Here is a 259,173-nt window from a genome sequence, read left to right as displayed (position 1 = left end):
AGTGAGCTGAGATCATGCCACTGTACTCCAGCCTGGACCACAGAACAAGACTCCGTCTCAAAAAAAAAAAGAAAAAGGAAAAAAGAAATGTATTGCTCACAGTTCTGGAGGCTGGGAAGTCTGGGATCGAGACCCTTGCAGACTCAGTGTCTGGCTATTAGGCAGAGCCTTCTTTCTTTCTTTCTTTTTTTTTTTTTTTTTTTTTTGAGATGGAGTCTCACTGTCACCCAGGCTGGAGTGCAGTGGCGCCATCTCGGCTCACTGCAAGCTCCACCTCCCGGGCTCATGCCATTCTCCTGCCTTAGCCTCCCGAGTAGCTGGGACTACTGGCACCCACCACTTCGCCCGGCTAGTTTTTTATATTTTTAGTAGAGACGTGGTTTCACCATGTTAGCCAGGATAGTCTCGATCTCCTGACCTCGTGATCCGCCCGCCTCGGCCTCCCAAAGTGCTGGGATTACAGGCGTGAGCTACCGGGCCCAGCCTTAGGCAGAGCTTTCTTTCTGTCCTTGCATGGTGAAAAGGTTGTGGGCTGGTGTTCTTCCCCCCAACCCCACCCGCCCCTTTATAAGGCCCCACCCTCATGACTTACATCACCTCCTAACACCATCACCTTAGGGGTTAGGACTTCCACCTATGAATTTTGGAGGACATCAACATTCAGTCCATAGCCTTTATCTTAGGAGCTAGAGGGGGACTTATAAAGGGCAGAGGTTAGAAAGATGGTGCTTAGGCCGGGCGCGGTGGCTCAAGCCTGTAATCCCAGCACTTTGGGAGGCCGAGACGGGCGGATCACGAGGTCAGGAGATCGAGACCATCCTGGCTAACACGGTGAAACCCCGTCTCTACTAAAAAATACAAAAAACTAGCCGGGCGAAGTGGCGGGTGCCTGTAGTCCCAGCTACTCGGGAGGCTGAGGCAGGAGAATGGCGTGAACCCGAGAGGAGCAGCTTGCAGTTAGCTGAGATCCGGCCACTGCACTCCAGCCTGGGTGACAGAGCAAGACTCCGTCTCAAAAAAAAAAAAAAAGAAAGAAAGATGGTGCTTAATAAACCAGAATATTGGCCAGGCACAGTGGCTCATGCCTGTAATCCCAGCACTTTGGGAGGCTGAGGCAGGCAGATTGCTTGAGCTCAGGGCTTTGAGAACAGCCTGGACAACATGGCAAAACCCTGTCTCTACAAAATATACAAAAATTAGGCAGGCATGGTGGCGCATGCCTGTAGTCCCAGCTACTCAGGAGGCTGAGGTGGAAGAATCACCTGAGCCTGAGGAGGTGGAGGCTGCAGTGAGTCAAGATCTCACCACTGCACTCCAGCCTGGGTGTCACAGTGAGACTCTTGTCAAAAAAAGAAAAATAAAACAAAAAAAACCCAGAATATTATTCTAGCCCAAACCTTGTGATTCTTCTACTTTGGTAACTCTTTGACTATTTGGGGTCATCTAACTCCGGTCGATTGGACAGATATGGTTGATATTGATAGTTTATCCACTTTTGACTAAAACAATAGACTACATACGACTACATTTGAAAACCAAATCCCAACGGGCAGCCAGCAGAGGCTGGGGACTGCCCGAAGCCTGGGCCTACCCAGACGGTCAGCTGGGGTTGTCAGCCTGCCTGAGCAGGCCCTACGGGTGGGTCCTGCAAGGAAGCGGGCAGGAGTGAGGCAGCTTTGCAGGCACTCCACACCCACTTCAGGAGAACTATCACTTCTCCTCCTGAAGAATACTCTGCTTTTCACCAAAACAGGGCAACATTTGCCTTTGTCACAGATGTTCCTCACTGGAAGCCCCCTGCCAGGACTGTATCTGCTTCGGTATCTTGGGGATGCTGGTAAAAATCGGGAGCAACTTCAAGCGTCCGTTTCACTTGGGGCCAGAGGCTTCCTAACAAGTGGTCGGGGTAAATTGTGGTGAACAAAACAAGATGGAGTATGAAAAGGCCCGAATACGGTTGTCCCTCTGCGCTGGGAGCATTTTGAGAGGATGGGACTCTACCCAGGGATGCTTAGAGGCAAGGGTTCAGGAACAAAAAAGCCTCCATTTGCCTCCCTGTCGTAGAGATCTCATCTTCGTGTCCTGGAAAGTGAGTGACACACTCTCCTTCAACCTGGAAAGGCTCCTGCTTAACCGGGACTTCACCCACCTCGAGCCCACCACCCTTTAAGAAAGGGGGTGCCAGTCAGGGCGCGGCGGTGGGGGACAGCGTCTAAAATAAATTAGACCCCATTTCCTAAGCGCCTCTCGACGCCAACTGCCAGTCAACCCCCTCCCCTGAAGCCTGCGGGTTCCCTGCTCACCCCACCTGCGGGTGCCGCCCCTGGTCCGGCGAGGGAGGAGCGCGCGCTCGGGTGCGAGCAGGACACGGCCCGGCCGCGCAGGGCGGCGGCGGCGGCGGAGGAGGAGGGCGCTGAAGCCACACCCATCGGCGAGCCGATTCCGGGGCAGCGAGTCGTCGGCCGCCGCGCTCGAGCCTCCGCCCGCACCGAGCCGCGGGACCCGGGCCGTACCGGGGAGGGGCCGCTCCGGGCCGCAGCGCGAGGGCAGCGAGGGGCGGAGGGGACCCGACACCGGGCGGGGCCGGCGGCAGCGACCATGATCGCTTTGTTCAACAAGCTGCTGGACTGGTTCAAGGCCCTATTCTGGAAGGAGGAGATGGAGCTCACGCTGGTCGGGCTTCAGTACTCGGGCAAGACCACCTTCGTCAACGTGATCGCGGTACGAGGGCGTCGGGTGCGGGGTCCCCGGGAGCGGGCCGCGGCTCGGGCCTGTCCCCGCCCGCGCCGCGCCCTGCTGAGCCGGGGTCGCCGCCTGGCATGGCCGGGCACGGCCGGGCGCCGGGCGGGGGAGGAGCTGGCCCCGAGTGCTTGGGGCCTAGTACGGCCCGTGCCGTGGGGGACCGGAGCGGCGCGCGACCCGCTCTCCCACCCGGGCCGGTACTGCACGGCTGGGGGCAAGGGAAGGGGGACTAACAGACAGGGCCGGTGCCACGGGGCAGGCGGCACCGAGGGGCTCTCGAGGCAGGAGGGACCAGCTGCCGGCTGAGACGGGCCCCCTCTGGCCCCGCGCAAGGGGGCATGACGGAGCGAAAGTGCCCGGGCCTTCCTGTCCCGCGGGTAGAGGGTCACGGGACAGGACGGCCGACAGGCTTGGGGCGGGGGTCTGAGCAAGCCCAGCCCCACCCAGAGGGCTTAACCCCTCTTTGCCGGAACAGGAAGCCCCGGCCCTATTGAGGGGGAGGGGAGGTATCCCCCGGGGGTAGAGAACTCAGCTGAGGCCCTTGGCTCAAGCCCAGACTCCTCCCCAACCTCTCCCCGACCCGCAGTGTCTAGCTGGGGGTCCAGGGAGGATGGCATGGTAACCGGAGTTTGGAGACTCCGTCTGGCTCAGAAGTTGCAGGAGGAGGTGCTCCCGACAAGAGAGGATGAGGTGCAGGGGCACTGCCCGCTGGGGCCTTGGGAGAGTGGCTCTAAGGGCTTTGGGTAGTCAACACTGAAGTGGGTGATTGTAAGTCTTTCAGTGCCAGGGGAGTGGTGGGGAAGGAGTTAAAATCTCTCTCAAAAAAAGGGGAAGATGAGCTCCATGGGTGTGAGCTGAGGCTGCAGTAATGGCTGCGGCCTGCCTGTCAGAGCTAGGCTAGACAGGGCTTGTGGGTCGAGGAAGTGTGGGACAGGGACTGGGGTTGTCCAGGGACCTGGCCCCAGTCCCAAAGCTGAGGTTTCCAACAACTGTGAGTTGGCCAGAAAGTGACCAAAGATGCTGATGAGATAGGTCAGCAGAGGAATGTGTCCAGCCAGCCTAGGTACCTCCACCTGTCATGTTGTTGCCCTGCCTTGCAGAAGATGGGCCTCCCAGACAGTTCTCAGCATCCCAGAAGGCAGGGGATGTCACTTCATTGGACCTGAGGCATGAAGGCAGATGGAAGGCTCAAGGGGCGGGCACCCTGATTGAACACTGGCTTCCTTTCCCAAACATGCTCTGCAAATGACCTCTGCCCTTCCTCGACCCAGTGTCTCCTGTCTCCTGTCTCCTGATCTGACAGGGCAAGATCTTCAGGCCAATGCTGCGGTTTTGACACAGTAATTTTCGGAGCTAATGCCCCTGGGCTCTGTCTGCCTAGGCTCTGCCCTTTGGGTCAGAGACCCTCTGGTTAAAGTTGGCATTGACTTAGGCTCTTGGATTCCCAGAGCAGGCACACAACACCTGGACTCTGACCTGACTCTGCAGGCCTAGGTGGCTTGGCTTCTAGGCGTTTAGGTGTGAGAAATGCAGCTGGGCCTAGGTATCTCCTCATTCCCCAGGGTGTTACTACAGCTGTGCTCTGCGACAGGGATCTACAGGTACCCAGGTGGGTTCGGTTTCTGGGTCTGCAGTTGAGCCTTTGACAGGAGGGCCCCCTCTAGACCAGCATCGTATCCAGAGAGTTGGAGACTATAGCAGACCAGAAACAGAACCCAAGAGTCCCAAATTCCCATGCCAGGGTCAAGAGTTTCTGTGATGTACAGGAAAAGTCCCCCATCTCCAGCCCACATGGTCCCCTTTTTTATCTTAAATTTGCCACTTCCGCTGCCACATCTAAAAGAGCAGGCAAGCTAAATTCCCTTCTTTAAAGAGGCTTCCCAAGGAAAACCACCCCGTGTGGGCTGCAGTTGGAATTCCAGTGTCCTGGTCACTCCAGCATTTTTAGCTCCTCTGGGGCTACCACACTGGCATTTCTGCCCACCCCGTGTATAATCACAGTTGAGTGTCTTCCAGTAAGAAACAAAGAGTTGGGAGCCCTGTGCTCTGTTCCTGTGCCTACCACTGGATTTCTGAATTACCTTTGCCTGTTCATTTGGCCTCTGTTTGTCTCAGATCTTTTGGCATTGGGTTTTTTCTACTCACCCTATGAGGTCTAGCTGTAAATAGAAATTGAGTTTAGTGTGTCTAGCTGCTCAGCAGGTTAATATGAGCTGGAAAGAAATTATATACGATGCTTCTACGAACCTAAAACATCGGCCGGGAGTGGTGGCTTACGCCTGTAATCCCAGCAATTTGGGAGGCCGAAAACAAAGAACCTAAAACATCCTTTGAGTTCTGAAAAAGTTGTGATGCTACAAAAGTGGGAGGTGTTTTGCCCTAGGAAACACATTTTCAATAAAAGTGTCAAAGACTGTCCTATGGATTAACTAGTCTTGGAGTGCCCAAGGGGACTTAGGAACAATGGGTGGACATTCTAGGAATGATAGATTTTTTTTTTCTCCTTTTCTTTTTTTTTTTTTTTTTTTGAGACAGAGTCTCACTCTATCGCCCAGGCTGGGAGTACAGTGGTGCAAACTCGGCTCACTGCAACCTCCACCTCCCAGGCTCAAGCAATTCTCCTGTCTCAGTCTCCCAAGTAGCTGGGATTACAGGCATACACCACCACGCCTGGCTAATTTTTGTATTTTTAGTAGAGATGGGGTTTTGTCATGTTGGCCAGGCTGGTCTCAAACTCCTGACCTCAGGTGATCTGCCCGCCTCAGCATCCCAAAGTGCTGGGATTACAGGTATGAGCCACCATGTCCAGCCAGATTTTTAACTCAATATAAACAACTTTCTGATAGTTGGAACTGACCCAAGAGGGGATGGGGCAGAAGGGATTGAAGTCTGAGACAAGAGATTGGGCTGCATGACTTCAGGTTAGTTCCAACCTTAAATAAAGAGCTATGAGACAGGGAGGCATTCGCAGCAAAATTAAGTCATAATCTGATTCCACCTTATCTCCAATTCACAGCTGAATAGGACCTACTGGTGCTGGGGAGCCTGGCTCCTTGAAGGCCCTTCTAGCATCCCTCTCTGCCAAGGTCACATTCTGCCAGGCTGGGCTTCTCATTTACTTGGTAGCCTGTGGATCTTCTAGTTGTCAAAGAGCAGTGATGGTTTTCCATGCTATATAGAAACCATTTCGAAGCACGTTGTGAGTCTTATTTACAGTTCCTAAGAGACCGAAACCCTTCTCCCCAATTTTACATTCAGAAACCCTGAGATCCAGAGAAGTTCAAGTTTCTTATCCAAGCACTCCTGGGATGAGAGATAAACAAGAACTGGGCCTCCTTCCTCAGACTCTGTGGATGGGGATGGGGTAGACTGCAGCATGCTGCTGGGGTTTGGGTAATTTCAGCATACTTAATTCTCCCTGCTTAGCCAGAAGAAGCCATTTCCTCTTCCTCAGTGATTCCTACCTTTGGGGCTCTCAGACCTTTTTGATATCTGAGAGGAGTTAGAGACCCTTTCTCCAGAAAAATGTACATACAAACAAAACTTTGCACACACACACACAGATGGTGTACAATTTCAGGGGGTTCAGGGGATCTCTGAAGCCCAACTGTGGGCCTCAGGTTGGAAACCACTGCTGGACCTTGTCATTGGGTGTCAGTCCTGGGTACTCCGTTCTTACATCATCCTAGGGCCCTGACGAATGGGTGGTTCCTGCAGATAAAAGGGAATCGGGCCGGGCGCAGTGGCTCACGCCTATAATCCCAGCACTGTGGGAGGCCGAGGCGGGCAGATCATGAGGTCAGGAGATCGAGACCATCCTGGCCAACATGGTGAAACCCTGTATCTACTAAAAATTTAAAAAAAAAAAAAAAAATTAGCCAGGCGTGGTGGTGCGCACCTGTAGTTGCAGCTACTCAGGAGGCTGAGGCAGGACTGCTTGAACCCAGGAGGCAGAGGCTATGGTGAGCTGAGATCCGCCACTGCACTCCTGCCTGGGCGAGAGAGTGAGACTCCGTCTCAAAAAAAAAAAAAAAAGAGGGGGTGGGGGAGGAATCGAAGCACTCTTATCAGGGGTCTTCATGTGGACTTGGAGGCATGAAATAAGAGCCAATCATCTACATCTTGGCTAATGGTCAGGGCCCCTGATTTCTTCATGTAACCCAAGGCAAATTATTCCTGCCAGCTGGTGGGAGAAAAGGGCATTGGTAAAGGAACAGGGCTTGACTGGGCACTGTGGCTCACCCCTGTAATCCCAGCACTTTGGGAGGCCCAGGTAGGTGGGTCACTTGAGGTCAGGAGTTCAAGACTATCCTGGCCAATGTGGTGAAACCCTGTCTCTACTAAAAATACAAAAATTAGCTGGGTGTAGTGGTACATGCCTGTGGTCTCAGCTACCGGGGAGGCTGAGGCAGGAGACTCGCTTGAGCCCAGAAGGCAGAGGCTGCAGTGAGCTGAGATTGCATCATTGCACTCCAGCCTAGGCGATAGAGTGAGACTGTCTCAAAAAAAAAAAGAAAAGGAACAGGGCTATCACCCTCAGGTTCAAAGTTGAGTGAGCCCCATCTCTTTTTTTTTTTTTTTCTTGAGCCAGAGTCTTGCTCTGTCACCCAGGCTAGAGTGCAATGGCATGATCTCAGCTCACTGCAACCTCTGCCTCCTGGGTTCAAGTGATTCTCCCACCTCAGCCTCCCAGGTAGCTGGGATTACAGGCACGTGCCACCACGCCCAGCTAATTTTTTTGTATTTTTAGTAGAGACGGGGTTTCACCATGTTGGCCATGCTGGTCTCGAACTCCTGACTTCGTGATCCACTCCCTCAGTCTCCCAAAGTGCTGGGATTACAGGTGTGAGCCACTGCACCCGGCTGAGCCCCATCTCTTTAGCCCAGGGGATAAGCAGAAGTGTCCTACCCGTGAACATGGAGATATGACCTGAGAGGGAGTTGGGTCTGGCCTTATTTGAAGCTTGCAAGTGGTTTAGAAGAATCCAGAAATCTTAGAGACAATACAGAATGGATTTTGGAAAATGGAATTACAGTCAACCCCCCAGTATTCAGCAAACATTTACTAATGGGGGTCCTCTCCCAGGAAGTGTTCCTTCTAGTGAGGAGACACATACATCAGTAAGCAGACAATATAGAGTGTCGGTTATCCTTCCCAACAACTGGAGTACAGTACAAATAAACCCAACCACGGATAATCCCGAAATTGCTTGGCGTGCGCTGCATTTTCAGGAAGACCAATATACTCTGCCCCAAAAAGTTTGACTTTTTTGGTTGGAAAATGCGTCTGCTTTCTTGAGATCCTCCTTAACTGTTAGAACATGACTTGCCTCAAGTTCTCTTCCTGGGAGGTAATTTCTTCCTCCTCTCCACTGGAGAGAAAGTAGCATCAGTTACTACAGAGAGATGTAGGTTAGACTTGAGGAAGAATTTTCCCCTAGTCTAGGCAGAGAGAGAGAGACTGATAAAAGTGGGTCTCTTCACAGGGCATCCCCGAGTGTAGGCGGGACACATAGGTTGGTGAGAGCCCATCCTGCCTAAAAGCACGGGACATGCAAGAGTACCCCACGGTGGGAAGCCTAGGACGCTCTGGCCTGGCCTCTGCATGGTTCTTGCAGCCTCTTGGTCTGTGGCCAGGACATGTCGATTTTTGCACCGTTTCCCATTCTGAGTCTTCTTTCCAGTCAGGACAGTTCAACGAGGACATGATCCCCACCGTGGGTTTCAACATGCGCAAAATCACCAAAGGGAATGTGACTATCAAGGTGAGGGCTCGGAAGTTAGGGGGTGCAGAGGACTCTGTGTGTGTGTGTTGGGGAGGGCAATGGAGGCCCCTGGGAGGAGCGAGCTCAAGTGGGGCAGAGGCCAGGGTCCCCCTGCTGAGGAGCTGGGAAAAGACGGTAGAAGACTTCTAAGGTAGACGGAGAGGTGGGTGGAGAGGGGGGAGAACTGGAGAGAAAGCCGGGGAGGCAGAGGAGAGTAGGGCAGGGTAGGAGGGGGCATTTGAGACCATTTTGGTGGCCTGCCCACTACTGAGGCTATCTCACCCTCTTCTTGCTCAGCTCTGGGACATTGGGGGACAGCCGCGTTTCCGCAGCATGTGGGAGCGCTACTGCCGAGGAGTGAGCGCCATCGTGTAAGTACACGGGGGGCATCCCCAGACTCCAGCCTTACCTGGCTCCCCTAGCCCTGCTACCTTCGAGGACCTCAGAGGCGCAGGGTTGTATTAGACATAATCCTCAGTTCATGACACAGTGTCGGTCCGTGGCCTGCCTTTATTTTGCATGCTGCTCGTTTCTTATTGGATAAATGCCCTGAGCGCTCACTACCCAATCTAAGAAACAGACACCTGTGCGTTCTCTTCATTAACTGTCTCCCTCCCCTCAACCCAAGTCACCACTGTCTTGAATTTTGTGTGATTTAAATGATTCTTTTTTTTTTTTTTTTTTTTTGAGATGGAGTTTTGCTCTTGTTGCCCAGGCTGGAGTGCAATGGCGTGATCTTGGCTCACTGCAACCTCCTGCCTCCCAGGTTCAAGCAATTCTCCTGCCTCAGCCTCCTGAGTAGCTGGGATTACAGGCATACTCCATCACGCCTAGCTAATTTTGTGTTTTTCATAGAGACGGGGTTTCTCCATGTTGGTTAGGCTGGTCTCGAACTCCCGACCTCAGGTGATCTGCCCATCTCGGCCTCCCAAATTACATGCATAAACCGCTGCGCCCAGCCCTCTCTTGCTTTTTAAAAATAATGTTTTTCTGGCTGAGCATGGTGCCACACACCTGTAATCCCAGCTACTTGGGAGGCTAAGGCAGGAAGATTGCTTGAGCCCAGGAGTTGGCCAGCCTAGGCAACATAGCAAGATCCTGTCTTTAAAAAAATAAAATAAAATAAATTTTAAACATTGAAAAATGGCAGGGCACAGTGGGAGGCCAAGGCAGGCAGATCACTTGAGATCAGAAGTTCAAAACCAACCTGGGTAACATGGCGCAACCCTATATCTACAAAAGTACAAAAATTAGCTGAGCCTGGTGGCACGCACCTGTAGTCCCACCTACTCAGACGACTGAGGCGGGAGGATCTCTTGAGTCCGGGAAGCTGAGGCTGCAATGAGCTGTAATTGCACCACTGCACTCCACCCTGGATGACAGAGTGAGACCCTGTCTCAAAAACTAATAGGCCGGGTGCGGTGGCTCACACCTGTAATCCCAGCACTTTGGGAGCCCAAGGCGGGTGGATCACAAAGTCAGGAGATCGAGGCCATCCTGGCTAACATGGTGAAACCCCATCTCCACTGAAAATAGAAAAAATTAGCCATGCGTGGCGGCATGCTCCTGTAGTCCCAGCTACTTAGGAGGTTGAGGCAGGAGAATCGCTTGAACCTGGCAGGCGGAGGTGGCAGTGAGCTGAGATTGCACCACTGCACTCCAGCCTGGCAACAGAGTGAGACTCCATCTCAAAAATGATATTAATAATAATAATAAAATGTATTACATATATATGCCCAAACAATAGTTGTTTAGAATAAACAATAGGTTGCTTTTTAACCTGATAACAAAAAGTATCTTGCTAAAAGAAATCTTCTAAGGTTTCCTTTGCTTTTTTCACTCTAACCTTATTTAGTCTTTCCATGAAAACATAAGTGGGTCACTTTGAGAGGGTCTTACAGCTAATTCCAGAGGGCCCATGCTTTTCCACATGAGTAATGGCTTCCCCAGAGTAGCACTTGGAGGCTAATGGCAGGCCCCAGGATTCCCCGCAGCTGTTCACTCCCATAGACTCAGAAAACATCCGAAGAGCACCTGCCTTGAGCCAGGCCAGGTAGCCCATGGATCCTGAAGTGACCAAGCTGCAACAGATGCTTTGGCCTCCAAGCAGCAGCTCCTTCTCTTCCTTGCACCACCCCAGCCTGTGGTGTCAACATGCTTGTCCCCACCCTGCCCTTTTCCCCAGGTACATGGTGGATGCTGCTGACCAGGAGAAGATTGAGGCCTCTAAGAACGAGCTCCACAACCTACTGGACAAACCTCAGCTGCAGGGCATCCCGGTCAGCAGACCTGTGGGAGCGGGATGGGGAGGGAGCTCGGCTGGGAAGTCACTGGGGGCAGGTAAAAGCCAGGCATAGTAGGGGCGCAGAGAGGAAACGGGACCCAGGAGGCCAGCTCACCACCCAGACAACCTGGGCACAGCTGCCCTAGACCTCATCCTCACCCTCGCTTCTCCATAGGTCTTAGTCCTGGGTAACAAGCGAGACCTTCCGGGAGCATTGGATGAGAAGGAGCTGATTGAGAAAATGTGAGTTGGGTGGCTCTTTATATTACTTTCTGCTCTCCCAATTCCCCAGCCACCAGTCCAACAGCCTAGGCTTGCTGCTGTTCTTAGTATTAGCCACACGGTGGCAGCAGAGCCCACCTTTTCAGGCACCTCACCCTCCCCATTGTAGCCTCTTAAGAAAAAGGCCCTGCTGTCCCCTAGTCCCAGGCCCCCTGGATGTGCGTAGCCTCAGTGGACTCTACTCTGGTTTCCCCCAGGAATCTGTCTGCCATCCAGGACCGAGAGATCTGCTGCTACTCCATCTCCTGCAAAGAAAAGGACAACATTGGTGCGTAGGATTGGGGAAAGGGGAGGAGAGGGGAGAGGCATTTCTGGGTGTTTTAGTGGCTCTCAAAGGTTCTCGCTCCACAACTTTAAGTCCAAAGCTCTGTGGCTCTTGGGTAGAAAAGGCAGCCGGGCGGCCCAGATTCTGGGCACTGTCCCAGCTCGTCCCCAAGTGGTTGTATGATCTTGGGGTTGAAATCGATCCCTGCTCTGGGCTTCACCGCCTCACTTCTAAGATTCCAGGGCTGGACCCCGTGATTCTCAGGTCCCTGCTGGCTCTGACATGCTGCGGCTCTGTCTCTTTCCCAGCACCTGGATTCCGCTACTACTTGTTCAGGGCCGTGTGGCGCTTGCCAGCTCTGGACTTCTTGTTTGTTTGTTTTTGAGAAAGTGTCTCGCTCTGTCACCCAGGCTGGAGTTCCGTGGAGTGATCATAGCTCACTGCAGCCTCCAACTCCACTCCTGGGTTCCAGCAATCCTCCCACCTGAGCATCCCACGTAGCTGGGACTCCAGGTGTGCGCCATCCCTCCTGGCACCTCTGGACTTGTGATACCCTTAGGTTTGGTTTCTTAGGCCTCTGCTGCCCCAGCATGGCCAGCACTTGCAGGCCTTATAAGCTGTTCTCTTTTCGCCTCTCAGACATCACCCTACAGTGGCTTATTCAACACTCAAAGTCACGGAGAAGCTGAGACTCCAGCCCTTCTCCCTCAGACCAGGGACCGTCGTCATCTAAACCTGAAGCCGAGCTCCCCGCCCACCCCCGTCGTCCCCCTAAGCCCACCCCTCCTCACCCAGTGTGAGGAGGGCCCTCTGGGGACCCCAGAGTCCTGTTCTGCTGAGGTTTGAACTCCTGTTTTTATTGTAAAATACATTGCCCCCCATTCTGGTCCCCTAACTTCTCACCCTTCCCCGCTGCCTTTGTCCCATCACCCAGCCCTGCCTCCCTCCCAACAACCCTGGGCCACAGCCCCCGCCCCTGGCTTTTGCCCGGCCCACTCCTGCACCTCCCTTTTCAACACTCTCTGTTATCGTCCTGTGTGTACAGTATATATATGTATATATATTTTAATTTTTTAATTTAAGCAAAGACTAAAATCAACCATTTGATGCTGCAGGGCATCCCTTTCAGGACCTGGGAGGGGGCAGAGTCTGGAGAAAAGGAGGGAGACGCAGGTGGACTTGGGGCAAGTTCAGATCAGGAGAGGTGGAGACTGGCACCTGCGGCAGGTACCAGCCTGGGCACTGGTGGCCGCCCCCCTGTCCCGTGTGTTTCCACCGCCCAGTCTGGCTTGTCCTGGCAGTGCTTGAACCCCACAGGCTAGCAAGGGCCTCCGGGGGCCCCTCCCCTCAGTCCCCAGCCTGGGTAGAGCCACCAGGTACGACCAGGTACCAGAAACCACCAGGTGCACGGGGCAGAAAGCCAGCATCCATGCCCCAGCAGCCCCCTCCTGCCTGCTCCTGGCTCCCAGCTCCCGCCCCTCCCCAGGGCCCCCACCTCCACGGCCCACTTCATTTTCTGTTCTCATTTTGCAGAGTTGCACAAGGAGAGAACTCAGCATGGGGGGTTGGTTCTTTGGGTTCTGTTTGTTTATTTGTTTAATTTAATGATTTGTAAAGTGATGTTCCTCTTCCTTTTTTACACTTTTCAGCTCATATTTAACCTCTGTTTGGAAAATGATTCTTGTAACTGTACATTTTTTTGCCTCCTAATAACAATGACAACAACAAAAATAAATGACCAGTTTTGTGTTGGGGGGGTGTATGGTGCCGGTTACTTCTCCGCAGTTGGCATGGGTTGCCACAGGGCCACCAGCACACCCCTGCACACTGGGCACCAACAGAGCCACGGAGCGCGAGCACGTGCCCGCCCGGGGAGCACAATGGCGCTGCACAAAACGGCCTCCCACACGTGCGTCCAGGCTCTTGCGCCACCTCCTTCTCATTCTCTTTTCAGACTTTCATGTAGCCAGCTTTGAGCCAGTTCCCTCAACAGGGAACTGCCCAGGACTGGGTAGAGGTGGCAAGGGACAGGGCTGGGTGCTGTTTTGTGTGCGAACTGAGCTGCGCTCTCCTTAGGCCCAGTTCAGGCCTCAGCCCCTCTTTCCCAGGCCCTGGATCTCACCGGCAGCCAAGGTTGAGCCAGAACCAGCACCCTGTCCTTCTGGCCCCCATTTCCTACCCCAGAACCAGTTAACTGTGCTCCAGGGGTAGGGCTGGGCCCACAGAGCCTGGGGGAGTGTCACCGCCTTTGCTGCCTCTCAGTTACTGCCAATGCTATGGGTTTCCTGGTAGGAGGCCTGCCCTCGCTCCTTTGCCTGATTCTAGTCGGCCCCCCCACCCACCACCTCACCGTTCACCGTCAGACTGGTCCTCCCTCGGCACTGCTCACAGCTGCTGCCTCAGAGCCTGGTGGCCCTGCCTGCTCAAATCCGAGGCCATCTTGACCCAGTTTCACAGTAAGCCCCACCTCCTCCCGCTCCACCTCCCTCGGCCTCTCCTTCACCCTGGAAAATGGAGCAGGCCCCTGCAGAACACCCCAGCCCTTCTCACTCCTCCCACTGCAGGAAAAAGGAGCCAAATTGTCCCGTAGTCCTGGGAGTGGGGATCTTGACTCCTCATCCTGGGCCCCCCAGCCCCTCACCTTCATTGGTGCCCAGAGCTTCCTCCTGGAGGCAGTTATCAGACCTGTCAGAGCAGTGCCCTGCCTGGAGAGGCAGTTCCCCACTGCTGGAGAGTTGGAGGAAAGAATGTGGATGGAATTTGGCATCTGAAGCTAAGTGATTCTAGGGTCCTTCCCAACTCCTAAGGAAAATGGGACATGCCCTCCTGGCTAAGGAGGTTGAAGGGGGGCCAGGGCTCTGTCCCCTGCCCTCTCCTGGCTGCAAGCTTGTCTGGGTTTGCCCTGGGCCTGGGATCCTGGGAGAGGACCAGCAATCTCACTCATCTGGGGCTGTTTCCAGGCCGAGGTGCCTTTCTAGATCCTGTGATCCTCAGTGAGGACTGAGGTTTGAGATAAGACACCTGGTTACCAGGAAGCAAGCGAGCATCCTCCTTCCAGAGTGCCGGCATGCAGCAGGTACTAATAAGACTTAAAGAATTTGTTCAAGGGCCAGGTGCAGTGGTTCATACCTGTAATCCCAGCACTTTGGGAGCCCAAGGTAGGAGAATCACTTGAGTCCGGGAGTTTGAGACCAGCCTGGACAAAATAGTGAGACCCTATCTCTACAAGTAATCAAAAATTAGCCAGGCGTGGTAGTGCACACCTGCAGTCCCAGCTACTCAGGAAGCTGAGGCAGGAGAATTGTGTGAGCCCAGGAAACAGAGGCTGTAATGAGCTATGATCACACCACAGCACTCAGCTTGAGTGACAGAGTGAGCTCCTGTTTCAAAAAATAAGTGTTCAGCCAGGCATGGTGGTACACACGTGTAGTCCCAGCTACTCAGGAGGCTGAGGCAGGAAGACTGCTTGAGCCCAGGAGTTCAAAGCCAGCCTGGGCAACATAGTAAGACCCCCCCCAACTCTTAAAACACACACACACACACACACACACACAACCTATTAAAGGTGAACAGGGAACAGACCATGAGTATAGGTAATTTGTCATGTTTGGGGCCCTTTGATGCCAAAACCTGGATGCATTTAAGAATCCCCTGGCCAAGCTTGCTCCATCACACTGGAGAATTGAATTCCCAAAGGGGAGGAAGGAATAAAAGGTTTGGGGCACTATGCAAAGTGCTTTATGTATCTTATCTCATTAAATGACCATACTCCTCTGTGAAGGACAGATTATTCCCATTTTGCAGATGAGGAAGCTGAGACTAGGTTTAAGTAATTGCGCTCAGGTTCCAGGATAAGTGATGAGAAGGTGACTCCCAAGTGGAGCAGGGAGACGCAGTGGATTTCAGGCTCCCCTCATCCCCGTAACCTGGCATCAGGATCTGAGGGCTGGTCTGAAGTCTGCCCTTGGGTGAGCAAGCATGTCAGTGGCATCTCAGAGCATCCCAGCTCAAGTCCACCGCCCACCATGTGCCAACCCCCCCCCCCGCAAGCCTAGGACCCCGAAGCAACAAACCCTACATTGTTCCCCCAGCTGGCCCAGGCTGCGGGGACAGTGGCTCTTTCCCAAGACTGCTGGCCTGCTGACTGATTCTGCAAGCCATTCACGTTGGCAGGCCTGGGAGGTGGCAGTGGCAGAGCCTTGGAGCCACGATCTCTCCCCCTTCATCTCTGAGTCGACCAACCAGCAGGAGGGAGAGGCGGAGGGCACCCTTTGTGGAGGAGGACTCCTAAACAGGATGTTGAGGGGTCTGCCTCCCCTGCCCTGGACTTCACCTCAGTTCACCCGGCCCCTTCCTGCATCCCTTAGGAAGCTGGTGGTGCCTCCAGGCCTGGCGGGGGGTGAAGGAGTTGGGGAAATGGGGAGGAAATGGTCCCTAGGAGCTTCAGCGTGACAGGCCTGCCTTTGGTCCCCTCTCCAACCTGCTCCCCCAGCCATCTGAAGTTTCTACAGACAGAGCTGGGGGCTTCAGTCACCGTGGCAACAGGTCTGCTGAGAAATGGGTGGGTGTCACTCCCCAGCACAAAGGGTGTGCGCATGGCGGCGCCATCACCTAGCAACGGCCTCCCTCTCTCTTGGCGGCATCACCCGCCCTGGGGGTGGGTGCCAGGGAGAGAGAACAAGGCCGTTAAGATCCCCAGGAGAGGGGGAGGGAAGCTTGGGTACAGGGCAGGCTGAGGCCAAGGAGTGTGGGTGGGTGGACAGAGGAGAATGGAGCCCTGGGTGCTCGGAACCCCTGCCTCTGCCCGTCCCTGGGCCCCCGGGACCCTTCCTGAGGCCTCGTGTGGAAGTTCTAGGTAGGCCTGGTGGGCAGAAGTCTGGCGGGACCCAGGACAGAGCTTCAGACAGGGGCGGCGGTTCTGAGGAAAGCTGAGCTCCCAGGCAGGGAGTGATTGGCAGCCTGGCTGAGGCATCACTTCTGTTTGATGCTGTGCCAGCTTCCCAGGGACCCACAAGGCTAATGGTGCCCTCTGGAAGGGCCCAGAGGTGGGGCTGGGGGAAGTGGGACTTCAAGGGCAAGACCCCACAGGAGGAGCTGCATGAAGCGTCTGCCGGGGGCAGTGGGAGCTCTGGCGGGAAGGGTGGTGCAGTGGGGGCTGGGCCGGGGCAGGCCGGGGCAGGCAGCTGGGCCGTCTACAGGCAAAACAGTCCATTCTAAGAAACTGAACAAGAGCAGCTCTCAGAGTGACAAAGGTTGGGAAGTCCTGGGGCTCACAGAGGAAAGAGCACTGGCCTCCCTCCAAGGGGGGCTTTGTGGAGAGAGGGCATAGCAGAGACGAGGGCTCCAGGAGAGAGATTTTCCAGGCTTTTGACTTCCCAAGGAGCATGGGGTTTAGACCAGGATGAGGACTTAGGTCTCCCGGCTCCCCGAGCCCTCCATCCTCTCTGTCCCTCAAAAGCCATAAAACCCTTGGAGTCCCCAGAGCCACAGGGCTGTTCTGAACATCAGCCACAGGCCAGGCCAGGTCAGCAGAAATTCCCCTAGGCATTGCCAGGCCAGGAAGGCCCAGGTGCATCTGGGCCCTGCCAGAATGTGGCACAAGAAAGTGGATGGGTGTAGGGGTAGTTCTACCTAGTTTATTGTTTCTCAGGAAGGGCCTCCTATGGGAAAGCACCTAACAGGGAGAGTGGGATAGGGCAACCAGGGGATCCCAAAGAAAGGAGGAGGAAGGAGAGAGAAATCCTCTGGAAGAAAAGAAGGCACCAGTAGGAGGAGGCATCCAGGGCTGGGACAGATCAGGTCCAGAGAAGAGTGTATTGAGGCCGGGCGCGGCAGCTCACACCTATAATTCCAGCACTTTGGGAGGCCAAGGTAAGCAGATCATTTGAGGTCAGGAGTTCGACGCCAGCCTGGCCAACATGATGAAACCCCATCTCTTCTACAAATACAAATATCAGCCGGGTGTGGTGGTGCACACCTGTAATCCCAGCTACTCAGGAGGCTGAGGCAGGAGAATCGCTTGAACCCAGGAGGCAGAGGTTGCAGAGAGCTGACATCAGGCCACTGTACTCCAGCCTGGGCAACAGAGCAAGATTCTGTCTCAAAAAAAAAAAAGAAAAGAAAAGAAAAGAGAAAGAAGAGTGTGGTGAGCCACATTGAGCTGGAGCCCCCAAGGAGCCCCCATTCCAAGATGGAGCCCCAGGTTGGGGGTTGGAAGATGATGCCTGGGAAGGGCACAACTAAAGTATGGTCAGGTTACAAGGCAGAGAGCAAGAAGAGAGACTGCAACCAAGGGAGGGCAGGCAAAGTTCTGGCTCCCAGCTGCTGGGATGCAGAGTTTCTGGGCAGTTCTAAGGACCTAGAAGCATCACCACCCACCAGTGGAAAGGACAGGGTTGGAAGGCCCCACAAGGGACAGGAAAGGCCCTGTGTAGGGAGTGGGCTTTGACATTCCCAAACCTTGACAAGAGGAACCAAGTCCATCTCTAGACAGCAAGACAGGCAGCAAAGCAAGACCTATGGGGAAAGAACAGCAGACACCGGCGGGGGTGGCGGCCCCTCCCTCCCTCCCCACCCCTGCTGGAGCCTCAGCAAGGTGTGCCCAGGGGCAGGAGCGGGGGTGACTCCCTGGGCTTGTGGAAGTAGATGGAAGAGGACACCTCGGTCTTGAGCTTGTTGTCCGAGCCACTGGCGGCCGAGGCCTCGGAAGCCCCGCCGCACTCCTCACAGCAGCAGCAGCAGCAGCAGTCCAGGAAAGCCCGGCCCAGCGGCCTGCAGATGCATAGGAGCAGCACCGGGGTGATGGCGCCCTTGAAGAAGGCAGAGAACTGGTTGATGAGGCCCAGGAGGTCCAGGGTCTGGCGGGTCAGCTCGGTGGAGAGGTAGGCCACCACGATGTTGCAGACGTTCTCTGGGAGGGTGCAGAAGGCGTAGACCACGGTCAGGCCCACCACGGTGCTGTTGAGCTGGCTCTCACACTGCTCGTGCTTGCTGGCCCTGCACTCCGACTTCCTCCCCGGAGGGCCTCGCACCCGCCACGTCACCAGCTGGCAGGTGACCGTGAAGAGGATGGGCAGGCAGAAGTAGCAGCCAAAGTACCACCACATGCGGGCGTTCTGGTAGGTCATCACCAGTGAGTACAGGGACTCGGGCAGGCTGGCTGAGGGTTTCATGATGCACGAGTCCAGGGTGCCCATGGTGGGGGCAGGCTCCTGTGCCAGCTGCCACAGCAGGAGCTCGGGCACGGCCAGCGTCATGGAGCCCACCCAGATGACAGCCAGCTTGGCCAGGATAGATTGGCACCGCTCGATGGGCCTCACCTTGGGCAGGGTGCTGGTGGCCACGTGGAAGCGGTCAATGCCCAGGGCACAGAGGCTGAAAGTCGTGACTCCCAGAGAGGAGACCTGTGGGCAGGATGTGAGGGAAGAGAGACGCACTTGGTCAAAACCTATGGGGACAAGGAAGGACACCTGGCTTCTGGCTCAGTTAGACAATGAATGGAGTGATAAGCATAGAAATTATAATAATGGGCCTGGCGCGGTGGCTCACACCTATAATCCCAGCACTTTGAGAGGTCGAGGCAGGCAGATCACTCGAGCCCAGGAGTTCGAGGCCAGCCTGGGCAACATGATGGAACCCAGTCTCTACTAAAAATACAAAAATTAGCCCGTCATGGTGAGGCACACCTGTGGTCCCAACTACTCGGGAGGCTGAGGTTAGGAGGACGGTTTGAGCCTAGAAGGCTGAGGCTGCAGTGAGCCAAGATCACATCACTGCACTCCAGCCTAGGTGACAGAGTGAAACCCTGTGGAAAGAAGGAAGGAAGGAAGGAAGGAAGGAAGGAAGGAAGGAAGGAAGGAAGGAAGGAAGGAAGGAAGGAAGGAAGGAAGGAAGGAAGGAAGGAAGGAAGGAAGGAAGGAAGGAAGGAAAGAAGGAAGAAAATGAATTATAATAATAGTAACAACTCCATTTAATAAGCTTTTCCTATGGGTCAGAAACTTTACATATCACATTCCCAATCAACCACCTTACAGCTGAAAAAGCTCAGGCTCAGGCAGAAAGAGTGACTTGCCCAGGACTACACTGCTGATGAATGGTGGGGCTGAGGTTTACACACACACCTGCCTCCTTCCCCCTTGTTCTTTGCCTCTCAGGCTGGGGGATGAATGGCCTGGCTCCCACAGACCCTGTTGCTCTCTGACAGACTTTGGAAAATCATCTCCAAGGAAGAACCAAGATGAAGACATAGAAGTTCTGGATCTTTGCAGGTCCTTCCACTGCCCACACCCCATTATGTGCACGCATGGGATGAATGGTCTTGGGGAACATGGCTTACGTGTGCATGCGCGCGCGCGTGCACACACACACACACACACACACACAGAGTCCTGCTCCTGGCCCTGTCTGGAGAAGCCCAGGGCCTGGCTGTGTGGGGAAGTGGCCCCCCTCTGAGCAGCCTGTGCCCACCATGCCCACACACTATTCATCAAGCGCATGGAAAACCACCCCGTGAGCCAAGAGGAAGCAGCCTGAGCAGCAGGGGAGGAGAGTGCCAAAGAGCAGGAAGGAAGAGGGGACCCTCCCGCACCGTCAGACGCTGCTCGGCCACACTCAGAGATTGTGCTCAGATCCCCCTCCTGTCCAAATTCTTCTCTCTTCTGGATGGGGAACACAATCCCCGGCTTTTAGCACGGTCACCAAGTGTCCTTTGTGAGAACCCCAACCCCGTGTCTTGGCAGGGGAGCCCAGGCCTGTGGAGGCACAGCCTTTAAGCTTGGGTAGAAACGCCGCCATTCTCTCTCCTTTTTTTTTTTTTTTTTTTTTTTTTTTTTGAGAGTCTCACTCTGTTGCCAGGCTGGAATGCAGCGGCACAATCTTGGCTCACTGCAACCTCCGCCTCCTGGGTTCAAGTGATTCTCCTGCCTCAGCCTCCCGAGTAGCTGGGATTACAGGCGTATGCCACCACGCCCAGCTAATTTTTATGCTTTTAGTAGAGACGGGGTTTCACCATGTTGGCCAGGATGGTCTCGATCTCCTGACCTCATGATCCACCCACCTCGGCCTCCCAAAGTGCTGCGATTACAGGCGTGAGCCACCATGCCCAGCCCTGTCCTTCTATTTTACATCTCAAAAATATCTCAAGTTTTATTCCAAGCTGCCTTTTCCTGCTCCTTCCTCAGCGTCATCCTGAGATCCTCCCTATAAAAGGGTGTTGCCAGGCGCAGTGGCTTGCGCCTGTAATTCCGGTACTTTGGGAGACCAAGGCAGGTAGATTGCTTGAGCTCAGCAGTTGGAGACCAGCCTGGGCAACATGGTGAAACCTTGTCTCTACCAAAACTACAAAAATTAGCCATGCATGGTACTGCCTGCCTGTGGTACCAGCTACTCGGGAGGCTGAGGTGGGAGGATTGTTTGAACCTGGGAGGCGGAGGTTGCAATGAGCTGAGATTATACCACAGCATTCCACCATGGGTGACAGAATGAGACTCCGTTTCAAATAAAGAAAAAGAGTGTTGTGGGTGACAGAGTGAGACTGTCTCAAAAAAAGAGAAAAAGGGTGTTGTCTCCCTCCACCCGTCCCACCACCCAGCCTAGAAGGAGGACTCTCTACCAGCCTGTGGATCATCTCTATCCTCCAGGAGGTGTGGAGGGGCTGGCCCAGGAGGACATTACATATGTCAGGACCCACTGTCAGGGAGGGCCAGGTGTTCATTTACCTACCAGCCACATGCAAGCAAGAGGTCATACGTGTCTGCCCTTTTCCCCTTCTCCTCTATACCATGCCCAAATAAAAACCACCATTTATTGATTTTAATTCTAAGCACTGTATAGACATCACCCATTTAATCCCTTAAGAATTCACCCAGATAGTTATTAGTATTATTATCCCCAATTTACCAATGAAGAAATGGAGATTTAGGCAGTTAAAGTAATTTACCAAATCACACAGAGAGTGATGGGAAAAGCCCAGTTTCTAATCTAGTCTGCTCAATTTCAGAGTCCTGTGTCTAAGCACGCCCAGCTCACATGGGTTGTGAGCACAAGATGATAACTAAGATGCAAAGGCTCTCTCCAGTTGCAGGGTCTTCTTTTTTTTTTTTTTTTTTTGAGACGGAATCTCACTCTGTCACCCAGGCTGCGCAATCTCGGCTCACTGCAACCTCTGCCTGCCAGGTTCAAGCGATTCTCCTGCCTCAGTCTCCCAAGTAGCTGGGACTACAGGCGTGTGCCACCACACCCGGCTAATTTTTTATTTTTAGTAGAGACAGGATTTCACCATGTTGGCCAGGCTGGTCTTGGACTCCTGACCTCAAGCGATCCGCCTGCCTCAGCCTCCCAAAGTGCTGGGATTACAGGCATGAGCCACTGCGCCCAGCACAGGGTCTTCTTTCAGGGTGGAGTACCTTTGGACCACTGTTAGTCAGTCTCCCTGGGTTGGAAGGACAGGAAAGGACTGTACCCACTGCTGAGACCCAGGAAGTCTGTCCAACTATGACATCATCATTGTTACATGGTGAGGTGGGGACAGACCTTGGAATAGGACCTGTGTCCATGTGCCTGATCCTGAGCCCTTCTCCGGCCAGGCAAGTCTCCCTTGTCATGCAGCATCATTCACGAAGGAATAGCAGCTTCACAGGGAGGCCACAGTCACTCCATTACACTCCATGCAGCCCAAATTTGAAAGACTGCTTATTTTGTCTTATAAAGAGAGGGTGGCCTTGCTGTGTTTTGCATAAATGCACACATCAGTATATTTCTTCAGTGTTTTAAGTTGTCTCTCTATGCTCTACATACCCTTTGACACCCATGGACTTATCGTAGACATTCCCAGAAGTGAGGGCATAGTGGTATACTTTAGAAGTGTAGAACAGGCCAGCTGGAAGGACCATCTGGTCTACCCACCCTGGTTGGGAGACTTGGTCTCCCAACCTGCCCAGTGACGCCCAGTGACGCCCAGTATGTCAGTGGTAGAGCTGAGACTAGAGCCCCCCATTAGCTCCAGTGCCCAGAACCAGGTATTCCCTTTCAGAGAGGATCTAGGAAGTTGCTGGTGGAGACGACAATGGTAACAATGAGAATCTCAGCAGGGAGGGAAGAACAGAGCAGTCTTTTGCTTCGGGTGCTTGTATTCTTGTGGAGTGGAGGCTGACCTGATCCAGACGGGTGTGAAGGAAACTGGGCTCTCCCTTCAGGCACTCCTTCAGGAGGCAGGAGACGGTGAAGGGAGCTGTGGGAGCAGGACAGCCGCAGAGGGTACAGAGGGAAGAAGAAGAACCGCAAGAAAGGACAGAGGGATCTTGGGTGGGACAGGGGAGAAGGGCTGAGGAAGGGAGAGGGCAGCTTAGGGTCTGGAGAAAGTGGGAGAGACCTGCCTTGAGGTTGCTCCTGAAGCAGGAGATCAGGCTGGGGCTGGAACCCAGGGACCCCACATACCCGCCTGTCCCCCTGGCCTGCCTACTTCTCTTGAGAGCAACCAGAAACCAATACCGTATTTGTCTCCTTCTCCAAGGTAGAGGAGAAGCAAGCCAGAGCTCCAAGACTCAGGTTTTGCACACCCACAAATTCCACTTCCAAGGACCTGATGGAGACTTTGAACCCCTTCCCTGGATTGCAGCCTCTCAACTGAGCTCAGACAGAACACACACTCACCTCCATGAAGGGCACGGCCCGACAAGAAACGTCACCCAGTAGCCTCTGCTTGGTGATCTCATTGAAGATGACAATAGGGAGGCAGAAAAAGAGGACCAGAAAATCCCAGAGGGCCAGGCTGGCAAGGATAGAGTTCCAGGCGCTCTTCAGGTAGTAGCTGTGCCACACGATGCACATGACCGACAGGTTGCCCACGATGCCCACCGCAAACACCACCAGCGCCAGGAGCATGATGGCATAGGCACTGTAGGAGCTCTCGGTCACCGGATACAGGGGGTTCTGGATCTGCAGCCTCTGCCCCGGTGCCCCCGTCAGATTACCCCTCAGCTCCTGCCCGCTGCCTGGGGTGCCCCCATCCTTGTCGGGGTTAGGGCTGGTGGCCACCAAGGGCTTGGTGGGCTGCAGTCCAGCAGGATGAATGGGCCGGGGGTACTCCGCCCACTCCTCAGGCACATACTGCTGCACTCCCTTGGCCTCCTCATCCTCGGTGCCCCTCTTGGATCGGTTCTGCTGCTCCTGGGTCTCGGCTCTGTGCCTTCCCAGGTGCAGGGGGGCACCCCCAGAGACCCTGCTTAGCCCCACAGCCAAAATCACAGCAAGAGAGACAGCCAGGGGCCACAGCCACCGCATGGCTGAATGAGCAGGAGGCAGCCACCCCGGGAAGAGCAGGTGAGTGCAGGGGCCCAAGAGCTGGGCTCCAGAGAGGCAGCTGGCCGGCTGGATCCGCCTCCAGTCAGGCGTCTGGCATCACACTCGCCTGCCCTCCCTCCCAGCCTCTGGCCATGGGCTGGGCAGGGCCCTCTGCTGGACACACAGCACTGTTTCCTGCCCTCACACGTCTCGTCCTCCACGACGCCGCTTCTCAGGCCCTACAGCACATCAGGCTGTGGGGCCCTAAGAGGGCACCTGCTTCAGGCCCCTGAGAGTAGGAAGGAAATGTGGCCTGCCTAGGGTGACACAGGGAGGTGGGGCAGAATGGGAACTGGGGTGCAGGTCTCCTGACTCTAAGGCAGCTCCTCCATTCAAAACTGAGCAATAACCATCACTGTCACTTGTGGAACACTTCCTAGGTCCTAGCACTCAGCTGGTTTCTCAATTAACCCGCAATTAATCTCAGATCACAAATCTGAGGTTTGTAGAGGTCAGTCACTTGCCACATAGTTGATAAAAGGCAGAGCAAGGCCCGTAACCCAGATCTGATTCCAGAGATTTCTAATTTTTTTCTTTTTTTTTTTGATCGCCCAGGCTGGAGTGCAATGGTGCAATCTCAGCTCACTGCAGCCTCTGCCTCCTGGGTTCAAGTGATTTTCCTGCCTCAGCCTCCTGAGTAACTGGGATTACAGGTGCCCGCCACCATACCTGGCTAATTTTTGTATTTTTAGTAGAGACAGGGTTTCATCCTGTTGGCCAGGCTGGTCTCAAACTCCTGACCTCAGGTGATCCACCTGCCTCGGCCTCCCAAAGTGTTGGGATTACAGATGTGAGCCACTGCACCCAGTCTAAAACACCATATTCTGAGCCAGACACAAGATGCGTGGACATTTGCAATAACACGTCTTTACTGACTACATGTTGTGTTCAAGACACTCAGAATACAAAAATGTAAAGGATCTCTGCCACCAATGAGCTTTCAGTCCAGAGAAGGAAGTACATGTGTAAGTAAAGTCAGTGTGATAGATGCTATGAAAGGCAAGGGTCATGATGCTGAGGGAACCCAAGAAAATCTGGGGGGATCTGGAAGGCCTCCCAAGTGAGGTGACATTTGAATGGATCCCAAGAAATGGCTGTGAGCTTGCCTGACAGACTATGGGAAGGGAGGGTGCCCCAGGCAGAAGACACAGCACACACAAAGGCTGGGTGATGTGAAAGCAGGTGATGTTCCCACAAGACAGCAAGTCTGTCAAGGGGACTGGAGTGCAAGGGAGGTGAGGAGAGATCATGGGCCCTTGGGACAAAGAGCCTGGACATATCAGCAGAGGAGGAACTGGACTGTAAAGGACTTTGTATGCCAAGCCAAGGAGTTTAGATTTTATCCCATAAGCCATGGAGAATGTCACAGGTTGTTAAGCAGACAATGACTCCACTAAGTTATTCTAGAGGGGTCGCTGATGGGCAGCTGGGGTCCTAGCAGTCTGGAACAGGAGGATGCAGAGACCGGGGGACATGTTGGGAAGCAGTGGGTGATGGAGAGAAACCCAGAGTCAAGGAAAACCAGCAGCTTTGAGGGGCTTTGGCTGTGCATGGGAGGGAGAGGTTGAGGCATAGCGCAAGCATGGAGTGGATAGTGAATCTACCCACCCACATTAGGGAGGCACAGTTCTGAGGACAGACCACACGATGCCCAGGAGAATCCACTGGAGAACTAACTGGAAGACCTGCCCCAGAGTGAGTCAGATCATTCCCTCCTCCCAACTCCCATGGCATTAGGCTGCTGTCATTGAGACCTACCACCTTCACCAGCCCAGCCAACATGGTGAAACCCCATCACTACTAAAAATATAAAAATCGGACAGGCATGGTGGTGCACACCTGTAATCCCAGCTACTCGGGAGGCTAGGGCATCAGAATCACTTGAACCCAGGAGGCAGAGGTTGCAGTGATCTGAGATTGTGCCATTGCACTCCAGCCTGGGCAACAGAGCAAGACTCTGTCTCAAAAAAAAAAGAAAAAAAAAAAAAAAAGGCCGGACACAGTGGCTCACGCCTGTAATCCCAGCACTTTGGGAGGCTGAGGTGGGCAGATCACAGGGTAAGGAGTTCAAGACCAGCCTGACCAACATGGTGAAACCCCATCTCTACTAAAAATAGAAAACAAAAAAAAAAAAATTAGCCAGGCGTGGTGGCAGGTACCTGTAATCCTAGCTACTCAGGAGGCTGAGGCAGAAGAATCACTTGAACCCGGGAGGTGGAGGTTGCAGTGAGCTGAGATTGTGGCCAGTGTACTCCAGCCTGGGCGACAGAGTGAGATTCAGTCAAAAAAAGAAGGAGGAAAGGAAAGGAGGGGAGGGGAGGGGAAGGGAGGGGAGGGGAAGGGAGGGAGGGAGGAAGTGGGTAGAGGGGAGGGGAAGAGAGGGGAGGGGAGGGGAAGGGAAGGGAGGGGAGGGGAGGGGAAGGGAGGGAGGGAGAAAGTGGGCAGAGGGGAGAGGAGGGGAAGGGAGGGGAGGGGAGGGAAGGGAAGGGGAGGGAAGGGGAGAGGAGGGGAGAGGAGAGGAGAGGAGAGGAGAGGAGAGGAGAGGAGAGGAGCCAACCACCTTCCGCCTTGTGGTGTGGCTATTTGGGGATTTGGATAACTAGAATCATCTATCATCTGCAGCATCACCACTCACCAAGTACCACACTTTGCTCAATGCTTGCTATAATTATCACTTACTCTTTATATTACTCTCCTAGACTCTGAAAGGTAAGGCAACTTTCCTAAGAACACACAGCTAGTGAATGACAGCTGGGATCCAAATGTAGGTCTGTCCAACTCCAAAGCTGAAACTTTTTTTTTTGAGACAGGGTCTGGCTCTGTCGCCCAGGCTGGAGTGCAGTGGCATGATCTTGGCTCACTGCAACCTCAGCCTCCCAGGCTCAAACAATCCTCCCACCTCAGCCTCCCGAGTAGTTGGGACCACAGGTGTGCACCCACCACACCTGGCTAATTTTTGTATTTTTAGTAGAGACAGGCTTTTTGCCATGTTGCCCAGGCTGATCTCAAACTCCTGAGCTTGAGCGATGTACCCGTCTCAGCTTCCCAAAGTTCTGGGATTACAGGCATGAGCCACCTCACCCAGCCCAAAGCTGAAACTCTTAACCACTCCTTTGTGTGACTTCACAGAATTCTAACATAGGAAGAGATGCTAGAGATAATCTACACCAACCTTCTTATTTTTCAGGAGTGGAAACTGAAGTCCAGAGAAGCCAAGTGACCAGGCCAGGCACTCGGCAGTCCTGTCTCTGCTGTGGGATCCTCAGTGCTTCATAGGCACGTGTCAACACAGTATGGACCCAAGCCCAGGGCTGGTATGTGTGAGCGAATAAGTGTTAGTTCTCTGCTCTTAAACAAAACAAAAAAAATCAAACACAAAGTCCTGCTCTATTGCCCAGGCTAGAGCACAGTGACATGATTATACTCACTGCAGAGTTAAACTCCTGTGATCAAGCAATCCTTCCACCCCAGCCTCCAGAGTAGGTAGGACTACAGGTGCACACCACCCTGCCTGACCTTCTGCTTCTTATTTTATTTTATTTATTTTATTTTATTTTAAAGACAGGGTCTCACTCTATCGCCTAGATTGGAGTACAGTGGCAGGATCTAGGCTCACTGCAGCCTTAACTCCTCCTGGGCTCAACTGATCCTCCCACTTCAGCCTCCCAAGTAGCTGGGCCCATAGGCACATGTCACCATGCCCTTTTTTTTTTTTTTTTTTTTTTTTTTTTTTTTGTAGGGATAGGGTCTACTGATATCACCCAGGCTGGTCTAGAACTCCTGGGCTCAAGCAATCCACCCCCCTCAGCCTCCCAAACTGCTGGGATTACAGGCGTGAGCTACCACGCCCAGCCTCTTTATGCTCATGGATATGCCTCCATCAAACCTCACATTTTGCCTCACACAGAGTAGGTGCTCAATAAACACTGAATGCCTGAAAGGGCACCCCTTGTGCCTGTCTCTGTGAGAATGGTTGGAACGTCAGAGGCCACTAGGTGGAACCAAATGTCCAGTGATGGTAGTTAAAGGCCCAGCCTCAGACCTTCACCCCATCTGATCCTAACCCATCCCATTCTGCCCAGGTCCTGCCCACAGACCTTCTATGGCTGTCTGAGGAAGCCATCTGAAAAGAGATGATAGGGGACAGGGTGGGTTCCCAGGGGCTGAGACTAAAGAGATGGGGGATGTGCCTACTCTTCCCCTCCACCCGCCCGGAGGGTGCCCAGCATGGGTCCCCCAAAAGCACTTTTCTCCTACCCCTAGTTCTACTCTAGGAAGATTCTTCTCTCTGGACCAAGCTGGAGCCATCTCCCCTATTCAGAAGCATGCCAGGCAGAGACAGAAGGCTTTCCTAGCCCTTGGGAGTGTCTCTCCACGATCCCAGGAATTCCCCATTCCTCTCCCTGGGAGTTTCCCCAGTGCTGGCTACAGAAAAGGTATTTAGCTGGGGCCGGGTGTGGTAGCTCACGCCTGTAATCCCAGCACTTTGGGAGGCGGAGATGGGTGGATCATGAGGTCAGGAGTTCAAGACCAGCCTGACCAACATGGTGAAACCCCATCTCTACTAAAAATACAAAAATTAGCTGGGCATGGTGGCGCATGCCTGTAATCCCAGCTACTCAGGAGACTGAGGCAGAAGACTCACTTGAGCCTGGGAGGCAGAGGCTGCAGTGAGCCGAGATTGTGCCACTACACTCTGGCCTGGGCTACTACACTCCAGCCTGGGCTACAGAGCGAGATTCCGTCTCAAAAAAAAAGAAAAAAGAAAAGGTACTTAGTTGGAACTGGGTGGGAGGGAAGCACTGAGGTGGCACTGAGGGTATCTGAGCTGGTGTGGAAGTGCCACCCATGAAAAAAATGAGCGAGTGTTGTACTGAGCAGATTCCATGTGCCATGCATTCTCCAGCCAAGAGCACACTCTGGAATCAGACTGCCTGGGTTTAATTCCTGGCTCTGTCATTGACTAGCTGTGTATGTGACTTTGGTCAAGTATGTAACCTCGGCCGGGCGCGGTGGCTCAAGCCTGTAATCCCAGCACTTTGGGAGGCCGAGACGGGCGGATCACAAGGTCAGGAGATCGAGACCATCCTGGCTAACACGGCGAAACCCCGTCTCTACTAAAAACACAAAAAATTAGCCGGGCGAGGTGGCGGCGCCTGTGGTCCCAGCTACTCAGGAGGCTGAGGCAGGAGAATGGCGGGAACCCGGGAGGCGGAGCTTGCAGTGAGCTGAGATCTGGCCACTGCACTCCAGCCTGGGCGACAGAGCGAGACTCCGTCTCAAAAAAAAAAAAAAAAAAAAGTATGTAACCTCTGTCCCTCAGTTGCCTCATCTGTAATGTGAAGATAATAACAGACTTGTTGTGAAGATTAAGACTAAATGCTGGGTGTGGTGGCTGTCTCCTCCCAGCCCTTTGGGAGGCCAAGGCGGGAGGCTCGCTTGAGCTCAGGAGTACAAGACCAGCCTGGGCAACATGGCAAGACTCTGTCTACAAAAAATACAAAACTTAGCTGGGCATGGTGGTGTATGCCTATAGTCCCAGCTACTTAGGAGACTGAGGTGGGAGGATCACCTGAGCCCAGGAGATCCAGGCTGCAGGGAGCCATGATTGTGCCACTGCACTCCAGCCTGGGTGACAGAGCAAGATTCTACCTCAAAATAAATAAATAAATAAGATGAAATTATGCCAGGCGTGGTGGCATACACCTGTAGCTCCAGCTACTTGAGAGGCTAAGGCAGGAGGATCCCTTAAGGCCAGTAGTTCAAGACTGTAATGTGCTGTGATCTCACCTGTGAATAGCCACTGCACTCCAGCCTAGGCAACACAGCAAGACACTATCTATAAAAAAAAAAAAAAAAAAAAGCCTGGGCGTGGTGGCTCACACCTGTAATCCCAGCACTTTGGGAGGCCAAGGCAGGCAGATTGCAAGGTCAGGAGATCGAGACTATCCTGGCTAACACGGTAAAAACACATTTCTACTAAAAATACAAAAAATTAGCCGGGTGTAGTGACGGGTGCCTGTGGTTCCAGCTACTCGGGAGGCTGAGGCAGGAGAATGGCGTGAACCCAGGTGGTGGAGGTTGCAGTGAGCTGAGATCATGCCACCGCACTCCAGCCTGGGCGACAGAGCGAGACTCTGTCTCAAAAAAAAAAGAAAAAAATTAGGTGGGCATGGTGGCACGTGCCTGTAGTCCCAGCTACTCAGGAGACTGAGGCAGCAGAATCACTTGAACCTGGGAGGTGGAGGTTGCAGCAAGCCTAGATCATGCCACTGCATACCAGCCTGGGTGACAGCAAAAGACTCAGTCTCAAAAAAAAAAAAAAAAAAAAAAAAGAAGAAGATGATTAAATGAGTTCATCTATGTAAGTCATTAGAATAATATCTGGCATATGTAAGCACTATATACATGTTAGCTACTGACTAGAATTAATTCATTTGATTCTCACAGCAACCTTATGAGATAGGGTACTATTATTATATATCTACCCATTTTACAGATTTGGAAATTGAACAAGCAGAAGGCAGCCAAAGAAGCAGAGAGGGCAAATTCTGAGACAAGTTCTTTCCCCTGCCCGGGTTCCAGTTCTGAATAGGAACATAGATCTGGCCTATACTGAACACGGACTAAGGCTGGGGGAAGCATAGACAGTCTGACCCCACCAGATCTCACTGTGTCATTCTCCTCCAAGCTCTGGGCCCCTGGCCCCAAATGGCACTTGGGTCCTGCTCTAGGGAACAGGTGAAGGGCCACTAGTGGGAAAAAATGCTTCTAAAAATCAGGAGACTTGCTACTGAGTCCCAACTCTGCTACTAACTAGCCCTGTGACTTCAGGAATAGGTCAGTCACTCATTTTGAAAATATCTGTTGCGCACCTACTATGTGCCAGGCATCGTCCTAGACATTTGGAAAACAGAGTGAACAACATAGCATGGCCTCCACCCTCATGAAATTCACATTCAAAGCTGGGTGCAGTGGCTCACACCTGTAATCCCAGCAGTTTGGGAGGCCGAGGCGGGTGGATCACGAGATCAGGAGATTGAGACCATTCCGGCCAACATGGTGAAATCCCGTCTCTACTAAAAATACAAAAATTAGCCAGGCGTGGTGGCGGGTGCCTGTAATCCCAGCTACTTGGGAGGCTGAGGCAGGAGAATCGCTTGAACCTGGGAGGTGGAGGTTGCAGTGAGCTGAGATCGCACCACTGCACTAAAGCCTGGCAACAGAGCGAGACTCCATCTCAAAAAAATAAATAAACAAGGAATTAACATTTGAGGCTGGGCGCAGTGGCTCACGCTTGTAATCCTAGCACTTTGGGAGGCCTGAAGTAAGGAGTTTGAGACCAGCCTGACCAACATGGTGAAACCCCATCTCTACTAAAAATTAGCTGGGTGTGGTGGTGCATGCCTGTTATCCCAGCTACTTGGGAGGCTGAGGCAGGATAATCACTTGAACCCAGGAGGCAGAGGTTGCCGTGAGCCAAGATCATGCCATTCCACTCCAGCCTGGGGTACAGAGTGAGACTCCGTCTCAAAAAAAAAAAAAAAAAGAAAAGAAAAGAAAAGAAATTCACATTCAAGTGAATGAGGCAGTCACTGAAAAAGCCAAATTCCAAGTAATATAGCTATAAATTGTGATGAAGTCATAAGATCATGAGACCTCTCTGTCCTTCCAGTTTCCCCTCAGTAAAAGGTAAGGGGTATTTCTTGGGTCTTAAGTCCCCCCAAGCATGCTATGGTAATAAAATGCAGTCATTGCGAAGGCATTTTAAAAGGTAATGTGGACTGCTAACACACTGTAAGTCAGTGGGTTTTGATTGGATCATCAGGGTCAGAAACACCTGGAAACTGATTTGAAATGCACATTCTCAAGCCCCACCCTAGACCTGCTAGATCAGAAACAGGGTGGGCCCAGCTTCTAGTTGTTTTCTAGCAAGTCCTCCAGGATTCTGATGAAGGCTAGAGTTTGAGAACTACTATACTAGGCATTCCCATTGCATTCAAATGGTAGGGGGTGGAGGTGGGAGGATGCTTGTAGGAGGGGACAGGGGGAGAAACCTGTGTCCCTGGAGCTCCCAGATCAGGAAGTCACTGAACCTCTGATGAGCAGGTCCTGTGTCTGTCTATCTTGGTCCTCAGTGCCTGGCATTCAATAGATGCTTGATACACCTGTTTCTGGGGAAAAAAAAAAAAAAAGGAAATGGTAAGTAGAAACAAAAAACTGCTCAAAAATCCTACTTGTTATAAGATGCCAAAATCTCCTTAATGGGAGTGGGAGGAAACTTCTGGCTTCCTCAACAAAGGTAACATTTAACAACTTTCAAGTCCAGGTAACTCACTCCTGTAATCCCAGCACTTTGGGAGTCCGAGGTGGGCAGATCACCTGAGGTCAGGAGTTCAGCCTGACCGATATGTTGAAACCCATCTCTACTAAAAATTCAAAACTTAGCTGGGGGCCGGGTGCAGTGGCTCAAGCCTGTAATCCCAGCACTTTGGGAGGCCGAGATGGGAGGATCACGAGGTCAGGAGATTGAGACCATCCTGGCTAACACGGTGAAACCCCGTCTCTACTAAAAAATACAAAAAAAAAAAAGCGGGGCGAGGTGGCGGGCGCCTGTAGTCCCAGCTACTCGGGAGGCTGAGGCAGGAGAATGGCGTAAACCCGGGAGGCGGAGCTTGCAGTGAGCTGAGATCTGGCCCCTGCACTCCAGCCTGGGCGACAGAGCCAGACTCCGTCTCAAAAAAAAAAAAAAAAAAACAGCTGGATGTGGTGGCGTGCGCCTGTAGTCCCAGCTGCTGGGGAGGCTGAGGCAGAAGAATCGCTTGAACCTGGGAGGAGAAGATTGCAATGAGCTGAGATTGTGCCACTGCACTCTAGCCTGGGTGACAGAGTGAGACTCTGTCTCAAAAAAAAAAAAAAAAAAAAAAAACTTTCAAGACAGTCAGTAGAAAGCCTTTCAACCATCTTCTGCTCCTGCCCCAAGATGCCCCTTTCCTCGGGGGGAAGAGGGTATCCTCCTCTCGCTGTGACTTTCCCCAGCCATGGCAGCTAGCTCCCCGCATGCAATGTTCCAAGCACATCTCACCATCTTCCCTCACTGGCCTACAGCACAGCTAAGGCAAGGCTGGAATGTTCAGATGCAATGAAATCCTCAAGGATGCTAAAGAGATACAAGCATAGTTAGTTACAAGAAGTCGAGGGATCCAGCCGACAAGGCGTGATCCTACTTCCCAGATCCCAGAGCCCCCCTATCGTATCTCCTAGCTGGCACCCAGTACTAGGAGCTCTCTATAGACATCTACTCTCTTCCAAGTCCACACCAAGAGACGGGTGGAGAGAGGGCCTCTTCTACTTACTAGGACTGCTCTCTAGGTTAGTTTCTCAGTAAGGACCTTTCAATATCAGAATAACTACAGGCAGGGACTGGCCTCTCAGGGCCCAACTGGCTGTCCCATCAGAAAAAAAAAAAAAAAAACCCAAGTATTTATGAGACACATACTGGCTGTGGGAGGAGAGAGAGCCAGGCTGTTATTGTTTAACAAATGTGTACTGAAAGCCTTTCATGTGGCAGACACATCATTGCTACCTAGAAACATCTGTTATTAACCCCTCCTTTGACAGCTCACTACTTTCAAGATAGCCCATTCCAATGTTTAGATGACTGTTATCATGCAGAACTTGCTCCCTTATCAGAAATGTGACTCAAGGAACACACACACACACACACAGGATCCAGGTGTAAGACACAGTCAGCAGGCATAACATCAAATACATAAGGAGTAGGCACTGGCCACAGTAACAGGTGGAGGTATGTGAGGATGGCAGCAGTCAGGAAAGCCCAAGGGAACCAGACAGGCTTGGGTGAGTCAAAGAAGCCTTCCTGAGTTCTAGAAGGGGTTTCTTCAGGAGCAGGATTTGAGTGGAAGTGAGAGAGTTAGTTTGGCAGAAAGGAGGTGGCGTAGAAGTTCCAGGCAGGAAGAGAGCTGGTGGGGAGGAAAGACTCCAGGAAGAGCCAGCTGCTGGGTGGAGCCCAGCATCACTCAGCTGGAGGAGAGTCTGGCCCCTGCAATCACAAGACTGAGCAGTTGAGCCAGGGCAGGAGTAGGGTGAGGCTGGAGGAGCCTGGGAAACCCCACAGGGCACCCTGCATCCTCTCACATCTCCCTTCCCCAGTGATTCCAGGCGCATTTGGCTGTCCCCTACAGATGCCTGTGCCAGATTTTCATCCTTGGCAGCTGGAGGGGCAGGCTGCAGGGCCCTCTGGAGTCTAGAACTTGGTTCTGAAGCCCTGGGGCGGGTGGAGAGGGATGGGATAGAAATCTTACGGGGAGATCCAAGTCCTAGGCTGTAGCTGCGATAGGTTTGGCTGCAGCCAGGGGCAAATGTGGAAAGCTGCCACAGTTCCTGTTTAGGTGGCTGTCTGGGAGACGGAGCAAGTGCTAAACATAGAGGAGTCTCAGGTCCTGCCTCCAAGCTAGCTGGCCCCCTCCCCCAACCCTTGACCCCAGGTCCTGGCACTGCCACCATCCCCACCCCATACCACACAGCCACAAGGCAGCAAGGCCACGACAAACAGATTATTCATTGCCAGGTGCCCTAGCCATGTCCTTTCTGCCTTCTTGCCCTGATGTCCTGACACAAGCTGCCAGAGAGCTCAGCACAAAAGAATGCAGGGCAGAGCCAAAGAGGAGGGTTAACCCTTCCCTGGGCATCATCTGCCTAGATAGCTTTCAGGGGGCTGGTTGGGTGGGTGGGGAGGGAAACGATGGTTGAACTTCTACCTCCGAGTCCCTCTGAGCCTAAGAGCGGCACCGTCTTCCTGCCCTTCTCTGGAGTTGACGGGTCATCCCAGACACATGGAATTGGATCCACAGAAATCCACATCCCCTTACTTGCCAGCTGTGTAGCCATGGGCAAATCACTTAACCTGTCTTTTTTTTTTTGAGGTGGAGTTTCACTCTTTCGCCCAAGCTAGAGTGCAGTGGTGCGATCTTGGCTCACTGCAACCTCTACCTTCTGGTTTCAAGTGATTCTCCTGCCTCAGCCTCCCAAGTATCTGGGATTACAGGCGCTTGCCACCATGCCCGGCAAATTTTTGTATTTTTAGTAGAGACAGGGTTTCACCATGTTGACCAGGCTGGTCTCAAACTCCAGACCTCATGATCCGCCCGCCTCAGCCTCCCAAAATGCTGGGATTACAGGCATGAGCCACTGCGAGTGGCTAACCTGTCTTTATCTCAGTTTTTGATTTTTGTTTTTTGAGACGGGGACTCACTCTCCCCCAGGCTGGAGTGCAGTGTAGCATGATCGTAGCTCACTGCAGCCTCCAACTCCTGGGCTCAAATCATCCGCCTGCCTCTGCTGGGATTATAGGCCCATGCCCGGCAGACCTCAGTTTTTTGGTTTTTGGTTTTTTTTAAATAAAGTTATTTTAAAATAGGCTGGGCACAGTGGCTCATGCCTGTAATCCCAGCACTTTGGGAGGCCAAGATGGGCGGATCACTGAAGATCAGGAGTTCAAGACCAGCCTGGCCAACATAGTCTCTACTAAAAATACAAAAATTAGCTGGACGTGGTGGCGGGCACCTGTAATTCCAGCTACTCGGGAGGCTGAGGCACTAGAATTGTTTGAACCTGGAAGGCGGAGGTTACAGTGAGCTGAGAACGTGATGCTGCACTCCACCCTGGGTGACAGAGCGAGACTCCTTCTGTTAGCCAGGATGGTCTCGATCCCCTGACCTTGTGATCCTCCCGCCTTGGCCTCCCAAAGTGCTGGGATTACAGCCATGAACCACCGTGCCTAGCCAATTACGTTATTTTAAAGCAGAAACTGAGTCTTGCTGTGTCGCCCAGGCTGGTCTCAAATTCCCAGGCTCAAGTCATCCTCCCGTCTCAGCCTTCCAAAGTGCTGGCATTACAGGCAAGCACCACCACACCTGGCCCAACTTCGGTTTTCTTGACTGTAACTGAGGACACTGCACTTCCAAGGTTGCTCTGAACATTAAATTATGTAACTTGAGTGGTGCATTCCTGACACAAAGCATGTTCTTCATGAATGTCAGTTTCCTTCCTCACTCCCTCTATTCCCTCCTCCTTCACACACCTGCCTCATTCTCCCAGTCCCACTAGGAGCACTGTCCAATGCCTTCAGGCACTTCTGCTTACAGGGTGCAGCAGACCCTGAAACCCCCAGGCTAGGGCTGTCCTGCAGCCTGGTAATGTGGCTCTGACTCAGATTGCAGCAGGACCTCATGCCATGCTGTCACGATCCCAGGCATCCCAGAGACTCTGGAATGGGTTTGAGGGTTTCCTCTTCCCCTCCTAGAGTGATGAGTCTATTTTATGTCCCCCTTAGCCATTACCCCAAACTGGGGGTGGGGAAGAGGCAGAGAGTGCCTCAAAGGGAGGGGGGCAAAGCTCCCTGGCCACACCTCCCCGTGGGAGAGATGGAGGAAATTTCCTGTATGCAAAAGAGGATAAAGAGAGACACAGGAGGCCAGGCGAGGTGGCTCACACCTATAATCCCAGCACTTTGGGAGGCGGAGGCTAGTGGATCACTTGAGGTCAGGAGTTCGAGACCAGCCTGACAAACACAGTGAAACGCCATCTCTACTAAAACTACAAGGCCATGTGTGATGGCTCATGCCTGTAATCCCAGCACTTTGGGAGGCCAAGATTGAGACCATCCTGGCCACCACGTTGAAACCTTGTCTCTACTAAAAATACAAAAGTTAGTTGGGCATGGTGGCACACGCCTACAGTCCCAGCTACTTGGGAGGCTGAGGCAGGAGAATCTCTTGAATCCGGGAGGCAAAGTTTGCAGTGAGCCGAGATTGTGCCACTGCACTCCAACCTGGTGACAGAGTGAGACTCTGTCTGAAAAAAAAAAAAAAAAAAAAAAAAGACACAGAGACCCCACCCCAGTTCTTAGCTCTGGAATCGGAGCCCAGCCTCTATTCCCTAGAACAGGCAAGGTCAAGCTGGCTGCGCAACATCTTGGGTGAGACTTGATTTATGCACGAATAGAATGATTTCCACCCATGGGCAAAAGTCCTCCTACCTCTGGCTGTCCTTGGCTGTAGGGGTCAGATCTTGCCCCCTCTGAATCTTCCTGGGATTCATTCTGTTTCTCTCTTGTCTAAACCAGCACAAAAGTCCTGTGAGTCTGCAGGGGCCGTGTTTTGCCTGTTTTGGGGCCTGTGGCCTTGCGGGCTGAGGGAGGCCGTTTGCTGAAGCTACCCTATATACCCAACATGAGAACAACCTGCAGGGGCCTGGGTACCTAGTTCATGTCTGTCTCCCCAGCGCCTAGCATAATTCCTGACACAGAGTATGCACTTCATGTGCCTAAGTTGTTATCATTTTTAGCAGGACTCTGCTTGAAGATGTGGCAGCCTTCAGTCAAGGTCATGTCTAGAGGCTCAATACTGGGTAGTATGAACACCCTGCATCTGGAGGGCTCGAAAATTTGAGGCTTACACTGAAACAAGTTTGGATTGTCTGCATCTCTCTCTATTGAGGTCCCTCTGGCATAGAGCACTGAAATGCTAGTTCAACTAGCACCTAGGTGCTAGTTCATAGACCCTGAAACCCCCAGGCTGGAGGTCTTGGCCTGCTGTCCTGCAGTCTGGTAATGTGGCTGTGACTCAAACTGCTGCAGGACCGTGGGCCATGCTACCACGATCCCAGGCATCCCAGAGACCCCAGAATCATAGGCACTAGTTCAACTAGTGCCTATGAACTAGCATTTTTCCCTCATAGTCGACAGAAGATCCCTGTTCTCCCAGCCCTTGGGCAGTCCCTAGGGTAGGAAGGTTGGAGGACACACAAGCATAGTGCCTCTTTCCCAGGTCTTCCTCTGGGCATGCCTGATCCACTGTGGCCAGCTGGGGGGCACCCCCCTGCAGGAAATCCTCCAGGGTGGGACCATGGGTCCAATATCTGACCTGGACCCTGGAACTTCGGCAAGATGCCCTTGGCAACAGTCACGAGCACTGAGCCCTCCTCTGGATGGAGAAACCCTCCCTCTGGGCCTAGCCCTCATCCATAAAATGGGGCTTTGCTAGGGGTATGCTCAGTCCCCTCCAAGCACTAGTATTCCCAGATAAACCTACGAATGATGCCCAGTCAATGTTTTTGTTTGTTTTTGGTTTTTTTTTTGTTTTTTGCAGAGGACGAGGGAAAATGTCTGGACCACTGCTGGCCTAACAGTTCACAGAAAGCTGCCACTGTGCACTGGAAAGGTATATTTAGGTCTCGTGCAATATCCTTTTCTCTTTTGCCAATTTCTGACCCGGGAGGGTGGAGGAGAATAGAGATGATGGTGACCTTGGTGGAGGCAGGAAGGAGCAGGGCTGGTAGATAGATTTTCATCTGTGCAGGTGCATGTTTATGCATTCATGTCTGTCTCTGAGCTCAGTATAGATCAGCGTGCATCTCCCTCCATATTAGAGTTACAGAGCTCTCCATTTACAGCTGTAAAAGAGATTTATATTTCTTTCTAGAATGGTTGGGGCAGGGGTGTGGTTCAACAGATGGCTAGCAGGTTACAGGTGTGTCTAGCTGAAAAAAGTATCTGGCCCAGGGCCTCCTGATTGGCTGTCAGTGAGTCACAACGGTTGGGTTCTTGGAGCGGAGCTAATTGGCTGTCATGGAGTTGGGTTCATGCCCTGCCTTATCTTTAGGGCCTTCTCCTGCCAGCCTAGACGGACAATGTTCCCTGTATAGGCAATGACGCTCGCAGGCTGCTGACTGGGGGTCAGTGGGACGTGCCCTTTGGGTAGATTTCCCAGCAGCAGGTGGTTCACCTTGACCTGGCCACACCCTGACTCCTCAGCCCTCCAGAGCCCGATGGATGGCACCCTATTGGGGAGTGATTCCAGGGGCCAGCTGGCCGTGACCTGGCAAAGTCACAAAGGTACTTCCTCAGTTCTGGAAGTACCATCCGAACTGACTGGCAACAAGAAAGTGTTTGTGTGCAAACATTGTAGAAACCAACTCTGGATTCTGTGAAAGGCCTCTGGGGAGATAGGCAGGAACCGTTGCCATGGTAACCAGCTCTGGGGGTCTGAGCAGAAAGCAGAAGAGAGGCAGGCAGAAGGGGTCCCTGCCTTGGCTTTCCAGATGCAAGGAATCTTTGAACATGCAGGCTCTGGGAGTGGGCTGCCTCCCAGCCTCAAGTCACATATACACACAGGGCTTTCCACTTCTGCTAGGCCTTACATGGGTGTAGCTTCATGCCCTTCCAGGGAGCAGGACCCAGTTATTCCAGGGTTAGAGATGGGCAAAGCAAGCCCTGCAGGAGCATACACACTGCCCAAGGTCACAGGGCAGAGACCAGCAGCCAGCAGGAGCCCAGTGGACACAGGGACACTTGACAAAACTTGCTTTCTGTCTGTCTGCCAAACTAGCTGCAGCCCCCGGTCCGCCATTAAAAGTCCCGGGGACCACTCAACTCAGGGGAGTGGGAGGAGCTGGCATAATCTTCTTGGCTCAGGGGTACAACTTCTGAGAAGTTCAAACAACCACATATTTCCCCATCCTCCTCCTCCCACCTGTCTGTCCACCTGAGTAGAATACAATTTCTGTGTCTGAGCAGTGGGGGGCAATTGAGCTGGGGAGACCTTGACAGGCCCCTTACCAGCTCCCTGAGGCTGCCAGGCTGCCTGTTGGTATCCTGGACTCCCGGCTTTTGCCCGCCCAGCCTGGCACAGTTGCCATCCAGGGTGCCTGGGCAGAGAGCCAGAGGGAATTTTCCACCTGCCTGCCTTTGTTGTCTGCTCTGTGGTCTGAATCCTGGGCCAGGGGAGGGGCAGGCCCCCAGGGTATCTGCAGGAGGCCTCCGAGGTTGCCTTGGGCTGCCTCACACAGGAATTGCCAACCCTTCCCGTGTTCCATGACCCAATGGGGTTTCTTTTTCTCCCTGGGAGAGATGCAGGAGCTAGTGGGGATAGGGGAAGTTTGGGCACTGGGGTGGGGATGCCCACCTGGGTAACCACAGAGTGCAAGGGTTAGAAGGAGCCTAGGCTTATCCAACTGAGCCCCTACCTTGTACAGATGGGAACACTGAGGCGCCTGCCTTGTACAGGTGGGGATAAGAGGGCAATGGACACGGCCAAGGTCACAAAGGGAGGGTAGATGCCATGACTCAAAGCTGCCTTCCAGACTCACATCCCAGTATCTGTCACCAAACCTTTCAGTCCCCCCATAACTTCACTCTTCCATTCTGTACTGAATCAGGCTATGGGTCTCCCACTCCAACCCCTCCTTCCACACCCTGTGCTCTCTTCTTAGCACAGGATGTGTGGGCCTGGCCTGCCCTCTACACCCCCTCAATGTGAGCACCAGCTCCCCTGGCCCCCGACTGGCTTCAAGGGGCCCTCCCCTCCTGGGACTGGCTGAGCTCTGCATGGGGTCCTGGGCTGCTCTAGGGGACAGTGGGTGAATGAAGACAAACCCATGGGAAGAGATGAGAGACAGCCAGCTGAGCTCAGCAGTTGGACAGGGCGGTGGGCCCACGTGGAGCTGTTTTATGCTCCCCAAGTGCCTCATCTTTCTAGAGAGCTCCAACCCCTGTGCTGGCCTTGGGCCATCTGTGGGTGTGGGGGCAGGCAGTGCCCCAGAGCCTTATATCTCTCACTCCTGCGGTGGGGTGACCCAGGTGCACCTGCTCCTGGGGGGTAAACAGCAAATGAGATGCCCGGGGCAGGGGCGGGGCGAGGCTGAAACTGGGTGCCTGGAGCCAGATGAGTCACATTCTCACTTGGGGCCACCAGGGATAAGAGGGGGAGTGAAGAATGGGGGGAGGACAGATTAGGGCCATGACAGAGCGAACTCAGGACCCTCCTCCCCCGACCCTCCTGCTCTCCTGTCTGGGCTTCATGAAAGAGTCCTCGGCAATCTCTCCTGCCATCACTTCATTTTATTGAATTAGGAGGCTGTGCCCTAGAGATGGCCCAGAGAGGACAAGTGACTTGTTGGGGACACAAAGCACATTGGTAGTTTCAAGTCTCCTGAGCCAGTTATGGGTTCAAATCCCAGAGCCAAAAGCAGAATCTCAGCAAGCTTTTCCTGCCCAGTGGTTCGGAGAGCAATTTGTAATTACAATCATTGCTAAAATGCAGTCAAGCCCCTGAACTGCCCTGGGGATAGGAGGGACCTGTGGCTCCTCCACCTCCCTTACGTCAGCCGGGTGTCACCAATCCCTGGAAGCCCTGCCCAGTGGTGTGACATCACAGGGCTGGGCCAGCTTTGCTGGAAGGGGCTCCACCCTAGAGAGGAGGGTGGAGGGATTCCGGTCTGGGTCTGTCTCTATCATACCATGTAGCCTGCAACCTAAGTGCAGGGGTTATCGAAACTCGAGGGCCTCTCTGCTGCCCACCTCCCACTCCCTTTGAAACCCAGGACTCCTGGGGCTGCCACAGGAGCCTGAGTCAGCTCTCAGGGCCAACTTATGAATAATAAAGCCAGGCCTTCCCTGACTACATGTATTGTGGTTAAGAAGGTGGAATTTAGAGAATTCAGAGTGTCAGGTCATCCTAGCAAATCTCAGCTCCTCACTAGTCAACTGTGAGACCTGGGCCAGTTTCTGACCTCACTGAGCCTCTTCTGTAATTCGGGTATGAGATTACCTATCTCACAGGATTGTTGTGAAGATTAAATGAAGTGACCTGTGCATCACTCGGGCACAATGCTTGGCAGGCAGCAATATGGGCTCAATTTTTGAAAGATAAAGTATAAATATGATAGAAGAGAACTCCACCGGGTGTGGTGGCTCACACACATCATCCCAGCACTTTGGGAGGCCGAGGCAGGCAGATGGCTTGAGGTCAGGAGTCTGAGACCAGCCTGGCCAACATGGTGACACCTGGACTCTACTAAAAATACAAAAATTAGCTGGGCATGGTGGCATGCAGCTGTAATTCCAGCTACTCGGGAGGCTGAGGCATGAGAATCACCTGAACCCAGGAGGTGGAGGTTGCAGTGAGCCGAGATTGCACCACTGCACTCCAGCCTGGGCGACAGAGAGAGACTCTGTCTCAAAAAAAAAAAAAAAAAAAAAAAAGACAGGGCTGTAGCTCATGTCTGTAATCCCAGCACTTTGGGAGGCCAAGGCGGGCAGATCACCTGAGGTCGGGAGTTTGAGACCAGCCTGACCAACATGGAGAAACCCGTCTTTACTAAAAATACTAAATTAGCCGGGCGTGATTGCACATGCCTGTAATCCCCGCTAGTCGGGAGGCTGAGGCAGAAGAATCGCTTGAACCCAGGAGGCAGAGGCTGCAGTGAGCCAAGATCATGCCATTGCACTCTAGCCTAGGCAACAAGAGTGAAACTCCGTCCCAAAAAAAGAAAGAAAGAAAGAAAGAAAAGAACTCTTTTTTTTTTTTTTTTTTTTTTTTTTTTTTTTTGAGACGGAGTCTGGCTCTGTCGCCCAGCCCAGGCTGGAGTGCAGTGGTGCGATCTCGGCTCACTGCAAGCTCTGCCTCCCGGGCTCACGCCATTCTCCTGCCTCAGCCTCCCGAGTAGCTGGGACTACAGGCGCCCACAACCGCGCCCAGCTAATTTTTTGTATTTTTAGTAGAGACGGGGTTTCACCGTGGTCTCGATCTCCTGACCTTGTGATCCGCCCGCCTCGGCCTCCCAAAGTGCTGGGATTACAGGCGTGAGCCACCGCGCCCGGCCGAAAAGAACTCTTATAGTAATAATAAACCAAGTTTTGAAACTTCGCACTTACATCACGGAAGGAGAGTGTAGGGCACTTCTTGGCTTTATCGATCTATTCAACAAACTTTTCTGAAGACCGGTGAGTAAGCAAGCACCCCTTTCACCAAAGTGACAAATGGAAATGATGGGCTCCTCTTCCAGAAGTAGAGGGCTCAGGATGGGATTAAGAGGAAGAACAGAAAGAGACAGGAGCTTTCCAGTTACTCCAAAAACAAATGCACCTTCTTCTGTCTGTGCCTCTACACAGGCAGGTTTTTTCGGACCAGAAATTTTTGCTATTCACTCCAAACCTCCTTTTTTTTTTTCGAGACTGAGTTTTGCTCTTGTCGCCCAGGCTGGAGTGCAATGGCGTGATCTTGGCTCACTGCAACCTCCGCCTCCCGGGTTCAAGCAATTCTCCTGCCCCAGCCTCCCAAGAAACTGGGATTACAAGCTTGCGACACCACACCTGGCCACCAAATCTCTTCTTTACCAGCAGATATCTACTCCTCCTTCAGAGCCCAACTCAGGCTTCACCTCCCCTGAGCAACAAGTCAGGGCCAACACCCTACTCGGGGCAGGGTGAGGTGCCCCTCCTTATGCACTCCCACAGGACTCTGCTTCCCCTTTCCTGCTGTTTATCTTAGCATTTTGCACACTCTTTTGTGATGAATTGTCTCTTCCATTAGACTGTAAGCTTCCCTAGGCCAGGGACCTCTTGCTATCTGGAATTTCCAGGAGAGGTAAGAGTAAGCCTTTGTGGAATTAACACATGAAAGAAACAGACTGTTCCTGTGACAGATGTTTCCCTGGGGTTCTGTGCCCACGAAAGGGGCCTGACTGACTATACATCCTAAAGTGCCCAGGACAACCACAGCCTATGCTGCTGTCCTGTCACGATTATTGATAGCACCCCCTTTTACCTGCCAGATGTCCTGGTTGAAGGATAAATTTTATAGTCACCCTTCTCTGTCAGAGAAACCTGGAGGAAACCCAGTTTCACCAACTAAAGGTTTCTTGTTACCTTTTTTCTTTTCTTTCTTTTTTTTTTTTTTTTTTAAAGACAGGGTCTCAGGCCGGGCATGGTGGCTCACGCTTGTAATCCCAGCACGTTGGGAGGCTGAGGCGGGTGGATCACGAAGTCAGGAGTTCGAGCCCAGCCTGGCCAAGATGGTGAAACCCTGTCTCTACTAAAAATACAAAAATTAGCTGGGTGTGGTGGACGCCTATAATCCCAGCTACTCGGGAGGCTGAGGCAGGGAACTGCTTGAACCCAGGAGGTGGAAGTTGCAGTGAGCTGAGATCACGCCACTGCACTCCAGCCTGGGTGACAGGGCGAGACTCTGTCTCCAAAAAAAAAAAGAGGCAGGGTCTCACTCTGTCACCCAGGCTGGAGTGCAGTGGTGTGATCTCGGTTCACTGCAACCTCTGCCTCCTGGGCTCAGGTGATCCTCCCAACCCAGCCTCCCAAGTAGCTGGGATCACAGGTGCACACCACCACACCTGGCTAATTTTTTAAGTTTTTGTGGAGATGGGGTTTTGCCATGTTGCCCAGATTGGTCTCAAACTCCTGGGCTCAAGAGATCCTCCTGCCTCGGTCTCCCAAAGTGCTGGGATTACCGGTGCGAGCCACTGCACCTGGCCTTTTTACTTTATTTGTGTGTTTGTTTGTTTGTTTGTTTTGAGACAGAGTTTCGCTCTGTCGCCCAGGCCAGAGTGCACTGGCATGATCTCAGCTCACTGCAACCTCCGCCTCCTGGGTTCAAGCAATTCTCTGCCTCAGCCTCCCGAATAGCTGGGATTACAGGCGCCCGCCATCATGCCTAGCTAATTTTTTTGTATTTTTAATAGAGATGGGGTTTCACCATCTTGGCCAGGCTGGTCTTAACTCAAGACCTCGTGATCCACCCACCTCGGCCTCCTAAAGTGCTGGGATTACAGGCATGAGCCACCACACCCAGCCCTTTTTACTTCTTAATTATTTCCTTTTGTCATACCTTTGTTCATTTTCCCAGCTGTGTTAACAGATATGGATGGAATACCCTGGCTGAGCCTGACCTGTATTAGAGAGGAATGGGCAACAATAAAAAGACCTGTGGCTGAGTGCGGTGGCTCACGCCTGTAATCTCAGCACTTTGGGAGGCTGAGGTGAGCAGATCATTGAGGTCAGGAGTTCGAGCCCAGCCTGGCCAACATGTCGAAACCCCATCTCTACTATAAATACAAAAATTGGCCGGGCGCGGTGGCTCAAGCCTGTAATCCCAGCACTTTGGGAGGCCGAGGCAGGTGGATCACGAGGTCAGGAGATCGAGACTATCCTGGCTAACATGGTGAAACCCCGTCTCTACTAAAAATACAAAAAACTAGCCGGGCGTGGTGGCGGGCGCCTGTAGTCTCAGCTACTTGGGAGGCTGAGGCGGGAGAATGGCGTGAACCCAGGAGGCGGAGCTTGCAGTGAGCCGAGATCACGCCACTGCACTCCAGCCTGGGAGACACAGCGAGACTCCGTCTCAAAAAAAAAAAATAAAAAAAAAAAATAAATAAATAAATAAATAAATAAATAAATACAAAAATTAGCTGGGCATGGTGGTGGGTGCCTGCAATCCCAGCTACTTGGGAGGGTGAGGCAGGAGAATCACTTGAACCTGGGAGGTGGAGGTTGCAGTGAGCCGAGATCATACCACTGCACTCCAGTCTGGGCAACTGAGAGAGAGATTCCATCTCAAAAATAAATAAATAAACAAAGATAAGGAAACCTGTGGGGAGAAGGACCAAAGGAATGGTGCAGGCTGTGGCAGTACCTCCCAAGAAGAAGTCCCCTGCTAGGAAATGTAGGGGTGGCCTATTTAAGTAAGCCTGAAAGAAAAGGCACTGCAGTTACAAAGAAGAATTCAATAGGCCCAGCTGGTAGGTAAGGAGGAAATTACCATACAATCAGGCTCTTTGTGTCTAAATCCTCCTGAGGCCTCAGCAGGGCCAGCCCATCTCTAACCTGTGAGACTGCCAAACCCCAAAGCACCCACGGTAAAGCTGTGGAGACCTGAGAATCCTCCTCCCAGAGGCAGGCAACCTGATCCCTGGGCCCACCAGGCCCCAACGACAGTGCAGGTTCGCCCTCCCCCCGGCACCCTCTCAGGGATGGGGCTGCCTCTGTTTCTCTACGGCCCCCAGCTGGGATTTCAATGCAGTGTGTGGGGAAGTGGGAGGAGGAGGTCTGAAAGAGACAGAAGAGAGAGACAGAAGACAGAAGAGAGAGAGAGAGAAACCATGGCAACCAGTCCATAAATGAAGACTCATGGAGAAGTCTGGAAGAGACCTTGAGGAGGCACCTAGCCAGCACCTCATTGAATTTATTCAGCAAACATTTATTAAGCCTCACAGGGTGCCAGGCACTGGGCTAGGCCCTAGGGATACAGAAATGGAAAAACAGCCCCACCCTGTGGAAGCCCACAGGCTTCCGGAGGAGGCCAATGAGCAAACAGATGCTGTTAAGGACTGGCAGGGATGCTGGGCTGGAGGGAGGCCAGGTGTGTTGCTGGGGCCAAGGAAGTGCCTGAATCCAGAGGAGGCCTGGTACCCGGACAAGGTCGGGGGTGGTCAGACACACGACTCCTGACCTCAGGCCTGAAGACCAGTAGAATCAACCAGGCCAAAGCAGGAAATAGACAGGTTTAAGGAGGGGAAAAGCAACTCAGGCCCAGGAAGAAAGAAGCTCTATGTTGAGGGAGACAGAAGAGCGTGGAATTTACTGAACCTTGAGTATTTTAGTGTGCCTTAAGAAAAATTATCCAGAATTTGGAAATTAGACCAAAAAATGTCAGCATGGTCTTTCAAAATCATTCTAAAAATTAGCTGGTGTGCTGTCAGGTGGGAGAGACAGGAGGAAGGAAGACTGCTTGAGCTGGGAAGGTGGACACTGCAGTGAGCTGAGATCCCACCACTGCACTCCAGCCTGGGTGACAGATTATGTCTGCAATCCCAGCACTTTGGGAGGCCAACCAGCCTGGGCAACATAGTAAAACCTCGTCTTTACTAAAAATAAAAAATTGGGCCGGGCGCGGTGGCTCACGCCTGTAATCCCAGCACTTTGGGAGGCCGAGGCGGGCGGATCACAAGGTCAGGAGATCGAGACCACGGTGAAACCCCGTCTCTACTAAAAATACAAAAAATTAGCCGGGCACGGTTGTGGGCGCCTGTAGTCCCAGCTACTCGGGAGGCTGAGGCAGGAGAATGGCGTGAACCCGGGAGGCGGAGCTTGCAGTGAGCCGAGATCGCGCCACTGCACTCCAGCCTGGGCGACAGAGCGAAACTCCGTCTCAAAAAAAAAATAAAAATAAAAATAAAAAAAAATAAAAACAAAAAATTGGCTGGGTGTGGTTGTGTGCACCTGTGGTCCCAGCTACTTGGGAGGCTGAGGCAGGAGGATCACTTGAGTCCAGGAGGTCGAGGCTGCAGTGAGTCAGGATCATGCTATTGTATTCCAGCCTGGGCGACAGAGCGAGACTGTCTCAAAACAAAAACAAAAACAGCTCTGTGTGTTTAATTACTGAGTAGACCCTACAGACCTTTGCAAATTTGATGTTAACTTGTAGGAAATTGATAGATTGCAAATAATTTTTTTTTTTAAGGGACAGGGTCTCACTGTGTTGCTCAGGCTGCTGGAGTCCTGTGGCACAATCACGGCTCACTGCAGCCGTGACCTCCTGAGCTCAAGCAATCCTCCTACCTTAGCCTCTGGAGTAGCTAGGACCATAGGTGTAAGCTACTACACCCAGCTAATTAAAAAAAATTTTTTTTTGTAGAGATGGGGTCTCATTATGTTGCCCAGGCTGGTCTTGAACTCCTGAACTCAAGTGAACCTCCTGTCTCAGCCTCCTAAAGTGCTGGGATTATAGGTGTGAGCCACCATGCCAGGATAAATTAAATAAATCTTTGATGTGGCCCACTATTTATGTAGGAGACATGCTTTTAACTTTTTGAAATTATAGGCTGGGCACGATGGCTCACACCTGCAATCCCAGCACTTTCGGAGGCTGAGGTGGGCAGATTGTTTGAGTCCAGGAGTTTAAGACCAGCCTGGGCAACATGGTGAAACCCAATCTCTATTCTTTAAAAATACATAAAAAAAATAAAATAAATTCCACAGTCAGCTCTCTGTATCCATGGGTTCTGCATCCATGGATTCAAACAATTTCGGATTGAAAATATTCAGGGAAGCCAGGCTCGGTCGCTCATGCCTGTAGGCAGCACTTTGGGAGGCCGAGGCAGGTGGATCACCTGAGGTCAGGAGTTTGAGACCAGCCTGGCAAACATGGCCAAACCCTGTCTCTACTAAAAATACACAAATTAGCTGGTGTGGTGGCGGGTGCCTATAATTTCAGCTACTTGAGAGGCTGAGGCAGGAGAATCGCTTGTATCTGGGAGGTGGAGTTTGCAGTGAGCTGAGACCGCACCACTGCACTCCAGCCTGGACAAGAGTGAAAATCTGTGTCAAAAAAAAAAAAAAAAAAAATTAGCTGGTCATGGTGGCACACTTCTTGGGTGGGTGAGGTGTGAGAATTGCTTGAACCTGGGAAGCAGAGGTTGCAGGGAGCTAAGATCGCGCCACTGCACTCCAGCTTGGGTGACAGAGCAAGACTCTGTCGCAAAAACACAAACAACAACAACAACAACAACAACAAAAATATATATATATGTGGGGAAAAATGGATAGCTGCATCTTTACTGAACATGCAGGCTATTTTTCTTGTCATTGTTTCCTAAACTATACAGTATGACACCTATTTACATAGCATTTACATTATATTAGGTACTATAAGTAATCTAGAGATTGTTTAAAATATACAGGAGCTCTACAAAAAATTAAAAAATTGGAGCACAACTGTAGTCCCAGTTTCTTTTTTTTTTTTTTTTTTTTTTTTTTTTTGAGACGGAGTCTTGCTCTGTCGCCCGGGCTGGAGTGCAGTGGCCAGATCTCAGCTCACTGCAAGCTCCGCCTCCCGGGTTTACGCCATTCTCCTGCCTCAGCCTCCGGAGTAGCTGGGACTACAGGCGCCCGCCACCTCGCCCGGCTAGTTTTTTTGTATTTTTAGTAGAGACGGGGTTTCACCGTGTTAGCCAGGATGGTCTCGATCTCCTGACCTCGTGATCCGCCCGTCTCGGCCTCCCAAAGTGCTGGGATTACAGGCTTGAGCCACTGCGCCCGGCCTCAGTTTCTTGAGATATTAGGGTGGGAGGGTCACTTGAGCCCAGGAGGTCAAGGCTGCAGTGAGCAGGAATCACATCACTCTAGCCTGGGCAACAGAGACCTTGTTTCAAAAAAACAAAAACAAACAAACAAAAGTATACGAGGCAGGGCGTGGTGTCTTATGCCTGTAATCTCAGCACTTTGGGAGGCTGAGGCAGGCAGATCACCTGAGGTCAGGAGTTCGAGATCAGCTTGGCCAACATGGCAAAACCCCGTCTCTATTAAAATACAAAAATTAGCCAGGCATGGTGGCAGGAGCCTGTAAGATTTTCACTCTTGTCACCCAGCTACTAGGGAGGCTGAGATAGGAGAATTGCTTGAACCCAGGAGGCGGAGTTTGCAGGGAGCCCAGATCATGCCATTGCACTCCAGCCTGGGCAACAGAACAAGACTGTCTCAAAAGAAAAGTATGTGAGAGGATATGTGTATGTCCCATTCATGCAAATGCTGCACTACTTTATATGAGAGACTAGAGCATCTGCAAATTTGGGTATCCTGGTGGTTGGGGGGGTCCCAGAACTAGGCCTCCATAGATACTAAAAGACAACTATTCTTTGATGGAGTGCGTATGAGGTCATGATGGAAAAGGAGGGCTTTGTATGTCACATTAAAGTAGGCCAGGTACAGTGGCTCACGCCTGTAATCCCAACACTTTGGGAGGCCGAGGCGAGTGCATCACCTGAGGTCAGGAGTTCGAGACCAGCCTGGCCAACATGATGAAATCTGTCTCTACTAAAAATACAAAAAATTAGCTGGGCATGGTGGCAGGTGCCTGTAATCCCAGCTACTCGGGAGGCTGAAGCAGGAGAATCGCTTGAACCCAGGAGGTGGAGGTTGCCGTGAGCCGAGAACATGCCATTGCATTCCAGCCTGGGCAACAAGAGCAAAATTGTCTCAAAAGAAAGAAAGAAAAATAAAGGGAAGAGGGTGCAGTGTTGTTTGCCTGTAGTCCCAGCTACTCAGGATGCTGAGGCAGGAGGATCACTTGAGTCCAGGAGCTGGCGTCCAGACTGGGCAACATATAGTGATACCCTGTCTCAAAAACAAAAAAACAAAAATAGAGGAAGAGTGTATGTTTAACTTTATAGGAAATGAAAAAATTTTTTTGTAGGTTTTTTGTTTGAGACAGGGTCCTGCTCTGTCACCCAGACTGGACTGCAATGATGTGATCATGGCTTACTGCAGCCTCAACCTCCTAGGCTCAGGCAATCCTCCAGCCTCAGCCTCCTGTGTAGCTGGGGAAAAAAGGCATGGGCCACCACACCTGGCTAATTTTTTTTTATTTTTGTAGAGGCGGGTTCTCACTGTGTTGCTCAGGCTAATCTTGAACTCCTGGGCTCAAGTCATCCTCCCACCTCGGCCTATGAGAACAGAAACCTACATATACTTCTATGTTCCACATAGTAACCATGGTAGTTCTCATCCCACAGAATGCAGGATAACCTGGCTGGGCATGGTGGCTTACGCCTGTAATCCCAGCACTTTGGGAGGCCGAGGCGGGAGGATCACCTGAGGTCAGAAGTTCAAGACCAGCCTGACCAACATGGAGAAACCCCGTCTCTATTAAAAATACAAAATTAGCCGGGCACGGTGGCTCACGCCTATAATCCCAGCACTTTGGGATGCCGAGGCGGGAGGATCATGAGGTCAGGAGATTGAGACCATCCTGGCTAACACGGTGAAATCCCGTCTCTACTAAAAATACAAAAAATTAGCCAGGCGTGGTGGCAGGTGTCTGTAGTCCCAGTTACTCAGGAGGCTGAGGCAGGAGAATGGCGTGAACCTGGGAGGCGGAGCTTGCAGTGAGCCGAGATTGCACCACTGCACTCCAGCCTGGGCGACAGAGCTAGACTCCGTCTCAAAAAACAAACAAACAAACAAAAAAACTTAGATTGGCGTGGTGGCAGGTACCTGTAACCCCAGCTACTTGGGAGGCTGAGGCAGGAGAATCACTCGAACCCGGGAGGCAGAGGTTGTGGTGAGCCGAAATTGTGCCATTGCACTCCAGTCTGGGCAACAAGAGTAAAACTCCGTCTAAAAAAAAAAAAAAAAATTGTCAGGAGTGGTGGTGGACGCCTGTAATCCCAGCCACTCAAGAGGCTAAGACACAGAATCGCTTGAACCCAGGAGGTGGAGGTTGCAGTAAGCTGAGATTGTACCACTGCACTCCAGCCTGGGCAACAGAGTGAGATTCTGTCTCAAAAAAAAAAAAAAAAAGGAAGAATGTGTGACTCTCAGTCTACCTTACACAAAGCGTTTGGGTCCAAACATGGCATAGTAGCAGAGGTGATTTCAGTAGGGCTTGCCTTCATGCTCAACATGCCCCAGCTTGGCCCCCAGCATCTATACACATTTCTCACACTTCAGGCAGGGCCGATGCCAGTCCTTGCCCAAGGAGGTCACCCACTTGGCAAAGCTTCTCTCCTTGTTGCACTTGGTGCACTTGGGTATGGGGGTGCCCGGTCTGGGGCAGGTGGCTGCAGCTGAGGTGAAAGAGGGCTGTAGGCTCGAGACTCATTTGGGGTCTTTAAAATAAAGTATTTAAACCTTGAGGGCTGTTTCTGAGAGCACTTTCTGCTTCTCTGGGCTGTCAGCATGCTGCTGTTGCTGCTGCTGCTGCTGCTGCTGATGATGATGATGACGACGATGGTGACAATAACATTTATTGAGCACTTACTATGTATCAGCACAGTTCCCAAATGTTTCCAGATGTTAACTCACTTAATCTTCAACAGCCTTTCATAGTAAGTACCAGTATAATCATTCCCATTTTACAGATGAGATAACTATGGATCAGAGAGACTACAAACTTGCCCAAAGTTCTCCTACAAACTAGCAAGGAGCAAAGTCCAAGTTCAAACACAAGCCATTCATCCTAAGGGCCTTCTCTCAACCTCTGGTCTGTATATCAGTAGTTCTCAAACGTTTTAGTCTCAGGGCCCCTTTAAATCTTAAAAATTATTGAAGACTCCAAAAATCCTCGGTTTATGTGGGTTATAGCTATTGTTATTTATCAAATTAAAAGTTAAAACTGGCCAGAAGTGGTGGTTTATCCCTGTAATCCCAACACTTTAGGAGGCCAAGGCAGGAGGATCACTTAAGTCCAGGAGTTTGAGGCCAGCCTGGACAACATCTCTAAATTTTTTGTAGAGACTCCCATCTCTACAAAAAATTTAAAAATTAGCTGGGTGTGATGGACCACACTTGTAGTCCCAGCTACTCAGGAGGCTGAGGTTAGGTTCAAGAATCACCTGAGCCCAGAAGTTTGAGGCTGCAGTGAGCTATGATGCCACCACCGCAGTCCAGCCTGGGCAACAAGCATGAGCCCTTATCAAAAAAAAAGGTAAGGCCGGGCATGGTGGCTCACTCCTGTAATCCCAGCACTTTGGGAGGCCGAGGCGGGTGCATCACCAGGTTAGGAGATCGAGACTATCCTGGCTACCTGGCTAACACAGTGAAACCCCATCTCTACTAAAAATACAAAAAATTAGCTGGGCGTGGTGGCGGGCACCTGTAGTCCCAGCTACTCGGGAGGCTGAGGCAGGAGAATGGCATGAACCCGGGAGGTGGAGCTTGCAGTGAGCCAAGATCACGCTACTACACTCCAGCCTGGGTGACAGGGCGAGACTTTGTCTCAAAAAAATAAATAAATAAAGTTTGGGGGGCAATAACAAGACACACGGGACAGAATGAGGCAGTATGGGGTGTTTTTTTTGTTTGTTTTTTGAGACAGAATCTCACTCTGTCACCCAGGTTGGAGTGCAATGGCATGATCTTGGCTCACTGCCACCTCTGTGAGGCAGTGTGAAATAGACAAGAGCTGGGATTGGGATCATCTCTCACCTTAACCATTTATGGCCCCTGTAGTAAAGTGCTTTCCTATGCATAGGGAAGGGATTCACACTAAGAAACCCATTATACATTAACATAAATAACTTTTTTAAATGAAAAAACTACATTTTCCAAAAGCAGAAAAACTTAGTGAGAAAAATGGCATTGTTTTAACATTTTTCCAAATCTCTTTAATATGTGGCTTAATAGAAGACAGCTGGATTCTTGTACCTTCTTCAGCATTCAATCCTTTGTGATATGTTGTTTTGGTTGATGTATATGAATAAAATCCAGCTTCACACAGATTTGCAGTTTAAAGAGTGAGGAGTATTTTAATAGCCTTTTTTTTTGAGACAGGGTCACCCTCTGTCACCCAGGGTGGGGTGCAGTGGCACAATTTCAACCCACTGCAACCTCTGCTTCCCTGGGTCAAGCGATCCTCCCACCTCAGTCCCTCCAGTAGCTGGGACCACGGGCAGGCTCAACATGCCTGGCTAATTTTTGTATTTTTTGTAGAGATGGGGTCTCACCATGTTGCCCAGTCTGGTCTTGAACTCCTGGGCTTAAGCAATCCTCCCACTTCAGCCTGGGATTACAGGCAAGAGCTGCCACACCCAGAAGAAATAGAAATCTTAGAGGTTAGTTGCAATGTAGACTCTGAAACTGTATCAATGAACTTTTTGTACTCTGTAACATTAAAATCCATTGTTCCTTCATTTTGTAGGAAACTTTTAGGGGGTGATGGACATGTTCACTGTTTTTATTGTGGTGTTAGTTTCATGGGTGTATACATATGTCAAAACTTGTCAAACTGTACACTCTAAATACATACAGTTTATTGTATATCATTATTACTCAATAAAGATTTTTTTTTTTTGAGATGGAGTCTCGCTTTGTCGCCTGGGCTGGGGGTGCAGTTGTGCGATCTTGACTCACTGCAACCTCCGTCTCCTGGGTTCAAGCAATTCTCCTACCTCAGCCTCTGAGTAGCTGGGATTATAGGCATCCACCAGCATACCCAGCTAATTTTTTGCATTTTTTAGTAGAGATAGGATTTCACCATGTTGGCCAGGCTGGTCTTGAACTCCTGACTTCAGGTGATCCGCCCACCTCTGCCTCCCAAAGAGCTGGGATTACAGGCATGAGCCACCGTGCCTGGCAGGATATTTTTAAAAAACAATCCTAACAAACAGATCGTCCTGACCTATTCAGAGAAGCAGCATGGCATGAAGGAAAATATGTGAGTTTTAGAAAGCAACTTAGCTGGGTTTGCCTGGCACTTCTTAGCTGTGTAAGCTTGGGCAACGTTCATTAATTCACTCATTTCACATGTATCAAACCCCATGAGACTCTACAAGGTGGGCCTAAAGCAGTGAACGAGGCACAGTCCTCACAGTCGAGGAGCTTATGGTCTGACTGGGGAGACAGGCAATGGCGAGACAGAGTGGCGGAGAGCCCTGTGGAAATAGCTGGGAGGGGCAACCTATCAGGGGGCTGTGGTCAGGAAATGCTTCCTGGAAGAGGTGCCATCCCAGCAAAAACTTCTCTAGGCAAAGGATAGGAATTCATCAGGCAAAGACAGGGAAAATGAGCTTTCCCAGCAAAAGGAATGTGATGACAAAGGTCCAGAGACACAGAGTGGTCCAGCAAGGCCACAGTGAGTGGAGATGGCAGGTGGGGTTGGCGGGGGATGATTCCAAGAGACCTGCAGTCAGACCCTGAAGGGCCCTGTCTAGGCCTATCCTGAGGAATCCTGAGGACAACGGAGAGGCATTGAAGGGTTTTAAGTAGGAGTGATGAGATCGGAGGTATGCTTCAGAAAGATGATTCTGCTGCAGTGTGGAGAATAAACCAGAGGGGCTACAGAGACAGGAAAACCAGTTAGCAGGCTAGTACAGTACGCTGGGCAAGAAGTGTCAGTGGTCTGAATGAAAGTAGTAGTGCTGGGCCAGACACAGTGGCTCATGCCTGTAATCTCAGCACTTTAAGAGGCTGAGGCAGGGAGATCATTTGAGGTCAGGAGTTCGAGACCAGCCTGGACAACACAGTGAAACCCTGTGTCTACCAAAAATACACATATTAGGGGTTCCCTCTTTCGGCTTGGAGCCCCCCTCCCTCTGTCTCTGTACAGGGGGAGTCTCTTCCTTCTATCTTGCCTATTAAATTCTACATTCCTTGACCGGGCGCAGTGGCTCATGCCTGCAATCCCAGCACTTTAGGAGGCCAAGGCAGGCGGATCACGAGGTCAGGTGATCAAGACCACAGTGAAACCCCGTCTCTACTAAAAATACAAAAAATTGGCCGGGCATAGTGGCTGGTGCCTGTAGTTCCAGCTATTCAGGAGGCTGAGGCAGGAGAATGGTGTGAATCCGGGAGGCGGAGGTTGCAGTGAGCCAAGACAGCGAGACTCCATCTCAAAAAAAAAAAAAAACAAAAAACTCCACTCCTTAAAACCAAAAAAAACGAAAAGCAAAAACACATATTAGCTGGGTATGGTTGTGCGTGCCTGTAATCCCAGCTACTTGGAAGGCTGAGGCAGGAGAATCACTTGAACCCGTGAGGCGGAGTTTGCAGTGAGCTGAGATTGTGCCACTGCACTCCAGCCTGGGCAACAGAGCAAGACTCTGTCTCAAACAAACAAACACAGTAGTAGCACTGGTAGCAATGGATGGAGAAAGAGGTGGACAATGGGTGAAGATGCTTAAAATTAGTTTTAATTATAAAAATAGTGCTTGTTCTTAAAAGTAGAGCAATACAGAAGCATTAAGTAAAGAGTAAAGGCCATTTCCACTCCCAATGTGGCAGGAAAAGCTCCTAACAGACCCACATTAGCCAGCATGGGTTATGGCAGAGAGTACACGTGGTCCTGGGACAGAGGCAGCCTAATTCTGCAATGTGCTTTGGGGATTTTTTCCTGAAAGCTCAGCCTAGATTCTGTGAGTTGGACCTCCCCAACAATTCTGGGAACTATCTTTATCCCTTAAAAAAAAATTTCCCCTTTTGCTTAAAATAGAACGGATTCTGTGGTTTGCAATTAAGAACATTGACCTAAGCAAAGGGATAAGGGGCAAAGGGGCTGGAAAGCGGTTGAATGACAGTCTAAGTTGGATTAGGAGGGAACCAAGGCAAAAAGTGCCTGATAGATGGGGACAAAACAGAAGTACTGTGGGACTGGAGGTCTCAAACTTATGCATTAGAAATAAAGGACACACGCCGGGCGCGGTGGCTCACGCCTGTAATCCCAGCACTTTGGGAGGCTGAGGCAGGCGGATCACCTGAGGTCGGGAGCTTGAGACCAGCCTGACCAACATGGAGAAACCCCATCTCTACTAAAAATACAAAATTAGGCAGGCGTGGTGGTGCATGCCTGTAATCCCAGCAACTCAGGAGGCTGAGCCAGGAGAATCGCTTGAACCCGGGAGGTCGAGGTTGCAGTAAGCTGGGATTGTGCCATTGCTTTCTAATCTGGGGGACAGAGCAAGACTACATCAAAAAAAGAAAAGAAAGAAGGAAGGAAGGAAGGAAGGAAGGAAGGAAGGAAGGAAGGAAGGAAGGAAGGAAGGAAGGAAGGAAGGAAAGAAGGAAAGAAGGAAAGAAGGAAAGAAAGAAGGAAAGAAAGAAGGAAAGAAAGAAAGAAAGGAAGGAAGGAAGGAACGAAGGAAGGAAGGAAGGAAGGAAGGAAGGAAGGAAGGAAGGAAGGAAGGAAGGAAGGAAGGAAGGAAGGAAGGACACAGTCTGGGCAACATAGTGAGACCCCATCTCTACAAAAAATACGAAAATTAGCTGACATAATGGTGCACACCTGTGGTCCCAGCTACTCAGGAGGCTGAGGCAGAAGGATTGCCTGAGCCTAGGAGGTTGAGGCTGTAGTAAGTAGAGATGGCACCACTGCACCCCAGCCTGGGTGACAGAGCAAGACCCTGTCTCAAAAAAGAAAGAAAGAGAAAGAAAGGTAGCTGTGGTGAGTGGGGAGGTCATGGAATATCTCAATTTAAGATTTAAGTGGTAGGGAAGTTCCTAGTGATGGTAACATAGAGGATGTGATCATGGAAAAGTGACTAAGGAGAGTGGAGGTCAAGGAACAAGCAGGTTAAGGTGTTGGATGGTTATCTTCACGGACAATGAAGTCCCTCAGAATAATGGCAGGATGAGAAAAGAGACTCCTTTCAGGTCTCCAAATCCAGAAAGAATAATGGTGTGTCACCAGCAGGTGGTAGAGAAGAGTGGCAAAGAGATGGTCCAGATAGACAAAGAGGGGAGGGAAGGGGCCTTACAGGACCCTCTGGAAGTGATGCTAATAGCAGGACCCAAGATGCCTAGAGTGTGAGGAGAGTCAGCCTTGCTGCAGATATGCTGCTGGGAAGAGAAGTGAGTGTCTCATGTGACTAGTGACTGTTTGCGGCCAGTATCATGTAAGTGGTAAGGAGAATTTCCTAAGACAGTTGTAGGTAAAGAAAGGCAGATTTGACTGGGTGCAGTGGCTCATGCCTGTAATCCCAGCCCTTTGAGAGGCTGAGGCGGGCAGATCACTTGAAACCAGGAGTTCGAGACCAGCCTGGCCAAGATGGCAAAACCCTGTCTCTACTAAAGATACAAAAAGCTGGCCAGGTGCTGTGGTTCACGCCTGTAATCCCAGCACTTTGGGAGGCCGAGGTAGGTGGATCACTTGAGGTCAGGAGTTCAAAACCAACCTGACCAACATGGTGAAACCCCTTCTCTACCAAAAATATAAAAAATTAGCCGGGTGTGGTGATGCACACCTGTAATCCCAGCTACTTGGGAGGCTGAGGCAGGAGAATCGCTTGAACCCGGGAGGTGGACGTTGCAGTGAGCTGAGATCTTGCCACTGCACCCCAGTCTGGGTGCAGTGCGAGACTCCATCTCAAAAAAAAAAAAAAAATAGCCTGGTGTGGTGGCACACGCCTGTAATCCCAGCTACTCAGGAGGCTGAGGTAGGAGAATCACTTGAACCAGGAAGGCAGAGATTGCAGTGAGCCAAGATCATGCCACTGCAATCCAGCCTGAGTGACTGGAGCAAGACTCTATCTCAAAAAAAAAAAAAAAAAAAAGGCAGATTTATTGCAGGAGGGCTGTGTGTCCTAGACCATGAAAAAAGGCAGACTTACAGCTTATCTGCTGTCTCTTTTTGTTTTCCCTTGGTCCTGCCAGCCCAACTCCTTTTCCCTAATTAGGACTCCATAGTGAGGACTTCAGGGGAGCCAGGTTCCCTGCTGTGGGCAGAGGTGCTGGGAATAGTCTCTGAAGGGATGAGTTGAACATATAAGGAGTTTTCATGGATCACATATTATTATTATTATTATTATTATTTGAGACAGAGTCCTGTTCTGTTGTCCAGGCTGGAGTGCAGTGGCATGATCTCAGCTCACTGCAATCTCCACCTCCTGGGTTCAAGCAATTCTCCTGCGTCAGTCCCCTGAGTAGCTGGGATTACAGGTGTGCACCACCATGCCCGGCTAATTTTTGTATTTTTAGTAGAGACAGCGTTTCACCATGTTGGCCAGGCTAGTCTCAAACTTTTGACCTCAGGTGATCCCCGTCTCGGCCTCCCAAAGTACTGGGATTACAGGTGTAAGCCACTGTGCCTGGCACCCCAGCTAATTTTTAAACTTTTTTTTTTTTTTTTTTTTTTTTAAGACGGAGTCTCGCTGTGTCTCCCAGGCTGGAGTGCAGTGGCGTGATCTCGGCTCACTGCAAGCTCCGCCTCCCGGGTTCACGCCATTCTCCCGCCTCAGCCTCCCAAGTAGCTGAGACTACAGGCGCCCGCCACCACGCCCGGCTAGTTTTTTGTATTTTTAGTAGAGACGGGGTTTCACCATGTTAGCCAGGATAGTAAACTTTTTTTTTTTTAAGAGACAGAGTCTCACTATGTTGTCTCGGCTAGTCTGAAACTCCTGGGCTCAAGTCATCATTCTAACTTCGCCTCCCAAAGTGCTGGGATTATAGGCATGAGCCACCTTGCCCGGCAAGGACTGATGGTCTTTAAAGGAATCCTAGACCACATGAGAAAGTTACTTGATCTCTCTGGGACTCAGTTTTCTTATTTTAAGATGGGTACCATAATACCTAACTTGTTAGGTTGTTGTAAATTTTATAAATGAAATTAAGGCTGAGGCAGGAGGACAGCTTGAGCCCATGAGTTCGAGACCAGCCTGGGCAACGCAGGGAGATCCCATCTCTACAAAAAACAACAAAATGAAACAACCAGCTGGGCATCATGGTGCATGCCTGCGGTTCCAGCTCCTTGGGAGTCCAAGGTGGGAAGATCATTTGAGCCCAGGAGTTCGAGTCTGCAATGAATTATGATGAGGCCACTGCAGTCCATCCTGGGCAACAAAGTGAGATCGTATCTCAAAAAACTAACTAAATAAAACTAAAAATAAATAAAAATAGAAATAAAGTTAAAATAAGGCACTTAACTGAGTATCTAGCCCAAAGTATGTTTTCAGTACAATGGCTGCTATGTTTGCTGTGGTTATAATTCAGTCCCTTTGGGAAGGCTGAGGCATCGATGAGAGATGACATGAAGGTCAGAACCTGGTGCTTGAGACACCTCAGGGTCCAGCCCAGGTCTCACTCTCCTCCCCTCCCTTCCCTTCCCCACAATTGACCTTCTCAAGAAATGTGGCTCTTGCCTTCTCATAGGGTCCAGGCATTCTATTTCTCTCCATTTAGGGAAAATAGAAAGTCCTCTGCCACCAGACAGAAAGTACTCTCCTGAGGAGAGCATCTTCTGAAGGGAGCATCTCTTGAATCAGATTGCTCAGAGCCCAGGGCACCCGTGTGGCCCTGTCCCACTGATTCCTCCCTCAGTATCTCTGACCCATTAAACTCCCTGCTTACCTCTGCCCTCATCTCTCAGCCTGCAGCAAAGTAAAATCCTGGCCAGATAACTTCCCATGGGCAGCAGAAGCTGGACGCAAAGTCTTTGGGCAGCCATCACCATGATGACGAGCTGAAGGGAGCTGGCCCAGAGGAGAAGGCAGATGTCTCAGCCTATCTCCACCACCCCTTCTGCCCCTCTGTCCCGTCTTCTTAGCTGCCTCTTTCCCTCTGCTGTGCTCTCCATGTCCCTCACTAGCCCTCTTAGGTCCCCTTTCACTTGTTCCCATCTCTTTCTGAAAACGGGCAATAGAAATGAACGTGACTTATCAAATTTGGAAAGCTGGTAATAGTTTTACACACACATGCACACACACACATATTCTTCATCTCCTCCCATCTTTTCCTCCCTGTCTCTGTCCCTGCCTATTTCTCTGGACTGACTGCCCTCTCTCTTCTTCATTTCTCACACTCTTCATTCTCTCTCCTCTTCCCAGATCTGTTTCAGGCTATTGCCTCCTCCCTTCGGCAAGACAGGGGTTATCTGAGCTCCTCTCTTGCCATTTGCAGGAATGAGATGCCTGAGTAGCCCAGGAGGAGGCTGCCAAGGGGCACAGCAGAGTTTGCCTTGAAGCCACAGACTGGACCTTTAATTCCATCCCATCTGTCTGATCAGTCACCGATGCTCCCCATGCCTTAGTTTATCAATAAAATGATAAAATGATGTGTTGTGATGACTAGTACATATGTAGATTTCAGCTCATATGAAATCATAGGGACGAGCCTGGCCAATATGGTGAAACCCAGTCTCTACTAAAAAATACAGAAATGCCCCAGGCATGGTGGCGCGTGCTTGTAATCCCAGCTACTTGGGAGGCTGAGGCAGGAGAATCGCTTGAACGGGGGAGGTTGGGGGGACGGAGGTTGCAGTGAGCTGAGATCGCACCACTGCACTCCAGCCCAGGAAAAAGTGCAAGACTCTGTCTCACAAAAAAAGAAAGAAATCATAGTTACACCATAAAGAGAACAACTGATGTCCCCCAAACTCAACTGTTCTCCCCTACTGCCTAGTCTGTCTGGGTCCTCAGTCTGAGCTCAAGAGGCCACTCATACACTCCTGATGGCCCCCAGCCCTGGACTCCACCAGTTGCCTCCCAGGGGAACCTCCCTCCCTCCCCCATACACACCCTCTGGCTCCCTCTGCCAGGGTAGCAGCCAGCCACAGCCAGCCTGAGCAGGACTGGGTTGGGAACATCTCCAGCCCCCTGCATGGCCCAGTGTCAGTTTCAAGCCCTTCTGGGGTGGGAGGAGGCTAGGGTGGGGCTGCCAAAGTCAACACAGCCTGTTTTCACGGGCAGGGACCGGTTTGGCACCTGCAGGCCTGGTTTCCAGCTCACATGCTTGAGTCTTGACCTCTCCTGGGGTCAGCTGGAGTTCCTCCCCCTCTAGTTCTCCAGTCTAACGTGTCTCTGCCTCTGCCCTGCAGTCTGGTCATTGCTCTTCAGGACTATAGACCCTCCTGCCATTCCCCGCCCCAAACTCCAGACCAGCCCCTAAAGAGCTTTTACCCTCACACCCTCTAAATTTACACCTAAAATGGAAACTACCTACCACAGACACAACTGAGGTTACATTAACATGACTTTGCTAGTCTGCTGTCTTCATTAGCATAACTTTATTATTCCAGTCAACTCCGCCCAGGTAAAAGACCTGATTGTTCACTACAGGAACTTCCCACAAATCCCATCAAGTCAGGCCGGGCACGGTGGCTCAAGCCTGTAATCCCAGCACTTTGGGCGGATCACGAGGTCAGGAGATCGAGACCATCCTGGTTAACACAGTGAAACCCCGTCTCTACTAAAAAATACAAAAAACTAGCTGGCCGAGGTGGCGGACGCCTGTAGTCCCAGCTACTCGGGAGGCTGAGGCAGGAGAATGGCGTGAACCCGGGAGGCGGAGCTTGCAGTGAGCTGAGATCTGGCCATTGCACCCCAGCCTGGGTGACAGCGCGAGACTCCGTCTCAAAAAAAAAAAAACCATCAAGTCTTCAATGGAAGCGTCTACTTTGAGCTTGCTTCCTAACATTCTCTTAATCCCTTGTCTCAAAAATCCTGGCCTTGATGTTTGCACCAATTCTTGACTGTTATATGGCGATCCTTACCCAGTCCTAATCAAAGCTGTCTTCAAGATCCATCTTAAACCAATCTTAAATCAAACTTCGAATAACCTTGCCTTCCCCACTTGGAGAGACTGCCAAATCTCTGTCTCCCTCACCAAGGTGAGCAATAAACTGTGCTTTGTGATATCAGTAGATTGTACTAGTGATTTTGAGGAGCCAGCATTTAACACTTTCTACTTATCTTCTCCCTAAAATGAGCCCTTCTGGTCTCCACAGGTGCAGCCCCGATAAGATCCCAAACCTGGCCTCATTCTCCTAAACAGATGTGTTTCTGGAGTTCCTCAGGGTCAAGCCAGCTCCCTGCACTACAGCTGCCTCTGACTGGGAGGCCAGTCTAGGGACCAGCCCACACCTCCTGACACGTGGACAGAAGGAATGGGAGGCAGGAAAGGGGCTGGATGTAACTAACAGATGGGTGAGGGGTGCAGCTGGGATGGGCAGAAGCCTTCACCAATCCAGACTTCTCTCCCATGCAGGAAAGGGGAGCAAAGCAAAGTCCTCACCCTCTCCAACAGCCGGATTTGTTTTGCAAACTCTGAGGTCATCCTATGTTCAGGCCCCAGGGAAACTGTGAGGCCTGGGGGGAGGAGGTGGAGGCAGCTCCACACGGTACACACACTGCTGCATCCAGACTCACCACCTCCTCCCCATCCCAACGTGCCCGCTTCTTCATTCCTACTTCCAAATGCTCTCCAAGTTCTATCTCCCACTCTGCACAGCAAATCCTGCTCCCTACCCTGCTGCCTGTTGGATAGATGTGGAAACTGACTAATGAGGAGCCGGCCCTTCCCCAAATGTAGGGGGGCACTAGATACCCCAATGTCGGCCCCGACAAAGATAAAACTGCATGCATTTTCAGCATGAGGCTGGAGCAATTCAGAAAAAAACCCCTTTCACCCCTGTCTGAGGCCTGTGTGCCCCTTGGGCCAGCAGCGGGACATCATTAACGCCCTTTGCCCATCACGGGCAAGCTCAATGGGAGCCAGGCAGCTGCCTCACCCAGTACTGCCCTGCCCCTACCCCCTTCCCCACCCGGGGCGGGGCTGTCCTTCCTCTCCCCGAATGCCTCCTGGGGCTCGGGTCCCAGGGCTATACAAAGAGTCCTTTGTCTGTGCTGGAAACAATTGTTCTCCCCTTTATGGAAACATGGGCTGTGTCTCATAATCAAGCCTTCAGAGGCCGGATCAAAGTGCACTGCAGCTTGGGTGCTGGGGATTACGGAGTTGCCCTCGGAGCCACTGACAACCTGTCATCTGCTCCTAATCTTTACCTGTTCCAAACCCACTGAGAACACAATTTCTTCCCTGGGCTGGGCCTGTGTAAGCCCTTGGAGAGGGAAGGGAGCTGGGGGAGACAGGAGGAGGACAGGGTGGGTCTCCCCGTCCTGGCACCCAGGGCTCAGGTTACAGCCCCTGACAACACAGCATTGGGTGTGAACGTGCAAAGAGGCACCACCTGGTGAGAAAGGGAGGTGCCTGGTTTGGCCCAGGGCCACCCCCCATCTCCGGGATCTTCAGTCAAGGGGGGAACCACCCCTCGGACTCACAGGGGCCTCTTCTCCTTATTTGCTTTGGCGTGGAGAGTGAGTCTCTGCCCAGAGACAACATGGGACCAGGTCCCTGTTCTGCCCACAGCTCTCTAGCCCTCTGCCTGTCACCACCCAGCCCCTTCCCACCTCCCGATTCCTCCTCCTCTGTCCACCTTGCGGCCCTCCCCACCGTCCCCTGCATTGCCCACACGGGAAAGACTGGCTGGCTCCACTCCCACGTGGGCCTTCCCTTCTCCATCATACCCACGTAACTAGGCCTGGAGGCTCAAAACATGCAGACTCCAGACCACAAACTCCTTCTTTGCCTCCACAAACATATCCACACACCTTTTCCAGAATCCAACAAAAACAAGTCCTAAATCACTCACCTGGAGATTAAAACCAAGTCTGTCCTCCAAGGTCGGAGTCTCTCTGGGCTAGTGCCACAATCAGTGCACAAAAATCACATTATTAGAACTGGAGAAGCTCTTAGAGACAAATTTAGGGGCTTGTGAACCTTCTCCTCTCAGTCACATGTGAAGTTTTGTGCACCAACTCATTATTCTGGAGCTGTCTATAGATTCTGTTGATATTTCAAACATAATTTAAGAATCGGCCTTGGCCGGGCATGGTGGCTCACACCTGTAATCCCAGCATTCTGGGATTATAGCATTCCGCCAAGGCAGGCGGATCACCTGAGGCCAGGAGTTCGAGACCATCCTGGCCAACATGGTAAAACCCCTGTCTCCACTAAAAATACAAAAATTAGCCAGGCGTGGTGGCAGGCACCTGTTATCCCGGCTACTCAGGAGGCTGAGGCAGGAGAATCGCTTGAACCTGGGAGGCGGAGATTGCAGTGAGCTGAGATTGCGCCATTGCACTCCAGCCTGGGGGACAAGAGTGAGACTTTGCTTCAAAAAAAAAAAAAAAAAAAAAAAAAGAATCGTCCAGGTGTGGTGGCTTATGCCTGTAATTCCAGCACTTTGGGAGGCTGAGGTGGGTGGATCCCCTAAGGTCAGGAGTTCAAGACCAGCCTGGCCAACATGATGAAAACTCATCTGTACTAAAAATACAAAAATTCGCCGGGCATGGTGGCAGGTGCCTGTAATCCCAGCTACTGGGGAGATTGAAGCAGGAGAATCGCTTGAACCTGGGAGATTGAGGTTGCAGTGAGCCAAGATCGCAACGTTGCACTCTAGCCTGGATGACAGAAGCAAAACTCCATCTCAAAAAAAAAAAAAAAAAAAAATCATCCATGTAGTCCAATCCATATCCTTCTACAGATGGGGAGACTGAGCCTCCGAGTGAGGAAACTTTTATCAGGTCTCCTAACCCCCAGGCCACAGAGGGATCCCTGCTGTTTCCTGTGTAGCTTGTCTCCCTGCCAGCAATCACCCACAGGGGTTCCTGGCTTTTTGCAAAGATCACCATTAATTCAAATGTCTGGGAGACCCAGTCCTTCCCCGGAGGAAGCTTACAATCAAGCAGAAATGGAATAGATAAGAACTGACAGGCGGGTGAAGGCTGAAGGTGGCTGACCAGGCACAGTGGCTTACTCCTGTAATGCCAACACTTTGGGAGGCCGAGACCAGTGGATCACTTGAGTCAGGAGTTTGAGACCAGCCTGGCCAACATGGTGAAACCCTGTCTCTACTAAAAACACAAAAATTAGCCAGGCGTGGTGGCATGCGCCTGTAATCCCAGCTGCTTGGGAGGCTGAGGCAGTAGAATCACTTGAACCCAGGAGGCAGAGGTTGCAGTGAACCGAGATCATGCCACTGCACTCCAGCCTGGGCAACAGAGCAAGACTCTGTCTCAAACAAACAAACAAACAAACAAACAAAAAAGCTGATAGCCTGGGATATGAATAAATGCAGTGTTCAATGCAATGTACTGAGATAGCATCAAAAACATGCCTACTACAAATACACGTGAAAACTAGTCCTCCCAGGCTGGGCGAGGTGGCTCATTCCTATAATCCCAGCACTTCGGAAGGCTAAGGTGGGCAGATCACCTGAGGTCAGGAGTTCAAGACCAGCCTGGCCAACATGGTGAAACCCCGTCTCTACTAAATATACACAAATTAGCCAGGTGTGGTGGCAAGCGCCTGTAGTGCCAGCTTCTAGGGAGGCTGAGACAGGAGAATCACTTGAACCTGGGAGGTAGAGGTTGCAATGAGCCGAGATCACACCACTGCACTCTAGTCTGGGGAACAGAGCAAGACTCCATCTCAAAAAAAAAAAAAAAAAGAAAGAAAACTAGTCCTCCCAGGGACCTCTGTTCCACCTTCAGGTCTGGCTGGCTGTGGGACTGTGGGGTCAAGGCTGGCCCACTGACCAGAACAGAGCCCCTGACTGGGCTTTGGTGTGCATCCTGCCCCTGAGGAAATTAGTATTCTGTTCAAGAGACAGGACACAAGGCCCCCCTACAGCAGCCAGAGAGTTCAAACCCTCCATGGCTCCACATCTTACCTGTAAAAGCCAAAGTCCTACAAAAGCCCTGTGCTATCTGCCCCTGCCCTAGACTTCATCTCCACCCCTGCGTCCTTGGCTCTGTTCCATCTGCACAGGCCCCCTTGGCTTTTCTCACAGGAGCCGCGCGTTCCAGCTGCTGGGCCTTATAAAGGCAGAAAGGTGTGATCCCTTTTCTCACCCGCCAGAAGGAGGTTAATAAGAGAAAACGTAACAGATTTATTTAATCAAAGTTGGATTTTTGTTTGTTTGTGTTTGTTTTTCCTCACTCTGTAGCCCAGGCTAGAGTGCATGGTGGGATCTCGGCTCACTGAAGTCTTGACCTCCTGGGTTCAGGCGATCCTCCTACCTCAACCTCCTGAGTAGCTGGGACTACAGGTGCGCACCACCACACCTGGCTAATTTTTTAAATTTAATTTTCATAGAGACTGTGTCTCACAATGTTGCCTAGGCTGGTTCAAGCAGTCCTCCCACTCAGTCTCCCAAAGTGCTGGGATTACAAGCGTGACCCACTGGGCCCAGCCTATTTGATCAAAGTTTTATGTGTTCACAACCAGCCTGGGCAACATAGGGAGACCTCGTTTCAATAAAATTTTTTAAAAAGTTTTATGAGAGCCTTCAGAAGTGAAGACCTAAAGACCCAGGGAAAACTCTGTTTATGCTTAGGGTTGATGAGGAATGGCAGCTGTGTAGAAATATGATTGGATGAAGGGCTATGATCTAATGCTCAGTGAGAGGGGAAACAGCAAGGCCTGTCTGCTCGATTCTCCTTGGTTTCTCTGTGTAACCTTTCCTTCTTCCTTTCTTTCCTTCTTTTTTTTTGATACGAAGTCTCACTCTGTTGCCCAGGCTGGAGTGCAGTGGAATGATCTCGGCTCACTGCAACCTCCATCTCCCAGGTTCAAGCGATTCTACCACCTCAGCCTCCCGAGTAGCTGGGATTACAGGTGCATGCTACCACATCCGGCTAATTTTTGTATTTTTAGTAGAGACAGGGTTTCGCCATGTTGGCCAGGCTGGTCTCAAACTCCTGACCTCGAGTGATTTGACCGCCTTGGCCTCCCAAAGTGCTGGGATTACAGGTATGAGCCACTGCGCCCGGCCTGTGTAGCATTTCTTCTTCCTAGGTATGAGGAAGGACCCCTCTGGGATGAGGGACTTTAAGGGAGAAGGGAGAGGGGGAAAATGACCTCTGTAGGTTTTGCTTTCTGGGAGAGGGATTCTAGTTTCTATGGCCGTGGGGAAGAGGAATTCTGGTTTCTATGACTTGCCTCGAAAGAGAAAGAAAGGTGAGCAGCAGGGCAGGAGGTCAGAGAGACTCCGCTTCTGAGGCCTTCCCATCTCCTTTAGTTCAAAATACTCAGCATGCCTTACTTTGGGGAATTGTGTTCTGAGCCCTACCTGGAAGTCTCTTCTCTGAGATGATTCCACAGCTCCGTCCTCGGGCCAGTGCTGAAACCTCCTCTTAACTAAGACATCTGAGAGGAGCCCAAATGGAAGCCTACCCTCACCCCAGTTTCATCTCCATTCCTTTCTTTCTTTCTTCTGCTTTATTTTTCTTAAGGGAACATATCAGCACCTGACATAATTGTGTGTTTCATTATTGTTAATTGTATTTTTTTTTTCAGTTTGTTTTTTTTTTTTTTGAGACAGTCTCGCCTCGTCATCAGGCTGGAGTGCAGTGGCGGGATCTGGGCTCACTGCAATCTCTGCCTCCCGGGTTAAAGCAATTCTCCTGCCTCAGCCTCCCGAGTAGGTGGGACTACAGGTGTGCATCACCACGCCCAGCTAATTTTTGTATTTTTAGTAGAGACAGGGTTTCACCATGTTGGCAGGATGGTCTCGGTCTATTGACCTTGTGATTTGCCCACCTCGGCCTCCCAAAGTGCTGGGATTACAGGCATGAGCCACCATGCCCAGTCTTTTTTTTTTTTTTTTTAAAGTAGAGACAGGGTCTCCCTATGTTGCCCAAACTGTTCTCAAACTCCTGGGCTCAAGGTATCTTCCTACCTTGGCCTCCCAAAATGATAGGATTATAGGTATGAGCCACCATGCCCATAACAATAACCACAATAATTGTGAATTGTATTTTGATTATCAGTTGCTCCAAGTAGAATATTAGCCCCATGAGGACAGAACCTTTTTTTTTTTTTTTGAGGCAGGTTTTCCCTCTGTCTCTCAGGCTGGAGTGCAGTGCCACGGTCTTGGCTCATTGCAGCGTCAACCTCCCAGGCTCAAGTGATCCTCCTGCCTCAGCCTCGTGAGTAGCTGGGACTGCAGGCAGGCACCACCACGCCTAGCTAACTTTTGTATCTTTTGTAGAGACAAGACTTTGCCATGTTTCCCAGGCTGGGAGGACAAGATTTTTGTTCTGTTTTCTGCTGTATCCTCAGTGCCTAAAACAGCACACAGTAGGAACTCAATGAGTTTTTCAATGACTATTGTTGAAAGAATACAGGAGGCCAGGCACGGTGGCTCACGCCTGTAATCCCAGCACTTTGGGAGGCTGAGGCAGGTGGATCATGAGGTCAGGAGTTCAAGACCAGCCTGGCCAAGATGGTGAAACCCCCTATCTACTAAAAATACAAAAAATTAGCCGAGCGTGGGGGCATGCGCCTGTAAATCCCAGCTACTCAGGAGGCTGAGGCAAATAATTGCTTAAACCTGGCAGGCAGAGGTTGCAGTGAGCCGAGATCACGCCACTGCCCTTCAGCCTGGGTGACAGAGCAGGACAAGCAAGCTAGCAAGCAAGCAAGAAAGAAAGAAAATAGGAAAAGGTGGCCAGGCATGGTGGCTTATGCCTATAATCCCAACATTTTAGGATGCCAAGGCAGGCAGATCACATGAGGCCGGGAGTTTGAGACCAGCCTGGCCAATATGGTGAAACCTCATCTCTACTAAAAATACAAACATTAGCTGGGCGTGGTGGTGCACAACTGTAATCCCAGCTACTCGGGAGGCTGAGGCAGGAGAACTGGAAAGGCAGATGTTGCAGTGAGCTGAGATCGCACCCCTGCACTCCAGCCTGGGTGACAGAGCAGGACTCTGTCAAAAAAAAAAAAAAAAAAAAAAGACTATAGGAAAAGGAATATTAGATAAATCACGTGGCTCCAGTTTCCCCATATGGAAAATGGGAATGATTAAATTGGATCTAAGATTCCATCTGTCTCCAGGAGTCAAGTAGGCTGTGTTGGGGCGGCCTGGGTGGGCACGGAGGTGGGGCTGAGAGGGACAGTTTCCTCACAGGCTTCAGAACAAGCCTGTATGCGACTGGCAGGGTGGGGCAGGGCATGGGGGAAGGGGTGATGGAAGGACTTTGCTAAGGACCTATCCAGAAGATTTCAAAATTCCCTGAATGAGACAGAATCCAGATGAGGGCAGCTTCAGTTCAGGGCATGGGGCCCTTCAAATAAAAAGCAGCAGGCCAGGCGCGGTGGCTCACACCTGTAATCCCAGCACTTTGGGAGGCTGAGGCGGGTGAATCTCCTGAGGTCTGGAGTTCAAGACCAGCCTGGTCAACATGGTGAAACCCCATCTGTACTAAAAATACAAAAAATTAGCCAGGTGTAGTGGCGGGTGCCTGTAATCCCAGCTACTCAGGAGGCTGAGGCAGGAGAATCGTTTGAATCCGGGAGGTGGAGGTTGCAGTGAGCCGAGATCACGCCACTGCACTCCAGCCTGGGCAACAAGATCGAAACTCCATTTCAAAAAAAAAAAAAAAAGGTAAACAGCAGTGCCTCAGCAAACAGCAACATCCTCCGTTTCCATACATACAACCAAAGACTTAGGAATCTGGACGCTCCCTTTTCCCTCAGTCTCTACATCTGATCAACTTTCAAACCTGCAATTCTTCCCACTTGCCTGCCACAGTCGTTATCTTTAGAAACACTGACATTTGGGTTGGCACAGTGACTCACGCCTGTAATCCCAGCACTTTGGGAGGCAGAGACAGGCAGATCACCTGAGGTCAGGAGTTTGAGATCAGCCTGACCAACATGGAGAAACCCCCTATCTACTAAAAACACAAAATTCGCCAGGCATGGTGGCACATGCCTATAATTCCAGCTACCCAGGAGGCTGAGGCAGGAGAATCGCTTGAACCCGGGGAGCGGAGGTTACAGTGAGCCGAGATCATGCCATGTTGCACTCCACGCTGGGCAACAAGAGCGAAAATCCATCTCAAAAAAACAAAAACAAAAAAAACCCAAACATTTGCAGAGCACTTCCCACAGGTCACAGCCTGTCTGACCCTTCCAGCCCAGTAAAGCAGGCCATCCCTCCAGCTCCTTTCCTCAAGGGCTCTTCTAGCATCATTCGGGTCTCAGGCTAAATGTCACTTCCTTGGAGTGGGCTTCTCTGATCACATCCTGTCACCCTCTAGCAATCATCCTATTTTAATTTCCCACATAGCACTTGGCACTCCCTGTGGATTCTTTGGTTTGAGATCTGACTCCTCCATTTGAGTGGAAATCCCACACGGGCAGGGTCTATCCCCTTCACCGCAGCCTCCCTCACCTGGGGCAGCACCTGGCGCAGCACCAGAAGACAGGTGAAGAGAAACCCTGTATTATAGCTATGAAAACAGAAGCACAGAGGCTAAGTGTCTGGCCCAAGGTCTAACAGAGAGTCAGTGCCAGAGCCAGAATCCATCCTCCCACGCTGCCCCTCCTGCTCACCATGCCTGTCTCTCTGCCCCGGCTGCCACATGGCAGCCAAAGTGAGTTTTTCTTTTTTCTTTCTTTCTTTCTTTTTTTTTTTTTTCTAAGAAGGAGTCCTGCTCTGTCGCTAGGCTACAGTGCAGCGGCACGATCTCAGCTCACTGCAATCTCCACCTCCTGGGTTCTAGTAATTCTTCTGCCTCAGCCTCCCGAGTAGCTGGGATTACAAGCACATGCTACCATACCCGGCTGATTTTTGTATTTTTAATAGAGATGAGATTTCACCATGTTGGCCAGGATGGTCTTGATCTCCTGACCTTGTGACCCATCCACCTTGGCCTCCCAGAGTGCTGGGATTACATGCGTGAGCCACCACGCCCAGCCCAAAGTGAATTTTTCAAAACATAGACCAGATTCCTTCTGACTCACTTTCCTGTGGCTTTGTTTTCTGCATATCATCATCTCCAGACTTCTTATCTAGGCCTATCTGACTGTCCTCATCAGGCCTCTGCCCACTATCCTCTTCTCTCCAGCTTCTATTCGACACCCGGACAGATCATGCTCGCTCCTGCCCCAGGACCTTTGCGCTGGCTCTCTCCTCTCCAGGGAGGTTTTGGCATGGCTCATTCTTATCCCCCAGGGTCTTTGTAAGAAGGCCATCCTGACCACTGTAAAGCCGCCCTGTGCTGTCCCCATAGTCTCTCCCCACCACAGCCCTCTTAGACTTTCCTCCATTGCACTCAGCACTCACTACACTTATTGATTTATCTTTTGTCTCCGGCTACCCAGAACACAGCCCAGTGAGAGTAGAGACCATGACTAGTGGCTTCCTCAGTGTATCTCCAGTGCCCAGAACGGTGCCTGGCACAAAGTGGGCACTCATAAAATATTTGTTAAATGAATGGATGCAGGAGTGAGTGAATGCATTTGGGAAAAAGGCCCAATGGGCAAGAAAGAAATGAGGTTGGAAAGGCAGGGCCGGCTGCTGAGGGTCATTTCATAGGACAAGCACAGAGGCCTGCAGGCTGAGGCAGAGACCTCAGGAGACATGCACAGACTACTGTTAAGAGACAGTGACACTGAGGTTCCTCGCGGTGCTGGGAAGTCTGACTTGAGAGTACAGTGCTGGTTATGATTATAAACTGGCAAAAAGCAAACAGGCAAGACTGGTGAGCTTAACCCAGTGCATCTCACTCCTCTTATCAAATTTCTCTGAAACTGTTATCTCTCTGGACTTCAAACAGCTGCCTCTTATCTTCAGCCCAGCCCAAGCAGTTATCAGGTTCTAGAATAACAGCTTTCCAGGCTGCTAGGAGCAGAGCCCAGTGCCAGGTCTCCAGCCTGGTGTGGGGAAGGCCCGAGTGTGTCTTCCCTGCACTCAGCAGGGCCTATTGACTCCCAGTCCCCAGAATCCCTCATCACAGCACAGGAAGGGCGGGAGACAGGCTGAATCTCAATGAAGCCACTTTGGGTAGGGGCGGAGCGAAAAAAAATTTCTATTCACAGTTCCACCAACCTGTTAAGGGACTGGTCCTAAGTCTCCTCTTATCACCTGAGCTACGGGTTAAAGTCTTAAATGGGACCCCTGGGACCCCAGAACATGACCCGGATGTCAGGCCTCCTCTGAGAATATCCCAGTCCGCAGCACCCTTCAGTGCAGGGAGAGAAGTTTCCCAGAGAGAAGTAGCCCCTTCTATGTGCCTTGGTCTACTCTGACCTAAGAAATCACTCCTCAGCTACCCAGGACCAAGTCACCTTCAGAACTTTGAAGCCAGATGTGTGAGAGGGAGATTGAGTCACTGCAAGACAGACCAGGCCCTCAGGGTTCTGCCTCCTCACCATCCCAGCAGGACACAAAGCTCCAGCAAAGCCCAGGAGGCCACAGGCTAACATCCACCTGGCCTCACTTCATACCAGGTGGTGCACTGGCCCAGGCCCCATTGACAGGGGACAGCCAGGGCCCTCCCTACACCCTGGGGTAGGGGCAGGAGCCAGGGCAGGACAACAAGCACAGCATGACATGCCCTAAAGGACTTGTGCCAGCTGCCTCCCACCAATGCCCTCCCTCTGTTAGCTATAGAGATGTGTGTAAGTCTGAGCCATGGGAAGGCTTCCTAAAGCATCTTTAGAAACTGGCCAGACCTCTCATTTCCTCACTTCATTCCACCTTGAAGCAGGGGGTGTCGATAAGGAAAAAAAGCACATACAGAAGTGGCATTAGCAACAGCATGTCAACACCTATGCTGAGCAGTTTATCAGTCAATAAAGGCCAGAACACAGGGCAGAGAGGGGAGCCTGGACTTGACCCTGTGGACAAAGGGAAACTGTGGTGGAGCTTTAAGTAGGGGATGGACAGCACCAGATTTGCATATTTGAAAGACCCTCTGGCTATAATGAGTGGGGAGGAGCCACAGACAGGAGGGACAGGTTTGCAGGAGGAGCTGTTAGCAGTGCAGGAGAGAAATTGACCACTTGAGAGAGTCCACAGTATATATGTATTTTCTCAATATAAAGACACTGGTTCAGCCATGTGCAGTAGTTCATGCCTGTAGTCCCAGCAATTTGGGAGGCCAAGGCAGGCGGATTGCTTGAGCCAAGGAGTTTGAGACCAGCCTGGACAACATGGCAAAACCCTGTCTCTGCTAAAAATACAAAACTTAGGCAGGCGTGGTGGCGCACACCTGCAGTCCCAGCTATTCGGGAGGCTGAGGTGGTAGGATCGCTTGAGTCCAGGAGGCAGAGGTTGCAGTGAGCCAAGATTGTGCCACTGTACTTCTAGCCTGGGTGACAGAGTGAGACCGTCTCAAAAAAAAAAAAAAAGACACTGGTTCGAGACCAGCCTGGGCAACATTGTGAGACCCTGTCTCTAAAAATAATTAAAAATTAGCTGGGCGTGGTGGTTCGTGCCTGTAGTCCCAACTACTTGGGAGGCTGGGGTAGGAGGATTGCTTGAGCCCAGGAGGTTGAGGCTGCAGTGAGCTGTTGTGCCACTGCACTCCAGCCTGAGCAGCTAAGACCCTGTCTCAAAAAAAAAAAAAAAAAGACACTAGGCTGGGCGCAGTGGCTCAGGCCTGTAATCCTAGCACTTTGGGAGGCCGAGGCAGGCATATCACGAGGTCAGGAGATTGAGACCATCCCAGCTAACATGGTGAAACCCTGTCTGTACTAAAAATACAAAAAATTAGCCGGGTGTGGTGGCTGGCGCCTGTAGTCCCAGCGACTTGGGAGGCTGAGGCAGGAGAATGGCGTGAACCAGGGAGGCAGAGCTTGCAGTGAGCCGAGATCGCACCACTGCACTCCAGCCTGGGTGACAGAGCAAGACTTTGTTTCAAAAAAAAGACACTAAAAGCCAAATGCCAAGCATGTGGAGGCTCATCAGAAATTTGTTTGTTTGTTTTTGAGACGGAGACTCACTATGTCGCCCAGGCTGGAGTGCAGTGGCGCAATCTCAGCCCACTGCAAGCTCTGTCTCCTGGGTTCACATCATTCTCTTGCTCAGCCTCCTGAGTAGCTGGGACTACAGGTGTTTGCCACCACGCTTGGCTAAGTTTTTGTTATTTTTAGTAGAGACAGGGTTTCGCCGTGTTAGCCAGGATAGTCTTGATCTCCTGACCTCGTGATCCGCCTGCCTCAGCCTCCCAAAGTGCTGGGATTACAGGCGTGAGCCACTGCGCCCTGCTTATCAGAAGATTTTAACTGTTTTTGAAAAAGTCTTCATCCTCCAAAAACCTGGGAAGGCCTCCATGTATAGGTAACACCCAAGCCCCTTCCTCCGGCCTCCAAAGGCTTCCAAGATGGGGCCCAGCCTCATTCTCCAATACTGTGCCCTTGTTTGCACCCCAGTGTCCAGCATGAGGAATAGCCCCCTCTGCCCAAGTGACCACAGTGGCCCATGCCTCCATGCCACTGTGCAGGCTGTCACTGCTGCAAAGCATTCCCCACTCCCTCTTGTGTCTTGTTCAATGCTCAGCACGGCATCTGGCCCGTGGTAAAGCTCTCAATCAATATGTCTTTTACACACAGCAGAGGTAATCACTCCCTCTACCTCCATGCAGAGTACATACCTTTAAGGTTGCAATTAGGTTGCTTGGCAATAACCTATTTACTTGACATCACCCAGACTGCAAGCTCTTTGAGGGCTGGGACTCTTTCATTTTTGTGTTCTCACTGCCTGGCACACAGTAGGTGCTCAATAAATGCTTGTTGAATAACTGTGTAACACCCATCTGAACCTTCTCTAATCACTTCTGAGAAACCATAGTACATCTATGGCACCTTTTTTTTTGTTTTTTTTTTTTGAGACAGAGTCTCGCTCCCCAGGCTGGAGTGCAGTGGTATGATCTCAGCTCACCGCAGCCCCCACCTCTCGGGTTCAAGTGATTCTCCTGCCTCAGCCTCCTGAGTAGCTGGGATTACAGGCGCCCACCACCACGCCCGGATAATTTTTGTATTTTTAGTAGAGATGGGGTTTCACTGTGTTGGCCAGGCTGGTCTCAATCTCCTGACCTCAGGTGATCCATCTACTTTGGCCCCCCGAACTGCTGGGATTACAGGCATGAGCCACCATGCCTGGCCAGGCGCCTCTTGTATCTCCCTCATGACATTGCTCTGTAGCCCAGCAGTTAATCCAGGTACCTCAGACAAATCCAAGTCCAAATCCTGGCTGCACCATTTGATGATGACCTAGCACACCCCTTAAGCCTCAGTTTCCATTTGGTGTCCATATTCCATTAAGGAAGTGGAAGAATGCAATCAGGTAATTCATGGCAAGAGTTTGGCAAATGTCAAACAAATGCCAACTTTGTTATTCTGGCCTCACCCACAGTTTTCTCACTCCCAGAATCCTAAAGCCAGCCATTTAGTGCCTCAGAGACCTTGCTCTTAGAGAGATAAGATGCCCTAGGTGTGGCCAAAGAACAAGAAGGTCCAAAGCGAAGATAACATTTTTTAAAATGTGTAGAATAGAAGAATGAGTAATAAGAAAAGGAAGGCTGGCCAGGGTAGCGACAGAATCAGGAGGGACCTTGAGGCTGCCTGGGAGTGCCTGTGTGTATTGGCGTGGCACAGCCAACCGTCAAGGTCCAGCACCAACCCGCCCAGCATCTGGGTTCTGCTGTAGCTCTTCTGGCCCAGGCTGGGTGGCCGCTTCTCCCCATACTGTTCAAGGACTCTCCTTCCTCAGCTCCCTGGCTCTCCCCACAAACCTGCTGTGAATTTCCTGGGGTGGCTCTTCAGTTAGGGATTGAGAGGCCTTAGACATGAAGGACAAAACTGTCATCAGGAACCCAGACTGGCCGCCTAGTACATATGGCATTCCCTGGGCCTCATCATCATCATCATTATTATTATTATTATTTTTTTTTGAGACGGAGTTTCACTCTTGTCACCCAGGCTGAAGTGCAATGGCGCGATCTCGGCTCACTGCATCCTCTGCCTTCCGGGTTCATGCGATTCTCCTGCCTCAGCCTCCCGAGTAGCTGGGATTACAGGCAGGGACCACCACGCCCAGCTAATTTTTTTGTATTTTTAGTAGAGATGGGGTTTCATCACGTTGGCGAGGCTGGTCTCAAACTCCTGACCTCAGGTGATCTGCCTGTCTCAGTCTCCCAAACTGCTGGGATTACAGGTGTGAGCCACTGCGCCTGGCCTTAATTTTTATATTTTTAGTACAGATGGGGTTTCACCATGTTGGCCAGGCTGGTCTCAAACTCCTGACCTCAGGTGATCCACCCACCTCGGCCTCCCAAAGTGCTGGGATTACAGGCATGAGCTACCACGCCTGGCCCACAATTCTTCATTTGTAAATTAGGATAGCAATTTCTATCTCTTTTTTTTTTTTTTTGAGACAGAGTCTAGCTCTGTGGCCCAGGCTGGAGTGCAGTGGCCGGATCTCAGCTCACTGCAAGCTCCGCCTCCCGGGTTTACACCATTCTCTTGCCTCAGCCTCCCGAGTAGCTGGGACTACAGGCGCCCGCCACCTCGCCCGGCTATTTTTTTGTATTTTTTTTTTAGCAGAGACGGGGTTTCACCGTGTTAGCCAGGATGGTCTCGATCTCCTGACCTCGTGATCCACCCATCTCAGCCTCCCAAAGTGCTGGGATTACAGGCTTGAGCCACCGCGCCCGGCCAGCAATTTATATCTCATATAATTTATTATTATTTTTTTTTTGAGACAGATTCTCTCACTCTGCCACCCAATCTGGAGTGCAGTGGCGCGATCTCGGCTCACTGCAAACTCTGCCTCCCAGGTTCAAGTAATTCTCCTGCCTCAGCCTCCAGAGTAGCGGAGACTACAGGCAGGTGCAGCCACACTCAGCTAATTTTTGTATTTTTAGTGGAGACGGGGTTTCACCATGTTGGCCAGGCTGGTCTCAAACTCCTGACCTCAAGCGATCTGCCTACCTTGGCCTCTCAAAGTGCTGGGATTACAGACATGAGCCACTGCACCCAGCCTATGTCATAGAATTTTAATGTTAAATTACATCATGTTAGCCTGGCCATATAATTTATTATACAAACCAGGATACATTTGAGAGTGAAAGGAGGCCACTGTCCACATTTACGCTGGAACAATAGGCCTAAGCCAGGACTGTCCCTGGTGCACACGGAGGTAAGGTCACCTTGGGTTCTGCTTATAAGCACCTCACCTTAGTGGTAGCAACAACAGACACTCATTGGCTCTTACAACATATGGTGTATGGTTCTAAGTGCTTTGCCTCATTTGATCCTTACAAATAATACAAGTACCTATTTTACAGGTGGATAGCCACCATTTTATAGGTGAATAAACCAAGGCATACAACGTTAAGTAATAGGTTTCTTGTTTGTTTGTTTTGTTTTTTTTAAGGCCATTCAAGTGAAACAGTAGGAGTGAAGGAACAAAGAAATCTGTAACCGCTTGTGATCAATTAGTTGTAAACAACAAGTAATACGTCTTCGGTCACCCAGGTGGTAATAATAGTAGAGACGGAACCTAGAGTCTATGTGCAGGATTACCGGACCATGTTGGCCTTGGTCAAAGCTGTTGCTCTTCCTGAGTAAGCCATCCCACTTGGATTCCCAGGAGTCAGTCTCTCAGCCCCAGCTGAGCAGGCTTCTCCCTCAGGTGTGTCCATCATGGCATGGGCCCCTCCTCACTGTGTAGGCTCATTCCCTGGGTATTACCCATCCACACACCCTGAGCAACCAGCTGTGATCACCAACCTAGCATTTCAGCTCAGGTGTCTACTGATCTCCAGACTGGCATATTCAGGGCCTGCCTTCAGGGCCTGCCTGGGCATCTCTGGGGTCCCTATGTGGAACCAAAGTACACTTAGAAGGGACCGAGGTGACCTCTCACAGGGTCCAGGGTGCTCCAGGGTGGATGATCTATAACAGAGGAATTGATAAACTGATATGCCCTAAATTTTAAAAAACCTCTTGGCTGAGCATCTGATAACTGGGCAGTATGAGGTGGAGACTGTTTTCTTTCTCTTTTGTTTTTGTTTTTGTTTTTGAGAGGGAGTCTTACTCTATCCCCCAGGCTGGAGTGCAATGGTGCAATCTCGGCTCACTGCAACCTCTGCCTCCCAGGTTCAAGTGATTCTCATGCCTCAGCCTCCTATTACAGCTGGGATTACAGCTGGGATTACCAGCCACCACACCCGGCTAATTTTTGCATTTTTAGTAGAGATGGGGTTTTGCCATGTTGGGCAGGCTGGTTTTGAACTCCCGACCTCAACTGATCTTCCCACCTTGGCCTCTCAAAGTGATGTGACTACAGGCGTGAGCCACTGCACCCAGACGGATTGTAACTTTTCTTTTTTTTTTGAGGCGGAGTCTCACTCTGTTGCCCAGGCTGGAGTGCAGTGGCATGATCTCGGCTTACTGCAACCTCCGCCTCCCAGGTTCAAGCAATCTTCCTGCCTCAGCCCCCCTAGTAGCTGGGATTACAGGCATGTGCCACCATGCCCGGCTAATTTTTTTGTATTTTTAGTAGAGACGGGGTTTCACCATGTTGGCCAGGCTGGTCTTGAACTCCTGACGTCAGGTGATCCACCTGCCTTGGCTCCCAAAGTGCTGGGGTTACAGGCGTGAGCCACTGTGCCTGGCCCAGATTGTAACTTTTTAACGGAGCAACCACCCTTAACCTTCTTGTCATCGTTGATGTCTTCTACAATACAAGCCTGTCTGCTGTGCATGCATTTTGCCCCTACAGACATCATGTTCTATTAGCCATCTGCAGGTCATGCTCCCTTGGCTGCCATTCTGACCTTGCCAGTGTTTACAGTGTCTGCTACAATCTGGCTTTTTGTCGCCAGGGCAGCCACCTGGTCTCCATTGTTTCAGAGTCCTCTTATTTCCACTGATATCAACAACAAGCCTCTCTACTGGGAGCCTCAGCTTACAGAGGAAAGCTGCCACTGAACTCCTGAGTGCTGCTGGTGTCCCTCTCAACACTGCATTCCCAGTGGTCTTAGTGTAAATGGTGCATCCTTGTGGGCTTCCCATGGAACCTAAACATCTGATGGGTTTTCTGGTAGCACCCAGCATATCATTTGAGCATGTCCCCTTCCCTGCACGTTTTTTTTTTGTTTTTTTTTGTTTTTTTTTTTTAGATGGAGTCTCACTTTGTTGCCCAGGCTGGAGTGCAGTGGCACAATCTCGGCTCACTGCAACCTCCGCCTCCCAGGTTCAAATGATTCTCCTGCCTCAGCCTCCTGGATAGCTGGGACTACAGGCGCCCGCCACCATGCCCAGCTAATTTTTTGTATTTTTAGTAGAGATGGGGTTTTACCGTGTTAGCCAGGATGGTCTCGATCTCCTGACCTCGTGATCCACCTGCCTTGGCCTCCCAAAGTGCTGGGATTACAGGCCTGAGCCACTGCACCCAGCCCCCTGCACTTTTTAATTCTTTCCTTCACCATCTGCCACAGTAATTCTGGTACTGCAACTTCATTCACTGTGGATACTTTTTCCAGCTTCTAGAAGCCATCATTATGGCAAGTTCATACCCTCTCCTGAGATCCTGAGATCCTCACTAAATCCAGTATCTCAGGAGAGCTCAATAAAGTCAATACATTTTCCTATCATATATATATATATATATATTTTTTTTTTTTGCATTATTTTAAATTTTAATTTAAAAAAATAGAGACAAGGTCTTGCTATGTTGCCCAGGCTGGTCTCAAACTTCTGAGCTCAAGTCATACTCCCGCCTTGGCTTCCCAAAGTGCTGGGATTACAGGTATGAGCCACCATGCCCAGTCTCCTATCTAATTTTATGTTCCAGCTCCTTAATCAAGCATCCTCGGAATCATCCACCCAAACTCCCCTGGGACTGATAGCGCTGCTGATTCTTGCAGCTCGTTTGAAACACAGTCTCCTTTTCTCTGTCATTAGGTCCAGTACCTCCCCAGCTGGCTGACTCCTCCAAGACTTAAAGGTTTTGTGTAGCCCAAAAAGGAGGTGGCCCTGAAGGGGCACACATTGTCTTGCTGGGGTGAGACTTCTGCATTGCCTTTGAGCAAGGGCTGGTGGGGAGGCAGTGCTAGCTCACAACATGGAGGAGTGGGTCACATCTGCAGATTCAGAGTAGTCTGGGATACCAGGATCTTCAGGTTCTGAACCAGACATCTGAAGGTTCACCCAGATGTCTCCACTCATAGATGTCTCCACGCATAGACATCTCCATCCCATGGGTTAGGGTCCCAGATTTTTCTAAATTTTTTATTTTATTTTATTTTATTTTTATTTTTTGACAAAGTGTCTGGCTCTATTGCCCAGGCTGGAGTGCAGTGGTACGAGCTCAGCTCACTGCAATCTCCACCTCCCGGGCTCATGATCCTCCCACCTCAGCCTCCGACCATAGGCACGTGCCGCCACCATGCCTGGCTAATTATTATTATTTTTTTTGAGCCAGAGTCTAACTCTGTTGCCCAGGCAATAGTGGCTTGATCACAGCTCATTATAACCTCTGCCTCTTGGGCTCAAGCAATTCTCATGCCTCAGACTCCCTAGTAGCTGGGATTACAGGCATGAACCACCACGCCCACACACCCAGCTAATTTTTGTATTTTTTGTAGAGCCAGGGTTTCACCATGTTGCCTAGGCTGGTCTGGAACCCCTTACCCCAAGTGATGTGCCTGCCTCGGCCTCCCAAAGTGCTGGGATTATAGGCGTGAGCCACCGCACTCAGCCAAGACCTTCTGACTTTCACACCTGATTTTCAATTGCTTGTTAGTCCCTTCAGCTGTTTTTTATCTTTCTACAGAAGTAGGTGGTTTAGCAATCGCCATTCAGGAGCCCTCTCCTAATTGATACCAGTTCCTCCCCACCGGTCAGACTCCTGGGACCAAACACCCTCCAGTGCATTCTCTCCCTCCAGTACGCCTTCTGGATTTACCACCAGTGAAAGTTTTAACGCTGCCACCTTGTGCCAATAGCCCTCTGTACCCCACTTCCCACCAGGGATGAGGTCGTCATGGCCAGCTAGGCAGTGAGGCATCCAGCTCCCGAAACCCATCTTATTACCTGCTTTTTTGGGCCATTCCTGACTGGGTTCTCTGGAAGCAGACACTGAGACAGAGCTGGGATAGAAGACATTTGTTAGGGATCAACACTTCTAAAAGTAAGACAGGAGCAGGACTGGGCCAAGGGAGAAGCTGAGCTGCCAAGCAGGCCTGTGAAGACTGGACCAACCAGCAGAGATCTCTGCGGTGAGTATTGCCTGTCAGGTCGTCCCACCGTGGGCTGTGATGGCCAGGTGTTTCTACCCTTATCTTAGTCACTAGATCCGGGCTGCCCTGGGGAGGGCATGACCTCAGGCTCTCTCAAACTGAGGCAGACTGTGACAGAGCTGACAGCTGGGAGCTATCTGGTGGCCTCACTCCCCACACCTGGGCAGCAAGTCCTTCCTTGAGGGAGGCTCTACGCAGCACATATCTGAGTCCACAAAAAAGCAATTTAACATTCATTCAGTCAACAAATATTACTTCCTATTATTATCTGCTAAGCACTGTTCTAGGTGCGGCAGATGCAGCCACGTAGGAGACAAGCACGTGCTCTCATATGGTGCTGTATGACTTAACAGACTATTCATCTAGAGATCAGGTTGACATCACCTTATAAAACTTGAGGATTCTGGTCAGACACGGTGACTCACACTTGTAATCCCAGCACTTTGGGAGGTCGAGGCCGGTGGATAACCTGAGATCAGGAGTTTGAGACCAGCCTGGCCAACATGGTTAAACCCCCATCTCTACTAAAAATACAAAAATTAACCAGATGTAGTGGTGCATGCCTGTAGCCCCAGCTACTGGGGAGGCTGAGGCAAGAGAATCACTTGAACCCAGGAGGCAGAGGTTGCAGTGAACCAAGACCATGTCACTGCACTCCAACCTGGGCAACAGAGCGAGACCCATCTCAAAAACAAAAACAAACAAAAAAAAAAAACTTGAGGATTCTAATAACAATACCAGACAGAAGGCCATTCACTCAGAGGGGAAGAGAGGCAACATTATTCTAATATCATATCTTATGGGTCTGCTTTAATGTGTAAAAGAATAAAGAAATGGCTGGGCAAGGTGGCTCACACCTGTAATCCCAGCGCTCCGGGAAGCCAAGTCAGGAGGATGTCTTGAGGCCAGGAGATCAAGACTAGCCTGGGCAACGTAGGGGGACCCCATCTCTACAAAAAATTAGCTGAGCATGGTGGTATGCACCAATAGTCCCAGCTACTCGGGAGGCCAAGGTGGGAGGATTGCTTGGGCCTGGGAGGTCAAGGCAGCAGTGAGCCATGGTGGTACCACCACATTCCAGCCTGGGTGACAGACAGAAACCCTGTTTCAAAAGAAAAAGAAAAAAAAAATAAAGGAATTGAAGCCCCAAAATTACTCTCCATGTAACATGGCTTTCATAATTATTTTTTAAAATGACTTTACTGAGACATCACTCACATACAATTTATCTATTTAAAGTTTACAGGCTGGGGACAGTGACTCACAACTATAATCCCAGCACTTTGAGAGGTCAAGGTGGGCAGATCACCTGAGGTCAGGAGTTCAAGACCAGCCTGGCCAACATGGTGAAACCCTGTCTTTACTAAAAATACAAAAATTAGCCAGGCATGGTGGTGGGTGCCTGTAATCCCAGCTACTCGGGAGGCTGAGGCAGGAGAATCACTTGAACCCCGGAGGTGGAGGTTACAGTGAGCCCAGATGGTGCCTTTGTACTCCAGCCTGGGCAACAGAGCAAAAACTCCATCTCAAATAAATATATAAATAAATAATACAGTTTACAATTCAATTACTGTATTCATAGAGTTACACAACCATCACACAATTAATTTTGGGACATTTTCATCACTCCACAATGAAACGCATGCACATTTTTATCACTCCAAAAGGAAACCCTGTACCCATTGGCAGTCACTCTCCATTCTCTTCTCCTCCCAGCTTTATGCAGTCACTAATGTACTTTGTGTCTCTATAGATTTGCTATTCTGGACATCTTATATAAATGGAACCCTGTAACGTATGGTCTTTTGTGACTGGTTTCTTTCACTTAGCAATAATGCTTCCAAGGTTCATCCATACTTCCTTCTTTTTTTTTTTTTTTTGAGACTGAGTCTTGCTCTATTGCCCAGGCTGGAGTGCAGTGGTGTGATCTCGGCTAACTGCAACCTCTGCCTTCCAGGTTCAAGCGATTCTCCTGCCTCAGCCTCTGGAGTAGCTGGGATTACAGGCGCCCACCACCACGCCCAGCTAAATTTTGTATTTTTTAGTAGAGACAGGGTTTCACCATGTTGGCCAGGCTGGTCTCAAACTCCTGACCTCAAGTGATCCACCCACCTTGGCCTCCCAAAATGCTGGGATTACAGGCATGAGCCACGGTGCCTGGCCACTTCCTTCATTTTTATAGCTGAATTATCTCCTATTTTAGAGGTAAATGCATGTTCTTTATTTGTCAGTTGAAGGACTTTTGGGTTTTCATTTTTTGCCTGTGATGAATAATGCTGCTCTGAACATTTGTGTGTAAGTTTCTCTGTGGACATGTTTTGTCTTGGGAATACACCTAAGACTGGAAGTGCTGGGTCATGTAGTAACTCTATGTTTGACATTTTAAGGAACTGCCAGCCTTCCAAAGTGACTGTACCATTTTACATTCCTCCTAGCAATATATAGAGTTCCAATTTCTCCACATCCTTTTTTTTTGAGACAGAGTCTCGCTCTGTCACCCAGGCTGGAGTGCAGTGGCGTGATCTCGGCTCACTGCAAGCTCCGCCTCCTGCATTCCCGCCATTCTCCTGCCTCAGCCTCCCGAGTAGCTGGGAATACAGGCACCCACCACCATGCCCGGCTAATTTTTTTTTTTTTTGTATTTTTAGTAGAGACGGGGTTTCACTGTGTTAGCCAGGATGGTCTCGATCTCCTGACCTCATGATCCGCCCACCTCAGCCTCCCAAAGTACTGGGATTACAGGCGTGAGCCACCACGCTCAGCCCTCTCCACATCCTTGACAACACTTGTTATTGTCTGTCTTTTTGATTATAGTCATCCTAACAGGTGTAAAGTGGTATTTCATTGTGGTTTTGATTTGCTTTTCCTTAGTGGCTAATGACATTAGTATCTTTTCATGTGTTTACTGGCAGCCTCAATAATTTTAGCCAGGAATTTCAAAAGATCCACTTCAGGAGTTTTCACACTTGTTGAGCCTTAGAATTCTTTCTCCTGATGCCAGTTTACAGGGAAGTCTAACAAACAAACCCAGAGTCAGGGAAAAGGGTGAGAAGGAAGCAAGGCTCAGGCCACTCTGCCCAGTGTCTTCCCCAGGGCCTACCCTTAACAGCAATAGCCTCTGAAGCTCAAAGCTTTGTAAAGCACAGTTTGAAAACCACCAACTGGCCAGGCACAGTGGCTCATGCCGGTAATCCCAGCACTTTGGGAGGCCGAGGTGGGTGGATCACCACCAGCCTGCCCAACACGGTGAAACCCCAACTCTACTAAAAATACAAAAATTAGCCAGGCCTGGTGGCACATCTCTGTAATCCCAGCTACTTGGGAGGCTGAGGCAGGAGAATTGCTTGAACCCAGGAGGCGGAGGTTGCAGTGAGCCGAGACCACGCCACTGCACTCCAGCCTGGGCAACAGAGTAAAACTCTGTCTCAAAAAAAAAAAACAAGAAAAAAGGAAGAAAATCACCAACTGGGGCAACATCACAACATAATGAGAAGAAAGAACAGTAAATAGGAGGGAAGAAATGACAAAAAACAGAGCTACAGATTCTGACAACAGAATATTTGAACCTGAAAGTTTTTCGAAAATCCTGTCTTTATTCTACAATTTTTTTTTTTTTTTTTTTGAGACAGGGTCTCACACTATTGCCCAGGCTGCAGTGCAGTGGCATGATCTCGGCTCAACGCAACCTTTGCCTCCCAGGTTCAAGTGATTCTCCTGCCTCAGCCTCCTGAGTAGCTGGGACTACAGGTGCACACCACCATGCCTGGCTAATTTTTTTTTGGTAATTTTAGTAGAGATGGGGTTTCACTGTGTTGGCCAGGCTGGTCTCAAACTTCTGACTTCAGGTGATCCACGCGCCTCCACCTCCCGAAGTGCTGGGATTACAGTTGTGAGCCACCGTGCACTGGGCTTCAGTCAACAAATATTAATTGAGAACTTTTCTTATGCCAGATTTTCCAGGTTCTAGGGATTAAAGCAGTAAACAAGGCATGCCCCACCCTGAGATTTACATTCCAATAAATGGAGGGAGACCACAGACAAATGAATAAACAAGAAAAACATCAGATGGTCAATAAGGCTTTGCAGTGACTCAGCTATTTCCATGGATCTGATGACTACTTCAGGAGGTCAGAGACCCTACCTGCTACCTCTGCCCCCTCCCCTCTGGAAAGTGACATTTTAACTAGAAAGCTGAAGAAACAGACAAAGCTCTAGGGTGAGACCCTGCATGACCTGCTCACACAGCTTCAAAGAGGTGGAGCAGAATGGCCCGGGAGGAGTCGGAATGAGACTGGAAAAGTTGCTAATAGCCAGGTTTTGTTGGCCTCTCTGGGCCAGGCTAGAGGGTTTATATTTTATTCTGACTATGATGGAAAGTTATTGAGGTGTTAAGCAAGAAAGTGACATAACTGATTTATCTTTCTTTATTTTATAATAAACATCTTTGATAATTTTATTCATTTATTAGAGACAGGGTCTTGCTATATTGCTCAGGCTGATCTGGAACTCCTAGGCTCAAGCAATCCTCCTGCCTTGGCCTCCCAAAGTGCTGGGACCACAGGTGTGACCACTGTGCTCAGCCTGTAATAATTTTAGATTTACAGACAGGTGCTGTGGCTCACGCTATAATCCCAGCACTTTGGGAGGCCAAGGCCGGCAGATCACGAGGTCAGGTGATTGAGACCATCCTGGCTAACACAATGAAACCCAGTCCCTACTAAAAAATACAAAAAATTAGCCAGGTGTGGTGGCGGGCGCCTGTAGTCCCAGCTACTCAGGAGGATGAGGCAGAAGAAGTGCTTGAACCCGGGAGGCAGAGGTTGCAATGAGCTGAGATGGCAGCACTGCACTCCAGCCTGGAGACAGAGCAAGACTCCGTCTCAGAATAATAATAATAATAATTTTAGATTTACAGAAAAATTGAAAAAGGAATACCAACAGTTCCCATATACCCCGTAACTAGTGTCTCCTATTATTAACATTCCACATTAGTATAGTACATTTGTCACAATCAGTGAGCCAATATTGATACATTACTATTAACTAAAGTTCATATTTTATTCAAATTTATTTATTTATTGAGACAGTCTTGCTATGTTACCCAGGTTGGATTTGAATTCTTGGGCTCAGGGGATCCTCCTGCTTCAGCCTCTCAAGTAGCTGGGACTACAGGTGTGTGCCACCGTGCCCAGCTATTCAGGTTTTCTGAGTTTTTCCTTAATGTGCATTTTTTTGTTCTAGTACTCCATCCAGGATACCACGTTACATCATTTAGTCATCACGTCTCCTCAGGCTCCTCTTGGCTGTGACAGTTTCTCATACTTTCATTGATTTTTGTTTTGTTTGGTTATGTCTTTTTTTTTTTTTTTTTTTTTTTGAGATGGAGTTTTACTCTTGTTGCCCAGGCTGGCGTGCAGTGGTGAGATCTCAGCTCACCACAACCTCCGCCTCCCGGGTTCGAGCGATTATTCTGCCTCGGCCTCCTGAGTAGCTGGGATTACAGGCATGTGTGACCACGCCCAGCTAATTTTTTTTGTATTTTTAGTAGAGACAGGGTTTCTCCATGTTAGTCAGGCTGGTCTCGAACTCCTGACCTCAGGTGATCTGCCCACCTCAGCCTCCCAAAGTGCTAGGATTATAGGCATGAGCCACCGCACCTGGCCTTTTTTTTGTTTTGTTTTGTTTTTCTGAGACAGAGTTTCACTCTTGTTGCCCAGGGTGGAGTGCAATGGCACGATCTCAGCTCACACAACCTCCACCCAGGTTCAAGCGATTCTCCTACCTCAGCCTCCTGAGTAGCTGGGATTACAAGCCTACACCACCCATGCCTGGTTAATTTTGTATTTTTAGTAGAGACGGGGTTTCACCATCTTGGTCAGGCTGGTCTCGAACTCCTGACCTCAGGTGATCTGCCCACCTTGGCCTCCCAAAGTGCTGGGATTACAAGCATGAGCCACCGTGCCCAGCAGACTTTCCTAGTTTTAGAGATACGTTTTGGAGAATGCCCCGGAGTTAGGATTTGTCTGCTGTTCCTCTCATGATTAGAAACGGGGTTGGAGAGGCAGGGCTAGGTGTGGGCATCATCCAGTAAGGCAGTCATTTACTTATATCAGTGTGGACGTGTGGATGTCTGTGTCATATTCTGCACTGTCATCCAACACTACTTGATTTTGTTGTTCAGATTGTTTTGGCTTTATTTAACCAGTGGGAGCTCTTTCAGTTGCTTCCTGTGTCCCTCTGACACACTACATCTTAAGACAGCATGGGAAAAGCCAGAAGCACCCCAATTTACAATAGAATGTGGGTAAAGTCACAACATATGGCTTCCAAGGCTAAGTTGTAAAAGACATTGCCACTTTCAACTTGTACCCTCTGAGGCTGCTCACTTTGTGGGAAGCCAGTGGCCATGTCAGAAGGACGTTTAAGCAATCTCTGGAGAGGCCTCCACTGGGAGGAACTGTGGCCAAGAATCACCATCAGCTCTCCAGATGTGTTTCTGGGCCTCCGTGGAAATGGATCCTCCAGCCCCAATCAAGCCTTCAGATGACTGCAGCCTTAGGAGGGACCCCCATGCCCAAGCCCACCGAAGTAGGCCCTGCCAGAATTCCTGACAAAAAGAAACGGTGGCTCACACCTGGAATCCCAGCACTTTGGGAGGCCGAGGTAGGTGGATCATTTGAGGTCAGTAAAAGATCTGCCTGGCCAACATAGTGAAACCCCATCTCTACTAAACGTACAAAATTAGCTGGGCGTGGTGGGGCATGCTGGTAATCCCAACTACTCAGGAGACTGAGACAGGAGAATCACTTGACCCCATGAAGCAGACGTTGCAGTGAGCCAGGGTTGTACCATTGCACTTCAGCCTGGGCAGCAGAGTGAGACTCCATCTCAAAAAAAAAAAAAAAAAAAAAAAAAAAAAAGACCGGGCATGATGGCTCAAGCCTGTAATCCCAGCACTTTGGGAGGCCGAGGTGGGTGGATCATGAGGTCAGGAGTTCAAGACCAGCCTGGCCAAGAGGGTGAAACCCCATCTCTACTAAAAAATACAAAAATTAGCCAGGCGTGGTGGTGGGTGCCTGTAGTCCCAGCTACTCGGGAGGCTGAGGCAGGAGAATTGTTTGAACCCGGGAAGCAGAGTTTGCAGTGAGCCGAGATTGTGCCACTGCACTCTAGCCTGGGTGACAGAGTAAGACTCTGCCTCAAAAAAAAAAAAAAAGGAAAGAAAAAAGAAAAGAAACTATAAAACAATGAATGTTCTTTTTTTTTTTTAAGCTTCTAAGTTTTGGAGTAATTTGTTATGCAACAATAGAAAACAAAGGTACAAGAGTAGAATGCTATAAAAAAATAACATGCATAGGACATGGTCCACCTGGCCAATAAAGTAAGACCCTGTCTCTAAAAAAAAAAAAACAAAAATAATTAGCTGGACGTGATGGCATGACCCTGTAGTCCCAGCTACTTGGGCAGCCGAGGCAGGAGGACTGCCTGAGCCTGGGAGGTGGAGGATGCAGTCAGCTGTGATCGGGCCACCGCACTCCAGTCTGGGTGACAGGGTGAGACCCTGCCTCAAAAAAAAACCCACAACAACCAAAAACATAAAAAGAGCTCCTGGAAATTAGATACCTGAAAACAGAAAATATAAACTCAATAAAGGGTTAGAAAAAAAGTTGAGGAAATCTTCCAGAAATTAGAGCTGAAAGACAACAAGATGCAAACAGGAAAGAAAAGAGAATTAGACAATTAGTTGTGAAGAGTCCAACTTCTGAAAAATAGGGGTTCTTGAGAGAGCAAAGAGTATACAAAAATTAGCTGTGTGTGGTGGCACATGCCTGTAATCCCAGCACTTTGCGGGGGCCAAGGTGGGCAGATCATGAGGTCGGGAGACTGAGACCATCCTGGCTAACATGGTGAAACCCTGTCTCTACTAAAAATACAAAAAATTAGCCGGGCATGGTGGCGGGCGCCTGTAGTCCCAGCTACTCAGGAGGCTGAGGCAGGAGAATGGCATGAACCCAGGAGGCAGAGCTCGCAGTGAGCCAAGATCGCGCCACTGCGCTCCAGCCTAGATGACAGTGTGAGACTCCATCTCAAAAAAAAAAAAAAAAGAAAAAAAAAAAAGTACTAGTGAAACAATCCAAGCAAATTTCCAAAAACTGAACTGAAATATCCTTCAGTTTTCAGATTGAAAGGGCACAGTAAATGCCCAGAACGATGTTTGAAGATAGAAGTATACTAAGGCAGCCAGGCGTGGTGGCTTGCACCTGTAATCCCAGCACTTTGGGAGGCTGAGGCAGGCGGGTCACTTGAGGTCAGGAGTTCGAGATCAGCCTGGCCAACACGGTGAAACCCTGTCTCTACTAAAAATACAAAAATTAGCTGGGCATGGTGGCACGCACCTGTCATCCCAGCTACTTGGGAGGCTGAGGCAGGAGAATCGCTTGAACCTAGGAGTTGGAGGTTATTGTGAGCTCTGATCGCGTCACTGCACTCCAGCCTGGGTGATAGAATGAGACTCCATCTAAAAAAAAAAAAAAAAAAAAAAGAGGAATGATTAATACAGAAGAATCAAGGATGACATCTTGATTTTTGGCTACAGCAACCTAGTAGATGGAAGTCCCAGTTACTGAGACAACAGGGAAGACAGTCGGCCTCACCTCTGGCCCCTGAAGGCATGACTGGATTTCACAGGTTACACAGGCTCCAGGGGAAGCAGCACCCTCAGGGCTGGGCTAAATTTAACTGAAGCCAGACAGTGAAGAGGGTTTGGTGGAGGGTGGGGAGACAGTGGGAGGGTAGATCAAGGGACAGGAAACCCCGTCACAGTAGGCTTGGGCTTGCAGGAGGGCAGAGATGACCAGAGGGACTGAAAATCACAGCATTGTGGGTGTAACTGCAGCAGGCATGGTCCAAATTGGTAAGTGGCAATAAGACTAGTTGGTTCCCCAGACTTTGTTCCTTTGACATCCAGGCTTTGCATGAACACCCATGTCCCCTTCTCAGAAAATTGCCCATCCCCTTGTTGGAATTCTTCTACTAAGACAAAATCTCCCTTCCAGTGACCTATGCTCAGTGGTTCTTGTTTTTTGTTTGTTTTTTGAGACAGGGTGGGCCCAGCCTGGAGTGCAGTGGTATGAGCATGACTCACTGCAACCTCAACTTCCCGGGCTCAAGTGATCGTCCCACCTCAGCCTCCTGAGTAGCTGGGATCACAGGCATGTACCACCACACCCAGCTGATTTTTTAATTTTTTTGTACAGACAGGGTTTCACTATATTGCCTAGGCTGGTCTCGAATTCCTGGGCTCAAGTGATCCTCCTGCCTCAGCCTCCCAAAGTGCAAGGGTTTCAGGCATGAGCCACAGCACCCAGCCATGCTCAGCGGTTCTTGATTTACCTTCTGGTCAACTACAATGCAGAGTACATGACTTCTGTGCTTCCTCACTTTGAGCATTGAAAGCTTTTTGCCTGGTCACACCAAACCTTGGCAAGAACAATTTCACCAGCCACCAATGAGAAGGGTCACTTCTGCAGTGGGTCTTTAAAAAAAACATGCCTGGGTTTTCTTTTTAATATGATGTTGTTTTGTTTGTTTGAGATGGAGTCTTGCTCTGTCGTCCAGGCTGGAGTGCAGTGGCTTGATCTCAGCTCACTGCAACCTCTGCCTCCCAGGTTCAAGAGATTCTCATGCCTCAGCCTCCTGAGTAGCTGGGATTACAGACGTGCATCACCATACCTGGCTACTTTTTGTATTTTTAGTAGAGATGGGGTTTCACCATGTTGGCCAGGCTGGCCTCGAGCTCCTGAACTCAGGTGATCTGCCTGCCTTGGCCTCCCAAATTGCTGGGATTATAGGCGTGAGCCACCGCGCCCGGCAATTTTTGTATTTTTAGTCAAGATGGGGTTTCGCCATGTTGGCCAGGTTGGTTTTAAACTCCTAACCCCAAGTGATCCACCCATCTTGGCCTCCCAAAGTGCTGGGATTACAGGTATGAGCCACCATGCCCGGCAACCCCTTCTTTTTTTTTTTTTTTTTTTTTTTGAGACAGAGTCTCGCTTAGTCGCCCAGGCTGGAGTGCAATGGCGCGATCTCGGCTCACTGCAAGCTCCGCCTCCCGGGTTCACGCCATTCTCCTGCCTCAGCCTCCAGAGTAGCTGGGACTACAGGCGCCCGCCGCCTCGCCCGGCTAATTTTTTGCATTTTTAGTAGAGACGGGGTTTCACCGTGTTAGCCAGGATGGTCTCGATCTCCTGACCTCGTGATCCGCCCGCCTCGGCCTCCCAAAGTGCTGAGATTACAGGCGTGAGCCACCGCGCCCGGCCTAACCCCTTCTTAAATTAAGCCCTTGTAGTACCGTAGAGCTTGTCTCTCCAGATAAAGGGCTGTAGGGAAGGAAACCAGACGGGGCAGTTTTCCTAGCTCCCACCTACTTCATTCCCCCAGGATATGTTTCCAGTGAGCATCCCAGAGTCCCCCAGGCCACCCCAATTAATCTTGTTAATGGGTCCTCCTGGGGAACCTGTCTCCTCTGATAACCCTGAACAGATCAAGGCAGGAGGCGCTGGGCAGCACCGTGCGGCCCCGCCCTCTGCAGTTACAGTCGTCAAGCTGAGCGCTTTGTTAGGTTCGTGACTCCAGTCTATCTGGTGACGAGAGTCTGTTTGCAGAGTGCTGGCACCCGGTGCGGATCACAGAGCTGACATTCTGCTCCACTCTCTGGCACCAGGTCCATGCCACCACGCCCGCCCATGCCCCAGCGAGGCTGGCTCAGGTTACCCCTGTACACCTGTGGTTCCCCAAAAGGCCCAGGGCTGGGTAGAAGGGTCCCGCCCCACCCCGCAGTGGCATGGGTGCTTGAGGAACACAGAAGGGCCTTACCTGAGGTCTCTGGGAGAGCCTTGAGGAGGTGCAGCGGCCTTAGTTGTCATAGATACCAGAATCTGGGGGCAGCCCCACTTCCCATTTCCCAAGCTTCACTGCATGGGGCTCACCAGGCCACTTGGGGCTTGACCATACTTGCCCTGTGCACTGAAGTTTAGCGTCAGTGCCAGCCTCGGCCCATCCCTATCTTGACCACACTAAGCTGTGAAAAGCATTCCAGATCTAAATAGCAATTGCAGCTGGGCGCGGTGGCTCACGCATGTAATCCCAGCACTTTGAGAGGCCGAGGTGGGCGGATCATCTGAGGTCAAGAGTTTAAGACCAGCCTGGCCAATATGGTGAAACCCTGTCTCTACTAAAAATACCAAAATTAGCCAGGTGTGGTGGTGCACACCTGTAATCCTAGCTACTTGGGAGGCTGAGGCAGGAGAATCACTTGAATCCAGGAGGCAGAATTTGCGGTGAGCTGAGATTGCACCACTGCACTCCAGCCTGGGTGATGGAGTGAGACGCTGTCTCAAAAAAAAAAAAAAAAAAGCAACCTCAGTGACCACTGGTCTTCTGTGAGTGTGATGTTTGGGCCTCCTGTGCTCATTGCTGCATTACCATCCTCTCAGCAAATGCCTGGACTCTGTTGTTGCCACCTGTATTTCTTATGCCTCACAGCTCATTCATCAGCAAATCCTTTCAGCTCCACCACCAAAATATAATCCTAGTCTGTCCATTTCTCACCATCTCCCCTGCTCCATCCTGGTCCAAGGCACCATTGTCTCTACCCTGGAAGCCTGCAGTAGCCTCTTAACGGCTGTCGCACCCCCACTCTTGCTCCCCTCTATCTTCACATCGCCACCACAGTGAGCTTTTAAACATGGAAATTAGGCCAGGTGAGGTGGCTCACACTTGTAATCCCAGCACTTTGGGAGGCCAAGGCGGGAGGATCACTTGAGGTCAGTAGTTCAAGACCAGCCCGGCCAACATGGTAAAACCCTGACTATTAAAAATACAAAATTTAGCCGGGCATGGTGGCACACACCTGTAATCCCAGTTATTCGGGAGGCTGAGGCAGAAGAACAGCTTGAACCCAGGAGGTAGAGACTGCAGTGAGCCAAGATCATGTCACTACATTCCAGCCTGGGTGACAGAGTTAGAATCCATCTAAAAAAAAAAAAAAAAGGCCCGACACAATGGCTCACTCCTGTAATCCCAGCACTTTGGGAAGCCGAAGCAGGCAGATCACCTGAGGTCAGGAGTTCAAGACAAGCCTGGCCAACATGGTGAAACCAATCTCTACTAATAATACAAAAAAAATTAGCCAGGCGTGGTAGCACACGTCTATAATCCCAGCTACTCAGGAGGCTGAGGCAGGAGAATTGCTTGAACCCAGGAGGCGGAGGTTGCAGTGAGCCAATATCACACCATTGTGCTTCAGTCTGGGCGACAAGAGTGAAACTCCGTCTCAAAAAGAAAAAAGAAAAAGAAAATAGATTGGATGACTCCCTGATTTAAATCTGTGGCTTCTCATCTCCCATAGAATAACACCCCAACTCTTTGCTCTAGCCTGCAAGAGCCTATGCATTCTGGTCCCCTGTGGCTACCTCCTCAGTCTCGTCGGGTGCCACCATGTATTCACTGGCCTTGGCACACAGCTTCCCTGTTTCCCCAAAACACCCAGCTTTCTCCTGTCTCAAGGCCCACCTGCTGTTTCCTCTTTCCTCTGCTTCTCCCCAGACAGGTCTCAGTTCAAATCTCACCTATTCAGAAAGCCTCTGCCCAGCACCCTATCTAAATTAGATCCCCTTTCCAACCCCACCCCACCCTCCAGCACTTCACCCAGCCATCTTGTCTTCAGAGCCCTTATCCACCTGAGATTATCCAGTGTCTTTCTGTACTTGTTTACTATCTGTCCCTCACCAGCCCCAATGTAAGCTACTTTAGGCAGATCTTTTTTTTTTTTTTTTTTTTGAGATGGTGTCTTGCTGTGTTGCCCAGGCTGGAGTGCAGTGGTGCGATCTCGGCTCACTGCAACCTCTGACTTCCGGGTTCAAGCGATTCTCCTGCCTCAGCCTCCCTAGTAGCTGGGATTACAGGTACGTGCCACCACACCCAGTTGATTTTTAGTAGAGACGGGGTTTCACCATGTTGGCCTGGCTGATCTTGAACTCCTGACTTCAGGTGATCCACCCACCTTGGCCTCCCAAAGTGCTGGGGTCACAGGCATGAGCTACCTCATCTGGCCCAGAATTTTTTTTTTTTTTTTTTTTTGGAGATGGAGTCTTGCTCTGTAGCCCAGGCTGGAGTGCGGTGGAGCAATCTCAGCTTACTGCAAGCTCCGCCTCCCGGGTTCAAGCGATTCTCCTGCCTCAGCCTCCTGAGTAGCTGGGACTATAGGCGCCCGCCACCACATCCAGCTAATTTTTTTTTTTTTTTTTTGTATTTTTAGTAGAGACAGGGTTTCACCGTGTTAGCCTGGATGGTCTCGATTTCCTGACCTCATGATCCGCCCGCTTCGGCCTCCCAAAATCCTGGGATTACAGGACTTTAAGTTATTTTTTAAAATAACTTTTATTTTAGGTTCAGGGGTGCATGTGCAGTTTGTTATTAGGTAAACTTCTGTCACAGGGGTTTGTTGTACAGATTATTTCATCACCCAGGTATTAAGTCTAGTACTCAATAGTGATTTTTTCTGATCCTCTCCCTCCTCCCAGTCTCCACCCTCAAGGAGGCCCCAGTATCTGTTATTCCCCTGTTTGTGTCCATGTGTTCCCATCATTTAGCTCCCACTTGTAAGTAAGAACATGTGGTATTTGGTTTTCTGTTCCTGCATTAGTTAGTTTAGGATAATGGCCTCCAGCTCCATCCATGTTCCTGCACAAGACATGATCTCATTCTTTTTTTTGGCTGCATAATATTCCATGGTGTATATGTACTACATTTTCTTTCTTTCTTTTTTTATTTTTATTTTTTTGAAACAGAGTTGCCCTGTGGCACGATCTCGGCTCACTGCAAGCTCCGCCTTCCTGGTTCACGCCATTCTCCTGCCTCAGCCTCCTGAGTAGCTGGGCCTACAGGCGCCCACCACCATGCCCGGCTAATTTTTTGTATTTTTAGTGAGATGGGGTTTCACCATGTTAGCCAGGATGGTCTCGATCTCCTGACCTTGTGATCCGCCCGTCTTGGCCTCCCAAAGTGCTGGGATTACAGGCGTGAGCCACCGTGCTGTGTTGCCCAGGCCCACATTTTCTTTTTTTGTTTTGAGACGGAGTTTCACTCTTGTTGCCCAGGCTGGGGTGCAGTGGCACGATCTCGGCTCACCGCAACCTCCACCTCCTGGGTTCAAGCGATTCTCCTGCCTCAGCCTCCCAAGTAGCTGGGATTACAGGCATGTGCCACCAAGCCTGGCTAATTTTGTATTTTTAGTAGAGACGGGGTTTCTCCATGTTGGTCAGGCTGGTCTCGAACTCCTGACCTCAGGTGATCCACTCTCCTCGGCCTCCCAAAGTGCTGGGATTACAGGCCTGAGCCACCACCCCCGGCCCCAGGCCTGCATTTTCTTTATTCAGTCTACCATCAACGAGCATTTAGGTTGATTCCTCGTCTTTGCTATTGTCAATAGTGCTGCAATGAGCATACGCATGCATGTGTCTTTATGTATGTAGAATGCTTTCTATTCCTTTGGATATATACCCAGTAATGGTATTGCTGGGTCGAATGGTATTTCTGTTTCTAACTCTTTGAGGAATCCCCACACTGCTTTCTATAATGGTTGAACTAATTTACATTCCCACCAACAGTGTATCAGTGTTCCCCTTTATCTAGAAATGTTGCCAGCATCTGTTATTTTTTTACTTTTTGAGGCAGATCTATTTTCTGTCACGTCCACATGAGTGTCCCCAGTAGCTCTTCCAAAAGCTGCTCAATAGAAACATTTTTGAATTATAATGATGCTAATAATTTAGATACATTCTCTACTCCTACATGAAACTCAAGGCCCACCAGCATTTTTTTTTTTTTTTTTCTGAGCCAGAGTCTCTCCCTGTCACCCAGGCTGAAGTGCAGAGGCGTGATCACAGCTCGTTGCAGCCTTGACCTCCCAGGCTCAAGCAATCTTCCTGCATTTTAAATTTTTTTTTTTTTTTTTTTTTTTTGAGACAGAGTCTTGCTCTGTCTTCCAGGCTCAAGTGCAGTGGCGTGATCTCAGCTCACTGCAACCTCCGCCTCCTGGGTTCAAGCAATTCTCCTACCTCAGCCTCCCAAGTAGCTGGGATTACAGGCATGTGCCACCATACCTGGCTAATTTTTGTATTTTTAGTAGAGCAGGGTTTTGCCTTGTTGGTCAGGCTGGTCTTGAACTCCTGACCTCGTGTGGTCCGCCTGCCTCGGCCTCCCAAAGTGCTGGGATTACAGGTGTGAGCCACCGCGCCCAGCCCATTTAAAAATTTTTTTGTAGAGAGGAGGTCTCACTATGTTGCCCAGGCTGGTCTCAAACTTCTGAGGTCAAGTCATCCTCCTGCCTTGGCCTCTCAAAATGCTGGGATTAGGCTGGGCGAGGTGGCTCACGCCTGTAATCCCAGCACTTTGGGAGGCCGAGGGGGGGTGGATCACCTGAGGTCAGGAGTTTGAGACCAGCCTGACCAATATGGAGAAACCCCGTCTATACTAAAAATACAAAAATTAGCCAGGCGTGGTGGTACATGCCTGTAATCCCAGATACTCAGGAGGCTGAGGCAAGAGAATTGCTTGAACCTGGGAGGCAGAGGTTGCAGTGAGCCAAGGTCACACCATTGCACTCCAGCTTAGGCAACAAGAGAGGAACTCCGTCTCAAAAAAAATAAAATTAAATTAAAAAATGCTGGGATTACAGGCATGAAGCACCATGCCAGCCCCCACCAGCTTTTTAAAAAAATTATTTTATGGCCAGGCGCAGTGGCTCACGCCTGTAATCCCAGCACTTTGGGAAGCTGAGACAGGTGGATCACTTGAGGTCAGGAGTTCCAGACCAGCCTGACCAACATTTTTCTACTAAAAATACAAAAATTAGCCAGGCGTGGTGGTACATGTCTGTAATCCCAGCTACTCAGGAGGCTGAGGCAAGAGAATCGCTTGAACCTGGGAGGTGGAGGTTGCGTTGAGCCAAGATCGCACCACTGCACTCCAGCCTGGGCGACAGGGCAAGACTCTGTCTCAAAAAATAAATAAATAAATAAAATGAAAATAAAAGATAAAAAATATATTATTTAAAAAAATTTTTTGAGACAGAGTCTCCCTCTGTTGCCCAGGCTGGAGTGCAGTGGCCTGATCTCAGCTCACTGCAACCTCCACCTCCCAGGTTCAAGCCATTCTCTGCCTCAGCCTTCCAACTAGCTGGGATTATAGGTGTCTGCACCCACACCCAGCTAATTTTTGTATTTTTAGTAGAGATGGTATTTCACCCTGTTGGCCAGGCTGGTCTCGAACTCCTGACCTCAAGTGATCCTCTCTCCTTGACCTCCCAGAGTGCTGGGATTACAGGCGTGAGTCACCATGCCTGGCCCCCACCAGCTTTTTGCAAAATATTTGTAACAGTAGAACTTGGTTGGAATATTATTCAGCAATAAAAAGTAGTGAAGTACATCCAGCAACATGGTGGGACCTTGAAAAGGATATGCCAAATGCAAGAGCCAATCCCATAAGACCAGAAGTTGTATGATTCCATTTATGTGAAATGTCCAGAATATCCAAATCTATAGAGACAGAAAGTCGATTAGTGGGTGCCAGAGACTGAGGGAGAGAGAAATGGGGAGTGGCTGCTAATGGGCACAGGGTTTCTTTCTGGAGTGATAAAATGTTCTGAAATGAGCTAGTGGTGATGGCTGCACAATTCTGTGACTATATTAGAAACCACTGAAGGGTACACATTTAAAGGATGAATTTTATGGTATTGTGAATTAAATCTCAATGAAGCTGCTATTTTTAAAAAGTACATGGCTATTATATGATTCAATCAGCGCCCAATGGGTAGAAAGAAGAAATGAAAAATCATATTAAATTCTACCCCCAGAGATAGCAACTGAGAGCCTATTAGTGAGTGTCCTTCCAGACATTTTGCTGGCAATGTGCACTCTTACAGATAGAGAAAGTTACTCTCAATCTTTTCTAAGATCAAAAAACCTGAAGACCATGACATACTCCTCGGCAACCTGGGCCAACCTCAAGAGTGAGTCTCACCAGGTGCGGTGGCTCACGCCCGTAATCTCAGCACTCTGGAAGACCGAGGCAAGCGGATCACCTGAGGTCAGGAGTTCAAGACCAGCCTGACTAACATGGTGAAACCCTGTATCTACTAAAACTACAAAAAGGAGCCGGACACAGTGGCGGGCACCTGTAATCCCAGCTACATGGGAGGCTGAGGCAGGAGAATCACTTGAACTCAGGAGGTAGAGGTTGCAGTGAGCCAAGATCGTGTCATTGCACTCCAGCCCGGGCAACAGAGCAAGACTCCATCTCAAAATAAATAAATAAATACATTTTTTTTTTTTTAAAAAAAGAGTGAGTCTCACCAGAGCATGAAGGAGTTCTATTAGGGTGCGGCTGTGGCGATGGCAGAGGGGCTTTGTGGTTTGTAGAGACCCAGCAGCTATCTGTAATATACCAAAGAGTCACTGGGAATCATACATAAATAGCATCATATTATAGATGCTCTTCTGTTACCGGCATTTTTAAAATTTAATCTTGCATCGTAGGATATCTGTGTCAATATGCAGAGCTTTACACCAACCCTTCAACAACCTTGCAATAGTACACTGTGTGGACACTTCATGATTTATTTAACAGTCCCTTTTTCTTTTTTGTTTTTTTTTTTTTTAGAGACAGGGTCTGGCTATCACCCAGGCTGGAGTGCATGGCACAATCACAGCTCGCTGCAGCCTCCACCTCCTGTGCTCAGGTGATCCTCCCATCTCAGCCTCCTGAGTAGCTGGAACTAACTGAGTAGGGTGCCACTACATCCAGCTAATTTTTAAATTTTTTTTGTAGAGATGGGATCTTGCTATGTTGTCCAGGCTGGTATTAAACTCCTGAGCTCAAGTGATCCTCCCATCTTGGCCTCCCAAAGTGCAGGGATTACAGGTGTGAGCCACCTCGCCCAACCTTAACAGTCCCTTTTAATAAGCTGCCTCTTCTAGGAAGACTTTGGGACGGCCCACACCAGTGTGGACTGCCTCCGCCAGCTCTTCAAACTCCCCATTGGTTTTCCCCAGCATAGAGAATCCAATGATGACAAAGAGAACACTTGAAGGCGGGGTCTGTGTACTGCTGCCTTTGTTTCCTCACTGGAACCCCAGGACTTCAGCAGAGGGCATATACTATTAGAAACATATTTATGAAATTAATGAAACAATAGTGACTTAGTAAATAATCAGAGTAGATAAATTAAAGAGTAAAGCTGACCCTGGAGCAGCTCCCCAAAGAGTCTCTGAGGCTGTGAATAATAAAACATCTTCCCTGTAGATTGGGGTAATTTTAGAATATAAAAGCATTTTCCTGGGCATCACCTCCTTCTTTTTGATTTTTTAAACATCTATGGAAGGCATTACCCCCCATTTTGCATTGAATAAACTGAGACTCAGAGAAGTCAAAGTTCCTCCCTATATCCCTAAATCTTTAAATGTGAGCCCCTAGGTGGTGCGCGGTGGCTCAGGCCTGTAATCCCAGCACTTTGGGTGGCCTAAGTGGGCGGACCATGAGGTCAGGAGTTCGAGACCAGCCTGGCCAATATGGTGAAACCCCGTCTCTACTAAACATACAGAAATTAGCCGGGCGTGGTGGTGTGTGCCTGTGGTCCCAGCTACTCGGGAGGCTGAGGCAGAAGAATTGCTTGAACCTGGGAGGTGGAGGTTGCAGTGAACCAAGATTGTGCCACTACCCTCCAGCCTGGGCGATAGAGTGAGACTCTATCTCAAAAAAAAAAAAAAAAAAAGTGAGCCCCTAAACTATCTCCATGACTGTTGTCACTCCAGGGACCTTAAAGAGCTCAGTGGGTCTTCCCTGACATGATGGGCCACAATTAGCAAAGCACAATACGTGTCTTGTAATATAAGTCTTGACTATCTAGGTTCTATCCATCATGCCCAAGAAATGGAAGAAGTGCATAGTTTAAAATCTTGATGTTACCAGTGTTTCATCCCTATCCTAAGCCCTGCTCTCACTCTGAACTCCTGTCCCCTGGCATTATGAAGTGGGACAGATGGTGCTGGCTGAGCTGGGAACCTCATCTCTCCTTCCTCTTACAAGGTCACTCTTGAGGGGATGGCTGCTGTGAGTAAAGATCACCCGGAAAGATTATCTTTTTTTGTTTGTTTTTTGAGACAGGGTCTTGCTCTTTTGCCCAGGCTGGAGTGTAATGGTGTGATCTTGGCTCACTGCAGCCTCTGCCTCCCAGGCTCAAGTGATCCTCTCACCCCAGCCTCTCAAGTAGCTGGGACCACAGGCAGGCACCACCACACCTGGCTCATTTTTCTTTTTCTTTCTTTTCTTTCTCTTTCCTTTCTTTCCTTTCTTTCTTTCCTTTCTTTCCTTTCTTTCCTTTCTTTCCCTCTTTCTTTCCCTCTTTCTTTCCCTCTTTCTTTCTTTCTTTCTTTCTTTCTTTCTTTCTTTCTTTCTTTCTTTCTTTCTTTCTTTCTTTCTTTCTTTCTTTCTTTCTTTCTTTCTTTCTTTCTTTCTTTCTTTCTTTCAGACAGAGTCTCACCCTGTTGCCCAGGCTGGAGTGCAGTGGCATAATCTTGGCTCACTGCAACCTCCACTTCCCGGGTTCAAGCGATTCTCCTGTCTTAGCCTCCTGAGTAGCTGGGATTACAGTCACGCGCCACCATGCCCGGCTAATTTTTGTTTTTGTTTTTTTTTTTTGAGATGGAGTCTTGCTCTGACGCCCAGGCTGCAGTGCAGCGGCACTATCTCGGCTCACTGCAAGCTCCACCTCCCAGGTTCACGCCATTCTCCTGCCTCAGCCTCCTGAGTAGCTGGGACTACAGGCGCCTGCCACCACGACTGGCTAATTTTTTGTATTTTTAGTAGAGACGGGATTTCACCGTGTTAACCAGGATGGTCTCGATCTCCTGACCTCGTGATCCTCCCTCCTCAGCCTCCCAAAGTGCTGGACTTACAGGCGTGAGCCACTGCGCCCGGCCTTATTTTTGTATTTTTAGTAGAGACGGGGTTTCACCATGTTGGCCAGGCTGGTCTAGAACTCCTGACCTCAAGTGATCCGCCCATCTCAGCCTCCCAAAGTGATGGGATTCCAGGCATGAACCACACAGCCCATCCCCAGAGAGATTCTCTTCATGCAGCCTGTGATATGGTCTGCAGACTGGTTGGTGCCAGTCCATGCTTAGAAACTATTAAAGTAATTTAACAGAAAAATGTTACGTCTGTTCAACCCAATAACAACAACAACAGCAACAACAAAATGGGCTTATAATTTGTATATCCTTTCTGTCTTTTCGTTTTTCCAGCAATTCATTTTTATTATGCTTTGCAATAATTTTGGACTGGAAATTAAAAATAACCCAAATCAAAGCAAAAACAAAATTGGTCCTTCTTTTTTTTCTTTTTTTTTTTTTCAAAATTGGTGCTTCACAAATAGTTTGAGAAGCTCTGGTCTATAAGACCTGGGCTGGTGTCCAGGCTCTACCACTGCAAGGTAACAACTTGGCCTTCAGTGAGCGGCCCAACCTGTATGACTCTTACATTTCCTTATAAGTAGAAAGGGATAATAATAGTACCTACTCCACAGGGTTGTTGAAAGACTTAGATAACATATGCAAAACACGTGCCTACGTAATAGGTGGTAGTTCTCCCCACCCTTTCCCGTTCACTCCCATCCTTTCTAGTGACTCTGCAATGATATATTCTGAGAGATCAGGGGAAACCCAGCTTAAGAAAGAATGATGGAGCAATAAGTGCTGGAGACAGGCAGAGTCATGGCTCTAAAGAGTCAGGGAACAGCAAGGAGAGCTAGAAAATCTCTTCTAGAGGGAGCAAGAGCTGTACAGGGGACTTCAGCCTTCCATGGTGCCTGTGTTAGGAATAGGACTAACCTGTGAAGGAGAACAGACTATGCCACCTATGAAGGGCATCAGACTATGGCAAAAGAATTATTTTGGGCTGAAGGCAACTGAGACATAGCTGACACAGGAGAAGCTAGCTCTCTGCCCTCTCTCTCTCTGGCTAAAAGCAGAACATAAATTTCTCTTTGTAAAAGTGACATATTGGGGCCAGAAGTGGTGGCTCATGTCTGTAATCCCAGCACTTTGGGAGGCTAAGGTGGGTGGATCACCTGAGGTCGGGAGTTCGAGACCAGCCTGACCAACAAGGAGAGAAACCCCGTCTCTACTAATAATACAAAATTAGCTGGGTGTGGTGGTGCATGCCTGTAATCCCAGATACTCAGGAGGCTGAGGCAGGAGAATCTCTTGAACCCAGGAGGCGGAGGTTGCAGTGAGCCAAGATCGCACCATTGCACTCCAGCCTGGGCAACAAGAGCAAAACTCCGTCTCAGAAAAAAAAAAACAAAAAATTAGTCGGTGTGGTGGTGGGAACCTGTAATCCCACCTACTCAGGAGGCTGAGGCACAAGAATCTCTTGAACCTGGGAGGTAGAGGTTACAGTGAGCCGAGATTGTACCACTATACTCTAGCCTGGGTGACAGCGAAACCCTGTTTCAAAATAAACCCCTAAATAATCCTTATCTATCATTAGTTTCCCCATATATTTACTCTACCATAATTTACCACCCTAAAAGCCCAAACCCCTTTTCCTTTGTCTACTAATTTTTCCACAATTTATCACCCTCTGTTAAAATGGTACATTAGTCCCAAGTCTAGCTGCTTCTTTGGGTTTTCATTTCTTTTCTGTGTAGGCCCCATGCATATAAAATTAAAAACATTGGCTGGGCGTGGTGGCTCATGCCTGTAATCCCAGCATTTTGGGAGGCTGAGGTCAGCGGTTCACCTGAGGTCAGAAGTTTGAGACCAGCCTGACCAATATGGTGAAACCCTGTCTCTACTAAAAATAGAAAAATTAGCCGGGCTGTGGTGGTACATACCTGTAATCCCAGCTACTCAGGAGGCTGAGGCGGAGAATCGCTTGAATCCCAGAGGCGGAAGCTGCAGTGAGCCGAGATTGTGCCACTGCACTCCAGCCTGGGCGACAGAGGGAGGCCCTGTCTTAACAACAACAAAAAGGCCGGGCGTGGTGGCTCATGCCTGTAATCCCAGCACTTTGGGAGGCTGAGGCGGGCAGATCACCTGAGGTCAGGACCTGGAGACCAGCCTGACCAACATGGAGAAACCCCGTCTCTACTAAAAATACAAAATTAGCCAGGCGTGGTGGCGCACGCCTGTAATCCCAGCTACTTGGGAGGCTGAGGCAGAAGAATCACCTGAACCCAGGAGGCAGAGGTTGCGGTGAGCCAAGATGGCGCCATTGCACTCCAGCCTGGGCAACAAGAGTGAAATTCTGTCTCAAAAAAAAAAATCAAAAACATTGATGAACTTAAATGCCTTTTCTTTTGTTAATGTGTCTTTTTTCAGTTTAATTCATAGTCCCCAGCAACAGAACCTAAGACAGTGGAGAAGTTTTACATTCCCTGCACTTGTCTTAGTCCCTGAGCTTCTTGAGAACAGATATCCCACCTCCATTAGCTTCTTGGCCTAGTCCCTTAACTGCCAGTTAGTATCCAGGGTCCCTTGTGGGAGACCTGCAGCTAACTCAGTTACAGGGGGTGGATTAGGCATGGGAGAGGGAGCCACAGCTGCTATGGGCTGGGAGCTGTGGACTGTGAATTTAGCAGAGGTGGGACAAGTGGCCTGGAATCCAGCAGACTGTGGGGGTGGCAACAAGGCAGCTTTCCCAGCTCTAGTGAAATACTCCATTGGACTTTGGCACTACAGGCTGGTGGTAAGTGGCAGGAGGCAGTGAGCCATGGACCTGGAGGACCTTGAACAATTTCTTCTAGAGCTGAGAGACAGCCTGGGGGCTGAGAAAAATCACAGAGCTAACAGCCCATATGGATGACAGATGATATGACCTGGGGAGACAACCCTAACACTCCTTGGAGGTTGGGAACCCTTTCACCAGAGGAAAGGTGTAGAGGAAATGAGAGAGCCTTCCCCGTAAAGATCTGTTGAAGAAAACCACCGTCACCAGAATATGCATAGGTCTTTGGCAAAGGACAAGTAAAGATGAAATCCGTACACAATGTGCCTAATGTACCTCTGTCACTTTATCTTTGGTTTTCCTGATACATTCAATGTTGGAATAAACTGAATCCTAATTTTTGACTTGAACAACAACAACAAAAAGATGAAATCCAAGTCATTGTGTCCCAGGACATACAGAATCAGGTGTGGGGACTGCAAGGCCTGGTCACGGGCATCTCAGGCACAATGCAGGAAGCAGGCTAAGCCAGCAATTCTCCACTGCGGCCACCCTGAGCCTCCGCCTGGCTCAGCAGGACCCCGTAAAGCAGGCCCCCAGGTGGTCTTAGAGCTGAGCCTCTGTGTGCTAATCTCCCGTCCAGAGAAGCTGAGCAGGACTGGGACCCCCAGCACAGGGGCAGGGTTGACACTTCTTCTACTCCTCCGGAGGGAAGGTGGTACAGATTCAGCAGGGTGGGAAACTGAAGGATTTCCTGTTTGAGGTCGTGGCCTTCCGGTGAAGAAGACAGCAAGATCATCTGATGAGAGTCAAGAGATGCAGGAGCTGCAGGAGAGGGATGGAGGAGTGATGGAGGGAATGGGAGAAGGAGCTGACCAGGACAGTGACCCACCGAGATGGCTGCCATGGATTGGTAAAGTCACCAATGAACACAGCTGTGATCTAAGCACCCAGCAAAGGGCTGGGCACACAGTGAGTAGTTACTACATATTTGTTGACTGAGTACACAGTCATCATTGTTGTTGAAAGAGACAGAAGAGATCAGGTGGAAAACACATCTTAGGTGAACTTGGTCAGTTAATCCTCTGGTGGCAGAGGAAACTTCTCTGAGTTGAGGCACACCTACCCAAGGCCTCTGCCCCTACCCAAACTCCTGACTCTGACCTGCCTAAAATAAATCTGGGGGCTGCAAATGGCCTGGAGGCTGGACACTGGTGTTTCTCTTCCTCTGGGACACAGGCTCTGCCTCCTGACTCAGACTTGCCTCATCTGACACCTATGTCCCTTGCCCAAGTCTGCCTTTCCCCCTCACTCCTTCCAGAAACCCAAACTCCAGGTTCACTCTTGCTTCCTCAACTGACCTGACTGTGGAACAAAGTCCAGAGAGAGGCAGAGCCACCCAGGGTGCCCAGTACCGCCACCTCCTCATGGGCACCATGTCACAGTGGGGTCTCCCATCAAGGCAGCTAGCAGCTCAAGTGTGGATCTTATTGCCGATTCTACTCTGTCTCTCTCTAGACCTCAGATTTCTGCTGGGAAATGCCCACTAAAGATAAAGAGTCTTTGGTCCTCTTGCCTCTGAGGGCTTGAACACAACTTCCTGGCACTCCCTGGGCAAGGTAGCCCCCCCTAGAGCCATCCCATCCTTTTGGAGTTGGCCAAGAATTCCTGGCCCAAGGCAGTAAGAGCCTGGCAGCAGCACGGCCATGGAAAGGAACAGAGCTTGCTCCCCAAGGGCCTGAAACACCTGCCAGTACTGCCCCCCGCTCTCCACCCCCAAGAGCTCTGCCCAACCTGTCCTACAGGTGTGTCTGGATCAGGGCCAGTGGGGCCCAGCACCCAACTCATTTACGGGAAGGGAGGATGTAAACAGAGGACAAGGGGCAGACAGAGGGCAAAGGCAACCCGGGTTTCTTGTTTGTACCTCACTTAGCTCAGAGGCTGCCCACATCACACCCCGGGGGGCTGGTACCCTGGGATCTGGGACCTGCCCACCAAAGGGCAGCATGCAGTGCCATGAGTTGCCTTTATTTGCCCTCCAACTACCAGCCTTCAGGCCATTTGCAGACCCGGATTTATTTTAGGCAGGTCGAAGTCAGGAGTCTGGGTAGGGGCAGATGCCTCGGGTAGGTGTGCCTCAATTGGGAGAAGTTTCCTCTGCCTTTATTTTACCATCCCACCACCCCCTGGTCCCTGTTGCTGGCACTGCCCCTGGCCCACCTGTCCTCCCTCACAGCATGGTCTCAGCCTCAGACAACTCCTACCCATTCAGCCTATGGCCAGGAGGCAACTAGAGAGTGGCAGGTGCTGAGACATTGGATAGAGTTCACCACATGGCCCATTCAGGGGAGGGAGGCACTTTAGTTTTCGTTTCCCACTTCAAGGAGTCAAGAGAAGGCAGGGGCTAGAAGGCCAAAGGACATTTGAGAGGCCTCAGCAATTATCAGGTGGGAACCCAGGTAGAGTGAGAATACCACCTGCCTCTCAGGGTTAATCCATGCAGGATGCTTATGAGTACTTGGGCCATAGGAAATCTTAAAAACTCCATGCAGTTGGCCAGGCACAGTGGCTCATGCCTGTAATCCCAGCACTTTGGGAAGCTGAAGTCGGCGCATCATGAGGTTCAAGAAATCGAGACCATCCTGGCCAACATGGTGAAACCCTGTCTCTACTGAAAATACAAAAATTAGCTGGGCATGGCTGCGTGTGCCTGTAATCTCAGCTACTCAGGAGGCTGAGGCAGGAGAATCGCTTGAACCCGGGAGGCAGAGGTTGCAGTGAGCCGAGATCACGCCACTGCACTCCAGCCTGGCAACAGGGCTGGCTAGACTCTCTCTCAAAACAAACAAACAAGCAAACAACCATAACAATAAAAAACTCCATGCAGTCAACAAATCTTTCTTTCTTTCTTTCTTTCTTTCTTTCTTTCTTTCTTTCTTTCTTTCTTTCTTTCTTTCTTTCTTTCTTTCTCTCTCTCTCTCTCTCTCTTTCTTTCTCTCTTTCTTTCTTTTCTTTCTTTTAGAACAAATATTTATTATTTATTTTGTCTCACTATGTTGCTCAAGCTGGTCTCAAATTCTTGGGCTCAAGCGATCCTTCTGCCTCAGCCTCCCAAATAGCTGGGATTGCAGGTGTGAGTCACCACTCCTGGCTAACACATATTTCTTGACCATCCACCAGGTTCCAGGTACCCTTGTAAGGGCTGGGATACATCAGTGAACAATACAGGCCACTGCCTGCCTACATTAGCCTCCATTCTAGTGGGGGATAGACATGAAACAAGGTAAATACACAAATACCTCACACATTAGATAATGATGAATGCTGGGGAAAAAGAGGAAGCACAGGAGGTGTGTGGAGGGGTTGCCAGGGAGGTCTTCCTGCCAAGGGATTATTTGAATAAAGACCTGAAGCCATTGAGGAACAGATGCTGGTGAACGTGGAGGGGAGGATTGGGGCAAGCAAAGAGCAGTACAAGGCATTGAGGTGGGGCCGTGTGTGGCACATTAGGAGGACAGTGAAGAGGCCAGCGCTGCTGCAGGAAGGGAGGGAGAGGGCAGGGAGGAGGATGTCCAACATGGACCCTGGTACCAGTTCCCCCAGGACCATGTAGGGGCTCAGCGTATGCTCTAGTGAGAGGGGCGCCTTGGAGGGCTCTGAGCAGAGGAGAGTCATGGCTCACTCATGACTTAGCTGGATCACTCTGGCTGCTGGGTTAGATAATAATACATTCTTAGTAAATGTTGACTTTTTTTTTTTTTTTTTTTGAGATGGAGTCTCGCTCTGTCACTCAGACTAGAGTGCAATAGTGCAATTTCGGCTCACTACAACCTCTGTCTCCTCAACTCAAGCAATCCTCCTGCCTCAGCCTTTCGAGTAGCTGGGACTACAGGCATGCGCCAACAAGCCCAGCTAATTATTTTGTATTTTTGGTAGAGACGGGGTTTCACCATGTTGCCCAGGCTGTTCTTGAACTCCTGACCTCAGGTTATCAGACCGCCTCGGCCTCCCAAAGTACTGAGATTGTAGGCATGAGCCACCACCCCTGGCTAAATGTTGGCTATCAGTTTTGAAATTTTTTCTTAAATTGTGGTAAAATATACATATCATAAAATTGATCATTTTAACCATTTTTTTTCCCCCGAGACAGAGTCTTGCTCTGTCCCTCAGGCTGGAGTGCAGTGGTACGATCTCGGCTCACTGCAACCTCCGCCCCCTGGGTTCAAGCAATTCTCCTGCCTCAGCCTCCTGAGTAGCTGGGATTACAGGCGTGCACTACCACACCCAGCTAATTTTTGTATTTTTAGTAGAGATGGATTTTCACTATGTTGGCCAGGCTGGTCTTGAACTCCTGACCTCGTGATTCACTCACCTCAGCCTCCCAAAGTGCTGGGATTACAGGCATGAGCCCCCTGCCCAGCCATAACCTTTTTTTTCAGGGGGATGGGACGGAGTTTCACTCTTGTTGCCCAGGCTGGCGTGCAATGGCGCAATCTCGGCTCACCGCAACCTCTGCCTCCCGGGTTCAAGCGATTCTCCTGCCTCAGCCTCCCGAGTAGCTGGGATTACAGGCATGCACCACCAGGCCCGGCTAATTTTTTGTATTTTTAGTAGAGACGGGGTTTCTCCATGTTGGTCAGGCTCATCTTGAACTCCAGACCTCAGCCTCCCAAAGTGCTGGGAATACAGGCATGAGCCATCACGCCGGCTGGCTATAACCATTTTTAAATGTATAGTTCTGTGGCATTAAGTACAGTCACATTCTTGTGCAATCATCATCCCCATCCATCTCCAGAACTCTTTTCATCCTCCCAAACTGAAACTCTACCTGTTAAACAGTAACTCCCCATGCTCCCTCCCCACCATGCGGCAACCACCATTCACTTTCTGTTTCCATTAATGTGACTGCTATAGGCACCTCCAGTAAGTGGAATGATGCAGCCTTTGTCCTTTGGTGTCTGGCTTATTTCCCTTAGCTATTAGTTTTTTTTTTTTTTTTTTTTGAGACGGAGTCTCACTCTGTCACCCAGGCTGGAGTGCAATGGCGCAATCTCAGCTCACTGCAACCTCCACCACCTGGGTTCAAGCGATTCTCTTGCCTCAGCCTCCAGAGTAGTTGGGATTACAGGCACACACCACCATGCCTGGTTAATTCTGTATTTTTAGTAGAAACGGGGTTTCTCTATGTTGGTCAGGCTGGTCTGGAACTCCCAACCTCAGGTGACCCACCCACCTCGGCCTCCCAAAGTGCTGGGATTACAGCTGTGAGCCACCATGCCTGGCCTCGTTTTTTATTCTTTCATTATGAAGTAGGAAGAATGATAGTTGCTTTGACTACCTCAGAATTGTCATGCGAAGACCCAAGGAGGTGACGAACGTGAAAGTGTTTTATAACGGTGAAACCCAATCCAAATGTTAGGATGATTGCCATGGTCATTATTGTGCCCAGGTAGAGCTGCCCAGCTGGCGGTGAGGTAGGGCATGCGGCATTGGGGGGATTTCTGAGCCTCCTTCCAGACATTAAAGGGACAGTGGTGGGTCACCAAGTGCCAGGCAAATGAATGACTGCTATCTCTGGGGCAACAGTTTGGGGCTTGTTGGAAAGGGCCTCCCTTGGCTGGGGCGGGGGCCTGGGGTGCTGACCCTAATGAGGGGCAGGGAAGCCAACTCCTCCTACAGCCACCTCATGCCAAGCGTCCCTCACCAGTTGAATCTGAGTTGCTCACCATATACCCCTGCCACACTGCAGAGTGGCAGAGCTGCCCACTACACATTTCCCTAAAGCTACTGATCACCCTAGTGCCAACCCAGGGCAGACATCCCCGAGAGCACCTGTCACAGTCTCTGACCTCAATTCTATTGGATACGAATGTTATTTTAGAGATATTCCCTGGGATTGAGGAGGAGAGCGAGAACTGAACCCAGTCTGGGCCAGTGAAGGAGGGGCTCGGTGAAGGTTTCCTGGAGGAAGTCACCAAATATCGCTTTGCCCTCTTCTCAGTAATACCAATAGTAGAGCAGCGGAAGAAGAGATGGCATGTGCCGCACAGCAAGCTTTACGTGCATCACATCCGTTAATCTCACTAATCCCACAAGGCAGGGACTCAGCACCCCCACTTTACAGCTAAGGAAACTGAGGCTCAGAGAGGTTCAGCCACTTGCTCAAGGTCATACAGCTCTAGGTGGCAATGCCGGGATGAAGTCTGAGGTCTGCTGGCCTCCGCAGTCTGCACTCTGTTTTGCTTTCTTTCTTTCTTTCTTTTTTTTTTTTTTCTTTTGAGACGAAGTCTCACTCTTGTCCCCCAGGCTGGAGTGCAATGGCACAATCTCAGCTCACTGCAACCTCCGCCTCCCAGGTTCAAATGATTCTCTTGCCTCAGCCTCCTGAGTAGCTGGAATTACAGGCGCCTGCCACCACACCCAGCTAATTTTTGTATTTTTAGTGGAGATGGGGTTTCACCATGTTGGCCAGGCTGGTCTCGAATGCCTGACCTCGGGGGATCTGCCTGCTTAGGCCTCCCAATGTGCTGGGACTACAGGCATGAGCCACTGTGCCCGGCCTGCACTCTGTTAACACTGCAGGCTGCTTCTGAAAGGCTGGGCTGCCCAAGGTGTAGCCAAGGGCACTACTGGTGGTTCCTAAGATGAGCTTAGGTGGCACATGGCCACACATTTCTAAACATTTAATAGGTGTTCATTGCCTTTAATGTATGTTAGGAAAGTGATAACTAGTACATCAAACCTTTGGTGAGACAGAGAGATACAAAGTTTCCTTTGGAATTACATTTCAGTAAAATACGCTGACTTTTTAAAAAGTTCTCAATTCGCTTCTAAATTCTTCCAGGCATCACAGCAAAATGTTTTGTTTATCAACTTGAAGGGTTGAATTGTGGTAAGAAAGACATAACAGTACCATTTTGACCATTTTGTCCATAGAAATCAGAAAAATAATTTATTCCAAAAGAGAGTTTGGTGTAATTCTGTTGGGACAGAGCTTCCCTCTGAGCATGCTCTCCTGCTGATCCCCAGCTGGTATCTTGTCTGTCTTGCAGCCGTTTTTAAACCCTTGGTTGATTTCCACGTTGTGAGAAGGTAGGAGCCATCTTCAAAACCACAGATTCCAAGGAGGGACTAACATATTTATCAGAAGAACAGCATTTTCTACCTCAAAAGAGTGTGTTAACATTGTGCAGAGTCAGCACAGGTTAGGTTAAGTAGGCACATAATTCACCAAAGTGCAAAAAAAAGTGAAAGAAGGCTGGGCGCGGTGGCTCACGCGTGTAATCCCAGCTCTTTGGGAGGCCGAGGCGGGAGGATCACAAAGTCAGGAGTTTGAGACCAGCCTGGCCAACATAGTGAAACCTCGTCTCTACTAAAAATACAAAAGATTAGCCAGGCGTGGTGGTGGGCGCCTGTAGTCCCTGCTACTGGGAGGCTGAGGCAGGAGAATCACTTGAACCCGGGAGGCAGAGGTTGCAGTGAGCTGAGATCGCATCATTGCACTCCTGCCTGGGTGACAGTGCGAGACTCCATCTCAAAAAAAAAAAAAAAAAAGCGAAAGAAGAAATACGGCATTGTTGAATAAGATACTCAAATGCAGTGTGAATATTTAAGGTGGCTGATACCCAAAATAGGCAAGTCAAGAAAGGTGATTTAGATTTGGAGGTGATTTTGCATGTGGAAGGAATTCTCTTCCCATGACCTTAGTGAGTACTGTGGAGCATATCTTCATCCTTACGGTCAGATGCTTCAGATACCAGATGGTTTCATTTCTCAACTGTGGTCCAAAGAGAGGGTCGAGTTGGGCCAGAGTTGCCAGAATTGCAATTGGCCAAGTTTACTGTATCCTGCTTATTATAAAGGATATTACAAAGGATACAGACAGAGAGATGTGTAGGGCAAGGCATGTGGGAACAGGCGTGGAGCTTCCACACCCTCCCTGGGCACACCACCCTCCAGGAACCTCCACGTATTCAGCTGTCTGGAAGGTCCCATAATGCCACAGAACTGTACATTTAAACGTACAGTTCTGTGGCATTAAAGTATAGTTACCTTATGGAGGCTGAGCACGGTGGCTCACGCCTGTAATCTCAGCACTTTGTGGGGCTGAGAATCACTTGAGCCCAGGAGTTTGAGACCATCTTGGGCAACATAGGGAGATCTCGTCATTATACAAAAGCTAAAAATTAACTGGATGTGGTGGTGCATGCCTGTAGTCCCAACTACTTGGGAAGCTGAGGACAAAGGATCACTTGAGCCCAGGAGGTCAAGGGCGAGGTGAGCCGCACCACTGCACTTCAGTCTGAGCAAGACACTGTATCTTTTTTTTTTGAGACAGAGTCTTGCTCTGTCGCCCAGGCTGGAGTGCAGTGGCCAGATCTCAGCTCACTGCAAGCTCCGCCTCCCAGGTTCACGCCATGCTCCGGCCTCAGCCTCCCAAGTAGCTGGGACTACAGGTGCCCGCCACCTCGCCTGGCTAGTTTTTTTTTTTTTTTTTTTGTATTTTTTAGTAAAGATGGGGTTTCACCATGTTAGCCAGGATGGTCTCAATCTCCTGACCTCGTGATCCACCCGTCTCGGCCTCCCAAAGTGCTGGGATTACAGGCTTGAGCCACCGCGCCCAGCCAAGACACTGTATCTTAATAATAATAATAATAATAATAAAAGGATAGCCACATTGTGGTGCAGCCATTACCACCACTTATCTTCAGAACGTTTTCATCTTCCCTAACTGGAACTCTGTAATTCACTAAACACTAGCTCCCCATTCTTGCCTTGCCACATCCCCTCCTGACAGCTCCTCCAACCACTGTTCCACTTTCTGTCTCTGTGAATTTGCCTATTCTAGGTATCACATAGAATAATTGTTGTTTCATGTCTGACTTGTTTCACTTATGATGTAAAGGGGAGTCTATTTAAAGAGAAAACATCAGGCTGGGTGCAGTGGCTCATGCCTGTAATTCCAACACTTTGGGAGGCCAAGGTGGGCAGGTCACTTGGGGTCAGGAGTTCAAGACCAGCCTGGCCAACATGGCGAAACCCTGTCTCTACTAAAAATACAAAAACTAGCTAGGTGTGGTGGTATGCACCTGTAATCTCAGCTACTTGGGAGGCTGAGACAGAATTGCTTGAACCCAGGAGGAGGGGTTTGCAGTGAGCCGAGATTGTGCCACTGCACTCCAGCCTGGGCAACAGAGCAAGACTCCATCTCAAAAAATACAAATAAATAGAAAACATTAAAATATATTAGAATTTAGGATGTCTGCAGATGTGGCGATGGTACAGGGTGACTAAAGATGGAAATTCAACAGGCTATGAGAACAGAGGACTTCTCCCTCATCTCTGTCTGTGAACGTAACTAGATCTGCTAATCTGGGAAATTCAGGACACACATTGGGAACAGGAGAAAGAGGAGGTGGAAAGGGGTCAAACACAAGTTCCCCATCCAAAGAACCAAGCAGGTGCTACTGAGCTCTCCTGGGAGCCTTAGTGCTCCCAGGCCTTTGACACAGGGCTGGCCATCCACTCTGTACACACCTGACAAACAGATGATAGGTGGCCCATCTGTGGGCGCCATCCCAAGCCTGCTGGTGCCATTTTCTCACACTTGTCTGACTGGTGTGAGAAAATGGCACCAGTAGGCTTGGAATATGCCCAAACACAGCCATCCAAGGGACTTCATACTGTCGTGGATCCATATACATCCCAGAAACCAAGTAGAACCCAATGACTACTTGAGATATGTCCCATATCTCAAGGTTCTGAGTCAACAGCAGAGCTAACACTTAGGGCAGGATCCGTGCAGTGAGAAGACTGAGATTGGGAAATCTCCAGGGACTTGCGCTGAAAACAAAGCCATTTCCAGAATGGAGAGGGAGCCAATCTCCCTGGAGGATTGGGGTCCTTGCAGAGAATCCTCACTCAAGGTTGCAATAGGCAGACTCCTTATATTAGTCCGTTTTCACACTGCTGATAAAGACGTACCTGAGACTGGGAAGAAAAAGAGGTTTAATTGGACTTACAGTTCCATATGGCTGCGGAGGCCTCAGAATCTTGGGGGGAGATGAAAGGCACTTCTTACATGGCAGCAGCAAGGGAATATGGGAAAGAAGCAAAAGCAGAAACCCCTGATAGACCCATCAGATCTCGTGAGACTTATTCACTATCCCGAAAATAGCACAGGAAAGACGGGCCTCATGATTCAATTACCCGCCCCCACCAGGTCCCTCCCACAACATGTGGGAATTCTGGGAGATACAATTCAAGTTCAGATTTAGGTGGGGACACAGCCAAACCATATCACTCCTGTCAACTATGGTCTCTAGGCACAATCATCCAGAAATACTGGGATGTGAGGTTTCTCTCCAAGGAGAATGTTCATTGCCAGGGATGGGCTCTCATGCTGAGTGGCCCTGTGTGCCCCAGGCCTGTGGAAGGTGCTACTGCTCCATCTGTGCCTTGGATACCTCCATGCAGCCCAGCCCTGCAAACCAATTGATTATACTTTCTGATTCACATGATCTCTAACTAGCTGCCAGGCCTCACTCAACGGTGCAGTTTACTGGATGTCATCAGCTAATCTCACACGCTATAAAGCCTTGAGAGAAGGGATCACTCTGTTCTCTTTGCCCTTCGTACCTTCAGTATCTAGCACAGTACTCCATGGATAACAGTAGCTCATTAAATATTTGTGAATAAATCAGTGTATACATGATCATCAATCCTGATGTGTTTTATTGAATGCCTTTCTTTTACAGTTTTGTTTTGTTTTGTTTTGTTTTGTTTGAGACAAGATCTCCCTCTCTCACCCAGGTTATAGTATAGTGGCGCAATCATGGCTCCCTGCAGCTTCAACCTCCCAGGTTCAAGCAATCCTCGCACCTCAGCCTCCTGAGTAGCTGGGACAACAGGCACGCACCACTATGCCAGGCTTTTGTTTTGTTTTGTTTTAGAGACAGGATCTCACTATGTTGCCCAGGCTGGTCTCAAACTCCTGGGCTGAAGTAATCTGCTCACCTCAGCCTCCCAAAGTGTTGGGACTATAATTGTGAGCCACCATGCCTGGCCCCCCATTGTGTTCTTTCAAGTTTTATACCTATACATTTGTGTAATACACACCACACATCTTTACATACATATGTGTATAATTTGTTAGCTTTATGATTTTAAAAATCCAGAATCTTGTGATGTTTCTGGAGAAAAAAAATTCATATTTTAATATATAATTTGCATTGCTAGCGGACTATTTATCAACTCCTAAAGTCAGTACATCTGAACACAGAATGTGTCATGGAAAATAATTCTCTTTTAAAAATTCACAGCAATCAGGACAAATCTTATTTTGAAAAAGGAAACATGCCAGGTTCACGCCTATAATCCCAGCACTTTGGGAGACCCAGACAGGTGGATCACTTGAGGTCAGCAGTTCAAAACCAGCCTTACCAACATGGCAAAACTCCATCTCTACTAAAAATGCGAAAATTAGCCAGGGATGGTGGTGCACGCCTGTAATCCCAGCTACTCTGGAGGCTGAGGCAGGAGAATCACTTAAACTCAAGAGGCAGAGTTGCAGTGAGCTGAGATCATGCCACTGCACTCCAGCCTGGGTGACAGGGCAAGACTCTGTCTCAAAAAAAAGAGAGAGAAAAAGAAAAGTAAAAGGAAACAATTCAAGTGTGAATGGAGTCATAATGGAAAAAAAGAGTTCCAGCCAAATTCTTTTCTATATAGCATTCCCTGAGGGCAAACATCTCTTTTTTTTTTTTTTTTTTTTTGAGACGAGTCTTGCTCTGTTGCCCAGGCTGGAGTGCAGTGGCCCGATCTCGGCTCACTGCAAGCTCTGCCTCCTGGGTACACACCATTCTCCTGCCTCAGCCTCCTGAGTAGCTGGGACTATAGGTGCCTGCCACCACACCCGGCTAATTTTTTGTATTTTTACTAGAGATGGAGTTTCACCGTGTTAGCCAGGATGGTCTCAATCTCCCGACCTTGTGATCTGCCAGCCTTGGCCTCCCAAAGTGCTGGGATTACAGGCATGAGCCACCGCGCCCGGCAAACATCTCTTAATGAGAGGAATTCCTACTTTCCCAAGTCAAGAATTTGCTGCTACAAGTTGCTAATATTATAGCAGTTCTATATTTTATATCAATTCCTGGGTCTATTTCTGGGTTGGAAAGTACTTTTGGTGTCATGGGTAATCTAAATACTAATGAATAGAGCAGGTAGAATGCTGAGATCTTCAGGGGTAAAAAGCAATTTTTAAATATACATCTAAATTTCGTTTTTTTTTTTTTTTTTTTGCTTGTTTGTTTTTTTGTTTTTGTTTTTGAGACAGAATGTCACTCTGTCACCCCGGCTGGAGTGCAGCGGTGCAATCTCAGCTCACTGTAACCTCCGCCTCCCGGGTTCAAGTGGTTCTCCTGTCTCAGCCTCCCAAGCAGCTGGGATTACAGGCACCTGCCACCACGCCTGGCTAATTTTTGTATTTTTTAGTAGAGACAGGGTTTCATCATGTTGGCCAGGCTGGTCTTGAGCAGCTGGCCTCAAATGATCCACCCGCCTCAACCCCCCAAAGGTACTGGGATTACAGGCGTGAGCCACCGTGGCCGGCCTAAACTTATATCTAAGTTTAGATGGAAATATGTACTTAAAACAACAATAGATGAATAAAAAGCCACCCAAGCTTATGCAAAATGGAAAATGTTATTTGCCATCAGGAAGCCTTCGATGTCATATGTATATTTATATATGCTATAGACAAATTTTTATGACACTTGTGAGCAGTGATGCAGATAAGAGGGCAGTGGCCAAGGATGGGGCGGTCACATACCCCAGCCCTGGCTAGGGTATGTGACCCCGCATACTAGGTATGTGACCACGCACACTAAGGGATGTGACCATGCAACCCCTTGCCCTGTAGGTCTGCACCTGAGGACGGGCCTTTGAGGCCCTCCAAGATGAGGCTGGTTAACCATTCACTGTGCTCCCAGGGTGAGGTAATCCAGTCTCCCCAGGGAGAGGCGAAACTTGCTGGTAAACCAGCCCAACCTGCACTGCAGGGCTGATGTCACCGTCACTGAGCTAGCGAGTTAGCAGCTAGCGGAGGTTGCTGCTGGCCAGGCCACGGGTGGGTGGGAAACCTGCGGTTGGGGGTGGGGATGGGGAGTGGAAGATGGGGGATGGATTCTCTTGAGCTAAGGGCACATTCCTGACTAAATTCACCCCTAGGCTGCTCTGGTGGAAACCACCAGCTGGTCCCAGGGCCCTGGTGCTGCAGAAAGAACTGCAGGCTAAAGGGAAGAGATCTGTGAGAGCCCCTCCACCTAGTTTGAGGGGCATTTGATGGAAGGGGGCAACAGGTGGAGGGGAGTGACTCTGTAGATGGTGAGAACATGGGAACTCCTGCAGAGAAAGCCCTGATTTAGGAGGCTACAGACCCTCGGTCCTGGCTCTGCCATACCACGCCCCATGCCTGCTGGGTGACTTCCACCTCCGTTCCCCAGATAAGGACAGACCATACGTTCCTTGGCGCCCTCTCTCTGCTTTTAAGTGCCAGCTGCTTACATAGATGATCTCATTTCATCCTCAGAACCACCCCAAGAGATGGCTGTGAGGATCAGTCGCATGTGGGAGGTGGGGAAGCTGAGGCAGGAGCAGTGGGTACTTATCATGGATTACCCAGCAGTCAAGGCTGACTGAGGACTTTAACCCAGGCAGACTGGCCTGGTTAGTCATCGCAGCCACAATGCCATCCTGCCTGGGCCCCAGCTGACCTCTTCTGGGACCTGTCCCCCAGCCCTCTCCTGTCTGGCATCTCATATCCTCCTCCTTCCTCCCTGCCTTTTCATATCCAATTCCTTGGAAGCCCTAGTTCTCAGAGAGGAAGGCTTATGAAGCGTTGATTCACACAGCTTCCCTATCCAGCCCAAGGGTATAATGAAGAAGAAAAGCCAATCAGTAGCAAAGAGGTCAACCTTTTGCCCACTGATTAGAGCTAAAGGTCCTCAGCCTTGCCAGAGGTCACCAATCAGAGGTTCAAAGATGATAATTAATGGCCACCAATTTCTTGATGAAGTATCAGGTAGATGCATTCATTCATTTGATAAACTGTTTATTGAATGTCTTCAGTGGTTGGCACTGTGAGCAAAGCGGGCAAAATGCCATGCCCTCACGGAGTGTTCATTTTAGTCGGGGGGAGAAAGACAAATAAAAACAGCAAAAATAGATAAATATTTTGTGTTTCTGAGCGTGATAAATGCTATGGCGAAAAATAAAACCAAGAAAGAAGATAGGGAGGCGGGCAGGGCTGGGGTAGAATGTGGGTTACAATTATTTTTTAATTATTTTGTTTGTTTTTTAAATTATTATTATACTTTAAGTTCTATGGTACATGTGCACAACATGCAGGTTTGTTACACAGGTATACATGTGACACGTTGGTTTGCTGCACCCATCAACTCGTCATTACATTAGGTATTTCTCCTAATGCTATCCCACCCGTCTTTTGTTGTTGTTGTTGTTGTTGTTGTTGTTGTTGTTGTTGTTGTTTTTAAGAGATTGGGTCTTGCTGGGCGAGGTGGCTCATGCCTGTAATCCCAGCACTTTGGGAGGCTGAGGCGGGCGGATCACGAGGTCAAGAGATCAAGACCATCCTGGCCAACATGGTGAAACCTCATCTCTACTAAAAATACAAAAATTAGCTGGGCATGGTGGTAGGCACCTGTAATCCCAGCTACTTGGGAAGCTGAGACAGGAGAAGTGCTTGAAACTGGGAGGTGGAGGTTGCAGTGAGCTGAGATCGTGCCGTCTTGCACTCCAGCCTGGGCAACAAGAGTGAAACTCCATCTCAAAAAAAAAAAAGAAAAAAAGAGAGAGAGAGAGAGACTGGGTCTCACTGTGTTGTCCAGGCTGGAGTGCAGTGGTGCAATCATAGCATACTATAGCCTTTCACTTCTAGGCTCAAGCCATCCTCCTGCCTCAGCCTCTTGAGTAGCCAGGACTACAAGCATGTACCACCACGCCTAAGTTTGTTTTGTTTTGTTTTTTGAGATGGAGTCACACTCTGTTGCCCAGGCTGGAGTGCAGTGGCACAGTCTTGGTTCACTGCAGCCTCTGCCTCCCAGGTTCAAGTGATTCTCTTGCCTCAGCCTCCTGAGTAGCTGGGACTACAGGTGTGCACCACCACGCCCAGCTAATTTTTGTATTTTTAGTAGAGACAGGATTTCACCATGTTGGCTAGACTGGTCTTGAACTCCTGACCTCAAGTGATCTGCCTGCCTCAGCCTCCCAAAGTGCTGGGATTACAGGCATGAGCCACTGTGCCTGGCCCTTGCTAACTTTTAAAAATTGTTTGTAGAGGCCGGGCGCAGTGGCTCACGCCTGTAATCCCAGCACTTTGGGAGGCCGAGGCGGGTGGATCACCTGAGGTCAGGAGTTTGAGACCAGCCTGATCAACATGGAGAAACCCCGTCTCTACTAAAAATACTAAATTAGCTGGGCATGGTGGCACATGCCTGTAATCCCAGCTACTCGAGAGGCTGAGGCAGGCGAATCGCTTGAACCTGGGAGGCGGAGGTTGCAGTGAGCCGACATCGTGCCATTGCACTCCAGCCTGGGCAACAAGAGCGAAACTCCATCTAAAAAAAAAAAAAAAAATTTTTTTGTAGAGACTGGAATCTCCCTATGTTGACCAGGCTTATCTCAAACTCTCAGCCTCAAGCGATCCTCCCTAGGCCTCCCAAAGTGCTAAGATTACAGGTGTGAGCCACTGTGCCCAGCCTGTTTTTAAGATGGGGGAAATTATAATACGTTTATATGCCAATGTAAATAATCAAGTAAAAAGGAACATTTTGAGAAGGGGGAGAGTTGCTGGAGCACTGTCCTTGGGTAGGCGAGATGGGAGGGGATTTAGGGCACAAGCAGAGGGGTTGACCTCAGCCAGGAGCTCAGCCGGTCATCTGCAGTAACAGGAGAGAAGGCAGAGGGTTTAGGTGTGAAGGTGGGTAGGCGGGTGGGTGCAGGGGTGAGACATTGGAGGGAGTCCTCCTCTGGTCGCTTCCATTTTCTCAGTGAACTAGGAGGCAAGATCCTCCACCGAGTGAGAAGTGGAAAGGAGATGAAGGTTTGATAAGAGAGAAGGTATAAAGTATTCCTCTGAGAAAACAAGAGGGTGAGTCAACTTGGGAAATGTAGTATGATTGTCAGGTAACACTAGGGCCCACATAAAATTCATGATCAATAATTTAGAGAAGCATTTCTCAATCTCAGCATTATTGACATTTTAGACCAGTTAAGTCTTTGTTGTGGGGAGCTGGCCTGTGAGCTACAGGATGCTTAACATGGCTGGGCTCTCTACCCACTAAATACCTGTGGCACTTACCGTCAGGTGTGATCATAAAAATGTCTCCAAACACTGATGTCCCTGATGGGGGCAGGGGCTGGGTGTGCCAGGTACAAAGCTGCTTCCTATGGAGAACCACCGATTTAGACTGAGAACAGTCAATGTGTCTGTTGATCAGCACAGGTGCATACTTGGAATGGATGGAGGGTTGGATTTTATCAAGATTGCGGTTCTGCCAAGAGAGAAGCGCAAAGCGAAAGGGGCCAAGAGAGTTGAGGGTTTCTGAAAGAAAGTGATTGTAACGATAGATCATAAAATTTAATCTGGGTAAAGAGGGGAGGGAAAACATGAAGGGATGAGGGACAGAGAAAAGATAGAATGGTCAATGGATTAGATATCCCTGTGAAACTGAAAGGGTGCTGGAGTTATAATTCCACAGAGGTGAGCGATAAAAATGAGAGGCAGTGGCCAGAGTGAAATTGAGAATATTAAGGTGTTCAGTGTCTGGTAATGACAAGGTTTAAGAGATGACCAAGGGAGTCTGTAGTTGAATTAATGTGGAGAACAAACCCCCTGAAGTCTTAACAAAGGGTTTTTCAGTCACATCCTTGATTTCATCTTTAGACAATATTTCCTGACAGTGCCCTGGATCTTCTCTTTGCCTGGAAATGATTTCTTTTGTTTTGTCTTAAGTCCATAGGGCTATTTTTTATTTTTTTATTTTTTTTTTGAGACAGAGTCTCGCTCTGTCACCCAGGCTGGAGTGCAATGGCACAATCTCAGCTCACTGCAACCTCCGCCTCCCAGGTTCAAGCGATTCTCCTGCCTCAGCCTCCCAAGTAGCTAAGGATTACAGGCACATGCCACCATGCCCAGCTAATTTTTTTTTTTTTTTTAAGTAGAGATGGAGTTTCACCATGTTGGCAAGCCTGGTCTTGAACTCCTGACCTCAGGTGATCCACCCGCCTCAGCCTCCCAAAGTGCTGGGATTACAGGAGTGAGCCACTGCGCCCAGCAGGACTATATATATATATATATATGTATGTATGTTTGTATTTTTTTTTGTTTTTTTTTTTTTTTTTTTAGACAAGGTCTTGCTCTGTCACCCATGCTGGAGTGCAGTGGTGCAATCATGTCTCACTGCAGCCTTGACTTCCTGGGCCCAATTGATCCTCCTGCCTCAGTCTTCCAAAAGGCTGGGATTACAGGTGTGAGACAATATGCCCACCATAGTGTCTTTTTGTGTGCTGGGATTACAGGCATGAGCCACTGGGCCTGGCCTATGAGCATCTTTTGACATTTGATACTATTGACCACTTCTACCTTGAGGTTTCTACTTCTTAGGTCTCTCTGACACCATCCTCCCTCGTTTCTGTTTTCTTCCTACCTAGGTGATCTCACCTTCTCAATCTACCAGCCCTTCTTTCTCCATTTAGCCCCTAAACATACAGAAGTTCTATCCCTGGACTATTTTCCCCTGTATTTTTCTGCCCATTTTCCCTGATTTGTGTTCAAACCCTTAGCTTCAACTATCATTTAAATGCTTCAAGACCCTAAAAGCTACTTTTTGACCCAAGCCTCCCTCCTGAACATCTGCCTGCAGAACATCTCAGGCCCCTCAAAGCACAGTGATCAGATCCAGCACCCAGTCTGCTCTTCCCCCTGAAGACCAGAACCCAGCCTACCCAGCCACATGTCAGACTCTCTGTGTTATCTTGACTCTGCCCTCCCCTTCACCACTCACCAAGTCCTGCCCTTTAGACCTCTGTGATGTCTCCTGATCCCTTGCTCCACTCCAGTCATCATCTCTGCTGTCATCGCTGCCACTTAGGCCCTCATCCCCTTTTCATGGGAACTGTAACAGCTTTCTGGGTGGTGTCCTTTCTTCAGTACTATCCCATCATGCCACCCTCCACATTGCCATCAGTAAGACATTACCAAAAAGCTATTTTGACTCTGTTATCTTACATTTCATGATCTACGAATCTCTCAGCCTCATTTCTGGCCACTCCTTCCCGAAATGCTAGGCTCCTATCCTATTCAATTTCTTCCTGTCCTCTGTTTAAATCATACCATTTCATGCACCTTGACCTTTGCACGTGATGTTCTTTCTGCCTAGGTGACCCCCATCTCTGTGCCCTGGTGAGTTCCTACTTATCTTCCCAGAACCCCCATGCACCTGGTTCCAGAGTCTGTGCTGTTCTCTGTGGTTTCAGTGTCACTATAGATACTTTTGTCATACAATTATTCCCATTATGTGTTAAGCATTTGTTTACTCATATAACCTCAAGAGGGGAGAGTCCTTGTCCTCGTCTTGGTTTCTTTTATATCATCAATGCCTGGCACAAAGCAGATTCTTAAATGACTCAACATTTTTAATGAAGGCATAGTATTCCATATTAGAAATAGATGAGTCATACTTTGGTTAACTCACTCCAAATATAGACACGTTGTTTATTTTACCTTTTTTGAATTACTAATGTTTATTTTTCAAAACGAAGGAAGCATTTTCTTTTTTTTTTTCCTGAGGAAACACCAATTTTAATTTAAAGAGAACAAAATCAGAAAAATATCTGTGAGAATAATGGAGCAAAACAAGTCCTGAAAAAGAGTCCTGCATCTTGGTCATGTTTATTGGAAGAGCTTGAGAAAAATGAAAATACCATTTAGCTTAAGAAGTTGTGAGTTAGGCTGGGTGCAGTAGCTCACGCCTGTAATCCCAGCACTTTGGGAGGCCGAAGTGGGCCAATCACGAGGTCAGGAGATCGAGACCATTCTCACTAACATGGTGAAACCCGGTCTCTACTAAAAATATAAAAAATGAGGCGGGCGTGGTGGCGGGCGCCTGTAGTCCCAGCTACTAGGGAGGCTGAGGCAGGAGAATGGCGTAAGCCCGGGAGGCGGAGCTTGCAGTGAGCCGAGATCGCACCACTGCACTCCAGCCTGGGTGATACAGTGAGAATCCGTCTCAAAAAAAAAAAAAAAAGAAGTTGTGAGTTATCTGCAAATCAAATCGTCTCAGGAGTGGAAGAATCCCTGTAATTATTTCTTTTTTTTTTTTTTTCTTTTTTTTTTTTTTTGAGATGGAGTCTGGCTCTGTCGCCCAGGCTGGAGTGCAGTGGCCGGATCTCAGCTCACTGCAAGCTCTGCCTCCCGGGTTTTTACGCCATTCTCCTGCCTCAGCCTCCCGAGTAGCCGGGACTACAGGCGCCCGCCACCTCGCCCGGCTAGTTTTTTGTATTTTTTAGTAGAGACGGGGGTTTCACCGTGTTAGCCAGGATGGTCTCGAACTCCTGACCTCGTGATCCGCCCGTCTCGGCCTCCCAAAGTGCTGGGATTACAGACTTGAGCCACCGCGCCCGGCAAGGCTATCTTCAATGGGCTCATCAGTAGACTCAAAACAGCTGAGGAAAGAATGAATTTTTTTTTTTTTTTTGAGACAGAGTCTTGCTCTGTCTCCCAGGCTGGAGTGCAGTGGCGTGATCTCTGCTCACTGCAACCTCTGCCTCCCGGGCTCAAGCAATTCTCCTGCCTCAGCCTCCTGAGTGGCTGGGATTACAGGCATGCACCACTACGCCCAGCTAAATTTTTGTATTCTTAATAGAGACGGGGTTTCACCACGTTGGCCAGGCTGGTCCCAAACTCTTGACCTCGTGATCCATCCACCTCAGACTCCCAAAGTTCTGGGATTACAGGCGTGGGCCACCACGCCCGGCCCAAAAGAATAAATTTTAAAAACACTACAGTTGGCTGTGAATCTTTGGACAAAGTTTTAATTTTTCAGAGTCAAATGTTTCTTGCCAAATTGAAAAGAACAATTCTTGTCTCTGAGTACCTAAGAGAAAGAAATGCCTCTGGAAACATTAATTTTTTTTTTTTTTTTGAGACGGAGTTTTGCTCTTGTTGCTCAGGCTGGAGTGCAATGGCTTGATCTCGGTTCACTGCAACCTCTGCCTCCTGTCTCAGTGTCCCGAGTAACTGGGATTACAAGTACATGCCACCAGATCCAGCTAATTTTTTTTTTTTTGGAACCTCCGCCTCCTGGGTTCACGCGATCCTCTTGCCTCAGCCTCCCGAGTACCTGGGATTACAGACATGCGCCACCATGCCCGGCTAATTTTGTATTTTTAGTAGAAACGGGGTTTCTCCATGTTGGTCAGGCTGGTCTCGAACTCCTGACCTCAGGTGATCCGCTTGCCTTGGCCTCCCAAAGTGCTGAGATTATAGGCGTGAGCCACCGCGCCAAGCCTAAAATTATTTTGATTCTGCAGAGACGGGGTCTCACTTTGTTGCCCAGGCTGGACTTGAACTCCTGGCTCTCACCTTGGTCTCTCAAAGTGTTGAGATGACAGGTATGAACCATGAAGCCTGGCCCTAGAGACACTTTTTTTTTTTTTTTTTTTTTTTTAGAGAGGGAGTCTCGCTCTGTCGCCCAGGCGGGAGTACAGTGGTCGGATCTCAGCTCACTGCAAGCTCCGCCTCCCGGGTTTACGCCATTCTCCTGCCTCAGTCTCCCAAGTAGCTGAGACTACAGGCGCCCACCACCATGCCCGGCTAATTTTTTGTATTTTTAGTAGAGACAGAGTTTCACCATGTTAGCCAGGATGGTCTCAAACTCCTGACCTTGTGATCTGCCCACCTCGGCCTCCCAAAGTGCTGGGATTACAGACGTGAGCCACTGCGCCCGACCTAGAGACACTTTTAAAGTGTTATGGAGATGTAAATAACAGTCTTTGGAAGCTTTTCTTCAGTCCCATTGATGCTTTTTTTTTTCTTTCCCAAAATGGAAAATAGCTTACTTTTTTGTGATAACATATGCTCTATTTAACTCTTTTCAGAAAATGTATGTTTGATACCACCCAGAGATAACCACTAACATTTTACAAAGTAGAATCATTCTATACAAAATGAGTACAAACCTACTTTTTTTCCACTTAATAATATATCATGGACAATGCTACATGTCAATAAATATAGTCCACAGCATCACTTTAATGACTGCCTAGTATTTGAATAAATACCTCTATTATAGTTTATTTCACCAATCCTCTCTTTAAAAATTTACTTACAAATTTTTATGTATTTGTATTTTTAGAAATGGTGTCTTGCTATATGCCAAGGATAGTCTGGAACTGGTCTCAAGTGATCCTCCTGCCTCAGCCTCCCAAAGAGCTTGAGCCACAGTGCCCAGCCCTATTTATAAATTTTTTTTTTAAGCATGCTCTGAACCAGAATAGGTTCAGAGAGACTCTGTCACCAATCCTTTTTTTTTTTTTTAAGTGAAAGGAAGTTTATTAAGAAAGTAAAACAATATCCTGGCTAACACAGTGAAACCCTGTCTCTACTAAAAATACAAAAAATTAGCCAGATGTGGTGGCGGTCGCCTGTAGTCCCAGCTACTCAGGAGGCTGAGGCAGGAAAATGGAGTGAACCCAGGAGGCGGGGCTTGCAGTGAGAGGAGATCGCACTACTGTACTCCAGCCTGGGCTACAGAGCGAGACTCTGTCTCAAAAAAAAAAAAAAAAAAAAAAAAAAGTGAAGAAATAAAAGAATGGCTACTTCATAGGCAGAGCAGCCACCAGTCCTCTTTTGGTTGACACTGGGTTGCTAGCTTTTGTCTTCAGTTATAACACCACCACAACAAGCATCCTTGTGTGCTTTTCCAATTATTTTTCTTGGAAAAATTCTTAGACATGAAATTGCTGTGTAATAGCATATGCATGTTTTTTAAGGCTTTTAAACACTCTGTGAAATCGTTCTTTAGAAAGTTTATCCGGCTCGCACCTGTAGTCTCCACACTTTGGGAGGCTGAGGCAGGATAACTTGAGTTCAGCAGTTCAAGACCAGCCTGGGCAACACAGTGAGACTCCTGTCTCTACAAAAATAAAATAAAATGAAAAAATTATCTGGGTGTGGTGGCACATGCCTGTGGTCCCAACTACTTGGGAGGCTGAGGTGGGAGGATCAGTTGGGCCCGGGGGAGTCGGGGATCAAGGCTACAATGAGCCATGATCGTGCCACTGTACTCCAGCCTGGGTGCTAGAGTAAGACCCTATCTCAAAAAAAAAAAAAAAAAAAAAAAGTTAAAAAATATATAAAAATGGCCGGGCGCGGTGGCTGACGCCTGTAATCCCAGCTCTCAGGGAGGCAGAGGCGGGAGGATAGCTTGAGTCCAGGAGTTCGAGACCTGCCTGGGTAATATAGCGAGACCCCGTTCTCCACAAAAAGGAAAAAAAAAAAAAAAGACAAAAAAAAAATAAAAATAAACATTAAAAAATTAAAAAGAAAGAAAATGTCTCTCGGCCAGGCACGGTGGCTCACGCCTGTAATCCCAGCACTTTGGGAGGCCAAGGCAGGCGGATCACCTGGGGTCAGGAGTTCAAGACCAGTCTGGTCAACGTGGTGAAACTCCTGTCTCTACTAAAAATATAAAAATTAGCCAGGCGTGGTGATATGCCTGTAATCCTAGCTACTCAGGAGGCTGAGGCAGGAGCGTTGCTTGAACCTGGAAGGCAGAGCTTGCAGTGAGCTGAGATCGCACCACTGCACTCCAGCCTGGGCAACAGAGCAAGACTCCATCTCAAAAAAAAAAAAAAAAAAAGTGTCTCTCAATTCACACCTTGACTAGTAGTTTGTGTCAAGTTTGAGTTTCTTCACATCCTCACCAGCTCTAGACATCAGGGGCATTCTTTAATTCTTTGCCAGTTTGACATATGAAAAGTAATATCTCCCATGGCCTTAAGCTGTTCACGTTTCAAGCAATGATAGTGAAGAGGAGGTCCATCTGTCTGCGTTTGCCATAGAGAGTCTAGTTTTCCAAACCCCAGCATTTGCTCTGCCTGGAGCATTCTCTCCTGGCTAGAAATCAGCCTGGAATCAAGCCTGTGATACAAAGACTCTAAATCCCAGCTTGCCTTACAAACACATGGAGTAGATGAGGATTGACCAAAGGATGCTGGGACTTTCCCCTGGGCACTGTGGCCTGGGTCACTGAGGCTGGCAGGTGTGGAGGGGGCAGGTGAGGCTGAGTCATGCAGGACACTGGGTGTGGTTTCCTGGATCAGCTCCAGAGTTGACATGCAGGTTCCAGTAACGGGCGGCTGAGCTGGGCTAATTGCTGCCGCTGGTGCCCCAGCCCAGCCCTGCACGTAGCAGGAGGAGGAGGAGGAGGAGGAGCATAGGATAAGAATAGCAGAAGGAGAAGGAGGAGGAGCATAGGATAAGAATGAGAGGGCAGCGCTCCCAAGGGACGGCCACAGTGAGGTTCTCAAGAACTGAAAACTCACTTTCCATCCACCCTGCAGGATCCAAGGGTCCCTGGAAAGCAATGCTCATTGAATCCGCCCTCCACCCCAGGCATGGTTGTATATCCATAGGGCATTCCTCAAATTGCACATCTAATGGTGGGGTTTCAGGCACCAACGCAGCAGAGACATTTGGGTTGCTCAGCACCTCTCAAAGCAGAGGCAGCTGTGGAACTGAAGAAAGAAGCCAGGGTTCAAGCTCTGGTTTCCTAAACTTACTGCTATCTCTGAGCGCTTAAGCTGTTTCTTAACCTCTCTGAAGCCTCAGTTTGCTCATCTGTGAAATGAGGCACTCATCCTCTACCTCGCTGAGAGGTTTATATAGATGTCTTTGGAATTTCCTAGGCTGTAGCCTAGGCTTCCTTCCTTCCTTCCTTCCTTCCTTCCTTCCTTCCTTCCTTCCTTCCTTCCTTCCTTCCTTCCTTCCTTCCTTCCTTCCTTCCTCCCTCTCTCTCTCTCTCTCTTTCTTTCTTTCTTTCTTTCTTTCTTTTTGAGATAGAGTCTCGCTCTGTCGCTCAGTCTGGAGTACAGTGGCGTGATCTCAGCTCACTGCAACCTCTGCCTCCCAGATTCAAGCAATTCTCTGCCTCAGCCTTCCAAGTAACTGGGATTACAGGCACCCGCCACCATGCCCGGCTACATTTTTTGTATTTTTAGTAGAGACGGGGTTTCATCATCTTGGCCAGGCTGATTTTGAACTCCTGACATCATAATTCACCCAGCTCAGCCTCCCAAAGTGTTGGGATTACAGGCGTGAGCCACTGCTCCCGGACTTTTTTTTTTTTTTTTGAGATGGAATCTCGCTCTGTCGCCTGGCTGGAGTGCAGAGGCGTGATCTGTCGCCTGGCTGGAGTGCAGAGGCATGATCTCGGCTCACCACAACCTCCTGCTGGGTTCAAGCGATTCTCCTGCCTCAGTCTCTCAAGTAGCTGGGATTACAGGCACCCGCCACCAATCTCGGCTTATTTTTGTATTTTTACTAGAGACAGGGTTTCGCCATGTTGGCCAGGCTGGTCTCAAATTCCTGCCCTCAAGTGATTTACCCGCGTTAGCCTCCCAAAGTGCTGGGATTACTGGCATGAGGCACCGCGCCCGGCCACAGTCTAGGCTTCCTACTCCCCCTGAGTGACCTCTTCCCTACTGGGTCTTCTGCACGCATCATGGAGTCATGCACACAGCAGACAGTTAATGAATACAGAGAGAATGAATGATGTATATAAAGCAATAACTTGACACATTGCCTGGCACCTAGTAGATACTCAGTAAGCGGTAACCTGTCAACATGAAGCTCAAGCTCCATTCGACAAGATTTGTGACTTTGAGCAAGTTACCTTTCTTTTCTAAGCTTCACTTTCCTCATCTACAAGGTGAAAAGTGTTCTACATTGAGTGCTCTGTCCTACAAATCACTGGTAGTTATGATGTAGGGACTAATTTTTTTTTTTTTTTTTTGAGACGGAATTTCGCTCTTGTTGCCCAGGCTGGAGTGCAATGGCGCGATCTTGGCTCATCGCAACCTCCGCCTCCCAGGTTCAAGCGATTGTCCTGCCTCAGCCTCCCGAGTAGCTGGGATTACAGGCATGTGCCACCACAGCTGGCTAATTCTGTGTTTTTAGTAGAGTCGGGGTTTTTCCATGTTGGTCAGGCTGGTCTCAAACTCCCAACCTCAGGTGATCTGCCTGCTTTGGTCTCCCAAAGTGCTGGGATTACATGCGTGAGCCACTGCACCCAGCCGATGTAAGGACCAATTTAAGGTGCTTGTTCTTCCTGAGAAAAGATGGGTTGAGGGGGAAATACATGCAGAGCTATCACGGACAATGAAGTTCTGCCAACTCTCTTCCCTCAGCAGAGAGAGGAGATGGGACAAGACTGCTGGGCAGTGGTGGCATCTTTGGGCACTCTGGGTTAAGCAGCCATGCACAGTCCAGAAGACCGTGCAGAGATAGTCCAGTGTGCATGAGGGCCCATGCTATGCCATGCACTGAATTGGGTTAAAAGTCAATGGTCTTGGAGCTAAGAAAACTCACTATTTCCCAGTAAGTATCAGGGGCTCTGGTGTCCATCCCAGACCCTCATAATAGAAGGAGCTGGCTGGGCTTCCATACTCATGAGCATCCTCCCATCCCCTCAACCCACTTCATTCATTTACTTGTTAACATGCCCAACGAGACATCCTTTTGCCAAGTAGAGGGGGTACAAAATGTGCTCCTAGTCTGGGAGCAGTAGGTGGGAGAGGCTTAGATGTTTTTAAACAGTTGTTGAAATCTTAGCACTTATGGGGCCACACAGGTACTGCGTGGTGGGGATGGTGGAAAACTCAAGACTGTATGGAGCAGCCTGACTCCACTCTGACAGATTGTGGTACAGGGAGAGCTAACTCAGCTGGGCCAAATCTTCTGATTCTTTTTTTCACATTTATTTTTATTTTTAACTTGTTTTGAGACCAGGTCTCACTCTGGTGACTTGTAGGACAAAGCACTCGAAGTAGAACTATCTTCATTTTGTAGATGAGGAAACTGAGGCTCAGAAGAGGAAAGTAACTTGTTCAAAGTTATAAATCATGCCCCGGCTGGATTGTGCGATCAGAGCTTACTGCAGCCTCAGCCTCCCAGGTTCAGGCGATCCTCCTGCCTCAGCCTCCTGAGTAGCTGGGACCACAGGTGCACACCACCACTCCTGGCTAATTTTTAAAAAATTATTTGTAGAGAGAGGGTCTCCCTATGTTGCCCAGGCTGGTCTTGAACTCTTGGGCTCAAGTGATCCTCCTGCCTCGGCCTCCCTGTGTTGGGATTTCAGGTGTGAGTCACTTCGCACAGCCAATTTTTTAAAAAGACAAGCCATAAATTTAGGGGTTTTTCCTGTGAAAATTTTCCTACTTTTAAAAACTTGACAACTTGGGCCAGGTATGGTGGCTCATGCCTGTAATCCCAACACTTTGGGAGGCCAAGGCAGGCAGATCATGAGGTCAACAGATCGAGACCATTCTGGCTAACATGGTGAAACACCGTCTCTACTAAAAATGCAAAAAAGTGGCCGGGCGCAGTGGCTCAAGCCTGTAATCCCAGCACTTTGGGAGGCCGAGGCGGGTGGATCACGAGGTCAGGAGATCGAGACTATCCTGGCTAACATGGTGAAACCCCGTCTCTACTAAAAATACAAAAAACTAGCCGGGCGTGGTGGCGGGCGCCTGTAGTCTCAGCTACTTGGGAGGCTGAGGCGGGAGAATGGCGTGAACCCGGGAGGCGGAGCTTGCAGTGAGCCGAGATCACGCCACTGCACTCCAGCCTGGGAGACACAGCGAGACTCCGTCTCAAAAAAAAAAAAAAAAAAAAAAAAAAAAAAAAATTGCAAAAAAGTTAGCCGGTCATGGTGGCGGGCACCTATAGTCCCAGCTACTTAGGAGGCTGAGGCAAGAGAATGGCGTGAACCTGGGAGGCAGAGGTTGCAGTGAGCCGAGATGGTGCCACTGCACTCCAGCCTGGGCAACAGAGCATGACTCCGTCTCAAAAACAAAAAACTTGAAAAATTGTTGATTTCTTTGTGACTGTGGCAAACATATCTGTAGTAGAAGTCATGGTGGGTAGTTAGTTCAGTGGAGCTCTTATGGGCCAGTGGCAAATGATGGCAGGGGTGGCTTCCTGAGTGCAACTTGTACAGTGGTCCCACAGGGCCCTGCACTTGGTGGAGGACTGCACCTCACGCATGGTTCATGCTCTGCTCTGCTGTTGCCATTTTGAAATTTTTAATTATTATTATTTATTTTTTTTTTTTTTTGAGATGGAGTTTCGCTCTTGTTGCCCAGGCTAGAGTACAGTGGCTTGATCTCGGCTCACTGCAACCTCTGCCTCCCAGGTTCAAGTGATTCTTCTGCCTCAACCTCCAGCGTGGCTAGGATTACAGGTGCATGCCACCACACCCAGCTAATTTTGTTATTTTTAGTAGAGATGGGGTTTTGCCATGTTGATCAGGCTGGTCTCAAACTCCTGACCTCAGGTGATCCACTGGCCTCCCAAAGTGCTGGGATTACTGGTGTGAGCCACCACACCCGGCCTAATAATTCTTTAACAAGGGCCCAGGCTTTCACTTTGCACTGGGCTCTGCAAATTACCAAGCCTGTCCTGACTGGAGGCAAGGGCTGAACCCAACTGGTGGTGGAAAAGGGCCAAAGAGGAGGTCAGGAAATGCTTCATAGAAGGACCCTGAGGGAGGAGGTGAGTCCTGCAAGTAGGCCTGGGTGTGGCTATGTGCGACTATGAGGTGGGAGTGTGTTGTGTGCACCGGTGTGTGCAAGTGTGAGGCTGTGCATATGGTCCACGCAAGTGTGTGAGAGCAGGCAGTGTCTGCAGGGGCATGTGAGTGAGGGCTTGTGGATATTTATCTTTGTGAGTGTGAGTGTGTGTGTGACTTTGGTTCCCATGAGTATATATGAGTGTGTGTGGTTTGTGGGGGAGGTGGTGGCCAGGGCAGGGAGAGTCACGGGGCTATTTAACAAATATTTATTGAGCACCTCCTCTGTGCCAGGCGCTGTGCAAGGTGCTGAGGTGAGTAAGCCCCAGCACTTGCCCAGAGGTGCTCACAGCCAGGCGAGGGAGAGAGATGTGTAAACAGACAACTGCAGTGAGAGAGCAGATTGAAACCAGACTCCTCAGAAACGCAACCCCTTCACCCACTTCCCCCAGGAGAAGCCAGATTTCCCCAGAATTGGTGGGACAGGTGGGGCTGTGGGAGAAGCCGGGAACTGTCCCAGGAGGCCGACCCCAGCCCCTCCTCAGGCACACCCAAACACCACGGGAGGGGTGACTTCCCTCTGACCTGCACAGCGACACACCCAATCCCACAGAAGCAGATAAGAGGTGACCAGCAGCTCCGGCAGGGCAGGATATAAACAGCCTGGCCCTGTGGCTTCCTCCCCACCCCCACTCCCCAGCCCAGGACACACCTGAGGGGATGCAGACTGGGGTGGGCGAGAGACAGGGCTGTCTCCTGCTAGGAGGGGTCCATTTGGAGGTCCCCGGGCTGGTGAGAGTTGGGGTAAGGGTGTCCGGTGACCGACAGAGAGGGCAGCACAGAGGCCAGCCCAGGGGTCTGTGCCAGGACTGTGCAGCGTCCTGAGGGGTGAGAGGGGAGAGAACTGTTGGGGAGAAAGACGTCCCTCCCAGAGCTGCCGTCTTCCCGGCTGTCCCAGGCGCTGCCCAGGTGGCCTCACTGAGCTGCAACGTGGGGGCAGGCATGCTGTCAGTTGGTCCCCACTCTCACCCAGCCAGTGACTTCATCCCACCTTGTCAGTAAAATGGGGACGCCCGGTCTCCTCAGAGAGCTGTGGGGTGGATCAAATGAGATAATGGGATGAGGAAAGCACCTCATAAACTGCAAATGGCAGGACAAAGGTCAGTGTGCAGCGGGCAGCACCTGCCCCCAGCCCTCCAGAAGAGGGTGAAGGGGCTGAGCACCATATTCCCAGCCCTCCTCCCTGCTACGATTTCCTTTAGGAGTTGAAGACGCTGGGAGTCAAGGGAGGCCGAACAAGCATGTCCCAGGCTTCAGAGGCCCCTCCCCCACTTCTTGGCTAGGTGACTTCAGGCCACACTGGGTCACCTCTCTTCTTTTTTTCTGAGATGGGGTCTCACTCTGTCGCCAGGCTGGAGTGCAGTGGCGCTACCTCGGCTCACTGCAACCTCCACCTCCTGGGTTCAAGTGATTCTCCTGCCTCAGCCTCCTGAGTTGCTAGGACTACAGGCGTGTGCCAGCACGCCCAGCTAATTTTTGTATTTTTAGTAGAGACAGGGTTTCACCATGTTGGCCATGATGGCCTCGATCTTCTGACCTCGTGATCCTCCTGCCTCGGCCTCCCAAAGTACTAGGATTACAGGCATAAATCATCGTGCCCAGCTGGGCCACATCTCTTAAGGGTGCAAGGACCCCGAGATACTGTGGTTAGGGAAACTAGACCAGAGTCTAATGCATAATTTTCAAGAAATGGGGTCATTTTTAGACTGAGTAGCTGTGAAAGCTTCCCCAGCTTCTGAGGTTACACCTACGCCCTGGCCCACATCCCCTTTGTCTAACTGGCTCACACTTCAGAAGGGAAATGTAAATAAAAGTCTTTTTCCAAATGGCTCCAGGATTCTGGGTTCTCTCGTGATCTCACTTTTCTCTCCAATCAACTTCCCCACTCTCTTTTCTACCATTTTTTGCTTCTCCAGAGCAAGCTGCATTTCCAGAAATCCACACACAAGCTTTAGTTTTTCTAAGATCCCTTCTTTACCCACATCACTTCAGCCAATAATCTGGTTGGCATTTCCAAGACAACAGAGCAGTATTTGAAACTCATGAATGGGATTTTATTTTTTTTTAATTTTATTTATTTATTTTTTTTAATTTTTAATTTTTTTTTTTTTTTTTGAGACGGAGTCTCGCTCTGTCGCCCAGGCTGGAGTGCAGTGGCCGGATCTCAGCTCACTGCAAGCTCCGCCTCCCGGGTTCACGCCATTCTCCTGCCTCAGCCTCCCGAGTAGCTGGGACTATAGGCGCCCGCCACCTCGCCCGGCTAGTTTTTTGTATTTTTTAGTAGAGACGGGGTTTCACCGTGTTAGCCAGGATGGTCTCGATCTCCTGACCTCGTGATCCGCCCGTCTCGGCCTCCCAAAGTGCTGGGATTACAGGCGTGAGCCACCGCGCCCGGCCATGAATGGGATTTTAATGTGCTCTATGGAATGTGAAGCCTCAAACTTAAGGAACTTTTCACCTGGAAAGCATTCTTCATAAGTAACATCAATGAACTGTCCTCCCTAAAACCTAGATACATTATCGCTGTGGAAACAGAATAATAGTTCTGGAGTCGATTGAGGATTAGGTTAGGAGAGCCTACACCAGGAAAAGCTCCCAGGAAACAGTTTGAGGACAGAATCAAGGCACACCTGTGGAACCTCTTTCCGCATCTGTCAAATGGGGATACTGCATCTCCTCTCTTCTTGGGAGAGGATTAAATGAGCCAGAGTGGGCTAGCGCAGTGTCTGGCATAAGACTACGCTTTCAATGGGTGCTATACTCGCTACCTGGGTGACAGGATCATTCGCATCCCAAGCTCAGCATCACACAATATACCCATGTAACAAACCTGCACACGTACCTCCTAAATCTAGAGTAATAGTTGCAATTATTAAATAAAGAGAAACAGACTATACTTTCAACAAATGCCAACTCCTTCCCTCATTCTTTCTCAGCAAGTACTCATCTCCATTTTGTTTGTGTTTTTTTTTTCCTTTACAAGATCCTAACTCTGATTTTGTCAGACTCAAAAGCTGGGATTTATATTACAGATAAACAGCTTACAGTCCACTTGGCTGGAATGCAAAACCATCTATTCCACAAGGCCGGCCATGCAATTCTAGACATCTTGAGAACATCAGGTCCAAACCCTAGCCTTATAGGAAGAATCAGTCCCAAACAGGACAGACTTGGTCAAGGTCAAGGTCACCCAAGCGGTGTCGCGACAGCAGGATGTTTCTGACCTCAGCTTTCTGAGTTCATGTCCTTGCTTGCATGAAGTCTTGTAAGCATTCTCTGACAGTCTCACCTGCTTCCTTTGTTCGCCTCCCAGCCCAGTCCACGTGTCTGTAAGCCCAAACCTGCTACAGGAAATCTGTAACTCCCCTCTTCGTCAGCCTTTGCCCTCACCCCTCAGCCTGGTAGACCTGCATTCTCCTCCCCGCCCAACCTCTTGACCATATTCCATCCAAAGGCCCAAATTTCAGTACACAGGTAGCTAAGACAAAGGTTAGAAAAAGCCCAGAAGGCACTTTATTGGAGGTCTCTGCCTCCATTCACAGGAGAAAGGAGCCGGGAGTCCCATCCTGAGGGTCCCAGCATCAGCCCACTGGAGAGCCTGGAACAGTCCAGCACTCTGTGGGAGAGGGGAATGTTTTAGAAAAAATAGATCTCTATGTACATCTGACATATTTATAGCACATAAATTAGGGAGTGCTCTGACCCCTGCCCGTGGAGCCCAAGCACTGAGCAGGGAGATGAACGCCAGTCCAGAAAGAAGGTGCTGGAGCCCCTGCTCTGTCCTCTCCATTACGGTGCTCCCCTAGGGCCTCCCCAGGCCTCCTTGGCTCAGTCCAGGTGTCTGCAGGAGGAAGGTGTTGTGTATTTAGTGTCTGAGACTGGGTTTGAGGAGGCACCAGATTAAAGGAGACACATTTGCAGCTATACAGTCAGCTTCAAACCCCAGGGCTTGTAATTCCAAGAGAAGGGTGGGGAGGCGAGGCCATAGTCTCCAAGTCCCAGGATGATGGCTGACAATACACCAAAACTTCAGCTTCTCTCCACAGCACAGCTGGGAGCATTCCCCAGTGGAGGGGCCATCCGGCCTGCCTGTCCTCCCAGGAAGGTTTGCAGGCCTCAAGTGGTTGTGAGTTTGGTCCCGGGTATAGTTCCAACCCTCAGTTCCGACTCTGGAGAACCTCTTCCTCCTTCCAGCCACTTGAGTTTTTGCCAAACTTGTAGACGAGTCGCCGGCCATCCACCCGTTCCAGGATCTCCCGTTTGTAGTAGTACCTGGATGGGGAGAAGGATGGTCAGAGGTGCTTAGGCAGGAAACGGGCCCCGAGTCGCCAGCCCTCCCACCTAGCCCGCATTACCCCCAGGTGACCCATGCCCACTGGTATCTGCCTAAGCCGAGCCTGACTCACACTTCCTGAACTCCTCTGTTCTTCCCACCCGTAAGCAGAAGCTCTGTCCCTATACTGGCCAGTAACTGTGCCCAGGACACATGGCTCTCTGCCCTTGCTTCTTTGTATCCTATGGCTATGACTGGGGTCTGATCATTAAAGTACATGATTTTTAAGGCCAGGCAGCTGGGCACAGTGGCTCATGCCTGTAATTCCAGCATTTTGGGAGGCCGAGACGGGTGGATCACTTGAGGTCAGGAATTCAAGACCAGCCTGGCCAACAGGGTGAAACCCCCGTCTCTACTAAAAATACAAAAATTAGCCGGGCATGGTGGCAGGTGCCTGTAATCCCAGCTACTTGGGAGGCTGAGGCATAAGAATCACTTGAACTTGGGAGGCAGAGGTTGTAGCGAGCCAAGATTGTACCACTGCACTCCAGCCTGGTCAACACAGCGAGACCCTGTCTCAAAAAAAAAAAAAAAAAAAAAAAGAAGAAGAAAAAAGAAAAGGCCAGGCACAGTGGTTCACACCTGTAATCCCAGCACTTTGGGAGGCCAAGGCAGGGCAGTCATTTGAGACCAGGGGTTTGAGACTGGCCTGGCCAACACAGAGACCCTTGTCTCTATTTAAAAAAGAAAAAAAGGCCGGGCACGGTGGCTCAAGCCTGTAATCCCGGCACTTTGGGAGGCCGAGGCGGGCGGATCACAAGGTCAGGAGATCGAGACCATCCTGGCTAACACCGTGAAACCCCGTCTCTACTAAAAAAATACAAAAAACTAGCCGGGCGTGGTGGCAGCCGCCTGTAGTCCCAGCTACTCGGGAGGCTGAGGCAGGAGAATGGCGTGAACCCAGGGGGCGGAGCTTGCAGTGAGCCGAAATCGAGCCACTGCACTCCAGCCTGGGCCACAGAGCAAGACTCTGTCTCAAAAAAAAAAAAAAAAAAAAGAAAGAAAGTATATGATTTTAGGGCTGGATGGGACCTTAAGATGACCTAGTCTACCCCTGGACATAGGAGGAAACTGAGGCCCGGAGAAAAGCAAGCTAAGTGCTTCAATGAGGAGGAAGCCAGGCCCTGGGTGGGCACAGCTCCCGCCCACTTCCCGACTCTCCAGGTGCCTTCCTGAGGACAAGCCTCACAGGTGATACAAGAAATGTTGCTGTTAGCTCAAGCACACTGTGTCTGCCATCCGCCAGGCTAATACTTCCTCCCTGTTGTCGTTTAATCCACCAAGTAGGCCAACCCAGATGTTGTCCTCACTCTACAGGACTCAGCCTTGTTGCATGCAGCCAAGTGGCATCCAGGAGGAGGGCGGTGGGAGTGTAAGCACTGTCCCCGTGTCTGGCTGCATGGTGAGGGTCCTGGCCGCCAGCTCACCTCATGGCCCGGCTCAGCTTCTCATAGGTCATGTTGCTGTTCTTTTTCTTTTGGCCCCACAGTTGGGCCACAGCCTCGGAGCGCAGGAACTTGAAGACGCCTTCATGCCGATTCTCCCACTTCATGAGGCCCTCATTGAGCTCTGGGTGGATGAGGATGTCCCGGATGAACTCCCACAGGTGGGTACCTCTGGGTGCTACAAGGCCAGCCTCCGTCAGTTTGCCATCCAGGTGTCCCCTCTCACTCAAGGCCAGCTGGCCCTGCCCGCCCCGGCGCACTGCTGACTCGGCCACAGCATGGAGCAAGCCCCTCCAGAGTGCCTCTGTGTGGGTACTGCAGTGACTGCTTTTCTCCTCAGCCCACGTAAGCACCCACCAGCTGCCTCCTTACACCAAGGGTGTCCCAGAAGGCAGGACAGTGGCCAAGTGCAGAGAGGGCTGGAGTCAGTGGACAGTACTCTAGTGCCATGAGCCTCGCACTGGGAGCCTTATTTCCTCCTCCTCTCCAGGACCACCAAGCAAGGCTCTGTAATTAGGTGGTGACCAATACCATAGAGCCCCCAGCTTGTGCACAGCCTTAACAAAGGCCGTGTGGAGGCCAGAAAGAACGGCAGGAGGGATACCCACAATGACCCGCAGTGCCCCGGGAAGCAGCTCAGCCTCGGTGCAGGGAGGACCCAGGGGCCCCTGAAGCTCACCGTGCTTGCTCTTCTTGCCCTCGAGACAGTCCCAGTACTCTTTGCTCAGCTTTCGGGGCCGACCTCGTTTCCGCTTCCCGTGCTTGGGATCCCCCTTCTTGCAGTCAGGAAAGCCATCTGTGGGGGCGGTGGTGGAAGATCAAGGAGGGCAAGGGGGGAGTTAGGGAGAGCAGCCCCTCTATAGGAAAAGGCTGCAGAAAGAGCCGGGCCCTCTGTACACTGCTAAATGGGACACCCTCTTGGGGACCTCCCTCGACTCACCTCTGGGGAAGAGCTTGCCGTCAGTGGGATCCAGGTCCACGTCACTTCCACCGGAGTCTGAGGAGTGGGAGCTCCGAGAAGCACCAGTCCCTAGGGGGTGGGGTCAGAGTAAGTCCCCTGCCGGCCCACCCTCTGCTGAACCATGCTGCTGGCTCTCAGGACACACTTCCCAGCCTGTTCCTATTCCTGCCAGAAGGCCTGAGTTCTGGTGCTGGGAGCCGGAGGGAACCAGGGACACTTTGGGGAAGGGAGGTTGTGGCCCAGAGAGGACTCTCACCTGCGGTGGAGACGTCAGAGCTGCCGGGGGAGGGGGCTCCTGCGCCACAGCTGCCGGGGTGGTAGGGGCTGGCTTGCTGACTGTCGTCCAGCAGCTCCTGGGCAAAGGGGCTGCCCTGGTCTGGGAAGAGGAGGTGAGAACTCAGAGAGGGCTCAGGGGACCAGACCAGGACAGGTGAGGCTGCCCATGGGTCTGATGACCTGCTGCAATTTTTCTAATTGAGGGAGGAAGAAGTCCGGGGAGGGGGTCATCTCTAGCACTCTGTGGAGGGGCAGGGATGGGACAAGACACGCTGGGGAAGGAAGGAGAAAACGGGTTCTCACCGAAGGGCCCTGTGTCTAGGGCCTCCTGGAAGGCCATGCCATCCTTCTCCAGCAGCTCAATGATCCAACTGAGCTCATCAGAAGAGCTGGAAGCTGACAAGGAAGGAAGGAAGGGTCACACTCCCTTCATCCCTCCCTGAAGAGCTCTCTCTGGCTATGCCGCTGGCCCAGAGCTCCAGGGCCTGCCCACTGTCACACTGAACTCAACTCAGCTCAACATATGGAGCTGCTCCCCCGCTTCCAGGGGCCTGGACTCACTGAGGTCTCGCAGCTGGGCATGGAGTTGGTCCCCCAGAGGCCCAAAGACCAGACGCAGCTCCTCAAGGGCACAATTGCAGAGGGTGGCCCCGTCCATGTCACACCGTGAGAAGTCAATGGCGCTTGCGTCGTACTTGTTCTTCTCCACTTGGTAGCTGATCCAGTCCAGAACCTGTGTCTTCGACCAGAACTGGGGCTGTTCTCCCGACCAGCTGGTCTTCTCTGCAAGGGCCAGGCATGGCAACAGGCTCAGTCCAGACCACCCAGCAGACCTTACAGCGCTGTTTTGTTTCTTTGTTTGTTTGTTTGTTTGTTTTTTGAGACGGAGTTTCGCTCCTGTCGCCCAGGCTGGGGTGCAATGGCGCCATCTCGCCTCACTGCAACCTCCACCTCCTGGGTTCAAGCAATTCTCCTGCGTCAGCCTCCCAAGTAGCTGGGCTTACAGGTGCCCACCACCAAGATGGGCTAAAATTTTTTTGTATTTTTAGTAGAGACGGGGTTTCACCATGTTGGCCAGGCTGGTCTCCAACTCTTGACCTCAGGTGATCCACCCAGCTCAGCCTCCCAAAGTGCTGGGAATACAGGTGTGAGCCACCATTCCCAGCCCACACAGCCCCATTCCTAGAGCACACTGGGGATTCACACCTCAGCCCTTGGAGCCATCCCAAGAGTAGGGGCAGGAGGTAGCATTCACAACACCCTTGTCCTGGTATCTGACACCTCCCTCTGACTGTCACAGCCCCACAACCCCCATCACCTCAGTCACTACGTCTCAGCCTCTAGCCCTGGAATTCGTCCAGAGACCCTCCTCCCTGCCCATTCTCCCATTTGTCTAACAGGCCCTTAGATGGATCTGTCTCCCACTCCGTGCCCCATCCCACCCCGCTGAGACCCACCTGTACCCTCCAATGACATCTGGGGGTTGCTCAGGGTCAGCACCAAGTCATCGGCCCCAAAGGCGGCAGCAGGGGGAACAGGGGCCAGGGCGGAGTCCTCTGAGCTGTACATCGCACTGACGTAGTTGCTAAAAATGTTGCTAATCTCACAGGTTGCAGCCATGAGGCTACCTGTGGGTAGGGGGAGAGGGGATGAGGTTGGTGAGGGGACAAGGGTCCTCTCCTTACACTCCCAGCTACTCTGCTTTGCCCAATGACGGGCAAGAGTAGCCCCCAGGGGCAGGAAGATCATCAACTCTGCAGACACCCTCTCTTCAAGAAGGGCTCCAAGATCTCAGACCAGGGCAGGACCACAGAAGCCTCCAGCTGGACTTCCCTCCTCAGATCTCTGGGGCCCTGGAGTCAGACTGGCAGCGTCATGGCCATTCTGCCCTCCCAGAGACGATCTCTGTCTGTTCTTCGACACTTAGAACACCTACGCTCTTGCTCGGAGATCCTAGACTGGAGTGCGCAGATTCAGAACCGCAAATCCTCTGGACCCCTCTGCAGTTTCCCAAGAGCTGTTCTAGGGAATGACAGGCAGGGAATCCTACCGGAGTGGTGGAGTCCGGCTGTGGCAGGCAGGCTGGCAGTCAGGCTTAAGCCGCAGGTGGGAGAGAAATCCAGTTCTGCCAGGTAGCGCTGAGGTGTCTAGCCGTTGCGTTCCCCTACCTGGCTCTAAATAGAGCCTGGAGGGAGCTCCTCCCTGAGCTCAGGCCTTTATAGTACGTCCCCTGCAGTAACCTGAGCTGGTGGCTCATTGGACGGAGGGGATTTCCTGGCCTTTAGACTGGGCTCCTGGCCCCAGGTGATTTGCATATTCAGTGCCACTTGGCCCGGATCTTAGCAGGCGGTGCTGGGAAATCAGGCCCGGCTGGTTTAATGATTGTCAGAGTCTGTCATCCCGCACCCTCTGGGGTTGGGCACAGGGCACTAGCCTGGGCAGGTGGCGGGAACATTGCTGGGGTGGGCATCTGTGCTTTCTGCTGCCCTCTGGCCCAGGAAAATCCTCCCAGGGGCCAGGCCAGAGATGGGCCAGGCAGGGGGAGGGAAAGTGAGGGACTGTGAACCTCTGGCTGACCTGGATCAGAAAGCTGCTGGCCCCTAAATTCCAGCGATTCAGCGACAAAGAGGCCTAGTAGGGAGAGGAGTTACTAGGTTTAGGGGTTTTTCCCAGAACACCCAGGACTCTGGCCAGGGGCTGGCAGGTGCTCCAGGCTCAACGCTGGGCAATACTCATGGATTAATTGGTGGTGGCTGGGCCTGCCAGCCTAGCCTTGGCTCCAGGGTCCCCACTAAAGGGGTCCTTCTCCAGCACTCAATCTGTTGGCAAGGTCTTCACTACCATCACCTGCCTGAACTCCATCCAAGCATCAGGGTTGCTGCAGTCACTCCTGAAGAGACCCGGCTCTGCTTGAAAGTTCTTCCCTCAGCGTCTGCTGAAGCCCTCCCTGCAGGAGTTGCCAGAATCCACACGGATAAGTTCATCCCTGCTCTCTGGACTCCATCCAATCTCTGGTTCACTGGACCCAGTTTTCCGGTGCCTTCTGCTGCCCTCTAGTGGTCAGAAGCCTGACTATCTGGGTCACGTCATTCAACGAAGAGGGAACGCATAGTATTAATATATTTACCAAGCACTTTTCAACATATTCTCTCATTTAATCCTCACACCAAAAAAGTCCTGTAAGGAATGCATGGTTATTCCCATTTTATAGACAAGAAAGTTGCAGCGTGGAGGGTTCCCTTAGAATGGCTTGCCCAGGCCACACAGAGTTGGTGAAGGGGTGGGGCTGAGATTCACACCCAGGTATGCAGGTGTGTTGTACATGAAACCCTTGCTCTTTCCCTGTACAGGACTCAGAGTCTTCCCTCCCAGCTCCATGGCCAGAGCCCTTGCCTTCCCTGTGGGTAGAGTCCCCCATGTCTGTGGTTGTCTCTGTGGACTCAGCCTGAAACACAATGGACAGGGTCTTATAGACCCTCCTTGAGATCCTGAATGGGGTAATACAGGTGGCTGAGGCAGGAGACTTGTAGCCAACATCTGCAACTGTGTCATCTTGGGTGAGACCCTTGGAGTCTGCGCTTGTTTCCTCATCTATAAAAAATGAGGTTGTCTGAATTCAATAATCCCTAAGATCGCTTCCAGATCTAGCATTTTGTTTGTTTATTTTGTTTTGAGGTGGAATCTCGTTCTGTCACCCAGGTTGGAGTGCAGTGGCGCGATCTCTGCTCACTGCAACCTCTGCCTCCTGGGTTCAAGCAATTCTCCTGCCTCAGCTTCCCGAGTAGCCAGGATTACAGACCACTGCCACACCTGGCTTTTTGTATTTTTAGTAGAGATGGGATTTCACCGTGTTAGTCAGGATGGACTCGATCTCCTGACCTTGTGATCTGCCTGCCTCGGCCTCCCAAAGTACTGGGATTACAAGCATGAGCCACCGTGCCTAGCCCGGATCTAGATTTTTATGCATCTAAAAATGTAGGATCCGGTGGCTCACACCTGTAATCACTCCATCTCAAAAAAAAAAAAAAATGTAGGATCTGTGTGACCCACCTCCATTAATGCATAACTTGCGGAGTTCCTGGCCACCCTCAGCCAGGGTGGGTGAAATGGTTACTCAAACAAAAGGTGACTCCACCTTCCACAGATACTCCTTTCTTTAACTCTATAGCCTGAGGACAAAGAAAGTCCTGCCCAGAGAATCTGCTTCTTACCTTCCTCCTCTCTGAAGCGCCTGGGTGCCTAGGAGAGAGTTAATGTCCAGGATTCCCCCCCCCCAACCCCACCCCCGCCCCCCACCCCCGCACTGGGACAGTGCAGGCAGGAGAGCCTGGGGCTCAGTAGGATTTTCCCCAGCCCTTCAGGGGGCCTCCCCCAAGGAGCCTGAGGCAGGCACACCCTCCACCCAGTCCCTCACCCAGGAATGTGGGAGAACCGGCTTCTAGCCCCAGGGCTGCTCACGTGCTCCCTGCCCTGAAGAGTATCTGGCTGGGGCTCCCAGGATGGCGGGGTGAAGAGGAGGATGTATGAGAAAAATGAGAAGGCTCTCAGCTCCCTTGCCTTCTTGGAGCTTCCTCACCGGTGACATGGAGCTGAGATAAGGAATCCCTACAGACTAGCAGCTTGAGATAAGTGGGAAAGACTGGATTTGAGGTCAGTGCCTTGGAAGCATGGGGATGGGGGTGGGGAGAAGATTCCAGGATAGTGGTCAAGAGAGCTACGGAGCAGGATGCCAGGGGCTTCCCAGTACTCTGTGATGGCAAAAACAGCCCACTGGCCTCCCCTCTCCCCACAGAGCTTGCCCACACGGCAGCACAGCCTCATCTGTGGGATGGGAGGATGCCCTACAAAAGGACAGCCACATCCAGTAGGCCTGTCGGGTACAAAGGTGGCGAGTGAGGCAGGCTACACAGCTCAGGATACCCGTGCTATGAAATGGGAACCCACAAAGTTAGTGGAGTCACAGAACGGCTGTTAGAAGAAGGACTTCCAGCCTTTCCTTCTAGTGACCTTTCATGATTACTGGGCCTGTGGGTGCTATAGATTTTTGTAAAGAGCAAGGAAAGATAGCTACTGATAAGCTAGACACCAGGTTGGGGAGAGGGGGAGGCAACTGGATAGCCCTAAAATAGTCCTTGTCAATAACATATTGCCAGGAACAGTCCTGAAAGAGCCACAGGAGTTTGCTGTCAAAATGCCAGTGCCTAGAGTGTCTCTTCCGATCCTGGGCCTCCAGATCCCTCTCCTGTGACCCACATCGCCCTCTCTGATGGTGAAGTTGAGTGTGCCATGCATGGGGCAGAGGCCTCTCCAGTCTACCACTTGGTCACTAGTCCCTTGCTCTTGCTGAGTGAAAGCAAATGGACTCATTCCCGACCCTTGTGCAGGGGAGGGAGAAAGCCTGTTTGATAACCTAAAGCCAAGGACAGAGCAGAGCTGCGAACAGAGGCTGGTTCAGGGGTGCCCTGTATTTAAAGAAAGGCAACTGAAACACACTAAATATTTCTTCCAACCCTCCCCTCATCCCACTCCCAAACCCAGATTGCTAACTGTTTAGGTCCCCATGTTGAGGCCAGGAAATCAGAATTTAATGCTAAGTTCTAAAAGACTACTGATTACCACACCATTCAAATAGTCATCCAGGAGCAAAGACAGGTGAGGCCCAGTGAAGCCTTGGGGATGGGGAGAAGGGTAGAGAAAAAGTCGTAAGACAGTTTTTTATTTTTATTTTTGAGACAGGGTCTCACTCTGTCACTCAGGCTGGAGTTCAGTGGCACAGTCAAGACTCACTGTGGCCTTGACCTCTTGGGCTTAAGTGATCCTCCTGCCTCAGCCTCCTGAGTAGCTGAAACCACAGGCATGCACCACCACGCCCAGCTATCTTTGTGTTTTGTTTTTTTTTTATAGAAGTCTTGCTCTGTCACCCAGGCTGGAGTGCAGCGGCATGATCTCAGCTCACTGCAACCTCCACCTCCCAGGTTCAAGTGATTCTCCTGCCTCAACCTCCCAAGTAACTGGAACTACAGGTGTGCGCCACCATGCATGGCTAATTTTTGTACATATATAATTTTTGCAGTAGAGATGGGGCTTCACCATGTTGGCCACGCTGGTCTTCCTTCTGACCTCAAGTGATCTGCCTGCCTTGGCCTCCCAAAGTGTTGAGATTACAGGCGTGAACCATCATGCCCGACCTTTTTTTTTTTTTTTTTTTTTTGAGACGGAGTCTCGCTCTGTCGCCCAGGCTGGAGTGCAGTGGCCGGATCTCAGCTCACTGCAAGCTCTGCCTCCCAGGTTCACGCCATTCTCCGGCCTCAGCCTCCCGAGTAGCTGGGACCACAGGCGCCCGCCAGCTCGCCCGGCTAGTTTTTTTTGTATTTCTTAATAGAGACGGGGTTTCACCATGTTAGCCAGGATGGTTTCGATCTCCTGACCTCGTGATCCGCCCGTCTCGGCCTCCCAAAGTGCTGGGATTACAGGCTTGAGCCACCGCGCCCGGCCTTTTTTTTTTTTTTTTTTTTGGTAGAGATGAGATCCCACTATGTTGGGCAGGCTGGTCTCAAACTCCTGGGCTCAAGTGATCCTCTCACCTCAGCCTCCCAAAGTGCTGGGATTACAGGCATGAGCCACTGTGCCCAGCCCACTTTTGTTTTTTTCTTAGTGATGGAAATGATAATAGGAATGCTGCTGCAGGGAGAGAATTCAGCTGCTTCACGGAGAACTGGAATGCTATTCCTTTTTCATTTTCCTGTACCAGCTGTGCCATTTTGCCATATATTTTTTCATATGCATGGGTGGGACACCCACCTCCTTCACCCTGGCTGTTTGCTGAGGACAGGGAAACACTGTCATTCTCTGGGCTTCCCCCAGTGACCTTTCCTGAACAAACACAGTGGGGACCCCTGGTGGAAGAAATGTAATAGTCACTCAATCCATAACAATTTTTGCTTGAAAACTTTATTAAAATAAGGATTAAACCTGAAAAAAGAACAATCAGAATGCCAGCCCTTTGCATAAAATCAGCGAGAAAAAAGAAAAGAAAAAAAAAGAAAAGAAGAGAATCAGTCCTCTCCACTTCTTCCCAGAGACTTAGGCGGAGAGGCGGAGAGGCGGAGAGGCGGAGAAGGCCCGCTGCCCTGCAGTGCCCGCAGCCTGTAGCGGGGAGAGCTGTGGGCAGGTTCTCTGTCTCAGGGCTCAGTGGACTAGAGAAGTTCCCACCAGAGCACAGGCCCAAGAGTCACAGATACCTAAGCCTAGAGAACAGATTATCCTGAGGGAATATAAACTCCAGGAAGTTGATCAGAGAACAGGATTTTGGGAACAAACAATTATTCTGAAAGCCTGCAGAGCCTGAAGAGGCAGGGGCCATGCACACGAGCCTCTAACTGCCCTTGGGTGCCACGATCTGCTGGACATAGTTGACAACATTGCTGTGAAGCTGGGAGGCGGTGGACGCAAAGGTCTCCTTGGCGAGGGTCTGGGCCACCTCACTGCCACCCATCATTGCGTGGTACAGTGGAAGTGTATACTTCTGCTTCCCCTGCAAGAAACACACATACACATGCCTAAGAAGCTTGCCCGGTGGGTCTGTCCAGCCCTCCTGCCCCCAGTACCAGCCTAATAGCAGCCATGGCTAGGTGCTAAAAGGGATGTGGGTACCACAGTGGAATGAGGAGTTTCTTATCAGAAGTGCTCTAATTCTGGCATCTTCTTGGGGGCCAAAGATCCATGGAGATGGATCTCAATATGCATCCCAATCCATGCTAACTTGGGGATGTCTACACTCAACAAAACAAATGAGTTGGGTTGACACAGTGGGACTCCAGACTTTTGGAAAGGGGTAGGTGGTGAGCCATCAAGTGAATAGCAGATATCAACGGCTGCAGCACATAAAGCTCACAGCCGCATACGGTCCAACTGCAGTCAAACAAAGGAAAACCCACAGGTCAAATTCACACAAATAAAAGCCAGCGACATCACAAGTTCCTAAAATCCAGAGCCTTGAGGAAGCCGTCAGAGGGCTCAGAACATCCCCAAACAGGCACGCAGCCCTGACTTTCTGCAGAGCACTGCTTCGTCTCCAGTCCAGCCCCTCCCTGCTCCGGAATCTGATGACATTCAGTTCATCCTGAGAGCCTGGGGCCCTTCCCCAACAGGGCAACTTCCACGTGGTGACAGAGGGTCTGGCTGCTGTCCCAACCATGCCCAAGTCACAGGGCAGCAGGGACCTATCCTTCAAGCCTTTGCTCTTCTCGCTCGACCTCTGGCCCCTTTCCCTCTTGGCGTTTCCCGCATGATGCGATCACCCTCTTTCCCGCCTCTGGGTTGGCTCTGGCCAGCTTTTTTTCCTGGGGTCTCACCAGCTGAACTGCAGAAAGCTCCACAGGCCTGCAGGCTTCCTCTTGTCCCTAGGGCCATGCCTTCAAAGCCACACTAGTAAAGAGGCTGAGTGGTAGGGTCCTCAGGTCATTTGCCCCTCCCTCTGGGCCTCAGATGAGTCCTCGATGAGCCCTGTCCACACGATTACTTCACGTATGGCCGAGTGGGTCCCGGTGTGCTTTCGGGAAGAGCGAGGCAGAGGCCACCCACCTGGTTATGCAGGAACTCCTTCACTTTCCAGAAATCTTCCTGGTGGTCGTTCTTAAGGACGATTTGGCCCCATCGTAGCCGGAGCTCTGCATTCCGGGCATTTGAGATACTTGGGTATGTCTCTCCAAGTGTTTTCACATTCCCTGGAGAAGAGAAAGAAATGATTTGTGGCTAGGCACGGTGGCTCACGCCTGTAACCCTAGAACTTTGGGAGGCTGAAGTGGCCAGATCACTTGAGGTCAGGAGTGTGAGACCAGCCCGGTCAACACGGTGAAACCCTGTCTCTACTAAAAATACCCAAAAAAATTACAGGCGTGCGGTGGTGCACGCCTGTAATCCCAGCTACTTGGAGGCCAAGGCGCTAGAATCAAGAATCGCTTGAACTCAGAAGGCGGAGGTTGCCGTGAGCCAATAGCACCACTGCACTCCAGCCTGGTCGACAGAGCAAGATTAAAGCAGACATATTCCCCCAATATCCTGTTCCATTTGTATTCCTGCTACTCACCTGACTTTTAAGTCATCTTGGCTCTAACTTATTTTTTAACCTCTTGGTGAACATTATTTTGACTGAGCAGCCACAAAGCATTAGTGGTTGAGAGCTTTGGATGACTGGGTTCTGTGTGACCTGTTTGTACCTCAAGTTCATTCTCTGTCACCTGGGTATTTAAATCACACCACCAGTCCCAGCTACTCGGGAGGCTGAGCCAGGAGAATGGCTAAACCCGGGAGGCGGAGCTTGCAGTGAGCTGAGATCCGGCCACTGCACTCCAGCCTGGGTGACAGAGCGAGACTCCGTCTCAAAAAATAAATAAATAAATAAATAAATAAATCACACCACCTACTTCCCAGAGGAGCTGTGAGAATTAAATGACTTAATAGACACAAAGGCTTTACAAGAGTCACCTGCAGAAGCTTCGGACTTGAGCACTGCCAGGCTTTGTGACTTTGTCCTTATGGTGCTTGTAGGTAGAACCCATAACCTTCCGACGGCACATTCCTTGTGGAGGGTCAGCCTCCCTATTGTACGTGGCAGTCCCCTAGAGGCAGGCATCACTACTTTTTGTGAGTCTCTCTCTAGCCCCTGACATAAAGCTCTGCACACAAGGAGCCCTGGTTCACCATTTTTTCTTACCAGGAGGCAGAGGGGATTTCTGAAGGATCTTATCCAGGAAGTAGACCAGCTGGTAGGTCTTCCAGGGAGAGATGGCCACGGCTTCAATGGCCTTCACGTCCAGCTCCTCGGCTGCCCACAGCTGGGCTAGCTCTTCAGCAGGCTTCATGAGTGAGTCCCCGGGGGAGAGATCAGGGAGGTAAGGGGGCCAGCCAGGGGTATTCAGCCATCGATCAAACTCAAAACCTGTTTGGGAGAAGGAGAGAAGATACTATCAGAATTCTCTGGCCAGGTTACTGTCAGTTGGTTCAAGCAACTCAAGCAACTCCCAGAGACCTCAAGTTTCTCCTCACTCCATCCCAAACTCTTTCCCCAGCATTTAACATTACTTTCCCATGTAACCAGTTGCTCCAGCAGAGTCCTAGTTATAATGATATCTAGAGACTGTGCCATTTCGACCGTGAAAGTGTTTTTTTTTTTTTTTTTTTTTTTTTTGAGACGGAGTCTCACTCTGTCGCCCAGGCTGGAGTGCAGTGGCCAGATCTCAGCTCACTGCAAGCTCCGCCTCCCGGGTTCCCGCCATTCTCCTGCCTCAGCCTCCCGAGTAGCTGGGACCACAGGCGCCGCCACCTCGCCCGGCTAATTTTTTTTTTTTTTTTTTTGAGACGGAGTCTCACTCTGTCGACCAGGCTGGAGTGCAGTGGCCGGATCTCAGCTCACTGCAAGCTCCGCCTCCCGGGTTCCCGCCATTCTCCTGCCTCAGCCTCCCGAGTAGCTGGGACTACAGGCGCCCGCCACCTCGCCCGGCTAGTTTTTTGTATTTTTTAGTAGAGACGGGGTTTCACCGTGTTAGCCAGGATGGTCTCGATCTCCTGACCTCGTGATCCGCCCGTCTCGGCCTCCCAAAGTGCTGGGATTACAGGCTTGAGCCACCGCGCCCGGCCTATCGCCCGGCTAATTTTTTGTGTTTTTAGTAGAGACGGGGTTTCGCCGTGTTAGCCAGGATGGTCTCGATCTCCTGACCTTGTGATCCGCCTGTCTCGGCCTCCCAAAGTGCTGGGATTACAGGCTTGAGCCACCGCGCCTGGCCGAAAGTGCTTTTCACTCCAAATTAGCACTGTGTTGTCAGAGCCAAGTTGGTGGATGCTCTATTCACGTGTACATTCTCCTACTGATCACCAGAACCACACTGTACTTAAGCACTGGGGCTCTAGGACCAGGCTGCCTCGGTTCCTACCCCTGCTCTGCCATTAACTAGCTGGGAGGCCTCGGGCATGTTACTTCACCTCTGCACCTCAGTTTTATCTATAAAGTGGGGGTGATAGGCCCTGCCTCAGTGACGGTTATGAGGATTACATGAGCAAATAAACGTTAAAAGCTTAGCGTACCACCTGATGCATAGTAAGTACTCTAGAATTATTAACTACCATTAGCTCCAGAGTCCCATGACATTAAAATGCAAGCCTCCAACCGAACAGTAGGTGCTGCTAAAGGCCTGACCAATCCTACTGTCAGAGGATGCAGACTTCATCAAACCAACAACAGAGTGACTCAGGGGGGTTCAGGCCACAGCAAAAAGTGGGGGTATGTCTAATGGACTGTGTCATCCATGACAGAACATTTTTCCTTTTTTCTTTGGAAGCAGTACCTCCCAGGCAGAAATTGGGGGCTGGGCGCAGTGGCTCATGCCTGTAATCCCAGCACTTTGGGAGGCTGAGGCAGGCAGATCACCTGAGGTCAGGAGTTTGAGACCAGCCTGACCAACATGGAGAAACTCTGTCTCTACTAAAAATACAAAATTAGCCTGGCGTGGTGGCGCATGCCTGTAATCCCAGCTACTCGGGAGGCTGAGGCAGGAGAATCGCTTGAACCCGGGAGGCAGAGGTTGCAGTGAGCCGAGATCGTGCCATTGCACTCCAGCCTGGGCAACAAGAGTGAAACTCCGTCTCAAAAAAAAAAAAAAAAGGAAGGAAAGAAAGAAATTAGGACAGCTACTGGGATTGCCTTCAGTCAGAAGGCCGTAGGAGGGGGTGCTGCCTTCGCTCCTGCCCTGTGAGTTTTAGCTCAGAGCAACGGCGCAGCAGCAGCAGCAGCAGTGGCAGCTCTCTGGGCAAGTTAAGGGTCTGACTATGTGTGTCCAGGTGTGAGGAAAACAAGAGGAGAGGAGAGGAGAGAGTAAAGAAACAGACTGGGAGAAAATGAGGCAGAGAGGAGTCAAAAGAAGTCATTTGTCTGGAATAAATCCCAGGATTCTGGGTTTGCTCAAAATGCCCCTACCTAGCTGACTCTGACCCAGTGTTTTCCCACCCACCACCATCTTTCCGAGTGTAAATGAGATATCATTCTCTACTATTTTTTAGAAGCCTGTAGGCCAGTTCCTCTGTTTACCTGGAATGATATCCACTCTCTTCTTCTTAAGCTCAGGGAAATATTCCAAGTAGAAGTCCAGAAAGTCATCGGCTAAGATGCTTTGGAATTTGAATTCATGCACATAGGCCTGTGAGGAGGGAAGGCTCTTCAGACCCTCTCTGGCCCCGTGGGGAGTGGAGTCCTTCTGTGTCTTGGGTCCTCCTCCAACCCCTTACCTCTTTCGCCCCCTGCCTCTACCCTTGCTCAGGCCCAGTGGCTTTATCCGCTCCTCTTCCTTCTCCCCTCATGTGACTATACCTTGAGAAAATTGTCAAACTGATCCTGATCACCCACCAAGTGGGCCAGGTATGACACAAAGCAGAAACCTTTCTCGTAGGGGGTCTCGTTATAGGTGTCATCCGGGTCAACACCTGGCAGAGGAGAAAGCAGACAAGATTTAAGCTTTTGTAGCCTGTCACCCGTAACGTTCTTCTCTAGCTCTAGAGTCAAAAGACTAGCAATGGAAGAGATCAGAATTCAGCTTCCCCAGGGACAGCAAGGCCAAGGAGTCCAGATCCTGGGCTCTCTCCAGATCTTGGCCTCTCTCAAGGTGCTTCCAAGGAGATCTCAGAGGGTCATTTACTGTGGATCTAATATGAAGACAAAGAAACCAGCCTTCCAGAGGAGCGGACACATTTCCTTAGTCCCAGGATATACTTTGTGTGGGTAGGTTCCATCAGCTCTTCCCACTGAGCACCAGGCTGTGTCTTTTCCATCCCTATTGGTCACCTAAATACTCAACCTCCCCTCCCAGATCAGTGTTTTTTTTTTTTCTTTTTCTTTTTTTGAGACAGAGTCTTGCTCTATCACCCAGGCTGGAGTACAGTGGTACAATCTCGGCTCACCGCAACCTTTGCCTCCCAGGGTCGAGCGATTCTCCTGCCTCAGCCTCCCCAGTAGCTGGGATTACAGGCATGCACCACCACGCCCAGCTAAATTTTGTATTTTCAGTAGAGACAGCGTTTCTCCATATTGGCTAGGCTGGTCTTGAACTCTTGACCTCATGATCCACCCGCCTCAACCTGGGATTACAGGCATGAGCCACCATGCCCAGCCAATGTGCTGTTTTCACAGCTGTTCCAGGCTAAAACTAAATTACCAGTCTCCAAGAAATTCATTTGCACACTTAACAGCATCAAGGAACATGAGCTTCGACTGCATAAAAAGGTTTCAGATTAGTCACACATGGAATGAAGGAAAATGTTAGGAAGTAAAAAGCTCTGAATTTGGAGAGAGGACCCGGATCTCAGTTGCAGTCATGCACTGATTAGGTATATGACCTGGACAAGACACTTAACTTGTCTGGCACTCAGTCCCGTCCTCTGTAAAATAAGGCTAATGCTTTTACTCTACAGAATCCACAGATCTGCCCTGATGATCATGAAGGAATGGGAAAGAGCCTGGTAAAATAATACAGACTTGTGCAAATGCAAAGCAATGGTGAAGTCATCACAAACTGTACAGACTGGACAGAACTCCTATCTGGCTGCAGTGGCTTGGGTTCAGTTAGCCTAGTGGCCAGAGAATTGGCCAGAAAGAGCTCTGGAGTGCCCCTCCCTCCGAATAAAGTATTCTAAGTGTGCACTGATCAACATGAAGTTTGCATTAACTTGGGGCTCCAAGCTCAATTGAGGGGAGTGGGTGTCAGAGGAGCCTCCTGGACCTGGTTCAATCTTCACGCGGAGCTTGTTGAGTGGGTTTTCCTCTCCAGTGATGTCCATGTGCTGACGCAGCAGAGCTCGCCCCGTTGCAGCCTCCAAGCAGGTGTACGCAGCGCCTGGTGCAGAATCAAACATAAGCCCCCAGGAAAAAGTCTGTCACCACATCCAACTGTATTTTCCTGACAGAGACACTGTGCTGCCTCTTTGTGGCCTCAAGAAGAACAGCAACAGATACCTGAAGCTTAATAACATTACCCTCCTGGGGACCCAGGGCAAATAGGGACAGTTACAAAGAGCCTGATTCAGTACCTAGCTCCCTGTTGCTGTGGGCTACAAAGGACTTGGTTAACTCAGGCTGTTAGTCTCTCTCTTAAATGAGGACTGGGAGAATCACACCTTTCTGACAGTTACCTTTCCTTATCAAAGTACTATATTTTTATTTTATCTTATTTTATTTATTATTTTAATTGTTTGAGATACAGCATCGCTCTGTCGCCTAGGCTGGAGTGCAATGGCATGATCTCGGCTCACTGCAACCTCCGCCTCCTCCCAGGTTCAAGCCATTCTCCTGCATCAGCCTCCCGAGTAGCCGGGATTACAGATGTGCACCATCACGCCCACTAATGTTTGTATTTTTAGTAGAGAGGGGGCTTCGCCACATTGGCCAGGCTGGTCTCAAACTCCTGACCTCAGGTGATCTGTCTGCCTTGGCCTCCCAAAGTGCTGGGATTAAAGTGCAGGGATTACAAGTGTGAGCCACCACGCCCGGCCCCCGGCCTTATTTTTAGAAAATGATTTGATCTTCTTTTTTTTTGAGACAGAGTCTTGCTCTGTTGCCCAGGTTGGAGTGCAGTGGCACGATCTCAGCTCACTGCAACCTCCGCCTCCTGGATTCAAGCAATTCTCCTATCTCAGTTTCCTAAGCAGCTGGGACTACAGGCACACACCACGATGCCTGGCTACTTTTTTTATTTTTAGTAGAGACGGAGTTTCACCATATTGGTCAGGCTGGTCTCAAACCCCTGACCTCAGGTGATCCACCCGCCTCAGGCGTGAGCCACCGTGCTTGGTAATGGTTTGATCTTCTGTGAAAACTTAGAATTATTTTCATCTGACTGTTTCTGTCAGACAAAAGAAATTATCAACCCCAAAATTTTAAGGATCTCTAAGTCTCCTTTTGCATTACAAACAATGACTGAGGGAATAGTGGAGGGGAGGGGGACAGGGTTTTGGAACCAGCCAGCTCTGCCCTTTCCTAGATGTTTTGACTCTGAGTAAGTGACTCAGCCTCTCTCAGTCTGTTTCTTCAACTGTACAATGGGATAAAAATATTTGCTTGCAGGATTCCTAATGGCTGATTCAGATATTCACAAATAGGCTCTTGCTATCTATATTCTGAATGAAAGTATAGATTTGTACAAACTTTCTGGAAGATAATGGACAATATGTACTAAAAAAGACTCTGTAATTTAAAATGTTCAGGGCCGGGCGCGGTAGCTCACACCTGTTGTCTCAGCACTTTGGGAGGCTTAGGCAGGCAGGTCACTTGAGGCCAGGAGTTCAAGACCAGTCTGGCCGATATGCCGAAATCCCGTCTCTACTAAAAACATAAAAATGTGGCCGGGCGCGGTGGCTCAAGCCTGTAATCCCAGCACTTTGGGAGGCCGAGACGGGCGGATCACGAGGTCAGGAGATCGAGACCATCCTAGCTAACATGGTGAAACCCCGTCTCTACTAAAAATATAAAAAAAATTAGCCGGGCATGGTGGCGGGCGCCTGTAGTCCCAGCTACTCAGGAGGCTGAGGCAGGAGAATGGCATGAACCTGGAAGGCGGAGCTTGCAGTGAGCCGAGATCGGGCCACTGCACTCCAGCCTAGGCGATAGAGTAAGACTCTGCTTCAAAAAAAAAAGAAAGAAGGAAAAAGTCAGTTGTTAAACCATGTATGTGGTTTGTATTCTGAAACCCCACTTGTATTCTGAAACCCCATAAGGAGATCACACTGGCCCCACAGGTTAAGAATGGGAGGCAGAGGCCGGGCGCGGTGGCTCAAGCCTGTAATCCCAGCACTTTGGGAGGCCGAGACAGGTGGATCACGAGGTCAGGAGATCGAGACCATCCTGGCTAACACGGTGAAACCCCGTCTCTACTAAAAAATACAAAAAAAACTAGCTGGGCGAGATGGCGGGCGCCTGTAGTCCCAGCTACTCGGGAGGATGAGGCAGGAGAATGGCGTAAACTCCGGAGGCAGAGCTTGCAGTGAGCTGAGATCCGGCCACTGCACTCCAGCCCGGGCGACACAGCGAGACTCCGTCTCAAAAAAAAAAAAAAAAAAGAATGGGAGGCAGAGTCCTTAGGAGAGGGGTGGACACTTTACCAAAGAGGATGGTGGAGATCCTCCTCTGGGCGTACATGGTGAAACCTTCATTGAGCCAGAATTCACCCCAGTTGGCGTTGGTGACCAGGTTCCCAAACCAACTGTGGGAGATCTCATGGATGATGACATCTGCCAAGGAGCGGTCCCCAGCTAGCAGGCAGGGTGTGACAAAGGTCAGACAAGGGTTCTCCATTCCTCCAAATGGAAAGGACGGTGGCATGAAGAGCAAGTCGTACCTGCCGAGAAGCAGGGAGGTCACCGAGAGGCCCTGGCTTCCTGGAGCAGACCCTACCTCGCTTCCCTTTCCAGCCTATTTCCAAGCCCTAAGATATGCAGTCGCTAAACAGGCAGAGTATGATTTCGGGCCCAGTGCAGAAAATAAAGCCCAGGCTCCTCAGTGCTTCTCCCAGGTGGCTCCCCTGCCTTGCTGGGACTTCCCTCATCCAGGTGGTGTCTGCTCTCCTGGAGCTCACTCTCCAGGCATTTGTTTCCCTCTCTCCTTCCAAGCAGGTGTGGAGAAGGTAAGTATATATTATCAGCTCCATCACATGGAGTCCCTTGGAGGCCAACTTGGGGTCATAAAGACCAACGTGCACCCTTTTATCTAAGGAGCCTAAGTGTGAAGATGTCAAAGTTAAAAACAGAGTGTGGGGAAACTTGCAGCAATGGGAAAACACAGGTCAACAAAGGATCTTGACGGTGCTGCCCCATCTCAAACTTGGCAACTGCAGGTCACATTTTCATCACCTCAAGAACCTCTTCTCGGCTGGGCCTGGTGGCTCATACCTGTAATCCCAGCAGTTTGGGAGCCAAGGTAGACAGATCATCTGAGGTCAGGAGTTCGAGACCAGCTTGGCCAACAGGGTGAAACCCTGTCTCTACTAAAAATACAAAGATTAGCTGGGCGTGGTGGGGGGCGTCTGTAATCCCAGCTACTCTGGAGGCTGAGGCAGGAGAATCGCTTGAACCTGGGAGGTGAGGTGGAGGTTGCAATGAGATGAGATCATGCCACTGCACTCCAGCCTGGGCGACGGAGCAAGAAGACTCCATCTCAAAAAAAAAAAAAAAAAAAAAAAGAACGAACCTCGTCTCCTAGGTCCTCTCCTCAGCAACAGTGAGGAGCCTGGCTCATGTCCTCCTCTTTTCCTCCTCTCCTTCACTTCTAGGATCAGGGAAACTTTGCTCTGGGAGGCAGGAGGTGGAGAAGCCACATGGAGAGGGAGAATGGAAACCAGGGACTCAGTTTAACAGGAGACACTAGAGTCAATGTGATATCACACCTTCCCCAAACATAAGGTCCAAAAAGCTTCTCCCCTGTTGCCAAAAATTCTTCTATCACCCCGTTGTACTCCTCCTTGGCAGCATCAATCAAGCAGGGCTCAGCCCACACCCGGCTCCTAAAGACAAGAGAGCAGAGAAAGCAGAATGGTGCTTAGAGACCATCACAGTGACCCGATCCTGAAAGCACCTGTAGAAAATTGGCCTCAGACAAGAGAATGTGACAGTGCAGTCAGCCACAGTGACGGGGTGCAAGATCAGATCACCACACAGATCCAAGAGACCGCTCCCCACACCTGAGAAACAAGGACCCCAGACAGCTGCATGGAGGTGGAACCGTGCTACACGGTTATGGTTTCACTACTGAATGCAATCTTGCAAAAGTGATTTAACCTTTCTGAGCCTCAGTTTCCTCATCGGTAAAATGAGTGAAGATTAAATAAGACAACACACAAAAGCCCTTCAAACAGCGGTTTATACAGTAAATGTTAGTTTTCTTCTCTCTACTTATAGGAGAGATAAGAAAGGGTTCTAAGGCTGGGTGCGGTGGCTCATGCCTGTAATCCCAGCACTTTGGGAGGTCGAGGCGGGTGGATCATGAGGTCAGGAGATTGAGACCATCCTGGCTAACACGGTGAAACCCCATCTCTACTAAAAGTACAAAAAATTAGCCAGGTGTGGTGGCGGGCGCCTATAGTCCCAGCTACTCGGGAGGCTGAGGCAGGAGAATGGCGTGAACCCGGGAGGCGGGGCTTGCAGTGAGCCCAGATGGCGCCACTGCACTCCAGCCTGGGCGACAGAGGGAGACTCCACCTCAAAAAAAAAAAAAAAAAAAAAAGAAAAGAAGAAGAAGAAAGGGTTCTAATAATAGAATCTGGAATTGAATAAAACCTTAAGAGACAAACCTTTTTTTTTTTTTTTAAAGACAGGTTCTTGTTCTGTTGCCCAGGCTGGAGTACAGTGATGTGATCCAACCTCCGCCTCCTGGGGCTCAAGTGATCCTTCCACCTCAGCTCCCCAACGCCAGTAGCTAGGACTATAGGTACATGCCATTATGCCTGGCTAATTTTTTTATTTTTTGTACAGGCAGGGTTTCGCTATATTGCCCTGGTTGGTCTCGAACTCCTGGGTTCAAATGATTCACCTGCCTCAGCCTCTCAAAGTGCTGGGATTATAGGCATGAGCCACTGTGTCCGATCCAAACCTACTAATGTTAATAGAAATTTGTTAACTGCCTTAGGTACAATAATGGGATTGTGGTTATAAGGGAGAATGCCTTTATTCTTCAGAGAGGCACACAGATTTACTTGCTTTTAAACAGTCTAGCAAAAACAAAAACAAATCCACTCATATAACTAGTATAACAAAGTAGATGGTTCTATAGGTGTTCAATGCATCATCCTTTCAATTTTCTAGATATTTGAAATTTACATAATAAAAAGATAGGGAAACAAAGGTGGCTTGGAGGAAACAAAAACAAAACAAGAAGATCCAGTCTAATGGAAAGATGCAATGGACTCGGCTCCTGCAGCCAAAGGCTCTGCTTGACCAAGAGCCCCCGGCTGCACTGTAGAACTGCTTTTCCATACGGACATATGAATGAGAGACTAGCTGGGCTGGTAGCCCATGTCTGTAATCACTGTACTTTGGGAGGCCGAGGTCAAGAGTTCAAGACCAGCCTGGCCAACATGGTGAAACCCTGTTTCTATTAAAAAAAAATACAAAAAATAATCAGCAGGGCATGGTGATGCGTGCCTGTAATCCCAGCTACTTGAGAGGCTGAAGCAGGAGAATCGCTTGAACCCAGGCGGCGGAGGTTGCGGAGAGCCAAGATCACACCATGGCACTCCAACCTGGGCAACAGAGTTAAGACTCTGTTTTTTTTTTTTTTTTTTTTTTTTTTTTTGAGATGGAGTCTCACTTTGTGGTCCAGGCTGGAGTGCAGTGGCCGGATCTCAGCTCACTGCAAGCTCCGCCTCCCGGGTTTACGCCATTCTCCTGCCTCAGCCTCCCGAGTAGCTGGGACTACAGGCACCCGCCACCTCGCCCGGCTAGTTGTTTTTTTGTATTTTTTAGTAGAGACGGGGTTTCACCATGTTAGCCAGGATGGTCTCGATCTCCTGACCTCGTGATCCGCCCGTCTCGGCCTCCCAAAGTGCTGGGATTACAGGCTTGAGCCACCGCGCCCGGCCAAGACTCTGTTTAAAAAAAAAAAGACTGATGGCAAAGTGGGATGGGTCCAGGCCAGGATGAGGGAAAACTTCCTCTCTGCCTTTGCTGAAGGATAGGAACTATTCTAACAGGAAGAAAAGATATTGGAAAACCAGTATTAGGTACTTCCCAAATATCAAAAGCAAAGACCTAGCCATGAAACGCTGCATATGCATGTGAGGAAGCACCGAGGGTCTGGGATTACTCGAGGACAGGATCAGACTGCAATGGGGGAGGCAGTGGCAGGAGACGGGACATGAGAGGCCCAAGAGGGTCAGGGTCACAAAGAGCCTCAGATACCCTGTTACAGAACTGGACCTTCAGAGCCATGGGAGCATTTTAAGGCAACAAGTGACATTATCAGATTGAGTTTTAAGAGATCATTCTGGCTGCAGGACACAGAAAATATGTTAAACTACAAGAATGAGTGAGTTTCGGGCCGGGCGCGGTGGCTCAAGCCTGTAATCCCAGCACTTTGGGAGGCCGAGACGGGTGGATCACGAGGTCAGGAGATCGAGACCATCCTGGCGAACACGGTGAAACCCCGTCTCTACTAAAAAATACAAAAAACTAGCCGGGCGAGATGGCGGGCGCCTGTAGTCCCAGTTACTTGGGAGGCTGAGGCAGGAGAATGGCGTAAACCCGGGAGGCGGAGCTTGCAGTGAGCTGAGATCCGGCCACTGCACTCCAGCCCGGGAGACAGAGCGAGACTCCGTCTCAAAAAAAAAAAAAAAAAGGCCGGGCGCGGTGGCTCAAGCCTGTAATCCCAGCACTTTGGGAGGCCGAGGCGGGCGGATCACAAGGTCAGGAGATCGAGACCACAGTGAAACCCCGTCTCTACTAAAAATACAAAAAAATTAGCCGGGCGCGGTGGCGGGCGCCTGTAGTCCCAGCTACTCAGGAGGCTGAGGCAGGAGAATGGCGGGAACCCGGGAGGCGGAGCTTGCAGTGAGCCGAGATCGCGCCACTGCACTCCAGCCTGGGCAACAGCGTGAGACTCCGTCTCAAAAAAAAAAAAAAAAAAAAAAAAAAAAAAAAAAAAGGATGAGTGAGTTTCTCCATGGAAAGCATGTAGGAGAAAAGAACAGGTCAAGGACAGAGCCTTGGGCAACACCGACACACAAGGAGCTGGGCAAAGGGTCAGGGAAGGAGATGAGAAAGGACTAACCAGGAGGCCCGACGACCAGCATGGGTGGTGGCACAGAAGCTAGAGGAGGGTCAACGGGGCCTGAAGGAAAAACAGCAGAACATGAAGGCGAGGGCTAAAAGCATCACATGTGTTACCTGTATCGAGGCAAATAACCTCTCTTACTACAGAGTTTCTTTTTTTTTTTTTTTTTTGAGACGTAGTCTGGCTCTGTCGCCCAGGCTGGAGTGCAGTGGCGCGATCTCGGCTCACTGCAAGCTCCGCCTCCTGGGTTTACGCCATTCTCCCGCCTCAGCCTCCTGAGTAGCTGGGACTACAGGCGCCCGCCACCGCGCCCGGCTAATTTTTTGTATTTTTAGTAGAGACGGGGTTTCACCGTGGTCTCGATCTCCTGACCTTGTGATCCACCCGCCTCGGCCTCCCAAAGTGCTGGGATTACAGGCGTGAGCCACCGCGCCCGGCCTTTACTACAGAGTTTCAACGGCATGGCAAGGGTGGGGGGCTGGATTCCATTGTAGATTGTAGCAATAAATGATGGTGGGGTGGGGGGGGTTTCAAGAAGTGCAGCCAGTGAGTATACATGCTACTCAAGTCACCTGGCTACAGAGGGAAGGACAGTGTGTTGTGCCAGAAGAGAATATGGAGTTAAGGGTTTTTTTAGTTGGTTGGTTGTTTGTTGAGACGGAGTCTTGCTCTTTCACCCAGGCTGGAGTGTAGTGGTGCGACCCAGGCTCACTGCAAGCTCCTCCTCCTGGGTTCACACCATTCTCCCACCTCAGCCTCCTGAGTAGCTGGGACTACAGGCGCCCGCCACCACACCTGGCTAATTTTTGTTTTTGTAGTTTTAGTAGAGACAGGGCTTCACCATGTTAACCAGGATGGTCTAGATCTCTTGACCTCATGATCCACCTGCCTCAGCCTCCCAAAGTGCTGGGATTACAGCCATGAGCCACTGCACCCAGCCGAGTTTGTTTGTTTGTTTGTTTGTTTTTGGCTTTTTTTTTGAGGTGGAGTCTCACTTTGTCACCCAGGCTGGAGTGCAGTAGTGCAATCTCAGCTCAACCTCCACCTCCCATGCTCAAGTGATTCTCCTGCCTCAGCCTCCTGAGTAGCGGGGGTTATAGGCATGCACCACCATGTCCGGATGATTTTTGTGTTTTTAGGAGAGATGGGGTTTCACCACGTTGGCCAGGCTAGTCTCGAACTCCTGACCTCAGGTGATCCACCCACCTTGGCCTCCCAAAGAGGTGGGATTACAAGCGTGAACCACCATGCCCAGCTTTGAGTTTGTTTTTTGCTTTGCTATAGATCTAAAAGAAAATGGTGCTTGTCTAGAGGGGGAGGCTGCAGATCTGAAGACAGAGACATAAATGATGAGGCAAAGTCCCAGAGGACATGTGAGGGAAGAGATTTGGCTTTAAACAGAAGGAAGGACCCTCATCACAGTCTGGAAGGATAGAAGCAGATGAAGATAACTTTTTAAGTGGAGGACAGGAAGCTGACATAATCTTATCTGATGAATTTAATATTCTCAGTAAAACAGGAGACAAGACCTTTTGCTTAAGTGAGGGGATGGGATTGGACAGTAAATTTGAAGAGTATAGTCTTAGAACAGTATAAAGGGAGTGAGATGGAAAGATAAACAAAATGACTATTGAACAACCTTGAAAGCACACCTGCTGTTGAAGACTGTACATCTGTTACATTTTTCTGGAAAACCTCACAAATGTCTATTTCGACTTTCCTTTAATTCCAACTTTTCACGAAGAATTGAGAAAGTTATAGTGGTAGCCGGGTATGGTGGCTCATGCCTATAATCCCAGCACTTTGGGAGGCTGAGGCGGGCGGATCACGAGGTCAGGAGATCAAGCCCATCCTGGCTAACACGATGAAACTCTGTCTCTACTAAAAATACAAAAAAATTAGCTGGGTGTGGTGGCGGGCGCCTGTAGTCCCAGCTACTCAGAAGGCTGAGGCAGGAGAATGGCGTGAACCCGGGAGGCAGAGGTTGCAGTGAGCTGAGATCGCGCCACTGCACTCCAGCCTGGGTGACAGATCGAGACTCCGTCTCAAAAAAAAAAAAAGGAAGTTATAGTGGTATTACTGTATAGTTTCACTATTTTCTATATCTCCCAAATACCCACTCATAGAAGTAGAGAAAAGGAATTGTATAACAAGGGACTGGGACATTACAGCAGCGGAATAGTGGGCAAGGAGGTTTGGGGTGTTGGTAAGAGGTAACCAACCACACACTTGGGCCAGGGAGGGAAGCCCAGTCAGGAGGGTCTTGACTGCCCAGGAGAAATGAGTGGCTTGCCGGAAGGGAGGCTGCCATGAGCTCAAGGAGGAGATGTGGTGGAATACAGTGGGAGGGAGGCTGTCAGAGAGCTGGAAGGTTAGCAGAGTCAGGATGAATGAGGACAAGTGGCTTAAAAGTTCAGATATGGTACAGTTCATGACAATGACGATGTCTAGGCTCTAGATTCCAGAGCATGGCTGTGAATATGGGTGGCTGACAGAGTGAAGAAGGCTCTCTGAGTAGAGGTCAAGAAACCCTGAAGGTTGGTGCGGTGGCTCATGCCTACAATCCCAACACTTTGGGAGGCCGAGCTGGGAGGATCTCTTGAGCACAGGAGATCAAGATCAGCCTAGACAACATAGCAAGACTCTGCTTCTGCAAAAAATAAACAAAATTAGCTGGGCATGGTGACAGAGTAGCTGTGGTTCCAGCTACTCTGGAGACTGAAGTGGGAGGATTGCTTGAGCCCGGTAGCCTGAGGTTCAGTGGGCTCTTATGCCACTGCATTCCAGCCTGGACAAGAGAGCGAGACAAGAAAAGAAAGCAAGAGAGAAAGAGAGAGGAAGGGAGAGAGGGGAAAACAAGAAGGGCAGGGCACAGCACAGGAAACCCTGCAGCCACCCTCAACCCTGGGTGTTAGGAGACAAAAGTTGCCAAAGATGATGTGACAGGACACCAGACAGAAAAAGACCATGGGACGGCAGTCAGTGTCTTCAAGGAATTACTTTGTGAACTGTTCTACCACCACCTTGAATATCAAAATTACCATAGTCCTTCAGCCCAGTGGACTTCAGCTTGCTACAACTAGAAGGTTTAAGACAGTCATCCAAGATACCTCCACCAGGACACACATTTCTGTCAAAATAAATGAGGACGCTCTCAGTCAAGCTGCAATCTCATCACCCGTAGTATAGTGCAAAGAGCACTGGATTTGCAATGGAAATACCTGCATTTTAATTCCAGTTTTGCCAACTAGTGGTCCTGCACAAGCCACTCACCACAGCCTTGGTTTGCTTATTTTTAAAATGTAGAGAGTATCATCCTCATGGAGTCTGTGTAAGGATTAGAAGAGATTATAAATAAAAGGGCCTACTGGGATATATCCATAATTCCCCTCTGTCCAGGATTTTCCTCTTGCAGTAACAGGGACTGGGATAGGTGACATACCTTGCCAGAAAACCCTCCCATTTAATAAACCCCCATGCCCGGGTGTGGTGGCTCACGCCTGTAATCTCAGAACGTTGGGAGGCTGAGGTGGGTGGATCACGAGGTCAGGAGTTCAAGACCAGTCTGGCCAATATAGTGAAGCCCCATCTCTACTAAAAATATAAAAACTAGCCAGAAATGGTGGCACGCACCTGTAGGCCCAGCTACTCGGGAGGCTGAGGCTAGAGAATCGCTTGAACCTGGGAAGCGGAGGTTGTGGGGAGCCAAGATCGCACCACTGCGCTCCAGCCTCGGCAACAGAGCAAGACTCTGTCTCAAAAACAATAAATAAACCCCCCACAAGACCCTACAATGTGACCCAGGAGGCAAGGACTGTCCATCTAATCAGGGAAGGAATAAGTCATTACCACCAGTTAAAGTGGATCCTGTCACCTAGTTCAATATACCATGTTGTCATTTTATTACAGGCAGTATAAAAATAAATCATTATCATTCAGTATCTTTAGAATCTATTGTTCTGTCATTTCCCATTAATAGTTCATACTCTCACAAATAGAACCTTAGTAAGGGTATTCTTGGAAACGACATTCCTTTACTTATCTACTTGCTTGTCTGTTGCAAAGATGACATCCTTTTGGTTATTTCCTACCCTGCCTATTAGGAAGACAGCCCTTCATAAGAGGAGGGCACTTTGTCTTTCCAGACTGGTATTGTTTTGAGTGTGTGCACTGGGAGCAGATGCCAGTGGAATCCCATCTATTATTCCATCTGATAACCAGAAACTAAGACTCATGATACCAGCAGTGCCACTGAGCCCAATTATGAAGTCTGAGGCTTGTAACTAATCTTGTCAAGGACACCACTGCCTCTAGGAACTGGGAGCAGGGCTAGAGATAAAGAACAGCAACAGCACCAGGAAAAGGTCACCGTTTCACTGTCCAGCCTTTGATGCTCCCACATTGGGACCAAGCTATAGTGGCAGGTAATATGAGAGCCAGGAAAAACCTAGACTCCTGGTCAAACCTCTTTTCTCAGGAAACCTTACAAAATCACTTTTTATCTTCACAAGATCCATCTAACCTCACGGAGGCATTGCTGCCACCGCAGGCTTAGACTCACGCATCCGCTGCAGACACGAAGAGTCCACTTCCCTCTTAGAAGGAAATAATGATACCAAAGTTGTGTATTTCCAGTAACTAAGCGCAAAAGAAAATGGGGAAGATTTGGTACGAAGATAGGAAAGTAGACATAGCTGCTAGAAGGGCATTAAAACTTAAAGATATTAATAAAGATCCATTTCCCAGGCCGGGCATGATGGCTCATGCCTGTAATCCCAGCACTTTGGGAGGCCGAGGCAGGTGAATCACCCGAGGTCAGGAGTTTGAAAGCAGCCTGGCCAACATGGTGAAACCCTGTCTCTACTGAAAATACAAAAATTAGCTGAGCATGGTGGGGCATGCCTGCAGTCCCAGTTACTTGTGAGGCTGAGGCAGGAGAATCGCTTGAACCCAGGAGGCAGAGGTTGCAGTGAGCTGAGATCATGCCATTGCACTCCAGTCCAGCCTGGGCAACACAGCGAGACTCCATCTCAAAAAAAAAAAAAATCAATTTCACAAAATTGCAGCCTAAATTCCAACATCCCTCTGTAAGGCAGCCCAGGACAACACTACTGCTAGCAGGGCTGATGATGTTATTCCAGGCAGCAGGATTAGAACTGGAAAGAGGGAGTGGGAAAGGTGGGGAGAAAACGAGCACTTCCTCCAGCTGTGCTCATGCTACATGAGCTGCAGAAAGGCTCTGGACTCAGACAGAGGATCCAAGACTCCCCAAGAACCACCCCAGCAGGTCCACTGGTCAGAGTCCTCCTTGCCTCTGAGGCCAATCCAACCTTGCCTGTGGGGTCTTTGTCTCCTACCTGGGTCCAACTTCAGCCGAAACCAGATCTCCGATGGCCAAAGCTATCAGATAGGAGGGGATGGGCTGACACATCTGGAAGAAGAACTTATTTGGACCTCTCTTCTCCCAGGTGCTAGCACTCATCACAGCTGTGAAGCCATCTGGGACCTGACAACAGAGAAAGCTTAGGAGATTTTACCTGGAGAGAGTCTCCTTTTGATTAGTTTGAATAAAGCATGACCAGCCACCTGTGTGTGATGATAATGGCCCGGAGTCTATCTTGGAGAACACAAAGGTTTCAAGAAACTAAATCTGTGCTCAACTGATGGGATTTAGAGGAAGGCTACATACAACTTCAGTGGGTGGAAGAATTTAAAAGTAAGCAATTTTTCAGAAGTACTACTGAATGGATATAATAATTTACCACTGAAATGTGACCTGTTTGATAGATCTGAAATTATTTCTTAATCCCAAGGGCAGGTGCACCTAATCTTAGTCTCCTTACCTCAATAAGAGCTGAATATTTGTATTTAACAGCAGGCGTGTCGAAGCAAGGGAAGAAGGCCCGGTTTAGGACAGCCTGGCCCTGGGTGTACACAAAGGGCTTCTTCTTTCCTGCTGTCTGCTCCGGAGCCAACCAGCAAACCTAAGCGAAAAGAAGAACATTTCAGAACTGACATCTCTCCCACACGAGCTCAGTCTGGCCAGAGAAGTGAGCTGGCTGGAATGAGAGAATTTTAGGTAATCCTTAAAACCTTTCTGCCAGCCAGTCTGGTTCGAACTAGAAAGCTCTCTCCTCTTGTGTATTTAGTTCATCCTGGAATCCAAGCCAAAGTATGACACCCACTTCACAGGGCAGAGCCACCAGAAAGGGTCCTTTCCTCACGGCATCCCATGCGTCATCTCAGGGACCCTGGACCTAGCCTCTGACCCTTTCATCTGTACCCTGTCTGTGTCCTCCTCTCTACAGTAGTTTCTCATCAAACAAAAAACTACTGAAGCAACTGCATTTGGACTTGTGATAAGACTCAGAAAAGCAGAACTCAACTGGGAGTCAGTGATTAATACGTATTCTCTTTTCTTTTTTGAGACAGAGTATTGCTCTGTCGCCCAGGCTGGAGTATAGTGGTGCAATCTTGGCTCACTGCAACCTCCACCTCACAGGTTCAAGTGATTCTCATGCCTCAGCCTCCCAAGTAGCTGGGACCACAGGCGTGTGCACCACCAAGCTCAGCTAATTTTTGTATTGTAGAGAGAGGGTTTCACCATGTTGGCCAGGCTGGTCTCCAACTCCTGGCCTCAAGCAACCCGCCCACCTCAGTCTCCCAAAGTGCTGGGATTACAGGAATAAGCCATCATGCTCAGCCTAATATATGTTTTCTTTTTTCTTTCTTTTTTTTTTTTTTTTTGAGACAGAGTTTCACTCTTGTCGCCCAGGCTGGAGTGCAATGGTGCGATCTTGGCTCACTGCAATCTCCGCCGCCCGGGTTTCAAGTGAGTCTCCTGCCTCAGCCTCCCAAGTAGCTGGGATTACAGGCATGTGCCGCCACACCCGGCTAATTTTGTATTTTTAATAGAGACGGGGTTTCATCATGTTGGTCAGGCTGGTCTTGAGTTCCTGACCTCAGGTGATCTGCCCACCTCAGTCTCTCAAAGTGCTGGGATTACAGGCATGAGCCACTGCGCCTGGTTTAATATTTGTTTTCTATTCCTAAAACTTACCTTTTCAGAAGAAATGTATTCTATATCATAGGCACTGGTTATATGATTCTTTATCTGCATTCTGTTAGCTCTTAAACAAAGGGCAAATCTGGGTTGGGTGCAGTGGCTCACTCCTGTAATCCCAGCACTTTGGGAGTCCGATGCAGGTGGCTCACTTGAGGTCAGGGGTTCATGACCAACCTGGCTAAAATGGTAAAACCCTGTTGCTACTAAAAATACAAAAATTAGCTGGGCGTGATGGCATGCACCTGTAATTCCAGCTACTCAGGAGGCTGAGGCAGGAGAATTGCTTGAACCCGGGAGGCAGAGGTTGCAGTGAGCTGAGATCATGCCAATGCACTCCAGCCTGGGTGACAGAGCGAGACTCTGCCTCAGAAAAAAAAAAAAAAAAGGCAAATCTGAATGATTATAACAAAACCCAGTTTTTGCCTACAGCAAACAGGCTTTCATTTACCTGGAAGCAGAGCAGGGTGGAGTATATGTCAGTAACAAATACCATTTAGAATTTAGAAATGGATTTGATTATTCCAGGATGATTTCACAGAGGAAGAAAGAAAAGTTTCTGGCTGGACCTTCAAAGACAAGCAGGATTGAGATGGCTGGAAAGGCAGGGAGGAGACATTGACAAGGAGACAAGCAGCAACATGAGCAAAGGCATAAACAGATGCAGGCTCCAGATGCAGAGTGGGAGAGGCAGGCCTGGGCAAGTCTAATGAAGGGCTCTGAACACAGCGGTGTCTGAGACCTATTGTAAGAGGCATAAGGAAGCTACGTTGGGATGCTGGGTTTTTCTTTGAGTTTTTGTGTGTGAAAAAATTAATTAGTGTCCTTATAACAGGTACAGTGCAGTATAGAAAGGGATGAGAGAGAGTGGAGAAAGCTGATAAACACTGCTTCAGCCAGGGGACCGAGATCAACGCTGACAGTTATAAATCACGTGGATACTATGCGCCCTCAATACCCAATGAAAATGGCACTTTGGCTGGGCGCGGTGGCTCACACCTGTTAATCCCAGCACTTTAGGAGGCTGACGCGGGTAGATCACCTGAGGTCAGGAGTTCAAGACGAGCCTGGCCAACATAGGGAAACCCTGTCTCTACTAAAAATACAAAAATTAGCCTGGCGTGGTGGCACGTGCCTGTAGTTCCAGCTACTTCAGAGGCTGAGGGAGGAGAATCTCTTGAACCAGGGAGGCGGAGGTTGCAGTGAGCCGAGATCACGCCAATGTACTCCAGCCTGGGCAACAGGAGCGAAACTCCATTTCAAGAAAAAAAAAAAGGCACTTTACCTCTGTGAATTGCCCCTCAAAACTCATAATCCCAGTCTAATCATGAGAAAACATCAGATAAGTTTCAATACAGGGGCATCCTACACTATACCTGGCCAACACTCCTCAAAACTGTCAAGGTTGGCTGGGTTCAGTGGCTCACACCTGTAATGCCAGCACTTTGGGAGGTCAAGACAGGAGGATTGCTTGAGGCCAGGAGTTTGAGATCAGCCTGGGCAACACAGGGGGACTCTGTCTCCATAGAAAAAATAAAAATAAAAAAATTAAAAACTGGCTGGGAGCAGTGGCTCATGCCTGTAATTCTAGCACTTTCTTTGGGAGGCCAAGGTGGGAGGATTGTTTGAGCCCAAGCGTTTGAGACCAGCCTGGACAACACAGTGAGACCTCATCTCTACAAATAATAAATTCAAAAAATTAGCTGGGTGCAGTTGTATGCACCTGTAGTCCCAGCTACTTGGTAGGGAGGCTGAAGCAGGAGGATCACTTGAACCAGGGGGATCAAGGCCGCAGTGAGCCATGATTGTGTCGCTCACTGCACTACAGCCTGGGTGACAGAGCAAGACCCTGTCTCAAAAAACAAACTGTCAGAGTCCCAAGAGGATACATGACAGCTAAATATAACATGGAATTCCGGATGGCTTCCTGGAACGGAAAAAGACATAAAGTAAAAACTAAGGGACTCTGAAAAACCTATGGACTCCAGTATCAGTACTGGTTTATTAATTATAACAAATATATTATTATACTAATGTAAAATGATTTAGTCTTGGTTAATAATATATCAGCATTGGTTAACTGTAACAAATGTGTCATACTAATGTAAAATGGTAGCAAGAGGGGAATCTGTGTGTATATGAGTATGTAGGGAGTACTGGACTGTAGATGGGAACTAGCTGCTTAATTCTTCTGTTAATGTTTTAAAATATAAAGTCTATTAAAAAAAAATTAGGCCAGGTATGTTGGCTCACACTTGTAGTCCCGGCACTTTGGGACGCCAAAGCGGGCAGATGACTTGAACCCAGGAGTTCAAGACCAGCCTGGGCAACATGGCGAAACCCCATCTCTATAAAAAAATAACAAAAATTAGCCAGGTGTGGAGGTGGCAGATCTGTGGTTGGTCCCAGGTACTCAGGAGGCTAAGGTGGGAGGATCACTTGAGCCAGGGAAGTCAAGGCTGCAGCGGGCTGAGATGGTGCCACTCTACCAGTCAATGATGATTGATCAATTGACTGATCATTGAACGCCATCAATCAGTGATGTTTTTACTGATCAGCTAGGAAATGAGATTTTTTTTTTTTTTATTTTTTAAGATGTAGTCTTGCTCTGTCATCCAGGCTGGAATGCAATGGCATGATCTTGGCTCACTGCAACCCTCCGTGTCCCAGATTCAAGCAATTATCCTGCCTCAGCCTCCCAAGTAGCTGGGATTACAAGTGTGAGCCACCACACCCAGCTAATTTTTGTATTTTTAGTGGAGATGGGGTTTCACCATGTTGGCCAGGCTGGTCTCAAACTCCTGACCTCAGGTGACCTGCCAGCCCTGGCCTCCCAAAGTGCTGGGATTACAGATGTAAGCACGGCACCCAGCCTGGAAATGAGATTTTGAAAAAGAACAATGTAGGGAGCTTTTTGACCCTGTCTCAAAAAATAAATAAATAAATAAATAAATACAAAAGTTAGCAGTAAAAGTTAACACAGCTTACCCACCATGTACCATATTAGCCACTTATGGAAAGACAACTCATTTAACATATGTCCCACACTTAAGACTAGTGCCTGGTTCATCTTATTAAATATTAGCCATAATCCCCACCTCCACCAAAATTGCTTACTCATCATCTTTGCTTTTTTTTTGTTAAAACAGGGTTGCACTCTGTTGCTCAGGATGGAGTGCGGTGGTGTTATCTGCCTGTGAAAGGAAAATCTCTGGGGCCCCAAAATCACTAAGGAAAACTCCAGCTGGGAACCGCTTAGGGCACACCTGCCTCCCATTCTATTCAAAGCCACTCCTCTGCTCACTGAGATGGATGCATATCTGATTTGCTTCCTTTGGAAAGGCTCATCAGAAACTCAAAAGAAGGTAACCATTTGTGTATCACCTATCTGTGACCCGGAAGCTCCTTCCTGCTTCCAGTCTTCCTGCCTTTGCTTCAAGTTGTCCCGCCTTTTCAGACCGAACCAATGTACTTCTTACATATACTGATTGATGTATCATGTCTCCCTAACGTACAAAACCAAGCTGTGGGCCCGGCGCGGGTCTCGAGGTCAGGAGTTCTCAGGAGTTCGAGATCAGCCTGACCAACATGGTGAAATTTTGTCTCTACTAAACAATACAAAAATTCGCCGGGTGAGGCCGGGCGCGGTGGCTCAAGCCTGTAATCCCAGCACTTTGGGAGGCCGAGACGGGCGGATCACGAGGTCAGGAGATCGAGACCATCCTGGCGAACACGGTGAAACCCCGTCTCTACTAAAAAATACAAAAAACTAGACGGGCGCGGTGGCGGGCGCCTGTTGTCCCAGCTACTCGGGAGGCTGAGGCAGGAGAATGGCATGAACCCGGGAGGTGGAGCTTGCAGTGAGCTGAGATCCGGCCACTGCACTCCAGCCTGGGCGACAGAGCGAGACTCCGTCTCAAAAAAAAAAAAAAAAAAAAAAAAAAAAAAAATTCGCCGGGTGTGGTGGCGCACGCCTGCAGTCCTGGTTGGTCCGAGAATGGCTTGAACCTCTGCCCAGGAGGCAGAGGTTGCAGTGAGCCGAGATCTTGCCACTGCACTCCAGCCTGGACGACAGAGTGAGACTCTGCCTCAAATACATAAATAAAAGAAAAATTAAACTGTAAGCAAGCTGTTTACTGTGAAACTTGCAACTCACTCTACCTGAGAGATAACTGGCAGCCACAGCCTAAGGATTTTCTGACTCTTACAGACATAAGCCACCTAACTCCATCTCTTATTTCCAGTATTTGCCCCCAACTCCGAAAAAAATTAAAGAGCTAACTAACAGTGAGAAGGCCAAATTATTACTTATAGCACCCTAATTCCGGTTCTCACTTTTACTCAAAATCTTTCGTTAATCAAATCCAGGACTTCACAGGAGGAAACAAAAACAAAGATATAAGCTTTAACCGTGGAACTAGAAGACCACACAGAACAAAGACCTAGATCAGCATCTGGCTAATTCCCGAGCCACCATAAAGCAGAGATAAGGTGGCTGACAATCAGGGACCTCGGTCCAAAAGTCCAAGACAGCACTAAGTGAAATGCATGAATAGGTCATCCAGGAAGCCACGGAAGATGTCAGAAACGGCAGTGTGCGATGAGCGGGAACGCGGCGCAATGCAGACAAGCCACCAAGGCCAGGGAGGAGACGCGGAAGGATGGAAAAGGCGAAGGGTGCACCGCTGAATGACCGGAGCAAGTTCAGAAGAAGGAAACCAGGCAACCCGGGAGGAAAACAGGAAGCAAGGGGAGGAGGCCCAGAGGCGGCGCGCAGGGAGCTCGGCTCCTCCAGGGACGCGCTGGAAGGGCCCTCCCGGTCCCTCCTCCCGGGTGGGGTAGGTGCGGGCGTAGGGCGGCTCGGGGCCGGAAGGGCGGGCAGGCAGCCGCGGGCGCAGTCCGGGGCTCACTCACCCCGGGTCCCTCCCCGACGCGGTAGGTGAGCAGCACCTGGAGGCGCTCGGCGGCGCTGCAGGGCTGCGGGAAGGACACGCACAGGGCCTGGCCGTAGTGCGAGAAGGGCTGCGTGTAGAAGCTCACGGGCTCCGCGGGCGGCTCCTCCGAGCCGGGCCGCTCCCGCCGCAGGGCCGCTGCCGTCACCTCCAGGCACGGGTGCGAGTCCAGCCGCAGCTCGACGGCGCCCTCGGGCTCCAGGCAGCGCAGGTCCAGGACCGCGGTGCCGCTCAGCCCCCGGCTCCCTACGCCAGGCCCTGGAGGCCCAAACTCAGCCCGCAGGTCCAGGTGCAAGTGCAGCAGCTCAAAGGCCCGGAAGTTGGAGGCCGAGGCCACGTCCACCGCCTGCGCCGAGTGCAGCGGTCGCCGGGCCGCGCCGCCGCCGGGGGAAGGCTCTCCGCTAGCCATGGTCCGCAGCGCCGTTGCTCACCCGCCGGGCCACGAACCCGAGGGGAGCCCCGCCCCGAGCGCCGCGGGCCCACCCCCGCCGCGCGGGCCCCGCCCCCGAAATCTGCGCCCGATCGCATCCCCTCCCTGCACTCTACCGCCCACTCTTCTAGCTGCACCAGTGCCTCGGCGCTTAGGACAAAAGAGGCCGGTGGGATCGTGTGGCCCACGTTTGCCCACCTGTATCCTACTGAGGTGTTCCAGTCGTCCCGGTGGGGCACCCTTCTCTGCTGACCCTTACTGCTGCCTCATCTTCTAGGCAGCGGCGAGGACTGAGCCCCGGCTGGGAAGGTCTGAGTTCGAGATCACACACCCTGCGGTAGGCCGGTTCTTAGGACTGTGTATCACCTTGGGCAAGTCGCACAAGAAACATGACTCTTCCCTAGCCTCTTTCTGCATCAGTAAAATAGAGTCATAATATCTGTGTATCTCACGAAGTAATGTGAGAACTCTACCAGGTAACGTGTCTAACACACTTGGCAAACAGTAAAACCCTGCACAAGTCCACGGAATTCACACTGGATCGAGGCTTGCCCCCCAGCAACTCCAGGCACGCCTATCTTTCTACTGTTGGGTTAAGGGACAGCAATCAGCACCGCGCAATTTTAGACCTGGCTGTCCATCCCATGTCACTTCTATTTCCCTTACTGTATTGTACCGCTTATTGTGCTAGGGACATCTCCACTGAATACTTTGTTTCTCTTCTGTACCAGTGGGTTGCAGTGGGTCTTCTATGAACAGGAGCTAATCAGTGATGACGTTTTTACTGTTCAGCTAGGAAATGAGATTTTTAAAAAGAACAATGTAGTGAGTTTTTCATTAAGGGAAATAGTATTCTATTCTGTGCTTCCTAGTTTTATAGAGTTGAAATTATTTTATTTCATGAAATAATGCTTATGGTAGATATGCTTGGTACATATTAGACATTGAATACTCCTATCTTGAAATTATTCAGTCTTTGATGCAATGCACTTTTGCTGAGTATCTACTAGACACCAGTTGTTCAGCTAAGTGCCTGGGGTACAGTTGGAATAAGTCTGGCACAATTCCTCTCCCTGTGGTGTTCATAGCCTAACTCACATTTTAGCACACGCACAAGAAAACAGGTCATGACACTTCCACGTGCTGTGCTTGATATGGGAAGAAAAGGAGGCCGGGGAGCACAACAAAGAGATGCCTAGCCTGATCCTTCTAGTTAAATATTGACAGAGGAAGAGGATGTCATCCTTGGCTAAAGGGTAAAAGATTTTAGGCCAGGTGTGGTGGCTCACGTCTGTAATCCCAACACTTTGGGAGGCTGAGGCGGGAGGACTGCTTGAGCCCAGGAGTTCAAGACGAGGCTAGGCAACAGAGGGAGATCCCCTCTCTACAAAAATATTTTTTAAAATTAGCTGGGTGTGGTGATGCACACCTGTGGTCCTGGCTACTCAGATGATGTAGGGGTATTGCTTTGGCCTGGGAGGTCAAGGCTGCAGTGAGCCGTGATCATACCATTGCACTCCAGCTGGGGCAACAGAGCAAGACCCTGTATCAAAAAAAAAAAAAAAAGATTTTAGGAATTATATTATTTCCCCGTATAGCCTTACTTCTTCCTAGGAATACCAGGAACCTCATTTCCACTTCTGCTTCCCTGCATGGCTCCTACAGTGTCTAGTTTGCCTCAGAACTGGCCTGTAGAAGGTACTGTAATAACTTACAGCAGAGAGATTCAGGAATTCAGAGAATTCAGGATTGTAGAAAGGGGACACTGTGGGCACAACCCACCTCTCCCCCAATGTATTTTATTTGTAAATGATTACAATGTAACATATGATGGACATTTCAAAATAATAGCCACAAATTTTCCATTCTATAGAAAGGCATAATTCTATAGATTTAAAAGTTACAGGGCCGAGCGCAGTGCGTTACGCCTGTAATCCCAGCACTTTGGGAGGCTGAGGCTGGTGAATCATTTGAACTCAGGAGTTCAAAACCAGCCTAGCCAACATGGTGAAACCCCATCTCTACTAAAAATATGAAAAATTGGCCGGGCAGTAGTGGCACACATCTGTAATCTCAGCTACTTGGGAGGCTGAGGCAGGAGAATTGCTTGAGCCTGGGAGGCAGAGGTTGCAGTGAGCCAACATTGCGCCACTGCACTCCAGCCTGGGTGACAGAGTGAGACCCTGTCTCAAAAAAAAAAAAAAAAAAAAAAAAAAAAAATTAAAAAGTTACAATAAATTATAAGCAAAAATAAAAATAAAGCTATCTATAGACATGTTTTAGTTAAATTGAAGAAAACCAAGACATAAAGATCTTACAGCAGTGAAAGAAAAGAGACAGATTATCTACAAAAGAATGGCAATTAGAAATTGGACCAAGGGGCCAGGCGTGGTGGTTCACACCTATAATCCCAGCACTTTGGGAGGCCGAAGTGGGTGGATCACCTGAGGCTGGGAGTTCAAGACCAGCTTGACCAACATGGAGAAACCCTGTCTCTACTAAAAATATAAAATTAGCCGGCCATGGTGGCACATGCCTATAATCCCAGGTACTCTGGAGGCTGAGGCAGGAGAATCACTTGAACCAGGGAGGCGGAGGTTGTGGTGAGCCAAGATCACACCATTACACTCCAGCCTGAGCAACAAGAGCAAACCTCCATCTCAGAATAAGAAATTGGACCAAGGGCAGATCTCTCATTAATAACGTACAAGCCAGAGACATTATCTTCAAAATACTGAGAAAAAAAAGCCAACTGTCAAATTGGAATTGTATACCCAACTAAACTATTATTTGGTCACATGCAGTGGCTCAAGCCTGTAATCCCAGCACTTTAGGAGGCTGAAGCAGGAAGATCTCTTTAGCCAAGGATTTCCAGACCAGCCTGGGCAACATAGGGAGACCCTGTCTTTATAAAAATAACATAAATAAAATTAAAAATGAACTATTAAAAAGGGAAAACACAGATTTTTAGATAAAAATTTAGAGTATTTACCATCCATAGACTCCTAAAGAAATTCTAAAGGAATTTTTTTTTTTTTGAGATGAAGTCTAGTTCTTGTCCCCCAGGCTGGAGTGCAGTGGCACGATCTCGGCTCACTGCAACCTCTGCCTCCTGAGTTCAAGCAATTCTCCTACCTTAGCCTCCCGAGTAGCTGGGATTACAGGCTCCTGCCACCACGCCCAGCTAATTTTTGTATTTTAAGTAGAGACGGGGTTTCACCATGTTGGCCAGGCTGGTCTCAAACTCCTGACCTCAGGTGATCTGCCCCCCCGCCACTCCCTCGGCCTCCCAAAGTGCTGGGATTACAGGTGTGAGCCACTGCGCCAGGCCAGGAATTATTTCAAGAAGGAAAGGAATCACTGAAGGAAGGAATGAGATGCAAAAAGGAACAGTGAGCAAAAAAAAGTAGATAAATTTAAACAACTGTATAGAAACAACACTAATAATATACTAATAATGTTTTTTGAGGGAATCAGGATAAAACTAAAATAACAGACCTAAAGTATGTAAGAAAGAGGGGTAATTGAAGTGAAAGCATTTTTTTTTTTTTTTTTTTAGGTGGACAGGAAGTAGAATTTATTGGTGAATATTAAGAGGGGGCAGCACAGTGGAAGCCCTCATGAGTGCAGGGCCTGCCACTTGTCCAGAGCGCCATGATTGGGAACGTACTTGACCCATCTGGGATGAGCCGCTTCTCAGCCACCATGTCTTCAAATTCATTGGCATTGAACTTGGTGAAGCCCCACTTCTTTGAGATGTGGATCTTCTGGCAGCTGGGGAGCTTGAACTTGGCCCTGCACAGGGCCTCAATCACATGCTCCTTGTTCTGCAGCTTGGTGCGGATGGACATAACTTGGCCAATGTGAACCCTGGTCACAGTGCCCTGGGGCTTTCCAATGGCACCTCACATGCCTGTTTGGAGCCTACACTGGGGTAGTGCAAGGTCAGAAACATGAACATCCATCTGAAAGGACTGTCTCCAAGATCCTTTAGAGCAACCCATACAACAAACAGGCTGCATCACTACCAGGGAAGCTGCTGTTTGCAGCCATTGCACACTGGGCCCCCATGAGGAAAGGAACTCAGTCGGCTTAATTGGCTGCAGGAAGTTAAGGCATTCTAAGCTCCTTGTATTATTAGATGGAGAGTAGGAATAAATGTGAGATCTTAAGTATCTGCATTAAAGTTTTAAAGGAAACCACTTAATATAAATTGAAGACAGTATATAACTCACAAACCAATGGGGTTTATGTAGTGGGGAAATATGTAGTTTAAAATTTAAAAAAACAACAAAAAACTCGGCCACGCACAGCGGCTCACACCTGTAATCCCAGCACTTCGGGAAGCTGAGGTAGCCAGATCAGGACTTTGAGACCAGCCTGGCCAACATGGTGAAACCCCATGTTTATTAAAAATATAAAAATTAGCCCGGTGTGGTGGCACATGTCTGTTATCCCAGCTACTCAGGAGGCTGAGGCAGGAGAATCACATGAACCTGGAGGCGAAGGTTGCAGTGAGCTGAGATTGTGCCACTGTACTCCAGCCTAGGCGACAGAGTAAGACTTTACCTAAAAAACAAAACAAAACAAAACACTCAAGGAAAAGAAATAAGAAGACAGGATGGTATTACTTCAAGTTGAGGAGGCAGAAACCTGGGATGGTAAGGAGTTCACAAATACCTAGGTATAAATTGCTTGTTAGTGTTCTAACTCACATGTTAGAGTATTATCTATCTAATAATACAGTATCAAAACAAACAAAATAGAAATTGGCTGAGCACAATGGCTCATGCTGGTAATCCCAGCACTTTGAGAGGCCAAGGCAGGTGGACTGCTTAAACTCAGGATTTTGAGACCAGTCTGGCCAACATGGTGAAACCCTGTCTCTAAGAAAAATACAAAAATTAGCTGGGCACGGTGGTGAACACATGTAGTCCCAGTTACTTGGAAGGCCGAGGTGGGAGGATCACTTGAGCCCAGGACGTCAAGGCTGCAGTGAGCCGAGATCATGCCACTGCACTCCAGCCTGGGCAACAGAGCAAGACCCTGTATCAAAAAATAAAAAAATTAACAGAATACAAGAGAAAACGGACAAATTCACCAAGAGTAAGAAACGTTACACACCTCTCCCAGTAATTAACAGATCATACTTTTGTTGTTGTTGAGACGGAATCTTGCTCTGTCACCCAAGATGGAGTGCAGTTGCACGATCTGGGCTCACTGCAACCTCCACCTTCTAGGTTCAAGCCATTCTCCTGCCTCAACCTCCCAAGTAGCTGGGATTACAGGTGCATGCCACCACGCCTGGCTAATTTTTGTATTTTTAGTAGAGATGGGGTTTTGCCATATTGGCCAGGCTGGTCTCGAACTCCTGACCTCAGGTGATCCAACTGCCTTGACCTCCCAAAGTGCTGGGATTACAGGTGTGTGAACCACTGCACCTGGCCCTTTTTTTTTTCCTTTATTTTTGAGACAGGGTCTTGCTCTGTTGTCCAGGCTGGATTGCAGTGGCACGATCTTGGCTCACTGCAATCTACACCTCCAGGGTTCAAGCAATTCCTGTGACTCAACCTTCAGAGTAGCTGGGACTACAGGCGTGCGCCACCATGCCTGGCTAATTTTTGTATTTTTTAGTAAAGACGGGGTTTCACCATGTTGGCCAGGCTGGTGCCTATCTAACTCCTGGCCTCAAGTGATCCACCCATCTCAGCCTCCCAAAGTGCTAGGATTACAGGCGTGAGCCATGCACCCTTGTGTCCTTGTGTTATAAAACACAGTATCTATCCAAATAGCTTTGGAACATGTTTTGAATAGATACTGAAGACTGAAAACAACTGTGTACAAACACTATTATAGCTGGCAAATCCATTTCTCAGAGCTATGGTTTACTAACTCCAAAATATATGTAACCAGGATTGAACAAATGAGTAAATTATTATAATGAGAAGCCAGGTTTCTTGCTATTACAACTAAGAGAGACAGCTAGAATGAATCCCATGGTGCTAGATTGGAGTTGGAGGGACTTAGTTTTTGTTTTATAACATAAGGACACATACAGAAATAAACAGAAGTTTCTGTGCATGGATTATATACTATGTATTTCCTAGCTTTATGCACTGAAAAGGACTAAAATATGTAAAACATGGGGAAAAGGAAGGAAAATATCCAATAATTATTTGTCTTATTAGCTAAAGATGTTAGCCATTGTCAATTTTCTTGTTTTTGAGACAGGGTCTTGCTCTGTTGCCCAGGCTGGAGTGCAGTGGTGTGCTGGAGTGCAGTGGTGTGATCTCGGCTTACTGCTCCCTCCATTTCTCAGGATCAAGGAATCCTGCTGCCTCAGCCCCTTTGAGCAGCTGGGGCTACAAATATATGCCACCATGCCCAGCTAAATTTTTTGAATTTTAGTAGAGACAAGGTCTCACCCATGATCTAACAGATTGAATTGATTATCTTATTATTATTATTATTATTAGAGGCCAGATGCAGTGGCTCATGCCTATAATCCCAGCACTTTGAGAGGCTGAGGCAGGCAGATCACCTGAGGTTAGGCGTTCGAGATCAGCCTGACCAACATGGTGAAACCTCGTCTCAGCCTCAAGTGATCCACCCACCTCAGCCTCCCAAAGTGCTGGGATTACAGGCATGAGCCACTGGGCCTGGCGTGAATAGAATTTGGACAATGAATTTTAACTAAAAGTAACATGCCACAGGGTGGAGCTATGACCATGCTTTCATAATTTGCAGACATTTCCTATGTGAAAACAGATGCACTTTCAATAGCAGGTGCAGCTGTACCCATGTCTTCCAAATCCTGATTCAGAAATCCACTATTTCGACCAGGCACAGTGGCTCATGCCTATAATGCCAGCACTTTGGGAGGTCAAGGTGGGAGGATTGTTTGAGTCCAGGAGTTCAAGACCAGCCAGGGCAATGTGGCAAAACCCTGTCTCGCCGGGCGCGGTGGCTCAAGCCTGTAATCCCAGCACTTTGGGAGGCCGAGACGGGCGGATCACGAAGTCAGGAGTTCGAGACCATCCTGGCTAACACGGTGAAACCCCGTCTCTACTAAAAAATACAAAAAACTAGCCGGGCGAGGTGGCGGGCGCCTGTAGTCCCAGCTACTCGGGAGGCTGAGGCAGGAGAATGGCGTAAAAACCTGGGAGGCAGAGCTTGCAGTGAGCTGAGATCCGGCCACTGCACTCCAGCCTGGGCGACACAGCGAGACTCCGTCTCAAAAAAAAAAAAAAAAAAAAAAAAAAACAAAAAAACCCTGTCTCTATTTAAAGAAGAAAGTGCTGGGCACAGTGGCTCACGCCTGTAATCCCAGCACTTTGGGAGGCCGAGGCGGGTGAATCACAAGATCAAGAGTTCGAGACCAGCCTGGCCAACATGGTGAAACCCGGTTGGTATTAAAAATACAAAAAAATTAGCTGGACATGGTGCTGGGCACCTGTAATCCCAGCTACTTGGGAGGCTGAGGCAGAATCGCTTGAACCTGGGAGGCAGAGGTTGCAGTGAGCTGGAATCACGCCACTACACTCCAGCCTGGGCAACAGTGCAAGACTCTGTCTCGAAAAAAAAAAAAGAAAGAAAAGTAATCCACTATTGTATGCCAATTTGGCACAAGGTGTCAGATACAAAGAAAAACAGATGGGGTATTTCTGATGGGCATTTCAACCTTAAAAGTGAGAAACTAATTTCACTATTCCAGTAAAGACCTAGGGAAAATCTCCTTCCTAATCTGCTTGTTTCTCCAGTTATTTATTTTAGTAATTAAAACAATTTAGTTTTTTTACTTTTTATCTTGAGCTCTACTCTAGTATACCAAATTTAGTTTTAGAGTATTTATTAAACAATTCGGCTGGGGATGGTGGCTCATACTCATAACCCCAGCATTTTGGGAGGCTAAAGCAGGAAGATCACTTGAGGCCAGGAGCTGGAGACTAGCCTGGACAACATAGTGAGACATTATCTCTATAAAATGTAAACTTAGCCAGAGATGGGGTGCACACTTGTAGTAAGTGGCTGCTTGGGAGGCTGAGGCGGGAGGATCCCTTGAGTCTAGGTGGTCAAGGCTGCAGTGACCTATGATTATGCCACTGTACTCCAGCCTGGGCAACAGAACAAGATTCTATGTCTTTTTTGGTTTGTTTTTTTTTTGAAACGGAGTTTCACTCTGTCACCCAGGCTGGAGTGCAGTGGCGCAATCTCTGTTCACTGCAACCTCCACCTCACAGGTTCCAGCGATTCTCCTGCCTCAGGCTCCCAAGTAGCTAGGACTACAGGCACCCGCCACCATGCCTGGCTAATTTTTGTATTTTTAGTTGAGACGGGGTTTCACCATATTGGCCAGGCTGGTCTCGAACTCCTGACCTTGTGATCTGCCCGCCTCGGCCTCCCAGTGCTGGGATTACAGATGTAAGCCACTGCACCCAGTCAGACTCTGTTTACAAAAAAAAAAAAAAAAGTTAAACCTAGAACTACCACATGACTCAGTAATCCCACTCTTTTGTGTATATCCAAAAGAACCAAAAATGAGTTGAAAACAGATAGCTGCACACCAATGTTCATAGCACCATAAATCATAATAGCCAAAAGGTAGAAAAAACCTAACTGATCATCAAATAAAATGTGGTATATGCACACTATGGAGTATTATTCAGCCATAAAAATTAATTTTGCTACATACTACAACATGGATGGACCTTAAAACATGCTAAGTGCATTAAGACGGACACACAAAAACAAGTATTTTATGATTTCACTTATATAAAGTACCCAGAAAAGGCAAATTCACAGACAGAAAGCAGAATTGTGGTTACTAGCGGTTGCAGTGAGGAAAGAATGGGAAGTTATTATTCAACAGGTACAGAGTTTATGTTGGTGAAGGCTGGACATGGTGGCTCATGCCTGTAATCCCAGCATGGTGTGTGGGAGGCTGAGGCAGAAGGATGGTTCGAGGCCAGGAGTTCGAGGCTGCAGTAAGCTATGACTGCGCCACTGCATTCCAGCCTGGATGACAGAGTAAGACCCTGTCTCTAAAAATAAAACACAGTTTATGTTTATGATGAGAACATTTTGGGTATACATAGTGATGGCTGTTATACAACCTTGTGACTGTATTTCAATGCCACTGAATTATACACTTACAAACAGTTAATAAGTATTATTTTATGTATATTTTACCACAGTAAAAAATTCCCAAATTATCCAAACACAATCAGTAATTAAATGCCTACCATATGTATGGCACTGGGCCAAAAGATAAACGTGTATTTACAGTACCCACATGGCTTCGTTCTCCATTTCCCACAGATGTAGGCAAATGTGGAATTAACTAACATCATGCCTCCTATAAGGCCACATGTCACTTCCAATATTATCAAGAAAATGATCTGTTCTGAAGTCCTCATCCATTTTCTAGGCCCAACCAGACCCCAAAATACATCCTTTATGAAGATCAGCTTCAGAGGACTTGGAACACATTCAACACAGTACATATTTTATTTTCAAGCATACATGAAACACTAAACTCTTCCAGTGCCAGTACACTCTCCATGAATTCTTCATATAGAATTGGGTATATTGGAAGCAAGTTGTTTCTGGTGAAATTTCTGATGATCAGGAATCAAGACTCAGCAGCCCTAAAGGAAGAGAGTTTTGTATCCAATATCCTCAAAACCAAGACATAGTATATTTTACTTTCAAAGTAAAGTATAAATATTTTACCATATCCTTCAATCCATAAAGCATCTCACTGTGAAATGATCCATGTTGGCTCTGCATAATTCTCATAAGTCACTTCAAGTGATAAGGGACTAACTACAAAACATGCATTATTTGAAGTACATGAGCATGAAACGTCGAAGTCTACAACTTATCTTAAAAGAAAGAGTAAGTTCCACCAGCTTTTTATTGTCTGAATAGCAGAACACACAAAACCAGGCAGAGAAGTCCCCAAGGAGATGATGATCATATTTTACTGTTTTTTGGCCCTTTGGTCCTTCATCTTTCAAGCACTTATTGTATTTTCCTTTAGCGATTTAAACATTTATTTTGATCACAAATGTAATTCAAGTGTGAATAAATAAATGTATTATCTTTTAGCACCCCTCCCGCCTTGTTCCTTTAAATAGAAAAAAGTGCTAAATGTCTCTTTATAGCCTATTGGCCATAGCTGTCCCACCTATGGTTTTAAAAACAGACTGTACAACTTGATCTTCTGAAATCCTTCTCGAACTACAACTCGTTCTGTTAAAGAAATCCTAGGAAAGAAGTCCTACTGATATTGTCGATAGTCTCCAAAAGGTGAGGAAGGTAACTGAGTTGAAGACAACTGGGAGGGGTCTTCTGCAAATTGAGGACCTGCAAGTGAGAAATAAAAAGGATTTAAAAATCACCTGAATATTATATAATTAAAAGGAATGAGTCTCTATAGAGAGTAAATCAATCAACAAAAAAATAATATGCTAAATTACAGCTATAACCCTAATTTCTTTATAGATCTAACTAATTCCCATAAGAGTACTGGAGAACCTTCAAATTTAGTATAACATATGACAGACTGGCTTGCTATGCTCCAGAATGAACAGTTCTCAAACACTATGCTAGCAAAGTCAGACAGATTAATTATAGCAAGAAGCAAACTTCAAGTTTTTAAAGCAATTGCTGTAACAAGCTGCCATATATCAAGATTAGGAGAGTTTCTCCCACTTCTTGTCATATTTTTCAGTAGCTATTTAAAATTATTTTCACAAAGTATAAGTATCTTAGTCATGTTTTAAGAGAACTTGGTAATCCAATTTATGTAACCAATTAAGTAGGGAATGAGTTCTGAAATGGGAAGACACCACATAGCTTGCTGTTGAACAAAGTCTTGCAGTTTTCATTTTCAAGGGATAGGAGAGCCTGTGAACTAAGAAAAACAAAGTGCTTTAAAAAAAAAAGACTTTTAGGGGATGAATCAATCTTTTCTCCTTTAAGAAAAACTGAAATAGACTAAAAAATATCTGGAAGAGAGAAAGAGGGCAGTGGTAGAATTCTCTGAAGCTTTCAAAGTGTTTCACTCATATATTTTTACTTCATTATAAATGCAATTATCTGTTAATTACAGAAAACTCAAGAAGAAACTGGGTAAAAAAGATAAGCCAGAGCCGGGCACGGTGGCTCTCACCTGTAATCTCAGCACTTTGGGAGGCTGAGGTGGGCGAGGTCAGGAGTTCGAGATCAGCCTGGCCAATATGGTGAAACCGTGTCTCTACTAAAAATACAAAAAAAAATCAGCCAGGCATGATGGCGCGCACCTGTAGTCCCAGCTACTGAGGAGGCTGAGGCAGAAGAATCACTTGCACCCCCGAGGCGGAGGTTGCAGTAAGCTGAGATTGCGCCACTGCAATCCAGCCTGGGCGACACAGCGAGACTCTGTCTCAAAAAAAAAACCCAAAAAACAAAAAACAAACATTTTCATGTAAGTTCACTGGAAAAATATAATTAACTCTTCAAAGATTCCCCCCTACACAGCTTTTCAGAAACACATCTCCTGTCTAAAAATAAATTCACCTCTTTTAGGCTGCTTCTATATAAATGCTGAGTTTTAATTACTCAAAAGGAGATTCCAGCTGGGCACGGTGGCTCACCCCTCTAATCCCAGAACTTTGGGAGGCTGAGGCGGGAGGATCACTTGAGCCCAGGGGTTCAGGATCAGGGGCAGAGACCTCATCTCTACAAAAAATATAAAAATTAGCTGGGTGTGGCGGTGCACACCTATAGTCTCAGCTGCTCAAGAGGCTGAAGTGGGAGGATCACCTGAGCCCAGGAGGTTAAGGCTGCAGTGAGCCAAGATTGCATCACTGCACTCCAGCCTGGGTCACAGAGACTCTGTTTCAAAAAAAATTAAAATAAATAAATAAAATAAAAAGGAGATTCCCTCCCAGGAAAAAAGCCTAAAACAAAGTACTCAAGGCTAATTTCTATGAGACAATGTAACTATTTAAGTTTTTGCTATATACATTTCTGAATTTCTACAAATATGGAACTTTTTTGATGTTTTATGTGAAGTCTTTCACACTGAGGCGGTCAAAACAAAATTGGAAAGTGACCATCCCAACAGAGTGTTAACTCAGAAGTAAGGAATGAAAAACAAACAGAAGGTGAGAGGGTCTGCAGGGTCATCCAGATTACCTCATTGGCATTTAACAAGCAGTGCACTTGAAAATTGTGCAAAAAGATACTGAATCTCTTGCTAGGTGCCTCAGGGAAATCAAAGCAAATTGGGATGTATGATCTATTCCTAACTTCATGCTGAATGTTTTCCAAGCTCCAAAAATAATTTTCAACATGTCTCACTATTCTGCATGTTTCTTTCCCAAATGCCAGGTCAAAGTTTCACCACTATTATTCTCTCTCTCTCTATATATATATACACACACACACATGTATATATACATGTGTATATATACATACATACATGTATATATACACATATATATATATATTTTTTTTTTGAGACGAAGTCTTGCTCTGTTACCCAGGCTAGAGTACAATGGCGTGATCTTAGCTCACTGCAACCTCCGCCTCCCAGGTTCAAGTGATTCTTGTGCCTCAGCCTCCCGAGGAGCTGGGATTACAGGCGTGTGCCACCACGCCCGGCTAATTTTTGTATTTTTAGTAGAGATGCGGTTTCACCATGTTGGTCAGGCTGCTCTCAAACTCCTGACCTCAAGTGATCTGCCTGCCTCAGCCTCCCAAAATGCTAGGATTACAGGTGTGAGCCACTGTGCCTGGCCACCTCACAATATCTTTCTGCATCCTTCCACTGTCAAGGGATATTTTCATTTAGACACTGAAAATTTTTTTAAGAGATGGGGTCTTGCTGTGTTGCCTAGGCTGGCCTTGAACTCCTGGGTTCAAGTGAGTAGCCTCTTGAGTAGCTGAACTACACGAATGGACCATCTACAGGAATGGACCATCTTGACAGAAGTTTTTTGTTTTGTTTCATTTTGAGACAGAGTCTCGCGCCGTCGACCAGGCTAGAGTGCAGTGGTGTGATCTCGGCTCACTGCAACCTCCATCTCCCAGGTTCAACTGATTCTCGTGCCTCCTGTGTAGCTAGGACTACAGGTGTGAGCCATTATGCCTGGCTAATCAGCTGAGAGCACATTCTATAACCATGTAATGATCATTCAGCCCACAATTTAATTATTACCCTATGCATCAGATAGGAAGAAAAACAGACAACGAATTAAACGAATATAAAATTAGCCAGGCTAACAAATTTTCTAAGATTCTAAATTTTCTCCTGTTAACCTTAAAGTGACCTTCCCAAATATAAGTCACTTTTCACTACTCTCTTCTTCAAAACAAGCAACACTATTTAAAATAAGCTAATTTATCTGTTAATGTGTTAGTCTGTCTCCCCCTACCAGAATGTAAGTCCTTGAGGGCAGGGACTGTCCTGTTCACTACGTAAAACAGTGTCTGGCATGTAGCTATACAATACTAAATTGTCAATTGACCATCATCATTGCTACACATCTGCAGATCCATTCTTCAAGTCCCTTTAAAATGATCAGACATTTACTGCGATACATAAGCACTGATAAACCCTAAGTACTATAAAGAAAGATCAACAGCAAATTTATACAAAAAATTTTTGTTATTGTGACTAAATGTAACATGTTCATTTTTTACCTATTATCACAGTCCTCATGAACCACAGCATATTAATACATACCACACATTTTAGCAGGCAAAGTATGTTCTTTCTTAACATCAGAAAACCATTCCAAAACGTCTGAGCTATAGTTTTAAGCAAAAAGAAGACTCACCATTGGGAAACTGTGCAGAGGCAAATCTTGTCAACAAGATACCAGCTCCTTCAATTAAAGCTAGGAGAATGCCACCCATTGCAGCTGACCCAACCATGGCCACTGGTCCATCTGAAGACATTAATAACAAAGAGATTATTTTTTACAGAAATCTAGTTTACTGTAAGAGATAGTAAAGAAGAGAACTGTCCACATGGCTACAGGCTCCTCCAATTCCCAAACTCTTACTGCCTAAGACCCAAAATCAGTAAACTACGGCCGCCCACAGGCCACCCGCTGCCTGTTTTTGTAAATAAAGTTTTACTGAAAGGCCGGGTGTGGTGGCTCATGCCTGTAATCCCAGCACTTTGGGAGGCCAAGGCGGGCAGATCATGAGGTCAGGAGTTTGAGACCAGCCTGGCCAACATGGTGAAACCCCGTCTCTACTAAAAATACAAAAATTAGCCGGAAGTGGTGGTGGGCACCTGTAGTCCCAGCTTCTCAGGAGGCTGAGGCAGGAGAATTGCCTGAACCCGGGAGGCGGATGTTGCAGTGAGCTGAGGTTGTGCCACTGAACTCCAGCCTGGGTGAAAGTGAGACTCCGTCTCAAGAAAAAAAATAAAGTTTTACTGAAACACAGCCAAACTGTTTCGTTTATGTATTATCCATGGCTGCTTTCATGCTATGACAGCAGAGTTAGGTAGCTATGACAAAGACCACATAACCCACAAAGCCTAAAATATTCACTATCTGGCCTTTTATAGAAATAGTTTGCAAACCCCTTGGTCTAAACCACTAAGCTCAAAGGAATTCTGGTTTGCTCTCTGTCCTGAGGATCCAGAAGATGGTTCTAACTTCCTTATTCATAACAATTCTATATGGCAGGTATAATTATTAACTAACTCCAGATTACTGGTGAAGAAATTATAGCATAAAGTTTGGTAAACTGACCAGTCATACAGCTAATTAATGGCAGAACTGGGACCTGAAGTGCTCTCAACCACTGTAATATATGGGTTAGAATTCCATGCTCTCTCATTCTTAAATATTCCAAATAAAGAGATCCCCTTACTTTTGTTTTCAAATCACCATATACTGTATATTTATGCTATGCCAAATTAAGCAATGCTCGTTTTTTATAATTATTATTATTTTTGAAGCAGGGTCTCGCTCTGTTGCCCAGGATAGAGTGTGGTGGCTCAAGGGATCCTCCTGCCTCAGCCTCATGAGTAGCTGGGACTATAGGCATGCACCAACACACCCAGCTAATTACATTTTTTTTTTGTAGAGACCAGGTCTTCCTATATTGCCCAGGCTGATCTCAAGCTCCTGGGCTCATGCAATCTACCTGCCTCAGCCTCCCAAAGCGATGGAATTACAGTCATGAGCCAATGTGCCTGGTCAATAATCAGTTTTATATATTACAGATGTCATTCAATTAAGGCAGATGAGGTTTTCCAAAAAGTGTGACTTCTATAATGACTACTTACTTCTTGCTGCCAGTATGGCTCCCGTTAAGGCACCACTTGTGATGGAGTTCCAGGGATCTTCCTTTCCTCTGACTTGAACCATGCTACAGTCAATCATGGAAAACAGGCCTCCCCAAACTGCAAAGCTACCTATTGTATTGTAAAAAGAAACAAGCAAATACTAATTTAAATTTCATCTTCCATTTAAAGTATGATAGTCAAAAACAACACTCACTATATTCTCAAAACTCTTATAGTCCAATACATGCAAACACAAGTTTGAATAAACACTGAACAAGAGTCAGAATACTTATCTTTTGAATAAAGCTGGATTGTATTGTATCAGCTAGAAAATTAGCAATGGCCCAAAGCCTAAAAGAAATAAGCCAGCCAGGCGCCATGGCTCACATCTGTAATTCCAGCACTTTGGGAGGCTGAAGTGGGTGGATCATCTTAGGCCAGGAGTTCAAGACCAGCCTGGCTAACATGGCAAAACCCCGTCTCTACTAAAAATATAAAAATTAGCCGGGTGTGGTGGCGGGCACCTGTAATCCCAGCTACTGGGGAGGCTAAGGCAGGAGAATCGCTTGAACCCGGGAGGCAGAGGTTGCAGTGAGCCAAGATCATGCCACTGCACTCCAGCTTGGGCAACAAGAGCGACACTCCATCTCAAACAAACAAAAAAGAAATAAGCCAAGTTCTATGCCCTGGGAGACAGCTATGATGTCTAGGTATATTAGAAAATATAGGCCGGGCGCAGTGGCTCAAGCCTGTAATCCCAGCACTTTGGGAGGCCAAGACGGGCGGATCACGAGGTCAGGAGATCGAGACCATCCTGGCTAACACGGTGAAACCCCGTCTCTACTAAAAATACAAAAAATTAGCCGGGCGAGGTGGCGGGTGCCTGTAGTCCCAGCTACTCGGGAGGCTGAGGCAGGAGAATGGCGTGAACCCGGGAGGCGGAGCTTGCAGTGAGCTGAGATCCGGCCATTGCACTCCAGCCTGGGCGGCAGAGCGAGACTCCGTCTCAAAAAAAAAAAAAATAAAGAAAGAAAGAAAATATACCTAAAAGAGTCAGGTTGCGTATGTGTAAAAACAAGCAAATCACCTTTCCAGAACAACCTATCTCTCTGGTTTAAGTAGCAATAAACAAAATCAAACTACTCTGCTTCCTCTTTCCTTCTCCTTTTCTTTCATAGCTTCACTTACCTCTATTTTTGGCCTTTCTTCATTATATGTCATCGAGCATCTACTCTATGAAAATTATCGATGGGAAAACAAAAGAAATCCAGCTATTCTGGAATGTATTACAGGTTTAAGCCAATACATGCTGAAGGGGCAAATGAATGATATAAATAGCTAGAATTATGGAACATCAAAGGGATGGAAATTGCCTTTCTATCCTTTATTCCTCAGATATGAATTTAAAACAACCTTAAATCAGCAGATTACTTTGCACTTAAACTCTATCTAAATACAAAAACAATATCGCAAAATAAACAAAGACCCACACACATACATACATATACAAGTACAAACAAAATCTAAAAAGACAACACTAAGGTTTTAATTGTCAGCATTTCTGGATGACGTGACATGATTTCATTCCTTTGTGTTTTTCTATATTTTCCAAGTCTTCTAAAATGAATACGTAAGACTTGCATCATATAAAGTTATTATACTTAATAGGATTAAAGAAAAAAGTGGCTGGTCCTTTCTTTGTTGTCTCCATTTTCACTGCTCCACTTGATTAGCCAAAAAAAGAAAAGAAAGAAAGAAGAAAAGCTGCACAAAGCAGTCACTTTAATCTTTACCCTTTGAAATCTTAGGGTAGGAGGTAACTTGTGTTAACAAGAGCAATAAATGGAGTTCCACCAAATGTCTGAACCAGAGCATCTCCAGGATCTTTTTCCAATTCTCACATTATCAATTAAATCTAGTGGATAGTACCAGTGGAGTATAGCATAAGCGTCCTCATTTTTAGTCCAATATTAGATATCACATCCTATGTAAAAATAAACCAGTTATTTCTTCTCAGTAGTTCTATGCCCTGGGAGACAGCTATGATGTCTAGGTATATTAGAATTACCTCACTAAAATTTTCTGACAAGACCCTCCCATTTCCTCACGAGAGCCTAAAATCTCAGGAGAGCCTTCCCCTGAAAATCATTGCCAGAATAAGTTTTGGCTACTGATGAGAATGGAGAGTTTGAGTCTAAGCAGGATGAGGAGAAGATCCAGAAAGGGTAGCCTGGTGTGAGGATCCAGAGCCAGATGAGGCGAATGTGTACACACCTGGACAGCCTAGAACAAGGTTTTAGAGCCCAAGCAAGAGAGAGATTCTCAAGGAAGGCAGCCTGGCATGGAGTGTGAGAGTATACCCTGACAAAGGGCAGCCTGTTGTGGGGTACCATAGCCCAAGCAGGTTAAGAAGGCAGGTATACATATGAAAAGGAAGAAAATAATGAATCCTGTGGGGCTGAATTAGAAATACAAGATATCAAAGTAAACTTGTGATTTTCAATATGTAGAGATATACAGAAATATAGATTGTATACCATTCTTGATTTTTCCTTTAACAAAATTTTTTTGTAGAGAGGCATTCTCTCTAAGTTGTCAAGGGTGTTGAACTCCTGGGCTCAAGCCATCCTCCTGCCTTGGCCTCCCAAAGTGCTGGGATTATAGGTGTGAACCACCACTCCTGGCCCTAAATACCATTCGCAACTAAAAGGAACCAGGGCTCTTTGGAGAAATGGCTACAACAGGAAAAGCTGCCCTGCCCACAGTTAGGGCATGAAAAGTACAAGATGAGCCTAAATGTCTTATTCCAAAAATGAAAGAAAGTGCTCAAAGAATAACATGGACATGTCGAAATCCTATCTTACTTTCTCTATGAAAATGTAAGACCTAGGCCAGGCAGGATGGCTCATGACTGTAATCCTAGCACTTTGGGAGGCCCAGGCGGGTGGACTGCCCGAGCTCAGGAGTTCGAGACCAGCCTGGGCAACACAGTGAAACCCCATCTCTACTAAAATACAAGAAACTTAGCCAGGAGTGGCGGCGTGCGCCTATAATCTCAGTTGCTTGGGAGGCTGAGGATGGAGAATTGCTTGAACCAGAGAGGCGGAAGTTGATGTGAGCCGAGATCGCGTCACTGCACCCTAGCCTGGGCAACAAGAGTGAAACTCCGTTTCAAAAAAAGAAAAAAAAAGAAAGAAAATATAAGACCTAAGGCCAGGAGTGGTGGGTCATGCCTGTAATCTCAGCACTTTGGGAGGCTGAGATAGGTGGATCACCTGAGATAGGGAGTTTGCAACCTGCCTAACCAATATGGTGAAACCTCGTTTCTACTAAAAATACAAAAATTATCCAGGCTGTGGTGGCACGTGCCTATAATTCCAGCTACTCTGGAAGTTGAGGCGGGAGAATCACTTGAACCTGGGAGGCAGAGGTTGCAGTGAGCCAAGATTGTGCCACTGCACTCCAGCCTGAGTGACCCCCATCTAAAAAAAAAAAAAAGAGGCCGGGCGCGGTGGCTCAAGCCTGTAATCCCAGCACTTTGGGAGGCCGAGGCGGGTGGATCACGAGGTCAGGAGATCGAGACTATCCTGGCTAACATGGTGAAACCCCGTCTCTACTAAAAATACAAAAAACTAGCCGGGCGTGGTGGCGGGCACCTGTAGTCTCAGCTACTTGGGAGGCTGAGGCGGGAGAATGGCGTGAACCCGGGAGGCGGAGCTTGCAGTGAGCCGAGATCACGCCACTGCACTCCAGCCTGGGAGACACAGCGAGACTCCGTCTCAAAAAAAAAAAAAAAAGAAAGAAAATATAATACCTTTCAGAACACAACTATGATTTTCCCATACTGCCTGTCCCTGCACCTTGATCTGAATGCCTTAGTAAATGCTCACCAAATTAATAAAAAAACCATTGTAGTATTTTTAGAATTTAAAATACCATAAAAACTTCTCAATAGCTTCCTAAAAAAGGCTAACCTCAAGGATTTGAAATGGATAATTCCAATTCACTCACACCACCACTCACCCTTCCTCTATTTCACCTGCTTTGTAAGAAAACACAAACTTTTCCAGTTTTCCCTATTACCAACATCAACATTAGCATGGAGCATTTGTCACAACTAATAACCCACAGGTGCCTGCCACCACAACCGGCTAATTTTTGTATTTTTAGTAGAGATGAGGTTTCACCATGTTGGCCAGGATGGTCTCGAACTCCCAACCTTAGGTAATCCACTGCCTCAGCCTCCCAAAGTACTGGGATTACAGGTGTGAGCCACTGTGCCTGGTTGACTCATTACTATTAACTCAAGTCCATACTTAATTCAGATTTCCTTAGTTTGTTAACGTCCTTTTTCTGTTCCACAGTACCACATTACATTTAGTTTTATTTATTTATTTTTTGAAACAGAGTCTCACTGTCACCCCAGCTGGAGTACAGTGGCGGGATCTGGGCTCACTGCAAGCTCCGCCTCCCAGGTTCACGCCATTCTCCTGCCGCAGCTTCCCAACTACAGGTGCCCACGACCACGCCTGGATAATTTTTTTGTATTTTTAGTAGAGACAGGGTTTCACCACGTTAGCCAGGATGGTCTCAGATCTTCTGACCTTGTGATTCGCCCGCCTCGGCCTCCCAAAGTGCTGGGATTACAGGCGTGAGCCACCGCGCCCAGCAACAATTTAGTTGTTATGTCTTCACAGGTTTCTTTTGGCAGTGACAATTATCTGATGGTATTTTAACTTACTGAAAATGCATAAGGTGATAGAAGCAGCCTCTCAAAAAACAAGCAAAAACCTATATGGCTTCTGCATATACTAGAGATTCAGGGTTTGGTGTGAACTTTAATACCACTTATACCACTTATCATTCTTTTTTTTTTTTTTTTTTTTTTTTTTTTGAGACGGAGTCTCGCTCTGTCGCCCAGGCTGGAGTGCAGTGGCACGATCTCGGCTCACTGCAAGCTCCGCCTCCCGGGTTCACGCCATTCTCCTGCCTCAGCCTCCCGAGTAGCTGGGACTACAGGCGCCCACAACCGCGCCCGGCTAATTTTTTGTATTTTTAGTAGAGACGGGGTTTCACCGTGGTCTCGATCTCCTGACCTTGTGATCCGCCCGCCTCGGCCTCCCAAAGTGCTGGGATTACAGGCGTGAGCCACCGCGCCCGGCCTACACTTATCATTCTTGAACAACACAATAACCACCAACACCAAAACAGAAATTAGTTACTAATTACTTTCCAGGGTAGATAATTATTACAGAGGAAAAAAAGGAAAAAGATACAACATTACCTCAACCCTCAGGGCCTAAATTTCCTCATCTGGAAAATGGGAGATAATAATAGTACTAACTTCTTCATTACTGTGATAGTTAAGAAAAGCAAAGAGAAGATTATTTTGATACCCAAAACTTCTAAGGAACGCCTGAAGTATTAAGTCTTTTTCATGTCTTATATACGGTCTCTCCAATCTAACTATACCCTTGTGTTGTCTGTCTGTTTTTGTTGCTGTTTGAGACAGGGTCTCACTCTGTCACCCAGGCTGCAGTGCAGTGGCGCAATCTCACTGCAGCCTCAACCTCCCAGGTTCAACTGATCTGTCCCTGTCAGCCTCCCTAGTAGCTGGGACCACAGGCACATGCTGCAACGCCTGGCTAATTTTTGTATTTTTCTGGGGAAATGGGCAGCCATGCTGCCCAGGCTGGTCTCCAACTCTCGAGCTCAAGCTATCAGATCAACTCAGCCTCCCAAAGTGCTGGGATTACTGGCATGAGCCATTGCACCCAGCCCTGACTATACCTTTGTAAGTGAATATAATCTACAAACATTTTTTGTCACCTCCCTTTTCCCAGCTTCTGAATAACCAAGTTTACAAAGTACAATGAATAGAATCTTTTCAAATTTTGCAATGACCTCTGCACAATGTCCCAAAACTAACCTTGGAGAACAGCCCAGTCAGCTTGATTGGTTTTCTCCTGCATGAAACCCCAATCCTTCAGATCAAATTCTCTTCAGCTTTATGTTACCTCAGAAGCTATCGTTCCTGACTCACAAACCTGAGGTTTTTTTGTTTTTTGGTTTTTTTTTTTGAGACGGAGTCTCGCTCTGTCGCCCAGGCTGGAGTACAGTGGCCGGATCTCGGCTCACTGCAAGCTCCGCCTCCTGGGTTTACGCCATTCTCCTGCCTCAGCCTCCGGAGTAGCTGGGACTACAGGCGCCCGCCACCTCGCCCGGCTAATTTTTTGTATTTTTTAGTAGAGACAGGGTTTCACCGTGTTAGCCAGGATGGAGCTTTTTTTTTGAGACAGTTTCGCTCTTGTTGCCCAGGCTGGAGTGCAATGGCGTGATCTTGGCTCACTGCATCCTCTGCCTCCCGGGTTCAAGTGATTCTCCTGCCTCAGTCTCCTGAGTAGCTGGGATTACAGGTATGCGCCACCATGCCCAGCTAATTTTGTATTTTTAGTAGAGATGGGGTTTCTCCATGTTGGTCAAGCTGGTCTCGAACTCCCGACCTCAGGTGATCCGCCTACCTTGGCCTCCCAAAGTGCTGGGATTACGACCCACGCCCAGCCTCAAACCTGAGCTTTAAACACACTTTCTTCTGGAGAAGGGGGAAAAAAAAATCACAGAGTATCTGAAGGATGGAGACAAGATTTTCAAATGGCTATCATAATTCAGGTTAATTTTTCAAACAAACTAAAAATCAAGAAGAAACTATAGGGATATATGTTTGTGACAAACTGTTAGACCAAACTAAAATCATTAATTGTTATAATCTAAAAATAAAAATAGCTCCATCTTCAAATAAACAGAAAAAAACAGTTCACTTAAAATGAAAATTCTGCTCACCTCCTAACTGTGGAGCCCTGGTTTTAATAGCTGTCAAACTCCCTCGTAGTCTGTGGTTTACTCCCTATAACAAAAAAAAAAGAAGCAACAAAAAATATATTAGAAGTACATTTCTAAGCCACTGATGGGACCACCAGTAATATCAAACCCACACTTCAAGTGATGATAAAATAAGACCATTCACCCACTTACCACTGGAGAATTGCGAAAACCTTTGATTGCCTGAAAGATACCACCACCAATGGTACCCATCGTAAAGGCCCCACCACAGTCATCCACAATTCGCCATGGGCTAAGAACAGAGGGGGAAAAAAAAGACCACATTTCTCATTCACAAACCATAAAATCTTTGCTAATACAGTAAGGATTATAATGGAACAGATTATATTGCAGGACCCACTGCAACCAATAAATATTTGGCCTATAAAATGACTTGACCAAACAGGGCAGTCAAAAAATCAAAGCAGTTTTGACTACAAAGCTAACCAGGTAACTGATTATATTGTTTCAGGACATACGTACTGAATGTTAAGGGGTTATCTAATGATTTACTAAATGAAAACCCAGTATTTTTCTAAGAATTTTTTTTTTTTTTTGAGATGGAGTCTCACTCTATCACCCAGGCTGCAGTGCAATAGTGCGATCTTGGCTCACTGAAACCTGTCTCCCGGGTTCAAGCGATTCTCCTGCCTCAGCCTCCCGAGTAGCTGGGACTACAGGCGTGCGCCACGACGCCGGGCAAATAATTGTATTTTTAGTACAGACGGGGTTTCACCATATAGGCCAGGCTGGTCTCAAACTCCTGACCTCGTGACCCACCTCGGCCTTCCAAAGTGCTGGGATTACAGGTGTAATCCACCACGCCTGGCCTTATTTTTCTAAGATCTCTAACTCAACATAGTTAAATATTTTAATCCTCTGCTAACCTGTGTCATTATACTACATCAAACAGCTATTTACAGTGTGCTGAGTCCTACATATCTGAGCACAATCCAGAATGGAGGATAACTGCTTTGAAGAAGATAAGTTTGAAGAGCCAGGAGACCCTAAAACTTACATTTTGTATGCCATTTAGGAGAGAAGGGAACACGAAACAGGCAACAAGGCTAGGAAAGCAGAGTAATAATTCAAGGCTAGGATAACAGAGTAATAATTCAAGGTCCTGGGCACTTTCACAAATTGAGGACATCTTGGTTGCTGCTCTCACACAATAAAACAAATGATTAATCGAAATATCAAGATTTGATTTTTTACTTATGACCCCAGAAACTTTAAACTCTCGCAACCTGAGACTTCTGACAGCAATTACATCGTTTTATAATTATCTATGCGTCTGGTTTATTCACACTCAATAAACGCTGGATGAAAGAATGAATTTCTGTCCATGGCTTTTCGGAGAACACATGCTATTACCTCTTCCTATTTCCCAGGTAATTTTTGTCCCCCTCTACCCACAAGAAAGGATTCCAAGGAGAAAAAACATGCCCCCACTGTCTAAAGCAGCTTATCCAGACCCCTTGGCTAAAATCTATGTTCCATTCACTTAAAATGCTTTGCTCTGCGGACACCTATCATGATACAAGTAAAACCTCAAGAATGACACTCCCTCAAATGCTTGTTCTTCAGTTCCTCAACGCAGGAACTGAGCAAGGCGAGACGGAGGGACGCGCCCAAGGTCACCTCGGCGAACAGAGGGGATTATAACTGGCCCCGCATAAGGTCGATTATGCCCTGCGTTGGGAGGAGGTTCCGAGGTTCTATCAAACTCAAGTCAGGACCTCTCTACCATCCACCACAGGATCACACGGGTGCTGGGTTGGGAGAGCGAGGCTCACGAGGCCGGGAAGGTAGTGGGTACAGGGCTAAGCCGACTGGCCGTGAAAGACTGCACTGCCCACAGTTACCAGGCCCAAGTCGACAAGGCTGCGGTTGAGTCTGGCTTGCACCTTGGGAGCATGGACAGGGGAGAAGGAGGGCAGTGGGCAGGCGGGCAAGAGAAATGCAAAGACAGCGGTGAGGCTCACCAAGGCTCTCGCGCGTACTCCTCCATGTTGACTCCAACGCCGCGAGTGATGCCGGGCAAGCTGGGCGGAGCCTGACCCCAGAGGCGGAAGTGACCCCGAGAGGAGGGCGTTAAGGCCTATGAGGATTGGTTCACCGTTTCCCGCTGCAGCCAATGCGACCCAGGACTCCTGTGGACTGCGTGTGGTTGGGGCATTGGCCGCGACGGGGCAAGACTGGCACAGTCCATGTCCTCGAAGGCCGCGGGTCCCGGCTGTGTGGGCGGGGAGCTACCAATGACGGAGTTACACTACCCGGTCACCAGAGGTTCCGTGGCCTGACATCAACGCGATACTTCCTAAATACGCTTCTTTCCTTCCCTTCCCTTCCCTTCCGGCTTCCCTTCCCTTCCCTTCCGGCTTCCCTTCCGCCTTCCCTTCCCTTCCCTTTCCTTTTCTTCTCTCCTTCGCGCCTTGCCTCCCTCCCTGCCTCCCTCCCTCCCTTCCTTCTTTCCTTTCTTCCTTTTTCTTTTTCCTTTTCTTTTTCTTTTTCTTTCTTTTTCTTTTTCTTTTTCTTTTTGAGACGGAGTCTGGCTCTATCGCCCAGGCTGGAGTGCAGCGGCGCGATATCTGCTCACTGCAACCTCCGCCTCCCGGGTTCAAGCGATTCTCCTGCCTCAACCTCCTGAGTAGCTGGGATTACAGGCGCGCGCCCCCAGGTCCCGCTAAATTTTGTATATTTTTAGTAGAAACGGGGTTTCGCCATGTTGATCAGGCTGGATCGAACTGCTGACCTCGTGATCCGCCCACCTCGGCCTCCCAGAGTGCTAGGATTACACCACCGCATCCACCCTCTTTCACCTCTTTTCTTTTCTTTCTCTCTCTTTCTTTTTCTTTTTTGGTACTTTTGCTGTCAAATGTGGATTAGTGCTATCTTATTCGTCACATATTGTGAAGCTGTTACTAAATACACGTAGCTCCTTTAGGGCAAACAATGTCTCAGTGATTTATAATAACCACAGTGCCTGGAATGTAGTAGATGCTCAATAAATGTTTGTGAAATGAAACAAGCTGTTTGGGCCATCTGAAGAAAGCCATGACCAATTTGGAGCCCTCGATTTCAGGGACATGGACCTCTCACAGGCCTCTCCACTAATGATCACCGGAAGGTGTGAAGATGTTTGGCTCGGAGAAGAGGGGACTTATGGGGACCAGGCCAGGCATAGTGGCACGCACTTGTAGCCCTAGCTATTCAGGAAACCGAGGCGGGAAGATGGCTTGAGCCTAGGAGGTCTAGCCCGTAGGGAGCTGTGATCATGCCACTGCACTCTAGTGACAGAGTGAGACACTATCAAAAAAAAAGCTTTTAGTTTACTGTCAACAAAATCCCAATCATGTGATGGCTGTTAAAGTGCTCCTCTCCATTCTGTACGTTTGTAATTGTTTTTAAAATATGTGTATATTTATTTTACAGAAAAGTCAATGTCATAAATAATGGAAGAGGCTGGGCGCAGTGGCACATGCCTGTAATCCCAGCACTTTGGGAGGCCGAGGCGGGCAGATCACAAGGTCAGGAGTTTGAGACCAGCCTGACTACCATGTTGAAACAAAGTTTCTACTAAAAATACAAAATTTAGCCCTGCGTGGTGCCTGTAATCCCAGCTACTCAGGAGGCGGAGGCAGGAGAATTGCTTGAACCTGGGAGGTGGAGGTTGCAGTGAGCCGAGATTGTGCCTGAGCGACAGAGTGAGACTCCATCTCAAATAAATAAATGAATAAATAAAGGAAGACTGCAAAGAGGAGTGAGGGTCCCTCCAAAAGCTTGGAAATAAAGTAAGCAGATGAATCGAACCTTCCATGGAACTAAAGATTATCAATAAATGTGTCTTGCATGTGAGAATGGTTCATACTAGTCATCTGATTTGGGTGTGTAAGTTGGAGAAGACGTGCTCGGAATGTGACTGTAATTAAGAATGGTTAACTCTTTAATTGTACAGGCTGAAGAGAGAATATGGGAGAGGGGACATGGAGGAATTCAGAGGGCAAGAATCTGATGTATAGTCAGCACTGAAGACCTGGTGGGTATAAATATTTTAGTAACTAGAGATTTGCACTCTCATGGGGCAAGGATATTTTTTCTGGTCTCAGCAGGACACAGATAAAATATCCCTTAGCTCTAGCTACCTCCCTTTGTTCTTATTCCGTATTTATTATGCAATCTTCTTTTTATTTGGCTTCTGAATAGATTTCGATATAGGAGAGAATTCCCTGGCCTGTGTTTATAACTATTCTTCTCCACTTGGTAGTTAATACTGGCTTATGTATCTGCCTCTTATGAGGTCAGTTATTTTGACTAAATCACCAGGAATAGTCAGGGTTCTCCAGAGAAACAGAACCAAGAGGATATATATACACACACATATATATATCCTATTGTGTGCAAATATATATATATACTTCTGGTTCTGTTTCTTTGTCTCTCTCTCTCTATATATATGTATGTGTGTATATATATGCCAATATATATAATTATTTATTTATTTATTTATTTTTGAGTTGGAGTCTCACTCTGTTGCCCAGGCTGGAGTGCAGTGACGCGATTTTGGCTCACTGCAACCTCCGCCTCCCAGGTTCAAGTGATTCTTCTGCTTCAGCCTTCTGAGTAGCTGGGACTACAGGTGCGCACCACCACGCCTGGCTAATTTTTGTATTTTTAGTAGAGACGGTTTCACCATATTGGCCAGGCTGGTCTCGAACTCCTGACCTCATGATCCGCCTGCCTCGGCCTCCCAAAGTGCTGGGATTACAGGCGTGAGCCACTGCACCCAGCCTACTTATTTATTTATTATGAGTAGTTAGCTCACATGATTATGGAGGTTGAGAAGTCGAATAATCTGTGTCTGCAAGGTGGAGATGGAGGAAAGTCAGTGATGCAGTTCGGTCCAAGTCCAAAGGCCTGAGAACCAGGGGAGCTGATGATGTAAATCTCAGTTTGAGGGCAGGAGAAGGTGAAATGAGATATCCCAGCTCAAGAGTGAGGCAGGAAAAGGGGCAAATTCTTTCCTCTGCCTTTTCAATGCCCAACCACACTGAGGAGGTCAATCTACATTGCTGAGTCTACCAATTCAAATGCTATTCTCGTCTGGAAACATCCTCATGGACACACCCAGAACAACATTTAATCTGGGCACCTATGGCCCACTCAAGTTAACACATCAAATTAACTATCACAGTGATAATGAGTTTCCGAGTTTGCAAAGCTGAAGTCCAGTTTCCAGATTGTAGTTCTCCAGCTCATTTAATTCCAACAGTCCCTATCCTAAAGGCGTTTACTGCTCTGGGAAGCCCTGCTCCAGTGGCCAAAGAAACTTTGAGCAAAGAGACTTCTCACTCTGCTGTCTTCTAATTGCAACAGATAACAACATTTTTGGCTAGGCAAGGCCCAGGAGGAAGATGTCACATCTCAAAAATAATCACTTCCATTTGGTTCCAGGGTGCTAAGTGAAGAAACCTTTTGAAAAGGGTTCAAAAGAAACCTTTTGAAAGGATTAGAAGGATTGCTACTCTAATCTCCCCCTAGTGAGTCTTAAATAATTCTGAGGGACTGTGGTGGCCCTCACTGATGGAATGGTCAATGATACAAAGGCATAATAGAAGAAAGCAGTGGAAGTCCTTGACAGAAAACTCACCATAAAGGTGAGGGGAGTTTGAACTTCTGATTCAACATACCAGTGTATATTCTATTGAAAGTTACTGTTCTGGGCTCAAGATAGGACTGCTGCTAGAGCCCCATGTGGTCCAGGTACTCAGTAGATTGAGCTCCCTTGAGCCAGAGGCTGCCGTGGTCTAAGGAACTCCATCCACCAAGTCGTAGGTCATGTACATGGCACCAAACCCACAGTCCCACCTGGTCCATGTTATGGAGAAATTCAGATTGGCATGGATAAGTAAGCCTCCTGTTGGGTTTGGGGTTTTAGTTTGTGACCAGGGCTGATTTGGTAGACAGAGGGGTTTTAGCCTAAGTAACATTGGTGGAGGTGAAGGAGGCAATCTCTTGTTTCTTTGCTGCCCCCTTTTTCCTCCCACTGCTTTCCTCTCAGGAAGACATTAGTCTGGCCTGTGTTCTGTCTCGAGCTCTCCTCTGCCCGTTTCTGCTCGTCTCAAGAGTGTTGGGCCAGACCAGTGGCTTGCTCCCAGAGGCAAAGTCTGCTGCCTTCTAGGGAAACTGTCAGCATCCCCCAAAAGGAAAGAACCAGTGTGAAAACTTCTGTCTTTCGTGATCTCTTTCAGGACCCTGCCATAGTCATTCTATGTCAGCATATCTATTGATCTTTGTGTGTATATACACATACATATAGCTATATAATTTATATAGCAAGCATTAATGAGTGCTTAAAATATGTCTGATGCTGTTAAGTACTTTGTGTGCATTATCTTATTTAATATGTTTAATAATTCCATAACTCTGTGAATTAGGGTTTTTTAATTTTTAGATTATTTTATTCTTGTTATTATTATTTTTTTGAGACAGTCTTGCTGTGTCACAGGCTGGAATGCAGTGGCATGATCTTGGTTCACTGCAACCTTTGCCTCCCAGGTTCAGGTGATTATTGTGCCTCAGCCTCCCGAGTAGCTGGAATTACAGGTGTGTGCCACCAAGCCCAGCTAATTTTTGTTTTTTTGGTTTTTTTGAGATGGAGTCACGCTCTGTCGCCCAGGCTGGAGTGCAGTGGCCAGATCTCAGCTCACTGTAAGCTCCGCCTCCCAGGTTTACACCATTCTCCTGCCTCAGCCTCCTGAGTAGCTGGGACTACAGGTGCCCACCACCACGCCCGGCTAGTTTTTTGTATTTTTTTAGTAGAGACGGGGTTTCACCATGTTAGCCAGGATGGTCTTGATCTCCTGACCTCGTAATCCGCCCGTCTCAGCCTCCCAAAGTGCTGGGATTACAGGCTTGAGCCACCGCACCCGGCCTAATTTTTGTATCTTTACAAAAGAGACGGGGTTTTGCCATATTGGCCAGGCTGGTTTCAAACTCCTGGCCTCAAGTGATCAGCCCACCTCGGCCTCCCAAAGTATTGGGATTACAGACGTGAGCCACTGTGCCTGGACAAGGTTTTTTTTTTTTTTAAGGGATGGGGTCTCTGTTGCCTGGGCTCGTCTTGAACTCCTGGCCTCAAACATTCCTCCTATCTCCTCAGCCTCCCAAAATGTGGGGATCACAAGCATAAGCCATCATGCCCCATCCAGTTTTTTTTGTTTTTGTTTTTGTTTTTGTTTTTGTTTAAGAGATGAGTCTCACTATTTTCCCTAGGCTGGACTCAAACTCCTGGGCTTAAGCAATCCTTCCGCCTCAGCACCCCTAGTTGAGACTACAGGCACACACCACTACACCCAGCTTGTAGATGCTCTTAATTTCCTCATTTTCCATTGCCTAAGGCTCAGAGAGGTTAAATAACTTACTTAAGGTCACACATCTCAGATCTGAGCCCCTGTCATTTGACCCAAGAGCCTGTAGTCTTATCTGCTATACTATACTGCCACCCTATATTCCTGAAAATGTGACTTTCCTGGGGTCATTCAGCCCAACTGAGAGCCACCTAAGCATTGATTAAATTGGTTCTGGATCCTCATTCTTCCCCCCTACCCTGCACCACGTATTTTGACTGAAGCTTTGAGTCTCTTTTCCTTCTTTTCTCTCCCCATCCCTCTAGCCACAACAGTGCTTGTTTTCCTCTGGGGAATAGACCACGCCAGGGTCCCCTGATATCCGGGATGGATTTGTTTGAGGTGGAATTGGATTCTGAGCTGGAATGACCAGTGCTCCCTACAGATTGGTTCGGGCAGTGGCCTCTCATTGTAGGGGCTGGAGGTGGCTGTACTCCCTGGCCTCTGGGTTCCCAAATCCTCCAGCTCCAGCCGTGATGCCTCTCAAGGGAAGACTTTTGGAGTCTGTGAGCAGTCTCAGGGAGCCCTTGGGGCTCCAGGGAGTAAAAAGCTTCTGACTGAGTCATGTCAGAGGAACCAGCGATTTGGAATTGGGAGGCCTGACACAGAGAAGATACCGGGGTTAATGTGTAGAAACCTTTGGTTAGGAGGCATGAGTCCTGCCCTTTACATTTGAAAGCTATGGATTTATTTTTTTGAGTGTCTTCCTGGACCAGAGACCACTGGGCCCAAAAAAGAAAACCACTGAAACCAGATGGTACAGGGCTAACCCTGGGGCTGAAGGTAATGATTTGCTTTTAGGCCCTGACTCCTCCTCAGGGAGCAGTGAATATTTTTGGCAAAAAGCCTGAGAAAGAGTTCTTGGAAACTAGAAAGAGAATTGCTTTCAGCTGACTGGGAGACTAGAGGTTGGCTGAGGTCCCAGAGCCAGGGACCCCAGAAGATGATGCTTTTTTCTGGGCAACACTGAGGGTGAAGGCCAGCTGACCCAAAGGGGGCACCGGGGGAGGGGGTGGGCATAGGGAGTGCCATGTCCACTCAACGTACCTAACTAAAAGCCCACTCCAGCACGGCTCAAACCCTTTGCTATGCCCTCTGAGATGACCACCCTGACTCCTCCCCGTAAAATCAGTGTGTCTTCCACTGGGTTTTTAACAGTTGTACCTCTCTACAAGACTCCTTGTACCTCTCTACAAGACTCCTTGTACCTCTCTAGCTTGCTTCACTTTGCCTTACAGTGTAGTTTTTTTTTTTTTTTTCTTTACTCCATTGAATTTTACATGTTTAAGAGAATAACAATGTTGTAATGACAATGTTATAGTGCCTGGCAGGATGCTATATATAAATAGTAGTATCTGAATAAATGTTTGAATGAATGAATGAATCAATGAGAACCAGGTGAGAAAGTGTGTGTGTGTGTGTGTGTGTGTGTGTGTGTGTGTTTAGAGGGTGTTTACTGTTGAGAGAAAGAAAAAGATGAGAGAAAAGGTGGGATGGAAAGAAAAGAACCCAGGATAAGAGTAAATAAATAATTATAGTCAGGTGTGGTGGTTCATGCCTGTAATCCCAGCACTTTGGGAGGCCGAGGCCGGCAGATCACCTGAGGTCGGGAGTTCGATACCAGCCTGACTAACATGGTGAAACCCCATCTCTACTAAAAATACAAAAATTAGCTGGGTGTGGTGGCGCATGCCTGTAATCCTAGCTACTTGAGAGGCTGAGCCAGGAGAATTGTTTGAACCTGGGAGGCAGAGATTGCAGTGAGCCAAGATCGCGCCATTGCACTCCATCCTGGGCAATAAGAGTGAAACTCCATTTCAAAATAAATAAATAAATAATTATAATAATTACTAGTAAATATGGTGTTTACGATGTACTAGGTATATCAATGAATGTTTTCATGTGTAGGACCTAATTTAATATTCACAACAATTATACAAGGTTGGTATAACAGTTGTCCTTATTTTACAGATGATGAACTCAAGTCTCAGAAAAGAAGGTAGCTTGCCCAAGTCACATGGCCTGTAAGTAGCAATATGAGGACCAAATGCTGGTCTATTGGCTTCAAAGGCCCAAGCTCTTCACTGTTAAATTATACTTCTATCCAGTCCCCTCTTGTTGTGTTTTCCCATAGCCCCTGTGCTTGCGTCCCACCCTCCCAGCCTCCCTTCTTCCCTCTCTCCTTCCTTCCTTCTTTCCTTTCTTTCCTTTCTTTCTTTCTTTCCTTCTTTCTTTCTTTCCTTCTTTCTTTCCTTCCTTCTTTCTTTCCTTCCTTCTTTCTTTCCTTCCTTCTTTCTTTCCTTCTTTCCTTCTTTCTTTCCTTCTTTCTTTCCTTCCTTCTTTCTTTCCTTCCTTCTTTCTTTCCTTCCTTCTTTCTTTCCTTCTTTCCTTCTTTCCTTCTTTCCTTCTTTCTTTCCTTCTTTCCTTCTTTCTTTCTTTCCTTCTTCCTTTCTTTCTTTCTTTCTTCCTTTCTTTCTTTCTTTCTTTCCTTTCTTTCTTCCTTTCTTCCTTTCTTTTCTTCCTTTTCTTTCTTTTCTTTCTTTTCTTTCTTGTTTTTGCTCTGTTGTCCAGGCTGGGGTACAGTAGCATGATCACAGCTCACTGCAGCCTCAACCTTCTGGCCTCAGGCAATCCTCCCACCTCAACCCCCTGAGTAGCTGGGACAACAGATGCTCACCACCACATCAGGCTAATTTTTTTTTTTTTTTGAGAGATGGGGGTCTCATTATGTTGCCCAGCCTGTTCTTGAACTCCTGGACTCAAGCAATCCTCCTACCTTGGCCTCCCAATGTGCTGGGATTACAGGCATGAGCCACTGCACCTGGCCTTATTTTGTATCTTTAGTTATATCTCTTGCTCTTAGAGCAATGCCTGAATAATAGGCACTCAATAAATCACTCAATAAATATATACTTATGGACTGACCAATAAACTGGCTATTGACTCTTAAAGTAACAACCCCCAGGTTTCCCTAAAGTCTTCTTCCACTTTTCCCATCAAGTCTGCCTGCCTTCCCTCTGTCCTTCAGTCCCTGCAGTGGGCACCATTCCCTTCTTCAGCCTTAACCTAAAGTTGGACTAGTGGACATTAAATGGCACAGCCAAGTTTTAGTCCCAGACGATCCCTGGCCTCAGCAAATGCTGATCAAGTGACTGTCTCTCTCTGGCTTAGGATGGAAAGACGCCAGGAAAGATCGAAGCATCTACCCTGATGTGTTACACCAGAGCTTCTAGAAGGGATTTTGTGGCAGGAGGGAGGGGGGCAGGGGATTGAATGTCTCTGTGACTTGTGCAGGGCAGCGTGATGGATGAGCAGTGGAAAGCCCTTCTATGAAACATGCCAGACCTGTTGCAATCGTATCTCTCCCGATGGCCCAGAATTCTGCTTCCCTGAAGACATACTAAATTGTGCTCTGGATTTATACGTGGGTGGTGACCTGCCTCTGTGCTCCCAAAGGAGGTCTGTCTGCAGATGCCCAGCAGAGGAAGAAACAGATGACAACAGGGGGAGGTTTGAACCCTCTTCTCAAGAGCCTTGGAACTTCATGGAAAGTGACAGCCCTTTAAGAGTTTCCCAACTTCTGCAGATCCTCCTCTCTTTCCCAAACAACCTGCCAGTTTTCAGTTTTGGTACACAGTGAGGATTTATTCTCTCTCTCTCTCTCTCTCTCTGTCTCCCTCCTGCCTAGCTATCTCTATCTCTAACTTTGTCTTTCTGTCTCTCTCTTAAGAAGTGGCCAAAGGAGCCTGGAGCCTCTGATGCTCAGCCTTCAGGTCCTCCTTGGCAGAACCTGGGTAGAAAGAAAATGGGTAGGCAGGGGGTTAGGAGTAATAGCTCCTCATCTTGAATCTAGCCTTTCCTGGAGCTGTATACACCTGGGAGTCCCCCAGCACATTACCAAATACTGTAGAAGGAAGTCCATGAAGCACACATTGACCACAGCGATATGTCCACAGGGTGATGGAGTAGTAAAATACGTTCTTGAACGTGCCTGGGTCCAGCAGTTCACCGGCCCTCATGGCCTCATCCCTGCTTGTCTGGCTCTCCATGGCTGTGATCTGCTTCTGCCAGCCTACGCATTTTTGTATCTTTTTCTCATTGCATGGCCCCTTGTCTTTAAAAGGCTAAACTGCTCTGTACTAAATTTGGTCACGCAGCTCTCCAAGATTCCCTGGAATGTCCTCAAGTTTCAAACAGCTCTGACAGCGAGGTAGGACCGCCCCCAGCTTAGGGATTGGCTTCTCCTCTCTGGGCCCGGCAGTTGTTGGGTCTTATTGGCCGCTGATTAGTCCAGCCGGGGTCCACTAGCCCTGGGCTGCAGGGAGGCTGCTGCTTCCAGTGAATACTTTAGCACCTGTAGCACAGAAGGGCCAAGGAGCTGCCGTCCTCAACCAGCGGGGGTTTGCTCCTCAGCCCACTCCCTGCATCCAGATCAGCTCATCCCCTCCCTTCCCTGCCCACCAGGACTCTGATAGCCCCTGGCAGCCACAGCCCATTTTGCCAAGATGTCTAGGGTAGCCAAATATCGCCGGCAGGTGAGTGAAGACCCCGACATCGACAGCCTGCTGGAGACCCTGTCTCCCGAGGAGATGGAGGAGTTGGAGAAGGAGCTGGACGTGGTGGACCCTGATGGGAGTGTTCCCGTGGGGCTGCGGCAGAGAAACCAGACAGAGAAACAGTCCACGGGTGTGTACAACCGGGAGGCCATGCTCAACTTCTGTGAAAAGGAGACCAAGAAACTTATGCAGAGGGAGATGTCCATGGATGTGAGTGAGCACAGCCCTGGAGGGGAGGAGGGAGACAGGGGAGGGCTGGAGACCCTGGCTTCATGATTAGGATGCTTCCTTCCTTAGAAGAAATGTTCTTGTTGGCAAAGGATTTTAATGCTTCAGAACTGATTATTATCCACTGAACTAGCAGTACAAATCTCTTACTCCTAATTTCTGTTTCATAAGCAGAAGTTGGATATGTTGGAGGAACACAACATCCCACAAAATCAAATAGAGCTACTAGTAGAATGGGAGCTGGAAGGTGTCCTTGAAGAGTCCATTGTCAAGTTGACTCCATCCTGGTCCCACAATACCTTTGTTTTTCTCCACTCATTCCATCCTATTGTGAGGAGGCGTAAAAAGATAGAGTGATACTTTATGTCTCCTGTCAGCCACCCAAAAAGACAAAGCTAAGCCTTTTTTTTGTGGGAGAAAAACTCATTTTCAAGTCCCCACCCCTATGGGCATCTCACGGCACATGGATCATTTCAGGAGGCTTGGGAGTAAATGAGTTTCCCAAAGCAAAGGGAGACAGGGACCAGGAAGGAGTCTGTGCCTGGGAAATGTGGCTTAAAGACCCGATAGCTTCAAATTTATTCCCAGGGAAGATGTTTTTTGTTGTGGTTAGTTGGTTTTTGGTTTTGTTTTGTTTTTGCACTCTCCAGAGAAGCCTCTGGAGGGAGCATGCTCTCTTTTTGGTAATTAACTCTTTTACCAGCTAAAGAGGCCACTTTGCTGGGGGATGAAGATATTCATAGAGGAAGGAAAAGGGGTGATGGTTTTGGAAGCATCTGCTCACACCTACGATGGGCTTAAGCACAACTTGCTTTCTGTTTTCCTGAGTTGGCTGGAGGAATTTTTTTTTTTTTTTGGTCACTTTTGCATTTATATGTGAGTTTTCCTTGGACAAACTACCCTCCAATGGAGTATGACTTTGTGGGATCCCTTTGTCCATGGGAAAGAGTGTTGCATAGGAAAATTGTTCAAGTCTTTGTTCTAATTCTCTTACTCAGCCACATCTCTTGTACATTATCCGTTACATGTGAATTCTTGCAAGAAAAAGATCAGTCTCAATTCTTGCTTTTTGTTTTACTTCTATGGAAACTGAGGCACAGAGCTTCAAATGACACGCACATTCTCACAGAGGAACTGAGAATGGGAACATTATCATCTAAAATGCGTGTGGCATGTGTGGCTGGGTATGAAATTGTGTTGACTGCTAGTCACAGAGCATATTGGTGGACACAGCCCTGACTCCTTTAGTGTAGCAATGGGAAAGAAGGGAGGAGGAGGGAAGGGGGTGAGGCAAAGAGGAGCTGGAACTCTGTCTCTGTCCCTGCCGCCCCTCCTCCACCACCTATGTTTAAGCCTTGGCCAAGAAGAGGGAGAAGGAGGGAGGAGGGAGAGAAGCCAGGAGGCTCAGGAATTTATTGTCCTGTATACACAGTGGTTGCCCTGGGTGCAGCTATGATAATGATGAATAAAACCAAAACATTTACAGAAAAAGTGGTAGCACTTACTGTGAGGGCCCCATACCTCAACACAGCTATGAGGAATCATACAGAAAGAAATGAAATGCAGCCAGAGGCTTTGGCACCCCTGGAAATCATTGGCTCTGCTCTTCCCTACTCCCAGTCACAGGCTCTGGGCCCATGACTACCATGTATCCATAGCTTCCGGTGCTCAGAAAGGTACTCCCGAGGCTGAAGTCAAACAAAGCAGTCTAATCACAAGCAGGAGTGTGAAGGATTCTCATGTTCCTGGAAATTTCACGATCATAGACTTTTTCTTCAGTCAGTTAATACCATGACAAGCGTCTCCTCCCCTGCCTCACCTCCCTCACCCCTGCCAGGCCCACACTTGGCTCTGCGGACAGAGCCTGAGTCAAGGAATAGAAGTGTGTGTTTGTGTGCACATCCTTGATGTAAGGAGATGCCTTTAGGTCCGGTTTTCCCTTGTGGGTGTAGGCTGTTCTGATCCCCTCACTCTTTCTCACTCTGTCCAAGGATGTACATTGGCATAATGGCTGGCTGGAGTTTAGGGTGCATGCTGAGCCTGGGCAGAAGTCATCTCTATAAATCTGGGTGAGAATGAACCCTAGAAGGTGGCTTCTTTAGCACCATTAGCAAAATAGTGAGTGTGTGGCCAAGAGCTTGGATTTAAGTATTAGAAAAACCTGGTTTGAGTAACAGTGTCTCTGCGTAAGTCACAAGTTACCTAATTTAAGTCTCAGTTTCATCACCTACAAAATACGGACAGTAGTACCCATCTCACAGGGTTGTGAATACTAAAAGGGGTACTGCGGTAGAGCACTTAGCACAGAGCCTGGCGTGTCATACACACTCAATAAAGGCCAGCTACGAAATTATTATTTCATTTGAGTCAAGGAACCCAGAAACTGGTGAAGTGGGCCAAAAGCAAATCTCTACTCCTGCCCAGCTCCTCTCTTCCCTCAGTCTCCTGAGGACTGCGCAAGCCTCACTGTCAGTTTAATGAGTGGCCCAAGTAAACAAGCAACCCCTGGGTGCTCAGAGTGGGGACCACCAACACTACAGACACAGCACAGAGCTGGGGGCAGGTGGACTCCAGGCTGATGGCCTGGCTGCAGCCCTCACTGATGGTGGCCTTCACTCCATGTGAAGAACTGAAAGGTGGTTGAAACAGAGTAAAGCAAGATGAGCATTTACTAAGAACCTTCTACATGCCGAGCATGTTCACCTTTTCTTTAAACCTCACAGTTCTTGGGAGATGGGTATTTTTATTCCTATTTTTTCTTAGAGAGGTTGAATAACCTTCCCAAAGTCACACAGCTAATTAGTTGAGATCGGTGCTTCTTCCTCTCTGCCATACTAAGGTGCAAAAAAGACAGTAATGTCAGTCCCTGCCCTGAAAAAAATGTAATCTACTTAGATTCTGTTCGAAACACACACGTATAGAACCATCAGTGTTACAGAGTGGAGACCACAAATTCTTATATTGGCTGAAATAATAGTCTTCTGTCAAATGTTCACCTCCCCACCCCCACGAGTAGGAACATAATTATTAAAACTAAGTGTGGATTAGGGAAAGTAAATCCTGACTAGATACTGGATGCTGTTAAGGAATTTCTGTTAATTTCTGTTAATTTCTTTTAAGTGTGATAATGGTGTTGCAGATATACTTTGTAAAGGATTCTTCTCTTTTAGACATAAATACATAAATATTTATGGGAAAAATTTATTGGCTTTGGGAATTAGCCTTAAAATAATCTGGATGGGGGTATAGATAGAACAAGATTGGCCACCAGTTGACAATTGTTGAAGCCGGGTGATTGGTCTACATGGGTGTTCATTATATTATTCTTTCTACTTTTGTATGTATGTTCGAAAATTTTCATAATAAAATTAAAAGAAAGAAAGAAAGAAAGAAAGAAAGAAAGAAAGAAAGAAAGAAAGAAAGAAAGAAAGAAAGAAAGAAAGGAAGAAAGGAAGAAAGAAAGGAAGAAAGAAACCAATAGTGGGAGGTCGGCCTTAAGACAGTCTTAAGGTCTGTCTTTTCCCTAGAAGGGGAGCCCCAAGATGCATACTCTGGCTATTGCACAAAGTGAGTCTAGGCTGCGGGAGGGCCCTTGGCCTGCTTCTCCTTCCAGGGGCTCCCTCCATGGGATGGGATACTCCAGAGAGTATCCCTGATTCTCCTGATTGTTTAACTATCTTTTTCATGAATATTCCACCCATGCCTCTTCCAGGTCAACTCCTATTTGTCCTGCCTATCTCAGGCACCACTTCCTTCAGGTAGTCTTCCAGTCAGGCACCTGGTCTGAGCATTCCAATACCAGTCTGTACCAAAGCCCTTGGGACATCACTTTTGTATCTTGTGTGACTTGGAGGGCAAAATGCAAATTCAGGGCCCAGCACACAGCAAGCCTTCAGCCTCTGTTTTGAGTGAATGTTAGCAGGGGATTGGGGAGGGTAGAGGTGGGACTTGGAAGAATTGACCCTAGCTTCTCTCCCTCCCTTTAAAGGGCCAGACCTGTCAGCCAGTGTAGCTCCACCTGATCATCCGGGAACTCTCCTTCAGCCCAGGTAGAAGACAAAGCCCCTGGGCAAGCGTATAGCCTGCGGTTCAGTGAACCTCTTGTCCTTGCCTCAGGTTTCAGGAACCGGATCCCAACCGGTCAACTTGTGTGTCCTCTTTCCTTCCCAAGTGGGAAAGAAAATCTCCAGCCTGCCTCCCCCTCCCTTCTCCCTGGTGTTACCAGGGGCTGGGGATTAGCACCTGTACCCAGCCAGGGGCAGGGGCAGCTGAGCTGGCGGGGGTGGAGGAAAGCTCTCCCTAGAGGTAAACTTGAGAAGCAAACCCGAAGCACCCCACTAATAGCGGCTGCTGGGCCTGACCTTCCCCGCCCACTGCCTGCACAGCCTCTGCAGCCCCCTCCCCCGTCGGTTCTAGTTCACAGTTCAGTGTCCAGGATATCTCTCTACAGGGCTGGGAAGGCCGAGGCCAGTGGCCTAAACCTCAGAATGCCCTTTGCAGAGGGCTGGGACTTATCAGGAGTGCACTGAGCAGCACGGCTCAACGCTTAAGGAGATTAACCCCAACTGGTACACACCCAAAATAGCCCTGGAGGCTAGGGTGGAGAGGGCAGAAGAGGTGATGGGGGCCTGTTGACCCAGGGAGGGAAAAGCAGGCACCGGAGAGGGCTAGACTCTGTTAAACTCTCTCCCTGAAACTTGAAACTGCCTCCATCCAGAGTTTGAAAAAGCAACTGATTGTTTCTTAAACTAGGTGGTACAATCCACAGGTGTTTGTTTTAAATATTGTTCTTACTCATACGTTTTCTTCTGTATGTGTATAATATTTAAAGAATTTTGAGGGCAGGTGTGGTAGCTAATGCCTGTAATCTCAGCACTTTGAGAGGCTGAGACAGGAGGATCACTTGAGCTTTGGAGCTCGAGACCAGCCTGGGCAACATAGCAAGACCCCATCTCTAAAAAGTTAAAAATTAAATTAAAAAAAAAAAATTTTACCAGCCTAGCCAACATGGTGAAACCCCATCTCTACTAATAATACAAAAAAAAATGGCCGGGCATGGTGGCTCACACCTGTAATCCCAGCACTTTGGGAGACTGAATCAAGCAGATCACCTGAGGCCGGGAGTTCAAGACCAGCCTGACCAACATGGAGAACCTATTCTACTAAAAATACAAAATTAGCCAGGCATGGCGGCGCATGTCTGTAATCCCAGCTACTCAGGAGGCTGAGGTAAGAGAATTGCTTGAACCCGGGAGGCAGAGGTTACAGTGAGCCGAGATCGCACCATTGCACTCCAGCCTGGGCAACAAGAGCAAAACTCTATCTCAAAAAAAAAAAAAAAAAAAAATGCCAAGCGTGGTGGCGCAAGCCTGTAGTCCAGCTACTTGGGAGGTTGAGGCAGGAGGCTGAGGCAGGAGAATCACTTGAACCCGGGAGGCAGAGGTTGCAGTGAGCTGAGATTGAACCACTGCTCTCCAGCCTGGCTGACAGGGTCAAAAAAAAAAGTCCATCTCAAAAAAAAAAGAATTTTGAGCAAGTGAGGCATTAGTGCCTGCTCTCCCCCTCAGTGCTGCCCTCTGGGTGCCTGCCTTCTCCTTACTGGGACAGTAGGTATAAGAGCTTGGCTGGGCTGGGTGCGATGGCTCACGTCTGTAATCCCAGTGCTTTGGGAGGCCGAGGCGGGCAGATCAAGAGATCAAGTGATCGAGACCAGCCTGGCCAACATGGTAAAACCCCGTCTCTACTAAAAATACAAAAATTAGCTGGATGTGTTGGCACATGCCTGTAGTCCCAGCTACTCAAGAGGCTGAGGCAGAAGAATCCCGTGAACCCAGGAGGTGGAGGTTGCAGTGAGCCGAGATCGTGCCACTGTACTCCAGCCTAGCAACAGAGCAAGACTCTGTGTCAAAAAAAAAAAAAAAAAAAAAAAAGAGCTCGGGTGGATGGAAACTGCAAGAGGGAGGCAGGACAGATAGACAGGACCAAGGAGCACTTGTAAAATAAGATGACTCACCAGTGAGAGTGGGATATAGATGGTTAAGAGGTGGGGTCTGCGTCCCACTAACCAAGTGGAGGTTGCTCCTAGCATCAGAGAAGGCTGTTGGCTTCAGGGATTCCGGGAGCTTCATGGTCCCCAGGCTGGGACAAGAACGTGAGGTCAAAGCCCTGGTCTTATCTGTCTATCCTCCTTCAGTCTCTCTTTCTCCCCTCCAGGAGACTTTAGAGTATCCTTGTCAGACCGTGTCAGCATATCTACAGCTGGTCCCACAGTGTGCAGAGCCTGCATGAATCTCACCGAGAGATAGGCAGTCTATACACATGTGTATAAACACACACACACACACACACACACACACAGAGCAGGAACAGAGGAACAATACACAGCACCATGCATGGGGGACAGGAGAGGCGACACTGATATTTACATGCCTGCCAAGTTGGATAAACAGGAATATCCTGAGCCATAGAATGCAGGCCTTTCCAGATCAAGCCCTTCCTTATTTATTGGACCACTTTTGTATAACCAGCAAAAGAGCAGTGGTCTCCATTCGGTTCATCAGTTCCCCCAACGGCTTGTTAGTGTTTGGGTGGTATGGTGAGACAGAAAGTCCATGGGTGTCTGGAATCAGATAGGTCCAGGTTTGAATTCTGCTCCTGCCCCTTACTGATCCAGTGACCTGGAATATGTTACCCAAGGAAGATAGAACATTAACTTGATTGAGTGCCTTCTGGTGCCAAAGCCTTTATCAATGCTATCTCATTAACATAGCTTCTTGAGGCCCAATTACTTTACCTGTCAAGTGGGCATGATACAATCACCCTTGAAGGGTTATAGTGAAGATTAAATAGGATGAGGCATTGAAAGTGTTTGGCACATCATGAGAGACCTTCATTCCTCACTCTTCAGAGTTTGTACCCATGTATCTGCTAAATCGACATTATTTTATCTCTCATAAAGTTAAAAAAAAAAAAACAAAACAGTGAGAGTGAAGGAATGACAAAGAGAGAGGGGAAGGGGAGGAAGGAAAGCAGGGAGACAGAGCTTATGTAATTACTCGCTGCCTGGCCCCAGCCGCCTGATTTCTATGAGCCTCTGCCGAATTTATTTGATATCCCAGGCTCAGGGGCCCAAACTGAGTTTCTGGGTTGGAAAAAGGCAGAGTGAAAGGAGATTAGGAGAAGCTTTCAAGGTGGATTCTCCTTGTCTGCAGGCTTCCACCCCAGCACAAGCTGAGAAAAGCCAAGGCTGCTTTGGGAGAACTTGGTTTCAGCTGTCCCTGGGGCCCACTGCAGAAAGGACAAGCCGCGTTGTCGGGATGCTGTTTACAAACAGCTAGGAATAGAAGCACCTCCTGTTCCCACACCCCTCCACCACCCTCTCCTGGACCGCCCTCAGGCTCCTTCCGATTGTTACTTCACTCGGCCTTCCTTCCAGATCAAGCCAGCAGGGCTGGCAGGACCCCTGCCCCCGAGCCTGTCAAGTGAAAGGTGCTGCATCCTCGGGCAGAAATTCCCAGCTAAGCTGTGAGTGCAGAATATATGAGTCTAGTGGTTAGAATACTCTCCTCGGGCCAGCTAGACCTGGGTGCAGATCCTGCTCTGCTGGTTGCTGGCTGTATGACCCAAACAAGCGACTTCACCTCTTGGAGCCTGAGTTTCCTCCCCTATAAAACGGAAATTACGGTCGGGCGCGATGTCTCATGCCTGTAATCCCAGCACTTTGGGAGGCCGAGGCAGCCGGATCACCTGAGGTTGGGAGTTCAAGATCAGCCTGACCGCCATGGAGAAACCCCATCTCTACTAAAAATACAAAATTAGCCAGGCGTGGTGGCACGCACCTGTAATCCCAGCTACTTGGGAGGCTGAGGCAGGAGAATCTCTTGAACCCGGGAAGGAGAGGCTGTGGTGAGATTAGATGGCGCCACTGCACTCCAGCCTGGGGGACAAGAGCAAAACTCTGTTTCAAAAAAAAAAAGGAAATTACAATGGTTTTTCGTAGGATGAGGTTTCAGCAAAATAATCCACATAAAGCACTAAGCAGAGTGCTGGCTTGGAAACCTAGTAGTAAAGGCCCATGAACATTAGTTTCCTCCCTTCCCTTCACTCCTATCTGCCCCTCCCGTTCCCATTCTCTTCATTCTTTTTATACACAGAATTCATGAATCATGCTTTATGTTTACAAGGAGGGAGGAGGACTCCATTAAATCATTATTTCACCAGCTCTTTAATGAGTTCCTATTATGTACTTTCTAAACACCAGGATAGAGTAGTGAACAAGATAAACAAGGTTCTTGCCCTCATAGAGGTTACATTCTGTTTGTTTGTTTTTGAGACAGGGTGTCACTCTGTTCCCCAGCATGGAGTGCAGTGGCATGATCTTGGCTCACAGCAGCTTCTATCTCCTGGGCTCCAGCGATCCTCTTGCCTCAGCCTCCCGAGTAGCTGGGACTACAGTTGTGCACCACTATGTCCAGATAATTTTTTTGTATTTTTAGTAGAGACAGGGTTTCACCATGTCGCCCAGGCTGGTGTTGAACTCCTGGGCTCAGATGATCTGCCCACCTTGATCTCCCAAAGTGCTGAGATTACGGGCATGAACCACTGTTTTGTTTTTGTTTTTGTTTGTTGTTTGTTTGTTTTGAGACACAGTCTTACTCTGTTGCCCAGGCTGGAGTGCAATGGTGCAATCTCAGCTCACTGCAGCTTCCACCTCCTGAGCTCAAGGGATCCTCTTGCCTCAGCCTCCCAAGTAGTTAGGACTACAGGTGTGTGCCGTCACGTCCAGATAATTTTTAAATTATTTGTAGATACTGGGGTCTCCCTGTGTTGCCAAGGCTAGTCTTGAACTCCTGGGTTCAAGTGATCCTCCTGTCTTGGCCTCCCAAAATGCTGGGATACAGGCATGAGCCACCCTACCTGGCCAAGGTTACATTCTAATGGGTGAGACAGACAATATATGTATTTCCATATGCAGATCATATATAGCATGTGTACATATAACATATAACATATATCTTCTAAAAAGAGTAATGCCATTTAAGGGAAGAGTTTATGACCAACTATATCAGTGGGGAACCACTTCTGACAAAATAGTCAGGTTCTTCACCACCAAAAGAGGTGACATTTGAGCAGATTCTTTTTTTTTTTTTTTTTGAGACGGAGTCTCACTCTGTTGCCCAGTCTGGAATGCAGTGGTGCAATCTTGGCTCACTGCAACCTCTGCCTCCCAGATTCAAGCAATTCTCCTGCCTCAGCCTCCTGAGTCGCTGTGATTACAGGTGCCTGCCACCACTCCCAGCTAATTTTTTTTTTTTTTTGTATTTTTTAGTAGACACGGGGTTTCACCATGTTGGCCAGGCTGGTCTCGAACTCTTGACCTCAGGTGATCCACCTGCTTCAGCCTCCCAAAGTGTTGGGATTACAGGTGTGAGCCACTGCACCTGGCCCATTTGATCAGATTCTAAATGGACCGAAGGAGCTAGCCTTGGGAAGATGTGGGGAAAAGCCTTCCAAGCAGAGGGAACATCAAAGACACACGCCCTGGAGTGGGAGCAGGGTTAAGGTATCAGAGGAAAAGCCAGGCCCCATAACTAGAGCAAGAGGAGTGGGGAAGGAGGCTGGAGGAGACGAGGCCTTGGAAGTAAGCAGGGTTCCGATCACGTGGGGCTTTTAGGGCAGCAGAGTTTGACTTTTTATTCTAAACGCATGAGAAGTCATTGGAGTGCTTTGAGTAGGGGAGACATGTGATCTAACTTATGCCTTTAAACGGCTCATTCTGCCAGCTTTCAGATAGACTATAGGAGGGCAAGAGTGCAGAAATGAGACCAGTTAGAAGGGTGTTTCTGTTGCTCAGGTGAGAGCTCAAAGATGGTTTGATGAGAAATGGAAACTGGCTGATGCATTGGGGGAAAGAGAAGAGTTGGGGTGATCAGTACTGCCTAAGCTATTTGGTGAATTTGATGTCCTTTTTTTTTTTTTGAGACAAGGTCTGGAGTGCAATGGCATGATCTTGGCTCACTGCAACCTCCGCCTTCTGGGTTCAAGTGATTATCCTGCCTAAGCCTCCTGAGTAACTGGGATTACAGGCGCCCACCACCACGCCCGGATAAGTTTTGTATTTTTAGTAAAGACAGGGTTTCGCCATGTTGGCCAGGCTGGTCTTGAACTCCCAACCTCAGGTGATCTGCCCACCTCAGCCTCCCAAAGTGCTGGGATTACAGGCATGAGCCACCGCACCTGGCCAATCCCAGGACTTTGGGAGGCCGAGGCGGGCAGATCGCCTGAGGTCAGGAGTTCGAGACCATCCTGGCCAACATGGTGAAACCCTGTCTCTACTAAAAATACAAAAATTATCTGGGCGTGGTAGCGGGCACCTGTAATCCCAGGTACTCAGGAGGCTGAGGCAGGAGAATCGCTTGAACCCAGGAGGTGGAGGTTGCAGTGAGCTGAGATCATGCCACTGCACTCCAGCCTGGGTGACAGAGCGAGACTGTCGGAAAAAATAATAAAATTTTAAAAACCCCGAAATGCTGGTATCACAGGCGTGAACCACCACGACCGGCCGAATTTGATGTCCTTTACTGCCATGGGAACCAGCAGGGAAGGAGTGGTTTTGGGAGGTGAAGAATTCTGATCCCAAAGTGCTGGGATTACAGGCATGAGCCACCGCACCTGGCCAATCCCAGGACTTTGGGAGGCCGAGGCGGGCAGATCGCCTGAGGTCAGGAGTTCGAGACCATCCTGGCCAACATGGTGAAACCCTGTCTCTACTAAAAATACAAAAATTATCTGGGCGTGGTAGCGGGCACCTGTAATCCCAGGTACTCAGGAGGCTGAGGCAGGAGAATCGCTTGAACCCAGGAGGTGGAGGTTGCAGTGAGCTGAGATCTTGCCACTGCACTCCAGCCTGGGTGACAGAGCGAGACTGTCGGAAAAAATAATAAAATTTTAAAAACCCCGAAATGCTGGTATCACAGGCGTGAACCACCACGACCGGCCGAATTTGATGTCCTTTACTGCCATGGGAACCAGCAGGGAAGGAGTGGTTTTGGGAGGTGAAGAATTCTGATCCCAAAGTGCTGGGATTACAGGCATGAGCCACCGCACCTGGCCAATCCCAGGACTTTGGGAGGCCGAGGCGGGCAGATCGCCTGAGGTCAGGAGTTCGAGACCATCCTGGCCAACATGGTGAAACCCTGTCTCTACTAAAAATACAAAAATTATCTGGGCGTGGTAGCGGGCACCTGTAATCCCAGGTACTCAGGAGGCTGAGGCAGGAGAATCGCTTGAACCCAGGAGGTGGAGGTTGCAGTGAGCTGAGATCTTGCCACTGCACTCCAGCCTGGGTGACAGAGCGAGACTGTCGGAAAAAATAATAAAATTTTAAAAACCCCGAAATGCTGGTATCACAGGTGTGAACCACCACGACCGGCCGAATTTGATGTCCTTTACTGCCATGGGAACCAGCAGGGAAGGAGTGGTTTTGGGAGGTGAAGAATTCTGATTTGAACAAGTTAAGTTTGTTGTGCTTAGTAGACCCCCACCAAGGGGAAATGTTGGGTTGACAGGGGTTGTGTAAGTCTGGGGCTCAGTGGGAAGAGGGGACAGGAGATTAAATGTGGGAGTCATCAGTCTGTGGATGATACTGAAAGCCCTGAGCCTGGAAGAGATCACTTAGGGAATAAATGTGAGTGGAGGAGAGCAGAGGGCCGAGGCCCCAGCCCTTTGTGATACCCACATTTAGGTGTTGGCAGAGGAGAAGGAGCCAGTGAAGGGACTGAGAGGTAGGAGGACATTCAGAGTGGTTTCACCAAATCAGGTGAGAAAGGACGTCCAGAAGGAGAGCGTGTACTCCACCGTATCCATTCTTGCTGAGAGGTTTAATAAGGTGAGACAGATAATCAATCCCAGTAACTGGTAAGATGGAAGCCATTGGAACCTTGGCAAGAATGATTTCACTGTGGTGAATAGTGGACTAAGAAGAGAGAATATGGATAAGGATTGGAGATGGAGCATCTAGACGAGTCTCTTTTTTCCTCAGTTTTGTTCTAATGGGAAGCAGAATAGTAGGGTGGCAGCTGAAGATAAATGTGAAATCAGGGAGGATATTTTTGAAAGACAGGGAATATTCTAGTATGGCTGATGGGGATAATTCAGTAGACAGGGAGACTTTTATAACACCAGGAAAGGGGGCAAAAAGGGGTGGAGTTCAGTTGAGGGGTCACGAGTCAGCAGCAGGTGGTCATGTCTTGTATTAGGAGAGAAGGCAGCAGAGATGGACCAAGATGCGGCCAGGTTGATAAGTGTGGTGATGGGAAGATGAGATTTGCCTCATACATGCAACGTGCTGCTCTGGAAGGACAGCACTGGCGGCCATAAGTTGATCTGAAGGGAGGAGAAACCAAGGAGACTGACAATAGTCAGAGGTCAAGCCTCAGGTCACAAGAAAAATGCTCAGTGCTCCCTGGATAAGGGCAGAGAAAACATGAAAGTACTTCCGGATATGAAATCTGGCATGAGAATAGTCAACAGACAACAGCCAGCTGCCAGAGCTGCTTGAAAATCCAGTAGATTTTCACCTCCAGTGCATCGATCTTCTGTCCCTAAAGCCACCCATGCCCAAGGAGAAGGAGGGAGCACACTGGTCCCTTCGCAGCATATGACTGACAGCTGGTGTGGTGGGACATGCGCTGGACTTGCAAGCCAAACCAGGGGGACCTGGGGCTAATTCCCAAATTGACTGTTTATCAGCTGGGTGGCCTCAGACAAGCATTTAGTATTTCTAAGCTTCACTTTATTTTATTTTATTCTTTAATGCCTTGTCTATATTTCATTTTAGTTGACAATAATGTTTTATATTTTATTGGAATATAAAAGATTTACAGAAATGTGCACAAAACATAAGTATAGAGTTTCATGAATTATCACAAATGAACAATAAATTGAATGTTGTCAGCACCACAGTACTGTCCCCGCCCAAACTTCCTCTCCAAAGATAGCCCCATCCTGATTTCTAATCCCCTAGGTTAGTCTTGCTTTTATATATATATATAAAATATATATATAATATATAATATATATAAAATATATATATTAAATATATATATATAGTGAGAGAGAGAGCGTCATGCAGCGTGTATTTTTTTGTGTCTGGCTTCTTTCACTCAACTTTATGTTTGTGACATGCAACCATGTTGTTGTCTGTAGCATTTTTTTTTTTTTTTTTTTGAGACGGAGTCTCGCTCTGTCGCCCAGGCTGGAGTGCAGTGGCGCTATCTCGGTTCACTGCAAGCTCCGCCTCCCGGGTTTACGCCATTCTCCTGCCTCAGCCTCCCGAGTAGCTGGGACTACAGGCGCCCGCCACCTCGCCCGGCTAATTTTTTTGTGTTTTTAGTAGAGACGGGGTTTCATTGTGTTAGCCAGGATGGTCTCGATCTCCTGACCTCGTGATCCGCCCGTCTCGGCCTCCCAAAGTGCTGGGATTACAGGCTTGAGCCACCGCGCCCGGCCAGCATTTTTTTTTTTTAATTTTTATTTTTTTGAGACAGAGTTTCACTCCTGTTGCCCAGGCTGGTATGCAATGGCACAATCTTGGCTCACTGCAACCTCTGTCTCCCGGGTTCAAGCAATTCTCCTGCCTCAGCCCCCAAAGTAGCTGTGATTACAGGTGCCCACCACCACGCCCGGCTAATTTTTGTATTTTTAGTAGAGATGGGGTTTCACCAGGTTGGCCAGGCTGGTCTTGAACTCCTGACCTCAGATGATCCGCCCACCTTGGCCTCCCAAAGTGCTGGAATTACAGGCCTGAGCCACCACACCATCTGTAGCATTTTTTTTTTTTTTTATTGAGACTGAGTCTTGCTCTGTTGCCCAGGCTGGAGTGCAGTGGCACGATCTCAGCTCACTGCTAGCTCCACCTCCCAGGTTCACGCCATTCTCCTGCCTCAGCCTCCCGAGTAGCTGGAATCACAGGCACCCGCCACCATGCCTGGCCAATTTCCCTGCATTTTTTTTTTAGTAGAGACGGGGTTTCACCACGCTAGCCAGGATGGTCTCAATCTCCTGACCTCGCGATCCACCCGCCTTGGCCTCCCAAAGTGCTGGGACTACAGGAGCGAGCCACCGCACCCGGCTGGATCAGTAGCATTTTTAAACCATCATTGCTATGCAGCATTTTCCTATGTGAATATACCACAATTTATTTATTCATTTCACTGTTAATGGACATTGGGTTGTTTCCAGTTTGGAGCTATTATAAACAATGCTGTTATGAACTTTTTCAGACATTTTTAGTGCACTTTTGACTTCATTTCTGTTGGGTATGTAACTGAGAGTGGAATTTCTGGGTCATAGAGAATGCATAGTGAACTTTAATTTCTTCTTCTGTCAATAAGGATGATACCACCTAAGTTGAAGGTCTCCATGAGGAAAAGATACAAAAGTTTGAAGAAGGTCTAACATAGTGCTTTGCAAACAGTAGGCACTAAGTTAAGTGATAGTCATCAACATCATTTCTTTCTTTTTGTTTTTTCTTTTTGAGACAAGGTCTTTTCGTCCAGGCCAGAGTGCAGTGGTGCAATCTTGGCTCACTGCAACCTCTGCCTGCTGGGCTCAAGTGGTCCTCCCACTTCAGCCTCCCGACTACAGGTATGCACCACCATACCTGGCTAATTTTTTTATTTTGGGTAGAGACAGGGTTTTGCCATGTTGCCCAGGCTGGTCTTGAACTCCTGGGCTCAAACAATCCACCAGCCTCAACCTCCCAAAGTGCTGGGATTACAGGCCTGAACCACCCCTCCCAGCCATCATTTTTAATGGAGTCCATCTCTGAGAGCAACTAGGTGCTGTATATCTTTTTCAGCATGTTCTGCCTCCTGTCCTCCTGACCCTCTCTATTGAGATTTGGACACTTCACTAAAGCCCAGGTCAGATTCCTCTACCTCAGGACTCATCTCTTCCAAAGATGATGACTTAGAGGCATATCCCACCTCATGGCCTCTTCTCATTCCTAGTCTTACCTACTCCCAATATGGACTGACTGCTTTTCCACTCAATTTTCAGGTTTTACTTGTAATTTTCCTCTTTAGCTTATATGTTACTATGGTTATTCTGAACATTATCCTCAATTCTCATGCTTAGTCCTCCCCAACCTTCCATCACCCCTACCCTGGATGAAAGTAACCATTTAGCAGTTCTATTGTACATCTAAGCTATTGAACATACCCAGAGAAAATAGCAGCCTCAAATAGCACTGTATTGGTGCCTCTGTGGATTAAAACCCTATAACCTCAGCCAAGCCCTCAAAGCTGCCCAGAAAACATCTAAACTCCTTCTTCTCACTCCTCTGGGACATTATCCTAAAAGTTAGCTTTTTTTTCTTTTTTCTTTTTTCTTTTTTTGATACAGGGTCTTGCCCTGTCACCCAGGTTGGAGTGCAGTGGCATGATTATGGCTCACTGCAGCCTTGCCTCCTGAGCTCAAGTGATCGTCCCACCTTAGCCTCCCAAAGTGCTGGGATTACAGGCATGTCCCACTGTGCCCAGTCAGGCTTTCTTTACAAACTCTCTTGTCACATGTCTCTTTTCACCCTCAACAGATGATCTAGCCTTATATTTCATGGAGACACTTGAAGCCATCAGATGAAAATGTCTTCAAATTCCCCTTCTGTCACTTGAAAACTTGCAAGCATACATATATGCAAGCTTTTGCCCACCTTTCTCTCCCTGTTTTTTTTTTTTTTTTTTTTTTTTTGGAGACGGAGTCTCACTGCGTCACCCAGGCTGGAGTGCAGTGGCACAATCTCAGCTCACTGCAACCTCCTCTGCTTCCCGAGGTCAAGCGATTCTCATACCTCAGCCTCCTGAGTAGCTGGGATTACAGGCATGCACCCCCATGCCCAGCTAATTTTTGTATTTTTAATAGAGGTGAGGTTTTGCCAAGTTGGCCAGGCTGGTCTTGAACTCCTGCCCTCAAGTGATCCATCTGTCTTGGCCTCCCCAAGTGTTGGGATTACAGGCGTGAGCCACCGAACCTGGCTTTCCCTTTCTCTTTTATCCCACGGAAAGGATATCCCTCTTCTGTCCCAGACTATTACCCAAACCCACTTTTTAGAATCTCTTATCTCCTGCCTCCACAGGGACCTTTGCTCCTTTAAACATCTCTCTCTCTCTCTTCAACGTTCCCTTTTACTGGGTCTTTCTCCCCAATTCCCACATTCTCTCCTTTCCTTCTTAGCTAAGAGGTAGGAAATGGCATCTATGCTCACTATCACCCTGGACGTCTCTGCCCCCACCCACCACTGCACAGATGAGGTATCTGGAGACCTCCTTGTTGCCTTTATCTGAGCACACTTTTTAGTCTTTAACTATTTGTTTACTTTGTGGTATTTAACCACTCTGTCATTCTTTTTTTTTTTTTTTTTTTTTTTGGAGACGGAGTCTCGCTCTGTCACCCAGGCTGGAGTGCAGTGGCCGGATCTCAGCTCACTGCAAGCTCCGCCTCCTGGGTTCACGCCATTCTCCGGCCTCAGCCTCCCGAGTAGCTGGGACTACAGGCGCTGCCACCTCGCCCGGCTATTTTTTGTATTTTTTAGTAGAGACGGGGTTTCACCGTGTTAGCCAGGATGGTCTCGATCTCCTGACCTCGTGATCCGCCCATCTCGGCCTCCCAAAGTGCTGGGATTACAGGCTTGAGCCACCGTGCCCGGCCCACTCTGTCATTCTTTAAAACACTCATTTCCCTCGGTGCCAATACAGCACATTCTCCTTGTTTTCCTTTCATCTCTTTAGCTGTTCCTTCTTAATCTCCTCTGTGTGCAGCTCATACTCTATTGCCTAAATATTACTGTTTAGGGCTCTGCCCTTCCTGTGCAGTCTTCATGGCTACCTTCATCCAACCCCATGGATTCAGCTATCCCCGTATGCTCTCTTTCTATCTCTGGCCTAGATCTCTATTTTGAGTTCTAGATCATTCAGTTGCCTCTTGGACTCCTCAAGTGTCTCAAATTCAGCTGGTCTACAAATAAATTAATCATTGTCACCCCACCCGACCCCTACACCTGCTTTTCCTCCTGTGTTCCGCACTTTGGTGAATAGAAGTACCATCTAATCAGACACCTACGTCATAACCCTGGGCTGTCCTGCTCCAATTCCTCTCCCAGTGTCTCCAGACTTTCCTGGTGTTAGGATCCTGTTGTTTCTGCCTCTGTGATCTCTCTGGACTCTGCCCCTCCTCGCAATTCAACTTCTATTGCTCCCACGCATATCACTTATCAACTAGAAGAACGTTACAGCCTCCTAACTCATCTCCCAGCCTCTCTTCTCATGCCATTGGAATCCATCCTCCCCACAGTTGACCTTCCCTCTGTAAAAGCCTTCAACTGCTCAATGTAGCTTCCATCATCAAATTCACACTTCTTAGCCTGGCTTAGAAGGCCACTGATGATCCAGTGCCTTCCTGTTTCTCAAGCTACGAATGCTCTTCACCTTGACTCTCACCCTACAGTTATACTTGACCATTGGTTCTCCAGAGTGCCAGGCTTTATCTTGCTTCCTCTGTGCCTTTGAACATATTGTCGCCTCCAACTGGAATGCCAGGCCTAGCCAACCCTCATTCCTCTTTCAAGGCTTAACTCAGCTGACACTTTGTCTAGAAGCTTTCCGGACCCCTCCAGCCTGAGTTGTTGTGCTCCACCTCTGTGTTCACAAAGCACCACCTGCAAGTTCTGGCACTTCCTGTTCCATTGGCATGTAACACATCATTTCAGCATTGTCTGTTTCTGTGCTTTTCCCAAACTTCTTAAGAATGAGGGCTGACTCTTATTCATCTTCATGTCCCCAGCAGTGAACACAATACCTGGCTTAATAGATGCCTGTTGAATGAATGAAGGATGAGGAATTTGCAAAGGCAGTTCTATCACACTTGATTGAATCTACAAAATTTATAATTCATCTATACCCTTCTGAGACTATTTGAAAATATGATTTTGTATCCAACTTGTCAAATAAAGGAAGATTTGGCAGTGATCCTTTTTTATCCAGGTCTTAAAAATAACCAATTAAATCAGTCTAAAATTTACACTCTGAGGTCTGAATTGTTGGGATAGATCACTGCCATATTTCCCCTTCAGTTTAAACTTGTTCCATTTTTTTCTTCATTTCCTTGCAATTCTGTCTTCCAGCTCTATAGTAATCTGAGATTACAAACTAACATATTAAGTTCACTTCCCAGGTATGGTGGCTCACGCCTGTAATCCCAGCACTTTGGGACGCCAAGGCGGGTGAATCACCTGCGGTCAGAAGTTCGAGACCAGCCTGATCTACTAGAAATACAAAAATTAGCTGGGCGTGGTGGTGGATGCCTGTAATCCCAGTTACTTGGGAGGCTGAGGCAGGAGAATCACTTGAACCCAGAGGGTGCAGTGAGCCAAGATCATGCCATTGCACTCCAGCCTGGGCAACTAGCCAGACTCTGTCTCAAAATAAATAAATAAATAAATAAATAAATAAATAAATAAATAAATAAATTCCACCTGTGATCCCTAGGGCGACAGATAGACCTTAAAGAAAATATTAATAATATTTTTGCAGGTCGGGTGTGGTGGCTCATGCGTGTAATCCCAGCATTTTGGGAGGCCGAGGTGGGCTGATCACTTGAGGTCAGGAGTTCAAGACAAGCTTCGACAGCATGGCAAAACCCCGTCTCTACTAAAAATACAAAAAATTTAGCCAGGCATACTGGCCCACATCTGTAGTCCCAGCTATTTGGGAGGTTGAGGCATGAGAATTGTTTGAACCTGGGAGGTACAGGTAGCAGTGAGCTGAGATCACGCCACTGCACTCCAGCCTGGGCAACAGAGGGAGACTCTGTCTCAGTAATAATAATAAGAATAATAAATAACATTTTTGCTAATAATTTGCTCTATATGCACTCAGATAAGGCCTTTAGCTCCCATCATCTGGATTCTTCCCTAAAGTATCTATCTGGAGAAGTTCAGCAGCATTGCCTCTAGATCTAGAAAAAGTAATACAGCTCTCCTAGAGAACTTGCTACAAGCAGATTTCCCTTTGGATCACACACATAGGAGCAGCAGAGGGAGCTGCCCTCTTCAGAGCACTCACGGAGCCCACCCCTTTGGGAGGCCCAGTGCTTGGGTATGTGGCTATGATGACCTGGAAGGTATCTGGATATACCTGTTGTGCAGCAGGGTAGACACAGACTTGCCTTTCTGAAGCCCGAGTTGTGAGGCTGGAGCAAAGGAGGAGCAGAACTGGGTTAGGTCCTTGTAGGCAACTGATCAGCTTTTCTCAGCCAGGCTTCTATAAGATAATTAAGCCCTGGAGAAAATGAACTGAGAGACTATATCCTCAGTTCCCCCTGTCTTAGTCCATTTTGTGCTGCTATAATAAAATACTACAGACTGTGTGATTTATAATGAACAGAAGTACATTTTGCTCATGGTTTTGAAGGCTGGGAAGTCCAAGATCAAGGGCCTGTATCTGGCAAGGGCCTCACTGCTGCATTGTCCTATCCATGGCAGCAGGCAGAAGGACAAATGAGGGCCAAAGAGAGCCAGGAAGTTGAACTTGTCCTTTTATGACAAACCCACTTCCATGATAATGGCATTAATCCATTCATGAAAGCAGTGCCCCCATGATCCAAACCCCTCCCACTAGGCCCCACCTCCCAACACCACTGCGCTGGGGATTGAGTTTCCAATGCATGAATTTTGGAGGACACATTCCAAACCCAGCACTCCCAAAGATGCTAGCTGGTCCCATTCTCAATTCATAGGAAAGAAATTAACTCTATATAATGGATGCCTTAGGGCAGTAAGGGCTTAAATTTTCTTCTGAAATTCCAGTTGTCAAGGGTTGACGTTGCACCATTTTGTTTACACTGAGTTTCCTCAAGGTAGATCATCTCACCTACCCCAATGGCAGCATCTCTTCCACTTGCTACTTAGTGATAACCCACTTGTCCCATTTGTCCCATGTCCTCAACTTCACTGAAAAGTATAGCAATTTCTTCTCTTCTTTTTTTTTTTTTGAGATGGAGTCTAGCTCTGTCACCAGGCTGGAGTGCAGTGGCGTGATCTTGGCTCACTGCAATCTCCGCCTCCAGGGTTCAAGTGATTCTCCTGTCTCAGCCTTCTGAGTAGCTGGGGTTACAGGCACGCACCACCACACCCAGCTAATTTTTGTATTTTTAGTAGAGACGGGGTTTCATCATGTTGGTCAGGATGGTCTCAATCTCCTGACTCGTGATCCTCCCACATTGGCCTCCCAAAGTGCTGGGATTACAGGGGTGAGCCACCATGCCCAACGAAGTATAATAATTTTTAAATCACCAAGAAAATGTCTAATAATGATCCCAGAGTACTAAAGACTCAAGTGTTCCAATGGTCAAAGTTCTTTCAGGTTGGGAAGCTTTTGGTTTTACTTCCGGTCTCTGTCATCTTTGCCTTAAAAGCATATGGGGGTGATATAAAGAACATAGACACGATACTTCTAAATTTATTTTATTTGAAGAAAAATATGCTTATAATGTAATAAGGCTCATTATAGACAATATCCTAAACACGGGAAAAAAAAGGAAAATAGCCAATAATTCTTTGTCTTATTGGCTAAATATATCAGCCATTGTCAATTTTCTTGCTTGTTTGTTTTTGAAACAAGGTCTCGCTCTATTGCTTAGGCTGGGGTGCAGTGATGCAATCTCAGCTTACTGCTCCCACACACCACCACTCCCAGCTTTTTTTTTTTTTTGGTATTTTTTGTAGAGACAGGGTTTTGCCATGATGTCCAGGCTAGTCTCAAACTCCTGGACTCAAACAGTCCACTCTCCTCAGCCTCCCCAAGTGCTGGGATTACAGGTATGAGCTACGGCTCCCAGCTTCAATTTTTTTGAGTGTATAATTATATATTTTCTTTTTGTAGTTGAGATCATTTAATGCACAGCTACATATTCACTAAATTGTGTTCCCTACCTTATTTATTTATATTTTTGCTTATCATATTATAATCGCTTTTCCCATGTCACTAAAAATTCTTCCTAAACATTGTTTTCAGTGGATGTCATCAGAGTCTATTGTATGGCTGTGTTGAACCATTTGCCTATATTTGGACATTTACATGGCTCTCAATAAATACACTTTCCAAGGCCCTAAACAGATCCCCGGAGCCTCAGCACAGGCTCCTTCTCTTGGCCTTTGGCGCCCATCCCCAGAGAGATGGAGTCAGCCAAACAAGATGATAAACAGAACAGTTAACACACTGCTTCCCCAGCTGAGCCTTATGGGTTGGTGGGTGAAACAAAGCCCCCAAAAGAGAAAAAAGACTCACTGGGCACTGGCAACAGAGACTTATGGTCAGTTCACAGCACAGACACTCCATAGCCCAGAGAAACATGAGGCCACACATATTATTCTTTTAGAGGATCAAGTTCCTGATGTTGGACTATCTGCCAAGCAGAGCAAACCTCCACCTCCCTCTCACTTTGACTCCCTGAGGGGAAATGTGTCAGTTTGTATGCAGTATAGATAGAGCAGATATGCCTGGTTTTCCTTTGTTTGGGGAAGAAAAAAAAATGTTACCACCTAAAAGGAAAATTGGCTGGGTGTGGTGGCTCACACTTGTAATTCCAACACTTTGGGAGGCTGAGATGGGAGGACTGCTTGAGCCCAGGAGTTCGAGACCAGCCTGGGCAACACAGGGAGACCCCACCCCCCAATCTCTCCAAAAAGAATGTAAAAATTAGCCAGGTGTGGTGGTGCCCGCCTGTGGTTGCAGCTACTTGGGAGGCTGAGGTGGGAGGATCGCTTGAGCCTGGGAGGTCGAGGCTGCAGTAAGCCATGATCACACCACTGGACCCCAGCCTGGGCACAAAGAAAGACCCTGTCTCAAAAAAATTAAAAAATAAAAAAGAGAAAGAGATAAAGTGCGCACGCGCACACACACACACACACACACACACACACACACACACACACCCCTCAAGGCTCCAGCCTTGAAAATTTTCAGGTCTTGGGAGGATGTCAAGAAGAGAAGGTCAACTAGTTCATCCTCCTGCTTCTACAGGGCCCTAGCCTGAAAACATTCCACAGCAATACCAAACCATAACCAAATGGTCATACAAAGTAATTTTCCCGAGAAAAATGGAAAGTGTCTTACTCCCAGAAGCTTATAGGTAAGTATTTAGTTGCTGTCTTGGAACATCACACAATATGCCCCAGCTCATCCATGTGCAATAAAAGCAGAGCCTAATGCCTTGGGTCTGAAGATTTATGGGCTTCCACATACATTATCTCATTTGATCCTTGCTTCAGCCTTATAAGGTAGACAGGGGAGGTAAATTTTAATCTACTTGACAGGTGAAGAATCTCAGGCTTAGAGAGGCCACCAGCTGGTGGCCAAGGAAGATTTTTTTTTTTTTTTTTTTTTTGAGATGGAGTTTTGCTCTTGTAGCCCAGGCTGGAGTACAGTGGCACAACCTCAGCTCACTGCAACCTCCGCCTCCTGGGTTCAAGAGATTCTCCTGCCTCAGCCTCACGAGCTGGGCTTACAGGCGGGTGCCACCATACCTGGCTAATTTTTGTATTTTTAGCGGAGACAGGGTTTCACTGTGTTGGCCATGGCTGGCCTTGAACTCCTGACCTTAAGTGATCTGCCCACCTCGGCCTCCCAAGTGCTGGGATTACAGGTATGAGCCACCACACCCGGCCAGAGGATCTTGAGCTCTTTTCTTTGTCTCTCTCTCTGTTTTTTGTTTTTTGTTTTTTCCAGAGATGGAGTCTTACTCTGTCACACACGCTAGAGTGCCATGGCGCAGTCATAATTCACTGCAGCCTTGAACTCCTGGGTTCATCCTCCCACCTCAGCCTCCTGAGTAGCTGGGACTGCAGGCACATGCCACTGTTAAAAATTACGGCTAATTTTTTTTTCCTTTCTTTCTCTCTTTCTTCTTTCTTTCTTTCTTTCTTTCTTTCTTTCTTTCTTTCTTTCTCTTTCTTTCTTTCTTTCCTTTCTTTTTCTTCTTCCTTCCTTCCTTCCTTCCTTCCTTCCTTCCTTCCTTCCTTCCTTCCTTCCTCCCTTCCTTCCTTCCTTCCCTCTCTCCCTCCCTCCCTTTCTTTTTCTTCTTCCTTTCCTTTCCTTTCTTTTCTTTTGTTGAGGCAGCATGGCACTCCCAGTCACCCAGGCTAGAGTACAGTGGCACGATCACAGCTCATGGCAACCTCGACTTCTGGGCCTCCTAAGATTCTCCCACTTTAGCCTCCTGAGTAGCTGGGACTACAGGTGTGCATCACCACATTCAGCTAACATTTTGTATTTTTAGTAGAGATGGGGTTTTGCCATGTTTCCCAGGCTAGTCTTGAACTCCTGAACTCAAGCAATCTGCCCCCTCCTTGGCCTCTCAAAGTGCTGGGATTATAGGCATGAGCCATCGCACGTGGCTACAACTGGCTAATTAAAAACAATTTTTTTTTTTTTTTAAATAGACAGGGTCTCACTATGTTGCCCAGGCTGATCTCAAACTCCTGGTCTCAAGGGATCCTCCTGCCTCAGCCTCCTGAGCAGCTAGGATTACAGACTTGAGCCACCATGCTGGCTCTGAATGCTTTCTTTTGACCTCAAGTTGCGACAAACTGTGCATAACTTAATAGAAAAAATAGGCCGGGCGCGGTGGCTCACTCCTGTAATCCCAGCACTTTGGGAGGCTGAGGCGGGTGGATCACCTGAGGTCAGGAGTTTGAGACCAGCCTGGCTAACATGGTGAAACCCTGTCTCTACTAAAAATACAAACATTAGCCGGGCATGGGGGTGCGCATCTGTAATCCCAGCTACTCGTGTGGCTGAGGCAGGAGAATTACTTGAACCCAGGAGATGGAGGTTGCATGAGCTAAGATCATGCCACTGCACTCCAGCCTGGGTGACAGAGTGAGACTCCATCTCAAAAAAAAAAAAAAAAAAAAAAAATCACTCCTTTTAAATATCAGTGTTTTTAGGAAAAAAACAGTATTCAGTATATTCAATGAATATAGTGTATTATATATACTACATTATATATAACAATATTATATTCAGTATATTCAGTGTGAAAATATATTCAGTATATTCACGAAGTTGTATAATACCACTATCTAATTCCAGAATATTTTCATCAGTCCCAAAATAAACCCCACACCTATCATCAGTGATCCTTCATTTCTCCTCCCACCAGCCACTAGCAACCACTAATCTATTTTCTGTCTCTACAGATTTGCCTATTCTGGACATTTTGTGTACATGAAATCGTATAACATGTGGTTTTTCAGATCTGGCTTCTTTCAGTTATCATATTTTCAAGGTTCATCCATGAGAGAGCAGGGTACTTTATTCCTTTTAATGGCTGAATATTATTCCATTTTAATGATGTACCACATTTTGCTGAGTCATTATTCAGTTAATAGACTTTGGGTGCTTTCCATTTTGGGGCTAATATGAGTAATGCTGCTGTGAACATTTGCGTAGAAGTTTTTTATGGACATATATTTTCAATTCTCTTGGGTCTGTATTGAGGCATGGGATTGCTGGGTCATATGGCAACTCTATGTTTAACTTTTTGAGGAACTGCCAGACTGTTTTTCAAAGTGGCTGCACTATTTATAGCTTACCAGCAACATACAAGGGTTCCAATTTCTCCACATCCTTGTCCACACTTATTATTGTCTGTCTTTTTTATTATAGACACCCAGTAGGTGTGAAGTATATCTCATCATGGTTTTGCCAATCTCAAAGGGCATGGATTTTGTTTCATTAAATAATGTGGTGATTTTCTTGCTCCCATTGTGTAAGTCCCTTTCCTCTTCCTGATAACTCACTTTTCAGAGTCACCATATTTACTCTGGTTTTCATTGCTACGTATACACCAATGACTCCCAAACCTACCTGTCAAGCCTAGATCTCCTTCCTAAGCCCCGATCTTTATTTGTTTTATTTTTTATTTATTTATTTATTTTTGAGATGGAGTCTCGCTCTGTCTCCCAGGCTGGAGTGCAGTAGCACAATCTTGGCTCACTGCAACCTCCACTTCCTGGGGTCAAGCAATTCTCCAACCTCAGCCTCATGAGTAGCTGGGATTACAGGCACGCACCACCATGCGCAGCTAATTTTTGTATTTTTAGTACAGATGGGGTTTCACCATGCTGGCCAGGCTGGTCTCGAACTCCTTACCTCATGATCTGCCTGCCTCAGCCTCCCAAAGTGCTGGGATTACAGGCGTGAGCCACCGTGCCCAGCCCAGATCTTTATTAATGCCAAACTGTTAGGCATTTAAATTTTGTCATGGCCAAAACAGCTGATCATCTCAAGTGCCATCTTCATCTCCCCTCCATATTCCCTGCCATGGTTATAAGCATCACTCTCTAACCAGGCAACCAAACTGGAAATCGTGGAGTCATCCTCCACTTCTCGTCATTGTCCACTTCACTGAATGTTATTAACTGTACCCTAGAAATGTCTGTGGAATGCATCTCCACTCCTCTGTGCTCACTGCTCAGCCTGGTCCAAGATCTCATCATTTCCTTTCTTTTTTTCTTTTCTTTCTTACTTTTTAAAAAAAATTTTGGCGGCCGGGCGCGGTGGCTCAAGCCTGTAATCCCAGCACTTTGGGAGGCCGAGACGGGCGGATCATGAGGTCAGGAGATCGAGACCATCCTGGCTAACACGGTGAAACCCCGTCTCTACTAAAAAATACAAAAAACTAGCCGGGCGAGGTGGCAGGCGCCTGTAGTCCCACCTACTCGGGAGACTGAGGCAGGAGAATGGTGTGAACCCGGGAGGCGGAGCTTGCAGTGAGCTGAGATCTGGCCACTGCACTCCAGCCTGGGCGACAGAGCGACACTCTGTCTCAAAAAAAAAAAAAAAAAAAATTAAATTTTTTATTTTTAGAAGCAGGGTCTCACTGTGTTGCCCAGGCTGGTCTCAAACTCCTGGGCTCAAGCAAGCCCCCTGCCTCGGCCTACCAAAGTGCTGAGATTACAGGTGTGAGCCACCACGCCCGAACTCCCACCTCCTATTCTATATTCACTGGGTCCTGCACTGTGTAGAGGCCACTTGGCCTCCTTGATTTAATGGCTTGACATCCTTGTTTGCTCCTTCTCTTCCCACTAGGTCTTGGCTTTTCTTTCTTCCTTCCAGTAGAATATCCAGACCCACCTCCCAGTTGTCCTTGAGCTTAAAAACTCAGCTTAATCCTCAGCTGTTTCTCAACTATGATTGACTCCCTTAGCAAGCAAGTGGAATTCTGGTCTCTGTGGCCTTGGCGTAGGAAAAACCGGTGTTTCCAAGGACCTCAGCTGCTGAAAGGGAGCTGCATTTAGGAGTTGTATTGACCCTGTAGCATGATGTCTTTCCAGAACAATTCACAAGGCCTGGGGAAAGTTTGTCATTTTACTGGGGTAAGAATCCCCGGTAAGAGTCAGTGGTGGGTGGGAGGCCGAGGTGGGCGGATCATCTGAGGTCAGGAGTTCAAGACCAGCCTGGCCAACATGACGAAATCCTGTCTTTGCTAAAAGTACAAAAATTAACCAGGCGCGGTGATGGGTGCCTGTAATCCCAGCTACTCGGGAGGCTGAAGCAGGAGAATCACTTGAACCCAGGAGGTTGAGGTTGCAGTGAGCCAAGACTGTGCCATTGCATCCCAGCTGCCTGGGTGACAGGAACAAAACTCAGTCTCAAAAAAAAAAAAAAAAAAAAGCTAGTGGTGGGTGGAAATGGCATCGAAGACAATATATTCCCTCTACTCTTTGAAGTCCTGGGCTCTTCTGGAGACTTTGGGAAGACATTGAAGAAGGCTGTTCATGATGGTTTAGTGGCCAGGATGGAGAGATGTGGACTGGAAGGTGGTGCAGGTGGATGCTGATTGGTGGCTCCCTGGAGGCCTGTAGTAGGCTACCAGAGAGTTCTGCCCTGGAGTCTGCCCTGGTTAGTGGAGATCTAGAAGGCATATGTACCACATTGGCAGATTATCTGAAGCTGAGAGTCACAGTGAGCTTTTAAACAGCAGAACCAGGATCTAGAAAATTCTAGTCAGGCTGGAATGACAGACTTAGTCTAACAGAGGAACTTTCCTAGCCCACAGAAAAGCAACCTCAGGGAGAGGACCCAATACATCTGAAATACATACAGAGCACTCACATAGAAGAGAAGGGGTCACCTTGTTTTATACAGCCCCTGGGAATAACAGGACCAGAAGGGCTTTCTGACACACAGTCAGGTTAAAACAGAAGAAAAGGGGCCAGGCGTGTTGCTTGTGCCTGTAATCCCAGCACTTTGGGAGGCCAAGGCGGGCAGATCACCTGAGGTCAGGAGTTTGAGATCAGCCTGGCCAACATGGTGAAACCCCGTCTCTACTAAAAATACAAAATCAGCTGGGTGTGGTGGTGGGCACCTGTAATCCCAGTTACTTGGGAGTCTGAGGCAGGAAAATTGCTTGAACCCAGAAGGCAGAGGTTGTAGTGAGTGCCACTGCAGTCCAGCCTGGGTGAAGGACTGAGACTCTGACCAAAAAAAAAAAAAGTTTCTGTCTTTTAGAGATACTCACTGAGGCCAGGCATGGTGTCTCACACCTGTAACCCCAGCACATGTGAGGTCAAGGCAGAAGGATTGCTTGAGGCCAGGAGTTTGAGACCAGCCTTGGCAACATAGCAAGACCCCATCTCTACAAAAATAAAATTTAGCCAGGCATAGTGGCACATGCCTGTAGTCCTAGCTACTTGGGAAGCTGAGGCAGGAGATTCACTTGAGCCCAGGAGTTTGAGGTTATAGTGAGCTATGATTATACCACTACACTCCAGCCTGGATGACAGAGATCCTGTCCCTAAAAAAGAAATAGAGTACACACTGAACTATGTATGCATGAAAGGATACACCTGGAATTTGCTTTTAAATAATCTGAGGATGTGACAAAAATGCGTGGGCATCAGTTGAAACAAGATTGGCCATATGTGGAGAATCACTAAAGCTGGGCAATGGGTACCTTGAGGTTCATTGTGCTGTTCTCTCTAGTTTGTTGTACGATTGAGCTTTTCCATATATAAAGTTTAAAAAAAGGAGGAGGAACAAAAGAAGAAGTGTTAGCCAGGCAGAGAAGAAGGCGAGAGGACCTCCTGTGTGGCAGGAGCAGCATGCATAGGCAGCAAGATCCAAGAGAGTCCAGCATGGGGCAGGGCAGCAAGACCCAAGAAAGCCCAGCGTGGCTGTTCCTGACTGCAACCAGAGTGCAGGCATGAAGGGGAGGGCGCTCAGAGGCAGGCGCAGGCCAGGTCATGGAGGGCTTTGTTGCCATGCTACGAAGTCTGCACTTCATCCTGAAAGCAGGGGAGCCATGGATCAGAATCACATTTTGAAAGGTCTTTCTGGCTACACAGTGTACTCAAAGAGAAGGAAGACAGGAGGCAGGGGGTTCAGTTAGGAGGCAAGAGATGATGGAGGCCCCAACCACAGCAATGGTGAGGGGATGTGAGGAAGCTAATCTGAGCTGTATTAGGAAGGTGGGATGAAGGGAACGTGGCAAGGGAACAGGAAGAGTCAAGGTTGATGTCCCAGTGTCTGTGGGGTGGGAGTGCCATTCCTGAAGATGGAGAAGGCAGGAAGGCAGAGAGCTGCACCACCCCTGACCCCTGACCTATTAGGCCTAGGACTGGCTACAGAATTTGTAGGACCTAGTGCAAAATGAAAATGTGTTCAAGAATTACTAAGACTTTCAAGACGACGACAGCAGAGAATTAAACCAAGCATAGGGTCCTTCTGAGCCTAGGGCCCTGTAGGACTGCAGAGGTCAGAAATCATAAAGCTGCTCCTGCTTCAGCCAGTATACCCTTTTCTGTTTAGAAGGAACAGGAGGGGGGCTGTACAAAAGCCAGGCCTCCTGCTCACAGCCCCAGGCAGCGAAAGAACAGCATGTTCCTTCTGCCACCCTCCGGGACCTCTGTGGGACCCAGAAGCCTGGGACAAATAGCTTGCATTTGTGTAGATCTTTACAACATTTCCCAGACTTGGTTGGGTTTTCCTTGGTGCTGGGATAAAATGAAGAAGCAGAAAGTACTAGCCAGGCACTCCAGAGAGCAGAGTGCTGCAGTGACTTGTTTATCTCCCCAAAGAGATTTCCTGGTTTCTCCAAAAATGGGTTTTGCTACAAGCTTCCCAGTATGAGTCACCAGACCAGTTGGCAAAGCATTTAGGTCTGCTGAAAGCAATGGAGTTGACCCTTCATTGGCTGAGAAGATCTGCCACAAGAACCTTCAGTCCCCTAGAGATGGGTTCTTCAAAACCCCCAAACAGAAGCCGGAATGGTGCTGCCTGTGCAGTCTTGCGACTGCAGGCTGTGATGCATGCCCTCACCTCAAAACGCCTTTCTCTACTTTCAGTCAATGTAGAAGCCTTGCTGGTAGGAGGAAAGGCCGAGGTGAAATGCAGACACTGCTCACCCTGCCTTCCTTTCTGGTGCCTCTTGATAGCTCTTGGCAGGCTTTTGAGGTCAGGCCACCTTCCCCCATTTACCATCCCTTTCACTAGAAACCCTGGTCCTTAAAGACTCAAGGCAGGTGACACTTGCAGTGAGAGTGCCCAACCATCCACCTCTGCACATTATCTTTGTCTTTTCCAGAAGGTTTCTTTGCTGCCCTTCCCTACAAAGACAGAGCAGGCCCTGAGATGGTGGCACTCGCTCCTCTTGTAAAGCCTGGTCTCCCGCAGGACTGCATCAGAAAATGCCCTCTTTCCCCAGGTTCACAAACCACTGCCCTTTTCTTGGCTGCCATTGCACCACTCCGACCCCTGGAGATCATCTTGGGAGGTAAAAAGGAATCATGGCGTTTCTGTTTATGCTGGAGCTGAAGGCAGTGCCTGAGACCCTTTGGCCCTCTGCTCAGCACTGATGTTTATCACTGGGGCTGATTTGCAATTGCTGGAACAGAGCTAGGCAAAGGCCATGCCGCGAGGCAGGTCCAGGGCACGGCACAGCCGGGCTGAAGACTGAGTACGGTGACAGGGAATCTCCTCCCACCTCTGGCCCCATCCATCCCTCCTTCCCACACCACAGCCTGATACCTCTTGGTTTTTAATTTTGTTTTGTTTTTTGCTGTGGAACCCAGTTATTTAAAGACAAAATTTTTTGTTTCTTTTTCATAAAACAGTCTTTGTTTGTTTTTGTTTCGTTTTGTTTTTTGAGACAGGGTCTCTCTCTTGTTGCTCAGGCTGGAGTGCAGTGGCGTGATCACAGCTCACTGCAACCTCAACTCAGGGGATCCTCTCACCTCAGCCTCCCAGGTAGCTAGGACTACAGGCACATGCCACCACGCCTGGCTAATGTTTATATTTTTTTGTAGAGACGGAGTTTCGCCATGTTGCCCGGGATGGTCTTGAACTCCTGGGCTCCAGCAGTCCCCTCACCCTGATCTTCCAAAGTGCTGGAATAGATGTGCCTTTGTGGTATTTTTCTGATCATAAAAGTATTTCAAGCCAGGTCTGGTGGCTCACACTGTAATCCCAGCACTCTGAGAGGCCAAGGTGTGTGGATCGCTTGAGCACAGAAGTTTAATACCAGCCTGGGCAACATGGCGAAACCCTGTCTCTACAAAAAATACAAAAATCCGCTGGGTGTGGTGGTGCATGCCTGTAGTAGCAGCTACCTAGGAGGCTGAGGTGGGAGGACCACAAGCCAGAGGAGGTCAAGGCTGCAGTGAGCCGTGATCGCACCACTGCACTCCAGCCCAGAGGAGAGAGTGAGACCTTGTATCAAAAAAAAAAAAAAAAAAAAAAGTTCAGACATTAGGTACCTGTTTGGGAAAAAAAGTAAAATTGTCACCTTGCATCATATCCCAGGGTAAAATCCAGAAGAATTAAAGATCTAAGCTAAAACTTCTCTAGATATAGGGTAAGAGTTTATCAGGATAAGAGGAAGTAGAGCTTTCCAAGTGGTGAGACCATCACTGCAAGGGCCCAGAGGCCGGCTCCTTCTAGCACCTGAGAGAGGAGGGCAGCTGCATGGAGACTGTAGGGAGGAAGGCCAAGAGAAGGCACTGACAGAGGGAGGCCAGCGGCCAGGTCACGAAGGGCCTGTGAGTCTGGACTTCATGCTGAGGCTACTGGAGAGCCACTGAAAGGCTTCATGGATGGGACTGCCCTTCAGCAAGGTCCCTGGGGCTGCAGTGCAAGGATCGCCCTGGAGGAGGTCAGGGAGAAGGTTGTTGCCATAACCCCATGAGAGGTGATAGTGGCCTGGACCAAGGGAACATCAGTGAGGATGGAGGAGAGGGATTGATTTGAGTGGTGGTCAGGCTGTAGTATCTGTGTGCAGGTAATGAGGGAGTATAGAATGGGTCGATTTCTCAGCCTTCCTCCAAAATCCCTTGGGCTACTGGTAGGGAAGGGTGAGTGAGTACAGAGCGGTCCATGTTGCCTCCCCACAGATTCCTCCTTTAAGGTACTTTGGGGCACATAAACCAAGATATTCATTAGACAGTACTACCGTCCCAGTAGTGTCTGGCCCAGAGATCCAGCTTTGAGAGACATCAGTACGTAGAATGCAGCAGATGCCATCAGAATGGATGAGATAATCCAGGGAGAGGGTCTAAAGGTGAAAACAAAGGAGGCCTCAAACAAGACCTTGCCAACACCCACATTTCTCAAGGAAGAGGGACCTTGAAGGAGGCCTAAAGGAGCTGTCAGAAAGCTAGAAGGAAAGCCATGAAGACTGTGGTGGAGACCAGTGGGGAAGCGTTTTGAAGGGAGGGCCTGGCCAACAGCGCCAGATGCTTCCCATGCAGTTTGAGCAACATAAGAAATAAAATATAAATGCGACTTAGCAACAGGAGGGTCAGAAGTGATTTGGATGAAACTAATTTCCATGGAATGTTGGGGGTGAGGCAAGAGTGTGTGGGATTGAGGAATGAACAGGGATCAAAAAGTAGATCTCTTTGGGGAAGTTTGGGTATACGGGAAGGCTAACGCTACAGCTGGAAGGGACCGTGGGCAGAAAGAGTATCTGATTAACCGGGAGAGATGGGCAGGTTTAAAGGGTGGTGGGAAGGGGCCAGGAAAGAGGGAGAGGCTAAGGCTGTGGGAGAGGGCGTGGGAGTGTAATGTGGGGAGGAGGGGTGAGCCTGGGCAGGAGGAGAGGGAAGCGTGACAGCTGAGCCTGGAGGTGAGTGTGTAGGAGAGCTGGCAGGAAGTTGGAGAATTGCCATGGGTTGTTTCCTCTCTCTGCCTGGGAAGAAATGAGAGGAGACTGTTTGCCAAGAATAGGGGTGGAGTGGGACAAGAGATACTAAGAGAAGGGAGAAGAATTCGGATAGATGCTGTGAAGAACCAGGAGAGAGTTAGACCCATAAAGACAGTTACCTTTTATTGAAAGCTTCCTGTGCATTTGGCACTATTGTAAATGTGTTATCCACTCACCTCACTGAAGCCTTACTACCGCCCCGTACCAGATGTGATCCCCATTTTACAGATGAGGAAGGCAAATTAACCTGTCCATGTTGACACAAGAGCAAAGCGTGGAACCCTGGCCTTCTGACTCTCAAGCCGGTCCTCAGCATTGGCGCCATTTGTGAGCATGAGGGTTCACAGGGGCTGTAGACAGTGGACGGCACCACATGGGCTGTGAGCTACTTTCCCCAGACAGCCCAGCACCTGGGAGGAGGAGCCACACAGACCTGCGGTCGGTGCTTTGGCTGTAGGCTTGGGGCTTTGGCTGGCGCTTGTGACCGGGGTTGAGGATACTGGCAAGATGGTGACTGACGTGCTGAATAGAACAAGAGGTGAAGCAGTCAAGGTGGGTAGTGTAGAGAAGTCAGAATTTGGGTCTTATTCTAGCAGCTCCACTTTTGGGTCCATCTACACTCCCAAAGAGTTGAAAGCAATGACCTACACAGATATGGGTACACCCATGTTCATAGCAGCATTATTCGCAATCCCAAAAACAACCCACGTGTCTATCAATGGATGAATAGATAAACAAGGTGTGTATGTACATAAAATGGTAAAATTATCAAGGTACATACATACAATGGAATACTATTCAGCTTTAAAAAGGAAGGAAACTCTGAATTCAAATGTTGGAGGTGTCCCCATTTCACAGTAGCAGCCTCCATTTGGCAGGGCTTAAGTCTCACTCTTGCCCACATACCTTCCTCAGCAGCAAAAGGGCTGGCAATGATCTAGATGAGAATTGAGGATTAAGGAGACAAGCCTTGTCCTGAAACAGCATGGTTTTGTTTTGTTTTGTTTTGTTTTGTTTTGTTTCTCTTGAGACAGAGTCTGGCTGTCACTCAGGCTGGAGTGCAGTCGTGCAATCTCAGCTCACTGCAACCTCTGCCTCCCGGCTTCAGGTGATTCTCCTGCTTCAGCCTCCTGAGTAGCTGAGATTACAGGCACTGACCACCGCGCCCGGCTAATTTTTTGTATTTTTGGTAGAGATGGGGTTTCACCATGTTGCCCAGGCTGGTCTCGAGCCTCAAGTGATCCGCCTGCCTCGGCCTCCCAAAGTGCTGGGATTACATGCATAAGCCACTGTGCCCAGCCTGAAACATCACTTTTTGAGTGGTGGTCCAAGGAAAAGCCACTAAAGAAAGTAGATAACAGAGGACAGATCTGGGAGTTGTGTCTTAGCTTCACGCTAACAAGTCTCTTGTTTGCTAAAACAAACTCGACTTCTTCCCAGCTGCTCAGTCCTTTGGGAGAAAGAGTGAAGATGGAGAATAAAATGGCTATCATTCCCCCCCACCCGGTCCCAGCTTCCCACCTCTGGCCCAGTGGGGCTGGGCTTCTCCTTGTTTATCACATTCCTTTCAGGAACGTCAGTGGTGGGCAGGCTCCGGGAGCTGGCCTGCCTTGCCTCACTGCCTCTCAGCTCCCACCTCCTTCCTCACAGCTCTGGACATCCTCAAGGTTGCAGGCCTTAGAAGGTGGCCAAAGACCCTGGTGTACTTCTCAATGTGGACTCCGGGAAGTTTGTTTTTGTTTTTATTTTTTCTGAGATGGAGTCTCACTCTGTCACGCACACAGCCATCTCAGCTCACTGCAACCTCCGCCTCCCGGGTTCAAGTGATTCTCCCGCCTCAGCCTCCCGAGTAGCTGGGATTATAAGCGCCTGCCACCACGCCGGCTAATTTTTGTGTTTTTAGCAGAGATGGGGTTTCACCATGTTGGTCAGGCTGGTCTCAATCTCCTGACCTCAGGTGATCCGCCCCCATTGGCCTCCCCAAAGTGCAGGGATTACAGGCATGAGCCACCGTACCTGGCCGGAAGTTTAATATATATATGGATGTGTCCTGCAGTCAAACCTGGTGTGGGACCACCCTGGTCTGGACCCAGCTCCCGGAGGGAGGGGAAAGAGAGTCTGGAGAGCCACTAGCAGAGGGCACAAACTAGACAGGTGCACATGTGACCTTGGACCCTTCAAGGAGGCTGTCTCAGGCTCGGCCTCCTTGGGAAAGGATGTGGGCTGCTTTGCAATGCTCTGCTGCGGGTCTTGCTGAAAGGCAGAGCCCTGGGTTCTCTTTCCAGAGATGGGATGGAGTCACAGGCATCCATTCGCCTTGCATCCCTGGCCCCTGACACCAAATGCCCACTCATCTTACCCCTGTCTTGGCCTGCCCTGGGCCTTGGCACCAGGCTGTCTTCACCAGCTCTGCTCACCCAGCCCCTGCTGGCCTAAATGATCTAGGGTGAGGGGTCAGGAGTATGACTCTGGGGGCTGGGGAAGAAACCTGGCCCAGGCTGAGAAAGCTGAGGTCCAGGGTTCTCATATCTCCGGCCACACTGAGCCCGCTGGCATTTCAGCCTCAGGATGGGTCTCTGACAGTGGTGAATAGCATGGGAGAGCACTCCTCTGATCCCCAACATCAACAGTCTCAAATCATGTGGTTTCTATTCATCAGTCATTTATTTGTGCCCAGTTCCTTATTCTACAAACTTTCTTGACCTTCATCATTCCAAACTAGTATTTGGTTTTATTTGGTGGACACCATTTTCCTTTTTCCTTTTTTTTTTTTGAAACGGAGTCTCACTCTCTTGCCCAGGCTGGAGTGCAGTGGTGGGATCTCAGCTCACTGAAAGCTCCGCCTCCCGGGTTCATGCCATTCTCCTGCCTCAGCCTCCCGAGTAGCTGGGACTACAGGCGCCCACCACCATGCCCAGCTAATTTTTAGTTTTAGTAGAGATGGGGTTTCACCATGTTGACCAGGCTGGTCTCAAACTCCTGACCTCAGGTGATCCACCTGCCTCGGCCTCCCAAAGTGCTGGGATTACAAGCGTGAGCCACAGCGCCTGGCTGACACCATTTTCTTATTCATTCATTCAGCAACTCTCAGCATCTACTATGTGCCAAGGCATCATACTGTGTGCTAGGCATCAAGTCAGTAATAAACCATATTTCATGACTCTGATCCTGCAGGGGAGATGGACAAAGAAACAGAGTGATAGGGGCCAAGACAAGGGAGGGAGTGAAGGGAGCTGTGGCGGAGGGGGAGGAGAAGGGCTCAGGGGTCAGGGGTCACTTCCCAAAGCACACCGTGCTTGATGCTGATGTTGATCCTGGACCATGAGTAGAGTGAGGCTGGGTGAAAATAGGGTGGAGCAATGCCTGTGCGAAGGCACAACGTTGTAGGATGAGGCTTGGGAATAAGAAAGTAGATGAGGCTGCAGAGGAAAGCCTCTTCCTCTACACACTCTGCTTTCCATTTACCAAACTCCCACTCCTTCTTCAGGAACCAGCTCAAATGTCTCTGCCTTCATGGAAGCTTCCTCCACTCCTTCCAGGTGCAACCTTCCGGCTCTGTGCTCCACATACATTAGCAGCCTGGAAGGGCTTTCTCAGGCTTACTGTTTGCTTCTGTGGATCTTGTTAGCGCTCAGCCAGGCCTCCTCCACAGGCCCTGCTCTGTGCCCCAAGCTCCCTGTAGTTAGTGCCATTCATGTATTCTTTGGGTTGCCTCTTCCCAGCCTTATTATGGTGTGGGGCATAGTTTTCTCACTTCCATTTATTTCCTTTTTGGCCTCAAAGTTAAGCACAGGCTTTTTCATTTGAGTCTCATTGCCAAGCACTGGCAAAAGCAACACAGGGAAGTGACAGAGTAAGGTGGCATACAGTGGAGGTCCCTGGGCCATAGACCCTGACTCCTGATGGTGTGAAAATTAGAAGCCCAATAGGTTTGTTTTTTTTCAAGACAGGGTGATCTCACTCTGTCGCCCAGTCTGGAGTGCAATGGCATGATCTTGGCTCACTGCAACTTCCACCTCCCGGATTCAAGCGATTCTCCTGCCTCGGCCTCCTGAGTAGCTGGGATTACAGACACCCACCACCACACCCGGCTAATTTTTGTATTTTTAGTAGAGGTGGGGTTTCACCGTGTTGGCCAGGCTGGTCTCAAACTCCTGACCTCAAGTGATCTGCCCACCTTGGCCTCCCAAAGTGCTGGGATTACAGGCGTGAGCCACTGCACCCAGCCCCCAGTGGGTTTCTGACCTTGGGTTTTATAGTCTCTTGAGGCTGCCTTCTCCCTAACTCTGCCTTAGCAAAAGCCATGGGACCCTTTCCTTCAGGTGGTCCCTCCTCTCAGTCTGGCATGAAATCCAAGAGAATGCTGGATGTCCCTTTGAGAACCTTTGGGGGTGACATTCAATTTACCATCTCTCTACAGAGATTATATCCATCCCTGTGTCCCCAGAGCTAAGCCCAGTGCTTAGCACTTGTGTGCATCTGGCCAAACGATCACACGCCCAGATGGCTCTCTCTGGGTTTGTGGTGTGTGCTTTGCAGGAGCTCCTGCCAGGGGTGTGGCATTTATTCCTTAGTGAATCACTGTGACCGTGGGGAGCACAGCATAGTAGTTAAGAGTATATCTGCTAGAACCCGAGAGATGTGAGTGTGAACTCCAGTCCTCCCACTTACTACTGATATAGTTTAAGAATGACACCATCAGCCATGCAAGGTGGCGGGCACCTGTAATCCCAGCTACTCGGGAGGCTGAGGCAGGAGGATCGCTTGAACCCTGGAGGCGGAGGTTACAGTGAGCTGAGATCGTGCCACTGCACTCCAGCCTGGGTGACACAGCAAGACTGTCTCAAAAAAAAAAAAAAAAAAAAAGTATGACACCATCTGCAAAAGGGGAACATATTAACACTGACTCCCAGGACTCCAGAAGCTGTAACTGCCCCTGAGCACACTGTTCAGAGGTAGTGAATTTGCAGCAGTTAATTTCTTAGGCACCACAGTAATGTGATGGTTGTTAAGACCATAATGAAAAAAGCATATAGGCTGGGCATGGTGGCTCACACCTGTAATCCCAGCACTTTGGGAGGCTGAGGCAGGCGGATCTCTTGAGCACAGGAGTTCAAGACCAGACTGGGCAACATGGTGAAATGCATCTCTGAAAAACAAAACAAAAATTAGCCAAGTGTTGTTATGCACGCTTGTAGTCCCAGCTACTCAGAGCCTGAAGTGGGAGGATCGCTTGAGCCTGGGAGACAGAGGCTGCAGTGAACCATGATTGCGCCACTGTACTCCAACCTAGGCGACAGGGTGAGACCCTGTCTCAAAAAAAAAAAAAAAAAAAAAAAAAAACCGGCCGGGCACAGTGGCTCACGGCTGTAATCCCAGAACTTTGTGAGGCTGAGGTGGGCGGATCACGAGGTCAGGAGATCGAGACCATCCTGGCTAACACAGTGAAACCTCGTCTCTACTAAAAATACAAAAAATTAGCTGGGCGTGGCGGCGGGCGCCTGTAGTCCCAGCTAGTCAGGAGGCTGAGGCAGGAGAATGGCGTGAACCCGGGAGGCAGAGCTTGCAGTGAGCCGAGATCCCACCACTGCACTCCAGCCTGGGCAACAGAGCGAGACTCCATCTCAAAAAAAAAAAAAAAAAAAAGCAAATAGGAAACAGTGGGAAAGGAAGACCTCAAGGTAGAAGGTGAAGGTGGGCACATGTGAAAGGCTCCAGCTCCCAGCAGCCCAAAAGGTCTCCTCCCTCAAGCCTCCTCTTGCTGAGACTGGAGCCTCACCAAGCTCTGTCCACTTCAGATGGCAGTGCTGAGGAGTCAATTACATTGATGACTTAAGTAAAGCACTTATTAGCACGGTATCTTGCACCTTGTAAACACTAAATGGTGGCTGTGGATGTTGTGATTAACATTCTTATTTCAGTGTTGGGTGGCTGGGGGTGAAGGGCTATGTCTGGACCAGGCATTCAGGTGAAAGAGCGGCTTAGCACATAGCCCCACTAATGCGAAGAGCATAATATAGAGGTTGAAAGTTCAGACTCTAGAGCCTGAGAACCTGAACTTGAATCCTTGCTTTATCATGTAATAGCTGCATAATCTTGGGCTTCACTTTCTTCTTCTGTAAAATGGGGATGTGTTGTAGAGTCATCTGAGGACTGCATGAGTGCATAACTGGATGAGAGGCACCTGGGGCAGCATGGCAGCCAGCACTCACCACAGTTAGCTACTGTTACACTGGAGAAGTGAGCTGTTAGGAAGCTCTTTGGTACTCCCTGGACTAAGGATTTGGGGAAAAGGATTGAACTCAGGTTGTGGAACTTGACTTCTCAGGTGGACTGGCAACCAGGGGCGGGGACCATGCCCTTCAGAACTGTGGGCTCAAGGCCAGGCTCACACCTGTAATCCCGGCACTTTGAGAGGTCAAGGCGGTAGGGGTGCTTGAGGCCAGGAGTTCGAGACCAGCCTGCAACAGAAGACTCCATCTCTTCCCCGCAAAAAAAGAAAAAGAAAGAAATAAATATGGGCTCAAAGCAATGAAATGAGCTCCTCCAGTGTTAGAATTTCTCTAGTTTCTTCACTGGATGGAAGGGGGGGCCATTTTCACACCTGAGGCCCCACCATCTGCAGACATTTTGCCAGGGGGCTGCAGGCTGTGCCCTACCCCCACAAGTTTCTTCACACACTCACAAGTGGGTTGGCTCCTGGAGTGCGGTGAGAATCCACCGAGAGGTCAGGCAGGGTGGGAATGGAGCAGTAGGGGCGTCTGGGATGCCTGCAGAAGCACAGCTTTTCTTAGCTTCGTGACTGCATGGGCCTTGGCTTCTCAGCCCACATTTTACCAGGTACACATGTTCCCCTGGGGGGTGCCCTTGATGACCCTTCTGAAGCCCTGAGCATGTGGGAGGCTGTGCTCACATGGCCAGCATTCTTCTGGGGAATGAGAGCACAAGCCTCCAGCATTGCTTGTCAGGTTTATTGGGTGCGGATTGGGCCGCATGCTGTCTATCAACAGGGCTTAAGGTTGGTAGCAGGGGATGGCTGAGAGCTCTGTGGGCTCTGGTGTTGAGGAGCCATGCTGGGGCCATGCTGGAAGAGCCTGACTCCCTTCCATTTCTGACAGTTTCCATGTGGGTTATTTGGGGATGGTGCACTTTGCTGTCATCACCAAGCATTTCCAGAGCACCTGCGCTGTGTCAACCCCCTTGCTGAGCGTTCTTACTCTCTCCTGCCTTGGTCAGGGGCTGGGAGCTCCAGCTCTGCAGCGCTATCAGTAGTCTCGGAAAGTACACAGGAAGGCTGTCCTGTAGCACCCCCCATCATACACCAAAGCCCCCAACCCCAAATTAGGAATTCTATGTTGAGCCCCTGTTTTGCAGGGGATTAACTGTGCTCCAGTATGGGCAGAAGCTGAGTGTCTGTGCGGGTTTTTTTTGTATAAGCCCTTGAACATTCCCAAAAGTATGTTTCCAGAGATGTTAACCTAAGGAGGTGAGGTTCTACTTGCACTCCATCCGCACTTGTCATTTTCTTCTCCCTTCTCCAACCCCATTTCTGGGTCACAGTTTCCCCAGAGGCCTCTTATAACTAGGAAGAGTGAATGGAAGGGTCCCTCAGAACTCATCCCGTAAAGGCCAGTGGAGACAGCCAATGTTTCCCCAGAGTGGGGGCTTTGAAGTTGCGGAAGCAGGTATGGGATGGGTTGGGAAGGGTCACAGCTGGGATAACCAAAAAAGAGGGTTGCTGGCAGATGCTGAGACCTAGTCCCCGAGCCACTGCCAGAACAGGAGTTGAAGAACTTCAGTCTGAGAGTGGCTAAGAAAGGGGCTGCTGGCCTTTTGGGGGAGGCTACAGTGATTCTGTGGCTGGCCTGAAGGAATGCTGTTGGCTGAAGCGGTAACTCTTCAGCAGGGGGAGGCCTGCTCTGTGGGGGGGGGCGGGAATGTCCTCAATACCCTCTGCTGTATACACTTTGATGTGAACTTGTCCCCTGGTTCGTCATGTCCCCTAATTTGTGAGGGCAAGACTGTTTCTCATGTAGCACTGTGTCCCTCATACAGTGTTGACAGAAGCCTCTTGGTGAATGGGGCCATGAATGGATGTATGAGCAAGGCCCGCAGCAGGATTCTTGGTGGAATGGCTCGAGAGGACAGACTCCTGGTACCCACAGGGCGCCACAAGTGTAGCTCCCTACAAGTGCTAGTTGCTATTGTTGGTGGGGATAATGCCTGTCCCTATCCCACTCCACCCTGGCCTCTGTCACCATAGGACTGGGGTGGGTTTGGGGGAGGCTTCTCAAAGCAGCCTCATTCCTTCCCACCTTGCAGCCCTCCAGGCAGGTCTCCAGGGCTTAATACATAGTCATTTCATTTTCCATAGAAAAGCACACAATGTAGTTCCATTGGCTACTGGGTAAGAACAAATTTCACCCTGCTAAGCAATTCCAAGATACTAAACAAAGGGGGCAGGGGCTCAAAGAGGAGGAGGTTGGGGCCGTACTGCTTGCCCTCAAGGTTTAATCGCTCCTCAGAAGGACCTAGATTTTTACAGCCTATCTCCTATTCAAGGCTTTCTTGTCATCAGGATCTAGGTTTGAGGCCTGGTTCTACCACTTACAACCCAGTGAGGATCCCCAGGGGGATCAGTCCCATTGTGCATATGAGACAACAGGCTCAGACGTGCTAAGTGACTCAGTCAAGGTCATAGAGCTAGTTGGGGGCAGAGTTGGGATTTGCACATGGGCCAACTGTCTAAAGACCCAATGGGCTCATATACCGCTATGGGCAGAACTTTTCCAGAACAGCCCCAGTTTTCCTGGCAGCCGTAAAGGGAACCTGTAGCTTTCTAGGGGCAATATCAGTTGTTACAAGATCTGAATCTTTCATGTCTAATGACCTAGCCCTAGCCTCAGTAGAGGACTCCTGCCCCATATACCACCCAGGGAAACAGGCATTACGGCCCCTACCCAGGACAGCTGGTGCCAGGAACCCAACTTTCCTCATAGGGTAATGGACCTCCCTTCAACCTGTCTATTTATTTATTTATTTATTTATTTTCAATAGAGACAGAGTCTCACTCACTATGTTGCCCAGGCTAGTCCCGAACTTGTGGGCTCAAGCAATCCCCCTGCCTCACCCTCCCAAAGTGACAGGATTACAGGGGTCAGCCACCGTGCCTTGCCTCTCCTTAAACTTCCTTTCCGGAGACTCTAGAATCTTTCTTTTTGGTGGAAAACAATAAAAGATTTGGCACTCCACATGGAATGCAGCAGGAGACTGCAGGGGGTGAACTCCCCCAGTCCCTTCCAGCCCTGGGCCCTGCTGCCTGCCCTGCCCAGCACACCAGCCCTGTAAGGCATCTGCTCTCCCAGGGGACCTTTGACAGGCCCTCCAGCCCATGGTCAGCTCTTCCCTGCCCTCCCTTGTAAAGATAGATGAGACTGGCAGCTGTAGTGTCTGGTACCAGGAAGTCCCCAGGTGGCTGAAGGGAGTGGGGCCAGAGCCCCAGCTCTTGCTGGGACAGCTTTGTGGGAAATGCAGGGGAATGTTTGGGGGCTTTGAGACATGGTGGAGGTGGGTCAGGGGGACTGATGCAGGATGCTGATGGAGAGGTGGTAAGGAGTTTGTGCATGGGAGTGGGACTGGGAGATGTCACATATTTCCCTGGGGCTTTCGTGATAAATATAACTTTGGTCAAGGAGAAACCAGCAGTAGGCCACAGCCTAGGCCAAGGTAAAAATGCCGCCTTCTAATGAGCTCCAGATCCACACAAACTGCACCTTTTAATGTCCTAGGGAACTTTAGCCAAGGCCTAGGAAAAGTCTCCTAGAAGCAGAGTTGGGAGACGCCACAGATCCAACCCTCAGCCTGGAGCTCGTAGAGGCATTCCGGATGCCTCCAGATCAAAAGACCGCATAGGTATCACTGACCACCTTGAGGGGATGTAGCAAGGGTGGCATCAAACCATCTGAATTGGCATCACCTCAGTCTTGCTTTGGGAAAGGAACAAACGCTTCTGAATTCATGGCAGTGGTATCACCTGTGAGGGGTGTGGTCATTGCCAGTCAGTCCTGCCCTCTTTGGCTCTGCCCTCTCTTAGGCGAGTGGCTGGAAAGTGACCTCTGCAAGCACAGGCAGACCCATATCTTCCAACCTCCTGTTGGAGCTGTTCTCACCAGAGTCTGTCTGCAGACTTCCTCCCTTGCAGCCACGTGGGGCCAAATGACTCTGCAGAGAGGGAGATGCCCTCTCCTCGGGTGATGGGTCACAGGAAGGAAAGAGGTGACCTCAGTGGGGAGCCGCGTGGGCTAGCAAGGCATCAGTGGGCTGTGGCTGCCGAATGCAGCACACAGAGGCTCTGGCCTTCGCCCTCAGTAAGTTCTCATTTTAAACTTTCTGGATAGACAAATAATCCTCTTCCTCTCATCTTTTGCCAATGGAAGTGGTGAAATGTTCTCTCCTCTGTTTAATCAGATAAGACTTCTAGAGGAAGCAGCATCAGAAGGGCCAAGGTAAGGGAGAAAATGCTGTGCTTTGCCCATCTGAACCTATCAAGGGCATTAAACTTGGATCCTAACGCACGTGGCAGACACAGAGCAACATCATGTCGCCATAAGGCCTGGAGGAGATGGGGGCAAAGAACCGTTTCTTTTTTTTTTTTTTTTGAGACGGAGTCTCGCTCTGTCGCCCAGGCTGGAGTGCAGTGGCCGGATCTCAGCTCACTGCAAGCTCCGCCTCCCGGGTTCGGGCCATTCTCCTGTCTCAGCCTCCTGAGTAGCTGGGACTACAGGCGCCCGCCACCTCGCCCGGCTAGTTTTTTGTATTTTTTAGTAGAGACGGGGTTTCACCGTGTTAGCCAGGATGGAAAGAACCGTTTCTTACCTCTGAGTCTGATCACTAGGTGCCTCAATGAGTCACAGGTCAGTACAGGCTTTCAGAGGTCATCCTTTCCATTCCCCTGCCTCCATCCAGGACTCCCAAACCACCCCGTGGGATTCCCCTAACCCTAATGCTTTTCGCAAAGGGAAAAAAATAACTGTTGCTACCTAGTTTTCTCATCAAGAGGCCTGTGGACCTTTACTGCATGGAAGTTGTTTGTTATATCTAACCTAAACTACTCCTGCTATAAGGGATAGGCAGTTGAGTAAGGTCTAGAGACAGAAACACAGGCAAAAATAACCTCTCGAGGTCACCGGGATGCACCATCAATTCTAGAAGCAAGAAGAAGTTGTTCTAGCCTCCCTTTCAGATTAGCACAAAGGAAGCAGCTCTGCTATGTGCCGGCTCTGAGGAGCTCAGTTCAACAGAAATCCCAGCCCTGGGAGGACTCTGGGCTCCTTCTCCTTTTAAGGCAACGTCTGAGTGCTCAGGGCTACACAAGCTGCAACCAGCCCCAGCCCCTCTCATTCCTGGCTATTTGGAGGAAACTGATGATTAATCAACCCTTTCCCTCCCATCCCCAGCCTGTTTTTCATTAGGTTCTTTTTAAAGTGTTGGCACACCTCCTCAAGAACAGACACTTGGCAGATCCTTGCCAACTAGGACCCCAGTGTAGGGGAGGTAACTAGGAGGGAGTGGGGAATAGTCCTGGATTAGGACAAAGGGGAGAAGTCAGGATGTGGGGTGTCAGGGAAGAAGGTTAAATTGAGGCTGGGCATGGTGGCTCACTCCTGTAATCCCAGCACTTTGGGAGGCTGAGGCGGGCGGATCACGTGAGGTTGGGAGTTCAGGACCAGCCTGATTAACATGGAGAAACCCCATCTCTACTAAAAATACAAAATTAGCTGGGCGTGGTGGCGCATGCCTGTAATCCCAGCTACTCAGGAGGCTGAGGCAGCAGAATCACTTGAACCCAGGAAGTGGAGGTTGCAATGAGCTGAGATTGCACCATTGCACTCCAGCCTGGGCAACAAGAATGAAACTCCGTCTCAAAGAAAAAAAAGAATAAAAAAATAAGGAAAGAAAGAAGATTAAATTGAGTCCTGGCTAGGGGCGAAAGGGAAGGGTCTGAATGGGAGTCCTAGCTCTGAAGGGGGCTGTGTGAAAAGAGGAGGCTAGTGGGTGAGCTCTGTGGTAGCTGGGCACTTGGGCACCCCAGGGATGCTGGGTGGGCAGAGAGGAGCTGCTTTGGCCCCTGATGGGGAAGGTCAGAGATGGTTACACTGACTTGGTGGCTGTTAGTGAGACAGTCAGGTCTGAAACCCAGCTTTCCCTGAACTTGCTAGGTGAAGTTAGTTAAGTCATGTTCTCTATGGATCCCCAATTTCTCTCTGAGTGAACCCTACAAGTGGCGTGGGAACTCTGGAAAGGGAAGTTATGCAGTGCACAGTGGGCTCTGAGAACTTCCAAACTGTGCACATTTTGGGAAGGGAAGGAAGAGGGGAGGGCAGGAGTCTCTGCCTTAGGGCCTGATCTCTAGACCATGGGCCTAGAGAAGCTGGTGCCTCCAGCTCTCACCTCCAAGCTCCCAAAGTGGACAGAATCACTGATGAAACTGCTCTCAACTTGACGAGATCAGGGAATAGGAGATGGAATTCCCTGATCAAACTATGGGCAGATCATTATAAGAGCTTCCTAAAAGGGCTGATCCATTGAGTTTCCTTGTTTCCACTCTATTTGCATACTCCTCTCCTTCGGTCCCTTTCAAATCAAGGTTCAGTAAGGTCACCATCACTTCTGCTCTGGGGTAGAATCCAGTTGATCTTAGGGTCAAACCCAGTTCCCTGGGGGCCTGAGTGAGTGTGAGGGGGAGCTCTCTGCCCCTTGCTCCATCACCACAGCCCCAGTGGGGCCTCCAGCGCAGCTGGACCTTGGGGCCTGCAGGGCAGAAGGCTAGAACAGATACATTCCAAGGCCCTGTCTCACTAGGCGCTGTGCCCCTTGGCTGCTTATTGTGATTCTAGCAGAGGAGCCAAGGACTCTCACTGCTAAAAAAACCTAGGGGCTGGTCCCCAATGGCATGTGTTTGTGGTGCAGGTACAAACCGTTTCCATAGGACTCACTTTTCTTTCCATTCCCTCGGCGAAGAGTGGAGGTTGAAGAAATGCAACATGGGCCAGAGAGTGTGATAGAGAGCTGCTTTCCTTTCTTCCCTGCCTTCTCCCCACACCCCAACCTGGCACTCTTGAAAGAAAACTTTTTAAATATTCAAACCGTAGTCTCTTCCTCTTGAAAAACCTTTAGGGGAGGACATCACAGCCTCCCTTTAAGTCCCAGTTGCTCTGGGGTCTCCATCACAGTTGGACAGTTAAGTCTAATGTCTAACCCTGCCACTTCCTCTGCTTCTCTGATGAAGATGAGAAGCAAGTGCTCTCAAAACAGGGCTCAGGCTCGGTGCACCCTTATGGAGGAAGAAACAGGGATCCACGGAGGTGTGGGTGGGTGGCTTATGCTGTGTATAAAACTCAAGCCCCTGGCCAGGCACGGTGGCTCACGCCTGTAATCCCAGCACTTTGGGAGGCCAAGGTGGGTGGATCAGGAGGTCAGGAGTTAGAGACCAGCCTGACCAACATGGTGAAACCCCGTCTCTACTAAAAATACAAAAATTAGCTGGGCGTGGTAGCGCGCGCCTGTAATCCCAGCTACTCAGGAGGCTGAGGCAGGAGAATCACTTGAACCTGGGAGGCAGAGGTTGCCATGAGCCAAGATCACACCATCACACTCCAGCCTGGGTGACAGAGCAAGACTCTGTCTCAAAAAAAAAAAAAAAAAAAAAAAAAACCTCAAGCCCCCTTCGCAGCTCAACTGACTAGGGTCCCATGGCCTCTCTCACAAACTTCTCAGTGTCTCGGGGGTCAAAATTGAGTCATAGAATCCAAGATCCAGAATCTGGCAGAGTCTTCCAGAGATCAGCTGACCCAATGAATTCCAGGGCTCTCCACAGAGAGGTGCTTGTCCTTAGCTAAGTTTTTACTAAAAATAAGGACAATACCGTGAATTTTAAAAAACACACATATTTGTTGTTAAGGTATATTCTTTACTCTGTTATGCCTACCTTCTTTAAAATTAGCTCCCTCTTATTTTGATGAGACGATGATGGTAGATAGAATTTTAAAATACCGGACGGGCATGGCGGCTCCCACCTGTAATCTCAGCACTTTGGGAGGCTGAGGTGGGAGGACTGCTTGAGGATAGGATTTTGAGTCCAGCCTGGGCAACATAACGAGACCCCATCTCTAAGAAAAAAAAAAATTACAAATATCCTCAATTGGTAAAATAAAATGTTAGTATATGTTGATCCCTCCAGTTTTATTTTTCCTTTGGAAATGTATTGGCTTATAAAATTCCTGTATTTCAGAACTACTGACCTACTCCTTAAAAACTGGGGCCAGGACTAAGGTGAGGGGATGTGAGGCACTCACTTTGGGCACAGAATACAAGTGGATGCCAAAAAGTCAGTGAGTAAGATAACTGATGTTTTCATGTATGTGTGTGTGTGTATACACACACCACACACACACACACACACACACACACATATATATATATATATTTTTTTGAGACAGAGTTTTGCTCTTGTTGCTTAGGCTAGAGTGCAATGGCGCAGTCTCGGCTCACCGCAACCTCCACCTCCCAGGTTCAAGTGATTCTCCTGCTTCAACCTCCTGAGTAGCTGGGATTATAGGCGTGCACCACCATGTCTGGCTAATTTTGTATTTTAGTAGAGACGGGTTTCTCCATGTTGGCCAGGCTGGTCCCAAACTCCCGAACTCCTGACCTGAGGTAATCCGCCTGCCTCAGCCTCCCATAGTGTTAGGATTACAGGCATGAGCCACAGCGCCCGGCCTTCATGTATATATATATGTATTTTTTTTTTTTTTTTGAGACAGAGTCTCCCTCTGTCGCCCAGGCTGGAGTGCAGTGGCGCGACCTGGGCTCACGACAAGCTCCGCCTCCCGGGTTCCCGCCATTCTCCTGCCTCAGTCTCCTGAGTAGCTGGGACTACAGGCAACGGCCACCTCGCCCGGCTAGTTTTTTTGTATTTTTTAGTAGAGACGGGGTTTCACCGTGTTAGGCAGGATGGTCTCGATCTCCTGACCTCGTGATCCGCCCATCTCGGCCTCCCAAAGTGCTGGGATTACAGGCTTGAGCCACCGCGCCCGGCCTCATGTGTATTTTTTAAAATAAAACTAATGCAAAAAGTCCACAATAAACAGCAATGCAAAATTTTAAAGACAGAATCAGTGTTAGTATTTCACCTTTTGCCTCAGGTTCCAATGTGCTTGGCATGGCACTGCTTAGAAGCAGTTCTTCTAAATCACCCATGATAGGAAAGGGCAATTCTGGGTCTGAGAATACTCCATAAAAGGAACTGCCACAACATTTGCAGGTGTTTGGTTGTCTCATGACCCTGAGGCCTTGAGTCTGATGTCATTCCATTTCTGCAGCTTAAACCTGAGTCCCTCTTTTGCTGCCCTCAATGGAGACATCCACCCCACTCTCCCAAACAACACAACTGTCCTTCAGAGGCTCAAGGGCAGTTACGTAAGCGCTCCCCCACACATCCCCATACTCATTCCTCTCCCTCTGTAGCCAGCTTTTCATGTTTATTTTTCTTTTCTGAATTCTTAGGAAAGCAAGCAAGTGGAGACCAAGACAGATGCCAAGAATGGAGAGGAAAGGGGCAGAGATGCCAGCAAAAAAGCCCTGGGCCCCAGACGGGACTCAGATCTGGGGAAGGAGCCAAAGAGGGGTGGTTTAAAGAAAAGCTTCTCTAGAGACAGAGATGAAGCTGATGGCAAGAGTGGTGAGAAGCCCAAGGAAGAGAAGATCATCCGGGGCATTGACAAGGGCCGGGTCAGGGCTGCAGTGGATAAGAAGGAGGCAGGGAAGGATGGAAGAGCAGAGGAGAGGGCAGTGGCCACCAAGAAGGAAGAGGAGAAGAAAGGGAGTGACAGGAACACAGGCTTGAGCAGGGACAAGGATAAAAAGAGAGAGGAGATGAAGGAGGTGGCCAAGAAAGAGGATGATGAGAAGGTAAAAGGGGAACGTAGGAACACAGACACCAGAAAAGAGGGTGAGAAGATGAAAAGAGCAGGTGGGAACACAGACATGAAAAAGGAGGATGAGAAGGTAAAAAGAGGAACTGGGAACACAGACACCAAAAAGGAGAATGAAAAAGTCAAGAAGGATGAACCCTTACATGAAAAGGAAGCCAAGGAAGACAGCAAGACTAAAACACCCGAGAAACAGATGCCCAGTGGCCCCACCAAGCCCTCTGAAGGGCCGGCCAAGGCGGAGGAGGAGGCAGCTCCCAGCATATTTGATGAGCCTCTGGAAAGAGTGAAGAACAATGACCCTGAGATGACTGAGGTGAATGTCAACAACTCAGACTGCATCACAAATGAGATCTTGGTCCGGTTTACTGAGGCTCTGGAATTCAACACTGTGGTTAAGGTGTTTGCCTTGGCCAACACGCGAGCCGATGACCACGTGGCCTTTGCCATTGCCATCATGCTCAAGGCCAACAAGACCATCACCAGCCTCAACCTGGACTCCAACCACATCACAGGCAAAGGCATCCTGGCCATCTTCCGGGCCCTCCTCCAGAACAACACACTGACCGAGCTCCGCTTCCACAACCAGCGACACATCTGTGGAGGCAAGACAGAGATGGAGATCGCCAAGCTGCTGAAGGAGAATACTACCCTGCTCAAGCTGGGCTACCATTTTGAGCTGGCCGGGCCCCGAATGACCGTCACCAATCTGCTCAGCCGCAACATGGACAAGCAGAGACAAAAGCGGCTGCAGGAGCAAAGGCAGGCACAGGAAGCCAAGGGAGAGAAGAAGGATCTGCTGGAGGTACCCAAGGCCGGGGCTCTGGCCAAGGGCTCCCCAAAACCTTCACCTCAACCATCTCCAAAGCCCTCTCCAAAGAACTCACCCAAAAAAGGGGGTGCTCCAGCTGCCCCACCTCCCCCTCCCCCTCCCTTGGCTCCACCCCTTATCATGGAAAACCTGAAGAATTCACTCTCACCAGCTACCCAGAGGAAGATGGGAGACAAAGTCCTCCCTGCCCAGGAGAAGAACTCCCGTGACCAGCTATTGGCCGCCATCCGCTCCAGCAACCTCAAGCAGCTCAAGAAGTTAAGTAGTTGTTGGCGTGAACCAACAGGGCGGGGCTGGTTAGGGCCTGGAGGAGAGGGCAGGACTGCAAAAGGGAAGGCATGCAGAGGAGCTCCTGTCGGCTGCAAATGAAATAGACTCCCAGGGCCCATAGGGAACTTCAGGTCATCTTATGCATCCTTCTGCCTGCAGGCAGGTCACACTTGTACATTCCCTAGAGCTGAGACTCTACCCTTCCTTTAAGGAGCTTCCTTTAGCCCCTCACTCCATGCTTCTCTTTCATCCTGCAGTGAAGCCTGTTTCTCCTTAAAATGGAGAAATGGCCTCTACAGAGTAGTTTTGCCTCAGGTCCTTCCTTTAAGTCTTCTCCATTTCCCCAAACAAAAATGATCCATGTTTTACTTAGCCTCCTCTCAGGACAAGCCGAGTCCTACAGGTCAGTCCATCCGAAAGGTCTCTGGGAGACTCACCTCTCAGGAGAGTCTACCTTTGCCTAGCCAGTGCTATGGACAGAGGAGCCATCCCTGGACACCCTACTTCTCCAAGCTCTGCCTCCCCTGGAAGTCTGGCCTGGGTGACAAAGTCCATGATCGTTTGTCCATTTGGCTGGATACCCAACCCCCACAACATCATCTGGGACAAGACATCATGAGATAAAGGACAATTTCCATTGTAATTCCAGTGGACTCGATGACATCCAATTTTTACAGACAAGGAAAAATGCTCCTTCAGTGTCAACACCTCATTCACATTCCACAGACATAACATATTGCAGTGTCTCCTGTGTCCTTCCAGTAGGGAGGGAGGTGAGGTGGCCGAGCTCCCTTCTCTAACCTGTCTCTACTTTGCCCCTACAGGTGGAAGTGCCCAAACTGCTTCAGTAGGACCAGGCTACCAGGCACCATCTGCCAATGCCATGACTGCTCAGGCCTCACCTCCCAGGGCTACACAGACCCTGCCCACCCCGTCCCTGGCTGACCTGCTGTGGATGTCCCTATTCTGCCATGGGACAGTCAAGGCCTGGGTCACGCTCAAGGAAGGATGCCTTATCTCTTCTCGCTTTCCTTTTCTTGTCTCTGAGGCTCTCCAAATTTTGCTTTAATACCTGGAGCTCAGGTTTCCGGACAAGAAGAGTCCTTTTAGCACATCGCTGAGAAGATGGCACTGTCCAGGGCCCATGTAACTGGCAAGCTGCAAAAGACCTGTGATCCAGGAAAGATGTCCCACAGGGACCACATCCACCCCAGCCCCACTGCCCTCTAGGGCCAGGATTCAGGCCTCTGAGGAGCCCACGGGGCAAAGCTGCTGGGCCAGTGGCATTCTGTGTGGGACAATGGCAGAAAGATGGAGAGGCACGGGGGCACAAAGGGGAGCATGGGGAGGGGCTGAGGATACCCCAAAGTCCAGGCTAATCAGAGGATGTGGCAGGGGCAGTGGCCTGGATGGACAGTGCCTGGTGGGAGTAGACTCCAGACAGGAGGAGTGGGACAGACAGCAGCTGGACTTGAAGGTTTGATGCCAAAGTAGACATTTTCCTCACACCCACCTGCTGCTGTATAAATAGCTGTGTATCTGTTTTTCCATAAGATTTTGATAATATATACAAACCTTTAGCTGTGAATGGCTGTGCCCCACCTGTTGTCCTGAACTGTGAGTCCTGATCCTAACCCTGGGCTCCCTGGAGGACTCTAGAAGCTGAGGTTCCCTGCCATGCTATTTGAGTTGGCCATGAAATAAATTCACATCCTCAGAAAGTGCAGCATGGAGGAAAATCTGAACTCTGAGCAGAGGACTCTCCACTGACCTGGTTGTTCAGGTCTAGAAGGCCAGGCCTCTACTAGGTCTGCTCCTGAACCAGTCCTGCTGCCTGGAGTCAGTAGCCAGAGCTGTTCTCAGGGGTGCTGGGGCAGAGTGGAGTGCAGGGTGCTGGGATGGCTATATTAGGCATGTTTAGGGATGCTCATTCCATGACTCTGCCTAACCACAGGCTCAGGGCCAGGTCCTCACAGCAGTCACAGGCCCAGGAAGGCAGCAGGCAGAGAAGTGGAGTGACTATTTGGAGAATAGCACCCATACCTGTGTACCCTAGGGCTCAGAAGGGCCTCATCTTCCCCAGCCCTCCCCATCTACTCACCAATTCTGCTTCCTGCCCCAACTGCAGGAATGCTGACAATGCTGCCATGCCCACCATCGTGTGTAGATGAAAGGCATCTTTCCGAATTTCATTCTCTTGAAGGTGCTGGCACCCCTTGGCACTGTGGAACTGCCACCTTGGGTCTGTGTCACTTGTAGGTTTCTCTGCCTCCAGGTTGCCTCAACAGCAGGAGGCACAGCAGTTTCACCATCGTTGAGGTGAGGGTAGGCTACCCCAGCTAGGAAGCAGGATCACTGTGCTAGGTCTGCCCAAAACCAGAGGGCAGTCTAGTCCTGGGGTAAAGCCCTCAGATCCCAGGGCACACTCTTTCCCATTCCCTCCACCCACTTGCCTGTCACCCCAGTCACCTAAGCAATCACTGGGCCCAGAGGAGAGGAGACAGACACACACTGGCTCCTAGACCTAAAGGGTATGAGCTGGAGCTAAGGCCAGCTAGAGCTTCCACCGTCAGCCCCCACTGTCAGCCCCACTGCACCCCCCGGGCCTGCTGGGTGCTGGGCACTAGCTAGATGCTTTAGGTTGCTTCAGCTGATCTTTCAACTCTGTGAGGTGGATACCAGTATTCTATTTTGCAGATAGAGTTTGGCCCAGAGAGGTTAACTAATATATCCATGATCACACAGCTAATAAAAGGCAGAGCTCAGGTCTTTTTTGTTTGTTGGTTTTGTTTTGAGCCCAGGTCTTCAGGCCATAGAACTGCTTCTCATTAACAGCTCTCCTTCCTTCCCTCACTGAAATAAGGCTGTGACGGTGCTGCAGGAAAGCACTGGATGCTCACCTGAACCCAAACAACCTACCTCCAAATCTTAAGGCTCCAACACCTTAAAAAGGTGTCACCTTAGGAAGCCCTTTCTACCAAACTTCAAACATGATTTAGCCAGAGAGAAAAACCACTCCCTACTGTCCCGAGCAACAAGTGAGCGGCCCCTCCGCGGTCCTCCTGCGGGATGCTGTTTCTGCCCTGGATGATGTAATCATTCCTCTGGTGCACTTGAACCTGGTGCGGAAGCGCAGCGCCACCTGGGGGTGGACCGCAACCCAGATTCTCCAGCTGCCCCAGGGACGCCCTGGAGCTGTGCTAGGGACCAGGGGAGGGAGGCAGTTCAAGGGAGGAGGAGGAAAAGATGGGTAGATAGCCTGGTGAGCTTTGGAAAAGGGGCCCGAACTCCAGAGGCTGCGTTTCTGCTGGGCCATGCACCCACTGCTGCCCACCTGCCCCACCAGCACTGGCAGTCACCCATCTATCCAGCTTCCTTTCCTAAAACTTAGGGGGGAACATCCAGAAAGGCTCTATCCTTGTCTGGTGCCCGTACGGTACGGGGACAAAAAAAACAGGTTCAAAGACAGCAAATGACTTGTCCAAGTTGATGAATCCGGATTTGAACCCAAGTCTCCTACCTTTGGGTTCATCTAGCAACCTGGATGAAGCCACGGTCTGACCTCCACAGTCTCTGCCTGCAGCCCCCACTGTCATATCGTCCACTCTGCCCCCCCACCCTC

The 259,173-nt window shown here is 49.0% G+C and overlaps 6 protein-coding genes, 2 long non-coding RNA genes and 1 other non-coding gene across 13 annotated transcripts; 3 read left to right on the top strand and 6 right to left on the bottom strand.

Moving 5' to 3' along the window:
• The first annotated feature begins 2,433 nt into the window (after positions 1–2,433).
• On the top strand, positions 2,434–13,090 carry LOC105484735 (ARF like GTPase 8A). The gene is made up of 7 exons (XM_011746631.3): positions 2,434–2,721; positions 8,427–8,507; positions 8,805–8,878; positions 10,693–10,786; positions 10,967–11,034; positions 11,271–11,341; positions 11,978–13,090. Exons 1-7 carry the CDS (start codon positions 2,599–2,601, stop codon positions 12,025–12,027), a joined length of 561 nt encoding a protein of 186 aa, XP_011744933.1. The 5' UTR covers positions 2,434–2,598; the 3' UTR covers positions 12,028–13,090.
• Positions 13,091–16,954: 3,864 nt separating this feature from the next.
• LOC105484736 (G protein-coupled receptor 37 like 1) lies at positions 16,955–23,746 on the bottom strand. Its single transcript, XM_011746632.3, has 2 exons — positions 22,988–23,746; positions 16,955–18,741 (listed from the first exon to the last, which is right to left on the bottom strand). Exons 1-2 carry the CDS (start codon positions 23,615–23,617, stop codon positions 17,926–17,928), a joined length of 1,446 nt encoding a protein of 481 aa, XP_011744934.2. The 5' UTR covers positions 23,618–23,746; the 3' UTR covers positions 16,955–17,925.
• Positions 23,747–26,226: 2,480 nt separating this feature from the next.
• LOC105484729 (uncharacterized) lies at positions 26,227–60,051 on the top strand. The gene is made up of 3 exons (XR_989174.2): positions 26,227–26,991; positions 37,849–37,920; positions 59,798–60,051. It is a non-coding gene; the product is annotated as an uncharacterized lncRNA (long non-coding RNA).
• On the bottom strand, positions 31,403–34,029 carry LOC105484728 (uncharacterized). Its single transcript, XR_989173.3, has 3 exons — positions 34,003–34,029; positions 32,763–32,837; positions 31,403–31,851 (listed from the first exon to the last, which is right to left on the bottom strand). It is a non-coding gene; the product is annotated as an uncharacterized lncRNA (long non-coding RNA).
• A 75,517-nt stretch (positions 60,052–135,568) lies between the features above and the next one.
• Positions 135,569–140,788, bottom strand: LOC105484727 (E74 like ETS transcription factor 3). 3 transcript variants are annotated; one of them, XM_011746606.2, is made up of 9 exons: positions 140,637–140,788; positions 140,044–140,214; positions 139,148–139,369; positions 138,890–138,982; positions 138,567–138,686; positions 138,290–138,379; positions 138,029–138,145; positions 137,332–137,473; positions 135,569–135,843 (listed from the first exon to the last, which is right to left on the bottom strand). In XM_011746606.2, exons 2-9 carry the CDS (start codon positions 140,204–140,206, stop codon positions 135,729–135,731), a joined length of 1,062 nt encoding a protein of 353 aa, XP_011744908.1. In that variant the 5' UTR covers positions 140,207–140,214; positions 140,637–140,788; the 3' UTR covers positions 135,569–135,728. The 3 variants fall into 3 exon arrangements, with proteins under 3 accessions (XP_011744908.1, XP_011744906.1, XP_011744907.1); XM_011746604.2 differs by having other exon boundaries at positions 137,332–137,527; positions 140,637–140,787; XM_011746605.3 differs by lacking the exon at positions 140,637–140,788 and adding an exon at positions 140,523–140,630 and having other exon boundaries at positions 137,332–137,527.
• Positions 140,789–145,515: 4,727 nt separating this feature from the next.
• RNPE (arginyl aminopeptidase) lies at positions 145,516–171,846 on the bottom strand. Of its 3 annotated transcripts, XM_071077957.1 has the most exons (12): positions 171,364–171,846; positions 165,230–165,370; positions 164,744–164,892; positions 162,660–162,713; positions 156,007–156,123; positions 154,727–154,962; positions 152,353–152,466; positions 150,948–151,060; positions 150,669–150,777; positions 148,302–148,526; positions 147,170–147,312; positions 145,516–146,120 (listed from the first exon to the last, which is right to left on the bottom strand). In XM_071077957.1, the coding sequence occupies exons 1-12, from the start codon at positions 171,808–171,810 to the stop codon at positions 145,962–145,964; spliced, it is 2,007 nt and encodes a 668-aa protein (XP_070934058.1). In that variant the 5' UTR covers positions 171,811–171,846; the 3' UTR covers positions 145,516–145,961. The 3 variants fall into 3 exon arrangements, with proteins under 3 accessions (XP_070934058.1, XP_011744902.1, XP_024649510.1); XM_011746600.2 differs by lacking the exon at positions 162,660–162,713 and having other exon boundaries at positions 171,364–171,845; XM_024793742.2 differs by lacking the exons at positions 162,660–162,713; positions 164,744–164,892 and having other exon boundaries at positions 171,364–171,830.
• A 3,957-nt stretch (positions 171,847–175,803) lies between these two features.
• On the bottom strand, positions 175,804–175,937 carry LOC112427277 (small nucleolar RNA SNORA70). Its single transcript, XR_003018783.1, has one exon. It is a non-coding gene; the product is annotated as a small nucleolar RNA SNORA70 (small nucleolar RNA).
• A 5,378-nt stretch (positions 175,938–181,315) lies between these two features.
• Positions 181,316–196,151, bottom strand: LOC105484725 (translocase of inner mitochondrial membrane 17A). Its single transcript, XM_011746598.2, has 6 exons — positions 195,994–196,151; positions 194,162–194,261; positions 193,970–194,033; positions 187,130–187,258; positions 185,661–185,771; positions 181,316–182,199 (listed from the first exon to the last, which is right to left on the bottom strand). Exons 1-6 carry the CDS (start codon positions 196,017–196,019, stop codon positions 182,114–182,116), a joined length of 516 nt encoding a protein of 171 aa, XP_011744900.1. The 5' UTR covers positions 196,020–196,151; the 3' UTR covers positions 181,316–182,113.
• A 714-nt stretch (positions 196,152–196,865) lies between these two features.
• On the top strand, positions 196,866–258,316 carry LOC105484724 (leiomodin 1). Its single transcript, XM_071077933.1, has 5 exons — positions 196,866–197,802; positions 197,967–198,047; positions 203,389–203,441; positions 204,712–206,183; positions 254,025–258,316. Exons 4-5 carry the CDS (start codon positions 205,923–205,925, stop codon positions 255,648–255,650), a joined length of 1,887 nt encoding a protein of 628 aa, XP_070934034.1. The 5' UTR covers positions 196,866–197,802; positions 197,967–198,047; positions 203,389–203,441; positions 204,712–205,922; the 3' UTR covers positions 255,651–258,316.
• The last annotated feature ends 857 nt before the right edge of the window (positions 258,317–259,173 follow it).

This window comes from Macaca nemestrina, chromosome 1 (genome assembly GCF_043159975.1).
Source record: "Macaca nemestrina isolate mMacNem1 chromosome 1, mMacNem.hap1, whole genome shotgun sequence".
Taxonomy (NCBI): Eukaryota; Metazoa; Chordata; class Mammalia; order Primates; family Cercopithecidae; genus Macaca; species Macaca nemestrina.
The sequence above is the reverse complement of the archived record's forward strand: the minus strand, read 5'-3'. Positions and strand labels throughout refer to the sequence as shown.

Bases quoted from the DNA above. Each gene is read 5' to 3' on its own strand.
- LOC105484736 (XM_011746632.3), bottom strand. From the start codon at position 23,617: ATGCGGTGGCTGTGGCCCCTGGCTGTCTCTCTTGCTGTGATTTTGGCT. The intron at 18,742-22,987 runs GTGAGTGTGTGT...TCCTGCCCACAG, and splicing joins GGGCCGTGCCCTTCATGGAG to GTCTCCTCTCTGGGAGTCAC.
- LOC105484725 (XM_011746598.2), bottom strand. From the start codon at position 196,019: ATGGAGGAGTACGCGCGAGAGCCTTG. The intron at 187,259-193,969 runs GTGAGCAGAATT...ACAATACAATAG, and splicing joins CAGGGCTCCACAGTTAGGAG to GTAGCTTTGCAGTTTGGGGA. The intron at 182,200-185,660 runs GTGAGTCTTCTT...TCTCACTTGCAG, and splicing joins CTCTGCACAGTTTCCCAATG to GTCCTCAATTTGCAGAAGAC.
- LOC105484724 (XM_071077933.1), top strand. From the start codon at position 205,923: ATGTCTAGGGTAGCCAAATATCGCCGGCAGGTGAGTGAAGACCCCGAC. The intron at 206,184-254,024 runs GTGAGTGAGCAC...CTGAATTCTTAG, and splicing joins AGAGGGAGATGTCCATGGAT to GAAAGCAAGCAAGTGGAGAC.
- LOC105484735 (XM_011746631.3), top strand. From the start codon at position 2,599: ATGATCGCTTTGTTCAACAAGCTGCTGGACTGGTTCAAGGCCCTATTC. The intron at 11,035-11,270 runs GTGAGTTGGGTG...GGTTTCCCCCAG, and splicing joins AAGGAGCTGATTGAGAAAAT to GAATCTGTCTGCCATCCAGG. The intron at 11,342-11,977 runs GTGCGTAGGATT...TTCGCCTCTCAG, and splicing joins CAAAGAAAAGGACAACATTG to ACATCACCCTACAGTGGCTT.
- LOC105484727 (XM_011746604.2), bottom strand. From the start codon at position 140,206: ATGGCTGCAACCTGTGAGATTAGCAACATTTTTAGCAACTACGTCAGT. The intron at 139,370-140,043 runs GTGGGTCTCAGC...TGGCCCTTGCAG, and splicing joins GATGTCATTGGAGGGTACAG to AGAAGACCAGCTGGTCGGGA. The intron at 138,687-138,889 runs GTGAGAACCCGT...TCCTCTTCCCAG, and splicing joins CCTAGACACAGGGCCCTTCG to ACCAGGGCAGCCCCTTTGCC.
- RNPE (XM_071077957.1), bottom strand. From the start codon at position 171,810: ATGGCTAGCGGAGAGCCTTCCCCCGGCGGCGGCGCGGCCCGGCGACCG. The intron at 162,714-164,743 runs GTAGGAGACAAA...ATCCTTACACAG, and splicing joins TCGGCTGAAGTTGGACCCAG to ACTCCATGAGGATGATACTC. The intron at 147,313-148,301 runs GTAAGAAAAAAT...TCTCTTCTCCAG, and splicing joins GAAATCCCCTCTGCCTCCTG to GGAATGTGAAAACACTTGGA.